Source organism: Schistocerca serialis, chromosome 5 (genome assembly GCF_023864345.2).
Source record: "Schistocerca serialis cubense isolate TAMUIC-IGC-003099 chromosome 5, iqSchSeri2.2, whole genome shotgun sequence".
NCBI classification, from domain to species: Eukaryota; Metazoa; Arthropoda; class Insecta; order Orthoptera; family Acrididae; genus Schistocerca; species Schistocerca serialis.
In genome coordinates this window covers 143475083-143763440 of record NC_064642.1, presented here as the reverse complement: position 1 = coordinate 143763440, position 288358 = coordinate 143475083, and the positions used below count along the sequence as shown (strand labels likewise).

The window sequence follows — 288358 nt, the reverse complement described above, 5'->3', positions numbered from 1 at the left end:
TTTTTTTTTGGGCAGTGGCCAGTAATGATTTGATAAAATTTTTCATAATTACAATAACAAAGAAATCAAATGCACACACTTATTGATATTATGTTGGTCAAAAGCTCAAATTTTCTCACAGTCCATAAAGACAGTCCTAATCGTACATAACAGGAGAATAGCAGTGTTTTTCTCAAAGTCTGAGCAGTAAAAGAAAATGCACACAGAAGTAGTGGATTTCCATGCAGTCTTGAAGACGTAGTGTTGTCCTTCCAACGGAAAGACAGTGCTGACTCTCGACATGCTGACAGGTAATTGGCCACAATGGAGCAAACCCACAGCAGAGTCATTCGAAGTTTTGAAGAGTATTGGTAGGTAAGTCATCACAGAGCAGACCCACTGTAGTCCTGGTAGAGATTACGGTATTGGTGGGCCACCAGAGGTGCAGACCCACTGTAGTCCTTGTAGAAATAATGGTACTGATGGATCATCAAAGATGTAGACCCACTGTAGTCCTTGAAGAGATGGCCAGCAGCCATCTGTTGTGACTGTGCAGGTGCACAATCACCATTGAAGAGTCTTGCGGATAATATAGCAAGTCCATAAACCACCACTTGTGCACTCACAAAGTTTTTGAAATTGTCCTTAGAACCAGCAATGCTGTTATCCAGTCCCTTGCTGAGTTATTAACACACGTGCAAACACTAACAGTCCCTACTTCTCACATATTGTCCACATACTATGACCAACAGAAACGTGTGCAGTGAAATGTAACTAACAAGTTAATAATATCATGAACTGGTGACAATTACAATTTTATAACATAAGAATACAATTACAAAGGTACACAATACATCATTAAAAACATAACAATATAGATAACATTTGTAGTAATAGGGGCTTTACAAAAGAATAGAAATAGACATATACGTCAGTGTTACAGGAATTATGACATGAGTGCATACATAGATCAGAATAACTTGCGAAACATCAACTTCACACATGAGCATTTAAACAGAATGAATAATGTCTAACATCTTTACAAAGTAAATAACATATTATTAATGCCAATTATATTCGAGGATAACAGTATTCCTCATCATAGTGAATGTAGCTTAATATCAAAACAAAAAAAAATTCTATGAAACTACACAGAGACAGGAAGAAAACAAATACACAAGGGTACACACACACATAGTGGGATAACACCAATAGGAAAGGACAGGGTTCGTTTTCAGTGTAACATTTGGTACTGCAGTCCATCCCAAAACTTCATTCTATAGATCTTTCGTCTTATTTCAACCTTTGCTTCCATCAAAAAAAATTCTAACTAAGCATGCTTTCTGTATTTATATGTTCACACATTTCTTACCTCATTTTTATTTTCTGTTATCTTACCTCATCATTTATATCCAAGCAAATCCTACCTAAACCTGTTTTCTCAATGCATTTCTTCCAATTCATCGCAACTCATTCTCTTAGAGGCTACCCCCTCTTAAGCTAACTTAAATCTACTGAGCTCAGATGCTAAACTAAGGGACGAGGCAATGCAGCAGCACAAAATAAGTAACACAAACAGCAATGACCAAAAAATTGGAAAATTGCAAAGCAAGCTACATTAAATCTAAATTAACAGATAAAATGCAAAATTACAACTAATATGAGCCAATGAGCAGCAACAAAAAAATCTGTTGTAAAACTGGCTTAACGGAGCAATGTAATGTGAAATTTAGTAGCACTATGCCTGGCAAACAGCAACAGCAAATGCAATAACTTATATCTAAACATGACATAGCTCAAGCAGAAAAAATATTACAGTAAAAACAACAATGCAGATAAGGGAAATGTATAATCACATCTTAATGTCTAAGTAATTAAAGTGGTGCACCACAAGAAGTTATTCTACCAAAAAGTTACCAATTACTTGAAAAGAAAATTATGAATGCAGTTACTAGTTCCTTCTTATTGTTCTTTCCTTTCCAAGTGCTCCTTTTTTAAAGAATGTGGATCATAAAATAATTATTTAATAGATCTGTTGACAGAAAGTGTTCACATTAGCAAATGCATTTCATTTTATAAAAGCAATGCTGCAACACAGCTGGAAACCAGATATCAAGTGAAATAAGCAATTACGCAAACCAAAGCATAAAAACATCATTCAATAGTCATGTGGCATTTCGTAAGTCAGTAGCTCTCAACTCTCATAGAAAGACACTTGTCATTATCAGGTTTGCAGATGTACGAATATTTCCCATCAATTCATAAGCATTTCAGCAATTAGCACAAAGTGCGAGTAATCGTATGTTTTCAAATAACGAGGGTGTCGCATTAGCGATGAAAGGCACACCCTAATGGCTTGTTCTCCAGGTGTTTTCCTGTGCTCTGAAAGGCACGCGCTAATGGCTTTTTCTCCAGGCGTCTGACACAGCTGGGTGCCCACGACGCATTATGTGTAGGTGGTCCGTTAACTTTCTTACGGAAATATTTACGACAGCAGTTTCCGCTACAGAGACAGTCGCATATAAAAATATTTCACAGGTCAAGAATTTGCGTTACAAATCTGTAGAAACAAAATGCTATTGATATAACAGTGTCCAAAAAAAATTTTCGTCTGCATTGTAATACATTCACGAATATACACACACATTTCATAACTCTTAAAGTACGTTTCTTGGTTTCCAACATCCTTTTCATAAATCAGAGTCCCTAAACACTACTCATTATTCCTTACCTCATTATACATATACATATTCGTCGACACTTCTTCAATATTTCATCATGAGAAATACGTAGCATAATAAACATTCCTCAACAACATAATACACATCGTCGTCGTAATAATAACATCATAACACCTCAGTCAAATCTCAAAATCGTCGTAACTTCCTCCAATAATTTCCAAGCCTAAAAAAATTCTCTGCTCATGTCAAAAGTGTCAGCTGCCTCAAACGTACTTTAAAAATCATGAATCCATACCAAATACATCATTAAAAGCTCTCATAGTATCACAATGGTTCCAAAAAAATATGAACAGTTTACAAAGTACAGACAAAATACAGTTTCATAAGTGTGAAGTTATCCAACTGTGTAATTACGTAAACATCTGTCACTGATATAGTAAAATAAATGTTTGTCTCTCTCAGTTAAATGATCAGATAGCTGTGTAATTTGTGTGTTAGAGAAATATGGTACCGATGTGTAAAGTTGTATAAGCAAATACCATATTAGCTAGGGTTCCTTGTGGTTGCCACACACATGGTACACAAAGTAGACGTGTACCCCCCTGAGGATAAATGTAATTATACCCTCAGGTGTTACAAATTACAGCAATGGAATGAAATGTATCACGGAAAACTTTCTTTGTAATTAAAAAATCTTTGAAAATAAGTGTTTTAAGTATAAGATTAATCACTCAAATGCGTGTCCTGTAGCGCTAAATGCGCGTCTTGCTGTAAGATAATTCTGTGGAACTGTCGTAGTTATCGTCCTCTGTAAGAAAAGTTCTGCTAAAGTCAATGTACTTACCTCATGATACACAAAAGTGAAATGCTTTGCGTATAGATATCTTAGTTATTACGCTTATTGCCGTGATGAGGAAAGTACTGTACAGTAACGTATTGTTATGCCACGAAAAAGGCTGTCTCATTGTTGCTATACCACAAAAGTTACTACTAAAACATGTTTTTCTTCCTAGAAGAATTCAGAAAACTGTGCAGATATAAAACAGATACACTGCAAAAGCAACATTGTAAATTGTCACTCATTAGTAGCGTCGTGATAAAAATCGTGTAGCTGTCACATAAACTAACCTCTGTGTCATCTGGTATCTCTCAGAAAGTACTTTAAATCCGGAATGTATTTTCAAGTAAACCAAAATGTTGCATTAAAATCTCATTAGCAGTACTGGTAAATGTTCTAATCGTACAACTAACAAGCAAGAATGTACACACACAATTACACTGTGTCGTCTGTTCGCAATAACAATGCATTCGTAATTTCTGTTTAAATAATTTCTCTTGGTTCTTGGCTGGATATTGAACTTCAAACATTGTTGCATGGTAACAGTTTCTAAAGCATACTAGTAACGTGAAGTGAAACGTTTTATGGCAAAGACAAAGTTAAAAGGCAGATTATCTGTCAATAAATGGTTTTACATGAGAAATGTGGTGTAAACCTTTACTCTTCCTAGTACGCAGAGTTTCAACTTCAACGCAATTATCATGTGGTATACGTCGGATTCTGTAAGGTCCATTGTAAACTAGAAAGAATTTGTGACTCAAGTGTTTCTTCTTATGTGACAATGAATGAGCTTTAATGAGAACTTTCTGACCAATATACAACTTCTTTGCATTTGCTTTACCGTGTAGTTTTCTCCTTTTGTCTGCTGCAGATTTTATATTTTTAAGAGCCAAATCAATTATGTCTTTGTGTCGAAGTTTACGTGTATTCGGGAAAGGTACAAGCTCTCTGATTCTGTTCGGTGGTTCTTCATTCTTCAGTACAAGAGTAGGTGGTAAAGCAGTGGAGTCGTGAGGCATTTCATTCAGCACGTTTTGAAATAAGTGTAAATATCTGTCCCAATGCTGATGCTTTCTGTGACAATAAAGTCTACAAAGCTTATTGATTTCTTTCATAATCCGTTCGGAGGGGTTACAATGTGGTGAGTACAATGAAATAAAAACAGGTTTGATTTTATGGTTGCGAAGCATACGTGACCAAACAGCAGATCTGAATTGCGGTCCGTTATCTGAAATGACTTTGCTAACGTGTCCAACTTCACGTAAGAAATTTTTAACAAAGGCGTTGGATACAGACCGTCCAGTGGCTTTACGTAACGGTGTGAAAGAAACAAATTTTGAAGTAAGTTCAACAGCGACTAGAACGTACGAAAATCCAGTAGATGTTCTGACAAGCGGTCCCAAGAGATCAACAGCCGCAAATTCTTTTAATTTAGAAGGAATAATAGGAAACAACGGAGCACGACGTGAGACAGTAGATGGTTTCGCCTTTTGACATGGTTTACAAATAGACAAGACTCTTCGAATTCTTTTTTCCATATTGTTAAAATAACAAGTCGTTCGAAGAATATGATAACATTTTCGTGGGCCAAAATGTGCGTAGCTGAAATGAATGTACCAAATGAGCTTATTAACAAAATCGTCTGGAATGCAAAGTACCCATAGCTTGTCATCAACAGTGCAGCGTTTGAAGAGTATGTTGTTTCTAACCAGGTAATAATGCCGAATCTGTGTGTGTGTCTTTTCATGCCATTTGCTCTTGATGTCCTTCCAAATCGGATCTTTATCTTGTTCATGAGCAATGTCCTTTAAAGATGTGGTGATGAAGTTTTCAAAGGCGACTTTCTGAATGTAAAGAATACTGAAATTTTTCTGGAGGTTGCCTTCTGTGGTACTTTTCTCAAGCCCAGCCGGTGCGCGTGACAGTGCGTCCGCAACAATGTTCTCCTTGCCGGGAATGTAGACTATTGTGAAGCGGAATTCTTGCAGAAACAATGCCCAACGTTTTAACCTGTCATGATTTAATTTTGAAGACATAAGAAATTGTAATGCACGATGATCACTGTATACTTTTACGTGCTTACCAGAAAGAAAGAAACGGAATTTGTTAAATGCCCAAACGATAGCTAAAGCTTCTAATTCAGTAACGGAATAATTTTTTTCAGATTTTGTTAGCACTCGGCTAGCAAAAGCAATGGTTTTCTGAATGGTAGTGTCATTTTCTATGGCTTCTTGAAATAAATGGGCACCAAGACCGACTTTAGAAGAATCCGTGCTAAGGCAGAAATCTTGTGACAGATCTGGATGAGCTAAGATTGGCGCGTGAAGTAACGCTTCTTTCAAAGAATTGAATTCCAACTGTGCTTGTTCGTCCCAGTTCCAAATAGTATTTTTTCCAGTGAGAGAACAAAGTTTTGGTGTAGCTAGAATTTGCATATTCAGAAAACGACGGTAAAAATTTACGAGACCTAGAAAACTGCGGACTTGTCTTTTTGTGGATGGCACTGGAATGGCTCTGATTGCTTCTAACTTTTCAGGATCCGGCTGAATGCCTTCAGAAGAAATAATATGTCCCAAAAACCTCACCTTTGACCTACCGAATTCAGACTTTTCCAAGTTAACTGTAATTCCAGATTCTGCAAAAATATGTAACACGCTGTTGAGGATGCGATTGTGTTGTTCCCATGAGGCTTCTGCTATCAGAATATCGTCTACATATAAGGTGATGTGACGTTTTAAGAACTCAGGTAATATGGAATTTAGCCCGCGAATGAATGCTGCCGAAGAAATGTTCAAACCAAAGGGAAGTTTCCGAAACTGATAACAAACGCCGAAACAAAGGAAAGCTGTGTATTTTCTACATTCTGGATGAAGTTCGATCTGATAAAAGCTGGATCTGAGATCAATGGAAGACAACACTTTTACACCATTAAAATTTTGAAGAAGTTCTTCTAACGTTTGCGGCCTGTCTGTTTCAGGAATAATGATCGTATTGATTTGTCTCGAATCTAAGACAAGCCTGATCGATCCATTTTTCTTCTCAACAACATGTAATGGATTGTTGTATGAGCTTACTGCAGGCTCAATAATGCCCTCATTAAGCATAGATTGTATTTCTGTTCTAACACGGTCCCTATAATGCGCCGGAATTACGTATGGTCTAACACAAAATTTAGTATGCTCACGAACACGAAATTGGTATTGAAATCCCTTGATTGTTCCTGTTTTGTGAGTAAAAACTGTGGAATGTGCTTGTAAAATCTCAAAAAGGTCTTGCCTATCATTGTCATTACAATTCTCAGTTGTTTGAATTTTATTCTGAATTAACTTATTAGTGTCAAATGCGCCGTCGATATCATCCCTGTCAGTACTTGCAGAGTGATTGTTAGTGTCTAGTTCCGTAGAAAAGTCCGAACTGTTGTCTAACAGAAGGTAAAGCCGATTAATTTCCTCGTCATGGTTTGAGAGCCAATCTTTAAATTTCAAAGCTATTGACTTACCTTCTTTCTCTAAACTTATCTCAGCATCGTGAAAGTTTAAGATTGCTTTGTATTCATTCAAAAAGTCTACTCCCAATATAATTTCCGTCGACAATAATGGAACAATAAGGAAGTTCGTAGAGAAGCTGTGGCTTTGACAAAAGAATTCTAGGTTGGTTTGTTGGCGTACATCTACACTTTTTCCAAAGATTGCACCTTGTAATTTAATCTTACGTAACGGAAGTGTGGGGCAATCGTTCGATTTGTTGCATTTGCTAAAGGCTGTTTCACTGATTACTGAAATGGGACTGCCAGAGTCAAGTACTGCCGTAAATTTTACGTCATTTACTGTAATGCAAATCACAGGATATGCAACGTTGTTATGTTTTACGTCGTGTTCTTGGAGTAAGATGTCCCTAATATCTTCCATTTTTACGTAATTACTAGCTACGGCAGCTGCGTCGTTAGTGTCATAAGAACGTTTTGTGGCTGCCAGCGGTGTGAGTCATTGCCTATTGTCTCTTTGTTGGCGCGCGTCGTTATTGGGGTTTGGAGACCTAACTTCTACAAATTCACCGTGACGAGAGGGCCCTGCTCTGTTTGAATCCCGCCAGTTCTGATGCAATTCAGGTCTGTCGTTACGATCATATCGTCTGTCGTCATGTCGGTAGATTCCATAGTTTCTTTCTTGTCGGTCACATGGTGGAGAATTTCTCCCTGAATCGTAACTGCGCGCTGGTCCGTTGCGTCTAAAGTTATTCTGTCTCCCTTGATAGTATTTATTTTGGTTCCCATATTGTCTGTTTCTCTTATTGTCCCTGTGATAGTCATTACCACGGAGAGGTGATCTTTCCCTGTAGTTATTACTACTCTGCCAACGGTTGTCATACGGGTGGTGTCTGTTTTGGTCACGATTTGTGTTGTGAGAATAGCCTTGTCGTGTAAAGTTATTACTTCTTTCATCGCGGAATTGCGACGGATGTGACCTGTAATTGCTGTGTTCCTGGTTTCGCGTTCCGCGATTGTCAGTGTCAATTTCTAATTCTTGTAAGAGTCCCTGAAATGCTTCAATGTCGTCTTTGCAACGTCCTGCCAAAATAATATGTCGTAAATGTTCAGGCAGTTTGATTAAGCAAATGCGGATGAGTTCTGAGGGGCTGTATGGGTTTGAAAGATACTGATTCTTATGCAACATGTCTTCAAAATATTTCATAAGACTGGAAAATTCAGATTGTTCGAAACGTTTCATCATTATGATGCTATGTTTTACACGGTCTTGTGTGGCTTGAGACCAATATGCTGAGAGGAAGGCATGGTAAAACTCTCCTTCACTGTGGCAATCGTGAATTACCGATCGCATTCTTACAGCTGGTTCATTCTCCAAGTAGCCACACATAAATTCTAATCTGTGTTCTAACGACCAGTTGGGAGGAAAACAATGAGAGAATTGATGGAGCCATGCTTGTGGATGAATGTCGTTGGCAGAATTCTTAAACGTTTTGAATTTACGTGTAGTAATGAACAGCTTATAGTCAAAATCATCGTGTCGGCGAGTAGCATCTCGGTCATAGTTACGTCGTTTCGGCGGTTCCATCTCAAAATTCGGCGTACCTTGCCAACTTCTTTCACAATTTCCGAAGTGCCCTGTGTTGTTATTTTGTGTCTGTTCCGTATTTCTGTGTTCCTCTTCCCGTATTGGGGTGCGAGTATCCTCTGAAATACGTAATTCTTGAATTACCTGTGTCAGCTGATCTTGTACTTCCCGGATTTCTCTTTTGTACTGTGTATTGATTTGATTTTGATTCTGTTTGAATTTTCTAATTTGTTCATACTCTTCTGTGTCAGTGAAGGCTACAGGTCTTGTGTCATTCAGATCATCATCTACCTTTGTAGATAAGTTAGTGAACTGATCTGAAAGTTCGGCTACTTTATCCGATAGTGAAATCATTTCCTCTGTATGTTTTTCTGAACCAAGTTTCAGAGTGTCCATTTGTGTTGCAATCGTGTCTACTGTGATCTTTAAGTTTTCCTGAGTTTTTGCAAGTTGCGTAACCGAATCGGTAGATGCAACTGAGTCAATTTTAGCTTGCAAGGTGTTGTGATTTTCATGAAAAATAGTTTGCAGTTCTTTTATGGCTGCTTCATGATTCTGTAATGCATTTTCATGCCGCGAAAAAATAGGTTGGAAATGCTCACAAATTTGTGATTTTACGTCATTACAGACTTTTTGACATTTCGATTCAATGTTATGTAACTCACTAGTTAAATCTTCACGTGTTTGTTCAAGTGTGGTGTCTAACTTTTTGAGATTTTGTTCCACTGTGTCTAACTTTTTTAGATTTTGTTCCACTGTGTCTAACTGTTGCTGTGTTTGTCTCTGATTTTGTTCCATTTGTTGCATTAATTGCAATAATAATGTATTAGTGTCTGGAATCTGTTTCTCTACGCTTTTCGGCAGTGCATTTGCACCGACAACATTCACATTTTGACAAGCAGAAAATGTGTCTTGACTTATTTGAGAAAACGGTGATGACCCAAAACCTGAATCTACAGTATTTGCGAAATTGTGTCCTGTCATTTCGGATTCCTGAGGCGAGCTGTTGCCGACCGATCGATCGATAATGCTTCCCTCTTCACTAATTGTTTCACTGTCCACGCCATTGTTTGCCGCCCGCTCCATTTCCCTATGCACAATTACCAAATTACTACTTTGAACATCAGTTAATTCATTACTCGGTGGCGCTAACACACTGCTCTCATTTTCACTGTCATTTCTCAGTTTACTTTGGAGCCTAGTATTACGTTTTTCACACGCCATTATTGTCACAGTATTTCACACGACAACACAGAAAAACACAATTTGAAGAGCAAAAATAAGAGAACACATTAACATAACACTGAAAATAATATCTAGTTAATTACAGCTGCGAAATACTTGGTGCAAATCTATATGCATGCCACAACTGTTTTACTGTACAACAATGAAAGGCTACAACTACAAAGGAGATTCTCTCTACAATTACGCGCTAGCAATAAACAAAAGCTACACTAAATACACAAACTACAAGAAAAATCAGAAGATTCCAGCGAGGTATCCTAGGCTAAGGGTCGACATATGAAACGTCCCCTTTGAACAATTCTTACAAGACTGTGCTTAAACTGACATACAATATTTTTAGCGCAACGCAATCTGACTTTCAAAATTCCCTACAAAAGAATGGCCCTGACTAACATTAAACTATACCTTTCACAAATCACTTACCTCACAATAATCTTCGTTTCTCCCACTACTGCAATACAGCAAGCGCCACTACTGCCAGCTAAATAAAAGATTCAAACTACTAAAGGCACTAACTACTGATAGGGATAGTTAGCAAATGAAAGATATTAATAGAGAACGAACAATGTATTTACCTTGATATCATCACAAGTCATAATATATATATCAGTTCATGACAAATTACAAATCTCCGCCATCTCTCTCCCCACATCCACCACTGCTGGCGGCTCACCTCCAACTGCGCAACGCTACGCGCTGTTCACAGCCAGCTGCCTAACACTACAATGGCGAGTATTACAACAATGCAAAGCAGCCACAGACTGCACACAGCACAGCCAGTGATTTTCATATTGAGCGCTACGTAACGTTGCCAATAAGAAAACATAAACAGCCTACTTACATAGAGAAAACATAAACAGCCTACTTACATAGAGAAAACATAAACAGCCTACTTACGTAGCGAAAACATAAACATCCTACTTACAGTGTAATTGGAAAAGAAACATTTATCATAAAGAAATTTATTATGTTTAAATTACTAGAATGGTTCCATCTGTGGAGCATAATGAAAATGGAATTTTATGTTGGAAATAGTTGTTGGGACAGAAGTGTTCTGATTCCCAGGATTTAAGAGTCTCGCATTATTTTCATGTAATTTTCTACTACTTCAATGACCAAACCGTTGGTAGTCTTATTTAATGATGTCTGGTATCTGTATACGTCATGCTTTCTCCTTAGTATAGATACATGGTGTTCTTTGTCACATGTCTATACAAATCTGAACTGTTCTATACTGCTGTATGTTACAGCAAGTAAATGTTTTACAATATATACAAATGTTAGCTTACACTCTGATTCTTAATGAAAACTGATTAAATTTCTCCAATATCTTATTGGGAACACACTGATGAGCACTAATGGTTGATATGTAATGAGTAGCAAAGGAAAAACAAAAGACTGAGGATTTGAATTCATGATACACTTATAGTTCTCGCAGACACCTACTTTCAATTGAAGACTAGTTGATTCATTAAAATGTAACTGATGAGGGAATATATATATATTTATCATACCTGTAGAGTGGCTGAACTAACCATTTTACTCGTAATATCAACCCATTCATATTTAACCACTAGTGTTTCACTCTTTGCCTTAAACTATGTTGGAATTTACCTTATTTGTGCCAATTTTAATTACTGTCTGATCTGATGTTGCTACATCATATCTAATGTGGTGATGACCAACGAGAAATCTGTCAACTAATTGTTGAGCAGTGTGTATTCTGAAAGTAACCAGCTGGTACTTAATTTACCAATGTAAATCTGATTCTACAGAGGCATGTGGGCATGGTATCTCTCAGTCTCCGCAAGAAGATGCTGAAAAATTTTGGGATGACGACTTTCAAGCTATGAGAACAAGGTGCCTTTGACAGTTATTGTGGGCAAATCCCTCTATCCTTCCTTTTGGTTTCCTGAACTGAAGTGGTCATGTTGGTTCAGTTGCTCTAAAGTCTAAGTTAGACTTGTAAAGAATTGAGGACTTTTGGTCCTACAAGAGGTACAGTCATTATGTCTATGTGAATTTCCACAGTTGAAAACTGACATAATTTTTCAATGAAAATATATGTCTGAAAGGCTAACAATTGCTGTTTCTTGTAAATTGCTTTGTCTGTCTACATTTAATACAATGATATACTGTTACATGCAACATGGGTCTAAGTAATCACTTATTATCAATGCTCTATTCCTTTTGAAAGAAATGCACTTACTATAATTAATCTACAACTTACAGGCACAAAATTAGAACTACTGATATATTGACATATACTATGATGTGCTGTCACATGCAACCTAACTCTCTGTAATTATTCAATGTATTTGTGGTAAACTGCTTTCTTGTGGCATACAGCCTACCCCAGCTATTATTAACAGCAATATTTATTTTATTTTATTTATTTATTTATTTACATCCCATAAATCCAATACTGTGAGGCAATTGCATGGATGTAGGATGTGTCAGAATTATTACAAATAACACAAAAGGAATACATAAAAGTACCTCTTGCAAGAGGATATCTGGTATAAGACAAAATACACATTAATAGGAATAGAAAAAATTACATTAAAATATGGTAGATCTTAATAGCTAAATGAAAGACACAGTAATGTTAACAGTGATTATGAGTATCGTGATGCACAATAGCACATCAAATCAGTAAATGAAAAAATCAATTACAGTTAACTCTACTGAAATATTCTTCTACCGAATAGAAGGAATTATCTAATAAATACTGTTTGAGCTGTTGTTTAAATTTGGGAAGCTCGTGGAGAAGTAATTTCAGTGATGGTGGGAGAGCATTGAACACCTTGCAGCCCATGTAATGGACTCATTTTTGTACAATAGCAAGGTTTTTTGATTCATAATGGAGGTCAATCTTCCTCCTGGTATTGTGGGTATGGTATGAATAATTGGTTTTGTAAGATTGTCCATTTTTACCAATGAAACATAACAGGGAGTAGATTTATTGGCATGCAGTTGTCAGTATCCCTAATTTTCTGAAAAGGTTTCTGCAAGAATGTCTAGGGTGGACTCCACTCATTATCCGAATAACACTCTTTTGGGCAATGAATATTTTTTTGTATAGTGGCTGATTACCCCAGAAAACTATACCATACAGCAATAATACATGGAAATAACTAAAATAAGCAGTTTTTGTGGTGTCTCGGTCACATACAGCGAAAATAATACGAACAGCGAATATTGCTGAGCTGAGTTTCTTGTGGAGGTGCAAAATATGTTCACACCACTTTAGACTGCTGTCAATGTGTACACCCAGAAACTTAGTTGACTCAACTTGTAGTAACTCACTACCATTCAATGTAATACTTAATTCATCCTCAACTTCTTTCCTTACTTGGAAATGCGCAAACTGGGTCTTATTAACATTTAGTGATACCCCATTATTTACAAACCAATTACATACTTCACTAAAGACAATATTAGCCGATTCTTCAAGATTGAGGTTAGAAATTTTGTTGATGAGGGTAAAGGTGTCATCAGCAAAAAGAGTAAAGTAAGTTTTAAAGCTAAAATGCAAGGGAAGGTCATTGATAAAAATTAGGAAGAGTAGGGGGCCAAGTACAGATCCCTGAGGAACACCAAAGCCAATAGAGGCCCAGCTAGATCACACAGAATACTCCTCAGAGTCGTTCAACATGACCTTCTGCTTTCTTCCAGCTAGGTAGGATTTAATCCATGAGCCAACTGAGCAACTTATACCATAATATTCAGCCTTTGCTAAGAGGATTTCATGATTAACACTATCAAAGGCCGTAGAAAGATCACAGAAGACACCAACAGGAACTAATTTATTATTAAAAGACTCTACGATTTGATGGGTGATGGAAAAAATAGCTTGTTCTGTTGATACACCCTCTTGAAATCCGAACTGGCTACTGCTTAATGCCTTACAATGCATGAGGTGCTTAATAAGTCTTTTCTGAACCAATTTCTCAAGAATTTTAGAACAGGTTGTTAAAAGGGAGATGGGCTGATAGTTGGTACCGTCGGCTATATCGCCTTTTTAAAAGAGAGTTGACATAATCTGCCTCTCTGAACACCATGTGACCACCGGTATAGGAACTAGGCCTAAGCACAATAAGAAACTCAGTACTGCAAAAGTTAGGATAAGGAAAGGTTCTCATAAAAGTATAATTAAAAATAATGTAAGTATATTTCATCAAAATATTGGGAGTTTAAAGAATCAAATAGATGAGCTTCTGGTTTGTTCAGAAGATTTAGAAGCTGAGGATGAAATAGATATACTATGCCTGTCTGAGCATCACATTGTTACTGATATGGATGTAAGCTCTCTGCACATGAAATTAGAGAGAATATGGAGAAAGGAGGAGTTGCCATATATGTCAAAAGTTATCATTGTGCAAAAAGTATAGAAACAAAAAAGTTTTGTGTAGAGAAACATATAGAAGCATGTGCCTGTGAGCTTAAATTAAATAAAGGCACATTTATAATTGTAACTGTATATAGGTCCCCATCAGGAAATTTTCATCTATTTCTGAAAAATTTGGACTCCTTGTTGTGCTATCTGTCAGACAGGGGGAAGCAAATTATTATTTGTGGGGACTTCAATGTAGATTCTCTGAAAGAGGGTAATAGGAAAAATGACCTTGAAGTATTACTCGGTTCTTTCAATTTGACACCCGTTATTGATTTTCCTACTCGGGTGGTAAAGGATAGCAGCTCACTGATAGATAACTTCTTTATAGACCAAGATAAGTTTAACCGGATAAATGCTCAGCCTGTTGAGAATGGTCTTTCTGATCAAGTTGCACAGCTAGTTACAATATATGACATAGCTCCATTCAGCAGTACTAAACAGTCCTCCAAAGTAGTACATTCAGTCAACGATTTAACAATTGCAAATTTCAGGGAAAGCCTACAGCAGTTAGACTGGGATGAGGTGTACCGTGATCCCGATGCCAATTTAAAATATAATTTATTTCATGACACTTTTGTAAATGCATTTGAAAACTGCTTCCCCAAGAAAATAGTTAAATATACTAGTAAGAAACCATGTAACAAACCATGGCTTACTAAGGATATAAAAATATCTTGTAAGAGGAAAAGGGAAATGTATCTGACAGCAAGAAAGAGTAGTGACCCAGAAACTATCAAACATTATGAAAACTACTGTGCTATATTAAGAAAAGTTATTAAAAATCCAGAAGTATGTGTATCATATCTGAAATCAGCAACTCTGATAATAAAATTAAAACAATTTGGAATATTATTAAAAGAGAAACAGGTCAACCAAGAGCACAGGAAGACAGTATTTCCAACAAATTGAATGAAAACTTTACGAACAAAAATATTTTTAATAATCATTTTCTAAATGTTATGGATATAGTAGGATCCAGGTGTTCATTAGAAGGTGCTAGGCTGTTGATGGAAGAGGCCATACCTAAGCAATTTGATACAATTGAAATCTCACCCACTTCACCCTCTGAAATTAGGAAAATAATAATCTTGCTTAAAAGCAAAAACTCATATGGAATTGATGGCATTTCCAGCAAAATACTAAAAGCTTGTTCTCAACAGATAAGTAAGATTCTCAGCCTCCTGTGTAATAGCTCTCTGGAACAGGGCATTTTCCCTGATAGGCTGAAATATGCTATTGTTATACCTTTGCATAAAAAAGGGGCTAGATCTGATGTCAACAATTACCATCAAATCTCCCTTCTAACAGCTTTATCCAAAATTTTTGAGAAAGTAATGTATTCAAGAGTAGCTTCACATATCTGTAAAAATGAAGTGCTAACAAAATGTCAGTTTGGTTTCCAGAAAGGTTTTTCAACAGAAAATGCCATATATGCTTTCACCAATCAAATTTTGAATGATCTACATAACTGAACACCACCCATTGGGATATTTCGTGATCTCTCAAAGGCTTTTGATTGTGTAAATCAAGAAATTCTGCTAGACAAGCTCAAGTATTGTGGCATGAGTGGGACAGTGCACAAATGTTTTAATTCATACCTAACTGGAAGAGTGCAGAAAGTTGAAATAAGCAGTTCTCATAATATGCAAAGATCAGCACATTCCTCAAACTGGGGAACTATCAAGAATGGGGTTCCACAAGGGTCAGTCTGGGGTCCTTTGTTGTTCTTAATATATATTAATGACTTGCCATTCTATATTCATGAAGAGGCAAAGTTAGTTCTCTTTGCTGATGATACAAGTATAGTAATCACACCTGACAAACTAGAATTAACTGATGAAATTGTCAATAATGTCTTTCAGAAAATTTCTAAGTGGTTCCTTGTAAACGGACTCTCACTGAATTTTGATAAGACACAGTACATACAGTTCTGTACAGTAAATGGTATGACGCCATTAATAAATATAGACCTTAATCAGAAGCATATAGCTAAGGTAGAATATTCAAAATTTTGAGGTGTGTCCACTCATGAGAGATTAAATTGGAAGAAACACATTGATGATCTGCTGAAACGTTTGAGTTCAGCTACTTATGCAATAAGGGTCAAATTTTGGTGATAAACATCTTAGTAAATTAGCTTACTACGTCTACTTTCATTCATTGCTTGCATATGGCATCATATTTTGGGGTAATTCATCACTGAGGAATAAAGTATTTATTGCACAAAATTGTGTAATCAGAATAATATCTGGAGTCCACCCAAGATCATTCTGCAGACATTTATTTAAGGATCTAGGGATATTCACAGTAGCTTCTCAGTATATACACTCTCTTATGAAATTTGTTATTAACAACCAAACCCAATTCAAAAGTAATAGCAGTGTGCACAACTACAATACTAGGGGAAAGGATGATCTTCACTATTCAAGATTAAATCTAAATTTGGCACAGAAAGGGGTGAATTATACTGCCACTAAAGTCTTCACTTACCACTTACCAAATAGTATCAAAAGTATGATAGATAACAAACAAGAATTTAAGAAGAAATTAAAGAATTTCTGAATGACAACTCCTTCTACTCCATAGAGGAATTTTTAGATATAAATTAAGAAAAACAAACAAACAGAAAAATTTATACAAAAAATTAAAAAAAAATTTGAAAAGTTGTTATATTAACTTAATTATGTTGTTAAATTAATTTAATTATGTCATGTATTGGAAAATTTGACTCGTTCCACATCATTATGAAATATCGTATTCACGATCCATAGAACTAGTATTAATCAAATCTAATCTAATCTAACAATAGCATACTTTAGTCTCAGGAACAATCCCATGCTGGATGGATTCATTGAATACATGGCACAGTATTTTGCTTATCGGCTTATAGCACTCCTTCAATAATCTTGAAGAGATACCATCTATGCCAACAGAATTCTTGCTCTTCATCTCTCTAATTATATTCTCAATTTCATGTACTGTGAAAGGAGACACTTTAATCTGTTTGGTTTTTTTTATTAATAGCTTTATGAAGGGATAACATGGCTTCATTAACAGAACATGTTTTTCCAGTTTGTACTACTGATGCCAGAAAGTGGTTGTTAAAAATGTCAGTGATTATTTCAACATTGTCATGAATGGTATCATTTGTTTTAATTTCTATTGTGTTTTATGCAGCAGGGATTTTACCTGTTTCCCTTTTTATTATGCCCCATATGGTTTTCATTTTGTTATTAGAGACAAAAATTTCTGATTTTATAGAAATACTCTTTGCCCTTCTTAGAACTTTTTAAGGATAGACCAGTATAGTTTGTAATATTTTTCCTTTTCTACACTATAACAAGGTTTGAGTGAGGCATACAGATTCCTTTTCCTTCAGCAAGACGTTTTAATGCCCAGAGTTAGCCAGTTTTTATTAGAGTAGGTCTCGCGTTTGGATTTGACAGTCCTTGTAGGAAAGGCCACTTCGAATAGGCAGATAAATTCATTTAGAAAAGCATTGTACTTGTCATAAACATTGTCCAGGAGCTCAATCTGGTCCCAGTCTACTTCTTGTAGGGAATTACAGAAGCTATTGATAGACTGTGTGTTAATTACTCCGAAAGTTTTACTGTAGGAATTGTTCTTACAAAGAGGGCTAACAACATCAATTGAAAGTAGTTGACCATCATGGTCTGAGAGCCCATTCAGAATATGTTTTACAGTTATGTTTAGAATTCTACTGCTGTCTAAGAAGATGTTGTCAATTCGACTTGTAGAATTAGCTGTGACTAGTGGGAAAATCCTCCAGTGCTGTTAAGTTAAAAGAGTTCATTAAATGTAATAAATCATTTCTTCCCATGTTATCTGTAAGAAAGTCAACATTAAAATCACCTACAATTATAATATCTTTCGTTTTTGCAAAGAGATTATTTAACAGAGATTCTAACTGTTTTAGAAAAATACAGATTTTGCCTGCAGGAGCCCTATAAAATTAAAGGACAGTAATTTCAGAGAAATCAGTACAGATTACAACTCCACAAACCTGACAATGTTGATCAACATAGTATTCACTCAAGTCTAAAGATCTATAAGCTATTTTGTTCTTAACGTAAATCACCACTCCACCCTCATCTAAAGAATGTCTACAGTAAAGAGCTGCTAGGTTATAGTTATTCGGTTGCAGTGTGTCACAACCAAGTTTCATAAAGTGTTCACTAAAACAGATTACATCAGCATTATTAATAAAGTCCTTATCTAAAATGTTTATGGATAGCTCATCTAGTTTACTTAATAAGCCTTGAATGTTCTAATGGTAAACAGCAAATTTAGTAGCACTGGCTGGAGATTTGAGGTGTTTGATTGGGTTAGTCTCTCTTAAAGTATTAACATTAGGCTTACTTGGAGGTGTAGTTATGACACAATTTTCCTTTTCTTGTGATGATACCATAAAAAATTCTCACTATGAACTGCGGCTTTTTTGGACGTCTGGCTCCTCCTCCTTGAAAGTGGCACTTCTCCTTGGGTTGGTGAAGAATCCTTGTCTGTTAGGTGCTCTGATGGTTCTGCAGCAGCTGCAAATGATACTCTGGGTGCTGATGATGCTTCATCTTTTGGCTCTGGAACTATTCTTGATGTCATTATATCTTCCTGAGGTGATGCTGGGAAAGCCTCTTCTGCTTGTGGGAGTAATGATATCCTCTGATCTTCTTCTGAAATTGTTGGTAGGTCTATTCTGGATTCTGAAGTGATTTCTTGAATGACCATTGGAGCAACAATATTTGTTGATGCTAGTACTATTGTTGCAACCACTTCTGATGAGGGTGATTTTCCCTCAGTTGATTCAGGTTTTGCTGCCTTGGTGAAGTCTCTGTTGTGTCAGCAATTAATCCTGGTAATGCTGCCACAGGTGTTGGCTCTCTTGAATTCGCTGATGATGGTGAATTTGCTAATGGTATTAATAGTGGGTCCACTGTTGGGAGTTGAGTTGTTGCAGTAATTTTGGAAAGATGAGCTACTGCATATGGTGGTGTTTGCTGAGGTTCTGAAGGTTGAACTGTTCTAGGCGAGTAATTTATTTTTTTGGCACTTACAGGCAGCATTTCCACAATTTTTCTGCAGAGAAGTTTCTTGCCCTTTCTGTTAAGGTGCAATCCATGTCTCGTGAAGCTGTCTCTAAGTAGGAAGCCAACAGACAGAAACTGAGTATTTTGGTACAGTTTACATATATTTTCGAATTGTTCATTAGCCTTGGTTATTTCTTAGTTTATGCATAATTCAAATGTAAGGTCATGTCTATGTGGAATTCCCATTACTATCATTGTTTTACTATTATTAGAATCAAGTATCCTCTTTAAGTTTTGGACAACACTCGACAATTCATTATTATAAACGTCTTTGGCTCCCCCATTATTACTGCATATTCATTTATATTTGTTGGAGACCCATCTTTTATGTTTTTTCCGAATTCATACAAGGGTGCTCCTGGTTTCACATAACTGCAAACTTTAACATCATGATCTTCACGTAACATTTTTGCTAATCCACGACCGTGACTATCCGAGTGGATGTTCACCTTAAGGGATTTCTTCCCTGACACACCTTTATTTGACAATGCAGTAGCAAATGAGTATTCACTATTTCTATTCTCTTCAAGAACACTGAAACGATTATTTAATGGCACTTGTGCGATAGATTCGTTTGGTTTTCGACGAGTGAACTTTTTAGGCCTATTAAACTCAGCATAACTTTTATTTGGCGACGTATTAACACTGTTCAATGACTGAAGATATATCAAGTCCTGTTTTAGCTTTACTATGTCGTCGCACAGGATGTCAATGATTTTTTGTTTTGTTGCTAATTCACCCAGAATATCATCCAAATTTTGTTGCAAAGGTCTGTGTTTACCAGGCTGATCACTAACACTTGTGTATACACGAGAGTTTACATGTTCTTTTTTCCCAGTGTTTTTAATTAAGATGTGGCACGGCACACACAAATTATCACACACTGCATTGCATTTCTCGCACAGAGAACACTTAAACACGCGATTTTTACTACTAAAAACGGAACTCACCAAATGTGTATCTTCTCCGGGCGCCATCTTAAATCTTCATATCTTCATAACTATAATTAATCCTATCACTCTGCTAATGACCGTTTATTTATAAGTATTGCCATTTGATTTTATATATATATAATAGAGGGAAACATTCCACATGGGAAAAATATATCTAAAAACAGAGATGATGTGACTTACCGAACGAAAGTGCTGGCAGGTCGATAGACACACAAACAAACACAAACATACACATGAAATTCAAGCCTCATCAGGAAAGAGGGAAGGAAAGGGAAAGACGAAAGGATGTGGGTTTTAAGGGAGGGGGTAAGGAGTCATTCCAATCCCGGGAGTGGAAAGACTTACCTTAGGGGGAAAAAGGTGTATACACTCGCACACACACACATATTCATCCGCACATACACAGACACAAGCAGACATTTGTAAAGGCAAAGAGTTTGGGCAGAGATGTCAGTCGAGGCAGAAGTAAAGAGGCAAAGATGTTCTTGAAAGACAGGTGAGGTATGAGCGGCGGCAAATTGAAATTGGCAGAGATTGAGGCCTGGCGGGTAACGAGAAGAGAGGATACACTGAAGGGCAAGTTCCCATCTGCGGAGTTCTGACAGGTTGGTGTTAGTGGGAAGTACCCAGATAACCTGGACAGTGTAACACTGTGCCAAGATGTGCTGGCCGTGCACCAAGGCATGTTTAGCCACAGGGTGATCCTCATTACCAACAAACACTGTCTGCCTGTGTCCATTCATGCGAATGGACAGTTTGTTGCTGGTCATTCCCACATAGAAAGCTTCACAGTGTAGGCAGGTCAGTTGGTAAATCACGTGGGTACTTTCACACGTGGCTCTGCCTTTAATCGTGTATACCTTCTGGGTTACAGGACTGGAGTAGGTGGTGGTGGGAGGGTGCATGGGACAGGTTTTACACCAGGGGTGGTTAAAAGGGTAGGAGCCAGAGGGTAGGGAAGGTGGTTTGGGGATTTCATAGGGATGAACTAAGAGGTTACGAAGGTTAGGTGGATGGCGGAAAGACACTCTTGGTGGAGTGGGGAGGATTTCATGAAGGATGGATCTCATTTCAGGGCAGGATTTGAGGAAGTCATATTCCTGCTGGAGAGCCACATGCAGAGTCTGATCCAGTCCCGGAAAGTATCCTGTCACAAGTGGGGCACTTTTGGGGTTCTTCTGTGGAAGGTTCTGGGTTTGAGGAGATGAGGAAGTGGCTCTGGTTATTTGCTTCTGTACCAGGTCGGGAGGGTAGTTGCAGGATGCGAAAGCTTTTTTCAGGTTGTTGGTGTAATGGTTCAGGGATTCCGGACTGGAGCAGATTCGTTTGCCACGAAGACCTAGGCTGTAGGGAAGGGACCATTTGATGTGGAATGGGTGGCAGCTGTCATAATGGAGGTACTGTTGCTTGTTGGTGGGTTTGATGTGGACGGACGTGTGAAGCTGGCAATTGGACAGGTGGAGGTCAACGTCAAGGAAAGTGGCATGGGATTTGGAGTAGGACCAGGTGAATCTGATGGAACCAAAGGAGTTGAGGTTGGAGAGGAAATTCTGGAGTTCTTCTTCACTGTGAGTCCAGATCATGAAGATGTCATCAATGAATCTGTACCAAACTTTGGGTTGGCAGGCCTGGGTAACCAAGAAGGCTTCCTCTAAGCGACCCATAAATAGGTTGGCGTACGAGGGGGCCATCCTGGTGCCCATGGCTGTTCCTTTTAATTGTTGGTATGTCTGGCCTTCGAAAGTGAAGAAGTTGTGGGTCAGGATGAAGCTGGCTAAGGTAATGAGGAAAGAGGTTTTTGGTAGGGTGGCAGGTGATCGGCGTGAAAGGAAGTGCTCCATCGCAGTGAGGCCCTGGACGTACGGAATATTTGTGTACAAGGAAGTGGCATCAATGGTTACAAGGATGGTTTCCGGGGGTAACAGACTGGGTAGGGATTCCAGGCATTCGAGAAAGTGGTTGGTGTCTTTGATGAAGGATGGGAGACTGCATGTAATGGGTTGAAGGTGTTGATCTACGTAGACAGAGATACGTTCTGTGGGGGCTTGGTAGCCAGCTACAATGGGACGGCCGGGATGATTGGGTTTGTGAATTTTAGGAAGAAGGTAGAAGGTAGGGGTGCGGGGTGTTGGTGGGGTCAGGAGGTTGATGGAGTCAGGTGAAAGGTTTTGTAGGGGGCCTAAGGTTCTGAGGATTCTTTGAAGCTCCACCTGGACATCAGGAATGGGATTACCTTGGCAAACTTTGTATGTAGTGTTGTCTGAAAGCTGACGCAGTCCCTCAGCAACATACTCCCGACGATCAAGTACCACAGTTGTGGAACCCCTGTCTGCCGGAAGAATGACAATGGATCGGTCAGCCTTCAGATCATGGATAGCCTGGGCTTCAGCAGTGGTGATGTTGGGAGTAGGATTAAGGCTTTTTAAGAAGGATTGAGGGGCAAGGCTGGAAGTCAGAAATTCCTATATATAGTCTTTGCCTAATATAAAATTTTGTAACATTATAAACACATGAAATATGTCCTTGAACTTAATGTAAGACTTATATATGCCATGACATTTGGAAGGGAACTTTTGTATCACTTAGCTGAGATTCCAGTAACTTTAATTTTATATCTCAGATCTGCTCCTTGCTTAACTTTGAAAATGTAACAAAAATTTCTTTTCTCATTATCACACTTGACTCTGTGATGTTTAGCAAATATATTGATGCATATGAAAGTACCTTACATAATGTGAACATTGTAACACTTGGATGATCTGCTTAATGAGGCAGTTGACGTTATTTTTTTTTTTATATGAGATATGCTGTAATTCGATGCATTTGGCTACCTTATTTCTATTTTTTCATATTTATATAATAATTTATGTTTGAGGTTTGAGCAGCAACAGATATCAGAGGAACACAGTAATTCTGTACCTCGCTTTAGTAATTTTCATGCATATACCTCTATTGATGATATCATTCTAATTTACTGTGTCCAACACCTGCTGTTGTTGACTAAAGCCTATTTTATAGGAGAATCCGAGAAACAAGCTAGTATTTCTGCACTATTGAAGATAGTGAATTTACTTAAATATGTTACAATGCTCAAGCCAACTTACCAATGTATAATGCTCAACCATATAATTGTCATGATGTATGTGTCACTTATGTACCAATTTACCAATGTATAATACCTAACCATGTTTTGTCATGATGTACCAATCATTTATGATTCATTTATTGTGTATTCCCACCCAAGTGGTGAACACATACCTGTATATAAGGCCCAACCACATAGTTGTTCGTGTTGTTTCAATAACTTATAAAACACAACTAATATGATGTATTAGTCACTTATTCAAGTTATTGTTTATTATCACTCAAAGTAATATGTAACCGCACTCTTATGTATCATTCAGTTATTGTTAGCACGTACTGTGAAGGGAAAAACAACAACAGTGTTGCGCATATATTCCTGAACAAATACATTAATTAATATTTGGATGATTGTAAAGGATGGAAGTGAAACGTTGGAAGTCTCTGGACAAATGAAAAATAGTAAGATTGGTCATTGGTCAGACATTTCATCCCATAAAGAAGTCTGCATACTGCAAACTTCAAGATTCTGTAGAAGCAGTCTGCGTACTGCAAACTTCAAGATTCTCTATAAAGTAGTCTGCGTACTGCAAACATCAAGACTACTTACATTTATGGAAAGTACAGATATTAGTGCATTTACACATAGGAATTTTGTACTAGTCTGAAACTATAAGTTACATGTTAGCTCATACAGTTAAGAAATAACTTGTTCTTTCCTTGTACTATTGAGTAATAATTTTTGCATAATGCTTCATAATTAATTTACATTTTTAATAAAACATAACATTTATCTCATACCATAAGTAAAATGCTTGTTCCTCCAGTTTATTGTAAAATGAGGACTGTTACGTAGACCTGTCAGAAAAGGTTTTGTTCAACTTTCAGTTTCACAAATGCTTTTGGGGGTGTTGAAACGCAACAGCCCATTAAGACCCACTTAAAACGGAGATTTTCCAGTCGAATTCAGGATCGCAATTGTAAACAATATATGTAACTCACCTAGAAAAAATTATAACTGAGAAAATAACTGTTTAATCTCTTTCGCCTCAAAGTGTAGAAGTTCTGTAAATGAAGGGAACAATTCCCCTAAGGGAGCCTCTAGTAATTAATAAAAAATGTAAATGTATTATTGTAATTTCTTAAATGAGAATTTATTCTCGAATAAAATAACAGAATGTACTAATATCGTACTGTACTAGCTGATTTGGAGTAAATATACAATCAGATACGTATTTTCAATTTTTTTGTATCGATTTTAATTGTTAATTAATCAAATATTCATTTTAAACAAGGCCGAGGTTTGTTCGGAATTGTTAAGAAAGTATAAATAGTTACAGCCATGTTGCCGGTGGCAGTCAGTACTTCGTGTGACGTTGGACAGAAAGCATGTAGCTTGCTGATTTATTTCATTATTGTAAGTATATTACAACTTATTTCAGATTTGTCAAGATGCCCTTATTTTGAAACTGTAATAAATATCAAATGAAACACTGTACTTCATTAAATTTTATTTTTACTTTATAGTAAAAACTTACAGTTACTGTTCCAGGACTTGTGCTGCGAATGATTTCCAGCTACGATGGGTTAAAAATAACCCCTAAGAACGTTATAAACCGCTAAGCGATATAGGGCTAAGATATTGGGGGCCCCTCAGTGACCTGTATATAGAGCATGGTGTTATGCATACCTGGGAGTCTTGTCAGGCTGGGGAATCTCGAAGCAGTGTAGCATACTTACTGTCAGTGGCTTCAAGCAGCTTGGTGGATTGGATTGTGGCATGGCACCGAAATCCCCCAGCCCCGAACTCAGTTGTGTAATCGACCAGGCGTAAGTCAGGCAATAGATTGTAGTGTGCCAAGTATCAGCCCCAATCATTTGCTCCCGACGTCCATGATCATGAAATTCCACACAAACGCATGGCATAGATCTAGATCCAGATCGAAATTTTGTATGCTGTACATCATGACCAAAGAGCTGTTTGAAGTTCCAAGGATGAATGACGTTTGCGACCTAGACTAGTCTAGCATCAACCATCGGAATATAAACAAACTGGAGCTGTGGCAATCCTGTACTTCTGTTCTGTAAGCTGGTGATTTGCAACTGTGCCTGCAGTTGGCAATCGGACAAAGCGTCTTCATCCTACTGCCTCTGGCATTTGGGTACACACAGGGTTTGGTACAGTGGAACACTTGATCGTCAAATCTCTTGTGGTGCCAATATATCTCCCACAGTATTTCTGTCCCAAGCATTTGTGAGATGGACAATGATTTGCTGCATCAGCACTTCTGCATCCTGAATCAGCTACAGGTGCTGCTGTAATCATCTTGATATAAGAACTGCCTGATGTGTTCTGTCAGTAGGTGAACCTTTGCTGCCAAAGTATCCTTATAGCTGGCGCGCAATACCGTGGCAGATGTGCTTGTGCACTGCACAGTTGTTACACTGACAGGCAAGGGCAATATAGCATTTTGCACCTTATCTGCTAGCTCTGCTACTGTGCACATAGAATGCCAGACTGTGATGAAATGATTGCTTTAATGGCTGGCGGCAACCAACTACTCCAAATGGTTCTCAGCAAGCTGTCTGGCGTGCCAGCGTCGATCTTGCTTCGCAAATATCGCAAGTAATGGATGGCTTGCGATCCCTGCTGTCTTCCTGCGTCAGAACTTGGTGGAAGCGTTCTTCTTGCTAAGTGGGTAGATGACAGATTAGCTCTGTTTCAAGATAGTCATACAAACCACCCTCTGGCGGTAAAGTTATCACATCTTGTATTATGCTTAATCAAATCTGTGCATTAAGCAGGCAGGGTCCCCTCTTCGGCCATAGGGCTGAGTTTGGCCAGATTGACCAGCTAGCCTGCCTTTTTGGAAATGTGTGTGAATTCTTAAGGGACCAAACTGCTGAGGTCATCAGTCCCCTAGACTTAGAACTACTTAAACCTAACAAACCTAAGGACATCACAAACATCCATGCCTGAGGGAGGATTCGAACCTGCGACCGTAGCAGCTGCGTGGTTCCGGACTGAAGCGCCTAGAACCGCTCGGCCACAGCATCCGGCAATGACACTTCTCTTAAAGGAAAGACTCATAGAGAAAACATACCACGTATATTGTAAAACACGCAGAACAAACAAGTGCGGCAATAATGGTAAAACATAGCGCTCCTGGAGACTGGCACGGGAACTGAATCGCCACCGTGCAACCATACAATTGGGGCACGACTCGGACACTCGCACACCACATTACACAGAACTGTACTGGTGCCGGCCGCGGTCGCTATAATTCTTCTTTAAGAATTTCGGAGAAATCACGATTTCTTCTCCCCATATTAACGTGCGTCTTGAGAAAAGCGAACGACAAACAATAAAATACACTGGTGAAACATCGCTGCACCCCCAGTGTTAAAAGCTGGTGTCTACTTTTTACTGGTACTTTCGACAGAAATCGGAAGCCCGAGCTGATGGCAGCTACTGTCAAACTGTGGGATCTAGCAGTGTGTAGTTAATTCACATTCATTACTACAGATAAACACGACATTTGAACTTTAACGTCCACATTATGAGCTTTCACAATACTTTGTTACTTCCACACATTACTTCTACCCTAAAAAATTACCAACATGGAGCTCACTACAGAATTGCCTGCACAGAGCAAGTTAATGGAAAGTCTTCTCGCTGTATCTCTACTGTCAACTTTCTCTGCCGCTCTCGCTACTGGTCAAAGGCCAAGAAAACTTAAACATCTTAAATATGGGAGCTGAGTTCCCTTGATCATTCGAGTTGCGCCCGAGTCTCAATAAGAAAGTACGAAAAACGCATAAGACAAAAACTCGCGCATAAAACAAACAAAAACCCAGTGAGAACTGAATGAAAAAGTTAAACTTATTCAGAAATAAGGGTCTACGGAAAAACAGGACATTTTGTGTCCCTTTATAAGTTTTTCGGGACAACGGGACACACAACGAAGAGACAGTCCTGTTATTTATGAAATGCCTCATTTTCGTATTACTTGAGTATGACACAGGGCAGCAAGTAAATAGAACTTTCTGGCAGATTAAAACTGTGTGCCAGACCGAGACTCGAACTCAGGACAGCTAGCAGTTGCGTTCCCTTTAACATTTGAGTTGCGCCTGGATCTCAATAAGAAAGTTCGAGTCTCAGTCCGGCACACAGTTTTTATCTTCTGGAAAGTTTCATATCAGCGCACATTCCGCTGCAGAGTGAAAATTTTATTCTAGTAAATAGAACGTCTTGAAGCACAAAGTGAGTAACATTTTACTAACTCATGTCAATACAGGCACCCTCTCGATGCAGATACTTCATGTTTTATTGAACGTTTTTAATCGTAAGGCTATCGTGTTAAGTTTTATTTCATTTTTATTAGTACAGTGATCATTTTAATAACGTTTTTCCATTTGCTTATTGAAGGCAACAGTAACCATAAAAGATAAATTTATCATTAACAGTATATTCCCTCAGATAACCTAAAACAGTTTGATGATGCTCAAGTACACTCGTGTCCAAAATTGATGGAACAAAGGGACATTTTGCAACGTTGCGTTTATTTTGCACACAAAACAGTATAAACATGTGATGTGAAGTAGAAACAATATAAAGAATACAGAACGCAAACAACTGCAACGTGCATGACGGTAGACAAAAATGTTCTTCGTTGTTTCCAACTTAACGGATTTCCACACACATTCCAACAACTGGTTAATGTGCTCAGGATGGAGTGTGACCATCTCTGGCAGCAATACAGGCCTGATGACGACGTGGCATGCTGTGAATGATGACATCAGTGTCATTTTGAGGAAGCGACTCCCATTCTTCCTGCAGAGCCCCTTGCAGTCTTGGACGGTGGTTGGTGGATGTTGACGTGATGCAAGCCGCCTCACTAGTGCATCCCAGACACTTTTTTTTTTGTTTTAGGGCGCAAAACTGCTATGGTCATTAGCGCCTGGTCAGTGACTTAGGAAACAGTAAAACCCGAAATGGAAACCAGCAGCAATGGGAACGAAGCTCAAAAAATTGGAGAAACTAAAAGCAGAAGGCAGGCTTAAAAATCCACTACAGAAAGGGGTTGGTTGTCCCCAAAAAAAAAAGCTTCAAATGACTGACGTCATTTCACTGGCACTAATAAACTCGAGAACGCGATCGGCCGAGCGCGTGTCATCTGCTAAAATTGACGATATATCAGGCAACAGCTGTAGACGGGCGCGTAATGGAGTAAAATAGGGGCACTCAATTAAAATGTGTCTTACCGTCCACAGCTGAGAGCAGTGGGGACAGAGTGGGGGAGGATCACCGCTTAAAAGATGTCGATGGCTAAAAAGACAGTGCCCTATCCGGAGTCTAGTTAAAATTACCTCCTCCCGACGACGCGTTCGGGAGAAAGAGGTCCAAGCACAGGGAAGAGCTTTCACGTCCCGCAATTTATTATGGGGAAGTGTCGACCAATGTGCGTGCCATAAAAGAACGACACGACGACAGAAAACGCTCTGTAGATCGGCGAAGGGAATCGATTGAATAGCTGGCCGAAGAAGAGAGACTGCAGCCTTGGCCGCAATATCAGCCGCCTCATTTCCACAGATACCAACGTGTCCCGGGAGCCAGAGGAATGCCACCGAGACGCCCCCCAGGTGGAGCAAGCGCAGACAGTCCTGAATCCGGTGGACCAGAGGGTGCACGGGGTAAAGAGCTTGGAGACTGAGGAGAGAACTGAGAGAATCTGAGCAGATAACATACTGTATCCGCTGATGGCGGCGGATGTAGTGGACAGCCTGGAGAACAGCGTAAAGCTCTGCAGTATAAACCGAACACTGGTCGGGAAGCCAAAATTGATTTGGGGTGTCGCCAACAATATAGGCACTCCCTACACCTAACGATGTTTTCGAGCCATCAGTGTAAATAAATGTGGCTTCCTTCATTTGTGCACATAGAGCAGCAAATGCTCGACGATAACCAAGTGAAGGGGTACCATCCTTGGGAAATTGACAAAGGTCACGGAGCAGCCAGATCCGGGGACGGAGCCAAGGTGGGGCTGTACCCCAAGTTGTCAAGAAGGTTTTAGGAAAGCGGAAGGAAAGAGAATGGAGCAGTTGACGGAAGCGGACTCCCGGTGGTAGTAGGGAGGAGGGGCGGCCTGCATACCCTACATCAAAGGAGGCGTCGAAAAAAATGTCATGGGCTGGATTAGCAGGCATGGAAGACAGATGGCTAGCATAACGACTCAGAAGGACTGCTCGTCGATTGGACAGCGGAGGTTCAGCAGTCTTAGCATAAAGGCTTTCCACAGGGCTGGTGTAAAAAGCTCCAGACACTAACGTAGTCCACGGCCGAGCAGATGAGTAAACTATGCTTCCATAGTCCAATTTCGAGCGCACTAGGGCGCGATAGAGGCGGAGAAGGACCACTCGGTCCGCTCCCCAGGAGGTACCATTCAGGGCACGGAGGGTGTTGAGCGATTGCAGACAGCGAGCCGAAAGATAGGAAACGTGGGAGGACCAGCACAGTTTTCTGTCAAACGTAAGACCCAAGAATTTAGCGACGTCCGAAACGGAAGGTTGACAGGTCTTAGATGTAAGGAGGGTGGAAGAAACTCCTTACGTCGCCAAAAATTAACACAAACGGTCTTACTGGGAGAAAAACGGAAGTCGGTTTCGGTGCTCCAAGAGTAGAGACGATCGAGACATCCTTGAAGACGTCGTTCAAGAAGGCTGGTCCGTTGAGAGCTGTAGTAGATCGCAAAATCGTCCACAAAGAGGGAGCCCGAGACATCAGGAAGGAGACAATCCATAACTGGATTTATGGCAATAGCAAACAGTACAACACTTAGCACGGAGCCCAGGGGTACCCCGTTTTCTTGGGAGAAAGTACGAGAGAGCGTAGTGTTCACCCACACTCTAAATGTGCGCTCTGCCATAAATTCGCGAAGAAAAAGGGGCAGACGACCTCGAAAGCCCCAAGAGAACAGTGTGCGGAGGATGCCTGTCCTCCAACAGGTATCGTATGCTCTCTCCAGATCAAAAAATATTGCTTCTGTTTGGCGTTTCCGGAGAAAATTGTTCATGATATAAGTGGAGAGAGAAACAAGATGGTCAACTGCAGAACGATGCTTTCGGAAACCGCATTGGGTAGGTGTTAAAAGACTGCGGGACTCCAGCCACCAAGCTAAACGGCAATTCACCATACGCTCCAAAACCTTACATACACTACTCGTGAGAGAAATGGGGCGATAGCTAGAGGGGAGATGTTTGTCCTTTCCAGATTTCGGAACAGGAACGACGATAGCTTCCCGCCATCGTCTGGGAAAAGTACTGTCGGCCCGAATTCGATTATAAAGGCGAAGGAGGTAAAGCAGACTATGGTATGATAAATGCAGCAACATTTGGATGTGGATACCATCCGCTCCTGGGGCGGAGGAGCGAGAAGAAGAGAGTGCATGTTGTAGTTCCCGCATGGAGAAAACAGTATTGTAGCTTTCGCGATTTTGAGAGGAGAAAGCAAGAGGTCGCACTTCCGCTGCACGTTTCTTCGGGAGAAACGCTGGCGGGTAATTTGAAGAGCTCGAAATCTCAGCAAAGTGTTTACTCAAGGAGTTAGAAATAGCGACGGGGTCCACTAACGTATCACGCGCGACAGTGAGCCCAGAGACCGTGGAGAAACTAGGCGCGCCTGAGAACCGTCGAAGCCGACTCCAAACTTCCGAGGAGGGAGTGAAGGTGTTAAATGAGCTAGTAAGGAAGTCCCAGCTTGCCTTCTTGCTATCGCGGATGACACGATGGCTTCGCGCACAGAACTGCTTATAGCGGATACAGTTGGCCAAAGTAGGATGGTGGCGGAAAACGCGAAGAGCACGTCGTCGCTCACGTATTGCATCACGGCATGCCTCGTTCCACCAAGGAACTGGGTGGCGCCGGGGCAGTTCGGAGGTGCGTGGTATTGAACGTTCCGCAGCTGTAAGAATAACGTCGGTAATGTGTGTGACCTCATCGTCGACGCCAGGAAAGTGACGGTCATCGAATGTCGCTAGAGACGAAAAAAGTGTCCAATCGGCTTGGGCAAACTTCCGTCGCGGGCGCATATAGGGCAGTTGAGGCTGCAGTCTAAGGACACATGGAAAGTGATCACTCGAGTGTGTATCATCAAGGACGAACCATTCGAAGCGCCGAGCTAGCGGAACAGTACCGACCGAAAGGTCCAAATGAGAGAAATTTGTCGTAGAGGCAGACAAAAATGTAGGAACCCCAGTGTTGAGGCAAACACGATCCGCTTGGTGGAAGACGTCTATCAACAGTGAGCCACACGGACAAGGATGTGGAGATCCCCAAAGCGGGTGGTGGGCATTGAAGTCCCCAACCAGCAAATAGGGAGGTGGAAGCTGACCAAGAAGATGAAGGAGATCAGCTCGTGCCATTGGTGTGGACGATGGAATGTATACAGTACAAAGACAAAAGGTATATCCAGAAAGGGAAAGATGGACAGCGACAGCTTGGAAGGAAGTGTTTAAGTGGATTGGGTGATAATGGAGAGTATCATGGAGAAGAATCATAAGTCCTCCATTTGCTGGAGTGCCTTCAACAGAGGGGAGATCAAATCGGACTGACTGAAAATGGGGGAGAACAAAGCGGTCGTGGGGACGCAGCTTTGTTTCCTGAAGACAGAAGATGACCGGCGAGTAGGATTGTAAGAGGATCGACAATTCATCCCGATTGGCTCGAATGCCGCGGATATTCCAATGGATAATGGACATAGGATGGACAGAAAATGGAAGAATGTGACCAAGGTTGCCCTGAACTCAACGACTGCTCAGAGCTTGTGACCGACAGCATGGAATGGCATTCAGCCGAAGGCAGAAGATCCTGATCCATAGGTTGTTCAGGAGCAGCTCCTGCCACCAGCAATCGGCCGGTTGATCGGTCGCCAGCAGTGGGCCTCAGCGACACAGAAGACGGCTGAGGGCGATTTCCGCCAGGTGGTGCTGTAGATGAGACACGCCTTGGCGGAGGAGATGAACTGCGTTTCTTATTAGCCTTCTTGGAAACATGATGTTTAGATGAAGGAGGAACCGATGGTTGTGAAGTTGGGGTACGTTAAAAATCTTCACGAGTATGCTCTTTTTTCGAAGTCTTGGTGTCTGACTTTTGGGCTCGAGATTTAGCAGAACCTGATGAAGGGTGAGCCATAGAGTGGGCAGGCGAAAGTGGTGAGGTTGAACGGGCGATCTTTGCGCTGGCCGATCTGACGACCGTGGCACTAAAGGTGAGGTCGCAAGTCTGGGTGGCTGCCTCCTTTGTTGGCCGAGGAGAAGCAAGGACAGTGCTGTATTTTCCTGTCTGAGGCACAGTGGGCTGTCGACTGCCGAATAATTTTCGAGCAGCAAAGGTCGACACCTTTTCCTTCACTCTGATTTCCTGGATGAGCTTTTCGTCTTTAAAAATGGGGCAATCTCGAGAGGAAGCAGCGTGGTCACCCATACAGTTGATGCAGCGAGGGGATGGAGGTGGATAAGCACCCTCATGGGCATCCTTGCCACACGTAACACATTTGGCCGGATTGGAACAGGACTGGTTGGTGTGATTGAACCACTGACACCGATAGCAACGCGTAGGGTTTGGGACGTAAGGGCAAACGGAAATTATCTTATAGCCTGCTTTGATTTTGGATGGGAGTTGAACTTTGTCAAATGTCAAGAAGACAGTGCGGGTTGGAATGATGTTCGTGTCAACCTTTTTCATAACTCTATTAACAGCCGTTACGCCCTGGTCAAACAGGTAGTGCTGAATTTCGTCGTCAGACAATCCATCGAGGGAGTGTGTATAAACGACTCCATGCAAGGAATTTAAAGTACGGTGCAGTTCTACCCGGACAGGGAAGGTGTGGAGAAGTGAAGTACACAGCAATTTTTGTGCCTGGAGGGCACTGACTATTTCTAACAACAAGGTGCCATTCCGTAATCTGGAACAAGACTTTACAGGACCTGCAATTGCGTCGACACCTTTCTGAATAATGAAAGGGTTGACCGTGGAGAAGTCGTGACCTTCATCAGACCGAGAAACAACAAGGAACTGTGGCAACGATGGAAGAACTGTTTGTGGCTGAGACTCAGTGAACTTACGCTTGTGAGCAGACATAGTGGAAGGTGAGGAAACCATTGCGGAAGAATCCCCCATGATTACCGGCGTCTCCGATGGCGCGCTCCTCCCTTGTGGGGGCCCTCTCTGAGGGCACTCTCGCCTTAGGTGATTGTTCACACCTCAGGCCACACCTCCCGACAAACGGACGGAGGGACCAATCGGCACTTTCGCAAGGTATCAGCTCGGGTAATCACCCCTCCCTGGGCCTGGCCGTTACCAGGGGTCACGTACGTGTCCTGTCTACCCGGGGCGGGGAATTACGCGTTACTCCGTCACCGGCTACGCATGAAAATGCGTGGGTCGGCCTTCAGACACGCACAGGGAGGAAGAAAGAGAAAGGGAAAACAAGAAAGGGAAAGGAAAGAAGAGAGGTCTCAAACGCCGCAGCGGAGAAAAGGGTAAAGAGAAGAGGTAAGGAAAAGAGAAGGACAAAGGAAAGATGAAGACATACAAGCAGAGAAGGCGAAGAATGCGTTACATTTACAAGCGTCCGTCTCCGGACGTAGGCAAAAACCATACTCCCAGAGGGGGAGAAAGGGAAGGAAAGAGCCAGAGGTGAGGGGAGGGGGGGGGGGGCGAAGACGGGGGATAGGGAAGGATGCGGAAAAGGAAGGTATGCAGCCCGGAAAGGAAGGAGGGCCACATTAGCTCGGGGTCCCATGCTCGCTACGCACGTATCCACAAAAGAGTTGTGGATCCCCTGGGGGTCAGACACATTCTGTAGGATGCAAATCGAGGGAGCGAGCAGGCTGCGCCATGCCCTGCAATATCTTCCGTTTGCAAGAAAACATCAACCACTTGTTCTCTACGTGGTCGAGCATTGTCGTCCATCAGTACTAGTCTGGGCTCACAGCACCAAATGAGGTTCTAAGAACTCGTCATGATACTTGACAGCAGCTAAATCTTGCTGATTCACCCATATGGTTTCATGAAGTGGGGTTCGAGTGGTCAACATAATCCCTGTCCACACCATTAAGGATCCTCCTCGATATCGACCTCTTTCCACAATGTCTGGGTCCCTAAATTGTGTTCCACGTTCCCTCCATATGCGAATCCATTGAGAATCACTCTCCAGACTTATTAGGGACTAATCTGCGAAAACAACATTGGTCCACTGTTCCACTGCGCAGGTGGCATGTTGATGACTCCACTCTAGATGTTCCCTTCTTTGAAGACACGTTAGAGGTACACATACAGTAGGTCTCCAACAATAAAGGCCACTCTGCCGAAGCCTTCTGCACACCGTTTGCCTTGATACAATACAAGTGGATGCTGCGAGCTTACATGCAAGTTACCATGCAGTACTAAGGCAGTACTGTCGTGCTCTTACAGCAAAACAAGAGTCATCTCTTCTGAAGTCACACGTGATTGGTCCTGCGCTGGTCTGCAGGATAGAGTTTGAGTCTCTATACACTGTCGCCATTTCCGAGGAAGAACAGAACGATTCATACTAAGCCATCGGGCCACATCAGTTTTCGACTGTCCTGCTTCCTTCCTTTCTCTGGCCCTCCACTGCAGAGCTCCTGGTAGTCATCTTCTCTGTGCCATGCTGTACCGTCTGTGACTGTGTACACAACGATTGTGGATGTCAGGGTACACGACAAACACTAATTCGTTTCATGGGTGCACTGACGTCATCGTTGGCATGGTTGTTCATTGACCGAAATGCCACCTTCCATACAGACACGATCATACAGACGTCTGATGACAGTTTGTATGATTATATCGTGAATTAGACACAAGACGGGGAAATAGCGGCTTGTTGCATTAATTTTGGGCACCAACGTAGTTACTGATTTTACGCCTGTAGAAACCTGTTGGTCCTGACAAGTTAAATAGGTAGTCCAGAAAGTAATTTTCTTGACAGTTATTTGGTAAGGAGCGGGAAAGGTAAATATTTGAGGGCGTAAGACCACAAGAATACGTTCATGAGGGATGAGACCCGAAACCAATTCCTGGATAGTTTTGTTTGTGAACTGCTACCAGAGGGTGTCTCAGTTGTCGGCAACAAATACAAACTGAGATGCACACTCCTGGTTAGAAGTTCGTAGCTCACAACACCCTTCTTGAGCCACCAGATACAAAATATGTTTACATTGACCTTCACTTCAGTATGTCTTAGGGTTCGGTGGTTAATTTCTTCTTAACGTTTTAACATATAGGTATCATAACATGGTATCAGTAAGAATATTCAATATGCACGCCCAATGAGCCAACTGATGATGTTGAAGCAAAAATGCAATGATAGTCACCCCTATGATTTCTTTTTGCTTTGAATTAGAGCATGGAACACTCCTACGCTCGACTTTTGAACCCTACCTATTAAATGTAAATGGCGCACACATGTTAAATGTTCACATTCGTCTCTCATATTCCCTTTCAAGACTTCCTGAATGTGGGAAATCGTTAATTCCAGAATGATTTTTCTTCAAACAAGAAAATCCTTCTCTCTTGTGCTCTATGCAAAAGCACTCTTTACACACATAATACGATGGTTTCTAGCTGCCACAGCTGCCTTCGCCCCTCGGTAAAACCCAAAGTGAACAATATGTCTCCAATGTTAGACCTTTTTCCTCTTGCGGCTATTTCACAATGCTTGAACAAAGTTCACATGTTTCATGTAAGTAAAATGCAACATGTATTTGCAATATAAATACTAGAAAAATAAAATAGGAAAAGACAGTTGCTAAATACAAGCATAGCTTCGCGCTGCAGTCAGCTTATTGGACGGTGCCTAGCGTGTGGCTGCTGTACGGCGAGGAATCTTATCTGGATGCAACAAGCTGTTTTGCTTGATTATTTTTTGAAATGCTATTACTGATGGGTTAGAAAGTGGAGCGAATTATATCTGAGGTTCTAGCAGACAACTGAAATGTAGTTAAAAGATAGAGAAAGGAGTGGACTCAAACTAGTGACATTGCGTCTGCATTGCAGGATATTTACCACTACCCCACAAGCTGATACAGCAGTATAACAGCTCTAAAAGAAGAAAGCATTTCCTCCTGAAACTCCCACATCTTTCAGTGTTGCCACGTCGTGCATATAGAATTCCGAGGGGTGGCTGGATAGTTTTGTTTGTTAATTGGCATCAGAAGGTGTCTCAGCTGTCGGCAACAAATACAAACTTTGTCTCAGCAGCATACAGGTTTTGTGTCTAACACTACCTCAATGCAAAGCCTGCTGTTACGCTAATACAAAAGTAGGTGCTCATCTTCCTTTCTATTTAACGAATACAAATTTAAAACAGTGTTCACAATTAATTATTTGTTTACCTCAAAATCAAAAAGTAATTAAAGTTTTGTTGTACCATCGTTCAACCACAAGAAAAGTCGCCTAAAAAAATTTATGTCATTTTGCCAGTATGGGGTTCTGGTAAAACATGGCGAAGAAAAAAAAGGAGTTCGACTGGACTGGATGCACGATTGTGACCTGGTACTCTAAGGGCACATGACATGGCAGGACCAGCTGTTTTTCTCAAATCACAGTGAACTAATCCAAAAGAAGTCGCCATGCAGACAGGACACTCGGGCTACACTTTCTTATATGGGCAAACTCGCAGGAAATTAGACTGCTCTGCGAAACTCTAAGTCGAGCTATATAAAGTAACATATTAATTACTCGATGAAAATGGATGTATGTCCAGGAGCATGTTACCAGAGGTCTCCCAGTCGTGCACATAAAGTTAAGTGTAACATGGCTTAGGATCAGCGTGACTGCAGCGTCAGATGGCGCTGGCCCCACAACACGAGGCTGTTGAAGGAACGGAAAAAGACAGTTGTGGATCAGTCAGTGAGCAGTTACTGTGTACTGTGGTGGTGGTGTTCATTAGGTGGCCTGGACTAACATTTCCCTCATAATCATTAGCAAACTGGAAGGAGAACGAAGTGTGACAAGTACAGCCCAGTTGTCTGGTACTACACACAGCATTGTTTCACATGCATGGGGAGCATTCAAAGCCACATGCACTGCTGCTGGAAGGAGAAAAGGTGGGTTAACCATGCTCAGCTACAGCAACACGTGTCTGCTACGTTCTGCAACAGGCAAGAACAAACAGTGGGTGCAATTGCAACCACATTTAACAGGACTACAGAGCACACAATCTCACACTCCACAGTGGCACAGCGACTGCAATGGTATAGTCTCTGCTCGATGACCAGAACGATTTACTCTTTTGACACTCGCGCATTGGCAGCACTGTTTGTGATTGTGCAAGATCATAGGAACTGGACCAGTGAGGAGTGGGGCTCCAGCATTTTTTTGTATACAAGCAGTGAGTTGTGATTCTGGATGTACCTTCATATGGCGAGATGGGAAGAGACAATGTATCCAGGCACATTGACAAACGTGATAGTTTTGGTGGTCCATGTATTATGGCGAAGGGGAGGTAATGCTGCATGGGCATACTGACCTCCCAATCTCAGAATACGGCACATTCACCTCTTCCCCGTGTGCTTTCTGTCAGTGGTGCTTTTGGCCCGGGCTTCACATTTATGAATGACAATGCATTACTATATTGAACAGCACAGATGAAGGACCTCCTGGGATTAAAGGATATTTGGTGAATGGACAGGCCTCCCCAACCCTCCTGGCTTAAATTCCATCGAGCATGCGTACACAATGCAAGGTGCGATTTGTGCTTTTACCAGTGGGGGAAATTTCTTAGGGGGTTAGTAGAATTATGTATGTTACTAGCTTGGATCATGGCGTTACGCGTGGTTAAACAGCTATTTATAAATAGATGTTAATGCCGAAACTCACTATTCACGCGTATGCACTATCAGAAAGGCCATCCCTTGTTATATCTTTAAAAGTACATAATAGGTAAAGCTTATTTACAAAATCATCTATATACAGGTATACGAGGGGAATTCAAAAAGTAGAGGCACATTTGTGAAAAGCTGTACTTATTCTGACGATAGAAAACTGAAACATATTAGTAGTATTAATAGTAAGACTTGTTAAAAACTTTCAGTGTTTGGCTCCACAAATTTAAATTATATGTAAAGATTTACTCCAGTGCGTGGGAAATAAACATCCCAGGTTGGGAAGCATAAACTAAAACCAGAGGAGGGGATGGTCTGATGCAGAGGGGGGGAAATCCCCCCCATTCCCCCCCCCCCCCCCCCCTCAAATCGCTCACTGAACAATGTGAACCCTGCTTTTCATTCTGGACACAACTGTTTCAAGGAATATCACAGGAAATAGCTCTTAATTGTGTTTCAGTCGAGAGTAATAACCTATTAGAAATGTACGAGGACCATCCAGAAAGGTAGAAGATATCAAAATTAATACTGACAACAGAGGAAAATAAAAAGACAACATGTAAATTCCAAAACGAAGTACATTAGAACCATAATAACGAAATTAATTATTTTGATACTTGCAGGAGCAATAAGAAACAAAATTGAGGAAATGTTACTACCAAAATAACGTAGAGCCTGCTGCTAATTTTTTTTGTAGAAATGTTTCACTTTGCTGGACAAAACTAATGACATTACAGAAAAAGAGGAGAAAATACTATGATAAACTCTTGTCACACCGAGAAATTCCGTCATTACCATAGTCGGTCATCATTCTGTCATTTTACAAACATCTGTGAAGAAAGGAATTGGCTTCAAACTTTTGTTATTGAAGAGTAATATCAATGTGCTTTGGTAGTATCAACACAAAATGCCCCAAAACGGACATTCGTAACACTATAGTCACAGAAATAAAAAAAAAACTGATGATGATGATTAGTAATAATAATAATAATAATAATAATAATAATAATAATAATAAGAAGAAGAAGAAGAAGAACAACAACAACAACAACATCCAAACTTATATATACAACTACAGAAATCTGTAATTATTGATACATGTTCAATTACCCGAAAGTTCCTAAATGCAATGTAACATATACCGCACAGTTAAAAGGAAGTAACGCTTGATCAAGGTCTGCGTCACTTTCCATTTTTAACCAGACATAACGTCTGAAAAAGGAAAAAAAATAATAATAATATCAATACTATCTGAACATTCAGTGTTAACCTACAAAACAGTGTCCAAACAGATCAATACTTATATGGCAGCAATTATGAACCGTGTTCAGAAAAGCAGGTCAAGGAGTCAATTAGAAGTCTGTAATCGTCGTACTATTGGTAATGTGTACACAATGTGAAGCCAGTTTTTCATTCTGGACATAACTGTTTCAAGGAATTTCACAGGAAATAACTCTTGTTCCAGTTGGGAGTAATAAGCTACTAGAAATGTATGAGGCCATCCAGAAAGTAACGAACATTTTGGGACACAAGGTATTCAGTAACAATACAGAAATTGAATAAACATGTTTTGGCAAACATTGTCTACTTTTCCACACAGATGTCTTTGACATTAAGGCACTCGTGGTGTGTTCGCACTAGTCTGTGTATACCCTCACACCATGTGACTGCCTGGCCAGGTCATTACAGCATCTTGCAGATCTTCGTTTGTCAGGAGTTTAGCAGCAAGACGCTACTTAGTTTTTGAAAACAGGAAGAAGTCTAACAGTGCCAGGTACAGAATGTAGGCAGGATGCTTGAAGATGTCTCACTGGAATTTTTGATGTAGTGAGGGTTGTGTGTGCCAGGCAGTACGCAGATGTATATTGTCGTGCAACAGAACAAGTGCATGTGAGAGCTTGCCTCTTCTGCGTTTCTGGATAGCCTGACGAAGACATTCATGGGTACCACAGTACGCATCACTACTGACTGTAGTAATGCACTGCACGACATCGACGAGTAGGACCCCTTCACTGTCCCAAAATGCAGAAGTGTATGTTCATATGTGTGTGAATTCCTAAGGGACCAAACTACTGAGGTCACCAGTCCTTTGACTTATACACTATGTAAAGCAACTTAAACTAATTTATGCTAAGAACAACATACACACCCATGCCCGAGGGAGGACTCGAGCCTCCGGCGGGAGGGGCCGCACAATTCGTGACATGGTGCCTAGGACAGTGCGGCCACTCTACAGGGCCAATGCAGAAGTAATCAGTTGTGAGTTGAGCAGTTTGAACTTGTGTGACTTCAGTGGCATCTGACGATGAAACCTCTCCAAAGCCTGTCGCTTCATTGTTTACCCCATGTCTCATTTTTTGTGAACATCTGATCAATAAAAGTGTTGTCACACCTTTTGTAACACCCCAAGAACGCTAATGTAGCACCTATTCTCACAGCTATCTGATCAACCGCACACATCGCTAATATTGAGTAGCCAGTTCTCTAGATGATCATCCGCCTTTCATTTGTGCACCTAATCTAGCTCCGCAAGGCATTTAATGGTTTTTGGCGGGGGATACTTTTGGTACCATCAACTGATCCCCCCTATCCTGTTCCACACGCGAACAGCGCATGGGAATTGCCAGTAAGACTCGTTGTTGGTTCCAATACCTCGAATTTTCTCGTCGTGGTTATTATGCGAGATGTATGTGGGAGAAAGTAATATGTTGTGTGACTACCTTGGAAGTGCACTCTCGGAATTTCAATAGTAAACCTCACCGTGATGTACACCTCCAATGTAATGTCTGCCAAGGTGTTTGTTGAGCATCTCAAGAATGCTTTCACGCCATCTAAGTGATCTTATGAGGAAATGTATCACTCTTCATTGTGTCTTTTCTGTATTTTCTACCAGTCCTTCCTCGTAACGATCCCATTGACCAGTACTCTAGAATCGGTCGAACAAGCGCCTTCTAAGCCACGTCCTTCACCGATGAGCTACATTTCCTTAGATCCTTCCTATGAATCTAAATCTAGCGTCTGTTTTCCTTCTGTTTGTTTTATATGGTCATTCCACTTAAGGTCGCTTTGGATAGTTACTCCTAGATACTTTTCCAGCGGTTTCTCATCAATAGTGTAGTTTTACAGTAGTGACTTTCTTCTATGTAAGCACAATATGTTACATTTACTTACGTTCAATGTTACCTGCCGGGGACCGTACCAACCTTCTGTGCGTCATTTTCCAAATCAATATTTTTTTTTTAGCGTTGCTACTTTCTTATAGACAACCGCATCATCTGTGAACAGTCTCTAAGAGGGGGGAGGGATGTAACAGAATATGCAAACATTTATTTAAAAAATCATTACAGCCATATTTATTAATGTACAAATCTAAAACTTTGGATGTGTAAAGCAAATGAGCTGTGCTTTAATAGAAAAATAATAAAATATGCAGGATTAATATTTTGCCAGAAATTTAAATTTTTAATTTTTTATTGTACTTTATAAAAAGAAATAACTCAAATTCTAATCATTCAATTAATCTGAAAATTTTATTGTAGTGTCCTGAGAAGGTTATAAGACCACTGAACTACAGTTATTAATTTATGGTACAAATTGTATCATTAACTAAGTTTTTAATTTTGCACATCCAATATTAACTTTTTTCTACATACAGTCATCTAAAAATCAGAATGTAATTGCAGGATCTCGTATTTTTTAGTTCCAGAGACAGAAACATGTTGCGAATAGTTTCTAAAAATTTCGTAGTATTAGCGCATATACTTTGAGTACTTCAAGTCCACAGAATGTCCTTTTTGAGCATCTAATCGAAATTAAATTACTGAGGCTTTCATTTGAATTGTGTGTCTTTTCATCAAGACACTTACACAAAAAAAATCAAGGTTTGCAAGAAATCTCAATGTGGGTTTCACTGCATTCATAAAAGGTATTGGTAATGAGTTTCATGTTACAATAACGGAAATAATGGCAGAATTGAAGTGCTGAAGAGAGTTGGTACAGATCCAGGTGTGTTTACAACAAAAGCATTTTACACCATCGACGAGAGCAGGGTCAAGAAAACTAACAGACCAGTGTCTTACCTGCAAATATGGGCCATGCAGATTCGAAGGGGAGAGAAGAGAAACCTGGAGAATGAGGAGTATCAGTATGGAGGATTTTAAAATTGAGGTAAGCTTATTACATGTACAAGTATGAGAAGTAAATCTTTGAACCTCATGTTCTCTGTTTTACATATTTTTTTTGTTATTAGAAGCCAGAGATATAGACGTCAGCCAAAGATATCTAAAGAAAATAGTCTCCACACTGACAAAAATCTGCTGAAGCAAGCAATTTCCCAAATGTCAGAAAAGGTGCAGAGTTAATCATTAACTATTTAAAGGCATTTCTAAAGCTGCTATCACGACAAAATTCACACACAACATGGATTAAACTGTGTAGATCAAGAAAATATTTTTGAAAAATAGATTTTTGGAGCAAAATCCATTACATCCCCTTTAAGATCACCCAATATCACTTACACACATTGCAAACCATGCTGGTCCTATCACACTTCCTTGGGGTACACCGGATTTTATCTTTACATCAGTCAATTTTGTTTCAATAAGAGCGATGTATCGAGTTCTAGCTGCAAGGAAGACTTGAATCCAGTCACAAATCTGGTCCGATACTTGATAAAGTAGTATTTTTTCACTAACAGCAGTGTGGGATGGTGTCAACTGGCTGCCTGAAGTAAAGAAAAAAGGCATCAACCTGAGCGCCGTTATCTATAGTGCTATGGATCTCATAAACGAGCCAAGTGACAATTTCACAAAATCTGTTTGCTGTTAGCTGGTTGGTTTGGAGTGAAAGGGTCTAAACTGTAAGGTCATCAGTCCCTTCATCTCTTAAGTGGCAAACCAGAAGTGGTCGTCGAAGGAAGGGAGCGAAAGGCAAATCCTGCAAAGTGCAGGCGTAACAAATGCAAAAGCCCAGAAAAAAGACAGCAGACACAAGTCGTTAAATGATCAGTTAACACAAAGCATTAAAGGCAAGGAATGAAAAATGAAGAATATAAAAAGTTTGCAAGGGTAGAGGCCAGGCTGGGGTACCAAGCAAGTTACAATAAGGGACCCCTGTGGGGGAGGGGGAAGGGGTAGGAGGAGGAGGAGGAGGAGGAGGAGGAGGAGGAGAGGTTCCCCACCAACCCCTCAGGCTGTCAATCTATCAATTAAGCTAAAAAGCCCTACCTTATTTTCGGGGGGATAGATACCATCTTCCTGGACAAAACACTGGATCGCCCCCTTTGGCATCATCTGCTAGCATCAGAGGTAGCGTGTTTGGAAGAGTAAGATGCCAACTCAAAGCAACCAAATTACAGCAGCCTGTGAGTAAGTAGGACACTGTCTGGCGAACTCCGCATCGGCAGTGAGGGGTATTCTCACGTTGGAGTATGTGGCCAATGGTCAGCCAAGTACTGGAGTTCCAGCAATTGATGGCATATGAACAACCGAAGATCTGGTTCTGAGATCCCCCTTTTCAGAATTGACATCCAGGTGACCAACTTCGCCAACCAGTCAGCCCATTGATTTCCCAAAATTCTAACATGACTGGTGGTCCAAATGATGATGACTGGCCATGTAACTTGATGGGGGTCAGAGACAACATCCTGCATAACTGTTCTCAGCGGGTGAGGTCAGTAGCATTGGTCTATAGCCTGAAGGCTGCTAAGGGAGTCACTAAAGAGGAGGAGATTAGAGTTAAACATCTTGTCAACAATGAGGTCATTACAGATGGAGCACAAGCTCGTTTTAGGGGAGGGGAGGGGAGGGGAGGGAATCGGCCATGCCCTTTCAAAGAAACTTTCAAGGCATTTGCCTAAAGCGATTTAGCAAAAGCACAGAAACTAGATCAGGATGGCCGAATGCGGGTTTGAACTGTAATCACTGCACCACGTCATTTGATGACTACAGATTAGGATCCTCTTGCCAGTGCAAGAACACCCATGGCTAAGGGCTAGTTTAATGGTCCTCAATTTAGCAGTGAAGACACTACAGCCATCTGGCAAAGAGTGAGTACACTGCAATGTGCATGTGTGTATGTGTGTATGAAAAGCCAGTTTATCTATTGAGCCATTGAAAAATACTACTTCTGAACCCAAATACGTCTCAAGAACAGCCATGAACATATGGCGAAAAATAGCGGGGTGAATGAAATATTTCCGACCAAAGGAAACTTGGAGACGAATCCGAGGTTGGGGCATAAGCCACGGGGAGAGATGTGATGCATCTCTGTCCACAGGTGACCGTGTAGGAAGTTGCAGTCCTGAACAGACACGCTAGAGCTGTGCAGCAATTGTAAACCCAGTTCTGGGTCGCTGTTATGGTAGGTGGAGCTCCCTTCCAGGGAAAAAAGGACACATTAGTTGGGATGTTCAGGAGAGCTACGAATTTGTAAAGTATAATTAAACAGCAGTTGTTGGCACCCGATACGAAATGGAGGGACTCCAGCCTCGACTAGTAGTCTGTTCACAGGGCTAGTTTGGAAGGCTCCTCTCACAAGTCAGATCCCACAGTGATGACTGGAGTCCAGTGTTTGCAATGCTGAGGATGACGCTGAACCATATGCTAGACTCCCATAACCAAGATGGGACAGAATCAGGGCTTTGTAGAGCCGCAAAATGGTAAAGCAATCTGAACTCTAGCTAGTGTTACTGGGAGATGGCGAAGGTTGGGAAGCCATATCAGCCAGGAATCGAAGACCAATCTCAAAAAGCAGTGCATTTTAACTACAGAAAGTAACTGATGCCTAGGTAATGCTCTGGGTGTGAATGGGTAGTATGGCAGTGACATAAGTCTCGATGGCCGAAAACCAAAAGCCATGGGTTCTCAGCCCATGACACCTTCTGTATGACACCCTCTAGGCGATGCTTAGAACACCCATAGTAGAGGAACAAAAATCGTCTGCATATATGGAGGCCGATTCCAAACACACCACAGCTGCCGCTACACCATTGATGGCCACCAGAAAGAGGGGGACACTCAGTACAGAGCCCTGCAGGATCCCATTCCCTTGGATATGGGCGGTACTAAGTGAAGCACCCAATCGAACCCAGAACGTACTGTTTGACAGGAAGTTCTGAACAAAAATCTGGAGTGGACTCTGGAGACCCCAATAATGTAGCCTAGTAAGGATGTGGTGATGCCATGTCGTCTCATAAGCCTTCTGTAGGTCGAAAAAGACAGTGATGAGGTGCTGTTGCTGTGCAAAGACCATCCACATGGTGGTCTACTCCAGGTGAACCAAATCATCAGCAGTGGGACAGCCTTTGCGAAAACCACTCTGAGATGCAGCCAAAAAGCCCTGAGACTCAAGGAGCCAACACAGCCATGTGCTCACCACATGTTCGACCAGCTTACAGAGGACGTCAGTAGGGCTGACTGGATGATAACTGTCCATTTCTAGGGGGTTCTTACCTGGTTTCACACCGGAACTATCGCGCTTTCTCGATACTGAAATAGGAACTGAACCTCATCCTAGATCTGATTAAAGAGGACAAGGACGTGATGCTGACAGTCAACTGATAGATGTTTTAGCATGTGCCTGTGGACATGGTCTAATCCTGGAGCCCTATCAGGGCAATGGGCTAAGGTACTGGAGAGTTACCACTCACTGAATGGAGCATTAGACACAATGTGAGCAAAAGTATCCGGACACCTGGCTGAAAATGAGTGACAGGTACGTGGGGCCCTCCATCAGTAACACTGGAATCCAATATGGTGTTGGCCCATGCTCATGACAGCTTCCACTCTCACAGGCATACGTTCAGTCACATGCTGGAAGGTTTCTTGGGGAATGGCAGCCCATTCTTCACAGAGTGCTGCACTGAGGAGAGGTATGAATGTCGGTTGGTGAGGCCTGGCATGAAGTCCAAAACATCCCAAAGGTATTTTTTAGGATTCAGGTCAGGACTCTATGCAGGCCACTCCATTACAGGGATATTATTGATGTGTAATCACTCCGCCACAGACCAAGCATTATGACAGGTGCTCGATCGTGTTGAAAGATGCAACAGCCATCCCCGAATTGCTCTTCAACAGTGGGAAGCAAGAAGGTGCTTAAAACATCAATGTAGGCCTGTGCTGTGACAGTGCCACACAAAACAATAAGGGGTGCAAGCCCCCTCCATGAAAAACATGACCGCACCATAGCATCACCGCCTCCAAATTTTACTGTTGGCATCACACACACTGGCAGATGACGTTCACCAGGCATCGCCATACCCACACTCTGCTATCGGGTCTCCACATTGTGTACTGTGATTCGTCACTCCACACGTTTTGCAACTGTTCAATCGTCCAATGTTTACGCTCCTTACACCAAGGGAGGCGTTGTCGGTCATTTACCATCGAGATGTGTGGCTTATGAGCAGCCGCTCGACCATGAAATACAAGTTTTCTCATCTCCTGCGAAACTGCCATAGAACTTGCAGTGGATCCTGATGAATTTTGGACAGATGTATGCCTATTACACATTACAACCCTCTTCAACTGTCGACCGTCTGTGTTGTGTGAAAATCTCGTGTACAGACGAATGACTCAAGTGACACCCAATCACCTGGTCCGCAATTTCTGCAGTGTGTCCCATTCTGCTCTCACGATGTCCAATGACTACTAACTAAGGTCGCTGATATGGAGTACCTGGCCATAGGTGGCACCACAACGCACCTAATACGAAAAACGTGTGTTTTTGGGGTGTCCGGATACTTTTAATCAAATAGTGTGTGCCTCTAGGTAGAGGGCTGTATAAACATGTGCCCCATCCGCCGTTTAATGAATCAAAAGGCAGGGTGGCAGTTCTCAGTTGCATGACAAACATAATGCTCAGCAAAATGTTCGGCAACAGATCAGTATAAATGGCACCTTCGAAAGAAATACAGCTACACCTGACACCTGGGGGGGGGGGGGGGGGGGGGGGGACTGGACGCTGTAGAAGTGTCTGGTCTTTTGCCCATATCTGTGATGGAAATGTACTGTTCCACTGTTCCCATGATTCTTGTCATTTTATGAGGTAGTGGACATGGGCACAGAGCCCTTTAAAGGCAATAATGTGCTTCAGTTAAAGGTGCTACCTGTGGCATTGGAGAGCCTGCCTACAATCACTAATGGCCACAGCAATGTCTGGGGTCCATCAGGGTACTATCAAGGGATGGGGGGGGGGGGGAATCCGAAAAAAGGGGGACGGCTTGGTTGGCTGCCAAAAGAATGGCTGTTGTATGATAAAGAGCCACATCGATACTGTCTCGCAATGGGGAGTAAAGGATGAGAAGAACCCATCTGGGTGGGCATCTAGAGGAGCATTGCTGACAGAGGTACAGGAAGATTAGTAATTTGTCACTACCACACAAGTCATCATAGACCCTCCAGTTGATAGATGGTAGAAGACCACGGCTGCAAAAGGAGAGTTCAATGGTTTTAAGTACCTTGTGCCATACTGAAGTGTGTGGGAACACCAGGGTTTGAGAGGCAAATATCAGGCCATGCCAGTAAAGTTTCAATGTCTGTATCACTGCCACTGATCACTGTTCCATCCCACAAAGGGTTATGGACATTGAAGTAACCAAAGACTAGGAAAAGTGAGACAGTAATGCACACAGTACATCCTGGCACATGACATCATTGGGAGGGAGATAAACATTACAGATGGTAAAATCCTGATGTGTCCATACTTTAACAGCCACAGCTTCTGAAAGTGTATCAAGATGCAGAAGACCACTGTGAAGAGTCCAGCGTATACATACAAACTTCCCCAAATACCATCTCAGTCAGTACAGTTCTTAAAATAACCTTGGTAGTCAGGGAGGGCAGGGGTTCGAGTTGCTGGAAACCATGTTTCCTGGAGGGAAACATGTAATGCAGGGGTAAGTGCTTAAAAGCTGCTTTAGCTCAGCCAAGTAGTGGAGAAATCTGTTACAATTCCACAGGAGGGTTAGATTATCCAAATATCGTGGGGGGGGATGAAGCAACCAGTTGGGAAAGGAGAGGGCATGTTATAACCCAGGGCCATGTGCTGCCACTGGTTGAGATGTCAGGGGGTCCACTGATGTAGGTTCTGCAGTATGTTGCCTGGGGAGATATGGTGTCTCAGGGGCGCAGCTGGAGTGTATGCAGACTGGTGGCGTGGGGTCTACTGAGTTTCCTTTGTCTTAGAGGACTTGTTTTTGTCCTCCTCCTTAGAAGACGTTGGCCAGGAAGGTGTCCCTGCAGAATCAGAAGTCTGATGGAAAGCAGCCTGTGGTTTCTTTAGCCACCAGCTGGCTGTGACCCAGCAGGAACTGTGGATGGAAGAGTCCTAAGGCACCTCTCCCTAGCTATAACTTCGTACACCTGAAGCATCTCACAAGAGGAAGAACATAGGGTTTCACATCACACCAGTAGACTTTCAGGCAATGTATCACCATCAAAAGCTCAGGTAGAAGCGCCAGTAGCAACTGATCTCCTATGGACGTGACACATTAAGTGCATATCCCATCACTGTTGGCCCGCAGCTCATTGTCAGATTGCGAAAGTAGATTGTGATGAAAGATGATGCCCTGGAAAATGCTGAGACTTCTGGGTAGTGACAGCGGGAAGGCGCGAAGGGGGGCGGGAAGGCGCGAAGGGGGGGGCGGGAAGGCGCGAAGGGGGGCGGGAAGGCGCGAAGGGGGGCGGGAAGGCGCGAAGGGGGGCGGGAAGGCGCGAAGGGGGGGGGGAAGGCGCGAAGGGGGGGGGAAGGCGCGAAGGGGGGGGGGGAAGGTGCGAAGGGGCGAAGGGGGGGGATGGGGGCGAAGGGGGGGGATGGGGGCGAAGGGGGGGGATGGGGGCGAAGGGGGGGGATGGGGGCGAAGGGGGGGGATGGGGGCGAAGGGGGGGGATGGGGGCGAAGGGGGGGGATGGGGGCGAAGGGGGGGATGGGGGCGAAGGGGGGGGATGGGGGCGAAGGGGGGGAATGGGCGAAGGGGGGAAGTGGCGAAGGGGGGAAGTGGCGAAGGGGGGTAGGGGCGAAGGGGGGGAAGGGATCATACTTTGTTGCATCATACGAGACCTTTCCATTTCAGGAGACTACTGGGCCCATGTGACCACACCCTTCATGTGTTAACTGTACACCATGGTGCACTCGCCCTGAAGGGGGGGGGGGGGGCTCACTTCATGCGAGCCACCCAGCCACAGCAACAGGGCCAGTAATCTATTGCCAGGAGTCCCCTGTGCCTCAGTCATGATGGGCACATACGCCATGGCATACCTGGGGAGTCTGCATCAAAGGCACCCCAGTGTGATCCCTGCCTACTCATGCAGCTACCATCATGCTGGTACTTTATGATCCTCCACAACTGAATGTCTAGCTGGGTCGGTTTTGGGTGTACTAGAACACGGAGCAAGGGTGCCAGGGTGAAAGGGTAGCGATGCAAGGGGGTACCAAATTTGTCATAAAATCCGGAAATGAATCAACTGATACTATTTTTCAGTACAGGTATTTCGTTCATTCCAAGCAAGTATCAATTTGTGACGTAATCGTCCAGAAACGAGTTGACAGTAATCTGAATCTGTTTTAGCAGACTAATAGTTTCTTTCACGGGATAAAATTTTATTGATTATGAACTACAAGTTCTTGAATTTTATTTAGAATAGTATTTAATTAGTAATTGCATGTCATAATTTATCTGTTTAATATAAAGGTGTTTTGATTTTTGTATGCATCTAAAGAGAGTGAATTTATTTGCGGCTTTTACTCTTAGACGAGTTACCATTTACAGTGCTAAAAGTGCGCGTGTACAGTTCGCTGACCAGTGAGAACAGAGACAAATCCAGTTTCATTTAGACTTAACGTGTGTGTGTGTGTGTGTGTGTGTGTGTGTGTGTGTGTGTGTGTGAGTGAGTGAGAGAGAGAGAGAGAGAGAGAGAGAGAGAGAGAGAGAGAGAGAGAGAGAGAGAGAGAGATCACGTTATTACAAAAAGTCGCTTAGCCCATCAGGGGAAATTGAAACCTGCACGCTCGATTTGAAACATGTTACACGCTAGCACGTGGTTGAGCTTTCCATTAAATTGCGTATAACAATTCCAAACGTGCTTGCATAAGGTTTGAAATTACTTTTTGAGACAAATACTGATTTTTAATAAAAACAAACCGAAAATTTATTCAAAATATCAAGGTTCTGTTTTAATTAGGACACATCTCACCTTGTTAATCACGTTGTTTAGCAACACTGTAATGCAAATCAATTCATTATAATGATTTGTGACTTAATGAGTCCCATTTCACATACAAACTGTTACACGGAATTTGCTGATCGAATGAGAGTATAAGAGTGTTCTTTTCCAGAAATGCCAATAAACCAGCGGTTTCAAAAGTTAAATTACCAACTGTTGTTTAACTTCATTTATATTGCATTTCACTGACAAACAATACTCTTATTGATAAATTAACATTAATTGCAAGCAAATTTTGAATAGTCACCAACACTGCCAAGCAGCAGTTCACATCACAACCAGTAATAAATGAAAATGTAACTGGACGGGCATTACTTCATTAAAACAGAGCAATCAGCTAAGATAAACTGTACCAGGTGGAATTATTAAAATCTTGTGGAAGTGTAATAAGGTTATGTTAACACTATGATACATTATTATTTCACATTAACTGGACAAATTATTAGTTGGAAACGAATTCACCCACAACAGATTGTCCCATGCCACTACTAAACTTTTATCGTGACTTCACAAGTATCAAGGAACACGAAAGCCTACACACCAGTGGGCAACATTCCCCGCAAAATACGCACTTCTGTAAAATTTGGAAAAGATGGCTGGTCAAATCCAATAAAAGGAACCATACAATCGTTAATGGAAGGTGAAGATAGCACAAGAAGTGAAACTAGAAATCTAGATCAATTTCATGAAAAAAGTCTAGTTAGGGCCTGCACCAAAAGGGCCATCCGGTGTAAATTCAGAGAAGGTAAGAGATACTTAAAATGTAGGTTTAGGTTACAGCACACAAAGAGGAAGTAGTGCTGGAAACGCTGGTGTCCCTTGGTAACCAAACCCGTACTCACCAAAGAGTGGTGCCCCCTGGGGTCCATTTGTGGAATCCATGCTGGTTTTTACAGAGGAGATTTTTGTTCTGCAAGATCTCCAAGTCTTGGGTATAAAACATGTTTCATAATTCTGCAACATACTGACATCAACATCAATATAGGCCTCTAATTGGGTGTATCTGTCCTACAACCCTTCTTGAAAATGGTATGACCTGCACGTTTTTCCAATCACTAGCTACAGTTCATTGGTCCAGCAATCGACCATAAACTTGTGCTAGAAGGGGAGCAAGTTCTTTCGCATAGCATTTGTAGAATCTTATAGGTATCTCATCTGGTCTTGATGTCTTTCCACTATTAAGCAATTGTTGCTTTCTTATACACAATTAGTTATCTTAAAATATGGTATTTCGAAGTTCGTAGATGTGGGAAAAAGAGGGGCTGTGTTACGATCTTCCGCAGCGAAACGATTTCGGGAGACCTAATTCAGCATTTCAGCCTTTCCTCCGTTATCTTCCGTCTCGGTGTCTATATAGTCACTGAGTGAATAAATAGAGGATTTCGAACCATTTACTGATATTACTTAACACTAAAACCTGTTACGGGTTTTACTCAAGATTGGGAGACGAAGTTGTACTTTCAGGGAAATTTAACACTTCTCTCACTGTTCTCCTTACTCAAGTTTTCGCTTCGTATAGCTTTTAACAGCTAGGTTTTTACTTCGCTCAAATCTGATGTGAAGTTCTTTGATGAAGTCATCTCATATTATCTGCCGAGTCAAGACGACGTTCTGCGGCAATGTGTCAAGTTTCCTACTTGCCATCTTCAGATCATCGTACCTTCCCGGTAAAACATATAGTCATGGTTGCTGTCATACCCTTATGATCAATAATACATTCCTCTACATTAAATGATTCGATAAGGTCAAGTATGTTCACTGATTGGTCTCAGATGTTACATTCACGAGCCGATTATCTGCTAAAAGTAATTATCGGAGAAGGCATTCACAATAACGTCACACAAATACCTGTCTCGGGCACCAGTTTTGATAGCATGACCCTCGCAATGTACACCTGCCAGGATAAAGTCATTCCCAATTACATCAGTGCGATCAGAAAAATTATTAACGATATTTTTTGAGTTCTTTCTGGAGCGCTCTATCACTGAACTCCTGACCCAAGTGGTCGATTACCATTTTTGACTGACCTCTGATGTTTACCTTCACCCAGGTTAAATCATATTTGACATCCAAGACGATACACCACCGCCATTGGCGACTGAACTACCCTTACGATAAATATTCATACCTGAACTTTAATTTCGTTGCTATTCACTTCTGCTTTCAACCAAGTTCTTGTTCCTAATACTATCTGCACATTATAACCTTCCATAAGCGATACACCTTCTGGGATCTCTCCTTGAAACCTTTTTCTACATATGATCTGTGAGGATGAGCATTCTCTCAGAAAGTTATAGTTGATGTAACTTTGATGTTGGCAGGCAATCATTCCTGATGCCAGGGGTCTCTAAACTAAAAAATTCCTACGTGCACGCCATGCATAATCTTCTACTCTCGTAGCCTGTTGCTACTTGACCTCAAAAGGAGATCGTTACAACTCTCCACCAGTTAACACTCGTTGAGAAATTTACTGTCGCAGGGCTGTCCGAGCCTCTGGTTTAGAACTTCCACTCTGCTTCAAACCAGATAACCACATTTGATATTCGATACGATGCTACAAATAGATAGCTTAGCCTGCACCCCTACGTGTGATGCTCCATGCCTTCACTGAATCAGCCATCCACCGAAAGGAGCTGAGGATAGCCTCAGACCCCGAAGCAGCTGACATGTGACAATCTGCAGGCAGTTGCATCCAGAGCACACTGGTATTCTTTCCCACTCTCCATGCTTTTTCCCGTGACACCATCACCAGCTGCTGAAATTGTTCAGACTGGGCAGCAGATCTGATGACAAGAGGGTCGTCCTGAGCAGTCTGTCGGGAACATGTTCCATTCTTAAACATTATGCACCACATCCAGACACTGTGTGGATTCATTAGAAGTTCGCCATAGATGGTAACAAGTTTGCAGTGAATGTCAGAGTAACATTTTCTACCAGCAGAAAACTAGTAACATCTCTCACATCACGGTATGGGGTCCACAATCAACACAGACATGGTCACAGCTGTCTCTGCACTTATCATGTGCCAAGGTCCGACAAACTTGTGTGCAACAATTGTCCACATCACAATTAACATCAGAAACCACAGCTGCTACAAGACAGGCACACAGACTGTGTGCAAACGTCTTTATTTTCTGGATGGACCTGGTACTTAATACATAAATAAAATTTACGTCCAAATTGTGTAAATTCTTTTCTTTTGTGCCAGCTAGCCATCACCTTTCAAAATTTCCGACATTTACCACAGGCCCACTGTAGCATATGTGCTACATATTGATTACAGTAATCATGATCAATTTTGGTGGTGATAAATTCACAGTGGAGGAGAGGAAAGACTTGTTCCAAGCAATTAAATTTATCATGGAAGGTTGTCCCCCAAAATCTGGCCTCAACAACAGACATGTTTGGAGTCTGATAATCTTGTCCAACTGCGACATTGGGCAGAACTGGTGGTTTATTTGACATTTTCCAGTGCTGTAGAGTGTAAATTCCTTGTTACAGAGCATAGTTTGCTACATATGATTATGATTTGGATTCCGATTCTAGCTAACACCAAGGACAGAGAATTCATTTGTCTGCATGATGGAACCAGATTATTTCAGAGATCTTACAACACTATACAATGGTGCACACAGGCTTATTCAAAATAACTGATTAGGTCTGGTTACAAATTTCATCTGACAACTAGCACAAAGAGAAAATTATAACAAACCAACCGTAAATTTGTCAAAGCAGTGCAAAAAAGTTGAGAGGTACTGGGAAAAGAAATCTGACCCTATCTAACATTTCAGTTTTCCATATCTAGAGAGAGAGAGAGAGAGAGAGAGAGAGAGAGAGAGAGACTTTTGGCCCAAGGAGAAACCCCACTGTATGCGTGCGTGAGTGCCCTAGCTGAGAAATAGGTTTTGTAACAGCAACTACCAAGCGAACAATGGATTTGCAAGTCAGTCTGGCAAAACACCTTGATTAATCACGAAAATATAATAATAATTGTGCATGTTTAGGATAACTGCAACAGTGATAAATATTTTGCAATATCTGACGTTTGTGCAGATTTGTATTGCTGTAAATGGGTCATTTGATTCGAATTATTGTATTTTCTCAAAATAAGCTTTCTATTTGTACAATAACACAGAAAAACCAGTAATTTCGGAACTGTTACAACATTATGCAAAATGTTTATCATATACTGCATGTGAGAAGAAAACCTAAATATGTATGCATTAAAACAATTTTTTGTTTTCCATGTAAAATTTGAATTTTGTTGATTACACCATTGTTTGGGTGAACAGTTCAACGTAAGACTACTTAAACAAGCAAGTTGTTGTGACTAAATACTTCGAAAACAATCTTACGGGACAAGAATTTATTAAATCATCCCTTAGAAGATGCATACACCACACCAAAACACTTTGTAGTAATGTTAAACAAGTGAAAGTGGCAGTTGATATGGTGTTTCTTTAATGAATATTTTGAGCACTTAAAGAGGATTCAGTGAAGATGTGCCCCGGAACACACATGTAACTACAGTGAGACAAACCTAAGTGAAAACCCTGGAACAGTGAACATAATTTGCAAGACCTGTGTGCAATATCTGGGCAAAATTATGAACAGCTCAAAAACATGGAATTTCCACATCTTTTGTGGTAATGCTGTGGGGACTTATCACAATTTTTTTTTTTTTAAGCTGAACATCTGGAAAATATGGACCGTCAATTGTCCTGTAGGATATCACAGTAGTCACACAAGGCAAGGATAGCTTTATGCTTCAACATTTGAGGATTGGTTTATGATAATGTAGTTACTCAGAAACAAGACTGCAAGAAATTAGTGACTCTTGACAAATTTGTCATGTAATAATCCAAAAATATTTAAACTGTGCTAAGAAAATTACATTAGATTCATGCCTCTTCCTTCAAGAGCCTCCTGCCAGACAGCTGCTGGATGTGGCGTATGTATCTCTAATGAAGAAAGCTTGTAGGTACATTGAGACAGTCAAAGGAATAAATTAGGTGACAGAACACGTTGCACTAAAGGTTTGTGAAACACTACACTTATTGGGGTGACACTACCCATTGGGATGGTACGATAAGTGATACAAAACGCAATGCAACTTTCCATACAAGCTACAAGACAGCACAAGTCACGTTTCAGTTACAATCATGAGCGCTTCTGAAGAGGGCAAGATTGTGCTTATCGTTATTTAATGCTACAAATATCCAACAGTTTGGCTGTGGTTTTTCAACATAAAAAATTTCTACGGAATGGGTCCAGACAATTTACACTTCAGCTACTCTTACAAAGCTCTGCACAAATTTTTGACTTGCTATTTCTTCTGCTGAGGAGCGACTCACTACAATAAGGTGAGTTGGTGAGAATGAGTGAATGACATTAAAAACTTCACCATGAGAAGTCTATTTTTTATGACCACCAAGTATAGTACTTTATTCAGTGTGGTACATGATTCTGCTTGAGGAGTATTCAGGAGAAACATTGCTGTATTTCAAGTGAGAACAGTCACTATCAATGATGTGGCAATGGGTGGTAACTTCTGTATACGGTAGACAATGTATTTGGAGAAATGGAAGGAGCCTATGATAGGAAAAATCCAGACATGTTCTTCTGACATGTTCAGGGCAGAGATTAATTTATCTGCAATGTCTTCTTCATTCCTTATGGATTCACAAATCCTGCAGGTGGGCATGAACTGAGCACATCACATGCTGCAACTTAAGAAATAAAGGTTACAACTGGTTAACATATGGCCATGTATGGAGCTTGGTCCGTAACCACAAGTAGTAGTTTTTCTAACTAGATACAAGTAGGCCAAATTGATTGCATTACTGTACTGGAACTGGCTTTCTGCAGATCATACATTTTTAGCAACATGGGCTTAACTTTCTCCCCTGCTAAAGTAAAAACTAAAAATGTTCAAAACATGTTGATCCAGTGAGTACATGGTTTCATCCACAATGATTCCTCACATCGCAATCAGACGCTTTCTCCTCAATTCTTTGTATGGTTTATTGGTAAAGAGCTCCACAGTTTTTCTTAAAGTACTTTTGTCGGGCATTCACATCTTTGGATATTTTTCAAGAAATCCCTTGAAGGCTTGACAGTTCAACTTACCGAGTGAAATTCTTCCTTGTGTAAGTGCTGCAGACAAATCTAATTGTAATTCCTTCAAATTTTGGCTTTGCTGTCTCTCCATAACCAGCCTCCACCTCCATGTGAACATATGATGCATCTCACAGCACACATTCACAGTCACAAACAGCAAGCTACTGATTCTGGTGGGACTGAATCACTCATTGTCGATTGCATTATTGAGGGCTAATTTATAGCAGTAAACCAAGAGAAGAGGTTTTTCAAACACACACTTACTTTTCACTGTTGCAGATGTGCTTTCAACTCCCGTGGGGAATTTACTGGAAGAGTTAGGCTTACTATTCGCACGTAAACAGCAAGATATGGAGACATTAACTGAAAGTTAGTTTATATTGATTAGAAATCTTTTAGCATAAATTGGAGTAAAACTTAAAGAAAGAAGGGGGGAAAGGAGATTATTGGCATGGTTGCGGGGAAAAAGGAATAAAGGTACCAAAAATGGAACAAAGGTGCATGAGAAAATGGCTCTTCGCAACTAGAAACAAAATTCACACTGTAGTATCTTTCTGAACAGCTTTAATTTACCCTGAGACAAAAGGTGCACACCTAAAAATCCAAACCCTGGTAATGAGGTTCGTAAACAACTGGATCAGGTTCAATGTGCTGGTATTATGCCATGGCAATGGCAAGAATGATTAGAGTTTTAACAATAACAGAGTAGGTTAAGGAGATTGTTTATGCAAATGTATAATACCAAGCTATTTCAGGTGTAAGAGTATGTACTATATTGTATTGTATTTCCGTGGAGTGACATGGACTAATGCTGGATTCTAATGGACATGTTAATAATGAAGGGTCTTGCAGGTTATTAGTTGCTATGTTTATGTGGGCTTTTAAGTCAGTGTGAGAGGGGCAGTTCATTACTATCTGTATAAAGTGAACACGGTTTAAATTTATAGGACAAAGTTTTAGTTGCTTTATTAAATTGTGAAGTACACTGATTTAATTGAGAGGTCTTTGGTTTCTTTCGAAGGTTGGTGTGTGTGTGTGTGTGTGTTTGTGTGTGTGTGTGTGTGTGTGTGATTATATATACTTCTGAAAGTAGCTGTTGTTTCAATGTTTAATACTGATACAGTAATTGTAGACCAATTAAAAGATAAATTTTTGTGTTTTCATCAGTAACACCAAAGTTTTATGCAAATTTGTTCTTTAATAAATGTTCCAAAAATGCGAAAGTAATACATATTGACAGTAGTTGCTGGAGATTCAAAAGGTTAAGTTTCCAACAAGCAATATCCCAACCATACTTGCAAGATGAGACATCATGTGAACATTCACATATTAAGTAGGAAGTTGTATCTGTTGTTCTTCAACAAAGGTTTAAACATTCATTGCAAAATGATTAAAAGAACAGAGAAAGGTGGTTATGACATTTCTTTAATGTATAAAAACAAGCTGGACAGCAAGGCTACAGAAATCATCTTCCCTGCTGATACCCCAACTTAATTCATCGTAGCTGGAACAGTTTTGCCTTTCTTCAGCTGCAGGACTTTAAATCAAAATGCTTCCATGCAGCTTGAGATTTTCTGGCATCCTATAATAACAACAATAATAGTAACAAAATTAAAAGCTGCACATCCTTGAGTGCACGATTTTCATATAAAATTGTATATTAACTATTAAAAATAAATTTACAGCAATATACTTACTTCTTAATTACGTTACAGAAGTATCACAAGTGGAATCACCTATGCTGCCACTAGTATCATCTCAACAGGTATTTGGCAGTACTATCCAAATTCGCCGCACTACCTGTAAAAAAAAATTGAGAGAACTTTGAAGTTATGGGCAAACTATATACAAGTTTCAGGTATTACAAATAACTAAAAGCAAACACTGCAGTAGTAGTATTAGCACATTGTTGAACAGTTAACTTTAATTTAAAATTCGGCTTTCATAGGACCAAATTGAGGAGCAAATTTCTGTAGTCATGGAACGAGTCAGTACATGAAATAATACAATAACAATACAAAATAATAACAGCAATACAAACAAGTCATTCAACTTCAAGTGGGCCAGTTTCAGATATAGTCTCCACTTGACCATTTCTGAATCCACTGAAATTTTTTGAGTAGATTCAATGATTTTTGGATGCATATGTACGAAGTTTCAGCTTGATATCTTCTTTGGTTCCATTATAAAGTCTCTCGTAGAAAGGAGTCCCAATTTTGCACCAACTAAATGCATGATGAAGTGCCAAATTTGATTAACTTTTATGAAAGGTACTCCAACCTTTTTACAGATGTGGACGAGTTAACCCACCATGCCCTGTCACTCTCCAGGTGCTGAGAACACGTTTAAATGTAGTCTTCGAGTTTTCCTTAAGCACTATTGACGTTTTTACTCATGCCATTCTTCCAACCTCTCGCTGCAACAGGTAACTGCTTCTGTATCTCTGTGGTTTAAAAAAAAGTTTTGCGGATTTATCACACAATTGTGTGCCACGTTGCTTGCTCTCACCTGTACAAAAACTCACTTTGATATCTTTAACTTTTATGAAATTGAGATTGTTATGACCAAGATTCCAGACACACAGGGAAGGAATTGGGCGCATTGCCAGATACAGAAACAAGTGGACTGAATTGGGCATGCCGCACATTGCTGTCTGCTGGATATAAAACCCAACAACACGAGAACAAAAAGCGATATTGTTCTGCTCTAAATTTTAAATAAATTTTTTATTTCTTATCCACATTTCATACACAGAAATGTCAAAGATAAAATCATCCACATGCAAAGTTTATGAAATGTATTTTCACTTCTGCAAACACACTAATATTTCGTGAAATGCTTCACTTTATTTTATTATATGGCGAATACTGAAAATATTTCAGTCCTTTATCAAGCGAAGATATCAGAATGTAAGATGATGATCATGATGTCTTCAGTCCAGAGAAATGGTTTGATGCTGCTTTCCATGCTATTCCAGCTGTGCAGCTGCTTCATCTCCCAGTAAAATGTACAAATGTCAAATTGTTTCACCAAATACTTTTCTTAAGATGGGTATTTTGTAGTGGCTGGAACTCCATATCTCATTGTAGGTAGCAGTGTTAACGGAAATCAGCACAGCTATAACAAAGCCTTGCTTAGCATGGGGTGCAGAGACCACATCTGCAGCAGTCAAAGGATTAGCTTACAAGCCCCTGCTTTTGTACACTCAACTAAGATTAAGCTTCAAAACCCATGTATTTTAATTTTTGACCTATGCCAGCTTCAGACTGAAGAACATCAGTCAAAATTTTTACTTTTCACACACATGGCCTACACACTAATTGTAACAATGAGCAAGCAGAAGTAAGTGAAAAAAATATCTCTCTCTCTCTCTCTCTCTCTGAAATTTCTTAAACTGCTTTAACTGAGAATGGTGCAGCATCGTTGGAAACTGTGCTTACTCTGATCTTGTCTCGTAGATTGCACTGTTTTATTGGTTCTGTTGTCTACATATCAGCTATGTATAAGACACTGGAAAGTCAACTTATAATGTACATGTGAAAGTGATTTCTATGCATACTTATTTAAAATTGCAACAATAAACCATGTGCATTAAGTATTTTTACAGTGTACTTCCATAAATTTAAATATTCTTTAATAGAGTAAAAACAGTGATGCTGTAATTATGACTTAAGAGTTTCCAAATTTTTTTACCCCAGTAATTGCTTTTATGTTTTTGGGAAGTTGCTTACAAAGTTTAACATTCATGTGGAAAGTTCCGTTTTGGCACAAGGATGTGTTGATATGGGTCACATGTAAGCTTTTGCTCTGTCTGGCACAATGATCCTGAATATTGCAGCTCTTTGTAATCTGGCATCCTCACTTATTACATTTATTTCAAATGCATACAAGGGTTTCCATAAAATAGATACATGGTAAAGGAGAAATAAAAACTTTAAATAGAGATTTCCACAATTGCTTCCAAACATGATTCTTTATGTCACAATCCCAAGAATTTAATTTCTTGATTGATACCTACTGGTTCACTGTTGATTCAGGCAAATGGGGTGACTATACCCATGTTTGGAGCATACTGGAATTTTAGTGTGATATTTTTTATTAGCTGTTTATTACAAGCTGATTGTTATGTATGGTTGCCAAGTTGTTTCTGACAGTGTATAATGGTTTCTGCAAATCCTTCCTTACTTTCCCTTTAAATAGAATTGTGGTGTCATCTGCAAATATAATGTAATCATTTTATGAGCATTTGCATTTAAGCTTATTAAAGTACAGGAGGAACAGAAGGTGTCCCATTACTGATCCTTGGGGTGCAGCATATTTAATTAGGTTATCATCTGACAAATGTCAGAAATAGTTTTTACGTTCACATTCATGTTTTTGATGCACAATGCTTGCTTATGATTACTCAGGAAGGAACTGATCCAATTGTTGGATAGGCCCTGAATACCATATTTTACAAGATTTGACAGCAGATCCACCACGTCAGAAGTTTTCGATAAGTCAATAAATACTCTTGTTGATTTGTGTTTCTTGTCTGGGAGGTTTAGTATGTAACTGATGCACCTAACATTTTTGCAATTCAAGAGCAACCAGTAATAGGTCTGCAGTTGTTTACCTTAGTACTCTCACTTTTTATTACATTGGAATACCCTTTGATGTTTTCAATACATCAAGGAAGTGAGTGGTCACATTAAGTGCATTAGTATTTCGATTATGTTTGGTGCCCTCTTCTTTAAAATGTAGCAGGACACCATCAACGCCAGAAGAGTTGGAATTTATAGTTATTTTACCGATTCGGCTACTTCATCTTGTGCAGATGATGATTTGTGGGGCATTCAAATTCGTGGTCCATCAGCACCCGTACAAGTTCCAGTCTTTCCATTTCCTGTCTTGCCACTACCCAAATGATAATGAGGACAACAGAAACACCCAGTCCAGTCCGTGAGCAGAGAAAATCTCAACGTGGCTGGGAATTGAACCCAGGACCGCGTGATCCAGAGGCAGCAACACTAGCCACTAGACCACGAGCTGCAGACACTGAGACAGAGCTGGTGGACACTGATCCTCTACGCTCCTTAATTTTATGTCAATAGGCTTGCAAGTTCTTATTTAAGTTTGACTATCATATAATCAGCAACAGCTGTGAAAAAGTTAAATGTGTTTGCTACTGAAATGAAACTGTTATATTTTACACAATACTATTTCCCCAGATTATTTTTATAAGACATAGCTTTCACTTTATTTGCTGAATTATAAATGTACTCATCATTACACTTTTTTTTGTTGCTATTATTAATTTTCTCAGTACTCTGGATAACTTCTTCTACAGAGTGAGGCATATTTCAAGTTACATATTTTATGAGGCAGTCTCTTTCTGGCATGAAATCATTAATCTTCTTCTGATCCAACTGTTTGTTCTAGAATTTTTCTGTGGTAATGAAAGTTAAAAGAAATGTGTTAATGTATCAAATATATCAACGGAGGTGTTAAATTTTTCATTTGTCATTTTTGCAAACCTGTGACAATTTTTAGTAGTTGTTGAAGTAGTTTATTTTACCCTGACTAATTTCTACATGTGGTTAAGGAGAGACTCCACTGGAGCGATTTCAACCAAATCTGGTACACGCATACTTCAGTGTCAGGCAACAATCATTGTATGGGTAAGAACTAACTACTTATCATAGTTCAGGAAATATGACAATATAAATATTGAAATGTATGAAAAAAGAAAAAGCCACATCCTGCATAAAGTTTTAACACATTTATTCTTAACTACTAAGACACTACTGCAGTCACATGAACTTATGGAAACCTCCGACATCTGGCAGCATTTTTGCCAGTTTGCCAGTTTAGAACTACAAAGTTCAAACAGGTAAAGGGGAAAATGACAGCCGTTTATAGAGCTGCAGAGAAGTGTAGGCATAGGGATGTTTACAAAATGACGTGCACAGCATACAGAAACTGTCCGGTCTCTTATTTCTTAATTTGGATGTTGCAATTTTACATCTGTACATTATGCACATTTCTCTGTGAGACTATTTCATAATTTCAAAGGTTTTTCATGAATACAGGGAAAAGAAATTTTTTCAATACTTCTCTACAAACACAGTTCATGTTTTGTTTTCTAATAGAAAACTGACGAAATGAATATCTACGCAATGCTGGGCTTTTCAGGTGTGGGTGTGTGGGTGTGTGTGTGTGTGTGTGTGGTGTCTCCTTTACAGTCACTTTAGCGAAGACAGATGGCATACCAACATGTCTGAAATTGTTAACATTATCTTTTTCTATAAAGCAGTTTCACATTTGAATACTGTAATTGTCCAGGAAACTGACAATTAGAAAAAAAAATAAAATAAAAAAAAAATTTCCACAAATATGGCTAATTACTGGGGTAACATACGCAGCACAGAACTTTAGTATTCGGCGAAGTACCCTATCACATCCATGACAGTCCCGAGTCTTTGGTGATTTAATTATAAACTCAGTCTCCATCTCGTCAGTATCACTTAGGTGTATATCAGATAGTAATCTTGGAAAGCCATTTTCTAAGAGTTAAATGATTGCCTGTAGAAACTCAGTTTTTTAAATTCATCTGCTATATTTAAAAGTGACATATCTGAAATACCAGTAATGAAAGCATTTTTACTGCATGAAGTCTACATCTCAGACCTTATGCTGTTGGCCACACTGCCTTCGCAAATGACGACATAGTTTTAATCTTATCCTGAGAATTAGCCATTTTATCTGATTATCTCACGATTTTTGCCTTCATAACATTTTTAAGAAACTGCTGTACTGTTTGTAATGGGCCATTGCAGCTCAATTTCTAACATTATGATATAACTGCTGCTCCATACTCCATCATGTCCTTATCCCACTAACCAGCCACCCAGTTTGGCTGTTAGCTCTACTACTGGGTACTGGGCTTTGATCATTTTAACTGCAAGTAACTTTCAAGGAGTAAGAAATGTGTGTTGAGGATAGAATTATATTTATAGTACATGTTATCAACACTATGAACACCTTGTCACTCAAGGTCTTTAATGAGTTGGAAGAAAGTATACGTTGCCACTGAACCAACATTGTTACACAGTTCATCATTACATTCAATAGGCTGTGTGTGTGTGTGTGTGTGTGTGTGTGTGTGTGTGGGGGGGGGGGGGGGGGGGGTGGAGGGGGGGCCATGCGCTTTACATGTTACATCTTTTCATTACAATCCAATAGATTATGCACTCCAAAGAAATAACAAAATGCAACTGCCACTTCCTAGGTTAGGCTGACAGCACTAAATGGGAGAAGTGCAACCCTGTTCTGCTCGTCTCATCTCCCAATCGGCAGATAGATGCCAACACCCCACATGACAAAATAACAAAAGTTTAACAATTACTGCTTACTTATTCCTCTTTCCAAGTTCCTTCAGAAAGACCAAGACTGCACTTCACGTATTTCTGTATGGTCTACTTACTATTATGCGGTATACTGAGTAAATTTTTATTACTTTAACATGAACGACTATACAATGAAAAATCCAGGATGGAATAAAGACAATATTATGAAAAGGATAGACTGTTATTCACTATACAGGGCGATTCAAAAAGAATACCACAACTTTAAAAACGTGTATTTAATGAAAGAAACATAATATAACCTTCTGTTATACATCATTACAAAGAGTATTTAAAAAGGTTTTTTTTTTCACTCAAAAACAAGTTCAGAGATGTTCAATATGGCCCCCTCCAGACACTCGAGCAATATCAACCCGATACTCCAACTCGTTCCACACTCTCTGTAGCATATCAGGCGTAACAGTTTGGATAGCTGCTGTTATTTCTCCTTTCAAATCATCAATGGTGGCTGGGAGAGGTGGCCGAAACACCATATCCTTAACATACCCCCATAAGAAAAAAAAAAATCGCAGGGGGTACGATCAGGGCTTGTTGTACGCCAGTGACGAATTGCTCTGTCATGGGCTGCCTGGCGGCCGATCCATCGCCTCGGGTAGTTGACGTTCAGGTAGTTACGGGCAGATAAGTGCCAATGTGGTGGCGCTCCATCCTGCTGAAATATGAATTCTTGTCCTTCTTGTTCGAGCTGAGGGAACAGCCAATTCTCTAACATCTCCAGATACTGTAGTCCAGTTACAGTAGCACCTTCGAAGTGCCATCTTAGCATCAACTGACGCTGACACCTAGTCAACAGCACCTCAAGCGAACAAATGTACAACTAAATGAAACTTTATAGCTCCCTTAATTCGCCGACAGATAGTGCTTAGCTCTGCCTTTTGTCGTTGCAGAGTTTTAAATTCCTAAAGTTGTGGTATTCTTTTTGAATCACCCTGTATAGTGGAGATGCTGAATCACAGACCGAGACTCAACATTTCTCTGTATGGTGAATAACCATCTATCATTTTCAGATTACTGTCAACAACTAGAGATGCACACTTGTTTTAAAAGATTGGCAAAAAACAAACTGTTTGCAGTTTAGATAAAGTGTTCACTAAATTTACTTTTCTAGTTAATTTAAAACAAGTTCATACAGTATCACAGCAAAAAAATTAAAATTATTAAAATTACAAAGAGACTGCTGAGCTGTCTAGTACATACTTACTAGCATACTCCCAGTATAGCCAGTACAAATGATCACAAACAAAGTACTATCAGTTTTCATAGCCACAAGTTTTTGCTGGGTAGAGGAAACAGTGTTCTACACTTTGAAGAGGTATGCAAATTGTCAAAGATACAGCCCAACTGTCTCTCTGTGAACTGAATAAATTTCTAAACAGAAATTTCCTTTTCAGATAGTTAAGATGTCTTACCACTTTGCTCTTCTCAGTCATTTTCAACCACAAATCAGTCAATGCCCTGAAAGAAATAAAAGGAATAACCTCAGTTTATGTATTACCCTTGTTATATACTTTCATCTAAATGTAACGCTGTAATGTTAGCTACAACAACATCCCAAATACATAAATGAGGAGGGGAGGGGAGGGGAGGGGAGGGGAGGGGAGGGGGAGGAAAAGAAATTTGATTTTGTTGGGGAGTCAATCAACAGAGTGCACAGTCATGTTGATAAGAATACAGATTACTTCAGTATTTGAGTGTGCCACTAGTTATATTTTCTTGACGCTTGACAAATTCACGTGCACACACTGCACCTGCACATATCGCATAAGAGTACATATACAAAAAAACATTTTTAGGAGCGAGGCCACCTGATATTTCTGAAACAGAACAAAATGTGAAAAATGTGATTAGCTAGGTATGCACCTAATGTGATTAGCTAGGTATGCACCTATGTCAGGGCCTCACAGATAGGCAGGAATGCACAATCCACCGATGTAAACAAACATCGGTTTCTTTGTTTTAAAATAGCATATGTTTTTTCTACTGAAAAGGGAACTAGAGGTACTGTTCGTGAGAGCACATTTGTTTTCAGTGCCCTAAACTTCATACCTTCCGAAAAATGTTGATTTTTAAATGATGAAGACAGCAAAGATCTAAGAATACCTACAACAGGCTTCAGGACAGTGAAAGCAAATCACATTACAGCAGTAGCTGTGGCACTGTTGAGGAAGTATAAGATTTAGTGCAGTGAAAAAAAAGTTTGACATCACATACCTCTAGCTTTCATCTCAGTAGGGAGGAAAAACCTACGCCATTTTACAAAAATATATCTGTTTTGGTGTGATGTTTGTTTACCTGTTGGGCTTTTTCATTCCTGCCCGTTGTTTGAGTCTCTGACATAGGTGAATCCTTGGCCAACTACATTTTTCATGTGTGTTTTATTTCAGGAACAAAAGAGATGGGAAAGTTATGTGGGACACACTATACACAGCAGTTCAGTTCTTATTAACCTTTTGGCTACAGTGCACTGCCACAGCAGTTGCAGTATACCGGGCCTTTTTTGAGATTGGCAGCAGCAGCTGTTTTGAGACATGCACTAGATTATCATTGTAACCTGATGAAATAAAGAGGTCAATTTGTGATTGTTGCACAGCTGCTGAACTAACACAGTTTTAAATCAAAAACACATAATTACCTAAATTACTTCGTTGCCAATTCAATGTATACTTATGGTGACATTTCACAACACTTTATACAGTAGTTTGTTGAAAATCTGAAAGATGACATTTCAATGTTTATCATGTAATTTTGGTACAATCGGCTTCTTTGCAGTATGGTGTGAGACAGTAGTGTTGTTATAGACTGTTGTAAACATGTGTAATATTCTAAATAAATGATCCCAATTCTCAGTACCAATCCAAAACCCATAATGAAAACAAGGCTGAGAAATTGTCAGTGCACTGGAAATCCTCAGCACAGAGTACTGCAAGAGGCATGGCAATGCAGTGCCACAGGCATGATTACTAAGGGGTCAATCCATTTCAAATCACCCAGGCGATGTTGCTCAAGATTTTTGATGTTCTTGATTTTTTTAATCATGACTTCCCTATAGACAGACATTCACAAAACACCGTTTTAAAAATTTTTATAAGTCATAGTTTTTTCTGGCAGCCATTTTTACAATGGCGGTTGGGCAAATTTTAGTGGAAATCGATGTTTGCGGAAAGTTTAATTGCCATGTTATTTTAAAAGATATCAGAATAATTCAGAAGCCAGTGTGCTCAGCATGAAATGAACTTCAGGCATATTTTTTTAAAATTTCTCTATCATGCAAGAGAGTCACTCAAACTCTTTCTGTAAAGACTCTGAAAAATTTATCAAACTTCACTTTCTAAGGCCTTCAATTTTCATGAAGGAAGAGAGACTCCCTAATAATATGTTATCTCTGTGTTGTGTACTTACATAACTACCTCCAGTAAAAGTTGCAGTCCTGAGAATGCACTCCTGTTTTTTCTAGAGCTTTTCAAAATTGGGCCAAAACCCTTCTGACGTCAATTTTTGCAGGTCAATATCTAAAAAGGGACTGAATGAAAACAAGTGAAAATTTTACAGAATGTTCTTGATTCTCATGGGCATATATCTCAAAAAAATTACGACTGAGACTCAACTACATTGAGAGTAATAGAGCAGCAAATTTCAGTAAAAACACTACCCCTTGTGCAGTGCAGTGCCAAGTTAGCAAACAAGTACTTGAAATTATTACAGTTGACATCAGTCAAATGATGTTTAAATCATTACATACAATAAATGATCAAATATTTCTACTTTTAAATAACAATGGACAGAGATAGCAGTTATCAAGAGTTCTAATTCTTAAAATTAACGGTACTTTGTTGTACTACACTTGCATACAGTATATACATAATAATGTTTCTCCATGTATACAGATTTAAAACTTCAGTTTTAACTACTTGCCAGCTGCATTTTCATTAGGGAGTTTAACAAACACAATATTTCATTGCATAGTTTATCAGTTATGTTGTGTGTTCTACCAGACACTGTTGTGAGTTCCAGTGGAGTCAGCATTCGTACTATTTTATTTGCAGGCACCCAAGCAGTGTCATTTTTGGAAAGTTGAAAGGCAGTTCTTGGATCAGAAGGGTGAAAGAAATGCACTAAAACATCATTATCTTCACTTTTCTCTTCAATTTTTCCAAGCTACCACTTATCATACATACAAACTACTGCAATAATTTCAATTGTAATAATTTCAAGTCCTTGTTTGCTGACTTGGCACTGCACTGCACAAGGGGTAGTGTTTTTACTGAAATTTGCTGCTCTATTACTCTCAATGTAGTTGAGTCTGTCATAATTTTTTTGAGAGATATGCCCATGAGAATCAAGAACATTCTGTAAAATTTTCACTTGTTTCCATTCAGTCCCTTTTTAGGTATTGACCTGCAAAAATTGACGTCAGAAGGGTTTTGGCCATTTTTGAAAAGCTCTAGAAAAAACAGGAGTGCATTCTCAGGACTGCAACTTTTACTGGAGGTAGTTATGTAAGTACACAACACAGAGATAACATATTATTAGTGAGTCTCTCTTCCTTCATGAAAATTGAAGGCCTTAAAAAGTGAAGATTGATAAATTTTTCAGATGAAGGCCTTAAAAAGTGAAGATTGATAAATTTTTCAGAGTCTTTACAAAGAGTTTGAGTGACTCTCTCGCATGATATAAAAATTTAAAAAATTATGCCTGAAGTTCATTTCATGCTGAGCACACTGGTTTTTGAATTATTCTGATATCTGTTAAAATAACATGGCAATTAAACTTTCCTCAAACGTCGATTTCCACTAAAATTTTCCCAACCGCCGTTGTAAAAACGGCTGCCAGAAAAAAAAAACTATGATTTATAAAAATTTTTAAAACAGTGTTTTGTGAATGCCTGCCTATAGGGAACTCACGATTAAAAAAAAAAAAAAAAAAAAAAAAAAAAAAAAAAAAAAAAAAAAAAAAAAAAAAAAACCAAGAAAATAAAAAATGTTGAGCAATATTAGAAATGGATTGACCCTAAGCCCTACATTTAGTATTCTCACACCATTGCTGAAATGTGCTAGATTCTAGTCCTGCTCAAAACTTATTAATCCCTCAGAATGTCACTGTTACACTGATGGAATCATCGCATTCCCTATATGCAAGTTCACTGAAGTGTGTTGAGCTTACCAGTTAATCCGTGAAACATTCGTAATCCGCAGAAAATGATCCAACCCAACACTACACACGAACACTGCCACTATGAGGTGACTTACTGATATATTTGGAGTCAAAGTGCACCTTTCACCCAGCATAATAATATCAGACCACTTTTGCTGAAGGAAATATAAATTCATCTATACTCAGTATCTGCTTCTACAGACAACTTGGCAGAGTACTTTACTGTTGTCTGCATTTCCAAGAAAAATATCTACTGTAAATAGAATTAATACTGTATGGAGCACAATCAATTCAAACAATATGCTTTAAAACCCTATTCTTATTCTTAGCTGTGCTTCAGCCATGTACGCTAGCTACAGAACAGGAATAAACTCCGACGGTTATTTTGGTGTTCCTTCAGCATGTTGCATCATTTCTCAGTAGAGTGCAGGTTCACTTAAGAGCACAAGATCTTCAAATATGCTTAAGATAGGTCCATTATGGAAATTTACTGTTCCCACAATTCATGTAGTTGAGACTTAGTAATACAGTGGGAAATATATGGCAACTCTTATTGCACACCAATTTCCCAATAAACTGAATTATTCACCTAACTTCACTTTATATTCTTGTGTGAAACCTGTGGTATGTTCCAACTAATTCACATTCTAGATGTAACATGGATTGCAAATTTAATTATTAAACTTTAGAACGTCACTCCATACATATGGTGTCCCAGAAGGAATGGTCAATATTCGAGGATATCTGCCAGTAACAATCATTGGAACCAAAAAATCTATTAATACAAGCTCTAAAACGTGTACCTTAAGAGCTATGAGCAGTTCATCTCCACTAATGTGAAATACATTTCTACAAAAGTAGTGCTCATAGTTCTTAAGGTACACATTTTAGAACCCATTATTACTAGACTTTTTAGCTTTGAATGATTGTTGTTCTCATATCCTTTAATACTGACAATGCCTCCTGGAGCAATGTGTAAAGTTTTCTTTTTTAAGTTGTGAGCTTTGTATCTTTATCACCGGAGTAATGACAGTTCTCATTATTGCAGCAACATGTTAATACAATGGTCCAGCATTTCTGCTGGTGTGGAACTACCTGTAATATTCAGTTCAAATCTCAATTGAGAAAAATATTTTTGTATCAGTCTTTCTTCCTCTAAAAATCAAGGTGTAAACTGCCACATCTATCAGGAAAAGATTCTTAGGAAAACTACGCATTTCTACTACTACTACTGCAAAGATCAGAAAATCAGTGTTTGAAAACCATCAACATTGCGCACTACTGTGAAGAAAGTTTGTTGTTATTTCTTGTATATACCAGAGCCGTTTCACAGGGGTGGGCTGAAAGCAGTACCCACCACTGAATTTCGAGGCCGTCATGAAATTTACCAAATCTGTTCCAGACATGGCATTAATTTACAGCCGATTTAATGTTCCTGAAGTGTGGGATATTACATGCATACTGTGACACAAAATGATTATGTTTCATGTAGTACAGTGGAGGCCATCATAAAACTTCATTTGTCACACCAAAAAATGTATGTTACAAAAAGCAGAGGGTGGGGTGGGGTGGACAATCACTGGTGAATTTTTATTAAATGTATCTCAATAATGACAGGATGAAAAATCAAACAATGGAAAATCCAGGATGTAATTTAACTATATTAGAGAAGGAAAGCTGCTACTCACCATATAGCGGAGATGCTGAGTCGTGATAGGCACACAAAAAGATATAACTGTGCAAATATTTTTGTTGTGCCTACTGCGACTCGGCATCTTCGCTATATGGTGAGTAGCAACTTTCCTTCTCTAATATAAGGACAGCATGTAGTATTTGCAGGAGCATTTGTGTAATCACTTTGACACAAGTCTAAAATACTGAAAGAACAATTTCCATGTAAGTAACATGTCCTCCTCTGAGTGTGTACAAAACACGCAGATCAATATTTACATTTAGTGTTTCATTTGCGTCAGCACTGTCGAAACAAAAGAATAACTCTGGCTGTTATTTAAGGAGGCTAACTCTGTATCCTTAATTGTATGCACAACACTAGTGAAATTACCTTGGAATTAACAATTTACCAATGTAGAGTTATTTTTAAACAAGTACTACCGTAATGTGATATTATTGCACTTTGTCTCCAGTGGCTTTTATTGGAAAAACAGTGATGTTACAGTAAACAACTACAGTTGTTAATAAGGAAAACACGTCATATTGTGTATGATTTCTGGACAGTTGTGGATAAATCAAGTGATTCAGCCTACCACGGTGAAACAACAGGACAAAGCCTCACGATAAGCTGACCAAAGCACCTTCACTCCCAGGTGCAATAATATTTTGGTCGACTAACAACTTTAACAAATTTAGAACTATGTTTACAGTACTCTTGGGAAAAAAATTTGTTTTTTAGCACATAATATAATTTATATTAAGGCATGTATACTAATTCACCTCTACGAATTAGTGTCAAGCAGACAAGAACACCTTGGAGGGAGTGGGGGGGGGGGGGGGGGGGGGGGAGAGAGACAGGTGGCAGAGAGGGAAGGAAGAGTGCAAGGTACACATTATTAACAGTTAAACATATCACATGTTTTTCAACAAATTGCAGAAAGCAGCCACAGCATACAGAAAGAAACAGTTACTCACTTTATCTCACTGTGTATCATTGCACTGATCAATAGTAGTGTTCACAGTCAGCATAGTATCTCTGCCAATGATCTTCATAGCTCACCTGTGAAACAGAACAAATATTGTTTAATTCTGCTTCATCAACGAGAGAATGGAAGTGATGTCCCAGCACGGAAAAAATAAAGTTCAATCCTGAGGAATATATACACCAACAGTTTGTAGTTTGGCTCCGTTCTCTTATCTACAACCATAGGCACCAATAGAATCCATGTCACAAATATGCAAAGACATATGACATATGTGGAAAATTACTTATTTTGCAATCCATCTGTGACTAAGATAAGGAGTATTATATTTATGCTGGATCTAAACTGAAGTGCAATACCCTGCATTAGAGGCTATCAATATTATTGCAATGATTAACTACTGACAGACAACCATCCGAGGGCAGACAAAAACCATCCGAGGGCAACATTTTATTTGTTGGTGAACATTTTGACAAAATGGCATATGATTAGAAACTGATGTCGTTAACATATAATACACGGCCAATTTTTACAGTGATACATAATTTGACCACATTCTTGACAATTCTGCATTTAATTACTGGACAAGTTCATGCCACAATACTGAGGCTGATCCACGAGTAACAACTGATCCTGTTGTTTGTGGCTTTGCTGTTTATGTCGTCCATACTGACAAATGTGCGACATGTTCTTGCTACACTTGTCTGTACACAACGACTGCTAATCACTGAAAATCAGATCTATGACATTCTACATCTACATCTACATCTATACTCCGCGAGCCACCTTACGGTGTGTGGCGGAGGGTACTTACTGTACCACTATCTGATCCCCCCTTCCCTGTTCCATTCACGAATTGTGCGTGGGAAGAACGACTGCTTGTAAGTCTCCGTATTTGCTCTAATTTCTCGGATCTTTTCGTTGTGATCATTACGCGAGATATATGTGGGCGGTAGTAATATGTTGCCCATCTCTTCCCGGAATGTGCTCTCTCGTAATTTCGATAATAAACCTCTCCGTATTGCGTAACGCCTTTCTTGAAGTGTCCGCCACTGGAGCTTGTTCAGCATCTCCGTAACGCTCTCGCGCTGACTAAATGTCCCCATGACGAATCGCGCTGCTTTTCGCTGGATCGTGTCTATCTCTTCTATTAATCCAACCTGGTAAGGGTCCCATACTGATGAGCAATACTCAAGAATCGGACGAACAAGCGTTTTGTAAGCTACTTCTTTCGTCGATGAGTCACATTTTCTTAGAATTCTTCCTATGAATCTCAACCTGGCGCCTGCTTTTCCCACTATTTGTTTTATGTGATCATTCCACTTCAGATCGCTCCGGATAGTAACTCCTAAGTATTTTACGGTCGTTACCGCTTCCAATGATTTACCACCTATGGCATAATCGTACTGGAATGGATTTCTGCCCCTATGTATGCGCATTATATTACATTTATCTACGTTTAGGGAAAGCTGCCAGCTGTCGCACCATGCATTAATCCTCTGCAGGTCCTCCTGGAGTACGTACGAGTCTTCTGATGTTGCTACTTTCTTGTAGACAACCGTGTCATCTGCAAATAGCCTCACGGAGCTACCGATGTTGTCAACTAAGTCATTTATGTATATTGTAAACAATAAAGGTCCTATCACGCTTCCCTGCGGTACTCCCGAAATTACCTCTACATCTGCAGATTTTGAACCGTTAAGAATGACATGTTGTGTTCTTTCTTCTAGGAAATCCATTGGCTGATTAAAAATAATATTGAGCATGGTGTACTGATTTTGTACCCATATCAACTTTAGACACATTTGTTGGATCTTACACTATCACCTGTGAAAATTGCAACACGATGAAGGGCAGATTCGTCAGAAACAAACTTTTATAAGTAATATGGTGCATAAGTGATTAGAATGGCAGAACTGTACATCATCAATACTGAGTAATGACTACAGGTGCTGCAAACAGAACCACACGGCATTGATACAGAGCAGCAACAGTGGTAAGAGTAGGTTGGTTGGTTGGTTGATTTGGGAAAGGAGGACCAAACAGCGAGATCATCGGTCCCGTGGGATTAGGGAAGGATGGGGAAGGAAGCAGGCTGCGCCCTTTTAAAGGAACCATTCTGAGATTTGCCTTAAATGATTTAGGAAAACCACAGAAAACCTAAATCAGGATGGCTGTACATGAGTTTGAACAGTCGTCCTGAATGCATATCAGTAGGAGGCGTGATAATGAATAATCATACCTCAGCTCTGGTAAATGTTTAGGCCCAGGATGCAGTACCTGTCTTTCTTCAAAGATGATTCAAATTCCCAAGCTTATGTGAGCAGAAATGAATCTGCTGAAATATAGCTTGAGGAACAATCTGAAAGAGGCTATGCTCGAGACTAAAATTTTCTGATGTAGCCTTCTGTTCCACATGCCCTCAATTAACATGAGAAACACACCTGCTCTATTAAATAATGCCAAAAATAATCACACTTTGGGTGTTTCTTATCAGTGAATGTTTCTATCATGCTGGGGGTATAATAGTAAAAGTATGCAGTTTGTTACAAAGGTTAAACAAATTTTGCCATCCACAGTGGATGAACCGGTATGATCTATTACAGCCACGCAAAAAGCTGGATGATAATCCCATACTGCTGTCACAATACGAGTTCAAGTATGTATTCTCAACTGTACACAACTCTTGTATGAACTAGTTTCAACACATCCATTTCTGTGTAGTAGCATGCTCTGAATGAACTGCTGTGTCCTCATAATACATAAACTGCAGAACCTCACCACACACAGTCCTTTCAACTTTAATAACACGCCGATATTGCACACACTTACACCAGTACTTACTTCTGTTTTACTAAAACAATTTCTGAATATGGCAAGACACTGTTTCTTATCAGACATGAGATGTTACTGCTGATTCTTACCTCCCATTAAAACTAAATTTAGTGCTATTACACTGGTCTAAATGTTAAAAGTTTGGATTCGTTTATGCTATTTCAGACTGTTGCAATTTCCACATATATTGTGTTTTTATATCCTCTTTAGGGGCATTAATGCATCTTTCAAATGTAGTGTAGCAGTAATTCTGAATGGCATGAATTCAACAAGTTCTTGGTACATTTCCAGAAGTATGCAGTATCAGATGTCTTGCACAGGTCACAAAATTATGAATTGTTGGTTTGTGGGTGTGGAACTGGTGCCCGATAACATCTCAAATGCGTTCCATTGGGTACAGATCAGGCAAATCTGGTGGTCATGACACCAACACAAGTTTAATATTGTGCTACTCAAACAACTATAGCACAGTTTTGTCCTTGTGACAAAGGCAGTTATCCTGCCACAACATGCCATTGCTATCAGAGAAGACATCGAGCATCTAGGAACGCAGATGGTCAGCAATGTCACAGTCTACAGAAGTTATGGTACTTTCAATTAATACCACATGCCTGAAGGAAGTCAGGCTCATGTCCCTCACTGAGCTGCGTTCATGGGAGATAGCATGTTTTGAGCAGTAGCTTGCCGGGACTAACATCTATACAGCCACAACCACTGACTTGGTCACAAGTAACTCTGTTCGTCTGACCAGGCAACATGGTTCCATTGATCCACATCCAATCTCTCTAATCCTGTGCAGACTGTAATCTTAAGTGATGATGTCATTGAGTCAACATTGAAATGCACAGCTTTTGAGCCCTACAGTCAATTATGTGTGCTGAATGGTTTACACCAAACACTTTTGTCTGCTTAGGTCAACAAATCAGCCACAGACCACCACGTATCTTGTTTCACAGAACAGGCAAGCCTCTGACGTCTGATGAGACACACATCCAATACCTTGTCACCTATTCATGGTTTCATTGTCTTTCAAACACTTTCAATAGATGCTCACGACGGCAGCAAGCAAACAATCACTCATCGTTTATGTTTTTCCAAGCCCCAGACCACAACATTAGCCCTTTCTTAATGTCAGTGGATTTCTCCCATTTGCAGTACAAGTCAACTGCTTCACTTACATACTTTCATTATGGCATCATGTGCCTGCATACCATCATTCAATAACACAATTACAATGTTTTGGCTCATTTAGTGGTTGTCCAAGAAACAGCAGGTAATGAAATGTTTCTACATTATTAGATCGACCGAATTTGTTGCCGTTCATGATGTGTGTTCAGCAACAATGAGAGACTAAAATATTTTGGAGATCATGTCAGAAATGTACATTGTCATAGAAAGTAGAGATTATTTATGCTGATTTATGCCAAAATTTTGATGCTGAAAAGGATGCTGGGGGAAAAAAAATCCTCTCAAAAACTAATAATATGCTGTTCACAGACTTTCAATGTGTAGTACCCGTAACAGAAAATCTTAGAAAGGAATCCAATTACTGTACTGAGGTAAAATTTAGCAACTCAAAAGTAGAGTACACTATTTTTCATCTGAATTGTTAGACATGAAATTCACTTATGAAAAAATGTTTTTATCTCCTCAGTTATAGGGTCATTACACCCAAGTCACTATCATTTTCTTTTTCTAAACTGCTGAATTTTTGCTACATAACCTTTTCTCAAAAATTTAAATCTTCTGGATTATTAAGTTACCAAATTGGGCATTATTTTCCTCAAATTTGCATGCCCAAGTTCTTAAGACTTTTAAAAAGCCTTTTTCAGCTATACATAGGTTTTGTACTGAGGTTCACTACTACTTTCCCTGTTGTTGAATTATTGTTTAGCAACATAATGATCCACATGGCTTTCTTCATATTTTTTCTACATGCTAAATACTGCATCTTTAACGCGTGGAAAACACACTTATAGCGATAAGGAAGTAGTTTACCAGTCTGTTTTTCTGATAATATAAACCGTTACTATTTTATTCTTCCATTTGTGATGCAACATAAGATAGCACTGTAACACCCATTTAAAATTATTTTAATTGCTTCCACACTATCTTGCATCAATACGTGTTTTTTTAACTTTCATTCACAAAGTTTCAGTAATCTGCTGACAACAGTCCTAAATCTCAATTTAAGCCTGACCTTCGCACTGAGCTCACACTGAAGACTTACAAAACAATAAAAATTACCATATCATCAAGTAAGACTGCAATAGGTTTCTTATGAAGGTCCATGATATCTCTTAAGAAGCTGTGCGCACAATGCTGAAGTGTACTGAATCTAGATCTGTTTATTACCACAAGGACACACATTACCAATTGATGCCTGGATAAAACTCTTCCCCACTTAATTTAAATGGCAAAAGCCTACCGACCAATACATAGAATGATTGATCGTCAAATACCTGAGACATCCTATTAATTAAACAATGGATTTATGTCCAAATTTTCATAGCCAAATCATGTATGGGGCACGGACAAATGATGTATCAAACTGGATTAGCATTGGTCTAATTCTGCAAAAAAGTATTTAATTAAAAACTTCCTAGCCATTTAAAACTGTGCGAGACTGACTCAAACATGGGACCTTTGCCTTTTGTTGCCAAGTGCTCTACCAACTGAGCTATACAAGCCTAACTCATGATGTGCCCTCACAGCTTTACTTCCATCAGTACCTAATCTCCTACGTTCCAAACCTTAAATATTTCTCCTGCATACCTTGCGGGACTAGCACTCCTGGAAAAAAAAAAAAAAAAAAAAAAGTGTAAGTTTGGGAGGTAGGATATTAGGAACCGGCATAAATAAAGCTGTGAGGGACTGCTTGAATTGCCCAGCTGGCAGAGCACTAACCTGATAAAGTCACAGAACTAAGGTTTGACACTAACACACACACATTTAATCTGCATATAAGTTTCAGAACATACACACTACTTAGGGTGAAAATTCATTCTGGAAGGGATTTAATTGCTTGACAAGAGTAATTACGAAAAATCCACCGACAAACATCCTCTAGGACTCCTTAAAATCGTAAGTTGAACACTGAAATTTAAAATCTCAATCAACCCCTCATTTGCTTTCTCTTTATCTACATACTCTTCAAATAATAATAATAATAATAATAATAATAATAATAATAATAATAATAAGAATCTTTATTAGCCGTTGAGTATTTTCTTATACAATGGGATTTGTCAATAAGTTCAATTACAGTGTGAAGATGGTTATATACTCATAACTTGTACATATAAATCATATGAATGTTAGTGTAGTACAATAGCAAACATTTGGAATTTTATATAGTGTTAATTTCACAATAAAAAAGAAAACATTATATAAATTTATATTAAGCAGAGAGTATTCATGTTGATGACACTATTTCATTATCATATACATGGTGATAACACTGTCATTATCCTAAAATATTGATACAAATATACAGCATTCGATATAGGTGTATGCCTATATGTTAGATATTGTTTTTCCAAATTTAGGTCCTACTACAGGCAGAGGTACATTTCTCTATGTTCAAACAGCAAATCTGTATATTGAGCAAGCAGTAAAGGAAACAAAAAAAAAAAAAATTCGGAGTAGGTATTAAAATCCATGGCGAAGAAATAAAAACTCTGAGGTTTGCCCATGACATTGTAATTCTATCAGAGACAGCAAAGGACCTGGAAGAGCAGCTGAACGGAATGGACAGTGTCTTGAAAGGAGGATATAAGACAAACACCAACAAAAGCAAAACGAGGATAATGGAATGTAGTCGAATTAAGTCGGGTGATGCTGAGGGAATTAGATTAGGAAATGAGACACTTAAAGTAGTAAAGGAGTTTTGTTATTTGGGGAACAAAATAACTGATGATGCTCGAAGCAGAGAGGATATAAAATGTAGACTAGCAATGGCAAGGAAAGAGTTTCTGAAGAAGAGAAATTTGTTAACATCGAGTATAGATTTAAGTCTCAGGAAGTCATTTCTGAAAGTATTTGTATGGAGTGTAGCCATGTATGGAAGTGAAACATCGGACGATAAATAGTTTGGACAAGAAGAGAATAGAAGCTTTCGAAATGTGGTGCTACAGAAGAATGCTGAAGATTAGATTGGTAGATCACATAACTAATGAGGAGGTATTGAATAGAATTGGGGAGGAGTTTGGGGCACAACTTGGCAAGAAGAAGGGACCGGTTGGTAGGACATGTTCTGAGGCATCAAGGGATCACAAATTTAGCATTGGAGGGCAGCGTGGAGGGTAAAAATCGTAGAGGGATACCAAGAGATGAATACACTAAGCAGATTCAGAAGGATATAGGTTGCAGTAAGTACTGGGAGATGATGAAGCTTGCACAGGATCAAGTAGCATGGAGAGCTGCATCTTTGTATTCGTCAACTAAGTAAAATGATTTACTTTTGAGCCATTGACCCAATGTTGTCTTAAATTTATTTTTAGATACTGTTTGTACAATTTTAGGGAGCATAGTAAACAGTTTGAGGGCTACATTTTTGTAACTATTATGTATCTTGGACAATCTAAAGTATGGTAGATCAATTGTGTGGTTTCATATTGTATTATGGGTGTGGACAGATGACCTAAGGAGATATTGAGCTATGTTTTCTTTTATGTGTAATAAGCAATAATAGATGTACATACAAGGAACTACCATAAGTTTTTGGACATGTTCCCTGCATGTATCCCTAGGAGATAAACCTACAATACATTGAAGAGCTTTTTTTTTGCCATCTGAAAATTGCTATTGAATTGGGAGAATTTCCCCAGAGCAGAATACCATATGAAAGATGGGGACGGATATAAGCAAAATATGAATGCTGCAGTAAGTTTTGGCTGACATTATTCCTAAGCACATAAAGTAGGAGCATAGCATGTGCAAGTTTATAACAGACGTATGTGATATGTTTATCCCAGCTAAGTTTCTGGTCAATCATCAAACCTAACAGTTTAACATACTTACTCTCTTTGTTTGATACCTTCAAATTAAAGAATATTTCCTCAGTTTTTGTTTCATTTACGTATAGGGAGTTTGCACTAAACCAATGAACCGATTTTTCAATTATATGATTTTTTCTCGTACAGATTCAAGAGTGTGTCCTGAATTGATAAAAGTTGTATTGTCTCTGTTTTACAGAGTAAATACTGTGGCATATAATTAACACACACTACAAACAGGAAGGGCCAAGTATGGAGCCCTGTGGCACACCTCTTTGTATGGTTTGTGGGTTTGACAGCTGTCCATTTACACCAACAAATTGTACTCGGTTGCTTAAGTAAGATTCTAATAATTTCAGGGTGTCTTGCTCAATGTCTTATTGTCTTAATTTCATGATCAAAGTACTATGAGATACAATGTCAAATGCTTTACTCAGGTCTAGGAGAGTAGTACAGGAGATTAATTTGTTTTCAAAGCCATCATATGTATCACAAACAATATTTTCAACTGCTTTAACTGAGGATAGTTTATACCTGAATCCATACTGTGAGTCACTTAACAGGTAATTCCTCTCAAAATAGTGATTAATTTGTTGGTGAACACAGTCTTCAATTATTTTAGATCTTATTGGGATTAATGAGACAGGGAGATAGTTACTTGGATTTGATTTATCTCCTTTCTTAAATATGGGAATGGTTACTGCTATTTTCAGTCAGGGAAAATACCTTGCTGTAATTTACAGTTAATGACTGGTTAGAGGGGACAGATGACGACTTCATATCTTCTTTATGACAAAGTTTGACAAACCATAGAAGTCCTCTGCTCTGGAACTACTTAGTTTGCCTACTGCTTTGCTAACATTTTCAGTTACGGTTGCCCAGCAGAATTTATAATAATAATAAACCAATTAATATTTTAATATTTAAATATTGTATTTAATGTTTCCTGAACAAAATCAAAATCAAAAAAGCCAAATGTTTTATGAAACGAAATATGAACTAAAATAGACTGAAGAAACATTTTCTGTATTAGAGAATTATTTGATGCACATCTGAATGATTGTTGAAATCACAGAAAATGAGGTGCTGATTGAGAATTTAAAGCTCAATGTGCAAATCCGAAGCAAAGAATTTTATTAGAGTATCGGAGGATATTTTTCTAGCAGATTATGCATAACATGCAGTTTGCTGTTGTGTGGCCTTAACAAATTTCCATCTTCCATACCCAATGGTGTAAAAAATCCATACCCAATGGTGTAAAAAGTGCACCAATTTTTCAGTATAAACAATTTATCACTAGACAATACTCCAAACATCAGTAAAGCGAGTGTTTTTTCCTTACAAGTGCTGTTGACATTGTTGTTCCTGCTCACTCGTGTTTCATGATTTAAAAAAAATCAGGGTACAATACAGTATAAAATGGAGCCATATAGTACAGACAATTTACAATCAAGCTGCAGATAATGCTTATCGCTCACTCTACGTATTTAACACAGGTGTGTTCCTGCTACTTTGTCAACCAATGCCAAGCGCATTTTTGCTTCACTGTTCAAATTGCTGTACATCATTTTCAGCATCATCCAAAGGCGCATTAATTAGTTTCATTCACGTACTGCAGACATTGAGAGAGCACCTGTCACTGAATGTACTGTTAAGTTGAGGAAAGCGGGTGGAGGCGATTTGGTGGTTACTTTGGGCTATTATAGCACCCCCCCCCCCCCCCCCCCCCAATTTCAATGTGGTTTTATATGCTCCTTCCAATGTACCACCTGGTGAAAGTGGGTTGTTGTTGAATGGAGTGTCCCTTCACATTTTACCTGAACAGAGATAAATAGCATTTATGAATGATCACTAAATATACGAGGGCCGTTCAGAAAGTAACCTCCGGTTGATTTAAAAAAATACACCAAGTTAAATAAAAATATTTTAATACATACATCTTACAACTACATCTTTGCACTATTTTTCTACATAGTCTCCATAGCGATTGAGGCACTTATCGTATCTCTTCACAAGCTTTGAAATTCCTTCTGCATAAAAATCACCCGCTTGTGCCTGGAGCCAGCCTGTGACCGCATCTTTGAGCTCTTCGTCATCATCAAACCGCTGTGACCCGAGCCATTTCTTCAAATGCATGAAGAGGTGATAATCACTTGGCGCCAGGTCTGGGCTGTAAGGTGGATGGTTGATAACGTCCCACTTGAAGGACTCAAGAAGGGCCGTTGTTCTGCGAGCAGAGTGAGGACGGGCGTTATCGTGCAAAAAAACGATACCGGAAGTCAGCATACCACGGCGTTTGTTCTGTATAGCCCGTCGTAACTTTTTTATTGTTTCACAGTACACGTCTTGATTAATGGTCGTACCACGTTCCATGAATTCAACCAACAACACCCCTTTGGCATCCCAAAACACCGTTGCCATCAGTTTTCTGGCAGAAAAATCTTGCGAGGCTTTTCTTGGTTTGGTAGGCGAATTTGAATGTGCCCACGTCTTTGATTGTTCTTTTGTCTCAGGGTTCACGTACTTAATCCAGGTTTCGTCACCGGTCACGATTCTGTTTAACAATGGTTCTCCTTCGTCCTCATAACGTGACAGAAAGTCTAATGCAGAGGCCATTCTTTGAGTTTTGTGGTGGTCAGTAAGAATTTTGGGCACCCATCGTGCACAGAACTTAAGGTAACCCAATCTTGCTGTCACTATCTCGTACAAGAGTGTCTTAGAAATCTGTGGAAAACCAGTAGACAACTCCGACATTGAGAAACGTCGATTTTCACGAACTTTTGCATCAACTGTTTGAACGAGTTCGTCAGTCACCAATGATGGTCTACCACTCCTCTCTTCATCATGAACGTTTTCTCGTCCACTTTTAAATAAACGTACCCATTCACGGCCAACTCCTTCACTCATAACTCTTGGTCCGTACACAGCACAAAGCTCACGATGAATAGCTGCTGCAGAATATCCTTTGGCTGTAAAAAACCTTATGACAGCACGCACTTCACATTTGGCGGGGTTTTCTATTGCAGCACACATTTCAAACTGCCACAAAAAACTAAACTAGCGCAGGTACGACGTTCACTCGACCACGGCTTGATTCCGACTGACCTGTTGAGTGCGTGAACGCACAGATGGCGTCGCTACTCCCCCCACAACCCGCACTGTGACCAATCGGAGGTTACTTTCTGAACCGCCCTCGTATATTTTGGAACACTAATGGAGGTCACAGTATACAACACAGAATGACAGAATTCCAGAATAATGTACAATTTCCTGGTGGTTCAGCACAATATTTGACAACTCAGGCTAATTTGACTACACTGCCATATCCATCCACTGAATGCACACAAAGGTGTTAACACTACTTTCCTTTCGACTCTGCTGAATTATGCAAGCTTTCTTCTGCTATAGTTAAAATGAAATAAATATTTGGTCTAATCTTCCAAAATTAAAAAATACTGAGACCCCAATCCAAAATTCAATAAATTTAACAAAAATAAAGCACTTAAAAATTTCGCTTGCAGATTGAATCAACATTAATTCCTAACCCAAAGAATCAAACCAAAACCATTTCACTTCTGATAACAGCAGAAACTGCACTAGGAAGGTATCATTATCAAGGACTACTGACTGGATAACTGAACATGGGGTTACAGGTGAGAGGTGAAAACTGACTTACATATTTTTATGAGGAAAGATAAGCCTAACATTAACTCAGCTCTCACCTTATCAAAAATCTGCTTTTATTCTACACACTCCTGATGCCCCAGCAGCTCTATCAGAAGGCCAACTGGCCTAAAGCAAGCGATTTCTTACTACTCCACATGAATATAGCAATATTTTTAACTGTGCTGCTGGCAATTATTTTATTTTATTTTTAAGTGGCATGGTGACTAGGGTTAGCACTGATAGATGAAATTTTGTATTTGACTGATAGATGAGCATGGAAGTTGCAATATACGTGTATCCTATACCAAAAAAGTTGTCTCCCACTGATTGAAGACTTTAACTGCCACTAATAGCATACCTAACTTGCAACTTACTGTAGAGAATAGCTAGAAAACAATTCCTCTGCTACAGATTAAAAAATATGAGCAATTGAGAATCTAAATCTGTTCAGTTTTTTCCCACTTTCAAATCACTGTTCCTTTTGTGACACTTTGCTGATGTTTACAGTACATACCATGACAGATTACATCTTCATTTCATATCAAGTTGCCCTTGCTCCCAAAATCTGTATCTTTAAATGATTAGCCAAAACAAATAGGAAAGGGAAGGGAAGGGAAGGGTGAACTGGCAGGGTTGTTAGTGAAATCCCGAAGATGGGACACTAGTACTCCTGGATGTACCTCTTTTTTTTAGACTAATTTCAGTTTCCAATGAAGTTCAGGCAGGCAGGTGCTAAAGAGGTCCAAAACTCACAAAATTCTCACAACAAGAAAGTAAATAATAATGTTACCATATTTAACCAAAATATTGGTGGATTAAAGAAAAAAGTAGATTCTCACAAAAGTAAAGTAAAAAATAATGTTACCATTTTTCACTAAAATATTCCGGGATTGAAGAATAAAGTAGATGAGCTCCTGGTTTGTTTAGATTACTGACTCTTATAATGTAATAGATATACTATGCCTGTCTGAGCATCATCACATTGTGTCTGATATGAAAAAGGTACATATCAGTGATTATAAACTAGCTGCACATATGAGCAGAGAGAATAAGGTGAGAGGAGGAGTTGCCACATGTGTCAAAAGTTATCACTGTGTAGAAAGCTTAGATAGAAAAAGTTTTGTCTAGAGCAACATATAGAAGCATGTGCCTGTCAACTTAAACTGAAGGAGAGCTTTTTTATAATTTTAACAGTATATAGGTCCCCTTCAGGAAACTTTCATTTATTCCTACAAATCTTGGATGCCGTGTTGAGCTATCTGTCAGATAGGAGAAAGCAAATTATTATTTGTGGGGACTTCAATGTTGATTCACTGAAAGAGTGTAATAGGAAGAATGACCAGGAAGTCTTTCTCGCTTGTTTCAATTTAACATCTGTCATTAATTGCCCTAGTCGGGTAGTAAAGGACAGCAGCACATTGATAGATAACACTTTTATAGACCAAGATAGGTTTAAAAAAATAAATTCTTGTCCTGTTCAGAATGGCCTTTCTGATCATGATGCTCAGCTAGTTACAGTATATGACAGCTCCATTCAGTAATTCAAAACTACCCTCCAAAGTTGTGCATTCAATTAATGACTCAACAATTAGAAATTTCAGATAAAATATTCAGCAGCTACACTGGGATGAGGTCTACAAGGAACCCGATGCTAATTTAAAATATAACTTATTTCATAATACACTTGTAAGAGAATTTGAAAACTGTTTCCCCAAGAAAGTAGTTAAATCTAATTATAAGAAATCATGTAAAAAACCTTGGCTTACTAAAGGAATAAAAATATCTTGTAACCACAAAAGGGAACTGTATCTAACAACAAGAAAGAGTAATGACCCAGAAACAGCCAAACATTATAAAAACTACTGTGCTATGTTAAGAAAGGTTATTAAAAAGTCCAGAAGCATGTGTATCATGTCTGAGATCAATACCTCTGATCACAAAATCAAAACAATTTGGAATATTATTACAAGGGAGACAGGGCAACCAAGAACACAGGGTGACGGCATCACCATCAAAGTGAATGGAAACTTGATAAACAACAAGCCAGAAGTCGAAAACATTTTGAATAATCATTTTTGAAATGTTGTAGAGAAAATAGGATCTAAATGTTCATTAGAAGAAGCAAGGCAGTTAATGGAAGAGGCCTTACCCACACCATTTGATATAATTGAAATTCCATCCACCTCTCCTTATGAAATTAGGTAGATGATAAACTCTCTCAAGAATAAAAGCTCACATGGAATTGATGGTATTTCCAGCAGGATAATAAAAACTTGTTCCCAAGAGATAAGTGGGATTCTTAGCCACATATGTAATAGCTCTCTGAAGCAGGGTATTTTCCCAGATTATGCCACTGTTAAACCACCACATAAAAAAATGGGATATGTCTGGTGTCAACAACTACTGCCCAATCTCTCTTCTGACTGCCTTATCCAAAATTATTGTAAAATGAAATATTACATGCTATGAGTAACCGAAAAGTCACCTGTTGGGATTTTGAGAGATCTCTCAAAAGCTTTTGATTGTGTAAATCATGGAATACTTCTAGATAAGCTGAAGTACTGTGGTATGAATGGGACAGTGCTCAAATGGTTTAAACCATACCTACCTGGAAGAGTGCAGAAAGTTGAAGTAAGCGGTTCACATAATATGCAAAAAACTGGTGATGTCTCTAACTGGGGATCAATCAAGAATGGGTTGCTGCAAGGTTCGGTCTTGGGTCCACTGCTGTTCTTAATATATATTAATTGACTTGCCATTCTATATTCACGAAGATGCAAAGCTGGTACTTTTTGCGAATGATACAAGTATAGCTATCACACCCAACAGACAAGAATTGACTCGTGAAATTGTAAACAAGGTTTTTCAGAAAATCAGTAAGTGGTTCTCTGCAAATGGGCTCTCATTAAACTTTGACAAAAAACAGTAGATACAGTTCACACAGTAAATGTAATGGACACCATTAATAAATATAGACTTTGATCGGAAATCTGTAGCTAAGGTAGAATATTCAAAATTTCTAGGTGTATGCACTGATGAGGGGATGAACTGAGTATCTGCTGAAATGTTTGAGTTCAGCTACTTATGCTATTGGGATCATTGCAAATTTTGGCGATTTACATCTCAGTAAATTAGCTTACCACACCTATTTTCATTCTCTGCTTTCGTATGACATCATATTAAGGGTAACTCATCATTGAGTAAAAGAGTGTACATTGCACAAAAGCGCGTTGTCAGAATAACTTCTGGATCTCATGCAAGATCATCCCGCAGACACTTATTTTAAGAGCTAGAGATCTTCACTGTAGCCTCACTATATATATAATAGAGGGAAACATTCCACGTAGGAAATATATATCTAAAAACAAAGATGATGTGACTTACCAAATGAAAGTGCTGGCAGGTCGACAGACACACAAACAAACACAAACATACACACAAAATTCAAGCTTTCGCAACAAACTGTTGCCTCATCAGGAAAGAGGGAAGGAGAGGGAAAGACGAAAGGATGTGGGTTTTAAGGGAGAGGGTAAGGAGTCATTCCAATCCCGGGAGCAGGAAGACTTACCTTAGGGGGAAAAAAGGACGGGTATACACTCGCGCGCACACACACACATATCCAGACACAAGCAGACATATTTAAATATTCCCGGGATTGGAATGACTCCTTACCCTCTCCCTTAAAACCCACATCCTTTCGTCTTTCCCTCTCCTTCCCTCTTTCCTGATGAGGCAACAGTTTGTTGCGAAAGCTTGAATTTTGTGTGTATGTTTGTGTGTCTGTCGACCTGCCAGCACTTTCATTCGGTAAGCCACATCATCTTTGTGTGTATATATATATATATATATATATATATATATATATATATATATATATATATATATACACACTTATGAAATTTGTTATGAACAATACGAACAAATTCAAAAGTAATAGCAGTGTACATGGCTACAACACTAGGAGAAAGGATGATCTTCAACTACTCAAGGTTAAATCTAACATTGGCTCAGAAGGGGATAAATTATACTGCCACAAAAGTCTTTGGTCACTTACCTAATAGCATCAAAACTCTGACAGATAGCCATATATCATTTAAAAGGAAATTAAAAGAATTTCTTAATGGCAACTCCTCCTACTCATTAGATGAATTTTTGGATACAGTAAGTGGGTAATTCACCCCCCCCCCCCTCCCCACCACCAAAAAAAAATTAAAAATATGAAGTGTCATGTAATATTTTGTGTAATGTAATATCTTGTACAGACACCTTTTATTAAGCTGACACATTCCACATCATTACGAAGTGTCGTATTCGTGATCTATGGAACAAGTACTTATCTAATCTAATCTAAATTACAGCTGAACCTTAACTCAGCTTAGAGGTGTATGGCCCCAGGGGCGGGAATGTTCAAGGAACAGCTTTATTTGTGGAGGGGGGGCATCAAACACTCCAATAACACTAAACTCATGTGCCTGAAGTAACTGGATAGAACACGCCAGATGGAAGACAACCTTTCTGTTGCTTGGTCAGTCACTGTTTATAGAGATTGACAAATTCACTCACATTTAAAAAACCATAACATGAAAATGCCATGTTTACTTGATGAAATATAATCACCAAGTTTATACATACATGTGAATAGGAATTAACACTGGCAGTTGCGTGTACCTCATTACTATCATATACCTATGCCCATCGCCATACAGCACAAAAATTTGATGGGCACAGAACCACCAACCATGGACACAAAGCATGGAAAAAAGTTCACAAAATTGTGCTTATTGGTACACACTAACTTTCAAGTTACGCACATGCCTGAAATCACATGTGGCATGCATGGAAACATTCAGGCACGTGACAGATGTATTCACCCCTGGGATATTTCTACATGGCAGGAAATGCTACATTTACTATTTCTCCTCACTGATGTACAATACAGGATAGCCACTGCCCAATCAAATGCATGTGTTTTTTTCTACAGCCACTTGCATGGATCCTCAGCTAGATAACGTATCACCTCATAGCCACAGAATTGTGTCCGAATGGATTCCAGAACACTAAAATCATGAGTACTTATATTGTCTGCAAGGTCACAATTCGAAATGTGTCCCACTTCTGACTAATCTCTACTATTTGTGGACAACTGTTGGTAAGCAACGCATCAGTATTTGACAGCAAAACTTTCACTTGTCTTTTGGAGCCCATGACGAGATTTCACAATCATTTGGGCATACTGATTAGACATGCTCAATTCAACTGTTCATCAAATGTAGCTTGTATTAGGAAAGGTGTAATCCTTCATTGGTTGTATAGTGTACAAGGTTTATCTTTACACTGGTCACACATTTTATGTAATCTGTTGTTTCTATTAGTTAATGATGAAGTTACTGCCAAGGAAGAAAAAACTCTAGTTTCGACTACAATCAAGCGGACCTTTCAGTGACACTACGTAGTATTGCTGGTACCAAAAAGTTAAATTTGTCGATCTGATTTTATGTTCCTTGTCCAAACAATATTAACTTCTCTTACATAATAATTACCAACTCGGGAAACACTGTAAAATGAACTAATATATTCTCTGCTTACCTTTATAATTTGTAATGTGTAATACTGTGTTAAACATCCATCAGCCAGAACATCAAGATTATTTACGTAACAGCATGCTGGTCCTCCTTTTGCATGCAAAATATATGAAATGCTGGCCAGATGCAAATGACATGTATGTGTGCTGGGTACTGCATTTGGTGCAAAATGGCAGGTAGTTTGTTCGCTCTGAACTGTCAGTCGATGTTATTTCATGCTCCACAGCTTTATTAAAAGACATTCTTGTATCTTCCACACAAAACTGCAATAGCACTATTTTCAAGTAATTACTTTCTCATCTGGTACATCCCATTATACACTTTAAAGTCAGCCAGTTGAAACTACTTACAGAAAAGGCAGCTTCACTGTAGCTTTTAGAGCTATACATACAAAATGGCAATCTCAAGTAAAGTGCTTCAAACATTAAGCAAGTCTCTATGACCATTCCAAAATAAGTTACATGGCGGACTGAGATTGACGCTTTGCCTGAAGTATTACAGGATGCGCACCAGAGGTAACGCCTACTGTTTGCAGTGAACTATGTAGTTACAGGCTAGAAAGACCTTCACACCATACAACGCACAAGGAAGGAATTTGTTGGGTCATTCAATATTGGTTATTCATCTGATGTAAATAAGAAAAATCTATATACTAAGAGGTGGTGAAGTGCTAGGGTATAAAAACAAATCTGTGGGAATCATGCCCAGTCAGTGCTAGGATATTTTCTTTTGGTTAGTGCTTCTTTCACCTGACAATGATTTATTAATATGACAAAAGTAAAGTTGAGTCACATTTCGGAAGCCACATTAAGCTGTAGGTCTTTTTACTTGGTGGGCAGTAGGCCTGTTGATAAAATATCAATCGTTTCCAAAAAATTGATACATATTGGTGATTCCCTCCCCCCCCCCCCCCCCCCCCCCCCCGACATCGATATTTTTGGCAACTGATATCAATGGCAATACCATGTGCCGATATTTTTATTTTATATTATATTCTTTCACAATTTTTGGTAAATATCTGAAATAGTTGTTCTGAAAGTGTAGAAGAACATAATTTTACTTTCACTGTGTGGGGTCTTAGTACTACGTGAGCTTTCATCATGTCCAATCTTTCTATTAGGCTGTGTTAAGCAAGTAAATGTGGCACGAAAGAAGTCCGGCTGCACTTGGCGATGGCATGGTGAATGGAATAAAAAAATTTCCAATGTGAAGAAAAACCAGTTGCATTAAAAAACAAAAATCCAAGTGACAAAGTTGGTCTTTAGCGTGGGCAAAGACACGGGAGAAGAAATATTGAGTAATCGGCACTCGTCCTTACCAACAACAACTGAAACGTTTAGCTTCACCACGCAATTTTGTCATTACAACTGCTAGGTCGCTGGCGTTGGCAGAAATGAGAAAACAGGGAAGCCAAAGTGTTCCGGACAAATCTGATGCGAGACGACGGACCCATTTTATAGAGCCCCTTACCACTGCTAGCAAAGTGGTTGTCACCACACACAAATATGCATAGTTTTTCTTTCAATTTCTGCCTTAAGGAGGTTAGGCAGGCTGTTTGCTTGATGATGTTAAGAATACCTTCTAATAAAGCCAATACTTATACAGCTCTAAAATCGGCAGTATATTTACAATCTGCAGCTAATATTGTTATAGGCAGGTATGTGTATATTTTTTTCGCTGATATATCTATACTTTTTCTCGATATATCGAGAGCCGATAATGACATTATATATATCTCAAGTCCTATTGCCTAGGTCAGTTTAAAGATCATGGAAAAGGAAAAGTGTACCATCTCCAACACCACCATGCTTAGTAAAGCACAGCAATGTTTTAAATCTTTTTTACTGGCAGAACTTAGAGGAGTCCCAGCAGGTTGTGTGTGTGGAATTATGAACCTCAGGAGCCTATTACACTTGTAGGCACAGAGAGGTCCCATTCCACATACTTTTGTGCTTACTACACTGGATATTAGCACAGTCTGGAAGCATTTCGAAGTTTTTTACATCGCCTGGAATGTGAACAGATGTACAGAAAATGGCTGTTTGGTAGGTGAAACAACACTGCTAGGTTTAAATATGAACTGAGGTGAGCTGCACAATGTTAGTAATGATGTTTAGTCTATGATGAGTTGATTGTAAATAAAGTTGTTTAGTCTACAATGAGTTAAGTGTTGACTGAGACCTGGTTTTCACAACTGTGTACAAAGTACAGCGTGTCCCACTGTAAAGAGCTTAAAAGCATGCGCATCCACAGGTGTTATATTAATTTTCGTTTTGCATACCAAGGAACAGTATTTTGCCTACAAACACCCCCACCCCCCAGACAGAAACACACACACACACACACACACACACACACACACACACACACACACAATTTTTCTGAGCCTCCCATGAATCACCCAATATCATTTAATATCGGAACATTCTTAAAAAAAAAAAAAAAAAAAAACTTCCTGAAGTGGGTGTTTTCCCATCTACCACAACTGTGCAACAGCCAAGCCATTCTTACATCACACCTACTCCCAACCGCTTGTCGCATGTGTAATAACACTGTGGAATGTTCAGGTACAAGGCCTATCTGCTAGAATTTCTGCAGAGCATTTCATTTGGGGATGACCACCGACCAGCTGGCCACTCTGATGAACAGCTACTGCCAAAGCATGGCCAAGAGCAGAGTTAATCACTCAGTGGAGAACACGCTGCTGACAAAAAGCTCAATTCCAACGACTGCTTCACAACCCATGGCATTCAAAGGATTCCCTAACACTAGCTTCTTTGAACTGCTTTAGATGTATGTTCTCCTTGCAACATGTACTACAATACCGAAATCATCCTTGCCTCAAAATTCACTAGCCCCTGCCCCTACAACCCTAATTTCACCTATTCTGCACTCTCACCTTCTTACCTGTAGTCTCCCTCTTCCTCTGTTCAATCTCCCCTCCCACATGACAACGTGCACTATACATAACTCTCCCTGCCTGCAGCCACAACAAACAAGCTCATCAGTGCCACAATCCCATCTCGCACCCACTGCCTCACCCTCCCAGGTGTCAGCCAACCCTCCTCAACCCCCCTCCGCACTACCTTTGTCTCGTCACCCAGTCTAGTAACAAGCAGAATGTATTCAGTCGAGACAATTTAGCTGTACAAGAACCTACTCATATAAGGTAACACACAGCATGCTAGCTTACGAGACAGGAAGGACAGTTGGAAGCAGATCAAATCCACATGGCAGGTTAACAACTGGCTGGTGCACAGGGCAGCTTTTATGTAGTTTTTAGGCGTTTTCTCACACTCTTTTAGGCACGTGCTAGGCTGGCCCCTGTTTCCACAACAGAAAATAAGACACTGAAACACTACAATGCACAGAACTAAGTTTACACATCATGGACAGGTGGCCATCACTTCCTTCCTTAGGTAACTGATGACTGCAGCAACAGGCAGCCCATTCGGTCACAAAATGAAATAAATTTGGCAAATCTTGAGAACAGCAGATTCCGTACTGGAGAGGATTAATCCAAAGAAGATGAAATAGAATAGTGCGTGCAGGCATGCACATGTGCATGCGTTGGGAGGGGGAGGAGTGTGGCTCTATAGCTCTGCAAGGTTTTACCCTAAAGCTAGTAACACTCTCAGCCTATTTTGTGTGTCTTGGCACCTCAACTGTTTAGGGAATTGTTACCTTTACTTTGAGTTATTTATATTCTACCAACGACTTTGCATCATATTTAATGTGCTTGATATTAAATTTAGCAGCTGAAAACAGATCAATTCACGTAAGAGCAGAAAGCGGTGGTAGTCACAGCTCATCAGATTTCTTGACAGCTGTACAAAATAGATTCATCTACTGTACTTGTTGCCTGTCCCTTCAAAATTTCAATTCACATGAAAGTCTGCAACTTATCTACAGAACAACTGTGCAGCTGACACAGATTATCAGTATATTCTTTCAGAATGGTTTTGAAAAGAGTCACAGAAACAAATGGGTACCATAAAAAGAAGTCGTGCACTGCTGTGGGAAGGCACAATCAATAACAAAATTAAGAGTGTACTGCTGTTACGTTGATTCAGAGCATAGGGAAGAATATAGGCAATCACAAGTTAGTTCTGGGCAAAATATGCAACAATTTTGCCAAATTCTAAGATAATCCATATTTCTAACACCAAAAAAAGGTACTTTTACATCAATGTTAGATAAAGCCTGTAATTAATTAACAAGAAAATCCTAACAAATTTTTGCCTATGTTGAAGCAATAAAATAAATTCATGAGTTTTGCGCATGCGAGTGTGGGGGAGATACATTTTGCTTCCCAGAGGTGAAAGATGCCAATTATTTGAAAATACAAAGACATATCTTGAGCATTATTCATAATAAAGAAGTGAACATCATTACTGCACGACAGTGGGTGGAGACAACCAAGTCAACTCATTGTTCCAACTACCGAATGACTTCATGACTTTTTGCAGTGGGCAGCAGTGTTCAAAACACTCATCAGGAGAAGAAAACCAATCCATTGTTCCAGAGCACAACAGTAGGTGCCTTTGCTGCTCCTTGCTTTCTCACACCACATATCCAACAACATTGTAAAATATTGGAAAATCCATTTTTTAACTTTGAACTAACACAGGATCTGACAGATACACAGGAATTTTAGAACCGTAGTTAGTCTTTGTGTGGCTTTATTCCAGGCTTTAAATGCAGAGTTTTTCTTTAATCTAGACTAATAGCTACCTTAAATATTGTTTCCATTTTCATATGGAACAGATATCAAATAACTTTTTCAATAATAAAAAAAGCTTGCAGTATTCCTAACCATGCCAAAGTGTTAAACCCACAATTTTTATGCACTATTCTTCATAAGTAGACTAAAGTCAATTTAAAATCACATGATGAAATGATTTACATAAGTATGCTTAAATTGTTTAATGCTGACCAGGAATTTTAACTTGTGTACTCCCTAAAAACCTACTGGTTGGCACGTGACACACACACACACACACACACACACACACACACACACACACACACTCTGCCCTTTGCACCTCTTCACTTCAGCTACAATAAAATAAAGCAAGTCGCTATAAACCATGTATCGGTGGTCGCCCACAATATGAGCCAATTTGTGTTTGTGTTTAGCATGGAAATAACTGGTTTAGTTAACATCCGGGTCCAGGCCCTGGTCAAGGAAATTGGATTTCATGTAAGAACTCTTAACTGAAGTTTGGTACATTATTAAATGAGGTTGCAAAACACTTACAATTTTTACATTAGAAAACTGCCAAACATCCATGACTGGAGATGACACTGCACACACTTCCTGTATAGTTTGATTATATACAATAAATTCCATGCTACTTATTCCGAGTGCCTTATTTCCTTAACTAGCAAAGCATTTTGCTTTTAGTTTTTCCAATATTGCATGGCACTTTATTCTGACATTTTGCAAGCTTCAAGAACTAGTCTTCATTTCTGCCTTCATATGAGAGCTCTGAAACACACACACACACACACACACACACACACACACGTGTGTACTTTCCTCTGGGCAAATATGGCTGCAATGATAAATTCTGCTTTATTTGTGAGCAGCACATAATACTGAACAGCTAAATTCTTGTGTGTCCAAAATGACAGCATAAAAAAAAATTAAAATGAATTTAATATGGAGCATAATTTTAACTTACCTGCCCAAATCTCTTCTCATACTTCTTATGACAGTGATTTTCCATCTTCAACTTCTTGCAACCAATTTAGAGGGCTATTTTTCTTTTGTTCACTGTCATCCTCCACTGCCAAAGAGCTCCACAATATTCAAGAAGTGAGGAAGACAAATACCACATGATACTCCAAAACTCAGAAAAGCATCCTATTATACAAAAATACTCAACCCACAACAAAAGAATGTAAGGCTGTGTATGCACAAAAAAGTAAGCTGGAGGTGAAATACTAGATGAAAACAGTGAAGACAGTGATGAAGGATGTGAAGCACTAATAGAGGAGCTGAATGGAATAACAAATGCTTGACAGGCCAGTAAAATACTGGATAGAGCTGGCTGTTTGCCTTTATTCAATGCTTTAGGGAGTGCTATGCAGAAGCAGAAATGGAGGGGGCGAAAAAAAAAGTAAGAGGACTGTTCTTATTCACAGTATGTGAAAGGAAAAGGGGGTATAAATAACTGAAAACATAATTGAGGTTTTACAGATTACTGTAAGAATAATTTTAAGGAAATGTCAGTAAACCAACATTTTGCAAAACAATATGGTGTATCTATTTTGTTGTCTTAGGAACAAATGACAATGAAAGATTAAGCAGAACTGAAAGTTATGAATTAGCAGACAACCACAAATAATTTAACCTTTTTTAAATAAAGCAATGGAAATGGAAATGCCAAGTAGGAATATCAACTATACGGGATAAGATAGATTGCTACTTACTGTAAATATGACATGCTAAGTTGCAGACACATACAACTGAAAGACACTTACACATAAGCTTTTCGCCACTGCCTTCGTCGGAAAGAGAGGAAAACACACCACTCATTCACACAATCAAGCACACCTCACACACACGACTGCAGACTCCAACAGCTTGGGCCAGAATGCTATTACCACATGGAATGGGAGCAGCAATCTGGAGCGCCCAGGAAAGGGGAAGCAATAGCAGTGTATGGATGGGTGACGACAGGAGTGCTGTCTGACAAAGCGTGCAGCCAATAGGCACAGATTCAGGATTTTATGGGACAGGGAGGTGGGGAAAGATAGGCTGTAATCGTTGTACAGCTATTTATATTTGTTATGACCTTGGACGCAACATGCTTTTTTCATTGGCTGCTTCAATACTCTAACCAGCTGGATCCTCCTCTCCACCACCAGCTTTTCTGAAAGCACAAATGGGGATTATCCCTACAACACACTATCCACTCCTGGCCTCAACCTACGGTGACATTGTGTTTCCACACCCTTCACCCAACAGTTTCCACCCCCTTTGTTCCACCACCACCTCCCCACTCTAATCTCCCACCCTCTGTCAACACACCTCCCTGCCCCACAACCTGCAGATAATGTGCCTGTTGGCATTCTAGAACCTGCACACACTGCCAAACAGCACTTCTCTCTTCATACACCAATACACTGCTATCATTCGCCCCTTCCCTGCCACCACCAGATTGCTGCTTCCATTCCACACGACAGCTGCATTCTGGCTCGAACTGCTGGAGCTGGCAGTCTCTCTCTCTCACTTGCATGCATGTTTTCAATGAAGACTGTGGCTGAAATGTTATGACTAAGTGTCTTAACTGTGCGTGTCTGCAACTTAAAGTGTCAAGTTTTACAGTAAGTGGCAATCTACCTTTTCCTACATTGTTTATTTTTTAAATAAGGACATTTCTGTGCTTTTGTCAGCTTTGAGGTCAATTCACTTGTTTTTCAGTTGAATACATTGCCCACAAAATTTGAGATTCTGAAAGGTCTTCAGAATATGCATCTCTATGTTGGACAAAATGGCTTTACATCTGGAAAAAATGTTGCATGTAGTAGTATGCTAAATATGGGTAAAATGGTGGATTTTCCTGCAATACAAACTTTAACCTTATTTTTCCTATTACCAAAGTACGATTTATGTATGCACATTGTTCTGAAAAATAATGCTTTTGCCCTCATCCCAATTTTACAATTTGGCCGTTTTGTCATATATATCCATCCAGATGACCCAGAAGACATTCAGCTACTATTTCACACTTGACAATGTAACCAAGAATCCCTTTTGCATGAATGAAACATTGGTCTTAAGTTTTACAGGAGATGCAATATACTTAGGTGACAACCACTGCTTTATTTGTTTTAGGCACGCACTGGTTAACCCTTGTCTCAATCATAACAACAAATTAATGTGCATACATTAGATTCCTTTCTTTCCTAATCTAAATATTCCTTTGAAACCTTTTTTCAAATTTCCTTTTGGTCAGCCTTGAATAACAGCAGCATACATCTAACACAATGCTTTCATATAATTCTGTTTTTCTTCTTTTGTGTCTATAAAGGTTGACATCTCATATACCTCTCATCACAGATCTTCCTGTATTATTTGTCCACTTCACTGATGTCATATACACCTGCAGCTTTGGATGTCTTTGACATATATCCCCTTCAAGATAGTACAGTCACCTTTGACTTCAGCTGCGCATCTCCCAAGTACTGAAAACAACGCAGCCAATTCCTAAACCTTCACCACTTTATAAGCATTTCCATTCTGATGTCTTCTCTCTAAAAAGAGATGGTATTCCAGTTTCCACATTTGTATGAAATACTCCACAAAACCACTAAAATAAAACAATCCTACAGACAGACTCACTGCAAGACATAACAAGAAAAAACATTTTGCAGTTCCTGGCTGATATCTTTTCACCATACCCTTTGGAAAGGTGAAAATATATTAAAATAAATTATTTAAGCAATGTGTTTCTGGAAAAAAAAAGAAAGAAAGAAAGAATGGTAACCTTTAAGCTGGTTTGAACCATCATCCTCTTAAATGTGAGTCCAGTGTGCTAACCACTGCACCATCTTGCTCCCAAACTTTGAATATGCTTTGAGCAGAAGATATAATTCTACAAAACTTCCTGTACCCACTAAAAGAGCCATATTCAGGAATTGTTTTGTGCTGATCTGACAATAAGACAAAATATTTGCTCTAGAATTTCTTGCTCACATGGAAGTGGACAACGAAGGGCCATGTGACAGTCTCTGGACAGGCAAAGCCCATTTCTATTTCTAAGGATATGTCGATACACAGAACTGCAGAACATGGCCAATGGAAAAAAATCCACTCCCACATCAACCAGTACCTCTTTATTCTGCAAAGGCAACTGCCTGGTGCAGGCTGATGGCATCATGCTGACACCTCACTCCCCCCCCCCTTCAGAGTAACTACTTTACTTCTACTGTGCACATGCAAGTGCGCTGCCTCGCCCCCCCCCCCCCCTCCTCAAATACCAAATGGACAATTCCTTGATGCCTCAAACCAATTTCTTCTTTTAATTAAGATGCGCTGTAAGTTCTTCCCCTCCAAATTTAATTCAGAATCACTTCCTTTGTTAATTTGCCCATCTTCAGAATTTTTCTATAATATATTTCAATGCTATCTTCCTGTCTGGATTGCCTACTGTACATATTTTACTTCTACGCAAGACCGTACTCCTGAAATTCATTCACAGGAGACTTCCAACACTTAAATTTATATCATATGTTAACAAATTCCACTTAAATCCTTTCCTTGCTATTGCCAGTCTGCATTTGATATATTCCCTATTTGCCCGCATAACAGCACCAATCTACTACTATTAGTGCTCCATTTCCTAATCTAATTCCTCCAGCCTCACCTGATCTGACTACATTCCATTAACTTTTTTTAACTGTTGTTGATTTTCATTTTATCGCTCTTCATGATGCTATACCAGTCAACTGCTCTCGCAAGCCCTTTGGCATTTTTTATAAAGTAAAATGTCCCCAACTAACTTCAGATTTTTATTTTTGTTTGATTTCATTCCTCTTCCTAATATCTCCTTGGCTTCCTTCATAGTGTGCACAATGCTCAGAGACAGGCTACAAACTTATTTCATTACCTTTGCAGTCATTGCTTCCCTTTCATGTCTTACAACTCATTACTCTGGAGTTTTTACATGTTATAAACAACCCTTCCCTTCCTGTATTTTATTTCTGGTATCATCAAAATTTAAATGAGTGTAGTGCAGTCCGCACTTTCAGAAGCTTTCGCAAATCCACAAATGCTAAAAATGCAGACTTACCTTTCTTCAATTTAAGATTACATGTAGTGTCAGTATTGACGCACGTGGTCAGTACTGGCTCACTTGCTCCTACATTTCTCCAGATCCAAAACTAGCCATCCTAAGGTTGGCTTCTACTCTATTTTCCATTCTTCCATGAATAATTCATATCAATATTTCAAAACTACGACTTACTAAACTGATGGTTCCGTAGTATTCACACTTTCAGCCCCTGTCTTCCTTGGTACTGGAATTATTACATTCTTCCTGAAGTATTTGGGGATTTTACCTTTCTTTGTATCTTGTACACCAAGTGAAATAATTTTGTCATGGTTGTCTGTCCCAAACACCTCAATAATTCTGAGGGAATGTTCATCACCTCCAGGGTCCTTGTTTCCACTGACTTCCGTATCTTCGAAAACTAGTCATTCGCTTTCTATTGCATTAATTTCCCACACTACAGTCCCACATTCCATAAGAGTCTCTCTAAAACTTGCATCTATCTCTGATTTCTTCAGTTTATCCACCTGGCTTCAAAATTCATCTAAACATTATAATACCAATCTGAAACCTTCCAGTGTACCCAACATCTATGTATACAACCTCCTAAAATGATTCTTAAACCAAATGTTTGTGATGATTAGATTATGCTCTGTGCCAAATTCTGCAAGGTGGCTTCCTCTCACCCACCCCACATTCTATATTATTTTTCCTTCCCTTACTTCTACTACCAAATTCGTCACCCATCACAATTAAACCTGTCATCTCCTGTAACTATTCATCTGCGCAACTATCAGGCATATAACCTATTACTGTTGACATTGGTGTTGTCGTTGAGTATCTCTGCTACAATAATGTGTTTAATACATTATTTGTAGTAGCTTACTCACATTCTTATCTTATTCATTAAGAGGCCCACTCCTGCAGTACCTCTGCATGATTTGTGTTGGTAACCCTGTACTGACCTGACCAGAAGTTTTCCTCTTCCTGCCACCACCCTTCACGAATTTCCACAAATTCAACCTATCCATTTTCCTTTCTGAATTCTCTAACCTAACTAGCTGCCTATGGAATAAAACACTCCGCACAATGAGACCTGTAGAATGAGTTGTTTTTCCTGACAACGGCATCCTCCCGAGCAATTCACACACAGATCCAAATCGGGACTATATTAGCTCCGGAATATTTTACCCACGAGGATGCCATCACCATTTAACCATGCAGTAGAGTTGCATGTCCTTGGAAAAAATAACAGCTGTAATTTCTTGTCGCTTTCAGCAGTTTGTAGTACCAGTACAGAAAGACCTTTTAAGTTGATGTTGCAAGGCCAGATCAGTCAATTATCCAGATTGTTGCCTCAGCAACTACACAAAAGACTGCTGCCTTTCTTCAGGAACAACAGGTTAGTTTCACCTCTCCAAAGTTACCCAAAGTTACCCACTGTTACAGTTGCGCCTATGGTAAAACCATCTGTGTTGTTGAGGCACACAAGAAAAAAATGTCAGCGAAGTCCTTGATTGATGAAAATGTATAATTTCATCATCAAATAATTCAAACCAATTTACCAGACTATGAATCCTTGTTCAGTGACAAAATTTCTTCTCCACTGCACCAACAGTAAACTCAATGTAAACCACTGACAAATTCACCACCCTCCCTCCAATGACCCATATACTAGCAGCCCCAGAACAATGTGATCAATAACTGGAAATTAATGATTTTTCTGGCACTATGCCAACAGCATGTACAGGCAAAAAAAGTCAGAAATCATTTCACACTGACTATAGCCCCGAATATTAAGCCAACAGGCAATACACCAAAAAGTCACCACAAAAGCCTAAACAATTTTTTAAACCTTTTACTATTCACTAACTTTAAAGTTTTTATTGTCACATGCTTCAGAAAAATTCAGTCTACAAGAAAAATGGAGAGTAAAAGAATTAAGCAACATGCTTTTAATGTATTTCTGTTACTATGCAACTTCCAATTTATACCTTGTTCAAACACCAGCGAAATCAACCACCAGTGAAACCAAACTAAGATATATTAAATAATGTTTTAGGCGCCTTTAAATGGGCAGAAACCCAATTAGTAAGTTATGTTCCAGACATTCAGATGATTTAATTCTGCAACTTCATCAATTTAACAGCAGCTTGAACTGAATACCTGCAGGAAAGCATAAAAATATGTTCATCACATATTAGATGCATGTATTAATTCATTACTAACAGCAAGACTAAACTTATGCCTAATGAAACCCAAGAAAAAGAAATAGGAGGAAAAATGAACAGAGCAATCATGAAACTCAAAGAACAGAAATGCAGCTAATATGTAGTAATAAGTTAGCAACATGCTACTTCAAGCACTTGTATGGGAACTTCTGTTACAAGTATATTAATTCATGCATTACTGTACATTAAGTACAGTAACAGAAACAGCATACCATCCACAGTGATGGAGGTTATGAAACTGGTATATAGAGTGTCAGCTCATAGTGACCTTTCCAAATGTCTCCATGGTTGAACACAAAACCTGACATTTGGACCCACACACTAAATACAGGAATTTTACACAGTTATGCATCTTGGTGTTTGATATGCTGTAATAACTTAATGGTACTAGCACAATTTTATAGCACTCAAGAGCCAACACACTTCACTTCAAGCCTTCCAGCAAATGAATCAATTTAGAATTGTGAAATTCCAGCGTGCAGCAGAAGAAATGACTAAAGAAGCAAGAGGCAGGAAAAGAAGGAAATGTCTAAGCTTGTAGAATAATCAAGGAAAGGATACAGACAATGCTGATTATGAGCTTAGCTGTTTCTAAGCATTATTATGTAAACTTTGAACTTCCTCAAAATGACTTTTTTTTAAAAAAATATTTGACCCATTACCTCAGAAATCATTACAGATTTCTCTACCAGATTTTAAACTTTGTTACCTCTTGGCACACTGTACCTAAATAAATCTACCTCCACCAATTTCTTAATTACAGGTGGAAACAGTTGAGTTTTTAAAGAAAAAATTTAACACAATTTAAGAAAATTAATTATGTCTAAGTTCTGAATATGCTTCACTAATCGGAAAGGAGTTGTACGTTTCCTAAAATTTCAGGTCTATCAAAATTTCTGAGATAATGTGTCATCAACATTGCAATTTTAACATTCACGTTTAGGGCATACTTACTCCCCTTAACATTACTGCTCATACGTGACAGGAGCAAATGTTGTTTAGCAGATGTGCCAAAGAGCTACTATGAAGGAAGACACACGTAACTACTCTACCATCAAGTGCCACATTCCAGGCTGTATTCTAGACTGTTCTGGTTGACAGTCCAATGCACCCACAGTATTACAATGAGTATATTTGACAGGTGTGAAAGTTAATCTTGTATGTATGTGTGTGTGTATGTATTTAATGGGTGTGGAAGCATTTATTGACACATGAAAGAAAGCTGAAGAACTCTAAATACAGGATGATTATAATTAAGGTTAAACTTTCAAAATGCTGTAGAAGTAACACCGCTGGCCAGAATGACATCAAACTGCAACGGGATATTATCAGGGAAGAGGGAAACCGTATGGCAGAAGAAAAAAAAAAAAAAGTGTACAAATCTATCAATAGATGGCACTGTATGTGTCAGAATACGTAAATGAAAACACCTATCATGCACAAGACCCATTGAAGTTTGTATAAACATGCCGGGTATACGGCTTTTCCTCCTTTCCCATCTGCAAAATTCGCCATGACTGTCTCAATGCAGGATCGTGCTCTGCTTGTAAATCTGTATTACAAGAATGATTACTGTGCACACGTCGCTCTCCGGAAGTTCCCGACACTTAAGGATTTGAAAAAAGGCATTGGCCCGATGACTGCCGTGGGTCTGGAGAAAATGGTTCAGAAATTTGAAAAGATGGGTCCTTTTGGTGTGCAACCTGGTAGGGGACGGAACAAACTGATTTGACATCAGTGACATCAGGGGCAGCAGTGGCCACAGCATTGCAGGAGGAGACAAGTGTTGGTGTGCAAACGTGTAAGGCACGGAGAATTGCCCGAACACTGGACATACCCGTGAGCAAAGTGCATAAAATCCTATGAAACATCCTTCTATGCCCTATCCATTCAAAATTACCCATGTGCATGAGTTGCTTCCTGTTGACCTCCCAGCAGGAGAGACCTTTGCTTTAGAATTTCTTCTTCACATGGAAGCAGACAAGGATTGGCTGTGGAAGATTTTGTGGAGAAACTAAGCCCACCATTTGACACGGTAAGTCAATACACAATAAACATAACTGTCAAATACTGGCAACGGAAACTCCACATGCAAATCAACCGGTATCACTTCATCCTGAAAATGTTACTGTGTGGTGTGGGTTTGCGGCATCATTTATCACACAGCCATATTTTTTCGAAAAGACAGGTGCTTCCGGTACTGTTAGCTGTACAGTCCCTGGTAAACACTACAAGTGTCTTGTGCAACGATGTCACTCCAGCTCTCCAACAGTGTGGATGGGATCATTTTTATGCAAGATGGCGCACCTTCGTACATTGCAAATCCAGTTAAGCAGCTAGTGAAGTGCCATTTCGGAAATGCTAGAATTATCAGCTGCCGTATCCCTACAGCCTGGCTGTCCCGAACACCTGATCTTAATCCGTGTGACTTCTGACTGTGGGGCTATATGAAAGATGTGTTCAGTGTTCTGATTGCAAACTTAGCAGCATGGAAGGCATACACTGCGCAACAATTACAAATGTGACCCCAGAAACACTTTGATCACTTGTGGAACATGCCGTTTCTCGATTTCAACTTGTTGCAGAAAATGGTGGACAGCATATTGAACACGTTTTGCACCAGTCACTTGGAAATTAATTATCCGACTTGTACACTTCAGGCATTGCTCTATGACTCATTTGTCATTTGTAGTCAACCACTATTAAATTATGATGCTTAAAGCGCCATCTCTTGCTACATTTTGTAACTATTTTTCTTCTGCCATATGTTTTCCTTATCTTCAATAATATTTCATTGCAATTTCACGTCATTCTGACCAGGGGTGTTATTTCTACAGCAGTTTGAAAGTTTAACTTTAATTATAATCACCCTGTACATTTTATAAAATGTGACAAATACATAAAAGCTACAAGGTAAATTAAGATAGGCTAATCTTGAAACAAGTCAAGGAAAGTAAACTTAAAAATATATTGCTGTATGCTCTGTTTTCTCATGTGAATTAATTCACTACCAATGCTCATTCACCATTAGCATGGAAAAAAATTATAGGCAAACTTTTGTCTTAGCACATAGTAAAATATTACAAAGAACATAACTGGCCAGTACTTGCTTCCAACAGTATTGTTGTAGAAGACACTTAACCATTCATAGCTAATACTCACATAAGGTGGGTTATTTTCTCTTTGAGCTAAGTGACCTCTTGGTTAACCTTTCCCAACTCAATTCCCCCCCTTTTCCCTTCTCCAGATGAAGGAAATTTAGCCTCTTTGCCAACTATTCTGTCTACTTTTAATAGCATTTTTCCAAACAAATACCATTCAGAAATCAGAAAAAAGCTTCTGTAAGTGGAAACTGTAATGGTGGAGTTGTCCAAATTAGTACATATGCATGATATTTCATGGTCTATCAGCTTTAACCACGAGGTCAAAAATTTCTATCTTTATTAAAACACTGTATGGTTTATTAGTAATTAGCTGAGAGTAGTGGCAAGTGTTATAATGCCAGAAGTGGCATTTACAAACACACTGTATGACTGAACATCTCCACCAGAAGTACTTTTCAGACTACGCATCCACAAGTAAAGCTCCCAACCTTACAGATATGTTCTGTTTGAATATGCCAAATTCTACATTGATATAACAGTTTAAACACAGGAGGAAGAAGCCAAGTATGCAGTAAATTAAAATGTCAGTTAAGCACATGCTCATACCTATTGTTAACTTATGCGAAGCAGGAATACCAGGGAAGCACTAAATTATAATCGTTCTTGTAGGCCCAATAAATGGGGCCTACAATTATAATGTACAATACTTTGTCAGGTACTGACTAGGAAGGCAGTGACTCATTGAGAGGCAAAGAGAGGGATCCCTGCCATGCTGGTGCCCATAACACACAGAAGGAAAGGAACACGTAGTATTATTATTTAGAATATGAACTACACTTTTTGACCTGCAGAACAGTGGAAATTAGTGTGGTGGAGTGATGAGTCACAGTGCATATGGCATAAGTGAACATGTGGTTGCCTAGCAAACATAATGCAACAGTCAATTGAGACTTAAGTCCAGGGATGGGGTGATATTGTGAACTGCTTTTACCTCATTAGGTCAAGTGCCATTGGGTTTGGTCAATAGCAAAAAGAGTGCAAGTACAAATTTTTTTGAAATAAACATCCTTCAAATACAATGGCAACATTTTTGAAACAGATCTCTCCTGTTTCATCTTAAGAGGAATGGTTATTCCAGAGAATTGCTTTACATCTTTTCTACATCAGGATGAAAATTCTTCCACCTCAGGATATTTCCATCACAGTTTCCAAGTAAACAAAAATTATGGTTGAATTCTCACAATCTTAAGACCTATTGTCCTCAACATGCAAAGATCTGAATTGCAACTAGCTTTATGCACATTAAAAATTAATTACTACATACAATCTGTGTTAACCTACGACAGTAATAAAACAAAAAATTCATCTTTAATGATAAGCCACAGAAGACATCAGTTTCTACTAGGCCATTCTAATTCACCTTTCAATGTACTCTTATACAAAAGGTTAACTGAATTTATCTCACACCTGACTGTCCAGATATAGCTGCAGCATTATATTTGACCATGTAACACCTTACTCTTCTACCCTGCTGCAAAACATGGATTTGCTTAAATGCTCAGAAATATATTGTTTCCACTTTGTATTAAAAATGGATCTAAACTCTTTGTGACCATCACAGCCTGTTGCACATAAAAGCTGTTTGGCCTTAATGCCACAGGTGGCTATAAAATATGGTGAACTGTTCAACTTCAGGGAGCCTAGTTGAATTAACTACCTTACAACTTTTATCAGTTTTCGAGAGGAGAGGGAGGATTGTCACTGGTTTGATTCATACCACAAATCTTACTCTCCTGTGCCAATTCCACCTCAAGAGTACGCCTCAAGTTTACGTTCCAATCCCCGTCCTCTGCAATGTTTTTGACCATCGCAGATCAATTTACTACTGTGAAAATTTTTGCATGGTGCCTTAACTGTGTCTTCTAGTTACAATGTTCCACATATTTGTTTCCTCATTTTAAGAAGAAACTCATTTCATATCTTAACACCCCACTGCATTGTCAGAATCATTCTGGAGCACCACATCAAATGTTTCAATTCATTCTCTGGCTTTTCCAGTCCACAACTCACTTCAGTGCAATGTTGTGCTCCAGATGCACATTCTCCTGATTTATTTTCTTCAAAGCAAGCCCAGCATATCTCTTAGTGGGGAACACCCACCTTTCGTGCACTGTAGTGGTGTGCAACTAGGCAGGTTGTGCTTTCTGTGCACAAAGGGACAGAATACTTTGCAGCGCTGCCTATTAGCTTTCCATCTGTGTTGTTTCAGCTGTTTACTACAATGGTAACTGACAACACTGGGTTGAGTCCCACATTTGGCTATGTTTCTGCTCCTGACCCTGCCTTTATAAATCTACACTCAAAACTACTACTCTTGCTTCTTAACATAACACATGCTGTATTTACTTTGTGACACTCATCATGAACACTACTGTAAATCTCTTCACCAAACATACATTAACGGAAATTGTTCTACACACAAACAAAGTGCACACTGCAGTCAGATGTGGTAATATGACATCAGTTAGAGCAGCAGGTCATAATTGCCCAACAACAAAACATCACCCCACCACCTGCTTCTTTCCTGCACATTTCTATAGTCTGCATCTCATATCCTCTTTGCTTCTCCATCACACTTTACTTTGTCCCCAATAGAGCAGAATTCTTGCACTGCCTACTACTTGGTCCCCATTTTTGGTATTAAGACTACCACTAACTTCAGCTATTATTAATTACTTCTATCTTTCTTTAAAATTAATCCAATTTATATTCTGGGCACAGTTGATGCATTCAACATACCTTCTTGGAACTCTCAATTTTGCCAAGCATAACAATATCAGCAGGATTTTTTTCATTGATGTATTTTAACCCTGAATTTTAGTCCCGCCAACACTCCTTGTCTTGGATTCTGCAATCTACACACTGAACATTAGGGAATAAAGAATATGTCTCTGCCTTATGTCCTCTTATTACAAGCACTTCATTTTGTTTTCCATTCTCACTGTTTCTGCAACACACACCTTACAATTTAAACTTTCAAACAATTTTTACTGCTCAACAGATCTTATGACAGTGTATTTAGTCCATTATCAACCAAAATCGGTACTGCCTCTCTGGTGCTGTTATGTTACCTTTCCCAAGACAAAATTATTTTCTTTTCCATTCTTCTGTATTATTATTGTTGTTGACTTGTGAGCTGTCTAGTTGATTGTGTGACAGATCTGTCACTTGTCTGTCTTTGATATCTTCCGCATTGTGTGGATAATATTCGTGCGGAAGCTTAATGGTAAGTCCCCGATCTCAAAGATTCTACAAGCAAACTTTAATAACTCTTTAATTGTCCCTAGCCACAATAATTTTAAAAATTCCGAATGAATACGACCTATTCCTTCTGCCTCATTTGATTGCAAGCCTTCCAAATCCTCTCAAATACTCCGAATGCTGGTATCCTCCCCACCCCCCACCCCCAAAAAAACCACTTCCTCCTGCAATTTCACAACATAATTCCTTGCGTGTTCTTTGTGTTTACATCCTTAAAATTTCACATTGTTAGTTTTTTTAGTATAAATGTAGACAATGTGACCATAAATTACATATTTATGTTAGTAATGGAATTCTGGGTATTGGTTTGCAGTAGTCTGATCATTAATATCTGTGAGTTTCTAATTTCCATCAATTTTGGCCACGTAACAAATACTGAACTTATATGGATATGGTGTCAGTTTTTCTTTGACACGTCTGAAAGAACAGACACCATTGATGACCTGCAGTGGTCTAGAATGAAGTAAGAATTATATATTAATATCTTCAGCTGCTGACGGGCATTGATATATATCAACGAGGACAGGTGAAAATGTGTGCCCCGACCGGGACTTGAACCCAGGATCTCCTACTTACATGGCAGATGCTCTATCCACCTGAGCCACCGAGGGCACAGGGGATAGTGCGACTGCAGGGACATCTAGCGCACACCTCAGTGGCTCAGATGGATAGAGCATCTGCCACGTAAGCAGGAGATCCCAGGTTCGAGTCCCAGTCGGGGCACACACTTTCACCTGTCCCCGTTGATATATATCAACGCCTGTCAGCAGCTGAAGGTATTAATATATAATTCTAATAATACTGAATGTAACCATAAATATGCCAGCATCCACTATATGATGTACAGAGACTGCCTGCTTGGAAGAATATGACCAGGACAGAACACTTTCTGAGCATAACTGATCTATCACCGCCACATTACTGACAATAGGGAATGCTACTTACCCAACTGTTTAACAGGAACTGAAGTAGTGACAAAAAATTGAAAATAATTTCACCTCCTAGTCTCTGGAATTTTCCTAAAAATTGCTTCAACATGAAAACGATCAGAAATGATGAATTTGGTACATATTTAGATAAGTGCAGAATGGGAAAAAAAACAAAACACACACACACACACACACACACACACACACACACACACACACACACACAGAGAGAGAGAGAGAGAGAGAGAGAGAGAGAGAGAGAGAGAGAGAGAGAGAGAGAGAGAGAGAGAGAGAGGGGGGGGGGGGGGGCACCAGTAATGGACGAGGTTGTTCAGGATCAAGTTCCTGATCTGCAGTGAAACAGATGTGCTATCACAGGTAAGTATACAAAATAAGCTGTAACACAAGTACCCACATCACAGTTATTTCCACAGGTATTCATTCTTCTCAGGACGTCTTCAGTTTTACATACCAATTTATTTTAATTCAGTTCTGCCTGATACAGATGAAAAATAGTAATTACTGATAATTGAAAAATAGTAATTACTGATAATTGAAAAATAGTAATTACTGATAATTGAAAAAATAATTGATAATTTTATAAAATCTTGGCACAGGCCAATCAAAACAATTTGCTGTTATTGTATTGGTCACCAACTTGTTCAAACTTGTCTGCAATTGTGGAGGGAGGACAAAAATAATCCACTGAACAGAATATGCATCAACATACACCCAACAAAAAGAAAATAACTTTTTTACATACTAGTCTGCCGCGAAACATCTCTTATTTGAAAAGTGGTGGTATATCCTTCATACTTCAATATTATCTTGGTTTCCCAACAATTTAAGGAAATAACTGTTTGCAGTAATGTATCATTAGCAAAACCAGGGACAAACATTTCTCAGTACCTTGCATGAAATTACAGACGTGTGATGCAGCACAATGAATAAGAAATGGATACAACAAGGCTCCTGTGAAAAAGCACTTGCACCATCACATATAATTTAATCTGTTGTGATACTATCAAAATAGCTTACCTACAAAAATACTAGCATTTTATGCGTTGCCATAGGGCCTCCAACTGCCACAATAGTCAGTAGCATATTAAACCCTTAATATGAAACCCAGAGTTCTCATTTTTGTTATTCTGAGAAACTTAAAAGCCCAGTTTACTCGGGCAACTTAAGAAGACACCTTTGAAAAAATAAAATCCTGCTTATATCCATTTCGGAACCAACAGTTACTTTTTTGGCTGCTGGAGAACATCTGGTACTACATTTGAAGTCTGGCTGTCATCTGACAATTTAGCAGCTCAGAAAGTGAAGAAAAATGTGATGTCACTTTATTAGACATGTGATAACAGTTCATCTGCTGAGTGGCAAGTGTGGTATAAAATCACTACGTTCATTGTGCTCCAGCCAGCTTCTCCAAGATATATGTTCACAGGAACTACTGTGAAATACATAGTTAAGACTCCATAGCTACACAGAGACTACAAAAGACAAGTTCCAGGATACTTTCTTGTAAACTCCAGTGCAAGAGTTTACTCGGGATTTTATTACTGGTGATCTTCAAAAATGTTTCACTCATTATTTTGAAATTTAAAATTCATCTAAATACATGGTTAGACTTCAGAGCTATAGAGAAACTAAAAAAGATGACGAAGTATCAAGATATATTAGTCAATGTCCATTGCAGTCTACTTGGGGTTTCACTCTTTGCAATTTTTGAACTCATTATTTTGAGCTTTAAATGCCATCTTTGTACATATATATGTTATTTTGTTCATTAGAGGATGCTTTCCCTTAATAAGAAAATTATTTTTGGAACATAATTTGGAAAAAATCTTTAAGGGGTTGAATGAGAAAGTGATTAGCATCCTCAAGTTTTTCAATACAGAAATCAATTCAAAACCACACAATACTTAGTGGAATGCAATGAAGTTACAAAAAAAATCGTGCATACGGTAACTGTGTACTTGACTGCGAGTTAAATCCAGGTATAAGCTACCTGTTCAACTCTACCTGATAAATGGACGTAAGAGGAATTTTGAATTACAACCATACCTGTAACATCAGTAGATTGCTATATGTGTGGAAGGGCATGAGTCCTGTTCCACCCCACATCCGATTTACACAGTGCTAAAAAGTGAGAATGTGTCCATGCAACACTGTAAATTGGCCATGAGCTGCAACTCTACTTCCTCTCTCAGGTGCAGAAACTGAGTATTCCTTTATCTTAAAGCAACCATGCCTGCCTCTCTCTCTCTCTCTCTCTCTCTCTCTCTCTCTCTCTCTCTCTCTCTCTCTCTGTGTGTGTGTGTGTGTGTGTGTGTGTGTGTGTGTGTGTGTGTGTGTGTGTGTGGTTTTTTCTTTAAGTGTACAACTGTCAAATCTGAAAACACATTTTAAACTGTCACAAGGCTATCAGATGTGCAAAAGGATATGAGTATACTTTCAACTACTGATACTTTATTAAAATGACTAACAGACATTTCAGCAAGTCAAATGGTAGGGTGCTAGCCATAACATAACCCTTCTTTACCAGATGTCACATATACTTCCTGGGATGCGCAGTCTTGTCAGAAGTGGCTGTTATTTGTTGCACAGCTCTAAAAGTTTTTCCTTTTTAGATAAAAATGTGAAAAATCACTGTATTGTTCAACATGTCTTCTTTCAGATACAGACCTTATCCAGCAACTTTGCAGAAATCACTTGGTTCAAAACATTATATCCCAACTACATTGTCTCAGCACAGCTTGATTGTAAATTTGCTATATTTTCTGTCTGTAAAATGCTGTGAAACTATGTAACCTACAATTATGAAAGGCAGTGTAATAACTGGATACTCTTCATTTGTTGCACACACCACAGTGTGTACAAAATTTGGGGAACAATTTTTTTAAGGCTGAAGGTGAGTCACATCTTACCCCAGTCCTGAAATTGGTAAGTTAATAAATCCAAAGACGCATTTAGGAGGTCTGTTCAAAAAATTCCACAACTTCATCCACAAATTTTTTAAACACTTACCTTTTACTTATTGAGCATTGTTTCTTTGAAATACCTCATCTGCAGCTGATACATCACTCCCAACAAACACTGTTCCCACCTCCCACAGCAGTCTTTGTACAACTCTTGTTGGATCTCACGAAGCGCCATCTGTGAATTTTATCTCTTGTATCGTTGCAAATCTTCGTCCTCTGAACGGGGATTTCAACTTCGGAAATAAAAAGGAAACTATCGGCATGGCTTTGACATTTGACCTGACCTAACAATCTTTTTTTGGTCATGGAGAACCTGAGAACCTTTCCTGAGACACTGAAGACTGAACCTTGGTCTAAACACCCTCACCAGACTCAAGTCTAATCACCAGTTATGACTTTCTCATAGGTGTAATCCAAAAGCTCTTCACCGACTGCAAGGTGAATGTATCTGGTCTCTAAGTCATGAGCCATGGGACAAACTTGGCAGCAACACAATGCAGTCCAGGATTTCACGACGTGATCCTACTGAAATGTTACATTCTTCTGCAATCTCTTGGACACTCAATCTTCAACTGGCACTCACAGCTTTGTTGACGTTCCTGACAAGTGTCGTCAGTTGACATCGAAGAGCATCCTGAACGAGGGTCACCTAGTGCCCTCTGCCCATTTTTAAATTGTGTGAACCATTCGCAACACTTCCTGCATAATTTGATGTGTCTGTAGATGTTTCCTTCAGTTTCGCAGAAAATTTAATGCAGATGCGTTGCTCCTCTAACTCGACCATCTCGAAATTCACAAACTGTGCGACACAGCGTTCTGCTCCGTACAGCAGTTAATAATAGCTAACATACGACGGTAATCCCAAAAGCAAGGTCTTCAATTTTTTTATAAGTACATAGACCTGTTTACTTCTACAATGGTTATAAATATATACTAAGATGGTATCTGTTCTTTCGGACATGTCCGAAAGAACAGATACTATCCGTGACCAAGCAGCTCGTTAGAATGAAATGAACACCCTTAGCTGCTTACAGGCGTTGACATACACCAACGGGGACAGATGAAAATGTGTGCCCCGACCGGGACTCGAACCTGGGATCTCCTACTTACATGGCAGACGCTCTACCCACCTGAGCCACCGAGGACACTGCAGGAATCGGTAACGCGCCACAAGTAATGAATATAACGGACGGGGGCACTACGAATGTACTGCGGGACAATACGTTGAGAATGTGGGTTTCGCAGGAGGCGTGCCAGAGATAAATCCCTGCAGTCGCACTATCCTCTGTGTCCTCAGTGGCTCAGATGGATAGAGTGTCTGCCATGTAAGCAGGAGATCCCGGGTTCGAGTCCCAGTTGGGGGGGGGGGCACATTTTCATCTGTCCCCACTGACATGTCAATGCCTGTAAGCAGCTAAGGGTGTTCATTTCATTGTAATTTCTACAATGGCTTACATCAGTTTACAGCTTGAAAATTTAGCTAGTTTTCGACAATCACAATTTCTGTCAATGCATTTTTGTAGACGCCATGGCAGTTTTTGTATGCCCATGTCATACCAGCTCATCGCCATGTTGTTCAGAAAGTTATGAACCTCTTCTTCCACCTCGTCATCTGAGCTGAATCGCTTTCCAGCCGAATGTTCTTTTAACCTAGGGAACAGGTGAGAGTCACTGGGAACTAAGTCAGGTGGGTGGGCAATTATGTTCCACAAATTGTTGCAGGAGAGCAACGGTTTGCCAAGCGATGTGTGGGCGAGCGTTATCATGGAGATTGTGTACGCCCTTGCTCAACATTCTTTTTCTCCGGTTCTGAATTGCCCATTTGAATTTTTTTACAGTCTCACAGTACCTATCAGTGTTAACTGTGGTCCCAGCGATTCAGCTCCGACGAGGTGAAAGAAGAGGTTCATAATTTTCTAAACAGCATGGTGGTGAGCTGGAATGACATGGACATACAAAAACTGCCACAGCATCTACAAAACTGCAGCGACAGAAATGGTGGGTATTTTGAAAAATAGCTGAATGTTCAAGGTGTAAACTGATGTAAAGGATTGTAGAATAAACAGCTCTATGTACTTTTGGGATTACCCTCATACATACAACCATGAGAGTTCTGGCAGTTATGTAGGGATGGCAACCACCATTTCGCTCGAACACAACATTGGCACAAAATTATGAATGTTCTGTAGTTTTTTGAACAGACCACATATTTTGCCGGACGATAATAGTGGAAACTGTTAATCAAGACAGGGCCTTTATTTTTAATGGAAAGATGTACTTATTTTAACTGCATTAGGAAAAACCATTAGAATGATAAACACCAAAAGAAATAATGATATTTTTTTTCTTTTTGCAGCTGCTGTGGAACAAAAAGGGAGGGAGGGGGAAAGCCCCAAGATGCTGTCAAGGAGCAAGATCACTTTTTTCCCTCCTTGCAGGTAAGTGGGGTTGGCGTACAACTGTACGTAAATCAACAAAATTGGCAGTGGTTTGCAAAAATCCTGTTTAAACCTTAATGATCCCTGTAAGATGCATGTAGCATAATCACATTGGAGGGGCAGAAGACCAGCAGAACCCATTCCCAATAAGCTGCAATAAATTGATTTTTAAATATTTGGCACAGAATGTATGCAAAGCAGGCTACTCACAGTTACAGCCTTTCCTTAGAACATTGCATGATGGTATAATTGCATGATGGTGTAATGTCTCGTCCTTGCAATACATTTCATTTCAGACTAAAACTTTACAAGACATGAACATAACACTTAATCTGAATCACAGCTGTTTTCTTGACCTGTATATTTTGGTACTTGGATAATAAATTCAGTCATAAAGCGATTAGCACCATTTAGTTTACAAATGTCAAACTATTTTTCTTAAACACAAAGACTTACCACTGTCTTTTGAAATCTTCCAGCAAACGATTTATCCCTAGTAAGTCAAATGGCCATATCAATCTAACTACAGCTGCACAACCTCTTCAGCAGATTGTTTTATCTGCAAAGTTGTCAGCACAAGTAAGCCAAAGCCAAATTGGATATAAGGGAGGGAGGGAGGGAGGGGAGGCACTAAGCATCTTCACTATCTATTACTTCAATGATCTGTATACTTTTTTCCACTGGGAAATGTGATTGATCAATTGGATATGAATCTGACACGTGGTTTTAAAGGACCCCAACTGGAATGCACTGTTTCCAACAACTCTGAGCTATCAATCATTTAAAACTCTTCTGAAAGAGTCACCATTCCTATGCGGGTCTTCACAGAGGTCCAACTGCCTCTGGATATAGTTCAGTACTAAAACATAGGTTTCTTGCCTTCCAAGCAAACAGAATAGTGGTTTGCCATTCTCTTATTTCAGGATGGCCGAACCCTAGTTGTCTTTCTCCTTCTCTGGTGCTGGCAGCTTGGTGGTGATCAGCCAGGCCGACCTATCATACTGCTTGCACGAGTGGATGCACAAATGGGTAAGTTATGCAACCAGCTGTTGAGCACCTGGCAACTTGGCTGTTTACACAGCAGGCTTCACAGCTGCATACTTCCGACGTGGCAGGTTTGTGACCACGCTCATCACACATTAACATCAGGAGCAGCGTGACTATATTATTATTGCTGTTTACATTTTGCACAGCATCAGCATGGTTTGTGCTGGGTACCAGGTATGTTGCCGTCAGTAGCCCCAGTGTGGCTGCTGTCACCCTCTTCCATAAAGCAGATGTCTCGCCTCGTCTTCTGGCATGTGCGCACATTGCTGCTTGAGGAGATCAAGTGGGCTGTCCTGTCCATCTGGACTTTTAGTGTGTTCTTTGTGCCACGTGCACAGCTTCTGTGAATTTATGTTCCCACAGCTGCTACGTGGTGCTGGTGGTGGTGGCAGCCACAGCTCGTTAGTCGTGGTGTCTCCTGCCAGGCTCTAACTCTTCTGCACTGCTGAAATCGCACACCATTCTAGGGCATGGATGGCAGTGGAAGCAAGTTACTTTCTGTCTGACTGGTGCCCTACAGAGTGTCCTAATTTGGCGAGCTAAAACAGCTGCAATTTCTTGCAGCCACAATCACTTACCACATGATTCCCATCATAGTTCAAACACTTCAGTTGCTCTTCTCCAGGGAATGGGCATTGTAGCTCAGAGCACTGGATACAGATGTTGGGCATTGAGAATTGACTTTGGAAGCACTAAGATGACCCTCAGCTTCAGGTTCTCCACCTTGACTGCTGTATTCATCAGTGTGAGCTGGAACAGCTTCTGGTATTCAGTGTTATCTGTTATGACAGGAGACGGCATCCATGTCCATAATTGGGGATTTTATGTGCATAACATGGATGCTTCTGACCAGAGGTCTTCGAGTACTTTGATAATCAGACTGCTCTGACCACAGTAAACCACAAAAGACAGCCTTCCTTACTTTGCCCAGGAGTATTAGGTGGATGTAGTATGGTCATTGGCATATGACTGCTTCGCTCATCACTGTCTTAATATAGGCCAAGGCCTTTCCCTCCAGCTTTCACAGTGAAATCTGTCTTGACCCACTGTGTGATGAGCTCCAGCAATCACCTGCAGTCATCTTCATCCTCAGAGATAACAGGTGGTCATCTTGGCTGCTCCTACTTCACAGAGTGTGAACTGAGGGTGCTACAGCAGACTCCTCTAATGCGGCGGCCAGCCTGTCAGTGATTTCTTCCACCTTTGTTGATGCACTGCAGCTCGGCGTGACTGACTATCCACAGCAGATAAAGGTCAATTTGCTTGGATGGCTACAAGAGCAGACAATAACATGACAATTAAGCTACGTCCCTTATTTGTGTGTGGAAAGTTTCCTCTTCCCACTGGCTATCAAGGTAAAGTTATGGTAGCATGTATTTTGTCCCATCACATCAACTCAATTCAGGTCGCATGATCTCAACTTGCAAGGCTGTCCTCATCTGTTTTATACAGGAAATGCATACACACAACATGGGAGCATATTTAAGTGGATGCTGGAACCAAAATTTGTACGAAAATGACATTTATCGGACGAATATGGTTTGAAGTGTGCAGGGATAGCCTTTATATTTGAGGAGGAATACAGAGTTGCAAAGTAATGCAAAAAAACAATGATGTCACTACATGGTAAAGTGCGGGCGCGCATGCACCTCTAGGAGTGTGAATATTATGAGTATTCATTTTATAAATATTTTAGAGTAGCAAACCTCTAATTTTCTGTTTCTTACATCAAATTGCAGCCACAATTATTAAAAGTAACAGTGTTACGAGCTGCCATTACAACCCAAGAAAAACTGGTTTGATGACAGTTTAGTTCCAAGTGCAGTGCAGTTCAAATTTTTGTGCAGCAAGTATATCTCCCTAAATAACTTTACTGTCAAGGTTTACAGGTTTTCTTTACATTTTGTATTTGACTTTCAATGGTTCAAGTGCCTTATTTGCACTGGGGTTAGCTAGTGAAACAACACAAATACTGACCACCAATGGTTGCAAACTGCCACACAACCTACAGTGCTTTTTCATTTCAAGTTGCAGCCACACTGAAATCCATTTCAATGTGGAATGTTAAATATGGGTACATATAAAAAACCACAGTATAAATATAGTAGAGGGCACGTAATTTAGAGAAGTGCTATTGAAAATCCACTATAGCACATGATAACACCACAAATACGAGAAGGTTTAAGATGTTTAGGCATCAGATCTATCCCATTTTTAATTTGTTCTGCAATCCTCCTTTCCTAACAAATTGAGGATCTTCTTCTGATCACATTGTGAAATTCAGAATGCTCTCTGCTTCAAATAATATCTCAGCATTCATTGTAAAATTATAAATTTTAACAAAAGAAATAACAAAACAATTTACAACAAATAACAAAAACAATGGATAACAAAGACTTGGAATAACAGCTGATGTCAACCACAGAGCATGTTGAAACGAAGTTTAGCAGGCAGAAAAAAAGAGCTTGGGGTCACAAGACCAAAAACAATGTTGTCAGCTGTCAGAAGATTCTTTCCAAGAAACCTGTGACATGACGTGATGCTATGATTTGAAATGCATTGCTGGCCTTTTTTCTTCCTTTTTCTTATAGCATTGCATTCGCCTAATGTTTGTGGCACTTCTAATGCAGCTCCTTGTAGATATGGAACTGTTTTGCCCATCTCTTCCAACATTCCTGCAGCACTTTCTTCCTGTGAGCCTAATCAAACTCTGTCATCACACACACCTATCTCTTCTTGTGCTCTGTCCTTTGTGATGCGATCGCAGGAGTGAATGAAAATGTGAACTCTCAGCTTAGCTACTCAGGTCTGAATGACAAGTTACAAGTCTGCATTTTCTTTACCAGAAGTTATCCATCAACTGTCCACCCCCAGTAGCTGAGTGGTCAGCGCGACAGACTGTCAATCTAAAGGGCACGGGTTCGATTCCCGGCTGGGTAGGAGATTTTCTCTGCTCAGGGACTGGGTGTTGTGTTGTCCTAATCATCATCATTTCATCCCCATCGACGCTCAAGTCGCCGAAGTGGCGTCAAATCGAAAGACTTGCACCAGGCGAACGGTCTACCCGACGGGAGTAACTTTATCAAAACAATTTTTTTATCTTTTACTTCAAGAGGGAAATGTGCAAAACAGGTCCTACGAAGACCTGTTAGTTCATGCGTAGTTGTGCTCTACATGTACACACTGATAACCTGTCTGTGCATCTTACTTCTGAAAGTTGCCACATTGTAGCAACATCTTAGCGGTATGTCACGAAAACATTACACATTTACGACTGACATCACTGAAGGTGGACTGTTTGTTAAGACAATTAAGCAATGCTACAAGTCCTCTAAGCACTGACAACATTTTCTGAAGTGATGACCCATTATCAATTCCCAAGTAGGATCTTACTGTTTACCAACCATCATCCCACGGCATCTCTTATTAACTTCCCAACAGCTGAAGGATACTTCAAAGAAATCTATCAAGTTTCTGGGCAACACTATACATCTACACAGAGCAATACATAGACAAAAGGTTTCTATTTCTGCATTAGGAGTACCACACCTAATAATGTCACATTGCACAGGATGTCAAATACTAAAATTCAATTTTTCAAAACTATGGAAATTTTGTTGTGCACAACTTTCCAAATATCTTTCATATATAAAACATATGTTTGAGGAAATATAGGACATTTTATTTGGTCTCAAGTGTACCAAAGTGCAGCATTCTTCTGCCATACATCACCGTATTTCACTCAGAGGAATATTTTTCTATCGGGGTTTGTCATACCTGAAACAAGACTACCAATATCTATACTTTTGCCGTTGCTATTAACATTTTTTGTTCACTGGAATGTGGTTTTGTGAATTTCTAATCTATTTTCATTTGGATGCATTGTTCTGGGCTTGTTTGTGGCATCTTAACACAGAAGATGCCTAGAATTTGTTGCTTCGACCATAAATAATGCAACTTGTGAACTGATACACAGTAAAGTGTGCTTCAACACGCTGAGTGCTTCAAGAAGGAAACCTTTTTCAATGTAATGAAAATGGAGGCTGTGAATCTGAGGGTTCATGCAATATTACAGTTGATATTAATATAGTGTCACAGTTAATGTTGGACAATGTTATGTGCAAGCACTGCTTTGGTGTGCAGTCTCTGAGGCAGATGATGAGAATGCCAGAAATAGCCTCGCTACGAATTTTATCTGTATTCTGCAGTAAATGCACCCTTGGTGCGTCTTCTGTGACATCTCCAATATTTAACAAAGGATATGATGTGACTGTGATGGTAGCGCATGGCATGTGCTGTATTGATAGGGGACAGAAGGCAGCAACAACATTTTGTGCTGTGATGAATCTTTCACCACCTCCAGCAAAATTTGAGATCTATTATGGCTTACCGCTTAGTGGAGTAAAGGAAGTTGCAGAATCAGTGAGAAGTGCTGCTGAAGAATCTATTGCCAAAAATGGTGGTGACGGGGACATAGTGGTTGCTTTTGATGGTACCTAGCAAAACTGAGGACATGTTTCGTTGACCAGAATGGATACAATTGTTACTATGGCTTCTGCAGACACTGGCAAAATACTGGCTGTCGAAGTTATAAGAAAATTTTATCATAGTTGTGTGAAAGGGATTTCAGATCACAAATGTAATATGAACTATAAAGTGGAGGTATGGAAGCGCAGGTAGTTGTAAGCTTGTTTAGCAGATCAATTACCTCCCACAGCCTGCAATATGTGGAGTATCTCTGTGACTGTAGCAGTAAAGCTCTCCTTGAGTTTCAAAAATGTGATCCATATCAAACTGACACTATGGTGCAGAAGTTAGAATGTAAGAGGCCAGTACGGAAAAGACTTGACACTGGACTTAGAAAGCCGAGACCATGCCTATCAGGAAAAAAAACTGTCTCATGGGAAGAGAAACTGGCAAGCTAGATACAGATATATTATGGCTTGATGATTTTCACGGGTTTGCAGCCAGGTTCCATCGTCCTGACGACAACACGATATTTCGGTGGACCATCTGGCCGCCATCTTCAGGTGAGATTGAGTGCACAATCACGCCGGAACTACGTTATCACATCAAGAACCTCTGCGGGGAGGAGATGGTTATCCTTGTGAAGAAATTTGATAAATTACACAAGAAGAAAGGAAAATTGCTGAGTGCACTGGTGTTCTTATCGAGATGCAGGGATCAAGGTATCATTCCGAAATTTGCTAAAATTTCTCATTTTATTGATACTAACATGGCTAAAAAGATCCTGAAACGTGCTAGTTTTGCTTTGATACGTGAGAGAATTCGTTTTACACGTAGACAAAGATTTGTATTTTTTTACATTTGGAACTTTCTTCACGTCTGTCTTCTGCATCCCGGAATTGGTTTGACGAAGCCTCATGGGCCTATTCGAAGTCTACTCAGAAGAATACTGTGAAGAAACAATTTTCTAAATTTCATCGACTTTGCCAACAACCATCCACATCTGATGACATCAGTCGCCGCCGGACTTTTATTAATTTTACCGACAAGACATTGGACGAAGCCACTTTGTAGGTTTTGGAGAAAGGCTTGAATTTCGTTCCCACACCGAGACATTTGCCTACTGTCGATATTATTAGTGCTGTGGAGCAGGCCAGCGCCCGTTTTCCCGAGGATCGGGCAGAAGAAATCAGACAGGAAGTGTCATCTTCGTCGAGCACCACCATCACGGAAAAACATTTCTTCTAGTGAAAGGAAGGCCATTCGGTCACTGAGGGAAGATAAGGAAAATTTAGTTCTTCCTGCTGATAAAGGCAGTGCCACTGTTCTTACTCGTGAAGATTATCTGGCAAAAATGGCTTGTTTGTTGGAGGATACTTCACACTGTAAGCTACGGAGTGATCCTACCAATCGGATAAAGCGGAAGACCATCTCCCTTATTAAGAACAGCTCAATGCCTGAGGATATCATTAAAAAACTTCATCCAGGGGCAGCAGTAACACCCAGGTTGTATGGTCTACCAAGGTACATAAACCTGGGGCACCTCTTTGTCCGACCGTTAGTAATCTGGGCGCCCCTACTTAAAATTTTGCCAAATATCTTGCTTCTGTTCTGAGCCCACACATTGGGAAGTGTGAACACCACATATCCAACTCGTCCGATTTTATTCAACGCCTGACGTCTCTACGCCCTGGAACATACGACCTCCTAGTGAGCTATGATGTTTCACTTTTTACTCAGGTACCTTAGGAGGAGTCTTTATTGCTAATTGGTCAGCTCTTGGATGACAAAACTAGTGAGCTGTGTCCCCACGTAATGACATCGACGTATTTTTTATTTAATGAAGCAATTTTCGAACAAACTGACGGTGTGGCTATGGGGAGTCCTCTTTCCCCCGTTATCGCCAATCTCTTTATGGAAGATTGAGCATATGACACTTAGGACATCTTTTAAACCAACATGTTTTTTGAGATACGTGGATGATATTTTCTTTGTTTGGCCACATGGAATGGAATCTCTTAATCGATATTTAGATCATTTTAACTGCCTTCATCCAAGAAACAAATTTACGATGGAAATTGAAAAAGATGGCAAATTACCTTTTTGGATGTCTTAGTACATAAGAAAGAAAATGGGACTTTGGGCCACAGTGTATACCAAAAACCTACGCATACGGACCACTACCTCCATGCCACAAGTTGTCATTCACAACATCAACGCTTGGGAGTTTTACACACACTGGTCAACAGGGCTTCTGCTGTTTCGAATTCCGATAACTTGCAACAGGAGTTGGATCACCAAATTACTCGTGCTTTTCAATTTGGATCCCCATGAGAACCAACTGCGGACACTTCCAATCAGTTGCTTTTTTACCCTTCGTGGGAAGCATTTCTTCGAAAATTTCAAGAATCCTCAGGAAATATGATATTAAAAGTGTCATTCCTTTGGCCAAAACTAGATCCTTTTTGGATCGGTTAAAGATGATTTGGGACTGAGGAAGCCTGGGGTATACAAGATTCCCTGTCACTGCGGAAAGGCCTACATTGGACAGACCATTCGTACAGTTCAAGATCTATGTGTGGAACATCAACGGCATACACGTCTGCTCCAACCGGAAAAATCAGCCGTTGCTGCTGAACACTGTCTTAATGGAGGGCACAATATGTCGTACAATGAGACGCAAATTATTGCCTCGGCTTCCCATTACTGGGATTGCGTACTGAAAGTATTAATTGAAATACGTTTGTCTGACGATATTATTATTAGAGATACAGGTTTTCCTGCAAATAAGACGTAGAATCCTATTTTATCACAGATAAAACAACAACAGTCTGGTTTCCGACCGGCTGCATTATAATTTTGCGATTCCCCGCTTTTGACAGTTTTCACATCTGGCACTGCTGCAATTCTTCGCCTCACAGAGGGCAGCTCTTCCGTTGCTCGCGCACGCGCAACGGCCAGTACCGCGGTATAAAGAAGCCGCCGAATCTGAGGTCTATTCAGTTCTGGCGTGATTGTACACTCAATCGCACCTGAAGATGGCGGCCAGATGGCCCGCCGAAATATGGTGTTGTCGTCAGGACGATGGAACCCAGCTGCAAACCCATGAAAATCATCAGTATATGATACGCCGGGAAAATCTACATTATCATACATTATGGCTTGCCAATAAGAAGGCATACAGGTGACTCGTAAAGCACAAAGCAAGCAGTTTGGGCTGTCTACTACCACAAAAATGTCCACAGACAATAACCCCACCTACAACTTGTGCCCATAGGGAAACAAACCATTTTGTGATTACCAAAGACCAATTGCCGGTGGTGAAGAATGTCATTGCAGGAATTTTCTCCTAACTGCTGTAATGGAAGCCATTCAACATACAAACAGGGACATTTCGAATGAAAACTTACTGGAGAAATATCTCCACGACAACATCCAAAACCCAAATGAAAGTTTTAATCAGTGTATATGGGAAAAAATTGCCAAAAACCACTTCTGGGGGAAGAAATGCCCTTGCTATTCATGTTTATGGTGCAGCTTCAGATTTTAGTGATAGTTTGCATCGTAGGAAATATGTTCTACAAAAAACGGGAACTGAGCCCAAGGTAATCTGCATGAAAGCTTTGCATGCAGTAGAGAGCTTGTAGAAAAGGCAGAAATCATTTTTGAAAGTGACAAACTCAAGAAGAGTTCAGCACAAGAATGTGAAAAGGAAAAAAACCAATACAGAAAGTGAAAAAGGGCCTGCTTATGGTGCTGGACAGTTCTAAAAGAATGCCAAATACAAAATGTAGTGGGCATTTTCCACCGAACACAAGTTTGTGTACATAGGTACATGTAACACCCAAACTTTCAAACTTTGCTTGTAACACACAACCTCCTTAATCCAAAATTCTAGAATTTTTCAGGTATATTAAAATGTGGTAGAAAAGATAATTAACTACAAATTCTGAGTTTTTTAAACATGAAATTTAAATTTCAAGTACTCATTCATATTTCATCAAATAAATTCTAGAATTTCCAACACCTGCGAGTATGCTCTGCAAACCGGAATGTCCTGTGGTACCTCTCCTGCTCCCAGTTGGCTGTTTTGGTTTCATTTCATTGATGTGGGTAGGACATCAAAAGCTGAACAACAAGCTCTGAGAGCTCCATGGACATATGCCTTTAATGCTGAGACAATACTATGAACCAAAGAAAGTGTGCCATGACTGCAAAGCTTATTGCAGCCGACCAATTAAAGCATGGGGCCCACTGTGAGACAAACGAATTAAGCTATTCAATATTACCAATCTAGAGTTATTAAATGTGGTCAAGCCAACCAAAGATTCAATTATATTCTTTCTCTCTTAATTTCTTAATTGTCTGTTTTGAGTGAAGTCATGTAGAAACATCTTTATTGGAATAGGGAATCTCGTTCACTTTTCTGTTGGTTCTTCTGTTTCAATGTGTCAACTGATGAAATGAAATAAAACTACAGCTACAATAGATCATAAAATAGTATAATGAGACAGGTATAAAATGAAATAGTGATAATGATGTAGAAAAAATAGTGACTCAACCACCAACAACAAATAATGTGGGAAACAATTTTTTTTATTGTTGAGCATAGCTGCATGCACTCCTGAAACAAAATTAATTTTCTAACTTTGGCCAGTCCTGGTCCAAAGTATGAATCCAAAAGTGTGAGCCATGATGCATCACAGTGTTTCTCAGGCAAAAACGTTTGGTGACACTTGTCAAGCTCCTTGCCCACTGTTCCTTTGTGGTGCTGGCATGTCTAGCTGTTTGCAGTTTTAAGTATGTTGCAAACTGTTCTTTCCTTATTTACAAAACTGACCGTAAGGGATTCAAAGAATGAACAGAAGCTACTGATCCACTCTCAAAAATACAAACATTTCTACAAGGTTTATATTTAGGTTTCTTGACAGTTTGCATGTTGTTGATAAAAACACTGCACTGCACTAGACTACTTTACACAAGTGTAATTTTATGCCAGCATCCTAGTAGCTGCAAATATTATTTGCTATTTGAAACTGAGTGACAATTCAGTACTTTTATGTTTACCTAAATCGTGTAATGATATTTAAACATTACATAATAAATGAATGTTTCTTTGACCAGAGGTAGTGGGGGAAAAACACTTCACATGCAATGACAACACTGACTGGAGAATGGTCAGACATTTTGTTCAACATGCATACGAGAAACCTTTCGTAAATTTTGTTAGCAGCACTGTTAGTGATTTTCAAAGTTGATGCACTTCATCTACAAATTGTTTAATTAACTGCTGCAAAAGTTATTAGGAAATATACCTGCTGTTAAAGTGTCTCAATCTTAACACAGACTGCTCCCCAGTGGTTAATACTTTCCCCTACATCTGTTCTTTGTCCCATACAAACTCAAAATTGGCTTAAGGGGCTCCGGAAAGGCTCAAAATCATGAAAAGTTCAATTTTTACTTTTTTGCGTTTTCTGAATCTGCAGACTATTACCTTTTAATAGATATATAATTTATTCAATTCCGAAGACCAACTATTTTTAAATTTTTTTTGAAATGTGTTCTACATGGGCGTGATCCACTGTGGCGCTGTTAAACTGCTGTCAAATGGTGTTATTATTAACGTCCGTGTTCATCAGGTACATTTTAGTGATGTGAGATAAAGTATGTGTTGTGGCTAACCTGTGATGGTTCAATATATACATCACTGGTGTGATTGTCGATCGTTTCACGTTTATTTACTCTGTCGTTATCTCGAAAATATTCGTAATTAATTCTGTTTCTTGAGTCTCTGTTTTGTTGAAGTATAATAATGAGTAAAAGTAAAGTTATTAGAAATCCTCTGAAGGCTTTTAAGAAAAGGAGAAATGTTGGAAAGCCAAAGGTAAGTGTTATTACTGTAAACAATAAAGACGATGACCAAGTGAGTGAACCTAACCTCTCAAGTACACCTGCCCATAGCAGTCAAAGTGGGAAAGAAAATACTTCACAGAAGAAGCTTGGTTCAATGAGTGAAAACTATGAATGTTTTATGGGCGAATCGGATGTGAATGAAATATTTGATATGTCGGTTCTCAAAGGAATTTTTTCAAACTGTGTAAGATGTATTCATTGTAGTGAAGTTGGTCTGGAACTCTCCATAATAAAGCACGTAGGACTTGCTAGTGAAATACAACTGAAATGTGATAAGTGTTCATACATGACCACCTTTTGGAACAGTGTTGCAGTAACTGTAACTGAAGAAAATGGTAGCAAAATCTACGAACACAACAAAAGCGATGCTTGCTTTAGACAAGGAACGCCTTCGGGCTGCAGACAGGGCTGTAAAGAGTCTAGAAATACAAGCAAGAGTAAACAGGAGGAGGAACAAGAGGAAGCTGGAGGAGGAGTTTGCAGAGGATGAAGATAATCCATCCTATGGACCTGGAATGCACTAAAAAGTTAATCCAATCTTTGTCGCTCGATTCCCAAAACTTTTATTTTCTCATACTAATTACATGTTTTCTAAGGATCTTCCAAACATATTTGTTTCAAACTTTCAGTAAATGTTACACAGTACCTTCTGCATAATTTAACACAGCCTTTTTCCAAAAAACTGTATATTTTTAATATATAAATAAAAAATTGCAAAAAATGTTGTGAATTTTCATTACAATTGAAAAAAAAATCATCTTTAATAACTGAACTAAAATTTTGTAAAATCCCTGTGTTAAGTTGTAGCCCATATTCCAATAAATAATCTGTAAAAAGTTCAACTTCCTACCTCAAATACTTTGTGAGGAAAGATGTAATTTATAAGCGTTATTTTTACATTGCAAGTATAGGGCGTTCCGGAGCCCCTTAATAATATCACCTGGGAAATTCACAACAAATTCCACCCAGATGCAATGAAACACAAAACTATGTTCCTTGTTACAATTTCAAAAACCACTGTATCTTAAATACCTTAAGAATTACTATGTGGAAAGAACAATAAAAACTAATCAATAAGAGGAAACAAAAGAAAATTTCTAAATAGAAAGTACTTACCACTTTGATGGGCTGACCAAATCTTCCAAACCTACACTGTATTAAAATTGAAAAAGAATCAGTTTGTATCAGAAACCTGCATAATGCTCTCCCGGCTAATGCTCGAGTTATGGAAGTTGCTCCGCAGTTTTCACTAAGTATGTTTATCAACTATCAATTCAAGCAGCCAAAAACAAATCTCCAAATGGTACATGCACAAACACTGCCAAATGAGATGTTCATGCAAATTTCTGGCTAGCCAGCCACTGCATCCACAATGCTTTCCGAGTTGCTAGTACCTGTATCCAGTAGGGAGATTTGATTTCTGATGGTTTTGTTAATCGCTCTGCACTCACTAACAGTGATGTCCAAGATTAGGGCCAGTAACAATCCCATGAAGAAAAACATAGAAATTTGTGCTTTGTTACCAAAAAAAAATATAAGCAAGCAAGATAATGACAACATAAAAATCTGTAGACAGTTTGTGGTAAATAAGAATTCTGTAGATCATGAAGTGTTCCAAATGTTCAGCAACTGATGCCGATAAACATTTGATAAAGTACAAATGAGATAATCCAGACAAAAGCAGTAGTATGAAGTAACGTAATAATACATGGATTCACAGATGTTCCATTGTTCCCCTTAATGAAAGAATTATACAAACTTCCAATTGTGTCTACTGTGGTTGCAGCCATTTGGAACACTGAAGGGAAAGACTGATAAAACTTCACAGGCTGCAGTGAATAATGGTCTTCCCCTAGATCCAACAGTGCAAAGGAATTGCTGTCCCATCACACTACTGCCCCACCACAAATGGCGGAAGTAGTGAAGTATTATGATCAGAAAAACTCCCCTGTGATGACAGTATTGCTTTCACTTACTGTGTGTGTGTGTGTGTGTGTGTGTGTGTCATCTTTCTATTACTGTTAACGTCTCTTTGCATTTATAAGTGCAGGCTGCATTGTAGGATGCGTCTCACTTGTAATTCCCAAGAGATGCTCATACAGACATGCTTATTATTCATGATACCATAGTTAATAGCACAAGCATTGGTAATCAACACTTTCATTAAAAGTGTATTTCATTGTAGGCAAATCATCATGTTCCTCACAGTGCCCTTCATTGTAGCTTTGTAATTACCAGGAGTAGGATGCTAAAAATGCCAGCATTGCAGGTTTTTGAACACACTAAGACAATTATAATGGCCCTAAAGGATCTGTGGATGGAATATCTGTTAAGAATAATTGTCAAATTGGTAAAAGTGAATCTACTTAGAGAGCTGTAATTTAAGATTTTATAATTTGTCTTTAAGCAGCCTACATTTTTGTATTATTAAATATCTGAGTGTCACCTGAAAAGATATGACAAATGTCACAGCAAAAAAGATGAAGTGTAGGACTAGTGCTAAAATTGAAGAGCAGGCTTTATTTTTCCTCAGCAAAAAATTAGTCATTCTAGTCACATTTACCAGCACTTCTTAGAGGCTTCAAGGTGATTAACTCATCAAAAAGATGGCTGGTAAAAACAAAACTGTGAAAGGGAAGGCTACAACCAGAAACTACACACTCAGATTTTTCTTAATGACTTTAACAATTTACTTCTGAATGCTACTGATGTTGCTATGTAAGCTGTTATTTAAATATGTATACTGCAAACCTGCAAGAAAAGAATTTTCTGCTTTAAATGACCTCACATACCAAGTTTTCAGACACACTTAGTTTTCCAAAACTAAACTATTAAAACATCAATAAAGTACATCAAATGTTACTTTTATTGTTCCTTCTCTTCCTCAAAGTTGTAAACACTGTTCCCTCTCTCTACCCCTCTCTTGTCCTTTTTCCCTTTCCTCTACCCTTGCTAAGAGATTATTTCGACAACAGCCACACCAGGAACACGCTACTTTGTCGATGTGTCCTGTGGGGAGCATAAGACCCAAATTTTCTGCTTTGTGCAGAGGTTAAATTTAACAAGCAAAGCAATTTAATGGTCCCATTAGCACAATGAACAGCTTTATAAAGTAACAAGATAAATAGGAACACTGCATCCTGTTAAAATGTACCTTATAAACTCATGAAACACATTAAAATGTAAAGGATGAAGAATGAAGCTATGGCTGCTGTTTTACAACAACATTGCCTATAATTTTTCAATGTACAATTTCACAGCCATAATAAACTGACTAAAGGGAGTTCTTGTCCACAGCTGGCTGTAAAATTTTGACTGCAACGTGCTATCTGCCGATTTCAATTTCAAGGGGGTGCCAAGTAATGCATTGTCCATGTGTGCCATACAGCACTGCTGTGGTGCAGTGAGAAAACTAGTGAGTGCAGGAAAGGTGCCAGCTTCATTGCTTCTTAGTTGAACCTGACCTCTGCAGTACCAGATGGTATAACAGGGAACATCATATGAGGCACAATGAACATTACGTAAACTGACAAAAAGAGGCCTGTTTTAACTCAGTAAAACATCATGTTGTGGTATGGAGGCAGAGTGATCAGTTATTTGTATGTCAGTATTTTGTAACAACTAACATGAACTGATGAAAACACGTGAATCCACACCTGCCTCCAACAGGTTTTAGATCCTATTTCACAACTGCTGAACCTACAGTACAAGTTATTTGGTTTTCCAACAATTATTAGATACATTACAGTGCAAGTCATCTGGGGTTATGTCTGTACAGTTTTAATACTGTACTGGGTGCACAAACGTATGTAATGAAAATTATGTTCAGTCTAATGTACAGGATCATTTCACTACTAGAGGGGGCCACATGAAACCCAAGTGATTTTAGGGCAATGACACTTTGTGCAAACATTTATAAGGACATCTGGAAGAGAGATTTACACATGAGAGGGTAACATTTATAAAGAATGTACAATGTTTACGTTCCAAGTTACAAATGTTGCCCTATGTGATTACCATCTGCATCCACAATAGCCGGAAACTGCACTAGAGATGTTCAGCTGTTGTGCCAGAGCTCATGCACTGCTTTAAGATCACACACTGCATTCAGAATTCTCAACCATGGCAACACTAACTTCAACAATATGTGGTGCAGTTTGCCATTGGTCTCTTCCAGGAAGAATTTCCAAATCAGTCCGTCTGAACTTTTGAACCACGTTCTTCAACCCCAGTGCAGAAAGATGACCTCTCCATATTCCTTTACCAAGTCAGTACACACAAAGAGCATAAGCACAACTGCCATTTTGATAGGACTTCCCTGGGGCACTTCTGATGAACACTTGTCAAAGGATACCACACCAAGTTATTGTAACAGAAGCTACTCGTATCTTGAGAATCTATTCTGTATGCTTGGATCTTCATTTGATAGTCTGCAGTGGGGCACTGTGTCCAACTGCTTTCCAGGAATCTAGGACATTGCACACAGCATATTGTATGAGGAAAGAGCAAGACAAGTTTCACACGAGAGATGCTTTCCGATACTGAAAAGTAACAGTCTGATTTTTTAAACATAAATCACAGAATTTTCAAAAAACAAAAATAAATTTGATTGCTTACATATTTTTTCCAAATAGTTTCCATATTGGCTCAGATGTGTCAACATTCTATGAGCTTGTGTATCCATAATTGATAGACGTCAACCGCCTGTTGCGACACCCAGTCTAATTGCTTCATCCACCTAATTACCTTTTGTGAAGCACTTACTGCCTGCTTCATCAAGTTAGTCACCTTTCGTGAAGCACTAGCTGCTGAGATAATCCTCTAGGAAGCGCAACACACAACTCTCTCAGTGCCAAGTCTGGACTGTATGTTCAGTTAACAATCTGTTCCCATCCTAAAGTTCTGATCATAATTTGGGTGTGAATGGCAGCGTAGGGTCAAACTCCCCAGCAACAAAACTCCAGACATTAGAAGTCCACTGTGCTTTTCCTGTATTGCACATCAGACTTTATTCAGGGTAATGCAGTATACAGCTGTGTCTGTTGTCCTTGCTGCTAAGAAGACTTATGTCTACCCATCAACATGGTTAACTTGCTTGTTGTGACTGCTTGCTTGGCCCCGACGAACTGGTGATGTGCGACACCATTTCACTGACGTTTGGACTCTCGTCATGTGAAAAACCCATGTCACAGACACTGTGACAACATACCCTGAAAGACTGATCACTTTCTTTATGATATTGGTTAGAAAAAGAGCCATTCTTTACATTTTGTTGTTTCCAGTAAGTAGCCTTAGAACCCAAAGTGCCCTCAATCTGCGAAATTTCAACTTTTCAGAATTCAGACACTACAATGCTCAAGTTCAAATTGTGATTTGCTGGTCCTAACTAATCTCAGTCCATGTATTGACAAAATCTTTCACTGATGGTCGGCCTGATAATAGTTCATCATGGACATTTTCCTACCTATCCTTTAAACCTCTCATCCACTTATGCACTTCACTGCCATTCCTCACATTGGGACCAGACACTCCACATCTGTTGGCAACTTTCCACTGCTGCCACATCCTTGCTATAAAAAATCCGATTACTAACTATTTCACAGTTGGCACGTTGATCCAGTATTGTAAACAATTTGAACTGACGCTAGAAAGCACACCACAACAATACCAATGGAAATGGTCCCATCCGATAAGCAAGGGACACGGAGTAGATGCGCATGCACGTTTTGGTGTGTGCGATATTCTATTGACTACAGCGATTCGGACCAAACTTTCCAAATATCTCTTATATTTTCATATTACACACAGATATTTCAAATCCTCACTGTATTTAGAATGTCCAAACCAGCACTCACTGCCAAGTTCCTTCAATGTCAGTTCTCTGCAATCTTTACTAAACAACACTACATATGAATAGCAGCAATGGAAATCATCTGTCAGTATAATCTAAAAGGGGAATAGAATTGACTAGTGAATGGGTGTGCAAACCCAGGAAATTTAGACTTTAATCATTTCCACAACTAATTGTTAATTGAAATACTGGAAATGAGCATCACTAAAGTCTGAAATATCAAAATTTAAGAAAATGGGAAAACATGATATTTACACTGTAGATCATTTTATTCAAAAGAATGCAAATTATGGTAGTATCACATCGTTTGTAAAGTCCGACAGAAAAAGTGTTGCAGAACTGTAGTGGAAGTTTCAAGTGCTATGCTTCACTTTAAGGAGTCAGTGAATGTGCGTAGCATAATATCACCTATTTCTAAGCAACAACAAAGAACACAGTACTGATATCACTGACAAGAAATAAAATTCCCAATATTTCATTCTAAGAAAAATTGACCATGGCTAATACATCCTTTTTGCAGCACTCAATTGATTGGGCAATTCAAGGTGAGGACTATTTCTTAGCATGGGAGGTCATGCAGTTTGAAACCAAAAATTACACAATAATAGCTTTTATTTCATTTTGCTGCACAACATGCTGTTAAATTCTAATGATTTCAATTTGCATCATGTGATGGTTCTCTCGGCAGCAGCTGTCCTATAGTTTGTTACGTACAGCTTTCATTGAATTCTTAGGTCTTCTCACCTTGCCTTTCGTACACATCAAAGCACTGGAAAGATGCACATTGAAAATAGCTGAAATGAAGAAAAATGCCCCCTTTGATGTTACCTGTAGGAAGGCACAAGAAAGACTAATGTGCTTGAACAGTCCGCAGGTGTACTGCTGGTCCATAATGTCCAATAGGTACAATATTTCGGCAATCAAACACGTCGCCATCGTCAAGTGGGCAGACAAACTGAGCCCCTGAAGGCTGGCAGCCGTCTTGAATCCCCTCCCCTCGCGAGGCATTCTCTCCGCGGTCCCGCGCGTCAGCGGCTGGTGAGACACTGGCATCGGCATCTGTGGTGGCGGTGGCGTAAGTGTAATTGCCTTGTCCGCCCTAGTCGCCCATTTGTTTCTTTCGCTGAGTGTCTATTAGTTAGACTCAATGCTGGTTCCCATGCTCTGCTAAGGTGGTAGCCACTATCTCATGAGGGGAGGGGAGGGAATTTAAGACGGGCACCAGCCCTCAGGAGCTCAGGTTGTCAGCACACCTGACGATGGCAACATGTCTGATCGCCAAAATATTGTGCCCATTGGACACTATGGATCGGCAGTACAACCGTGGTCTGTTCGAGCAAGAAATACACTATGTTCAACCCCATGGACAGACATGCTCAAGCACATTCGGAATCCCTTGTGTCATGAGTAAAGGAATTTTTAACGCTATTGCACGGAGTGGAGGAGTTTTCAAGTACAAGGACACTTCTCTCGTACTAACCCAACAAGATATTAGCTATGGCACATCCAGTAGTTTACAAGGGGGAAGGGGGGGGGGGGGGGGGGGACCACCGCAATGTTGGCACTTTCAGTGTTTTTAGTCTTCAATTGTCGTAATTTTTCAATAAGTTCAACAAAGACTGCTGTTCTGTTAAGTTATATAAATGTGCCTGAATGCAACTGCATCACACAACATACATTTCAGTCTCAAAAACACAGCTGGTAAGCACAAGGTAACAGTAGTTTTGCCCATTAGCATCAGTTATGTCAACTATGGGTGATACCCATATTTAACACCAAATGACAAAAATGGCACTTTAATTTGAATTATACAAGTGGAGATCATAGAAGCAAATAAGTGTATTATTCACTGATAGAAAGCATATGCATTTCCTTTCACTACTCAGTATTTCCAACACGGTACTGTTGTTTTAGTTGGCCTCTTTGAGGTGTGTAACTATTTCCAGCTCTGGCAGAAACAAATATGCGACAATCTTTTTCCTTGTTCTGTAATGCCAAACAATCAACAAATCTGCATCATAAACTGATACTTGAAAAACCTAGTAGTTACTGGCCAGTGGATATGGACTGTCACTGCACAATTAACTGAAGATTAATAAAATTTAATACGCCACTTCTAATATTTTTATGCTCACTGAATTAATCAGACCAGCAATTTTTAAATTCCCTTAACTGACACACTACCTAGCAATACTGTCTTCTCTACTCCAACAGTGTCCCTGAGTGGAACAAACTCATGAAACCCATACGAGTGGCTGATCTAAGTTTTCAATGATGTTTCTTGACACTCCAAAGCGTAAAGACCATTTCAGACAGGCATGTGATTTCAATATGGTAAAGATTCTTACAGTTAATGATCCGACATTCCTAGTGAAAATTTAGCTGTGAAATTTCTCTCATCAATTCCATTAACATAGCTGCCAACCTTGGGAAGTGGCTGCCAGTAATCACATTGCAAATATGGAAGTGTGTTCTCGAATTATTATTATTATTTATTATTATTATTATTATTATTATTACAGGGTGTATACGTGGAAAAATTTCCAGATTTGATGGTTAAAAGAATTTTCTCCTAGGTGAAAATGCACTTTTTCCGTGTTAAGTGACAGTATACTCTTCCTCGGCATTGTACAACTCAATCCTTTGAATGTTTATGGTTTTATATACCAATGAAGAATTTTCCGGCACTTCCATTAGCAAGATCACTTAAGTAGCGCAAACACACAAATAAGAAAAGTTAATGGTTTAAATTAATATACATAGCATTCACATATAATATTGGTCTCTAATATTAATAAGCCGGAAGGAAAGTTAAGCTTCCACATATAATGTTGATCTTTTTTGTGAGTGTTGCACTTCAAGATACATCACACAAATGTGCCAGTAAAATTTTTAACAACGACGTAAATTTCTGGTCTCTAAATTCTTCTAAATGGTCATTCTCAAAGACTTTATTTTGAAATCGAAGTCAAATGCTTTGTGATTTAAGAAATTCATCGTACATTCTCGCACAGCTCATCTTGCACGAAAGGAAATTTGCTTTTCAAACCACCATTCGCAATATTTTCCCGCGACCTGTTAGAAATAGGTTCGTTTCAGCAGTTGCAAGATAGTGCCAGATAACGGCCATCACCGCACTTGCACAGCTACGATGACGTAGGAATCCCATATATATGTTCGTACGTGTAAAACATTAAAAGATCGTAATTTACGTCATAAAAGAAACAAGACCTCAGAGGATACTTCAAAAGCACCGGAATTTCGTGAACCATACGAAAATGCGTAATTCGGCTTAAAATGCACACTTTAATGTAAATTTTCTTGAAGTACCAGTACCGTATTATCTCGTGTTTGGTTCTTTACTATGGCATAATGCCATATGTGCACTTTAAATGCAGCAAACAGTTGAAACTAGCCAACAGTGTGAAATTAAATACTTCATTTCAAATAAATTGACTGCCTCAAAAGAAAAGATTAATGAAAGCCAAACCTCTTTAGCAAACCGGCAAAAATAACTTCATTGTACCGCAAAGTGATTAATGCTGGACTGTCAGAAAGGTGGAAACAATATCTGAAACTAGTAACATACTTTGGCCTTCCGTAATTATGTGAACGTATTTTAATTAATTTGATAGCTGCCGGCCACAAAAATCCGTTTTGTTATCATTTAACACGAGAGCAACAAATTAAGAGGAAACAACAAAATAACTGAACGTAAACACAGGTCACGTGGAGACAACCCACCTCCCCACCACATCTCACAAACTTCTCTGTGCATCAGCCACAGATTTAGTATTATTTCCGAACTGGGGCAATATTAAGTAGTGGCACCCAGCCACACTTCTGTAACCAGAAGTGGGAGACGATACTACTCATACGCAACTCAACTGCGCATGTGCAAGAGCCCACCCGCAATGAATCTAATTTAAACAGCTGTCACATCACGCTCATTGGAGGCAATTTTTTGTTATGAAGCATTGCAGTCTTCCTAAAGCCTTTGACACACTTTGCTGTCAGCAGACGCTTGAATGAGCACAATTTTTTGTTGTATATGGCGCATTGCCTTGGCAACTTAAGTTTTATTTTCGTTTTTTTTTCTCTCGTTCATATTTTGTTGCTGCAGTATTATTCTGCAGTAGTGGGATACAGTGACATCTTTTGTTAGAGTATTGGTTCTTACCAGTCAAAATCACAAACATTTAACTGAAAACTAAAACAATGAAAAATTCCCGGAATTCTAAACAATTCCCGGGTTTTTCCCAGTTTTCTCCCGGATGAAAAAATTCCCAGGTTTTTCCCGTATCTCCCGGTTCGTATACACCCTGTATAGTTTGGGGTGGGGGGAGGTGGGTTAAGAGTTTAACATCCCATTGACAAAGTCATTCAGAGACAGAGCCAAAGCTCTGATTGAAAGGGGGCAACCAATTTCCTTCCCCATCGTTGACTACAGGAACAATTTTGCCATTGGTTGGAGTGATTTAGCTGGAAAATTTTAGAAATCAGAATTGTGTTTTAGGCCTTTAAACATTATTTAAGACACTTTCTGGCCCTAAATAAAGAAGATTTTCTAGCAATTAAAACAATTGAAAATGAAAAACCAGGTTACATGGAAAAAGCTAAAAAGGTGCTTTACAAACATTTCTGTAATTTACAAATACTGCAAAATCAATACACATCTCAAATTATTAATTAAAATGAAAGTAAAACATGTAAACAAAATCCACTTACATCATGAAATGAGATGCCTGTCTTCAGTGTTTTATACAAACGTATTGACTTTCTCATCCACTGCCTCTTCTTCTTGGATCTGCATCTACTTCAATAATACAGAATCTTCACTGGTGACATGACTATTTTCTCTTGAGTGATAATCTTGTTGCACTTTTCAAAGCCAAAGTCTGATACTTTGAAAACTTATTTTGATAACATGTTCTTCCTGAAGGTAAATGGTTCATTTTACTGATCAAAGCACTCCAAGCTTCCTGTATTCATCCTAGATTGAAATTTAGTAATGTTTTTCCTAACAATATTAAAAACTGTTGCAGGCAGCAGGGCTGTGAGGAATAAGCAGTACCAAGCATAAGCTTGCTCAGTGATGGATACTTTTTAATCCCTTATGCATCACACATGGCAGATAATTTGCACCAAGCAGTATCAGCTCTCTTCTTCCACCATTCCAAAGTCATTCAAATGATCTTTAAATTTTTTTTCCTACACTCATTCAGATTTTCTTTTCCTACCTACAACACCTAGAACTTCTAAGTCTTATGAAGTCGTCATGTAATGGAAAATTTCCTTTGACATAATTACACGAGTTAATGGAAAATCTTCTGACAACTTCATAAAAATTTTTACTACAGATTTTTCAAGCTTAGTATGATGAATATAGCTTCTAGTGTCCACATCAATGACAATACCTTTGTCCCCTTTGTGATATCTATTTTTCTTCTAATTTCAGTTCCAGCAGTCTACCAGTCAAATCATAAATAAGATTTCTGGACACTAAGACATCTGAATTACTGGCTCTTCTTTCAGAAGGGATAGATTTGGTAAACAAAGGGTATTACGCAAGAAAGGAAGGTATAGCTTAGTTACTGGATCATTTAGAATAGGCCTCACTATACATAAGTGAGAGTTTCTTTTTTTTTAATTTTCCGGATTGAAAAATTTTGCAAGAGGTTCCCACTGTTCAATTATTCTTTCTATTGATTGTAGCAGAGAGAGTCTATTTTGTGAGGTCACATATTTTGACAATGTTTAAAGCAGACTGTCCTTTTGAACTCTTGGAGAAAGAAAATATCCATTACAAATTCTTCAGCATCAAAATACTGTGGGCTTTTCACACTTTTTGTGCAGCTAAGTGAAGCACGTGGCAGGAACAAGATTGAATTCTTATGTGTGGTTGAATTTTTTTATTTTTTTAAAAAAAGAGGCAAAAACAATTCTTATGTCCCATTATTGTATACGTATCATCACATGCAAATGAAATGCAGTTTTTCCAGGAAATTCCTTTTCTTAGCAGTTCACCAGTCAAGAGATTAAAAATTCTTTTGCCAGGATAGTATTGTGGTGGACCTCTTTCCCTGTTTTAAGATCAATGTAACAATTTGACAATGTTTCACATCTTTAATGTCTGTGCTAACATCAGCTGCAAGATAAGAGGTTTTCTATTGTAGTATTGTAGTATTCTACTACATTGAGTGTTCCAGATAAAGAACAACTGCAGCTATCTGAGAATTGGAAACATTTATTGGAATAGTTGTGAAATATGACCAGCACAAGAAAATATGCAGGCCGTGTTCTAATCTTTCACACTGCTAAATTCCACATTACCATTTTTGTCAGGCTTTTCTTTACATACACTTAACTGTTGCTGAAGGAACAAAAAGAGTCATTTCCTTACATCTTTAACAAAGTGTTTTCAATTTGTAAATGGAGAAGTATTACTACAAAAAACAATGTAGCGATTACTGAAAAGTTCAATAGTCTATACACAATGCACACAGTATGGCCTTCGGATGTGTCCTCGGACACACACTAGACAGATGTAACCTGATCACTCAGAATACCATGCGAAACTCTAAGGGGACTGTCCGATTTTTTTCAGAGTCATTCATTTGAATTAAAAATTCAAGACAGCTCAGTGTTCCTATTTACTAGGTAATCGTTATTATATAATTTTTGTTCTCTTATGTAAATAACACATAACTATGCTCTGATGCATGTGCACATTACTGCCACCTAGTTCGCCTGTGCAGATTCACAGATGGTTACAACTTGCACGTGTGGATACATCAATTTCTTTAGTCCCACGAACAGATGGCTCTAACACTAGACCTATACCTCCATCATTTGCAGACAGGTTTACTATGTACTCTGCAAAGAGATCATTACTATCTATAAACTATTTTAGCAGCACATGACTGACTGAAAGCAAACAGCAACTTTCAGATTTTTTAAAACATAAAATCTGTAGTATTCATTTCCATAATTTTTTAACACCTCTCTGTAATGAAGGTGATAAATATATACTGACAAAGTTTGCAGCTGTGCATTAACAAGGCAATTCCAACGGATAACTTCTTGGTTACTACCAAGTCAATCATCCCTCACCAGGACAGCATAATGACACTTTTCCATTGTGGAATGTAATGACTAGCGAACCTTAAAAGAATTTGCAAACTTCCGTATCATATCATACACAACATTAACATATTTAATCCACGCAGCATTACTGTAAAACAAGAAGCAAAATTTTCTATGACGTTAGTATCTTCCGAACAATGTCTAATACTTTCATAGCAAAGCTACTGCTACAAGAGGTCACTGACAGTTACTCACCAACAGCTTTGATGTTTTCTTGAAGGTCTTGAATGTTCTGCACTATGATGCTTATTTAAGGACAGCATGTGTTGACACTTCAAGCTCAAACACTGATATTATGACTGGATTATTACGGAGTTATTTATCAAAATTTTTGGAGAAACTGTAATTTTAACCCTACCACCTGTGGTTCAATTTTTTTCCTTCATCAATGCGTTGCAAACACATTGTAGTAAGACACACCAACAAGAACTGCACTTTGAAGAGGTACCTTAAAGTTTTTGTAACCCCCCCCCCCCCTCCCATCACTAGCCCATAACCGGAGGAAGATTGCAAAACTGGCACTAATTAGCATACTGCCATTCATATTGGTACTGGTCTTAATTCTCGGAGAAATTACTTAAAACTGCATTTGATCACTCTGGAAATGGTGTGTATCCAGTACCAGTTCACAACTTAACCCCTTACCGCATACTGTGCCAGATATGGCACATACCACTTTTCTCTTTGTCAATCTCTTATCTGAATATATTTCCAAACTGCATGTTGGGACAGATATGGCACACAGTCAAGAGCAGCTGTGCAAGTAGTGAATGCCATCTGTTGGGAGAGTAAGGAATTACGTGTTATGAATCTTTGCTTTGTGTTGCTAGCTGTTTACATCCAAGTTTGGTCACACACACAGTTGCATCAGGTGCAGTAAACGATTGATTTCAGTGTTTATATTATTTGCAGAGGGAAAAGGACATCTGTGGACAGTTATAAAGAGGTAAGTTTATATATTTGTTCATTAGAATACATATAATATTGAAAATTAGGTCTGTGACGGATATGGCACAACATGTAGCCTTGAAAGCGTAGAGTAAAAATTGAACGTAACCTAACCTTTCCTATTAACATATAGCACTTCGTTTTCTTTCTTTTCGGCTTTGTTACTGCAATGAACATACGAAACTTTTATGGCTCTTCGGCCGCAATAAGAGTTATAGAGGACGGAAATGCTAGTGAGGCTCCTGATACGTCAGATGACGAAACATTGTCCATGGAAAAAAACTTGCAAAATGGACATCTCGTTTTCTGTTCGGAATCAGACAGTGATGATGATTTAGGCCTAAGAGTTACAATACAAAAAATAAAAGTACTGTGATATCAGAAACAGAGTCAGAAACAGAAGACAACAGTGAGATTTGGTCTACTGATGATTGCGACCTTGAAAGCATTCCTCTTGCAGACAGGATGACAGCAATGCAACGAGATTCAATACCTTCAACTAAGGTGGGGAAACCTACCATACATTGGAAACCAGGACATTTGACTAGAGGGGATGACGAGACGAAATTCGCCAGAAATACTGCTCTTCCTCAGGAAGTATTGGAACTTGACACTCCAGTGGAATATTTCCAGTATTTCTTCACTAAAGACATAGTGCAGTACATAGTCTAACAATCCAATCTGTATTCGATACAGTGCCGACCCAATAAATGTGTAAATGTTAGTGCTGGAGAAATTGAACAATTTATTGGTACTGCCTTGTTTATGTCAATCATTCAACTCCCAGCAACAACACATTATTGGTGCAAATATCTTGGCCACCCTGCTGTGGGTGACATAATTAGTTGTAATCGATGGGAAGAAATAAAGCGTTTCATACATTTCTGTAATAACAGTAATCTAGTTCCCGCTGGTGAACCCAACCATGACAAACTTTTCAAAATTCGCCCACTGCTAGACCAACTGGGTGCAAGACTGTTGCGAGTACCAAAAGAGGAATTCTTAGCTGTGGATGAACAGATTATTCCAACAAAATGCAGATCTTCTATAAAGCAATACAAACCCAGTAAGCCACATAAATGGGGCTTCAAAGCTTTTGTCCTCAGTGGAGTGTCAGGCTTCAGCTATGATTATGAAATTTTTGCTAGAGCTCAGAGTAATGTCATAATACCTGGTGCTATGGATCTAGGAGCTAGCAGCAATGTTGTTGTGCATCTTACACAAACAGTCCCACGAAATGTGAATCACAAGTTATTTTTTGATAACTGGTTCACTAGTGTACCCTTGGAAGTGTATTTGCACAAGGAAGGTATACAATCACTAGGGCCAGTCCGGTCCAATCGAGTACGTGGTTGCATTTCACCTAAGGAGGCAGCAATGAAGAAGAATGGTCGAGGCAGCATGGAGGAAAAGATAGCAACAGTAGACGGTGTGCAACTGTCAGTAGTCTCCTGGTTTGATGATAAAGTAGTCAACACTTTTTGAACTTACGTTGGATGCAAACCAGAAGGCGAGATAGATTCTATGCTAGGATATTACAGAATTCAAATTAGATCAAAGAAATGGTACTTGAAGATATTCATTCATCTAGTTGACTTGGCTTGTGTGAACAGCTGGCTGTTATGGAGAAGAAGAAATACGGACTACATGCTCCTTGTTGATTTCAAGGTCGCAGTTGCAGAGGCCCTCTGTAAAACTGGGAAATCCTTATCCAAGAAACGTGGTAGGTCAAGCAATGAACTACAAAAACAGCTTGACTGCAAGAAGAGAGGCCCTACAGCAGATCTTAAACAGCGTCAAGTGCGACTGGATGGGATAGATCACATGCCTATCTGGCTGGAAAACCGTGGTCGTTGCAAGTATCCAGAACGCAAGGGAAAATCCTATATAGCATGTATGAAGTGCAGTGCGACATTGTGCTTGAATAAGGATAGAAATTGCTTCGAGTTTCATAATGATTAGAGAAAAATGGAAACAGAATTTGTGTTATTTTCTCAAAATATGTGTATTGTAATGAATAGAAAGTGTAATTGTTTTATATAAATACAGTTCTGCTAGTTCATGTACGTATCTTATTGTATATTTTCCACATTGTGCATCATCAATCCCAAAACTCGTATCACATGGTATTAATCATTACTGCATGCTGTCCCATATATATGGCACAAACCCTTAATTCTAAAATAACCACCCCTACATAAGATTTAGAATTTAAGCATTTTTATGAAATCAGAACATTGAACATAACATGTAACATTTTTTTCAGAAAAATAAAAAAATCATGCAGTAAGGGGTTAATGTTATGAAAGCCGTTCACTTACTCAAAAGGAAAATCCACAAATGCCGATTTTTCTTTACCTTGCTAACTTTTTCCTTGTAGAATGCAATGCAAGACAACTGTACTCACTTTCTCTTGCTTGCTATTGACCATGTAGGCACATTAATTTTTACAGCCCATGTTCCACGAGTCTGACAAATGGAGGGTGTGGTAAGGATTGTTCTCTCATTCTACAACAGGTTTTTCTATATACTTTGCACATAAAGGGGAAAAATTACAAACTGAACACTACTTGGAAAGTAACATTACTAGGGCCTATACATTAAGATGTTAAAAATGATTTAAACATAATATTTTTAATTTTAATTCAGTTTATATGAAGATGAACAATATATGGTACACATGAATGCTATGCAAGCTGCTAAAGAATTGCAATACACAATGAGATTCATCCTCTAGTTGTCCATCACAAATGACAGACAATTATTACGAAACACTACTGTATACTGGGAAAATGAAAGCTCCACCTCACAAGACTTCAGTCCGGTAAATTTCCAGTAGGCAAGTTGCTTGTTCACATCGATACCCCCTTCTCGACAGCCAACTAACATGTTTGAAATTTTGCACTTTGAAACCCAGTTTGTTTCCAATCAATCATCTGAATTTATTTTTTAAACATTTGGGCTGTAGATCCACTGACAAGTTTTCTCTCCATGTCATGACCATGCTGAACTTCTCAGGAAACAAGTTAGCCGATACACAATGCATATATGGCACTTTTTTTTTAATTCTATTCTGTGCCACTTTAATTTCCATAGCATCCCAATTGACGTTAAATCTCTGTCTAGCTACAGAGGCAAAACCATCCAAATTTCCATGGAATACTGGACTGCTCGAACAAAGTATGCCACCACCTTATTACTGGTGTGGCTGACGTGGTAACATTTGATTTTTGGTCTTTAATACATGAATTATTGTTGGCAATGTGCATAAAACGGCCTGCCATTACCTTTGTATATGCTGCAACACACATTATTAACATTGAAATATGTTAACTTCACATCACCTGGACATTAAATTTGCACTCCCTCATTAAATGAACTTGCAACCATCAATACTTCATAGAAGCCATTTCTTGGCTCAAAAGAATGTTTTCTGCTCACTTCACAATTGTTTCAGCACCCCAATAACAACATACCTAAACTTCCTGTTCCACCAAACATGACCCATATTTTCTCATTTTCGCACCTGGAACAAATCTGTTACAGTGTTTGTACCACTTTTTTCTTTAAGCCGAATCTATTGGAGTGTCAAGATTTCTGGAGAAAAACTTCATAAACACTGGATTCTTTAGCTTAGAATGTCAGCTGACAAATGTCCTATATAAATCTTCAGAAAATGGAAGAATAACCTAGAACTGCATCACTAATTAAAAGTTTTTTTCCCCTCATAAGATATGAAACTTGTCTTCCAGTGTTGTGTAACTTGAAATTGCTGTTCAGCCTTTATTGCTCTCCTATATGGTTGACAGCAGGATGTGTCTATACAAACTAAAATTATCCATAAATCCTGCAACATGCTGCTGCAAATGATAACTTATTGCTGCTCATATGCATTGTAGTATCACCTCACACTTCAAAGCACAAGAAATTTGTGAGTTGGAAGCATGCAACTTGGCTATAGACAAGTACCCAGCTTCTATGGTGAATGTGACTGACAAGTCGAACACAAGATTGTAACCTCATATGCAGATACAGAATGACACACAATGCCTTTAAGGTAGCGTATTTTTTATATTTTATCTAATTCAGCAGTTCTTCATTTCAGTAACAAAAAAGAAGAAATGAACATAGAATAATGTTACAACTAGACATTTGCATAAAAAGTATGTATGCAAAACCCCGAGATCTTTCAATTACTACATGACTTGATATGAGTCCCTATCGCATAGAAATCAATGAAGGAAGTTATGGACATAACATCTCAGAAATAACAATGCTTTAAACAGCTGACCTAAAATTATATTAACTACTTGGTGATGAATGACACATGACCACGAAAAACATGGTGTATGGAACGTCAAATTCTTTTTATGGAAAAAAAACACACTTTAAACTTAGGATATAGCCAACCTACTCAATTAGAAAGTTTAGTGAAAATGGATTCAGTATGAGAAAATGGTCAGCATTTAGATACGAGGCAAGTAGCAGTTATCTCAATTTTGAATCAATCTGATATCCTTGCTACACATATAAAGGGGAAAATCAGACTTTCCCCATCTTTAAGCATTGTAGCTCTATTAATGCTGCCCATAAGCATTATAAAATGTTGGAAACAGCCAGCAATTATCTGCTTTGCAATATAAAACAAAATGTACACTGCTTTTAAGTAGCCAAAAATCAATTAGATGGAGAGATCATGCACACATGTGTGTTCTCTGGTAATTGTGTATTTCATTTCCTTTCATGATCTATTGGTTTCACGTGTTTCACATTCTCCAGGTACGATTTTTCACTAAAATTTATCAGTATGACAACCCTTCCTCTAAAACATTTAATAATGCTATAATGTTCAAAGTTGGTTCATGGATATACGGTTTTGGTTAATATGACCAATTTGTTAAGATGGAGCAAGATATGGATGTAATTTTATAGACCAATAGGATAATCTGTACCTTGTTAGGCTGTATACAACTTTTTAATAATAAAGTGGCTTTGTCTTACTGCGATTCATTGAATCTTGGCAACCATGTTCTTTATGTACTCATGGCTTCATGGATGATTTTTGATTTCCTTTGAAGAACCATTCACCTCTGTGAATTTAGTTGCACTCCAACAAAGATCTACTCAGTCCACAAAACAATTGTGTGCAAACGTATGGAGTCTCATTGGGAATAGCCATTGGCCACCAATTTTTCATGCCTTTGCTGTTGTGTGCTGTTTTCGCAATGAAAGCATTATTAATAGTCTCATTAAGGTTAGAATATACAGGGCGTTTCAAAAAGAAAGAGCAGATTTCAAACATTTATTTCTCAAAAACTACAAATGATAGAAACACAATTCAAACGTTTCTTGTCAGAGAAAGGTTCAAAGTTTTTCAATGGTCCGCGCAGAAGTTCCATGCAAATCCGCAGTGGCGCTGGCGTTTGTTTGTAGGAAAATGGCGACGACACCACAGGAACGATCATTTTGTGTGCTGCAATTTGCAAAGTTAGAGTCCATTGTTGGTGTGCAACGTGCATTCCGCCGTCAATTCAACAAACAGCCGCCTCGTCATAAGCAAATTTATGAGTGGCATCACAGATTCGTAGAAGATGGTTGCATCTGCAAGCGAAAAAGCACGGGTCGTCCACGCACATCGGATGAAAATGTCGAGCGTGTCCGTGCAGCTTACGAAAGGAGCCCTAGAAAATCCACGGCACGGGCAAGTCACGAACTAAACATGTCTAAAACAACGGTATGGCGCGTTCTGAGTAACCGTCTGCACATGAAGCCGTACAAACTGCAGTTATTGCAAGCATTGCGTCCTGACGACCACAACAAAAGGTTCGAATTTTCAACTGCAATTCTACAGGACATGGAAGAGGACAATTTTGCCGAACGATTAATTTTTTCAGATGAATCAACGTTTCACATTTCTGGTAAAGTTAATCGGCATAACGTACGAATTTGGGCGAGTGAAACTCCGAGGGACGTTATTCAACATGAAAGAGACTCACCAAAGGTTAACGTCTTTTGTGCAATTTCGGTAAACAAAGTTTATGGACCTTTCTTTTTCATGGAGAAAACTATCACAGGAACCATTTACCTGGACATGTTAGAAAACTGGCTATTTCCTCAACTTCAGGAAGATTCAAATCACTTCATCTTCATGCAAGATGGCGCCCCACCACACTTCTCTGAACCTGTACGACGGTACCTAAATAACACCATTCCAGGACGGTGGATTGGAAGAGCAGGAGCACAAGATCAATGTCATCGTCTGTGGCCTCCCAGGTCACCAGACCTTACTCCCTGCGATTTTTATTTGTGGGGGTACATAAAGGACTGTGTTTATGTCCCACCTATGCCCGCTACTCTTCAAGAGGTACGACATCGAATTGTTGTGGCCGTGAATTCGGTAACTAAAGACCAGTTGCGTCGTGTGTGGCAAGAAATGAGATACCGGTTTGATATTTGTCGTGTAACAAATGGTGCTCATATTGAGGTACAGTTTTGATATTTGTTGTGTAACATTTGGTACTCATATTGAGTGAAGGACCGTTGGAATTGTGTTTCTATCATTTGTAGTTTTTGAGAAATAAATGTTTGAAATCTGCTCTTTCTTTTTGAAACGCCCTGTATTGCTCTATCTTTGCCGACATTGTTTCCCAATAAGTCCCGTCCCCCCCCCCCCTTCTGTCTATCGATCAAGTGTCATGGTCCTTTAAAGCTCTGTTGAAATTTATTATCAGAACTATCTTTGTCGTCTCTGGGTGAATGGCCATCATAATTCAAGTACGGCTGTTTTATTTTGACTTAAATTGCTGTATCAAAATGAACTACAAATTACTTTGTCCGTTAGCACTGTGGACATTATGACTTTCCCATGTAGTTCCTAATAGTTTCCTTCTTAGCAGGAGCCTTACCAAACCTTAAGTAGTACAAAAAGTGGCAGAACTTACACTCTGACCTCTTAGATCCTCATTTCTTGAAGTGCTGCAGAAGCTGACAAAGTTGCAATTCTATTGTATGTTTTCTTGACAGTAGTTTGTGCATGGCTGACAGAACAACTGCAGTAGTTATCCAAATCCTCACTCCCACAACAATTACTTATTATCTTTGCATCCAAGATCATTTATAGTCTTAACATCAATTGGCAATGTTCGTTACAGTGAGTATTCATTAACTACAAACTAAACTGTGACACTGCAGCAGTTGAGAAACTCGCTGCACACTTTGCCAAGAGATTCCATGCGAGCAATGATAGAAAACACGTAAGTTGTTTAAAAATGTCTGATGTGTAAATAAATCCTCAGCAAATGCGACAAATGACACCACAAAAATAAAAACTGGTTCTATAACCTGAACATCATGTACATAATATTACTACCCAAGGCAAAATTATCTCAACTGTCATTTTAGTCACAACGTTTTTGAAGCTATGGACATCTGCCAACTGCAGACTTCACAGATACTTAAAATTGCTAGTATCTGTCTAAATGCAACCTGTTGAACCAGAGTTAAATCAGTTATCCTATTCGAAATGTGTTTTCCTGTCTCAGATGCTTTGCTTATTATCCTTAGCAAATACACATCACATTGGTGTAAAACAGATTAACTGTATGTCACTTCTCATTCTTGGACTCATCAACACTGTTTGGAGCTTCACTATGTAACCTCTAACCTTGTAATAGACAAAGTATATTATCCTATAGAGAAGACAAGCGTATCTCAGACTTTTGCATATAATACATACATCATATTGGTTACATCCAGACCAATTATTAATAAAGTTCATCCAATTTTGTCTTTTCCCCATGTTCACAGCAGAACTTTAGTACAATGTTTGGGCAATCCTAGCACAATCCATTGCAAATTCATTGTTTGCAATACAGACACTACAGAAATATTTAACTACAAAAAAAGAAAAAAAAAGCAAGGATAAACCATTACTACTTCCATCAATATTAATCATGATTATTCACATTGCAGTTAGAGACTATTACTGTACAATACAGAAGTTTCACTCACTCAAGGTTTTCTCTTGACCTTGTATCAATTTTTTACTGTTGAAGAAACTGACTGCACAGAGAAAATTCAAGCATTTTAAGGCACAGAATAGCTTTCCACTCATTGTGATTTTTTAGAGTTCCAAAGAGATGGAATAAATCTTTAGAAAGACAAGTGAAATCACACGGATCCTTTGCACACTCTTCAACTACTATTAACAAATACACCGAAAGAAGTGCATCTATGAACTTTAAACAAGAAAGTAGATATTTACTTTCATTTTGTATAGTGAAATCAAAAAGTTTTATGCTTGGACTATCTCATGTTTTATATGTTCCAGCATTTTTTAATCCCAAAACAGTTTCAACAGTTCACTGTATAAATAAGGCACTATGGTTCCTAAGTGTATTTGACCACCACCCAAATGAAATCTCGCCCTTTGTGGAGAAAATCAGAAGTAAAATTATCTCTCTTCATAGTTTCCTGTCATTTGTGCACTATTCCACATTCTGCACCTTCTTCAGTAACACACTGCAGCATTTCTCCTGAGATTTTATGAAGCACTTCGACACTGTCGTCATCATCCTCCTCCTCTAGATACAATGCTGCGCCTGCTTCAACAGCTCTCATATCAAATGCGTACAAATTATCTAAAAACTGTTTCAAGCTTTGCACATGGATGTGTCTGAAGTTCTTCATATTACCATTAAGCTGAGTATGAAGTTATAAAATTTGCCACATGAGATCTGAGCAACAGAACAAACTCCACTTCATAAGTTGGCATGTTTGACCTACTATACCCAGAATCCATACATTTTGTATATTGTGCCCTTTTCAGTACTTCTCTACCAATTGGACACAATTATTCAATGACTCCTCACGTGTGCTATGAGAGAAGTTCTCTTCAAGGTACACAAATACAAATGTCCATACTGAGTTCTTAAACAGTTTCCCAAAATTAATTCATACAATTCAGGGAAAACTAAAGGTGGGAGTAGCACAGGAACTTATTTATTTTAAAAATCATAAAACAAAATTTTAGAAATGTCAATTTAACTCTCCCTTCTTTATGTTCAGGTACATTTAAATTGTTACTCCATTAGGTTTTCAAAAATATCTTCAAGGGAGCATCTGGTCTGCATTTGGAGGGTTCAAACCTTGTCTATGTTGGCAATAGCAGCGCAAATATGTTTCAGCATCTCACCCAGGGTCCATGGATAATTGGTATACCTCAAGGATTTAAGGCAGCCCAGTAAGGAAAAGACCCAGGGGCTAAATTAAGGTGATCACACCCTGCCTATCTAACCCATGTTAATTTAGGCAAGTATTTGACCCATTTCTGAAAAAAACTATTTGATGCAGGACCTTAATATTTTTACTGTATGTTACATGATGCTAATAGAGTCAACTGTACTAAAATCTACTTTACCCATTTCATAGTTTAAGAAATACTTTTTTTAAATTTATTAACAAAAAATATTAAGGTTTTTTTGCAGAAAACATTTTTTATGGACTTCCTAAAGGGGGAATATTAATGAGTGTAGTACCAGAGGTGACTTTTTTACGTTATGCAGAGTCTCAGAAAATATAGTTTCTGATATAATGGGACATATGTACTGAAAAATTTTGTTTGCAGGAAATTGACTTTAAAGAAAAAAACTTATGAAATTTGTTACTTACAGTTAATTAAAACTGTCCTGTTGCATATGATGGCCCTTCTTTGACCTCTAGCAGGTCTTCCAGCTTCTTTTTCATCTTCCTGGATGTTTGTCTTGCTTTCTTGTCCATATTAAATGCAGACATGTCTGCATCGGCTATCCTCATTTTATCACAATGTTGTAGCCCAGTGAATGTATTTTCACCAGGATTAATTCCCTGCTTTTTCAATACCCAACACTTTCCAATATTATCACAACTGAATCTAATAACAGCATCATGAACTCCTAGTTTCACTGTATGCATGTCTACAAATACAGTTTTACAAAGGCAGTTCCAAATTATGTTGTTGAAACATTCATTTGGGTTCTGTGTGTGCCCATGCAGACATTTCCTTAGGTCAGGATGAGCCAAGTCTCTGAAAATATGTTTAATTGCTGTAATAGCAGCAGGAAGAGAATGCTGTTGAGAATAAGATTCTCCAGTTGCCCGAGCCCTATTGTATTTGCATCACAAATTTTCTCCTGATGGACACAATCCATGACATGGCTTATCAGTAGAGGACTTACAGAAGAATATGCTCCAAACATCTCTCTTCATTACCTCCAGATTTTCTTTATTTCTCCCAATTGCCTGCCCATAGTAGAGCTGCAAAGTTTTGTATTACAGTTTTAGTTAACCAACTCTGTCCAGAAAAACAATGTTTCCATCTTTAATTTTTTTCCTCTCAGAGTTCACCACATTGTTTTATGTCTTACTGTCACCGTCACTCAAATATTTGGTGTACCGTACGCCTTGTTTCTACAGAGCGATGAAATATATGTTGTACTCCATGAACTTCCATACCACCACTTGTTCCTCTAAAATTAGCCACACAGTTGTGTTCTTGATGTTCACTGACTTCATAACATTTGCAATATTTAAACATTATCTCCACATCTAACACTTTACCAGCGTCTACACTGGTGGCAGTCACTACTCCATTCAAAGAAGTATGTACTCTTTTCTGCCAACTTTCATCAAGTGCAACTGCAATATCCAAACATCCATAATTTTCTTCCACTGCTTACCTAGCAGCCAGTTTCATGCTTTCCACACTGACCCCACAGAGAGCTCTCTAATATTGCAGTCAGTTTTTCATATTTATTTAGTGGTTGATGTAAGTTCATCACTAAACAAAATGTTCTCCCTGTAGCCATGCCCTTGCCAATGGATTGTAAGACAAACTAATCTAGTATTGATTTCATGAGGGCCATTTGCATCAAGTTTTGAAATTAAATCTGATAATATTCTCAAATTTATAATGAGTTTACTGCACCCCTTGTCACTTACAGTAAATTCGTTTTAACTCTTGAAATGGAGAGAGCTTCTTTGATGATGCACTTGTAATTTTCGACAATTACAAAACAGTGTTGCAATGTGACCTAGCCTCTTGTACAGAAAGCTTTCTAACCTTTTTTCCTCTAGATTGTCGTTTCTTGCAAATGCCATTAATTTTCGTCATCTTCAATAAACACAACAAAACACAGGTAAACAAACACTGAAAATGAGAGTATAACAACTACTTGCAATCGCACTTTAACAAAACTAACAGCTTGCTTGAAAGCGTGTTGTTTACAAACAGCAGAAACAAAAGAATACCGACCGTTTAATTCCAAAGATAGCCAACACACACTGGGGAAAAAAAAACCCTAACGTGCAATGTTGAGTATATAAAGATTTAAAATATATGCAGAAAAGTGGGTGAAAGGAAAGTGGGCATGGCGCATGGCACATAAACACACGTGGTAGGAAAAGGCTCTTTAAATGCTCGAGGGGAAAAAAAATCACGGCAAAATCCTTTTCAGAGTACTTAAATAAAGCCTTGTTCTATCGAAATATGATGAAAATGAAAAGCGATTTTTTTCTATCTGAACCACGGTGTGGTCCCCTTTTAATCATGTTGTCCCCTTAAATCATGCAAGCATGGTGGCCTCTGAAGATCACTCCTCAAAGAAATGAGATGACGTTCAGGAAGGAAAAACTCCTGTCATCCAGACATAATGCTCAGAAGTGACCATAACTGCCTTATTCTCTCAAACCACCCTTGTGGATTCATGCCACTCCAATAATGCATGTGTTTATTCACAAATCCAGACAAATGAAAATTCACTCGTCACAGAAGACAAGGCCATCATGAGGCAGGTTTTCGATCAAGACTCTCTTACAATTTTCCGTGCAACAAAATTCAGTGGGTGAAGAGTGTGCACCATTGCCAGTTTGTATGGATGACATTTCAACCCTTTATGAATTATTTTCACTGTGAGACCAGAAATTGCTGTAGCAGTAGTAGTAGTAGTAGTAGTAGTAGTAGTAGTAGGTTGTGTGTGTTTGTGTGTGTGTGTGTGTGTGTGTGTGTGTGTGTGTGTGTGTGTGTGTGTAGATTGCTTAGGTTTCCAGTAGCCATAAAGTGTGCACTCATTTTCAATCAAACATGACCTGCAGGTCTGATAAAACTGCTTCCTGAACACACACTGGGTTGTAATGACTGAATGGCCATTGGAAATGCAGTCACCACAGTGAATGCACGCTCCTCGACTGCACGACCGCTACCAAACTAACCTTTTGAAAGTTAGGTCCAGCCCTTTTGAATGCATTCCAACCCCCACATAACAATGAACTATGTGGTGCATGCTTCAAATAAAGAAGTTCCCCCACTGCACCCTAAATAACTATATCAACCAAATCACCAATGGGGTGTGCTTATGAAGGTTACAACTATAGTCTAACCTAAAGAGCAAGAAGCACCGTGGGGAACAGTTTCCTCTAGAGAATTCAACTGCTGTACATATGGTACTAGGAAAGCTTTGCAATGCAGCTGTTTTATTTTATTTTTTCAAAGTAATTTCCACCACATTGAATACACCTCTCCAGCCTCCAAAACCAATCCCTAAAACAGTTCTCCCATATTTCTGTTGGGAGTAAGGCTCACTTGTTATCCCATGCCCTCTGAAGGTCTTATCACCCAAAAACTGCACTCCTTTCAGCTTCATTTTCACATGCAGGAACAGTGCAAATTCACAAGCAGTAATGTCTGGACTGTACGGTGGGTGCTCCAGAAGTTTCAGTCCTGTACCCCACAAATCACCTTTCACAATGTTATACACATACTGAGATTGTCCCTTAAAAACTACTTTAACATCTCCTGGCACCATGTCACACATCACGTCACCTGCTCTTCCATCAGTCTATGCGGCACCCAGAGACAACAGTCTCTTTACTTGCAAATGATCGTGGCAGAATCTAAAGAATTCCTAGAGCATTTTGCCCTAATGTATCCCTATCGGCTTTTAGGTCACTCTCCTACCTTTGTCTAGTATTTTCATCATAACATCTACATTTTTCCTCCATAACTGATGATCATGGCTTTCCCACCTCCTCCAGATTGACATTTCTTCTTTGGAATTTTCTGTACCACTTGAATATAGTTGGACGATGTGAACACACAAATATTCATTTCTTTGAAGCACTGTTCCATGTTTAAACAACGTGCGAAGTTTCACCGCAAAATTGCCCAAATCTCACTTTGTGACGACAATGCTTCCCACTTCAAACTAACCTTGCTAGTGAATGACTGCACCCACGGACTTGGCAGGCAAGTATGAAGTATTCTCAGAACACAGTTACAATAAGCCTCCCGTGACTTCTTGTAGTGTCATATTGCAAAACTTTACTAGTATGCTTTGTAAACAAACACTTTGAATATTCTCCATCTAGCAGTGTAATGCAGTGTGTGGTGAAACACCTAAAGCTTTTGTGTGTACTCTCTTTACATTAGATTACTTACTAAACTCCATATGGGGAAAAAAGACACCCTCCTCAACTACCGACACTGATGTTCCTGCCCTCAGCACTGCCTTTTAACCAGTCCCTTAGAACTGCAACAACACTGCAGTGTTGCTACTTGAAATTATGCAAGTTGTTCTTGTGATCGCAATAAGCAATCTCATAAACCTAACTTCAATTGTCGGACTTACTTTCAACGTCTACACTATTATTTACATTTGTTTTTGCTGATTTAATTTATGGATTAGAGGGTTAGGTAAACTGAGTACGTTATTTAGCGAAGTTCACGAATAAGAAAATGGACGCAATGAAAAATAAAGTATTTTCATTGAAAATAGTGTTCATCCGTTACTAGTGCGATTAGTGCTTGGTCAAAGAGATGGCACAGAAGCAACTTGCATCGTACAGACTTTAAAAGGCTGCAATCTGTATAAAAGTCAACATTACAATTGTAATGTCACATAATGGCAAAGTAAAGCCAATGGTTTACAGACATCAATAAAGAGGACAACAGAGAACTGGTTGGAAAACATTACTGTAGACAGTTTCACCAGATTTGCTATCACAAAAACTGAAGATTTTTTTGTATTGACCATTGTCAACATAAAGTAAGGTATTGCTTATAGGAAAACAGAAGCTACATTTTCTATCACAAAGGATGTTGCACACAAGCACTTTCCAAAACAGGGTGCACTCTAAAGTAAAAGCTACTAATTGAAGTAAGCAATTTATAGAGTAAGATTTTTTTATACGGTCTTCATTTTTCTGACTAAACATATCCAGATGGACTGGAATTGAAGTTTTTTATTTTCGCTACTTATAGATCCTGTTTTAAATCACATCAATATTTTAATTCTTTCCTACTACAGAGTAAGTCACTCTACAAAGTAATTTGAAAGAACATCTTTGTGTATTTAAGCTGTTAATACATTTAGGGAAACATGTATCCCTATTTGTCTGAATGCATTTTTGCTGGAAAAGGGCTGGTATATCCTAATGGAACCACCTACTTTCATTCCTCCGACATAGCTGCATAAGTGTGGGGATTTATTCTCATTATTCAGTCTACTAACTGACTACATACTGGAACGGCTTTGACGCATTAAATCCCTGTATACTGTAAACGTTTGCAAATTTTTTGGTATCGAGTTTTAAAATCCTTGAACCTCTCCACGAACAAGACAAGCAGATTTAGCGAATTAAATGGATCAGGAAAGGTGCGATAGCATCAATACAATAATTATTTATGGATTTACATTTATTAATAAAAAGTTTGTCAATAACATAATCATTACAAGACTATTCCTATTTAATCAGAACTGTTCTCAATCATACTTAAACTTAAAAAATCTATTTCATAATGAAATAAAAGAATCTACTGATTATACCACCAGTAGGATACTGAACGTTAATTTAAATCAGTGAATACAAATTTCCACGCTATTTTAAATGTGGATACTGATTCAATTTCAGGTTGAATTAAAGTTAATTTTGACAGCTCTGAACCCTTTCTTGACTAAATATTTCTCCAGAAGAAGAACGTCATCTAATAGAATTAGAAACATCCATGATTAACTTTTACTCATCAAATTAAGTTACCTATGAAATATTACACACTTTAAAAATGTGAAGCCACATTTCAGTTGTGAGAAATCTTCCCACTTCATAACATGACTGCAGCCATAAAACAGTACACACAGAAGTCATTTAACAAAGGGGAAGTAGCTCTATTGTGAAGCACGAAGTAGTGAATCTACTGTGTCTTTGTACTCTGACACCTTTTTGTCCAATTATTTCCCCTAAAGAATGGAATGTGCCACTGAAGAGTCAAGAAAGGGTTATGGAGCAATCCACTGTTGGAATCTATGTCCCTAGTAGCGCCGCCTTTTTGAGGGGTAGTCACCCCCCCTACGGTCAGCACCCCCAGGGCCCCAGCGGCTGCGGCTGCCTGCCGCAGGACCCCCCAAATCCTCCCTCAAGTCACCCCGGGCACCTTCACCGTAGCGACTTGCACCTCTGTCGTAAGCATCCATAAAAGCCTTTGGATCCTAAGTGTAAATATGACATTTCACAACAGGGTTTCGAACATCACGGAGCGTCCACCAGCACGGTTAGCACATAGAAAGAAATGAGAAAATTTTCTGTTAGATTCTTCATTAGGAAGATCCTCATTACCAAATTAATTCTAAGCCAAATTCAGAGTTACACGAATAACTTGTAAACAGCTGAACGGAAATTCAGACCAGAAAATTGCCAAACACAGAACTGTCACATACATCATGCTATTAGTGATACAAGAGAAGCTAATGCTTTATATGGCTAAAAATCTGGACGGTAATTTGCATACAGCTGGTAAACTGAACAACAGAAACAATTGGAACACAAGAAATACAAACAGCAGCCGACTGGCCTGCTCCCGCGAGTGCAATATTGCATCTGCAAGTTCTTATGGAAGATTAACACTGTGGAATTACTGAAGAACTTCAACCAACAAGAAGTGTGATAAGGAAGGCATATCAAATTTAATGAAGCATCTTCAAAAAGAATGTAGTAATCTTCAAACTTCACTATTTTCAAATGCCTTGTGATTAACTTTCGAGTTGCTCTTTCACATCAACTGAGCTGCAAAATGTTAAATATCATGGCACTATAATGTCTAGTTTTATAAAACATTCTACGACAAATCATTAGTTAAGAAACACTTGTCCAACAACTGAAACGGTGTCATCATTGGGATGTAAACAGGAAACAAATATGTTCAACCCCCAATACCAACACTATTTACTAGGAGGTACAAAAATTCTTGTTCATGAGGTCAATGAGGTAGATTCCATGACCAAACATCCGATATCACATATCAACACAAAAACAAGAATTCAGAGTCATATGCAGCTTTCAATAACGAAGCATTATGTAACTAATTAATGCCCTGAATAATAAATTTTCCATATAATTTACTTGTTGCATTTTAGTTTTCAAATATTATCAGGTAAAAAATTTACTTAAAATATACAGTCGTGATCAACCATAAAGGATATTTAAAGAGGCTGAAACGTCAGTTTACCATCTCGTTGTCAAAGTGGGTTTCAGTTTTAGTTAATTTTCATTTATTCTTGCAAATTTCATCTAGCACACAAAACTGAACACTTATATACCATCAGGTATAGTAACTGACAAACTTATATGTTAAATAATCATTTCCTCTTTGCACAAATGAACTCTCTTCATTGTGATATGCTGGTTTGCTCAAGACTACAGAACAAACACACGATACTGGCATAATTTTAGTCCGAGGAGAAAATTTAGTCTTACGACGTGCATAGAGTGCACAACAATAAATTTTCACCCGTTCACTGTAGACAAACATTCATTAAATTTGCAAAACCATTGCCCCAATGATTCACCCCTCATCAATTCAAATATATTTCACAATAGGTTAGTAAAAATATTCCACTTTAGTGAGCTTTTTGGCGGGAAGGGAAAACCAATAGGTGAAATCTAATTTCATTAACAACAAATATATAGCAAGAACGTAAGTTATTCACCTCAACATTCTACAAGAAAAACGGTAGCACGAAGTTTCCTCATAGAATTTGGAAAATTTAGATAAATATAGTTTATCTGAAGCAAATTCTAATTCAAAATTATGAAGAAGTCAAATGCTAAGCATAATATATGTGACATCATAATAGTATTTGGCATTTCCTGGTCCCACAGAACTAAATGTTTCACAGTAAACTGATCATTCTGTGACAATATCTCTTAGGCAGAATTTTAAGCACAATAGATGTCTCAGAATGTTCAGCCACCAGCAAATATGTTTCAATACCAGTACAAAAATATATCACATTCATGTCATGCATGCCCAAATTTTTTCAACGCACTCAAAGTTACACACCAACAACACAATGACATTCACTCACCAATGAATCATTTGCCATTAAACAAAAACAGTGCAGAATTTGTATTACTATTGCCTGTCAAACTTAACTTTAGTTAAGTAGCGTTCAGATTTTTTACAGAAATATTTGGCCTACAATACAAAACTACAGCATTCAAAACTTGCTATAGAAATTAATACTTCAAGACAGCAGGTAAAACGGATTCTCTAAATATTGAAACAGTTTGGCAAGGTATAAGAACAAGTTAAGTTACCTTTCCACCAGAAAAGGTAACTTCCACATACTTTTACAATCCCACTCTGGTGAACTATAGATTTATACCATACCTTTCGAAACTTCTTGAGAAACTGTGTTTCATGCTCATTTTCGTACCACAAAGTGAGCAATGCTTAGAATGTTACTATTTCATTCAAAAACCTTCAAGCCAGGGCCTGAAGTACGTAATTTAATCATGCAGTTTACACAGCACTATTTTTGCAGGTGCCGTGTAACTACTGAATGTTCAGAAAAAGAAATGTTTAGGCAATATTTTAACTCAAGAATGGTCACATATTTTGTAAACTAACTGGATGTACAGTAGTTCCTGCAGCTATCCTTTATTTTGAATCTGGATTAACTTCAATGTAAAAGTTGTAACGTACATGACATACAGCTAAAAACATAAAACACCCAGAACAAGATCTCTTTACAAGTAAATAATACGGAAGAAACATGAAGTATACTTAAGATTATATTTCCCAAAATGTATTAATGTGGCACCGCAGCTGACATTTTCTACAGCCTAGGAATAATAATAATTACTGGCTTGAAGGTTCACATCACCATTTCTTTCATATTACTGAGGCACTGCTAAGCACTAACATTCCACCCACCATAAACAGCTACAAGAAAAACGAACTACAGTGATATCGCGCACCTGTAACACCATCACCTATGAACACGAATCAAATAGTGTTTCATGTAATCCAAAGCCTCAAAATGCTCAACACTATGGAACAAGACCCAAAATTCAACAACACTGGCTGCTACTCTGCCACTAGGCTGTTCGCAGAAGTTCCCAAATCCTTAACCACATACAGTGGTTCCCGATTTCATCTTTCTTTTACCTACTCTGATTTAGGCACCCCAAATATGGTATTTACAGACATTACCACAGGGTTCTATATATGTTCTAAGCCAATTACAACAGTTCAACAGAGCAGGTCAATGACCTAAGATATCTGCTGCGATACCATATACAAAGAGAAAAAGGCTTTAAAAAAAGACTGGAAGATGCAAGGACCACAATAGACATAACATGAAGACAGACCTGCAAACGAACAAATCAACAATACAAAGGAAAAGCTGTGAGCTGCACTTGACTCAAGTGAGTTAACCTTTGTTTCACTAGATCAGCTGTAATGCTACACTATAAACAGCAAGTCACCACTATACCAACAAATTCCAATTGCACTTTAGTTATCAACCTGAATTGGAGTTAAAGCATTCTAATGAGCAATATATTGAAAGGAAAACATACAAGAAATTAACTGAACAAAACAAATGGATTGGGTATCTGAACGATGATATTGAAGAAATCATGTTGAGAAAACAATCAACAATCTCTTTAAATTTTCTGGATGTCTCAATAGCCACAATTTAATATAAAAATGTGTACCTAAATTTTGGAAGTGGAGCCCCTGCACACAGAAACAAGTAACCCCCCCCCCTTAAATTTGCATCTGACAACATGAAAAAGATGGCGTGATTTAGTTAGACTCAGGCAACAAACAAAAGTGAACATATATGTAGCAGTGAATGTAGAGAAATGCAGCAGTGAATGCAGAGAACTTTACAGCAACACACTAAATAGTAGATAATAGGAAACAAAGCAGTAACTTTTTTACAAATTACTTTAGTATTTTTCTTTCCCTTTTCAGACTGCTGAGAACTATTTGAAGAAATTCAAATTAACTTATTCATGTATCCAGTTACTAATAAGCCAAAGTCACACACAACAGTAGTATTTTTAAATACTCGTAACCTTTAAAAGTCTTATATTAAACTGCTGACAAGTTTTTCAGCATCCCCTGTAACAGTCAATGGAAATTATTAGTCTTGGTGACTTGAGTACTGCAAATGTGGCAGCAGTTAATAGAGCATTTTTAGTACTTCACTGTGTGTCAATTTGTAGAGCAAACAAAAGAAAATATTGCATGCTAATTGTGGAACAACATTTCTTCAATTAACAAGACTATTTGTTTAACTGCTCTCTTTAGTGTAGAAATTTCTGAGCACTACACAGTAACATCTTCTACTAACTTTTAGCTGAACATAGCACACTGAGGAAAAAATCCAATTTTAATACAGCACTGAGGTCTTGCTTAAAGGTTTAGCCAAAAACACATTGCACAGATACCAGTACGCCATACGATTTAAGGCTTGCAGTAACTGCAGTTCAAGTCAATTTTATAAGCTTCCAAAATTGTCATAAAATACAACAGTGGTTAAGTAAAGTTATGCAGATATTTGAGAGAAAATATCACTAGTGATGGGTGTCTGCAGTAAGTACCAGCAAGGGGAATTTAAACCCACACTGACAAATTTTTCTCACTACAAAGATAAATTCTCCCACAACATACAGAACTTTTATAATTGTTGTTTTCGCATAAATATTTAATTCAGAGGATTAACTCATGTTTAGTGTTAATTCTTAACTAATGACCAGTAAGCATACTCCAAAGCAAGACCAATGAAGCAGACTACCAACAGTGCAGTTATAACCAGGGAAGCAACAAAATTCAGGAAAACCTGGTTTCACTGTTACATCAATAAATAAACATTTCCTATTCTGCTTATATTGATCCTTGTTCTCACAATTCACGCCATGAACAGTCTATTTGTTGTTGGAAATCTAATAGTGCCATAACAGCACTATCAATATTCTTGAAAGCAATAATTCAACATAAATTATTACACTTCACGAAAGTCTAAATTTTGAGTGCAACTGTCAATTTTAACTATAGATAGAAATCTGTGTGGAACTGGATAACAACTCCACTACATATGCATCTGAAAACTGACTATAAAAATCCACATACTGCGAAAGTGCAAGTACAAAAACACCAGAAAGAGTTCACTGTACACACTGGTGAATCATCTTAAGTGGTGTTGACCAAGACCATAAAATATGCTCAGAATCAAAATAATTTTGTCTATTAGACTGACAATAGCTACTTCTGTGTATATCTTTGACTAATTAGTTTTGCAGAGCAAATATGAAGCAGACAACAGTTTTACAGTCTTCTTATACAATGTGGTATGATTACTGTAAAACTCTGGTGATGCACAAGCCACTGAAATGCAAAGAAAAAGTTGTGCTGAATACGATTTATCTGAACAAAGACAACATTCTACACCTGTTCCCTTACATTTTACCACAGAGGGCATGTATGAATATATTTGCAAATAATGCAAGCAGGTATCTGGGATGATTATCTTGTAATTAACTTTCCAGACAGACCTGCACTAACTTAAGTTAGTTTTAATCTCACCCAGCAAAGTGTTTATAAAGAAATGGTCCACTCTTAGAATGGAAGTGTAAATTACAAATATAATCTACTGACTGTTTTGGTCATTTCATTTAATTGTTTCTTGCTGGCTTGTAGAGCACATAATGGACATTACGTGCCACATACTTAATGTCACATCTAACAGGCTTGATCAACAGTATTGATATGGATAAGGTTATTGAATGACCAGTCTGTCGGCATGCACCGCAAGAGTGGGAGACACTACACTGACCTATTCCCACACCAACTGAAACCACATCACAGTAATAATGCATCCAACAGAATTGTGAAGCTATCTTCACAGAAACCAGAGTGACTGCAATAACAAACTTAAAAATCATGATTATATTATTAATCTAACAAACTGCCACAAACCACATGTCTTTTGTACCAAAGTACTCAGAAGATATCCCTGAACACCTGAAAGCTTGTCGAGTTCTGGAACAACAATACAGATTCCTGATTTAAATGACAACTTACATCAGCATTGCATTATAAATGATCTTCCTTGAAATTTTCACAGTCATAGCAGTATGTATTCACTCTTCTTTCTGACCCATTCAATGTCTCCTAACATAACATTACACATAAAAAAATTAAAATCAACTTACAGATTTCATTTCACTAAATGACATAACCCGCAACTCATAGACCAAAAGCTGCACGATATCTTTAAGTTTAGCACACAGTTATATCCAGTATCAAACAAACTCAAACTTGGAATATCAACAATAGAAGGAAAAGGACATTTCTACTTGCCATAAAGACAATATGTCAAGTTGCAGACAGGTGCAACAGAAATACTGTCACATTTAGCTTTCCACCAAAGCCTTCTTCACTACAGGACACACACACACACACACACACACACACACACACACAATCTCTGGCAGCTCAGATCAAAATACAACTGTCGTGTGGAACAGAAGCATTAATCTGGAGAGGGTGGTAAAGGGGAAGTGATAGCAGGATACAGGTGGGACAAGAAGAGCACTGTCTTGTGGCAGGTGCAGGGACTAGCTGCAAACAATGCAAGCATGACAAAACTGCTACCATCAGAAGCATCTGCAGGCTTTGGGGCAAGGAGTGGAGGAAGGTGGTGTGGGCAAGGACAGAGATCAGCAAAAGAGAGGAGCAGGTAAATGGAAGCGGTACAGAGTGTGTGTGTGTGTGTGTGTGTGTGTGTGTGTGTGTGTGTGTGTGTGTCTCCAATGAGGGTAATGGGTTTTAAGTGTGAATAGTGTGAAGGTGATACCACAAAGAGGTTGGAAACTTTGGAAGAGACTGTGGGGACAGTATTCTCATATACCAACAATTTTGGGAACCAAGAACATGATTTAAGGAAAACTCCAAAACCACCATCTATGCAGTTCAGGAAAGCTGGATGGCCCAGGCTGTGAAGCAGCCACTGAAATCAATGTTATGTTCAGCCACATGTTGTGCCACAGTGTGGTCCACTTTACTCTTTGCCACACTTTGGCAAAGGTCGTTCATCCTGGTGGACAGCTGGCTGTCGACACACCAATATAAAAGGCTGCACAATGATTGCAATGGAGCTAGTATATGGCATGGCTGATTTCGCAGGTGACCCAGCCTCTGATCGGGTAGTATAATTCTGTATCTTCCACAGGGATATGATCCCTCATTTCAGGACATCACAATTGATAAAGACCTGACTAAGTATGTGGTTCAGTTCCACTCCATGGTGGTAGTGCATGACAAAGGGGACACTCCTTTGTAGCTGGTTCTTGTGGGAAAGGGGGGGGGGGGATGCGAGAGCTAAGTGTGTGGGAAAAGTAACGGGAGATTTATTTGCAAACTAGACTAGAACATTCTTTGCTTACCCATCATCATGCCCTGAAATGAGGGACATCCTAAGAAAATATCCTCCCCATCCTTCTGAAAGATGTTTTCCATCACCCACCGCACCTCCCCAACATCTTAGTCCACCCCTACGCCAACCCCAACCCATTGCCACAGCGATCACATCCTGTGGAAGAACCAGGTGCAAGATTTGCCCAATCCAGCACTTCTTATACCTGTCCTATCCCAGGACTATCCTACCCCACCACTGGCTAGGTCATCTGTGAAAGCAACCATGTAACACCTGCACAGTTGCTACCATTGCACAGCTTCTCGTATTGATATGACTACCAACCAGCTGTCCACCAGGATGGAAAGCCTTATCAAAGTGTGGGCAAGAGCAAAGCAGATCACTGGTGGCACAACATGCAGCTGAACACAACACACACTATTTCAATGGCTTCTTACAGCACATCCTCTGCTCCCAAAATTATACTGGCCTAAACCTAGAGTAACATACTGTCCCCACACCCTCTACCCAAGTTTCTGCTCCCTTTGTGGCAACATCTCCACCCTACTCACACTTACAACCCCTCACCCTCATTGTATGATGCTCAATGCCAATGCACCCACCTGTCTTTCCATTATCCCGCTCCTCTGCTTTCCCACAAGCCTCCTCTAACACTCAATGTTACACCTGGTGTTCACTTTGTCATTCCTCCATGCTCTTCCAGACAACTCTCTCTCTCTCTCTCTCTCTCTCTCTCCCCCTCCACCCATATCCTGCTATCCCTTCCCATTCCCACCCCTGCACACTGCTGCTTTAATTTCATGTGATAGTTTAATTCTGGTCCCAGATACTGCATATTGGGATCACAGGATGTGAAGCAGGCTTTGGCAGAAAGTTACACATGTTCGTTGTGCCTGTCTAACTCATACGATGAGTAGCAATCTGTCCTTTTCCTTTTATTATTTACATCCAATATCAGGCATCTAACCACAGACTACCCCAGGAGCGACTACACCATCTACATCCATGACACTATTTGAATACAATTTCATTGTTCCCACAATGTAGGATGATATTTTTCAAGTTTATTTAAATCACTGGTCTCTTGCAATACTAGTGCAACATACAAACTAACATCCCACCACACAAAATCCAATAAAATAAGTGGTGCCCCCCCCCCCAACCTCCTTCATTTAATGATACAGAAGAAGTGATTCAAAATAATGTAAGTGTACTGAATGTTTATAATTAGTTTTAAAACCTAGTTTTAAAACACGAGTTAAATTCAGAGCTGACCATTACACTACAAACTTTCAGCCACTGTAAATAAAGCAACTCAATTTTAATGGACCTCTTGTATTTTGCAAACATAATAAAGTTAGAGCTGATGCACTGTTACTCCTCTTGAGTGAGAGGTAATTTTTATTCTTATCAACAATCAAACACTAGTTTATGAACCCAGAACATCAATGTTGCTGCTCGCAACGAGCATTAATCAAAAGACACTAGTAAATTTAATGACCCTGTAGCCATTTACACTAAGTGTTTCAAACAAACTACATTAAACGTACGTTTTTTCTCGGGATTGTATTACTCAATGTCAATTCTGCAACATGTTGCCCATCACACTTGATTCTGCTACATGTTATTTATATTTTTGATATCTCAACCGACAATTAACAGCTAGCAAATGTCCCAAGGCAAAAAATTACATGTCCACCATTTTACACGAAACTTTTCTTTACAGCAGACACACAAGCCAAAACTGAGTGTTCAGTTACAGCAAAATCTGCCAGGAACTGTCCCTTTCAATGATGAACCGATATTTGAAAAACAGTATCTCCTCAACTGCTCATTACATAGTTACGGAATGATTGCTAGTATTATTTCAAAAACAAAGTAATGTTTGTGAGAAATGAAACAAACAACACACAACACACACCAATGTACTATTAGTATCCATTATCATTGTGATAAAATTTTGGCAAACAGGTTTTGCCCTTTTCATTCATAAGCCAGTTATGAATAACAGTATTCTAGGAACTAATCTTAATACTCACCGGCGGGATGGTTCCTGCCTCAGCACCTGTGAACAAAACAGAGTATTAACTTATGTGCAAATCAATGGCTGAAATTAATTTAATAGTACCACAACTTAATATTACCATTGACAAATGCAGTTTTCAGGTTTGTCTTCAGCTCAAAGAATCTGCCAAACTGAAGGAATTTTGTGACTACTATCCAGGAGACAAAATTTACACACTGCCACTTTTAATCCTATGATATGTTGTGGTCTTCAGTCCTGAGACGGGTTTGATGCAGCTCTCCATGCTACTCTATCCTGTGCAAGCTTCTTCATCTCCCAGTACCTACTGCAGCCTACATCCTTCTGAATCTGCTTAGTGTATTCATCTCTCTGTTTCCCTCTACGATTTTTACCCTCCACGCCGCCCTCCAATACTAAATTGGTGATCCCTCGATGCCTCACAACATGTCCTACCAACCAATTCCTTCTTCAAGTCAAGCTGCGCCATAAGCTCCTCTTCTCCCCAGTCCTATTCAATACCTCATTAGTTATGTGGTCTACCCATCTAATCTTCAGCATTCTTCTGTAGCACCACATTTCGAAAGCTTCTATTCTCTTCTTGTCCAAACTATTTATCATCCACGTTTCACTTCCATACAAATACTTTCAGAAACAACTTCCCGACACTTAAATCTACACTATGTTAAATTTTTCTTCTTCAGAAATGCGATCCTTGCCATTGCCAGTCTACATATTATATCCTCTCTATTTCGACCATCAGTTATTTTGCTCCCCAAATAGCAAAACTCCTTTAAGTGTCTCATTTCCTAATCTAATTCCCTCAGCATCACCCAACTTAATTCTACCACATTCCATTATCCTCGTTTTGCTTTTGTTGATGTTCATCTTATATCCTCCTTTCAAGACAATGTCCATTCCGTTCAACTGCTCTTCCAAGTCTTTTGCTGTCTCTGACAGAATTACAATGTCACTGACGAACCTCAACGTTTTTATTTCTTCTCCATGGATTTTAATACCTACTCCGAATTTTTCTTTTGTTTCCTTTACTGCTTGCTCGATATACAGATTGAATAACATCGGGGAGAGGCTACAACCCTGTCACTCCTTTCCCAACCACTGCTTCCCTTTCATGCCCCTCGACTCCTATAACTGCCATCTGCTTTCTGTACAAATTGTAAACAGCCCTTCGCTCCCTGTATTTTACCCCTGCCACCTTCAGAATATGAATGAGTATTACAATCAACATTGTCAAAAGCTTTCTCTAAGTCAACAAATGCTAGAAACGTAGGTTTGCCTTTCCTTAATCTTTCTTCTAAGATAAGTCGTAGGGTCAGTATTGCCTCACGTGTTCCAACATTTCTACGGAATCCAAACTGATCTTCCCCGAGGTCGGCTTCTATCAGTTTTTCCATTCGTCTGTAAAGAATTCGCGTTAGTATTTTGCAGCTGTGACTTATTAAACTGATAGTTCGGTAATTTTCACATCTGTCAACACCTGCCTTCTTTGGGATTGGAATTATTATATTCTTCTTGAAGTCTGAGGGTATTTTGCCTGTCTCGTACATCTTGCTCAACAAATTTTAGAGTTTTGTCAGGACTGGCTCTCCCAAAGGCGTCAGTAGTTCTAATGGAATGTTGTCTACTCCCGCGGCCTTGTTTTGACTCAGGTCTTTCAGTGCTCTGTCAAACTCTTCACGCAGTATCATATCTCCCATTTCATCTTCATCTACATCCTCTTCCATTTCCATAATATTGTCCTCAAGTACATTGCCCTTGTATAGACCCTCTATATACTCCTTCCGCTTTTCTGCTTTCCCTTCTTTGCTCAGAACTGGGTTTCCATCTGAGCTCTTTATGTTCATACAAGTGGTTCTCTTATCTGCAAAGATCTCTCTAATTTTCCTGTAGGCAGTATCTATCTTACCCCTAGTGAGATAAGCCTCTACATCCTTACATTTGTCCTCTAGCCATCCCTGCTTAGCCATTTTGCACTTCCTGTCAATCTCATTTTTGAGAAGTCTGTATTCCTTTTTGCCTGCTTCATTTACTGCATTTTTATATTTTCTCCTTTTATCAATTAAATTCAATATTTCTTCTGTTACCCAAGGATTGGGTAATAGGGGTAATGCAGGAGTAGGTTTAATAATGAATAAAAAAAATAGGAGTGCGGGTTAGCTACTACAAACAGCATAGTGAACGCATTATTGTGGCCAAGATAGACAAAGCCCACACCTACTACAGTAGTACAAGTTTATATGCCAACTAGCTCTGCAGATGATGATGAAATTGATGACAAGATAAAAGAAATTATTCAGGTAGTGAAGGAAGACGAAAATTTAATAGTCATGGGTGACTGGAATTCGTCAGTAGGAAAAGGGAGAGAAGGTAACATAGTAGGTGAATACGGATTGGGGGGAAGAAATGAAGGAGGAAGCCGCCTGGTAGAATTTTGCACAGAGTTAAGTTTAAGGACTATCTCAATAATAAGAATATGGTAAAGTACACTGTTTGCCTGCAGATTTCAGTTCCTTGCAGCCTATCTCACTTTTCTTACTTGAAATTATAAGGAAATCCAATGAAATCATCATTCAATGAAGTAGATTTCTGCCATAACCGTGCACAAAGCATAATTAAAGAACATTTTCTGGGAATATGAGAACTGTCAATATTTTTGTTAACGTAAAAATCACTTATATATGCACATCTCTTTATTAGCAGTAACTTTTACACCCACACACACAAAAATTCGCGATTTTAATCTAAAATTTTCCAACCACAGGTCTGGTAGAATCAGACATACTTCACAACTTACCAACTGCATCATAATCACGAATGACTGGATCGGCAGCTGCTGCATCATAGTCTGTAGGATTGGCTCTCAATGCCTGTTCTTGCTGTTCCAGGAGACTGTTTAACTGATGCGCCTGAAATGACAATACGATTATTGTCAATTATCTGCATGCGGCCTTGACAAGAGAAGCAGCATACTTATTTTTGAGAAATTATGCACAAATTTGCAACCAATCCTTGAGAAATTTTATAAGCGCTGTATTAACACTGACTTTAATGACTATGTTGATTTATGTACAGAGTTGACAATTCAACATTATCAAATCAATAAGGCGAGAAACTGAGTAACAATTGACATCATGGGTACCACTGTATGAACAACAAGCAACTTGCTATTTATTAATGCTAATTTTTCAGCACTACCACAGTAAATTTGTCCAATATTTATTCCATAGGTTCATTGGAAAGAATCAACGTCTCTACCTACCAACACTGTAAACCATAAAATACCAGGACCTTTTTGTAACCAGAAAGTTGCATCAACGCACATACTAAAAATTTAAAACTCTTAATGTCCACATCCAGAACACTGAACAAAGCTGAGGCAAATTTACATACAATTACACTTAATTTTGATTCATTACAGATGAAATCATACTTTGTTTACATTCAGTTTGGCCACTGGTAAAATATATTTTACAGAAGGAGCTGTGAACATATGCTTTGCTGCACATATGTGAAATTTAATCCAATAATGTCCTGTGGCTACAATTTCTAACAAAGTAAATAATATTCGTGTGCAGAAAAATGTTAACTTACCTGCATGAAGAGATTGTTCTCTTGTTGTCTTCTGCGAAGTTCTTCTTCTTGGTGATGCATTCGATGCTGCATTTCTTCCTGTTGGCGACGCATACGCTCTTCCATCTGCAGGCGCTGCTCTTCCACCTGCCGTTCCTTCATTTCCCACTCTTGTTTCTGTCGTTCACGGTCTAATTCACGCTGCCGCAGTTCTGTAAAAGCACAAATATTACACTGCATCCCCCCCTCCCCAGTACAAAATTCCTTTGCTCACAAAATCAATTTTACACAATGATTACTTAACCATTTGTTCTCCAATACTATCTGCTGAATGTGTTGTCATTTTAATTTTGAACAATATATCTAAAAACACAGATGATGTGACTTACCGAACGAAAGTGCTGGCAGGTCGATAGACACAAAAACAAACAAACAAACACAAACGTACACATGAAATTCAAGCTTTCGCAACAAACTGTTGCCTCATCAGGAAAGAGGGAAGGAGAAGGAAAGACGAAAGGATGTGGATTTTAAGGGAGAGGGTAATGAGTCATTCCAATCCCGGGAGGGGAAAGACTTACCTTAGGGGGAAAAAAGGTGTATACACACGCGCATCCAGACATCCACACACACACACACACACACACACACACACACACACACACACACACCCATCCATCCATCCGCACATACCGTGTGTGTGTGTGTGTGCGTGTGCGTGCGCGCGCATACCCCCTTTTTTCCCCCTAAGGTAAGTCTCTCCGCTCCCGGGATTGGAATAACTCCTTATCCTCTCCCTTAAAACACACATTCTTTCGTCTTCCCCCTCCTTCCCTCTTTCCTGATGAGCTTGAATTTCATGTGTGTTTGTGTGCCTATCGACCTGCCAGCACTTTCGTTCGGTAAGTCACATCATCTGTGTTTTAGATATATTTTTCCCACATGGAATGTTTCCCTCTATTATATTCATATCATTAATTTTGAACAATGATATAAATATGGCATACAGAACAGCAGCAATGTTTTTGAATGTTTCTAAACTATTTCTTTTTACAACAATTATGTGCTGCTTGCACCAAGCAAAAGTAAGAATTTCTTAAGCACTACGAATGAAATAAGATTTTAAAATTTCCTGCTACATTACATAGTTCTCAGAGAAAGAGCTTTTGTAATGTACAATAAAACCCAGTATTCTAGTTCACAACCGGCTATCAATTAAGCAAACAAGCCAAGTACTGATAGAATGCTATTATAGCTACTTACGTTCACGCAGCATCTCTGTCTCGTGTTCATAGCGAGCATATTCCATTTGAGCTTCAAGTTTTTCTTCTTCCATCTTCATTTCACGGCGCAAGGAATCTTCCTTTTGTTTGTGCAAGTCATACAGTTGCTTCCAACGTGTACCATACTCATACTCAAAGCTTCCTGGTGTTGCAAAACGTGGTCCCACCTACAAATAACTCAGCTTTAAAGTTCAGCCTGTTTAAGCACACTACAGGGAAAATTTGACTGGTTTATAATTCTCATCGTCATTGTTGCGCACATCTTTCTACTTGAAGTCTGCCAAGCAAGGCAATTTCAGTAAAGTACCGTATTCACTTGAGTACAAGATGACAACCCCATTTATGATTTTTCTTGGGAAAAATTATTTTTAACATATTCTGACTAATCAAAACCACAAACTGTTTTACTGACAAAGAGGCTGCCAAGAAATTTAATACCATACCTAATCTAAATCTATCATATTTGTTGACTGACTACATTTTGATAATACAAAGAGAAAAACGAAAAAGGGTTTGCTTTAATTTGTGGACTGTTTTCTACCATTTTGATTTACCAACCCTATCATCTATGGCATCCATCCTAATATCACAGCTGTGAAATTTTTATCTCTTTTTTCACAAATATTTGCCTGTTTCTTCCAAATATATTGCAATTTATAAGGTTGTGGTTACCGAGGGACCTAACACCACATATCTACTTTCACTTTGATAACGAATTGAGAATATTACCATGTTTCTCGCATACAAACATATCTGCCTGCCACTGACTGTAGAACCAGCAGCTGCCACACACCCTTTTCATTTCTGTCAATATTGCAGCACAAAAAAAGAATGCGACCCGAGCCCTTGCTAAACTCACAGTCTCCTGCAGAAATTAATACTTCTGTTGAGTATTTGTCCAATTTTGAAGTCAATTCCCAATACTTACGCATAGAGGAAAACAGCAGTTTAAATGTGCTAGATGTTCTAAAAAAAAAACGAAGTCTGCAGTATGGATTTCCATGGTCGATATCATGACAACTTGTTGCCTGCCCGTGACCCCTACCCACTCTTATCTAGTTCTCAGCAGAACTGGTATCACTGTTCCTCTTTCAAGCCTTTCTTAGTGCTGTGCTTCAGCAGCTGTGAAATATCTTCTAAAATTGAAGTCATAAGAAACAGCAGCAGATAATACATAAATAAAAGCAACACGATTCAGTCCAATTCTTGAACTTTCGCTCGTCCCACACACTACCATGTCTGTTAGTACTATCCCCACAACGTGACTTAGCACGGCAATTGACAACAATTACAGTCAATATAATGTAATCGGATAGATAAAAAAAACTACTCAGCAAGTGGCAGCAGGAGAACACACCTATTTTTAAGTAAAGGATTTTACACATGCAAGCTTTCGGAACCAGTGGCTCCTCATGCGGGCAGAAGGGTTGAAGGAGAAGGAAGAGGTTTAGGTGAAGTGTTGGAGTTCAGGAAAGTCACAAAACCCCAGGTCACAGGAGACTTACCGGACTGTTAAGTCTCCCTTGGCCCAGGGTTCTGGTTGACTATTACGAAATCTGCCACTTTCCCCAAAGCTATCTTGTCTTTTTCCTTTTCCCTTCAATCCTTCTGCCAGAAGGAGACTGCATACGTAAACTCTTTCTTATGTGTGTGTTGTTCTGCCGTCACTTTGCGAGTAGATTTATCATCTATCCAATTACATTATATTGTCAAAAATTTATTATTTTAATCATTTTACAGATTTTCTCATTTGTAGCCCACACATTAAATTATTTCAGTTTCACAATCAAACAACATATTGATCTGGATTCGCAATGAAATAACGTTATTTGAAGGAAAACATTTCCACTTTTGATTGTCACCTTTACTTAAAAATAGAATCAATTTTTTACTGCACACCTGTCCAAATACAATTACAGAGTTTTTAAGACGATAGCATCCTCATGGGTTTCACAAAATTGTCAAATTTTAAGCAGAGCAATAGACTACTGTTGTGGCTAGTTCTATCACTTTATTGTTAAAGCAATGTCCATACCGTATCGAGCATTTTGGCGTATTGGGAAATCCTGAGCCATTCGAATGCAAGAATAGTTTGTTCACCCTTCCCTTCAGAATTCCTCAAAATCAATCTGCACATTAGCTCAATAGCCAAAGCTGCATCTGCAAATTTGATGCTACACCTATATGCTATATTAAAAACCAAAAGTGTTAGCTTCAGTTGCAATAGTTGAGTCTGAATATGACACTGTAAATTTCGAACAACAAATTTAGGAAAAAACGTCTCCTTATAATCAGGTAAATACAGTACATACATTTACCACCACAAAATATGACATCTCACAATAAAACTGGCGGCTACATTTGGTAACAAATTAACACTCTCGTAAGACTTATTTATGTATTAGGGAAAGGATTTCTAATAGTTTGACCTACTTTCTTCCTTAAATGGCAGTATTTACATGACAAGTTTTGAATTTAGACACACTGGCCAGTTCCAGAAAGAGGTTTTCATCTCAAAACCAAAATTTCTCAAATTTTAGCTAAGTTGAAAATTCAACAGTGTATGCAAAGCACTTATATTAAGTGTGTAGCTAAAAATAATTTCCCCATTAACCTACATGACAGACCTTAATATTTCTGTGCAGCTTCACATTACATTATATACTATTTTTCGCAAGTCCTTGTACAGTTTTAATTTCTTGTAGGTAACCAATATTTATACAATATAAAATCAATCTTGCAAAATTCTGAAGAAAAGACTAAAATGATGTTCAGACTTAAAAGATAATATCATTAGTAACACCCTATGTCTGAACGGAGGCAATTATTTTTACAAGAGTGGACAACAATTAAAAAGAACCCGTATATTACCAAAAAATATCACAGGGCTCAATCTGACTCCACAAGTGAACTATCAGATATTTGTATTGGCCACAGAATTGATAAGAAGGGTTGAACTAATAACAAGGAACTTCTACTATAGTATTTAAATGTTGCACCAAGGTGTCACTAATATCCTTAAAGCTAAAGCACACTCACTTCTCTCATCTTGTAGTACTCTGGGTTCTTCTTAGGCAGATTTTTCTCCTGATAGCCATCCGTGTCATCTAATGGTTCATATGGTTCGATAACAACAGGACGCAAAGACCTGCAAGTCACAGAATATAATGATTTCTCATGTTAATCTATCACTACAGTAAAAAAAGTAACGAAACAATGAAAAATGTGCACACGTTTAGAACAAGGAAACCTTTAAAACTTAACACCAATGTAACTTAAATGAATCAACTCTGGACCTGCACATTTAATGAAACAAATCTGAAATACAATTTCCGTACTAGTAAGGACATATGAATTTTAGCATGTGTACTTAAGACTGTATCCATGCCATCTATTGGCATGTCAAAGGTTTGACAAAATAGGGGTAATAGAAGTGATGGACTGAGGCTTGACACCAAGATTTCACAACATATAATGTAATTTGTTTAAGCCATATCAATTCAGTATTACAGACTTTCATTCACACTCAGACTAAGGATTAAGTAAATAGGCCCATATTTTTGTTTGCTTTTGACTAAATTTCTTGATAAAGGTCTTCAAAGACGACACCCAAAGCAACGTTCTTATTGTACATCATATAGCTTTTTTTTTATTTTACAGATAATTCTCTTTTCACAAAAAGAAGAAACTGCAGGCAGTTAACCAATAATATTCCATTGTTTTTCAATCGGTTTTGGAATGACAATATTCCATCTTCTGGCATACACTGTAATAATGTTCACTCTGCAACTATGGCTGTTAGGCCGAGTAAGAGAATATTTACGAGTTCCTGGAAGTTTCAAGATTTAGGATTTTGTCCAGGTAAAGTGGGAATTTGCTTTCAAATACATCACATGAAATGATGGGTTGCTGAAACTTCAGGTTCCAATGGTTTTAACACAAAACTACCACCTCAAAACAACTACTTTTTTGTCAATTTGTTCCTGTATCCACTGGTTACTATGATAAAGGTTAATTTTGTAAAACTGAAATAAGTTTCTCATATTGTTTGGACACAGAGTTAAAGAAAACAAGAATGTTGCTAATTCCAGGTCAGATTTGACCATGCATTTGAATGATAATCAAAATGAGTTACAGCTGGTTAATAAAAATTTGGTTGGTAATCTCTCATGAAATTATTGATGAACATACAGATTTGTACTACAGAAATATTTTAGCTTATTATATATTTCAGGATACTGCTTCAGTTAAGTTTCTGCAATTTTTTGTTTGGATCATTTCCTCTTAACCATAGTATTGTTAACTTTAAGAAATTGGATAATGTGGTGGTTACTAATCATTGTGTTTCATATCCAAGATCTATACGTTCTTTTACTGCCTAGTGTTTTCAGTACCAACACACTATTTGGTTCTCCCACTCACAGCAGCAACTTCCCAACTACCTACCACAGCTGCATGAAAACCACATTTAGTGTCACACAGCATGCCATCTTGCTGGTCTCTCCCTCAGCAGTTTACAATTTTCCTGTCACTACAGCCAGACAAGTTAGATTAGCTGCTGTCACTTTCCTATGTAAGTGTCTTCAACATATTGTGTAGTCTGTTTCATACACACCTCAACAAAAGTTTGGAATATCAAGAGTTTAATACAATGCCTTCTTTTAGTATGCCCACTGACACTTGTCAACACCTTAACAAAATGCACACACAATTCCTTCAGAAAACCAGCAGTTTTCGTTAGTCACAAAAAAATCATTACTAAACAAAGTAGGGTCTCTTCTGGGTGAAGATCTTGGAAAAACAGTGAAATCTGTATATCATCATCCTCATCCTTTGGTAGTGAGTATATCCTCTCCATACATGGAAGAGTTCTTCCGCTCTGAGGCATGCTCTGGATAATACAGTCATGTTTATCTTAGGGTAGAGGTGCAATGACCACCATCAACAGGTCCCATGCATGCTCAATTGCATGCACTGGTCAATGCATTCCACTGATGTTGCATCTTTGAAGATACAAAAACTTTGGCTTGGCATAGACTAAGACGAAGTCGTCACGATTTCACATATCTAGGGCCTTGAGATTATTTATATGATTTCTGAGGTATAAGGGACCAGTCAAAATGCCACAGATGTGAATTAGAGGGGCCTGCCAGCCCATCTTTATTGCTGCCCACAAAATTCACTTCCAACTGCAAATAGATGAGCTTCCTGAACATATCTGTATTCCTGGTGTATTTGTAGCCTAGCACTTTTTCAAACCCTAACATGTCTAGGTCTAGTCGCAAAACAATCCTGGCCTCATCAGCAAACATGACATTACTCCTTTCTGCAATGGTCCAATGTTGATGTGAGAGAGCCCAGCTCTTTTGACTGAAGCCATTCCATTGGTTCATCGCAAAACTTCTCATTGTTGTTCTTGGATGGAAACCACCCTGATGCTATCTTCTGCGTACTGTTTGGTCTGAGGCATGAATCCCTGTTGCCCAAGAGAAGTCATTTTCAATATTTCTGGCAGTTGACATTGGGCCCCTGCAACCTAACATTTGGAGAAAACAATCCTGCATTGGTGTTGTCATAGGAAAATAAGCCTGCAAGGTCTGTCGTTCACATTTCCCGTATCTGTACTTTTTCCACACCACTTTTGAGTGACATGTAACTGACAGGCTATATCTTGCTGTTTATGACCTACCACCAACTATCCTGACAAAGTGTCAGGCCTTTATGTAGCACATTACTGCAGTGCTTGCTTTGCGTTGTTGCAGTGGTGATATGTTCAGATGACTGGGAAACAGCCACAAACCATGCCAGTACATGGGCTCTAACTGGATAACAAATGACCTACCTAGATCAGACTAGTGTCCGGCTACAATTTACAATAGTATTAGTAAGTTTAGTTGAGCTGTGTATTTTAATGAGCAAGGTTGGTGGCTCAGGAGACACACAGATGTAAATAGCCATGTATTTTAATGACCGAGGTCGGTAGCTCAGGACATGCACAGATGTCTATGGCACTGTAGGAAATCCCAAACAGCGAGCATATACACAACCACAGCATTTGGGGGACAGTGGAGCAGGATGTGAACACACATCCATAACAGCGAAACAGTATGAGGGCGAGTCAAATGAAAACCTTAAATTTGTAACAACAAATTGAAATTTCGTGCCGTTGTCCTGTAAGTTGGTAAGCGTGCTACAGTGTGCAGAATGGCCTATTGGTGGCAGCATAGTGCAGATACATACCGTCGCAGTATCATAAAGGCATCACTTATTACCAAATTATATTTCACAACAGGTTTTGAAAGATAAAGCTGTTGTGTTACATCCTTTAAAAAACTGCAGAATCTGCTGTTTAGAAACTAATTAACAGAAGTTTTTATTATATCATTTCTGCACATAAGTTTGTAATTTGGGAATAAGGACAATGCTATAACTAACTGCTATGGAAGTAAAGTTTCCATTACATCACTTCCACATCAGTAACTGCTTGAAACGAATGACTGGAGGGGGGAGGGGAAACAAGTAACAGCGTGTTAGTCTACAGTAGGATCATTTACTTTCAGTTACAGGCAATGTGAATCGTTAAGGAGAGGAACGTCATCTACGAGTGGTAACCAATCACAGCTATCATTAATGAGGAACCTTTTCATCACATTAGTCCCTCCGGTGGCATCAGGACAATTTCACTATGAACAAATCTGTACCAGACTACTTATAAGATGCTCAAATTCTCCTTTAGGCAGTATGATTCCACAAAAAAAAAAAAAACATTAATTGAAGGCATGTTTGAAATTCTTATACTATCATACTGAATGGACATTCATCTACAACACAAATTGGAACAATTTAAAGACAGTCGAAAACATTTAAGCTAAATGCCACATTTTAACATTACAAGAAGAACTCTTGCAAACAGTAGTAAACGATTTACAAATGTGTAAGATCTCTTAACGCCACCTGCTTAACCAATATCTTCCTCGAATAAAACTTCCCTCTCTAAGCAAATTCGTTGTCTGTTCCGAGAACTATTCAATGTAGAAGATACAGCCTTTCATCTAATCTTAGCAACGGGACAACTGACTTGTCAGTTTATTGTTATTTTGCTTAGCTGGTTTTCAGTTGAATGAAGCCAATCTCTACACACTGTGTCAGATATACAAATGTTTTCACTTATTCTCCATTACTGGGTGGTTTCAATAAATGTGAAGCAACTGAATGACAAATACTGACAGTGAATTAGAGTTGTCCTTTTTTAAAAAACATTTGAATAAAAAATATATTTCTAAATATTAAATACTTATCAAAATTTATGCATATTTATTTACTTAAATCAGAATTTTTCATACACCTGGCATTAAATGTGTATTTCTGTAACTGGTGCTACATTATAAATTTATGCTTAAATAAATAATTGCTTTTAATTTAAATTTATTGAAGCGCTCTGCCCAAGGGTTTGCGCCGATCATCAATAATTCTCTTCTGTTAAATGCAGAAGTGACGAACAGGAAAGGACAAAATACATTTATTAAAAATTGTGGTGATCTGCCAGAGTTATCTCTCATCATTCATTACCCTTCTTTGGACTTATTTACTATACTTTCATGATTTATCCTTACAGACCTGTATACCTTACTGAATTTGTCTTCAGCATCAGTTTTATTCAGGTATATGATTTTTTCCATTTCCACAGTATTGTGTTTTGATATTCTGATGCAGATACGAAGTCTACTATTTAAGAAAATGTCTATTTGTAACCACATACATACACACTCCGAAAGCCACTGTATGGTGTGTGGCAGAGGGTACCCGTACCACTATTAGTCTTTTCCTTTCCTGGTCGACTCTCAGGCAGAGTGAAGGTAAAACGACTTTCCACTCAGAGAACAAGGGAAAAATGACTCTGTACACGTGAATTTCTCGTATCATTGTGGTTGTTATGCGAAATGTTGGTGGCAATAGGATAATCTGCAATCAGTTTCACATGCCAGTTATCTAAATTTTTCAATGGTGTTCCTTGAAAAGAATGTTGCCTTTGGTGTCTTCCATTAATGTGATCTGGTGCCAACCCGTAACACCCAAACATTACTCAAGAATAGTTTGCACTAACATCCTGTATGCCATCTCCTTTACAGGTGAACCACACTTCGCCAAAGTTCTTCCAAAAAAACTGAAGTCTACCATTTGCCTTCCCTACCACAATCCTAACATGCTCATTCCATTTCATATTGCTTTGCATCATCAGGCCCACATATTTAAACAATTCAACTGTGCTCAGCAGGACTACCAATGCGGTATCCAAACAGTACAGAGTTTTTTCCTGTTCATCTGCATTCCTATATTTTGGGCTATCTGCCATTCACCACACCAACTGCAAAATATCCCTAGGGCACTCCTGATACCTTGTCCCTGAAGACCACTCGCTGTCAAAGGCAACATACTGGGCTGTATTACTTCATAAGTATTTGAGCCAATCAGAAATTGGCAAACTATTTCCTGTAGTCATACCTTCGTTAACAGTCTGCAGTTGGGTACTGTGTCAAATGCTTTTTCAAATTCTGGCAATATCCAATGTGCCCATTGCACTTCATCCATAGTTCACAGTATATTGTGAGAAAAAGGCAAGCCAAATTCCTTACAAGTGATGCTCGATAAAACCATGCTAATTTATGTACGTAAGCTCTTCGGTCTGTGAGAGATTCAGGATTTTCTACTCTCTATTACGTTCTATAATGCTGCAGCAAACGAATGTTATGGATGTGTGTTTAATTTTGCAAACCAGTTCTTTTACCCTTTTTATATACAGAAGTCACTTATCCTTTTTCCCACTCATTTGGGACTTTACACTGGGTGAGAGGTTCAGGAAATGCCATAGACTACTCTTTGTAAAACCAAACTGGTATCCCAGTTGTTTCTCTACATACTGTACATAGACACAGTATGTACATAAATACAAACCGAACAAAAAGGCACTTATTCACACTCAAAAAGCAAATATCAGAACAAAAATAATAGTAAAAACCCATAACAGAATAACTGAGATTAATGCAGTCAACAATGAAAACTTCACAATGTCAAAACAATAAAATGCTTATCACAACTGCTTGCGATGGACACTGTCGACTATTTTCATTCGATTGTTCCCATGGACTGGAATAAGTAATACTACAGATATGTAAAACTATAAACAACTGAATGGTCTGGTTACACTCCAAAGAATGAATGACAAATTCAATCACTACTTAAGACAACCACATGAGACAACTATTTTCTAGCAAACAACTAAATCCACTGTTTTCGCTCAGCTGTTCCACTGAAATAATAGTTTGCAAAATTTTCGGGCCAACACTATAGGGTTATAAATATTGTTCTGAATAGCATTACTTATTTTTGTTTACAAATTAGCCTTCTTGTACCGAGTTCTCACAATCAATAAAGACCACTAGACAAAATAAATAGAGTTAATGCATGAAACCCACGAAGTTCCACAGAATACCAAAACAAAAATTTAAAGATAACTTACGCTGTAAGGAAAAAGCAGCCTTCTGCACATCTGCGCATAGCCATCTGAGCTGCAGGCTTACGGGCGAATTCAACTATACCTTCTTCCATTGACTTTCCTCGGTCATCCACAATGACAACAGCTCTTTCAATCTAGGGAAAAATTTTTCAAAGTGTATTTGTAAAATAAAATATAGTTTGAGGCAAGTATTGCATTACACATTTTAGTTACAAAATGCCATATCTAATCTTTTTCACCCTACTATTTTTTTTTAACTGCTTTGCAAGAAAATTTGTGTGTGTTCTATGAAAACAATAACATCTCATACAGCTTCTTGACCATCTCACAATCTGAAATCCAGCTAGTAGCTCTGAAGAGACTACAGTAGCTAAAATTTAAGTTTTAAATTTTTTGACCATAAAAGTAATTGTCTTAGGTGGACATTCAATATTTAGTATTAAAACAACATTAATATATAACTGTTTGCTCCACAACACACAGGCACAGGAGATAACATCACTTCCTAGTCTACAATTTATTTGTATGTTGCTGCTTACTGTAGGACTTTCAAAAACTGGTAGCTAATTTGTATTCAAAGACAATGCAGACAGAATATGAAAATGTCAGCCAGGTTACACACACAATGTATGCTTATCGTATGGGATACTATTGTGTTCTGATGCTTGCCGTGACTCCCTTAAAGAGTTCTCTATATCAATAACACTATTATTACAAATCGTAGAAAGGAGTTTGGAGTAAGTAAACATTAAACAACTGCTGAGAATTTTCAGTGACTGAGGCAGGAATATCAGAGGCAATGGAGAGTGAATGTATGGTCTATCATTTGAGCCTACAGTTGATCCAGATTTCACTAAAGAGACTGTAGCGAGTAATAATTATGCAAATTTCTTAAAAAGTTATCTGCTTTCTTAGAGGAAGAACAATTTCAGACATACTACTACAAAATTACATTTACCCAAAATAATTTAACATCCTCAATATTCTCCCCATTGTGAGCAGAATTTAGGAAAGAGTATCAAGTCAGCCGGAGCAGGATAAGGTGGGCTGTGGGGTGTATAGTTATTCCTCTTGCCCAAAAATTGAACTGGAAGAATGAGACAGTAGGCATGACATAGTGCCAAAGAAACTACTTATCCTCACATTCTGAGTCAGGCTAATCCTTGTGAACAGTTTTTTTACAACATTCAAACAGGATGTCCCCGTCACTGACAAAATGAGAGAACTTCGTGAGAAATAATTCTCTGGGAGTAGCGTGAGGTACAATCATCTGGTGATACTCATCATTACACCTTTGGTTGCTGCAGACATGCTTGTTACATGGTGAACCAAATGCTAAGTATTCTAAGTCCACCTAGCAATTGGAACTGAGAAAAGCTGATGAGAGATGTGGTGAGTAATCTGCTGTGTGCATTGATCAACAGCACCTGTGGAACAGTGGAAATGATAAGTTATTTCGTCAGCACACAATGAAGGATTCCTTGAATATATTCAAATATGATTCACCCCTTTTTGACAGTGTGTGTCAAAGTTCTGAGACATGTGCATGAACTGCTCTGTTTGCTCAGTTGTCAGTCAGCACAAAACTTTATAATCATCTTCCACACAACTCTCATGTGCAATATTGTTAAAATGTAGCTACAGCAAAACCAAGTTCCCCTGTGATGTTTTAATGCTACTTTGTTGGTTAGCAATAAGCAAACTCCATAAACTACTTTCATCATTGTGTCTATCAACACAATCACCTTCTTTGACAAACGCTTCAATACAATTGTTGCTTCATTTCATTTGTTTTAGTTGCAGTTCACCTACTTCTCGAAGACATCTGTTTAATGTTGTACCATTTTGATAAAAACAAAGATACACCACATCACAGTGCGCACTTTAAATATACATCTGCCATGTGCTAAAAAACTTAGGGAACTCCAGTTTACACAGTTTTGTAAAGCAATAAAATCACTTTCTTTATGCCCAAAAATTCAGTGCTGGAACTTCCTGTACCATCAGTACGTAGTACAGAAATGGGTGCCAGTCACATCACTAGCTTATGGCTAAGAAAGCACACACCCATCACTTTCTTGGTCAGTGGATATAATATGAACACATTATCCGTTAGCAGCACTTGAGATAATTTATCTTTTTCTGTGGGGTAGCTTATGGTCGAATGCAGAAGTTATAGTGACCTAAGAGGAATTCAAACTTAGATTGTTGCAGTATTTGAAACAATAGCTAAGGAATCTGTTCAGTTTATGAGAAGTCCTTGCACCAATAGCTGCAAATGTGCATTCCAGTACCTTGAGTATTTAAACAATGACATACTAAATTTTATGAAGTATTTATGACACTATCCTTTTGTGATTTATCTAAATTGCTGATGTAACATTACAGTGTAGACTTTATGCTTTGTTTATTGTGGAATTACTTAATGTAGAATGGACCTTGCCAAGGAAGGGCAACTTGCATGCCTTTGTTAACTGGCGCATTGTCCAGTTGTATTGGGTAAGCTATATGAAGCAAAGTGCAATTAACACCATTTTAAAGTCAATTTTCAAACAATACTGAATATGTAATTAGACACCTAGTATCTCCAATTACGCGCCTATCGGCCTGGCACAACAGTTCCACGTGGTAATACAAATTTCCTTATCATACAGCAATCTGCTAAACTACCTATAGGTTTCAGAGAATGAAGTCAAGCTAATGTGAGATTAGGCACATATCGAACATTTGTGAATGCCTAAAAAAACTGAGTTTTTGTATGTGTGTGCAAAGCATTGTGAAAATATCTCAAATAATAAGGTTACTGTAGAGCTGAGAAATCGCTTCAATCATTTGTAATAACCCTGTACTTATGACACGATTCAGTAGCGACTTTCTTACAATTTGAGGAAACAATTATATCTTAAAAGGTTCCAGAAGTATTTGTTATGAAGTTTATTAGTTTAATACTGTATGTATCTTGTGAGGACAGAAACCCGAATATTTTTAATATTTTAAACAACATCTACTCATTCAGAAACAAGCAGCCAAGTAGTTTCTTCAAACCACATCAGACGGTAATTCCAAGTTTCATCATGCTGAGCAGATATCATTAACAATAGATAGTTCATTATATAGGAAAACAAACACTTTAAACATTTAGCAATAAGTTTCTTTGAAAAAATCCGGAGACAAGATTTTTTAATCTTAGTACCAACAATTGGCAATGATCGAAGATTTTATATATATTTATTTATAATTGGAGTTCATGTCTACAGCCTGTCGTCTGTCCAAGTGATTGTAATTCTAAAATAAAATCTGTCCCAACCACGGTTCAACAGTGAATTATGCTACCAGCATACCAAACTGTACAAACTGGATAGTTGCTTCTTCCAGCAATGCAATTCTTAACACAAATAATAATCACAACAGTGTAATATTCAAAATGTGTAATTTTACTGTGTTATCACTGCGAAGATCAGTTTGGTGTAATTTTAATTCTCCACATTGATCCATCCTGTGAAAGCCAATTGCTGCACAGTTACTACACCCTACATCTACTTTATAACTTACGTGCTCTAGTCAATCTTTTTACCCCTCTGAAAATTTTCAATGGCCCTTTTTCCCCACACTTTCTTCCATTAATAATCTATTCCTTAATCCATCAGACGGTACCTTACCAAACAATCCTTTCTTTCAGATAAGCTGTGTCAAAGCTCCCTGCTCCCCAAAAGTAATTAACTCTTCATTAATATTTTTAGGAAAGTTCCTGCAGAATGCACAACCTTAGAATTACAGAAGACCATTACAGAAGACCACCACTCACGAGGAAATATCCTTCCAACCTCATCCACAAACAGATTTCCCACGCCATACCCTCACACATCCCCAATCCTCCCACCACCTCCAAACGGCTCTAAGCACTATGAGACTTAACATCTGAGGTCATCAGTCCCCTAGAACTTAGAACTACTTAAACCTAACTAACCTAAGCACATCACACACATCCATGCCCGAGGCAGGATTCGAACCTGCGACCGTAGCAGTCTCACGGTTCCGGACTGATTCCATTCTTCCTCGGGTTCCCCTAGTCAGAAGATGGTCCCTTGGTGGACTCCAGAAATTGCTGCGGCCATGAAAGACTGCCGCTGTGCTCTTCAACACTTCAAGCAGCACCCTTCTACTGCTCTCCTCCTGGTCTTTAAATGATTCCGCACCTGGGCCTGTTACCTAATCAAATTTCAGAAACTGATTTGCTGGGAATGATATGTGGCTGCAATAGGACCGCACATCCCCTCTTCACAAGTCCGGGCGAGACTCAGGTGAATTTTTGGCAATCGTGCTCCCCCAGCATTGCAGAAATTTCTGTGCATGGTATTGTCCCTACCCATACGGACTGTCGCAGAGCATTTCACTCAACACTTTGCCCAAGCCTCTGCATCAACTCAGTATATGCCCACATTCTTTCCCCTGAAAGAGTGTGTGTCTCACTTCATGCTGCTTGTGTCCTTATAATGCCCCATTTAGCGAGTGGGAATTCGCCAGCGCCCTTGCCCTTTGTCCCAACACTGTTCCTGGACCAGATTGGATACATAACCAAATGCTCCAACACTTATCAGTGGCTGGCCACCATCGTATACTGACCCTTTACAACTGCCTGGAGTGAGGGGGTATTTCCTACCCAATGGCAGGAAAGCACTGCTATTCCAGTGTTGAAGCCTGGGAAGCCACCTCTTCAGTTGAATAGCTGCTGTCCAATTAGCCTCACCAACATCCTCTGCGAGCTCCTTGAACGCCTGGTGAGTCAGCAGCTGTTTTGGATCCTTGAATCCTGCGACCTTTTGTCATCGACTCGAGGTGGTTTTCACTGTGGTCACTCTACAGTGGATAACTAGGTCCACCTGGAGTCTGCTATCTGGTCGGCTTTTTCCCATCGACAACACCTCACCTCATTGCAGTCTTCTTTGACCTACATAAAGCCTACGACACCACCTGGCGCCACCACATCCTCACCACCCTTCACGAATGGGGCCTTCGTGAGCTCTTCCCGCGTCCAAGTTGGTTCCTCCTACAGCCCCTCCCATCTGCAAGAAAATGGGGTTCCACAGGGTTCTGTGCTGAGCATCCCCCTCTTTCTCATGGCCATTAATGGAATGGTGGCAGCTGATGGGCCGACAGTGTCCCCCTCTTTGTATGCTGACTATTTTTGTATCTACATCGCTTCCACTGTCATGGACGCTGCAGAATACCACCTACAGTGGGGCAATCTACCAGGCACAACCTTGGGCTCTCTCCCATGGCTTTCAGTTTTCAGTGGCCAAGTCGCATGTCACGCATTTCTGCCATTGCCTTACAGTCCATCCCCATGTGGACTTGCTCCTCGACTGCCAATCTCTCAAGGTGGTGGACACCCATCAGTTCTTGGGTCTGGTCTTCGATGCCCAGTTGACACGGCTGCCACATCTTCACCAGCTGAAGAGGACTTGCTGGTTGCATCTCAATGTTCTTAGATGTCTGTGCAATACCACCTGAGGTGGAGACCACTATTCTACTGCGATTGTACAAAGCACTGGCCCAGTCTCGTTTAGACTACGGGAGTCTTGTCTATGGTTCTGCATCACCTTCAACCATTGCAGATACTAGACCCCATCCACCACTGTGGGGTATGACTTGCGACTGGTGCCTTCCGGACTAGCCCCGTGATTAGCCTTCTCACACAGGCAGGTATTCCACCACTGCAAGTTTTGCGCTAACAGCTGATATCTTACGTGTCCCACATTCACTGCATCCCAATTATGGCTTCCTTTATCTAGACACTGAGATTAACCTCCCATGGTGGCAGCCACGATGTGGGCTTTTTCTCCGCTCTTGCACATACCCCTCTGTGGTGAGTGTGTCAGCTACAGCTCTGTCTTGATCTCTCCATCAATTTAGAGGATTCTGTCCTTCCGGGCGGCCTTCACCACCAATTCTACTGTCTCCCCAGTTCATTCCAGGGTTCAGAAGTGATTTATACCGAAGGCTCCATGGTTGCTGGTCACACTGGTTATGCTTACACCTATGCGAGACATGCATAACTTCGTTCCTCGCCAGATAACTGTAGTTTTTTTACTGCAGAATTGGTGGCCATCTTGCGTGCACTGGACCACGTCCACTTCTGCTCAGGACTGTCCTTCACTATCTATAGTAACTTCTTGAACAGTCAGTGCAAGTTAGGACTGTCCTTCACTATCTGTAGTGACTTTTTAAACAGTTTGTGCAAGCTCTCTGCCACTGCAAAGGATTCTACAACTATGGGGCAGTCCTCCTCATGGGCCTCTCTTGAGGCTTCTGTCATCCTTTGCCAGCTCCACATTGGCCATAACTTGGCTGACTCCTGGTTATCTCCTCCAGCGTGAGGACCCCCTCTGTCGTCATGGATCCATGTTGACTGTGGTTCACCTCTTACTGGACAGTCCCAACTTAGCCACCCTGTGATGGACTTAGCTTTCCTGACTCACTACCCCTGGTGTTAGCTGAGAGTACCTCAGCAGCTGATGTTTTATGATTTCTTCATGATAGGGTTTTTTATCGCTTTATTTAAGGGTGGGACCTTCAACCATGTTGGTGGGTGGAGGGGATGGCATGCTGTCTTGCTCCCCCCTGCACACCGACTGGCCTGGCTTCGACTGGGCTTGGTGGTTCGCCTCCGCCCTCTGCCTTCCCGCTCCTTTCCTTATGGGATCTGTTTTCTCTTGAGTATATCTTTTCTACCTATGCTTCTTCCTTTATGCCCATCATTTGCCACTTTCTTTCCCCCTCTCTCTTCTTCCACCTTCTTCCTTCCTTCTCTGTCAATAGTTTGTCATTTTATGGCCATTGTAATTCCCTCTTATGGTGTGAGGTTTTGTTGGTTTTAGTTATTCCAAGGTCGGAGGGACTGATGACTGCATAGTTTGGTCCCTTCTCCAACCCAACCAACCTAGCTGGCATACCAGGTGACTCCTGAGCCATTAGCTACCCACTCAGCATTGCAGTCTCCCCAACTATCAAAATAGCGGGATCCTGCATGGACCACACAGTTTCATTTCATTAAAGCACCTATGCCTGGGTTTTCGGGAGGGTTGCCCCTGGATGGAACCAAACCGTTTCATTTCATTGAAGAACCTATGCCTTGGTTTCAGGGAGGGTCCCTCATTTCATTCGATGTTGACGTGCCATACAAAGTTGGAAAAGCCTCTGCAATGCTGTTTGAGTTTAGGAGGAATACCAGGTGGGCTGAAGCATGAATGGGAATTTGAATTTAATGAGGCAGGCTAGTGTTAGCCACACAGTTCTGCAGAGCCACTGTGCCAAGGTGGCATAGTGGTTAACCCATCTGCCCAGTGAGCAGTATGACCAGGATTCAATATTGGCTTTGAAACAAATTTTTGTTCATCACTTCAGCCTGCACATGAACATCATGTATTTTAAGATTGATATGCACCTATTGATAGCGCTATTCATTGGTTACCTGATCTCTCTATCTAATCTTCACTATTCTTCCATAGCACTGTATTTCCGAAGATTATGTTCTCTTCTTATGTACTGTTTTATCGTTCATGGATCACTTACACAAGGTTTCACTCCATACAAATGTGGAATACTGATTAAAATTCTTTTATGTGATGAACACTACTTACAATACGGTCATTCCATGTCAAGTGGCCTAAATTTAGACACGCTCCCCACTCTACCATCTCCAATTTTGATGAAATGTTTAGAGGATGAAGCACTGCCAAATTAGTTTCGTAAGTAGTATGGTGGGGACACTAGCCACCTTTTTGTAAAGGCTCGCTTTTCGACATTGCTACTGAAATGAATAAATCGTCAACTTTGTTTTACCATTGTTCAGGATCTAAGAGACCTGTCTTGCCGAAACTGTGATCCTGTTAAGCTTTTTGGGCACAATAGCTTAGTTGTACAAAAGGTCAAACTATGGTAAATTAATCATAGTGTGCTATCAAAGTGGCTCATAAATCTTGTCGTATCAAATTTTGGCTATACTTTATTGCCTTGTATCTACTGAAAGAGTAATTTTCTGAAGTTAATACTTCAGTTATCTGCATCCTGCCACCATGTCAAAGCTCTGCAAGTGGCACCCAAATTGCTCACATAACTCAGTTATCAAAGTTCAAAGTGCTAAAAAATTTAATTCGTCAATTTTGGCTTACTTTCGAAAGGTCATATCTCAAAAGGGATCACTCAAATTTGATTTTTCAGGATACCATTGAAAAGAGCTCACCTTATCTGATCAGAAAAAGTTTTTATTTTGGAGACTTTGCATTTAAGAACAAATAAACTAACATTTTCATTACCATTTCTCAACATTGTGACGCAAATGAATAAATGATCAACTTTGATTTACCATTACTCAGGATCTAATAGACCTGTCATGCTGAAACTGTGATCCTGTTCAACTTTTTTGGTACAATATCTTAGATGTAAAACAAAAGGTCAAACTATGCTAAATTCATCATAGTATGCTATCAAAGTGGCCCATAAATCTTGTCATACCAAATGAACTAACATTTATATTACATTAAGAAATATATGTACCAGTCATACTCTTTATGGTTCCCCAGCCAAATATTTCAGTTCTTATTCATTCATTTGCTGAAATGCATTACTAATAGCAATTACAGTTGATTCTAACAAGCTATAATGTCCACCCATTCTTGTTGCTGATAGAGCTGGAATGACAATGTGTTGGTTTGGAATCCAACAAGCATGCTGCCTAGCTGGCCAATAGAATGAATGTGCAGATCCATTGGGGTGCATGAAACAAACATTTTCTTCTGAAACTTCAGACACATTACCAATTCACCATTTTCCATCATATATACATGCAATGTATTGGCCCAGTTGTAAGGCTGTAATATTTCTGAATGAAACTGTTGCTTGACTTTGGTCAACATTTGCAAAAAAAAAAAAAAAATCATTGGATACTCTTCTAATACAAACTTGCTTTTCATTTAATGGCACAAAACGGTGATTCTCTTGTTCCTGATACTGTGCAGCCATTTTTGAACCTTGCTTCCTGCTCGGTTGTTAATGTTTAAATTTCTTCTTTTGAAAGAAAAATGAATTGGATTCCTCTGATATTCTTTGCACAGTATTTAAACAAATCAGTTGGTATCAAAATCTGGTCCTCAGTTGGTCTCTGAAGGCTTCCTCTTGCTGCCAGGCACTTTACAGTTCCTCCAGTTCCATCACATGGAGATTTTGCATGGCTTGTAGCAAAAATGTTTCATTCAGCTGAGATTCCAACAATTTTGATGGTTGTAGAGATTCAGAAAATTTTTGAAGTTTTTGTACTGTGCTGCTGACCCATCACTGTAGTAGTAAGTGTGTGAGATTTTTCCAAGGAGACACTTTAGATCTATTAATTTCACTATAAAAGTATGTACAGCCATTGCATCATGCTTCAGGCTGTCACTTATACAGTAGCTGATGCTGATGACGTCCAAGTTATTTCTAAAGTACACAACAACTGGGTGTAAAGTTACTTGGCTGTTATTCCAGTGAAAACCTTGAGCTGCATCCTAGACAATGAAGGAATAATTTCCAGCAAAGTCCAGTAATATGATCAGTTAAGTTGGCTTACAGCTTTCTTTTATGCAGTTTAGGTGCTTTGCAACATAATGAAGGTAAAGTGTCAATTTATGAAATCAAATCTTCAATAAAATCCTCAGTCAACTGCCAGTTTTCTAATGTACCTCCATCATTGTGCACCCACTGTTTGAACTCAATGGTATCATCTGGATCACTGTCTTCAAAACTACTTTCTAAAAAGTGTTCCAGTAGTTCTTTTCCCAGACAGATTTCACAGCAGTGAAGCATGCAGTCTTTAGCTTCCAAATCACACACTGTTTTAGCAATTAGACTCTTGTAATCTTCTTTAATCAAGTGTTTGCAAGCATCAGTTTCACACTTTGGTGTTGGGTTCTTGCAGCACCCACAGTGATGCACCATTTTGGCCTCAACTGCAAAATTTGCTGCGTATCGACTTCAGCAAGGTCCTGAAATTGGATTTTCCAAACATTTCTTTTAAATTATTCAGAAGAAGGTATTTTTGCACCAGAACTTTTATTCTAATTAATACACAGCGTTCTTTACCTGGACGAATTAAGCTAAATTATTCATTCTGAAAAAATGTTACCGCTCTCTTTTACAGCATCTGAAATCATCTTGCCACACTTTTTCTTTGGCAGAGCTAATACACCATTTTCTGCCTGTAACTTCCTAGTTGCTTTTACCATCCTATCTGAAACACCAAATTCTTGCACCGTCTCTCATAGTCCAGCTTTGTGGTACTAATGTCATTATTTGCAATTTTTCAGGCTGTCTTGACAATTGCAACTTCTCTCAATTCTTTAATCAGCTGCTTATAATCTTCACAATCAGGACATGTCGTGCTTGTGCTACATGTTAGAAGATCTTTTGCGGCAAATCCTCCAGCAGCAGCGATGTTATTCGCAATTGCCTCTTGAGCTTCACTTATTTTTCGTTTTGCATAACTTTTCACGTCCTTTTTTATATTCTCCTCTAAAATTTCAGAGAGACCCCAAAAGCAGACCTGAATCAATTGATACTTCTGGATATGCGTCATCTTCTGACTGGTTTCAAGTTGCATGATTTTTCTGCTTTCTTTGCTAAAAATTGTTTTCTGCAAGTTGGACAGATCTTATGAGGTTTCACATTGATTTTAGTCACAGTTTGCATTTTTTTTGCCGTTCCTACACTGACAATCTGCAAACCCTTTTTAACAGAATGGTTCTTTGCACAAAAGTATTACAACAAGATCGCTGTAGGAAGTCATTTGTCCATAAGTATTACTTAGAAATGAAAGCATATTTGTGCATTTTCAGTAAGACATATCTCACTCTTTGGTTTATTAATTCCTGTTGCTCTACTGAAAATTCTTTGATTGGAATGAAGCCTTGTTGATGTGTGTATGTTTTCAGATGACATGCAGAATTATCTGCAAGGCCAATGACATGGTACTGAAACCACATTTATAGCCATTACAATACAATTAAATTTATGCTTCCAATTGTCATTTGTTTCAATATTGGATAAAGTATAAGTGGATTGTATGTCCAACTGAAAAATATTAAACAATCAGATAATGGGCACTTCCTTGAGAATTCAACAGAAAAAAATTAAATAACCTGATAAACATTTCTAAAGAGCCACCCCGTACCTTGAAATAATTTTTACTTGCTGAAAAAAGATGTTTATCTAGTAATGACAATGCACTTTACACCAATTGAAAAAGGTACATACAACATCTGAACACTCTTCACTACACAATAGTGTGCTTCAGACTGATTGTTGAAGCATGTTACCTAATTCCATTGTTGACACTAAACTGGTCTTTCCCAAAAATAAAAACTTTCTGATCAGACAAGGTGAGCTCAGATAACTCAAGTTACTATTTGAGGAATCTGGATGCCACTTTCAGAGCCTTATGACATGCTGACAGGGTGAAGATAAGTATCAGCTTCAGAAAGTTACTCTTTCAGTAGATAAAAGGCAATGAAGTATAGTAGAATGTCGATTATCCGAACATCTGTCAACCAAATGACCACTTAACCGAACTGGGTACTCGCTCGCACCTGTTACTCTCCCACCCTACCGTCCATCATACCCCTCACTTCCAAACCAAGTTTCCCACAGTAGTCGCCGCACTGGGCCACCTCTGGCGGAACATTGCTTCTAATGGGGGCTTCACAAGGCGCTGCTGACCGGCCAAGCCGCCAGTCGCTGTGTTTCAACAATCAGCACACTTCTGTCGGCTTGGCACTGGCAGTAGTAGTAGCGGCAGTATCAAAGCTGTTCACAGCAACAGCTGCACCAGCTTAGAGTTGAGGCATGTCGCTCCGCGCAGTTTGGAGGACTGCGCGCCCTCAAGAAGTGCTTCTCACATTGCAAACAGTCACCTTCTGTTCTCTGCTATGACCAATTGTGTGCTGCTGCGTGAAGAAGTGAACTTGACAGTACAAAATGCTTAAACGTAAACGTGTTGTCCTTTCTATGAGGGACAAGTACGAGATTATTACTATATATTCCTACTGAAGTTGCCTTTGTATGTTACTTTGTAATACTAAGACAGATGCCTGTTTTATGAATAAATGTACTGTACAGTACTTTTTGGCAAATAAACATGTACAGTTAGATTATCCGAACAAACCAGTTTTCCAAACATCCATGTCCCCCAATTACTTCAGATAATCGACGCTCTACTGTATAGCCAAAATTTGGTACGACAAGATTTATGAGCCACTTTGATAGCACACTATGATGAATTTACCATAGTTTGACCTTTTGTACAACAACTAAGCTATTGCACCCAAAAAGTTTCTGTACAACAGGTCTTAGATCCTGAACAACGGTAAAACAAAGTTGATCATTCATTCATTTCAGTCGCAATGTCAAAAACCAAGCCTTTACGAAAAGGTGGCTAGTGGCCCCACCATGTTACTTATGAAGCTGTAATTTGGCAGTGTTTCATATACGGTCTACACGTACATCCTGTAAAAAATTCATCGAAACGTGAGGGTCGAGTGGGGACCATTAGCCCACTTAAGATGTAATGACCCAATGCTGTATCAGCAAACTAAATATCACTACAAAGATGACATGCATGAACGAAACATCTAACTGTTACTGATTAGCTGCCTCTATTTAGTCTGATTCATATAGGCGGACATTATTCAGCAGCATAGAAAATTTTGTTCTTCAGGAAGTACTACTAAAAACCTAAACTTTTATCTTAATGGTATAGGTTCAGAAACCAAGCAGCCAAGTAGTTTCTTCAAACTACTTCAGACGGTAATTCCAAGTTTCATCATAACCAAGCAGAGATTATCAAGTTCAGAGCAATTCAATTTTAAAATTTATGTTTAACAAGACAAACTTCCATAGTATTTTGCGTTATTGGGCTGTACACTTTATATTTTCAGATTTGTATTATTTCTTACATGGCAAAGAGAAAAGTTTCACTTGTGGATAGCAAGATATTCAAGTCTTGTACATTGTGAAACTTAAAATTTCTGTTCATTCTACTCAGTCCCATCTATAGATTTTTCACAATACAATACTTGGAAGCTTTTATACAGCACATTATTTTTAAGAAGGAAGTATCAAGCCATTTTCAACGTGTTGCGTTACTACAAGTGTGAGAAGAGATGAACGTAATACACAGCACGAACTACCTTTCTGTGTATATATGAAAATACTTTTATAATTTTACAATGTTAAAAAAGACCTCCACAGTGGAATACATTATTTTTAGTGCTCAACTGCTTAAATCGAACCAGCTTTCAGAAGTCAATATTAAAGTGTGACTGATTTCCACAAACCATTTTTATTTGTGAATTTCTCAACCAAATTGCATACAAACTGATGTTTAAGCAGAATTGTGCAATAACATTATCATGGGAAAGAACCCCTATCCTCATTTAATACAGAATACCCATAACTGATAGATCACTCAGTCCAGTATTCAGACAAATTCAGCTGGTGCATGTCATACATCCAATGATAAGGCCTGTGTTACAAGCTGAATGAACACACAAACTGACCAAAGATGAATAATAGCTCTGCCATATTAAGCGCCCACCAAGCAAGCAGACCATTTTCGGGAATTCCAATAACACTGAGCAGTTTAAATGTCATGTAATTGTGGTATCTATCATTTATTCATCGTTGACAAAGGCTTAAAAATATTAAACTGCTTATTTAGTTGTGGCAGCATAGCTACACCTGTTAACCATTCGTGCGGTTGACAAATGTAGACAAAGATCTTGTTGACTGTCTAGTTCCCTATGTATATTAATCACAAAAAATTAAAATCTATAGTCAGTAAACACAAGTATAAATCAGTTTTTCTCCTGATCCTGAGACCATGCATACATTTGATGTATACATACAAAACCTAATCTGCATCCCACATAAAACATTATTTAAGAATTACTGAGGAAATTCTTTTTTATAAATGACATCTACTTGTTCAGAATTATGCAGCCATGAAGTTTCTTCAAACATCAGACGGTAATTCCAAGTTTCATCACAACATAGCAGATGTCATTGTGACTGACTGTCACAACAGAGAAACAAATATGTTTGAACACATTCAGTACGCCTCATAAGACATGCCTTACATAAAAAAGGCAAACAGGAAATCGTGATTTCATTTGACGTGTACTTAATTCCCTACATAAGGCACCTATTACTGAACAATCCCAACAATTCTTTGATGATGATTTACATATTTGCTTATCGTGCAGGTAACGTTGCACACATCACTGAAAGGGTGGGCAACACGCTTGCTTGGTTAATGTAATAAAACGGTAAATGGCAGAATTTTGTTACCCAGAAGCACTGAATACAATGACACCAAAAAATATCAACTGAATAGGTGTTCTGTTCAAATGTGTAACTAGCAGTCTAGTATTATTCAAGAAAGACTAATTACAGAAATCTGTCAAATTACTCTCAAACATCTCCAGCCTTAGTATTTGGAATTGGACGCATCAACTTCACTCGTCTAAGGATGCTTTGTGATTTTATTTTCAAGTGTTCAGATAATAAGTCAATAATAGTAATAATACTTATTGCCAACATTAAAAATTCTACAATTCCAAAAATACTTACATCTCCAAACACTGAAAATGCCTTCTCTAAAAGTTCATTTGACACCCAAGGTGTTAGATTTTTAACTTTTATAGCAGCTCCAGGTGGTGCAAACCTAACTTTAATTGAACGGCCTTTACGTAGAGACCCATCAAGCTCTCTCTTTGCCTTTTCAGCATTTGCACGGTAGTCCTGAAACACACAAATATCACTTCTGTGTATTTACCTTACACTGTAGGCACCAACGGCAGGTGCGCACGCACCTTCACACACATGAAAAACTTACCATGCGTATGAAAGCAAAGTTCTTTTCCTTGTTAACAAACTGTTCAGCCACTTCTCCATAGGGGCTAAACATTTCCCTGATTTCATCGTCAGTAACATCAGCTGTTAAATTGCCTATATATAATCGGCAGCGGCCGGAGAATTTTTTTTCTGTTGTATCCATTGGTGGAAGATCATGTGTTGGAGCCATCAGAGCAGCTAGCCGTTCATTCAGTCGATCCTGAAATTAAGATTAATTTACTTCAATACATTACAAAATCACTGGTTCAGCAATTTAAGTTGTAGCAAACAAAATGGGGCCACTACCACCATCTAAACTTTATTTTTATTGTACCACATGATTAATGAAATTCAAACCTTTTCAACATAGCACTAATCAATTTAAACATTGCAGTTGAAATTATGTTGATGTGGATACAACTTCAAATGTATTAAGCAGCCTATTTGTTGTTAGAAATTCACCATGACCATATTGCAACCAAATCATTTGGCAATGTTTCCATACATGAATAAAAGGCATCAGTTTCCATTGGCACAATGTATGGCCTACTCATTCTGGCAAGGTGAATTTTCACTCATACCATCTATTTTACTCATATACAAATACCTTTTTTATTTTATTCACATACAAATACCAATTTTAATTTATGTCCAGTATGTAGGGTCATTATGTCTCAATGAAATTTGTCAACTGCATTTCTGTACAATCTGTCAGAAAGTTAATGATCTAAATACTAAAGTGGAAGTCACCAAGGAGAATACCATAAGACATTGAGGACCATCATCAGATTTACAAGTCATTAATGATGCATCGTTTGGAAAATTAAGGCATTTGCTCAAAACTTTTGTTAACACATGAAATAATCAAGTCATATCAAAAAAATATAAGCTGTGTTGAAAAGTCCCTTATGTGTACTAATATGCAAATAGTTTCAATGCATCACCCAAAAAATCAGAATGGAACAGAACACGGCAAAAATCTGTACGATGTTATCCCACAGCGTTAATGTTTAACCTTAGAGAAGGCATGCTGTGCAATTTGTACACATGTCAAGAATAGCTATCTTTCTGTTATCAAGGTAAACACGTACAAGCTAAATTACAGTCTACTCCACGATACGCCAACTCAGCCACTTCACAAGTGTTGGCCGGCACCAGTGAAAGCATCGGTGCTCAGTTGTGCTGGTGGGGTGGGGGAAGGTGTGGGAGGCAGGCACAGCACTGTTGTGTAGTAGTTTGGTGAATGGGGCTGGGCACATAAGACCACATCAGGGGGCTTACCAGTATTAAAACAAATAATAATGCCAATTTTGTGTACAGACTGAAAGAGTAGTTTTATTGCACTTCTTAGTTTGCACCAATTTAGAACGTTACTTTTGATATCACTTGAAAGAGACTAATTTTCTGATATATGGAACAATCCTTTTGGCACTTGCAATTCGAAGTATAGCTTCCAGTGAAAAAGTATTTTCACAAACAAAATCTGTTCCAAACATAGCAACACATTTTAAGGCGGCAGCATTAATCCTCGTTGATCAATGTCTTTATAAGATAGAATCACCATTGTAACAGTAATAACGATCTGTCAGAATTTAACCACACTGTAGTTTTATCAGCTAAACATTGAGACTTAATGGGTACATATTCCAGGTGCACCAAAAAAGTTGGTCATATAAACGAACTGCAGATTTTACTTGTTTTATTTCTTCAGATTTTTATGTAATGACTAATGCTTGTGTAGTCCCTGATGGTTACATAAGTACATAAATTCAACGATTTGTGTGAGGAAAAATTATCCAAATTTCCTACTTGAAGCTGACTTAAAAAGCAACATCTAACAATTTGAAACTTTCAATTCGATCACACACAGTACTGATTAATTTTTTTCACCTTGTAACAAGATAATTATATCTTGTGACTACCCTGTGGTGTCTTTCACGAAAGCAAGGTCACCGATCCATTGCTCATCATCCAAGTCCGACTGGCAAACCTTCAATATCAGTGAACATAGCCATTTCTTGTGAAAAAACTGAAAAAGGTTGAGAATACTTTTGAGCAACTTAACCACTGTTTGGCACAATAAAACGTAATGTCTTTGTGAATTGACTCAAGGCCTCCCCAAAAATCCTTTAAATTCCCAGTGATTGAAGCTCTGCTTTCTACAAAAATTCACAATTTTTACAAGTTTATCCATGATAGACCTAAATTTGTGGAAAACTATCGCACATAGCTGTTCCTGATGTAAAAGGCAGTGTACTGTCAAAACTGGGCGAAGCCCAGCATCACGCACTTTACATACGACTTTGCAGGCATTCGAGCAACAACTGCCTGTCGTTCAGAATCACCTAGACAGCCAGGAAAATACCTTCCACAGTTGTATTTCTGACATCCAATAGTTCCTCAGTAACAGTGAAATCTTTCCCAACACCACCTATGGAAATTGAAAGCTGAGCTATGCTGCGACTGTCAGTGCTCTCATCAAGGGCAGTCAAGTGCTCTACAAATTTACAACATTTATTGTGCAACTGCTCCTTTAATTCAGCACAAATTTCTTGCACTCTTCAAGAAAATGTTTGCTCAGGACAAGCATAACACCTCAAATTGGGCCACTACAGAGGGGGCTACTTCCAAACACTCTACAAAATTTTCTTTTACAAACTGGCTGTCCGTAAAAGGTCTTGCACTTTGTGCAATTTCTAGTGAAGCAATGTAGATCGCTCAAACTGCCCTTTCAGGTGCACAATTCAGCTCACATGTCTGCAAAACAGCAATAATTAACTTTAAAATCTTACCACACAAAACAGTCTCTCAACTTAGTTTATTTAACAACAATATCCGAGAGAAATAGTGCAAGTTTTCTTATACCTATAAGTAAGGAGAATTACAGAAAGGCGTATTTTGTTTTTCTTTTAGAATGAACAGAAAAAAAAAACACAGCTTAGCTCTTCAGATTGTGGCAATTCTGATTTTAATTTAGTAATCAGTTTACTTCTGGCTGGTCTAACAACCTCCTTGTTTGTTGAATGTATATTCGTAGTGACAGCACACTGTCGATGCTTTGATATTTACGTTAGAGTGGTATATTACGCATAACACTTTCTCTGACTTTAGAAACAAATACGAATCTTCACATTCAGCACTGAAAAATGTGCATACCTAAATCCGGACCACCTCTGCTCGTGCTTAATGCTCGCAAGACAGATTAAGAGAGTCTCATTCAATAAGATTCTAAATGAGTATTTCAACACACTGAAGGTGGCGTGAGCGTGAGCACTGTCACACAAGTTATGCTACAGCCACTGCATGGGGGAGAGGATGGAGGGGAAAAGCACCAGTGCCACTCAGCACAGAACCAGTAGGCATAAAGCACTAAGTGCTGGAGTTCGCGTGGCGTGGTCAAATCTTAGTTTAATTACACAACTATAACATAAATTTACAGTTTGTTAACTACCTCACTGTTTCATTACATAATCATAAAATAACCCTTTCATTATGTCACTGTCACGTCACGTAAGCGTTTCCCCACAGTAATGACCCACTCAAAGCACTAGACAATACAGTTGCATCACATCCCTGCTGACCCCTTACTTTATCAGTAATTATCTCTTAGAAAACTGCAACATTGTGGGTTTGCAGTTAACTCTAAATATGGGTCATTTTTTGCAAGGATCTTACATTTCTCATCTGCAGCTTACTTGGAAGTATGATAACATAACTTGTAAGTGTATTAGCTGAAGCAATAATGAAAGATTATAAATGGGCTTAAAATTGTAAAACAATGGGATGGTACAAAATAATGTCATTCGTGATTGATGCACTTTGTGCACAGGCACACCTGGTCCAAGGTTAACTAATGCAGTGCAATTACACAGAAACTACTGCAGCCATGTCTACATGTTGCTGTTGTGAAATGCGACTTGTCTTTATGGGTTTTGGAACAGACATGTCCGTATTTTAAATTCTTTAAAATCTGGTTCCAGATATTTGAACCAGGGTATTTCCCTTTTGTGGATGAAGTCATGCAATGCAAATATCTACTACTCAGTATTTTTATATTAAAGCGTATGCTATACACAAAATGCTTCGTTTACACTTAATTATAAAATTCTGTTTACACTTTCCATACCCTAAAATACTTCATACCAGAAAAATGAAAAGTAACTAACAAAGACTATTTTAGTTGCCACTAAGTGGCAGATTTTTTACACAAATATTTTTATGCTTATAGGCAAGAACTATGGGAGGAAAAAATAGCACACTGCAATCTTATCTCAAACTTGTTTCACATAAGAATGCGTATTCTATGCAAAAAATATTTTAAGTAATTTTGCTAAAAACGTCAAATTTATTTGTTTTAAGTTTTAAATTTAACAATAAACTCATGCACTCATATTAGGAGAACACAATCTGAATGACCATTTGTTAACATATTGCATAGTGCGTGACCACTACACAAGCTGCCATTATCTGAAAGGGGAATCCCTATTTATGATGTGAATGTCCGACAATATGTAAAAAACTGTCTTCAGTCATTGCTCTAGCCTTGTTTAAAGCAGAACATTCTTACCGTATGGTTTCATAAGAGAAGTGATTGACAATATAATTATGGGAAATCAGTAAATGCACACCAAAACTTTCAAGTACTTCAGCATTTAAGCAGGTAGTAAACATAGAACGGCTGCTTCGCATACAACTTCAAGCCAAGTTCTTTTAGGTGAAGTGGTTCATTTTCAAATACCCTATTTTTCAAAAAGCTCTGAATATTATGCAAATTTATGCAACACATTCCCTTTGTGTGATATTCTTGTATATAAACTGGGAAGTCCAGTACTCAGAAGATATTTCCTTACAAAACACAAATTTTGCAATAGCAGAACTATCAAAATTAAAACATCGGCATTATCAGCCAACAAAAGTTCATTTATTCAATGAATCTCTGCAGTTATGAGCAGATGAGGTGAAATTTGATAATGTTTTGCTCTTTCTTACAGATGCTGCACCATACATGAGTCACCCAAGGGCATATCTGTAAACTTCCCACACATGATAAATGTGAATGTTGTAGTACGTTGTTTATGCAGAGTAGGTAAGCAGATACATACACCGTATCCTAATGAGGACAAACTTTTCTCACATGGCAAAAGGTTGGCAACAAGAGTTTGTTCACAGCCAAACATCGTGATAGTACACTTCCACCTATACTCATAGTTTATCATTGGGTGGTGGTGATTTGTGGTGAGGGGCATTCGACATCATGATCAAGAAAACCCTGACAAGTCAGCATGCCAATCTCAAGGTTGGGTACAAAGGCTGTTCCACATGCTAAGCAGTTATGCCATACAATTCCACATCAAAATCTGTAAATTGTTCCAGAAGACACACTTCAAAACCATATCAGGGAAAACAGCAGAACTGAGGACATTCTTTTGCTGGGACCCATCTGCACACTTCAAAACCATATCAGGGAAAACAGCAGAACTGAGGACATTCTTTTGCTGGGACCCATCTGCAGAAACAAGGATAAAACTGTAGTATGTACTTAAAATGGATGAAAATGAAGTTGTAAAAACAATCTGGAGTACAAGTTTTCCTGTATTGTCAAGCTTAAAATCAATTTGGGCCTCTGAAGAAACCACGGCAGCAATGTGTTCCATTCCTTTCTGTGTATTTTGATGTCTGATAGATCCTTTAGACAGTCAGTAGCATGTATCTGAAACAGCTTGCTCACATTGGCCTAATTGCAGAACAGCTGTTCAAAGGTGGGTTGGATCAATGCACTAAATGCCTATGACACTGCACTAAATGTTGATGATTGAGGTGACACACAATGGCCAAAAGGATATGGCACCAAATCCAGAGTGGTGATTCGGCAGCCTCTGCACACGGACTCCAAACTGGACTGGTCCGAAAGGCTCCAGTCGGTATACGAATGCCCTCATAGTGGACAGTGCCTAACATCTTTAGGTAGGAAGTATGGGCTGATCTGTAGACCATGCTGATAATATAAACATAATGGAACAAATGCCGTAGAAAACTGGAGGTGGGAACTGAGAGCTCCTCTTGTTTTTCCACTAAGCCATTTTAAAACATTTAATGACTTGAAGCCCTCTGTTCGTGTGTCTTTCAGGTGTGGGAGCTAAGTTAATTTCGAGTCTAATAAAATTCCCAAAAAGAGCACAGTTTCATGAAAGTCACAATATTGTCCCCCATTGTGAGCATAGGTAGGTTAAAACTTCGATGAGCATGGTTAAAATTGACGCGTGTAATCTTCTTCGGTAAGAACCAAAAACTAGTTGTCCTGGCCCAGGTCTCCAGCCTCTTAATGGTCAGCCGTAGCTGCCTCATTGTTAAAAGATCGGAGGAAGAGTAAAAGATTGCAAAGTCATCCACAAACAAAGAGCATCTGACAGGTCTCCCTTACTGTGGAGGAAATGCCATGATAGCAATGGCAAACAATGTGACACTGAGGACACTGCCGTGGGGGACCCCATTCTTTGAATATAGCAGTCTCACAAGGCATCGTCAACAAGATATCGAGAATGCTAGTCCTCGAGAAAGGAATGGATAAGAAGTGGCAGGCATCCACACAGTCCCCATTCAAGAAGTTGGCAAAGGATGTTGTATCTCCAAGTAGTATCCTAAGTTTTTCCAAGGTCAAAACACACATAAACCAAATGGTTTTTGTGTAAGAAGGACTCGTGTATCACCGTCTCCAATAGAATTAAGTTGTCAAGGGTGAAATGGTAGTGCCCGAAACCACATTGGGAGCATCTCAGGTGATCTAGGGATTCGAGCAGCAAGATGAGGCAGCAGTTTACCATACCCCTGGTAAGTTGTATGGTAGTAACTGTTAAAGGCACTATGGTCCTTGCCTGGTTTCCAGAATGGAATACTGCCTCCTCCCAAGTCACGGGGTACTGTGCATCAAACCAGATCTGAATGAAACAAGAGAGGAGCTGTACTTTCACTTCAGGTCACAGATGAAGCATGGCATAATGGAACTCATCAGGTCCTGAAGCAATGTGTCTGGCTGCAGACAAAGCCAATTTCAGTTCCTCATGGAGAATGGAAGGTAGTAAGACTTCCTCATTATCCAATAAGAAATTGAGCTTCCTAATCTCCACAGTCCTATTGAAACCAGAAAACCAGGAGCTTGTCTGGATGAAGTAGTTACAGTAAAAAAGTGTTCAGCTAAAACCAGAGATGTCCCTTACTTGACTAGGCCGTAAAGGGACGTGTACTGCCATTGTCTGCAATCCATCTTATTGAATCCCAAAATAGTGCAGTGGAAGTGGACCAACTAATGGAAGTCTTAACTTCGTCCCAGAAACCCTCTTCCATTTTTTATCACTCGCCTCACAGATGTGAAGGCATGAGGGTTTTCTGCTGTTGGATTGTGTTTGAAGTTCCACAGAGCTGTCCGTCTGGCCCTGATTGCCAATCGACTTCTTGCCAAGTTGGGGGAGGGGACCAAACAGCAAAGTCATCATTCCATCAGATTAAGCAAGGAAGGCAGCCATGCCCTTTAAGAGGAACCATCCTGGCATTTGCCTCAAGTGATTTAGGGAAATCATGGAAAACTTAAATAAGGATAGCCAGACATGGGTTTGAACTGTCATCCTCCCAAATGCGAGTCCAGTGTATTGACCACTGCGCCATCTCACTCAGTAGCCAATCAACAGTCTTTATGCCACCAAGGTACAGGCAGTCATCTGAGGTTGCTACTGGACTGGGGATGGACTCTAGATCTCTCAAATGATATGGCCCACCATCTCCTGTACACAATTCTTTTATTCAAAAATAACCTGTCAACTATACTGCAGTGTATACCTGTCAAAGAACAATCGAATGGGCCTGGGGAGTGGCTGTTAGAAGGGAAACTTCCTATTGCAACCTCCCCCCCCATCTCAGATTTAATGGTAAGAGGGCTCTTGACAGTGCTATTTATATGCTGCAGTGAACTGTGTGTCCAGACTGTTCAGTGGGAAGTGGTTACAGATCTAGATTCTAGTGAACACTTCCCAGTGTGGATCCATCTGGCGACTAGAATGGTGGAGGATTGGAGATCACAGGTGGATGATGGTAAGGGCAAATCGGTTGTTCTTTGACAGGTATACACTGCAGGTAGGAGTGTGGCAGTTGCTGGTATTTTGGTAGGCAAGTTCTGCCTTGCAACATGCTTGCGTTTAGACGGTCCAGCCCACTCATTTTTCTCACTAGGGAATGTACAGCTATTACAGTGGTTGGTTCTGTTCTATCACTGTTTTTCACTATGATAGTCTGGCATTGGTCTCCATTGATCGCACTGTGGTTAAATTCTACTGTTCAGCTCCTGCCTCTGTTCTGTACCCTGCAACTGACAGCAAGCAACTCTCACAAGGAACCCCTTGACTGTGACATCGCAAGTTCAATCTTCAGTAAGGCTCAATTGAAAGTGTGGCCTTAACAATTATGACAGGAAAAATACTAGCTCCTAATGACTTAACACGTGCATCAGGAGAGTGACAAATTAAATGCCCAGGAGGTGCAGAGACAACTGCCTATGGAATGTACGAGGGTCACTCCAAAAGAAACGCACACTATTTTTGTAAAAATACAGTTTTCATTCTGCATGTGTGAAAGTTTTACAGTGTGTAGATATGCCCTTCCCACTTGTTTTCAAACTTAGTTCAACCTGTTCCCGTGAGTGGCGCCGTCACAGCATGTCTTCAAGATGGCTGCTACACTTGACGTTCATCAGAAGCAATGTGCTGTCATAGAATTCCTGTGCTGGGAAACATCCACAAGAGGTTGAAAGAGGTGTATGGAGATGCTGCTGTCGGTCACAGTGCAGTTAGTCGGTGGGCAAGCAGGTTACGTGATGAAAGCAAGCACGGCAATATTGAGGACTGTCCTCACAGTGGGCAGGCCTCATACTGCACACACTCCAGACAATGAGCAGAGAGTTAACGAATTGCTGACTGCTGACAGACGCATCACAGTGAACGAATTGTCACACTATGTTGGGATATGGGAAGGATATGTTTGCACAATACTGAAAGTGTTGGCATTACAAAAGGTTTGTGCCAGGTGGGTTCCCAGGATGTTGACAGTGGCTCACAAAGAAACAAGAAAAACAGTATGCAGCGAACTTTTGGAACAGTACGAGAATGGTGGAGATCAATTTCTTGGAAGAATTGTGACAGGTGATTAAACATGGCTCCATCATTTTTAACCAGAAACGAAGAGGCAATCAATGGAGTGGTATCATGCAAATTCACCCAAGAAAAAAATCCTAAACCACACCTTCCGCTGGGAACGTTATGGCTACGGTGTTTTTTGATTCCAAAGGACTCTTGCTTGTTGACATCATGCCAAGTGGAACCACTATAAATTCTGATGCATATATGACAACACTGAAGAAACTTCAAGCTCAACTGAGTCATGTTTGACCACATCGGCAAAAGCAGGATGTTTTGCTGTTGCACAACAATGCACGCCACATGTCAGTCAAAAAACCATGGAAGTGATCACAAAACTCGGATTGACAACACAAACACTGCCTTACAGTCCTGACCTGGCACCATGTGACTATCATCTCTTTGAGAAACTGAACGACTCTTCATGGAACAAGGTTTGAAGATAGCGTAAGGCAGTTGAGAGGGATGGAAATTATGTGGAGAAAAGAAAATATTGTTCCTAAAGGATGTATTTGCACACTGTAAAACTTCCAAACCTGTAGAATTAAAGATAGATTTTTAAAAAATAGTGTGCATTTCTTTTGGAGTGACTTATCTATTAGTCATGGACATCAACATTCAAGAAATGTTAAAAAACCGTTTTAAGTTGCGCCCATAACACTGAATGAAAAGTGATGCACCACTGATCACAAATGCTTGCACCATCTAGATCTAAGATTAATTCTACATCTACATCCACAATCTGCAAACCACTGTGAAATGCATGGCAGAGAGTTATGTCCCTTTGTACCAGTTATTGGGTTCCTGTGTATTCCATTCACATATGAAGTGTAGGAAGAATGACCATCTGAATGCCACTGTGTGTGTGTGTGTGTGTGTGTGTGTAGCAATTATTCTGATCTTATTCTCATTATCCCTACATGGGCAATAAGCAGGGGCTTGTAGCATAATCTTAGACTCATCATTTGAACTCAGCTCTTGTAACTTTAGACTTTCTCAAGAGTTCATTTTTATCTTCATTAGTCTTTCAGTTCAGTTCCTTTAGTATCTATAAGCAATCACTCCCGCAGAATAAACAAACTTTTAGACCATTCATACCTACTTTACCCACAACTGTGCCTACATGATCATTCCATTTCACATCCCAACAAAGTGGTGCGTTACACTCAAGTATTTGTATGACTGCCAATTCCAACTGACTTATAGATTTTAATCATAGAATATAATAATTCCAATCCCAAAGAAAGCAGGTGTTGACAGATGTGAAAATTACCGAACTATCAGTTTAATACGTCACAGCTGCAAAATACTAACGCGAATTCTTTACAGACGAATGGAAAAACTGGTAGAAGCGGACCTCGGGGAAGATCAGTTTGGATTCCGTAGAAATGTTGGAACACTTGAGGCAATACTAACCTTACGACTTATCTTAGAAGAAAGATTAAGAAAAGGCAAACCTACGTTTCTAGCATTTGTAGACTTAGAGAAAGCTTTTGACAACGTTAACTGGAATACTCTCTTTCAAATTCTGAAGGTGGCAGGGGTAAAATACAGGGAGCGAAGGGCTATTTACAATTTGTACAGAAACCAGATGGCAGTTTGGCAGTTGTAAGAGTCGAGGGGCATGAAAGGGAAGCAGTGGTTGGGAAAGGAGTGAGACAGGGTTGTAGCCTATCCCCAATGTTATTCAATCTGTATATTGAGCAAGCAGTAAAGGAAACAAAAGAAAAATTCGGAGTAGGAATTAAAATCCATGGAGAAGAAATAAAAACTTTGAGGTTCGCTGATGACATTGTAATTCTATCAGAGACAGCAAAGGACATGGCAGAGCAGCTGAACGGAATGTACAGTGTCTTGAAAGGAGGGTATAAGATGAACATCAACAAAAGCAAAATGAGGATAATTGATTGTAGTCAAATTAAATTGGGTGATGCTGAGGGGATTAGATTAGGAAGTGAGACACTTAAAGTAGTAAAGGAGTTTTGCTATTTAGGGAGTAAAATAACTGATGATGGTCGAAGTAGAGAGGATATAAAATGTAGACTGGCAATGGCAAGGAAATTGTTTCTGAAGAAGAGAAATTTGTTAACATCGAGTATAGATTTAAGTGTCAGGAAATCGTTTCTGAAAGTATTTGTATGGAGTGTAGCCATGTATGGAAGTGAAACATGGATGATAAATAGTTTGGACAAGAAAAGAATAGAAGCTTTCAAAATGTGGTGCTACAGAAGAATGCTGAAGATTAGATGGGTACATCACATAACTAATGAGGAGGTGTTGTATAGGATTGGGGAGAAGGGAAGTTTGTGGCACAACTTGACTAGAAAAAGGGATCGGTTGGTAGGACATGTTTTGAGGCATCAAGGGATCACAAATTTAGCTTTGGAGGGCAGCGTGGAGGGTAAAAATCGTAGAGGGAGACCAAGAGATGAATACACTAAGCAGTTTCAGAAGGATGTAGGTTGCAGTAGGTACTGGGAGATGAAGAAGCTTGCACAGGATAGAGTAGCATGGAGAGCTGCATCAAACCAGTCTCAGGACTGAAGACCACAACAACAACAACAACATACAATACTATGTTTTACGTTTTGTGAAGAGCATAATTTTACTTTTCTGAACATGTAAGCAAGCTGCCAGTCTTTGCGTCACTTGAAATCTATCAAGAACTGACTAATATCTACGCAGCTTCTTTCAGATAGTACATTACAGGTAACTGCATTATCTGCAAAAAAATTTCAGGTTACTATTAATATTGTCCACAAGGTCATTAATATACAACACGAACAGCAATTGTCACAACACACTTCCCTCGGGTACAAACCAAAAACTTCCACATCTGACAATTCTTCTTCCAAGATAACAAGCAGTGCCCTCCCTACCAAAAAATCCTAAATCCAGTCACAAATTTTACTTGATACCCCATATGATAGTACTTTTGACAATAAATTTATGTAGTGTACTGTAAATCAAGAAATACTGCATCTGGATGAATGCCTTGATCCAAAGCTTTCAGTATGATGTGAAAAAAGGTGCGAGTTGAGTTTCACATGACCTCTTCTTAAGTGGTCAAGGACCAATTTGGGACAATTCTTATGGGTTTTCCATTGTAAAGGAACATTTAAAACAGAGTCAAGCATTTCAGCTTTTGCTTTGCTACCCTCAATTTCAGTTTCTATTTCATTCGCTATATAATTTACACTAACTTTGTTGCCACTAACAGCCTTTACAAATGACCAGACTTTCTTTGGGTTCTGTGAAAGATCAATTAACAATAATCTGCTACAGTAGTCACTGAAGGCATCACGCACTGCTCTCAACAGGCGAAAAACTTCATTCGGCATCTCTCTCTATGGCCCTACACTGTTTTACACATGTTACGCAGTTATCTGTTTCTTTACAGTGACTACACCGCAGATGTTCCCTTCCATTATGAACTGTTCAGCTAGGTACATACCTCTCCAGTGCATGATCAACTATTGTTTAAAACTTTAATCAGAGTTCCTATAATCCTCTGCTGAAAGTTACAAGTTTCTCATTGAGATATGACACTATCACGTAATCTTAAAAAACCCTTGTGTGCATCCCACAGTCAGCTACCTGGGTAGCAGCCTACGATGTGTAGTGCACACCTGACCCATTTAGGGGCACCCTACAGTTCTGAACTCTATGGCCAAGTCCAGGCACTCACAGCCTCGCATGGCACAGAACCCTCAAAGTATCTGGTTCATTCTTCACAATAAACTCTGAACCAATGGGCCAAAATCAGTTCTGATGACAACTCCTCTGGAGTTACAAACACTGAAGGATGTTCAGCTAGATATCCATTCTTACAGAATGCGTATAGAATCATATTGCTGTAATCAGGTTATGAGAACTGATGCAATGTGATGGCATGCAACTAAATGCCAAACAATCTGTCGAGGAGATTGTCATGAATAAGGCATAGCTGCAGATAGTGGAAAAATATATTTCATATGCGCAAATATCCAGAGGCTGAATTTGCCAAGTGGTTCCAGGTAGTATGCCCTGCAATGTCTCTTTTCAAGAGGGATAGTTTGTTCTAATGGAGAGTGATTTTAAAGAGACCAGGAACAAAGCAAAAGCTAGTTATTTTGACCGCGTAAGGGCCAAAAGCAGTGCTCATACCAATAACTTTCCCACCAATTTACCATCCAGATTAAAAGTCAGCTTATCGTATATGAATGTGTTAGGGAATTAATGTTAGTTGATCGTGAAACAACTCTTGGTACTTCTAATTTCCTTTGTTCGTTTCATATGCATTTCCTCTTCAAACACCGATTGGCCGAAGTAGAAGGATGCGTAAGTTTATATCTTCCACAAATTTTCAGGCCACAGATTTCATTATCACACATCTTTAATTTCCTAGCACCTTCACCACTTCCTTGAAATGACAATATACATTGCACACAATCTGGTGTCCATAACATAGTAGGCCACTATCATGCACATCTTGTAAATTTTATCAAGCATCCTTGAAACACGCAAACACTAGGTTTCTGTAACAACTCCTCCCTCGAATATCCAGTTTTTTTTATCCACTGCATGGTCACACTACTGCAGACTTATTCAAAATCTGTTCTTTTTTACTATGCTTCACATCTTCCATGTACATAATTACATTTATGTACCCACTCCTTGGACAATGACTGTCGTTTACTACAAATTGCTGGAGATGGGATTTGAGGCTCCCTGCCCTACGAACTCTGATTAACTACACAACTTTACATCTGTTTCATTTAAGCACTTATAGTCGTCTCCTGCTGTACGTTGACGACAGTACAGCATATACGACACCACATATTCCACCAACTCCATCTTGCAGAAACAATAATATTTCATCTGCCACTTCTTTCACATTCTGCAAAATTTCTTGGATTCCTTTCTGACAAAATGTCAACTCTGGCAACTTTTGTAGAGTTAATGTAATGTTTAGCAGTCTCATTGCTCTGCTTTGTAACACAACTACCAGTTTAGCACTGTTACTTTTCGACTAATCAGCTCAACTACAATCTGTAGCCTCGTGCAGTGCTCACCATTTGATACCTCCAGTCCAAATCCCAGTAGCCATTAGCCATTAATATTGTGGCTGCATGGTAGACAGAACGTGGAGTGTCAAATGTCATATCATTGGTCTTTTGCAACCTCACACTCATAGGTCAGTTTCCAATTAGTTTCAATTAAAAATTCCTCACTCTGGAGACTAAATCAATTCTCGTTCAGATTTTCATTGTGATTTGTGTGTCTTTAGTCTCATTCCTAGTCCTATAGAAAGGCACTTCTCTCAAAGCCATCAGAATTAAGAATGCAGAATTATGGATTGTGGATAGAAACCATCATTCAAGACTACTTTCCTTAGTTAATGTGTATCACTGATCTACGGACTAGTCGCTACAAGCTGCCTCAACACATACACACAGTTTCTAACTAATAATTGTCTTAGTATAAACCTGTAACTTAAGATTATGGCCTCTTAACGAGTAAATTATGACAGTATTTCAAATTTTAATTTGGCCAATACGTGTTTAAAAAATTGAGAAATTTCTTTGCTCGAGAAGTTGTCAGACAGGATAACTTCAATTGGAACCACAAACTGGGATAGCCATTTAGTGATACAGAGTTCTAGAATTACTATCACATAGACAAATATATCTAGCAATGTAATTGTCAGGGGGTATGAAATGTCTTCTAGCAATAAATTTAAATTATTTTACTATATACGATTATAGGGCTGTGAGTCAGTATTATTAATTTTACATGTACCCAGTAACCTTTGTGTGAGCACTAAATTGAAGCAATTTAAGTTTGCAGTTCACAGTGTCCGAACTGTGATGCACCAACAACAACACCAAGTACAGTAAATGACAAATTCTGACACTAACAGGAATGACAAAACAACTTTTCAATAGTGTAAGAGGGCCATCAAGAAAAGTAACAAACGTCTTTAAACAAAATACTAACGTGGAAAAACAAATTTTATTACACAGGTCTTGGAAGTACACTTAAGCTGTTTTTCTACATAATCACCATTCAAACAGGAACTTTTACCACACCGTTGCTTAAGTTTTTCAATAACATCTCTGTAGAAATCTGCTGCCTGCTATTACCACCACTGGTTTACCACCATAGCATGCAGTTTGGCGTCAGTATCAAAGCATCGGGTATCAAGCTGTCTTCAGTATGGATAAGAGGTAGTAGTCATTGAACACCAAATGGTGGATTATCAAAAACCTAAAAAGCAAAACCCAACAGTAGCTCTGAAGTACAAATGGGCATGTGCGGATGTTTGTTATCATCAGAAAACAAAACTTTTGTGCTAAGTTTTCCCCGATGATTGTTTTGTATCGCCTGTCTTAACTTTGTCAGTGTTTGACAATACCTCTGAGTTAATTTTAGTGCCATGTTCAATTAAATAAACAAAAATCACTCCCTTAGAGCCCCAAAGCACAGTGGACATGATCTTGCTTTGACAGCATTTGTGACCATTTCCTTAATATCTTGTGAGAATGTGTGTCCTCTTTCCATTCCACATCTACATCAAAAAGTCAATACTCTGCAAATCTAACAGCCAGTCAGAGGCTTCATCCAACCACCTTCACAATAATTCTGTTATTTCAATCTAACAGCAAGTGGAAAAAGACTAACAACTATGTCCTTCCATGCGAGCTGCTATTTCCCTTATTTTATTGTGATGATCGTTTCCCCCTATGTAGGTCAGTATCAACAAAATAATTTCAAATTTGGAAGTGAACGTTTGGATTAAAATTTCATAAAGACTCTGCTGCAACAAAACATGCATTTTCATTATATCCAACACAAATCCTTTCTCCCCTACTTTGCAATAATACAAAATAGGTTGCTCTGAACTTTCTTGATATACTCTGTTACTGGTAAGGATCCCACTCTGTGCAGTAGTATTCCAAGAGAGGATAGACAAGGATAATGTAAGCAGTCTAGTAGATCTTTCATCTCCGATAAGCTTTATGCGAATAAAACAGTCTTTGGTTCGCTTTCCCCATGACATTTTCTGTGTGTTCTTTCCAATTTAAGTTGTTCGTAAGTGTGATTCCTAGGTATTTAGTTAAATTTATGGTCTTTAGATTGACATTTATTGTGTAACCAAAGTTCAACAGATTCCTTTCAGCACCCTTGTGGATGACCTTACACTTGATTATTTGGGATCAATTGCCAATTTTCACACCATACAGATATCTTTTCTAAATCTGTTTAGCAATGTTCTAATCTTTGCCTTTTTGTTTCACAATTGACATGCTACAGGTCTCATTCCCAGTAACTATACAATCAGTAACTTTCCATATTTCTTGTAATCTAACCAGCACAAAATTTATGGTAACCAAGCCACCTCCTCTCCCACAATTTCATGAACCAAACACCTTGAAATCTTGGAAACGTCTTTCAGAAGTCCCATAAGCATGAAAATTTGCACATATTTTGTCATTTATTTTCAACACTAGTTAGTCACAAGGCTACTATTGTGGTCCTCATGAGCATTGGTACAGCCATTTTTTAAATCAATGCACCACTGCCCCCACTCAGATTTCACTCATTACCACTCTGTACATACCACAAAGGTTGTCATAAATTTCAACTGATTTGCAGTTTTGCCCACATAAACATCTCAGGACAGCACTTCACAAGAGGCAGGATTCTCTATTGCAGCACACATCACAACATGTCACAGAAAGCAACGTAGCAGACAGATCACATCCTACCACCACTGCATGCATACCGAGTGTACGAATGTTATGGCACCATCTTGGCAGCTGTAGCCCTGCCCATCACCACACCCAAACGTCTGTTACTTCCTGGATAGCTCAACTGCCAAACTTGGTACTTAGAGTTGGAAACTTAGATAATACCAAATGTATTTGGATAAGTTAGCAATTCACAAATTTTCTGACTCCAATACACTGATGGAAGTTTATGTTTACACAGTCTTTCACAGGTACTTTTTCCTTATTGAAAGATGGGGAACATTTGCCATGACGATTTTTTTTTTTACAATGAGTTTCAATAGGTTGTGCCCTTGCAACAGCTTTGTGAATCATTTAAATTTACACAACCCCATCATCAAAAAGTTATCAAGGCTCATAAATATTTGAAGAATGACATGGTTACTGCCAAGAAATATAAAAGATAAAAAAAGAAAAGTTATCAGCAGCTCTTGGCAGTAACTCTTCAACTGTATAGGTCAACTGATGTTTTTACACCTATTAAAATTGGTTTGCAATAATTGTGTGTTTTCGCAGCTTTGAAACCAATCATGTATTGCATTTTTCAGGTTGGTCTGATCTGTAAGTTTTGCTATTATGGTTTTGCAATTATTTTACTTTGGCTCTACTCAAAATACATTTTCTATGATGTCACATTGGTTTCAATAAATCTCATTAAAAATTTATACAGTTATATAGTTTATGTTTATACTCGACTACCACACGACTTTGTAATGCCACTGACCATATATATAATTGTGTGTTTTTAGAGCTCGTTATGTCACTGGTCGAAGTCAATGGGTGGGATCGAAATCTATTTTATCCCTGAATCTGATTTTTATTATGCAGAATTACATTGCAATCAGGAGTTAGATGAAAAACTGGTACAAGGAATGCTAAAAAGACAAACTTTTCAAGTGAATTGAGGTAGAACAACAATCAAACGATGTCTTAATATGCAGTGGTCACCCATGTTCTTGAAAGTTACTTCCTTAAAAAGGATCCTTCCATATAGCTATAGGGTATCACTCTTACAAAGATAATAAACAACAACTAATAAAGAGTTATTCATAATTTTCCAGTTTATATTCATCTAAGCTAACCTGCCATGTTGGCTATGATTTGTACATTTGATGCACATTTAAAACAATCACAAGCAAAACTGCAAATAATAGTGTAGGCAGTTAAGTAGTTACATCCCAATGTTTGTAAGTGATGTGTCAGGGGAACTGAATACAACCAATTTTGAGTTGGTTGAATGCTAGTTTGTAACTTCCTATGGTTCGTAAGTACAGTTGTCTAATACTATGTCCTATTAGGTTAGAGCTGAACCACACTGTAGGAAATTTTAGCAGTCTGAAGTAAGACCAGGGTATGTACACACACACACACACACACACACACACACACACACACACACACACACACAAAGCAAACCTCACCTCACACACACATGATCACAGTCTCCAACAGCTCAGACCATAATGCAACTGAAATGTAGAAACACATTGCTGCTTCCACTCTATGTGACAGTTGCATTCCAATCCACATGGCGTGTGTGTGTGTGTGTGTGTGTGTGTGTGTGTGTGTGTGGTTTTTTTCTGATAGAGGCTATGCCGAAGTGTCTTAGCTATGCATGTCTGTCATCTTCTGGTAAGCAGCAATCTATCTTTTCCTTACACTGTTTACACACACACACACACACACACACATATATACACACAAGCAGACATGTAAATGCAAAGAGGGTGGGCACAGATGTCAGTCGAGGCAGAAGTACAGAGGCAAAGATGTTGTTGAAAAACAGGTTAGGTACGAACGGCGGCAACTTGAAATTATCGGAGGCTGAGGCCTGGTGGGTAAAGGGAAGAGAGAATATATTGAAGGGCAAGTTCCCATCTCCGGAGTTCTGATAGGTTGGTGTCCGTGGGAAGTACCCAGATAACCCGGAGGGTGTAACACAGTGTCAAGATGTGCTGGCTGTGTACCAAGGCATGTTTAGCCACAGGGTGATCCTCATTACCAACAAACACTGTCTACCTGTGTCCATTCATGTGAATGGACTGTTTGTTGCTGGTCATTCCCACATAGAAGGCTTCACAGTGTAGGCATGTCAGTTGGTAAATCACGTGGGTGCTTTCACACGTGGCTCTGCCTTTGATCGTGTACACCTTCCGGGTTACAGGACTGGAGTAGGTGGTGGTGGGAGGGTGCATGGGGCAAGTTTTACACTGGGGATGGTTACAAGGGTAGGAGACAGAGGGTGGGGAAGGTTGTTTGAGGATTTCATAGGGATGAACCAAAAGGTTAAGAAGACCCGTGACGTAAGGATGCTGCCGTGTGTGACGTCATGACGGCGCGGAGTTTGGTTTGAGCGTGGCTGTCTCCAGTTCTGTTTTATCTTATTTTATTTACTTTTCTGATCTGCTCGTTTTATCTCGTGATTTTTTTAAAATTTAAAAACACTTAATACTTATTTTAATTATCTGTTTCCTCCAATTTCTGTTTTAGTTTATTATATATATCTTTCTGATCTGTTTGTTCTATCCCGTGAGATTTTTTTTTTAAAGACAAAAAACACTAATCAGCTACTGAAGCATCTTTATCTTCTATGGGTTGCAGGTGTTACGACCCCTGGGGAGGTGGGTGGGTATTCATGCATGGCCGTCTTTACTTACACGTTTTAGCTACGCAAGGCGTCTAAATTTGTTTATATTTAGTTTGCCCCCCCACCCAAAACACCCCATTTCCCGCACTTGTCCCGTTAGTGTCATTAGGCTTCTTGTGGAAAGTGTGTGTGTTTTTGTTTCCGCCATATTTGTGACGTCATGGGTCAAAGCAGACGGGTGGGATCGGACGCTTCCGTATTTCCCAAAATTTGTGTGTTAGTGATAGGCACATATACAGACAATGATAGTATCATGTATACAAGGTATAAATGGGCTGTCATTTGTACTAAGGTGACTCGTTTAAAGGTTTCTTAAGTGATTATGATCACATGACAAGAACTGAGAGCATTAGAATATGGAATTCTAATTGGAGCTAGATGCACGAGACATTTCATCTCTGAAAACATTAATAAATTCAATATTCTGAGATCGACAGTGACAAGAATACCAAATCCCAGGCACTATCTCTCACCACGGACAAAACAGTGGCCAATGCCTTCACTTGACAGAGCAACAACACTTGTTTAGAGTTGCCCCTGGTAACAGGCAAGCAACACTGCAACTAACAGCAGAAATCCATGTATGACAAGTGTTCCTATTAGCAAATGCGTCAAAATTTGGCATTAACTGGGCTTTGGCAGCAGACAATGAATGTGGCCTTGCAAACATCATGACATTGCCTGCAGCACCTCTCCTGAGATCATGACCACATCAGTTGGACACTACACAACTGTAAAAGTGTGGCGTGATCAGATAAGCTGTGATTTCAGTTGCTAAGAGCTGGTGATAGGGTTCAAGTGTGGTGAAGACCCTACAAAGCCATGGACCCAAAAACTAGTAGTGGCTCCAAAATGAAATGGACTGGGTCCTCTGGTCCAACTGAAGCGATCATTAACTCAAAATGGCTGGCTTCGTTTACTTTAAGACCATTTGCAGCCATTAATGGACTTCATGTTCCAGAACAGCAATGGAATTTTTGTGGATGAGAATGCCCCATGTTACCAGGTCATATATCTTCACAATTTGTTTAAAGAACATTCTCGACAGTGAGTGAATGGCCGGCCACCCAGATCACCCAACAAATACCATCCAACAGTTACGGGACAATCTAGAGGTCTATTCGACAATTTTTTTCCAGTAACACTTTCACAATTATGGATGCCATTAGGGCAGCATGGCTCAACATCTCTGCAATGGACTTACAATGGCTTGTGTCCAAGCCATGCGTTGCTGCGTTAACAACTGGTAAAAGGTGGTCCGACAGTGTTATGAGGTACGATTTGACACCTCAGTGTAGTTGTTTTACTTGCAAAGAAATGCTAATCTATCGTTAGGTCTGATCTGGGTTTGTGACACTATTCAGTTTCCTATGAATTTGTTCCAGCTGAAACTAATGCAAATTAATGTCTGTAAACATAAACAGAGAGCAAACTTCTCATCAAACCTCAGAAATCTCACATAATTCTTTTATACCCCTGTTTTTACAGCAAATAGTAGGTCCCTGGAGTGCATCATACAGTATGGAGGTGTTTACTTCTGCATTCATTCACAACACAAGCATAAATGTCTACTACTATGGGGTCGACAGAAGCGTCCGATCCCACGCGTCGGCTTTGGCCCGTGACGTAAGGGTGTTGTGTGTGACGTCATAATGGCGCGGAGTTTGGTTTGAGTGTGGCTGTCTCCAGTTCTGTTTTACTAATTTTAATTATCAGTTTCCTCGAATTTCTGTTTTAGTTTATTATATTTATCTTTCTGATCTGTTCGTTCTATCCCGTGAGATTTTTTTTTTTTAAAGACAAAAAACACTAATCAGCTTCTGAAGCATCATTATCTTCTATGGGTTGCAGGGGTTACCAACCCTGGGGAGGTGGGTGGGTATTTATGCATGGCTGTCTTCACTTACAAGTTGTAGCTACGCAAGGCGTCTAATTTGTTTATATTTAGTTTGCCCCCCACCCACAACACCCCATTTCCCGCGCTTGTCCTGTTAGTGTCATTAGGCTTCTTGTGGAAAGTGTGTGTGTGTGTTTTTGTTTCCCCCATATTTGTGACGTCATGGGTCAAAGCAGACTAGTGGGATCGGACGCTTCCGTATTTCCCTACTATGGACATTGACCAGCTGCCATGTATTAGTAGTACTCAAATTTGCCACTGTTGAAGCACATTTCAAAATATGTTTGATTATATTGATGTCTATGAACAAGGGTCAAGAACTCTATACTCCCTCAGCCACTTAAACCACAATGACACAAACAAAAAATCAAGAAGTAAAATGGCTGAAGTTTGGGAGTGCATGAGAAACATTTAAAGCATGCCACCAACCAATTATAGTATTTTAAAGGGGTGAATGTTACCCCTCTGGGCTTAAAAATTTAGAAAAAGAACGGTTGTACAAAACGCACTGCTTTCAATACACCAAGCAGAAAAATTGACCCCTCTGGGCGTGTGTAAAAGCATCAGCTTGTGTTTAAGCATAAACACACACAGAATACAGATGCTTGTCTTCTGCTAAACAGCTCAAAATACTCTAGCCAAACCAGGGACGCAATGCACTCCTTCGAAAAAAAATTGAACACACGTGGGTGCTGTTTGAAGTATGTCTACCAGTGGACAGGAAAAAGGGCACGGCATGTTAACAGCCAAGCACTGCACCAGCTCCCTGGGTAATTTGAATCCTTCAAGTTAGACAGTACGATCATACATTTAATTTCAATAAACTACCAAGCCTACTTGGTAACTATTCTACAATTAGTTCCTTTACGCACTACCCATCACAATGTACTATGCCCATCGTCGACGAATGTACGGTAACATGCGTACATAACTTGAAACCGATACAGAATATAAGATTACTTAAATATCGTAAAAACAAATCATTTCAGGCATTGCACTTCGTGCCGAACCAAAATAATAGAAATTGTAAACATACACGTGAAACAGCGTCCCTAAAACTTAACGAGAAATGTACACTACAAAATAAAGAGTTGAAAAGGGGGGGGGGGGGGGGCATGCTACACCGCATAGTCCCAAGCCTTACTGCATCTCGTCACTAGCACTACATAACTAAATTGTTTTAAACACTTACATCAGGATTTCTGCCTCTGTTGTCGTCTCTGGGACGATTCGCAAATCTGCCTCTGCCACCACCAAATCCACCACCTCGGCCATCGAAATTGCCCCGGCCTTCACCACGACCGCCACCGGGATGATTGTTTTGCCCGGCATGGTTTTGACCTTTCCGGTCGTGTTCCTCTTCATTCTTAATGTTCATTTCATTTGCAGCGTTTTCCATTGCTCTACACGTAGTAAAAAGAAATTTACAGAAATCAGTAAAATTAACATTCAACCGCAGTTCGAACAGAGTACGTTAGACCACAATAATGCGCAATACAATGGGAAACCATGCAAATAAAAACATAATTCTATACAAACTGTTAAAAATGAACTTACATGTTAAGTTCTAGTACTTTATACCTGTTTATGTGATATACTTCACGCTTAAATCACCCCTCACGCTACAACCGGACTATAGATGCCACACGTACCAGGATAAAGGACTAATGGCGGCCAAGTAAAGCTCCTTCCGCGCACGAATGGCAAGTGGATCGAGATGCTTCCGCGCAACGAAGTGCGTCCTAAAATGGGGCGAAAAGCTATTTTGACACCTGAATATATAAATCATTGTCACACCTGATATTTATTCTTAATATTAAAAATTCTTTTCTTAAAAAGCTTACCAGTAGAAATTAAAATGTTACCACTTTCTGGCGATTAAATGACTGTAAGCTACAGTTGGGATGGGATGTTGGTTGATAATCGTTTATTGGTTCTTCACAGGTTCATTGTAATAAACATAAAACAACATAATACAGTTATTTCATATCTTACGCGCTGACAGCCACATAATTTTCACATGAAGAAATTCGCGGAAGATAAAACGCTAACGATGTACTCCACAAGAAATCCACAAAAATTTTTATTTATGGCTTACATAAATTATTTACATTGAAAAAGTCTATCGATATGATATTTTGTTGATGACTGTCTTGCAATTTTTTGCAGAAGCATTGCATATGATGACTACCCGCATTGTCTTGAAAGACAAGATGTAGAAGTGCATTTATAATATCAGTTATAATTGTTTTATTTAATAATCGGTCAAGTATAACATACACCGTTAATGGAACACTGTCGAATTATAATTTTTCGAAAAGGAAGAAAATAAATTATTTTCATAAGCAGATAGCCAGTGGACTCCAGCTTTGATTATCGACCAATCAGGAGATCCTTACAACAGTACCTATGAGTCGCAAAAATAAGATAAAAAAAGCGTTCCGCAAAGTGAGTTACCGAGATTTATTTAGGCATGAATTTAGAAAGGAAACCAAAATTAATTGTATTTGATTTAGGTGAGATCCACTATTTTTTTAGGTCTGAGAAAAATAGAAGCTCCATCCTGCACTAGTAAGATAATTTTGTATTGCCTTGTTCTGGGTGGATACTCACGTTTCATTGCCGCTGCGAAGAAACAGGTTGGTCCGGAAAGATTCTGTTCGAAACGTTTAGAAATAAGTGAAGTATTATCCACGGGAGAGGTCAGTAACTCGCGTTTCAATGTGTTAAAAGTATAGGAAACGTCGTAGATGCCGCTGGAAGGAAAGTTCCTTACTACCCCGAAGTTCCAACAGTACTTGAACATTTGAAAGCTCAGGGTTACACCTTAGCAGTCGCATCAAGAACAGGGGAAATAAGAGGGGCCAATCAAGCCCTTCAGCTTTTTAACTGGGACAAGTACTTCACGTACAAGGAAATATACCCAGGTTGCAAAGTAAACCATTTTAATCAGTAAGTCAAATAAAGCACTAATATCATTATTATGACATCAGTGTACTTTATTCGAGAGGCACAACCATATAACAAAGGATGCACAGCAGTTTGCAGTAAATTAAAATGACAAAAACCTTATAACAACTTAGTTGTTTCATGTTTTTTGCCCATATCAGTTATGCTAATGTATCAACAAATTTTAAAATACATTGACGTGTATGTAGTTTGCCACTTGCTGTGCTTCAGAGGTCTTTTAGTAACATATCATAACACTTTAACAGTAGTAAAAGTACTGCTATTCCACTGTATAATACTAAATAGAATGTGCGTTAGTCACCTTGATATATACCATACATATTTCTCCTTTTATTTGTGGTTTTGCCTTATATATTCCAGCTCTTTGATACTATGTTTCCGACTTCAAATATTAAATAGTATATTGGCAATGACTGTATTGTCACCTATAACTTTTTTTAACCCATTACCCAAATCCTTCCCAAAGCAGTCAGTGAATCTGTTAGCAATTCTTCATTGATAGTCATTCTTTCTCAAGTGGTGCCAATGTAATCTGTGAATTTTATTGATGCTGTATTTCTTTGTGAGTCTGACTGCATTGCAGTTTCAAACTATTATTCACTTGATTTGCCACTAATTAAGGCCTAAGACAAAAGTAGTGTGTATTGTTCATGATTTAGTAAAGTTTTGAGTTGGTCCATTAAATAAGTAATCAACATTTTGTTCCAGCTACAGGGGTTCATTATTTGCTGATAAAAGCTATACTCAAAGAGTCTCTTCAGCATGACATTCTGGTAAACTCACACTTCAGAATCGTCTTTGAGAGGAAAGAAGTCATAACGTTTTTACAGTTCTCAGCTGAAGATTATGAATGTCGGATAGTTAAGCCACATTTTTCTCTTTAATTTTTTTGCTATGTGCCTAAACAAAACGGAAACTGTCATGATAAACCTTTTATTTTCCCCCTTGTTGTAGTTGTGGTCCTCAGTCCAGAGACTGGAGCTCTCCATGCTACTCTGTCCTGTGCAAGCTTCTTCATCTCCCAGTACCTACCGCAACCTACATCCTTCTGAATTTGTTTAGTGTATTCATCTCTTGGTCTCCCTCTACGATTTTTACACTCCGTGCTGCCCTCCAATACTAAATTGGTGATCCCTCGATGTCTCAAAACATATCCTACCAACCGATCGCTTCTTCTAGTCAAGTTGTGCCACAGGCTCCTCTTCTCCCCAATTCTATTTAATACCTCCTCATTAGTTATGTGATCTACCCATCTAATCTTCAGCATTCTTCTGTAGCACCACATTTCAAAAGCTTCTATTCTCTTCTTGTCCAAACTATTTATCGTCCATGTTTCACTTCCATACATGGCTACACTCCATACAAATACTTTCAGAGAAGACTTCCTGACACTTAAATCTATACTCAATGTTATCAAATTTCTCTTCTTCAGAAATGCTTTCCTTGCCTTGCCAGTCTACATTTTATATCCTCTCTGGTTCGACCATCATCAGTTATTTTGCTCCCCAAATAGCAAAACTCATCTACTACTTCAAGTGTCTCATCTCCTAATGTAATACCCTCAGCATCACCTAATTTAATTCGACTACATTCGATTATCCTCGTTTTGCTTTAGTTGATGTCCATGTTATATCCTCCTTTCAAGACACTGTCCATTCTGTTCAGCTGCTCTTCAAAGTCCTTTGCTGTCTCTGACAGAATTAGAATGTCATCAGCAAACCACAAAATTTTTATTTCTTCTCCGTGGATTTTAAATCCTGCTCTAAATTTTCCTTTTGTTTCCTTTGCTGCTTGCTCAATATACAGATTGAATAACATCAGGGAGAGGCTACAATCCTGTCTCACTCCCTTCCCAACCGCTGCTTCCCTTTCATGGCCTCGACTCTTATAACTACCTTCTGGTTTCTGTACAAATTTTAAGTAGCCTTTTGCTCGCTGTATTTTACCCCTTCCACCTTCCGAATTTGAAATAAAGTATGCCAGTCAACATTGTCAAAAGCTTTCTCCAAGACTTCAAATGCTAGAAACATAGGTTTGCCTTTCCGTAATCTATTTTCTAAGATAAGTAGTAGGGTCAGTATTGCCTCACGTGTTCCAACATTTCTCCAGAATCCAAACTGATCTTCCCCAAGGTTGGCTTCTACCAGTTTTTCCATTCGTCTGTAAAGAATTCGTGTTAGTATTTTGCAGCAGTGGTTTATTAAACTGATAGTTCGGTAATTTTCACATCTGTCAACACCTGCTTTCGTTGGGATTGGAATTATTATGTTATTCTTACAGTCTGAGGGTATTTCGCCTGTCTCATACATCTTGCTCACCAAATGGTAAAGTTTTGTCAGGGCTGACTCTCCCAAGGCTGTCAGTAGTTCTAATGGAGTGTTGTCTACTCCCGGGGCCTTGTTTCGACGCAGGTCTTTCGTGCTATGTCACACTCTTCACGCAGTATCATATCTCCTATTTCATCTTCGTCTACATCCTCTTCCATTTCCATAATATTGTCCGCAAGCACATCGCCCTTGTATAGACCCTCTATATACACCTTTCACCTTTCTGCTTGCCCTTCTTTGCTTAGAACTGGGTTTCCATCTGAGCTCTTGATATTCGTGCAAGTGGTTCTCTTTTCTCCAAAGGTCTCTTTAATTTTCCTCTAGGCAGTATCTTTCTTACCCCCTAGTGATATACACCTCTACATCCTTACATTTGTCCTCTAGCCATCCCTGCTTAGCCATTTTACACTTCCTGTCAATCTCATTTTTGAGACGTTTTTATTCCTTTTTGCCTATTTCATTTACTGCATCTTTGTTTTTTCTCCTTTCATCAATTAAACTCAATATCTCTTCTGTTACCCAAGGATTTCTGTTAGCCCTTGTCTTTTACCTACTTGATCCTTTGCTGCCTTCACTATTTCATCTCTCGAAGCTACCCATTCTTCTTCCACCGTATTTCTTTCCCCCATTCGTGTCAACTGTTCCCTAATGCTCTCCCTGAAACTCTCTACAACCTCTGGTTCTGTCAGTTTACCCACAACCCATCTCCTTAAATTCCCACCTTTTTGCAATTTCTACAGTTCATAACCAATAGATTGTGGTCAGAGTCCACATCTGCCCCTGGAAATGTCTTCCGATTTAAAACCTGGTTCCTAAAACTCTGCCTTACCATTATATAATCTATCTGACACCTTCCTGTATCTCCAGGCTTCTTCCATGTATACAACATGATTCTTGAACCAAGTGTTGACTATGATTAAGTTATGCTCTGTGCTAAATTATACCAGGCGGCTTTCTCTTTCATTCCTTACCCCCATTCCGTATTCACCTACTATGTTTCCAGCTCTTCTCTTTCCTACTATTGAATTCCAGTCACCCATGACTATTAAATTTTTGTCGCCCTCCTCTATCTGAATAATTTCTTTTATCTCATCGTACATTCCATCAATCTCTTCATCATCTGTGGAGCTAGTTGGCATATATACTTGTACAACTGTGGTAGACGTGGGTCTCGTATCTATCTTGGCCACAATAATGCGTTCACTATGCTGTTTGTAGTAGCTTACCCGCATTCCTATTTTCCTATTCATTATTAGGCCTACTCCGGCATTACCCCTATTTGATTTTGTATTTATAACCCTATATTCACCTGACCAGAAGTCTTGTTCCTCCTGCCACTGAACTTCACTAATTCCCACTATATCTAACTTTAACCTATCCATTTCCCTTTTTAAATTTTCTAGCCCACCTGCCCGATTAAGGGATCTGACATTCTACTCTCCGACCCGTAGAACGCCGGTTTTCTTTCTCCTGATAACAACGTCCTCCTGAGCAGTCTCCGCCCGGAGATGCAAATGGGGGACTATTTTACCTCCGGAATATTTTACCCAAGAGGACACCATCATGATTTAACCATACAGTAAAGCTGCATGCCCTCGGGGAAAAATTATGGCTGTAGTTTCCCCTTGCTTACCGCAGTTCACAGTACCAGCACAGCAAGGCCGTTTTGGTTAGTGTTAGAAGGCCAGATAAGTCAATCATCCAGACTGTTGCCCCTTCAACTACTGAAAAGGCTGCTGCCCCTCTTCAGGAACCACAAGTTTGTCTGGCCTCTCAACAGATATCCCTCTGTTGTGGTTGCACCTACGGTACGGCTATCTGTATCGCTGAGGCACACAAGCCTCCCCACCAATGGCAAGATCCATGGTTCAACTATTTATTTAAAAACACTAATTGGAAAATAGGGAACCATGAAGAATGTGTTTACAAAAATGCTTTACATCATGGTTCATGTTCCTCATGGTGCGAGTACTTGATCAAGGTATTGGGAACATTTCAGCTGGAAGACAACACACTGAAACCATGATTTTGCTATCAAATCTTTTTCGTTCAGAACTTAAAATCTCATGTTAATAACATTATCATGTTAAAAACTTAAACTGTGAGAAACAGAAAGCCCTTCAAAATTAGTTCTGAATGTGAAATTAGTCACATGATAATTTTTGGTATTGATGATGAGAGGTTGAAGAATCATCTCTATTTGATATTTGTCAGCAACAATGGTGTCTTCACTTGGAGGCCATTTAAACTTGATCTTCAATTCTGCCTCTCCTATGTTAAGTAGGCCTAACTTTTCTTACAATTCCTTTCTAATTTTACCAACAAGCAGTCATTGATGATTGGCTTCCTGTCCACAACTACAGCTTCACTGTCACTGTGATCACTCTGACCCATGGATGAGCTTATGATTTTTGTTGAATAATTGTAAGATTCTGTATCGGATGATCATGATGAAGTCTTCATTTTGGATTTCTGTGGGAGACAATGCACTTTCACTTTTTTCTGTTTTTGTGTAGACTGAAGTTTTTTTGCTGACTTTTCCCATTTTTATTTTTCTGTTTTTTCCAGATAAGACTTCAATTTGCAGCTTTTCGGGAGTAGAAGTTAAAACTGATGATTTATCTCTTTTGCTACTGCCTTTGATCAACCAAAGCAAGGCTTCAGGGCATGGTCTCACAATTTCTTGTAAAAACGGTGTATGGGAGTAAGGTACGAATAGCAGTATACGGAATAAACTGTCCCCACTAATATCTGCATATACATATTTTCGACAATTATCATACAGGTGCACACAGTACAAGGTATAAGAACAGACTGAGTTAACACGGCGGCTCGTATGAGCGACCTGAGTCCCATAGATTAATGTTGTCAATGGTCAATATGACCTATCGACACCACACAGCCCCCCCCCCCTCCCCCCACTTCTCCCGCGATACGGAGTACTGCATGTGAGTCTTGAGGGAAGACCATGTGGCCATTGACGCTGTTGGTGGTCGTACGAGCTGGTAGATGCACAACCGGGATCTCCACCCTGACAGGGGTGCGGAGGCGGAGCGACGGGAGGCAGGTCCACCTCAAAGTCTTTGAGCCAGCAAGGACAGACGATGCAGCGGCCAGCCCGAGGGCAGGTGGGTTGAACGGTGGATGGCAGGGCGTAGGTGTGGCAAGCCCAGACTCTAATCAAGCCATCTGGCGAGATGAAGGCACAAATTGTCATCGGGTCACACTCGTGAGGGAGGGTGAGGCTATGCACAACACTGCAACACTGACATTTAACTGGTCATTGGGTGGCGGGGCCACGGTGTCTGTGAGTAGAATGAGAACCCGGTCGTCAAGAGTGACGACTGAAATGTTGTCCACACAGTGTGTGTGTGGGGGGGGGGGGGGGGGCGTGTACGTTGTAGAGCAGGGTGACTATGGAAGAGGGTGTGTCTGTAGTCAATAAGGTAGCAGCGAAACCCGCACACAGGGTGGAGGGTGACGTGTGTGAGAAACCCACGAAAGGTGATGGGGAGGCATCGGTTGAACAAAACTGCACGGTGGCCTGAGGAGAAACATTGTCGGACTTCACGGCAGGAGGGAGACTGGCGGGAGAGTCGTTAGGAGAATCAAACTGAGCCAGCAGAGGGACGTCGGAGTCAACGAATGCTGGTTTGAGCCGGTGTAACGAAACAGTTTGCGGACTGTCTTTGATGGTTATGTCAAAAGTTGTATTGCCCTACCGGAGGACTTTAAAGGGGCTGAGATAAGGTGGTTGCAGAGGTTGTTGGACCGAATCGTCTCAGCATTACATGGGAGCAAGTTTTGAGAGCGGTTGGCACGTTAGTGTCTGTCGGGGAGTGGCTGGTAGGTGGGTGTAGGTGTGCATATTTGAAGTGGGTGTGCATACGACTTATGAAATCCGGTGAGGGGCGGAGTCTTCAGGTACTTGAGGCTGAATGGGTTCCCCTGGTAGGACAGAGTTCTCCCCGAAAACGAATTCTGAGATAGTTCCGTGGAAGTCGGGCTTGAAAGTTGAACGGATGCCAAGCAGTACCCATGGAAGTGCTTCAGACCAGAGGCAGTCATGGCACCTGAGCGCCATTTTTAGAGTGCAGTGCCACTATTTCACTAAGCCATTGCTTTGTGGGTGGTAGGCTGTGGTGTGAATTTTCTTTATGCCACAGACGTTACATAAAATGGTGAACAGGGGAGACTCAAACTGCCGACCCTGGTCGGTGGTGATGGTGGTCGGACAACCAATCCTAGCAAACCATGAGGAGATAAAACCTTTGCCACGGTCTTGGCAGTGATGTTAGGTAAGGGGGCTGCCTCTACACAGCAGGGCGTGAGGTCACTTGTGGATAGAATGTATCTGTGGCCCTCCAACGGTGGAAGAGGACCAATAAGATCGATATGTACATGACGAAATCATCCTGGAGGGATGTCGAACTTGCCCAGTGGTGGGGTGGTGTGGTGGTCGATTTTGTTGTGTTGGCAGGGGACGCATCTGCGTGCCCAGGTTTGACAGTCCCGTTTTATATTTTTCCAAATGAAATGATCGGAGACGAGCCGTGTAGTGGCGCAGTTATGCAGAGCGTCGAAGGCCCTGCTGGCTCAGAGGGGGTGGAAGTAACGAGCGTAAGGTACCGATAGAAGAGTCACACCACACCTTGTCCACAATGCCAGTGACTTTAGCTTTAGTAAACACAAGGGATGTTTCAGGGTCCATGAGGAGAGCTTGAGATTCCTCGTCAAGGCTTGTGGGGCGGCCAGGTTGGATAAGTCAATGATGCGTGAAATAGTATTGATCCACGAAAAAAAATCTGCGGCGATGTTGTCCGTGCCTTTGATGTAGTGAACGTCGGTTGTGAATTGGGAGACTAGATAAAACTGGCGGAAACGCCGAGGGGGTGGGTCCTCGTGGGGGGGGGGGGGGGGGGGTTTGCAGAAAGCGTCTGTGAGTGGTTTGTGATCTGTGAGAATGAAGAACAAGCGACCCTCCATGTCAGGGCAGAAGTGTTTGACGGCCTCATAGACCACAAGGCGTTCTCTATCAAAAGAAGGGGTATTTCTTCTGAGCTGTAGATAGTATTTTTAGAGAAGAAATGAAGAGGGAAACTGTGTCTTCCTTGCATTCCTGTAGCACTGCTCTCACTGCGATGTCACTGGCGACCATAGTGATGAACAACTCGGCTGAGGGGTCAGGGTGGGCAAGTGTCACGGAGCGAGCTAAAGAAGTCTAATGCATTGAAAGCCTCCAGCATAGGTGCAGTCCAGCAAACGGGTTTGAGTCCTGAAGTCTGTTTACCCAACAGTGAGTCTGTCAGCAAGGCCTGCACGGCAGCGGCAGAAGGCAGGTGACGACTGTAGTAATTTATTGTGCCCATGAAACGTTGGAGTTCTTTGTAAGTAGCCAGGGGCGACAGTGAAGTGATGGTGTGTACACGATACTTGGGAGGCTGTATTCCGTCGGTGGAGACGGTGTAACCCAAGAAAGTGACAGAAGACTGACGCAACAGGAATTTTTCTTTGTTGACCTCGGCGCCGTTGGAGTTAAAGGTCTGGAGGACCAAGGATAAATGATTTTCATGTTCCTCAGATGATTTGCTGAAAATGAACATGTTGTCCAGATATGCGAAACAAAACTCGAACTGTCATAAGATGGAGTCAATGAAATGCTGCCACGTTTGTGCCATGTTTTTTAGGCCGAATGGCATGAAGTTGTATTGGAACAAACCAAGCGGCATGGAACAAACCAAGCGGCGTGATAATAGCTGTTTTAGGGATATCATCCGGTGCTACGGGAATCTGGTGGTAGGCACATTTACAGTCACTAACACTGAAGATTGTAGCGCCCGATAACATATGAGTGAAATCATTTATGTTAGGCATGGGGTAATTGTCCGTGACAGTATGTGCGTTTAAACATCTGTAGTCACCGCACATTCAGAATGAACTGTGGTGTTTGAGGAAAAGGTGGATCGGTGAAGACCAGTTGCAGTCTGACAGTTGCAGGATGCCTGCCTCCAAAAGTTCGTTAATTTGCTGCCGGGCTGCATGTAACTTAATTGGGTTGGGGTGTCTAACCTTGTGCCCTATAGGAGGACCGGCAGTGGTAACTAACTTGTGTGTCGTCCCGTCAGTGACGGAAGAAACTGAGAATTGCATATGAGACTGATCAATGTCCTGACGCGAAGTTTTTGGACGGGTAGGGCGCAACGAGGCGTAGCCGTTAGTGTGAGTGGAAAAAAGGCAGCATGAAAGTCGCATGTCTAGTACGTGAGGACGGCGTGTGCTTGTTTGGAGAGGGCGGCTGCGCGTACAGCACGGAGAAGGTCGGTATGCGCGGCGACTGTCTGGTGTCAACCTCGCACTTGGTATCCAGCGCTGGCAAGAGTGGCATTGGTGTTGCACATGGAACAGCGATGGCCGCCGAGTCATGTGGCTGCCATGCGAGAGATGCGGGTCAGCTGCCCGCACAGTGAGCATGGTCGTATTGCACGCGTGACTGTTATTAGAAGCACTGTCTGTTACATATGTCAGTGAACGTGATAAGTGCATAGGGGATGCGGAGCCTACTGGATGCAAATCGTCACTCGCAATTAATGTTTTTGGACTAAACTGATGAGTATCCAAGCTGGTGTCTGCTGGAGAAACACGAGTAGGTGGCGGGACTGTGGACTGCAGTTTCAGCAGCGAGGTACGAGCTGCTACGAGCTTGTTGTAAAGTGTGTGCTATTCTTTGTTTCAGCTCCTAGTTTTTCTGGCGCGGTTGTGCCACCGAGTTGTCTTCTGACAGTAGGTTAGTGACGCAGGTCACAATGTCGCCCGTGAGGGCAGAGCACTCGTGTACCAACTCACATGTCGCGAGAGAAACAGAATGTGGAACATAAATGCGGGAGTGCAGTATCTGAATGTTAGTGGGATGGTGTAGCATTGAGCCCTGAACTACATTCGGAGAGAGTTTGTAATGGGACAAAAAATCCATATTGAGAATTGGTTCATTAATGTCAGCAATGTAGAAAGTCCACGGAAAACACACAGAAGGAGATAGGTGCACCGTAACTTTGACAGAGCCTGAAGTTTGTAATGTTGGTGTGTTGACAGCTTGTAGAAGTTACTTCATCGGTGAAAAGATGGGGGGGGGGGGTGGCAGGGGGGGGGGAGTAGCCATTGATGTAGGTATCATATAGAAGTCAGCGCCAGTGTCGACTAGGAATACGAACCGTGATGAAATGTCAGTCACGTACAAACGACTGCTTGGCTGGGCAGACGAGTGGACGGAGTGCAATCTATGACGACGCATGTGATGTTCCCCATAGGAGTCGGCGTCTATAAGGTCAAAAAAGTAACAGATCAAATCGGCAAGATTTTAAGGAAACATAACGTTCGACCGATTTTGAGACCAACTAAGAAAATAGGCCAACCACTTCGTTCCATTAAGGATAAATGTCCTCCTCTGCTGCAAGTCATATATACAAGATTCCATGTACATGTGGTAAGGTCTACCGTGTGAATACACAGTTGAAGGAACATAAAAGTCTTTGCCGACTAGGGAAAACGGACAAGTCAGCCATGGCGGAATATGCTCTGCAGCAGGGTGATCACATTGTGAAATTTTCAAAAACTGAAATTTTATGTACTGTGACGAACTATTATCCTCGGCTATATAGAGAAGCCATCAAAATACATAAACATGGGGATAATTTTAACAGAAAAGAAGCAGCTATGAAACTCAGCGATATATGGACAGTGGCACTACAGAATCAATGATAAGTTTTTGTCTTTGACGTACTACGATCAATAGTTATATTTTATCCTTGACAAGATTTATCTCTGCTATCACGTGAAATCCAGGCCACGCCCACTTTCCATGGTATTTAGGCTGTTCTTCGATGTCCCACTCATCAGTTTGCAAGACTCAGCACAACCAGGAGCACCTCCAAAGATGTCCAACGTAGCTTTGGACGAAACGTCAGGGAGAGAAAAGTTCCATGGACTATCGAAGCCACAAGTGGTTCCACATGTTGAAGGCTCCGGACAGATCAACAATGTCGGACTAAGACAACAGTAGGCCTAAGCCTGTCCATACCAGTTTCAATATGCTCTGTATGTTTTTCAGTATTTGATGAAGGTCCGGTACTTTCCACAGGGACATGCGAGTGTTAGTAACCTATCAGTTACGTATGAAATCAGAAATTCGTCATTAGTGAAAACCTTTTCATTCATGGTAAAAATACTACTAACTTGAAAGCCTTTGCAAATATATTCGTAAAAGCTAATGGGGAAGACTTGCCTACTGACAAATTATGTTATTAAATAATTTGTAATTGCTTAAAGCCATTTACAAACATGTTTTTAATAATTATATAAAACTATTTATGTGTGAAATTTGTTTACAAAATATAGCTGCGTGTTAATGTAATATTTTCATGGAGTTAATTTGGTCACAGCTCAATTCTCTCTTAACCTGAGTGTCACAAGTATCCCTCTCTTCACCATTTTCATTCAGCTGGCTGTGTCTAGGTTATTAATTATACAATCATTCAGACTTTTCTAAAAAAAATATAAGATTCAAACTGCAGTTCTTTCAGTCACTAAGCTTCTTCCTGTTAAACATAAAAATTGCACCAAACAAAAATTGGAAACCATTTACTTAATTATGTACTGCAGAGCTGTCAAAAACAATAAACCATCAGTACAACTTCTGTCTTCCTCCAATACAGCTGATGGTTTTTACTTGTTAAATACAAATGAAAACTCAACAGTGATATCACCTACAGAAAAATAAATTAACCTATAGTTCAGAAAACATGAGTGGCTTATGTATGCAAGGTGCTCAACTATTCCAGCTAACTGTGCAACCTTTGATAATGAAAACCCGTGGTGGAGTATAAATAATTTAAGAAGTAAAGGTAACAAACAGCGTTGAATACTTAAGGTTCTGAGTTGTCAATTTTCATAGCTATAGAGTAGAGATTCATTGTCAAGACCAGCCCCACACACAGAGTTCTTATGAAGCTCACAATTTGCAGCATTGGCCCTAGATTTGATTGTGCCCCACTGGTTCTGAGTCGAGTGCAAGGACTGAACCAGATACTTTGAGGATTCTTTGACAAGGTAGGCTGTGACTTCCTTGACTTGCACCATAGGATTGAGAACAGTAGGGTCCCCCTAAACAAGTCAGGAATTCACTACACATCAGAAGCTGCTACCCTGGTAGTTGACTGCGTGTGATGTGCCCACACAGGTCCCCACAGGGGGCTCACAACCCTTTCATGAGTACATGCTTGGCTACCATGGGGCCCCAGCCTTCACAGCAAAAGGGATAACACTCTCGGTGCCTGAGCTGAAAAATCCACATGTAGGCTGAGCAGTTTGTGCCAATCTTGACTGGGGCACAGGGACTCCGAACAACAGATTACTAACCAGGTTGCCATTGCTGAGGCTGAATGGCGCCCATCGGGAGAGGCCCCCATTCGAAGACAGTGACACTACAGCAGGTGAGCTACAAATGAAGCAGATGAAGTTATTTCACACTGGTGGCCATACGACCCTAGCAGTCTCTATGGAAGGAAAGTCCTCATTCAATACAGAGAGATAAGACCCTATAATGTTCCCTTCCCTGACTACACCTTGGGAGGAACATAGGGCTAAGCGGCAAGCAGAGAAATGCTCCCCGCAATACTTGGATTGCACAAGAACTGGTGGTGATTCTATCTTGGCCACAAAACCCTTATTCTTTGTGGAGAACATCAAGAGAAAATTGTGGAAGTGGCAGCCATCTCTAAAATGAAAAGGAGATCAGTTTTGATAAAAACAGCATTCCCGCTCAGTCACGATCACTGCTCGGTTGTAACAAGTTGGGCGACATAATGGTGACTGTCACTCCCATACTAGTCTGAATGTGGTTGAGGGTACCACTTTTCACCAAGACCTGCTCTTACAATCTGATAATGAGCTACACACCAACTTGGAGCCACAGGATGAACTCATTGTCCGCCGTATCCATAGGAGGCCAGAGGACAATAGAGTTGGTATGGGTGCCTTCATCTCGGCCTTTGAGGGCAATTCATTGCCTGAAAAGGTCAATGTGATGGTATACCTATGCAGTGTTCTCCCTGCTCCCATGCAGTGCTTCAAGTATTTGAAATTTGGGCATTTCCTCACATTGCAAAGTTAGCCAACCTGTAGAGACTGTGGATGACTGCTGCATACAAAAGTCCCTTGTGCCCCCCCTCCCCATGTATGTTAACTGCGGAAAGTGCCATTCTCCGTGATCACTAGATTGCACAGTTTTCCAGATATAGAAGAAAATACAAGGATTCAGACTTTGTAAAAACTAACTTATAAAGAGGCCTAGAAAAGTATGAGCGGTGCACCCAGCATGTCTAACAGTATCATATGTTGCAGCTCCGTCAATATTGCCCCCTTTGGTGATGGTACTCCCGCCCGTAACATCTCCTACAGTTGGCTCTCAGGGCTGCTTGACCAAGCCCTTGATGATTGGTTGGGGGATCTCCTCTTGCTCCTCCTCCCCCCCCCCCCCCCCTCCTCCTACTTTGGGATTATTTGCATCCCACCCACCAGGGACATTGATCCTCACCTCCCAGCAGGAGACAAACCACCTTCCTCCAGCTTCTCTCACCAGGAAGGACTCCAGGGGATACTTCCTTCCACAGCTTCTTCCATTGTATAACTGGACAGCAGCCAGTGTCTGAAGAAGCCAGATGCTGCTGGTCGCAGGGCTCTGTGATCATCATCATTACCTGAAACTGATTCAAAAGAGAACTCGCTGTCTTCCAAATCCTCTAAAGAGAGGCAAGGTAAGAAAAAGTCCTCCAAGAAGATTCCAGTTGCCTGCATGCCACCAGAACCCCCCCTGTTCCATTCCCATGTCCAAGGCAGAGATTTTGGTGGCCCCTGAGGCCTCATGTCACACCACACAACAGAACTTAGAACTTATGTGTGTTGATGACTTAACCCCTCAGCCAGTGGCAACAGGTGACCCTGGTGCATAACATGCCTCCTTGTTCCTTCATGGCCTTACAGTACCTAGACAATGATATTCTCTATTGAAACTGTAAGGGTTTTTTCACCACCTAGCTGAGCTACTACGTCTTTAAAGCACATCTCCTGCCTTCTGCATTGCCCTTCAGAAGACTTGGTTTCCAGCAGTGTGGATCCCAGCCCATTGTGGATACTGCGGATACTAGAAGAATAGTGCTGCTAATGACAGGGTGTTGGGCGGTGTTTGCACATGTGTTCTGGACACCCTGTATAGCAAACTTGTGCCTCATAATACACCTCTGGAGGCTGTGGTTGTTTGGGTAAGAGTCTTTACGAATATTACCATCTGCAGTGTTTACCTCTCTCCCGATGGTTAAATGTCTCAGATCATATTGTTTGCATTGGTTTCTCAGTTTCCCCCACATTTTCTAATCTTGGGTGATTTCAATGCCCACAACCCTTTGTAGGGTGGAACCATGACCGCTGACCATGGTAAAGAACTTGAATATTTACTGGCACAATGGACCTTTGCCATCCAACAACCTTTTCATTTGCAGCCCTTGTTTTCTCCCATCCATCCACAGGAGAGTTCACAATGGCCTGTGTGGTAGTGACCACTTCCCGATCTTCCAGTCCCTCCCTTAGCATCACTTCCCTGTAAACACCAACCCAGGTGGGCTCTCAACAGTACTGACTGGACAGCTTTCACCTCTGCTGTTGCCCTTGGCTGCCCGCCGCTTGGAGATACCAACGAGGCAGTCTAGAATTCCACTACAGCCATTCTTTCAGCAGCTGATTTAGCGATACCATATTTCTCAGGACCACCCTAACAGGGAACAGTACCTCGTTTGTCACCAGAAATCACAGTGGCCATTAAGAGATTGTAGGTGGGTCTGCAACGCCATAAGGGGCACCCATCGATGGAGCATCTCATTGCCTTTAAACAGCTCTGTGCCAGGGTTTGCCACCTAATAAAGCGATGGAAGTGACAATGCTGGGAATAGTATATTTCTACCATCAGACCACGTACCTCTCCTTCGCAGGTTTGGGCAAAGATAAGATGTCTATGGATACAAGACTCCTGCAGGTGGTATTACCTTGAACGGCACTGTCTACACTGACCCAGATGCCATTGGTGAACGTTTTGCCCTGTGTTATGTTAGAGCCTCAGCATCTGAGAATTATCAACCTGCTTTTCATGTTGTAATACAGAGGGTGGAGCAAAAGCAATTATCTTCACTAAACACCACCTGGAGCCATATCATGCTTGATTCAGCGAGTGGTAATTCGTCAGTATTGTAGCCCACTGCCCTGATAGAGACCCAGGGCAGGACTGCATCCACAACTAAATGATCAAGCACCTATTAGTGGTTTGTTAGCATCATATTCTTGCCATCTCTAACACATCTGGGGTGAGGGTGAGTTCCCATCGCAATGGCGAGAAAGCATCATTGTTCCAATACCGAAACAGGACAGAATTGAAAAGTTATCAGCGAGTTAGCCTAACTAGTGTTTTCTGTAAGTTGCTTGAACACATCGTGATTCAGCGACTGTGTTGGCTCCTTTATTCTTGAGGTCTTCTTGCTCCTTCTCAGGGCGGTTTTTGCCAAGGCTGTTCTACTACTAATAATCTCGTTTACATGTAGTCTGATATTCAAACAGCCTTTACCAGACGTCAACACCTTTTATAGCCATCTACTTTGACCCGTTATAGACTTAAGACACCACATCCTAACTACACTACATGAGTGGGTTCTGCATGGTCCACACCCAATTTTCACACAGAACTTCTTGTTTTACTGTACTTTTTGGGTTCTAATTGGTACTTCTGACAGGATCCCCCATATTCATGAGAATGGGGTCCCACAGTGCTCTGTACTGACTGTTTCTCTCTTCTAGTAACCGTCAATTGTCTAGCAGCAGCTGTAGGGCCCTCAGTATCTCCCTCCTTGTATGAAGAGACTTTTGCCTCTACTGTTTCTCCTCAGTAAACTAGATAAAAAAGCTGTAATGTTGTATCTCAATGAGGCACTTGAAACTTTCAGCACATGGTGGGAGCATGTAGAGGGACTCTGGCTGAAGCTAAAAGAATAACTGACCATGCACTGGATAGATACGTACCAGTAAAAATAAATCTTGTCATACCAAATTTTGGCTATCCTTTATTGCCTTGTATCTACTGAAAGAGTAATTTTCTGAAGTTAATACTTTACTTATCTGCAGCCTGCCAGCATATCAGAGTTCTGCAAGTGGCACCCAAATTGCTCACATAACCGAGTTCTCAAAGTTCAAAGTGTTAAAAAATTCAATCCGTCAATTTTGGCTTGCTTTAGCTGAAAAAATAGCATCATGGTCACTGATACTAGTTTTAATGTCAGGTCGATTTGTTGCCATTAGATCCAATACATTTCCATCATGAGTGGGGTTCTGAACTATCTGTCTAGTCTCCACCGATGATTACAGTATGTTTGAGGAAATTACATATATGCAAACCTCCCAAAGTCCCACAGTCCGGCCACAGAGGAGCATTCCCCTCGTAACTCAGTACGATCCGGAACTGGAGCAACTGAATTTCATTCTCCGCCAGAGTTTTGATTACCTCTCGTCATGCCCTGAAATGAGAAATGTCCTCCCCACTGCCCTTTCCACCCCTACAGTGGTATTCGACTGTCCACCGAACCTACCCAATATACTCGTCCATCCTTACACAACCCCTGCTCCCAATCCCTTACCTCATGGCTCATACCCCTGTAATAGACCTAGACGCAAGACTTGTCCCATACAATCTCCTACCACCACCTACTCCAGTCCGGTCACTAACATCACTTATCCCATCAAAGGCAGGGCTACCTGTGAAACCAGTCGTGTGATTTACAAGCCAAGCTGCAACCTCTGTGCTGCATTCTATGGAGGCGTGACAACCAACAAGCTGTCTGTCCACATGAATGGACACCGACAAACTGTGGCCAAAAAACAAGTGCACCTCCCTGTTGCTGAATACGCTGCCAAACATGATATCCTTCATCTCAATGACTGCTTCACAGCCTGTGCCATATGGATCCTTCCCACGTAAACCAGCTTTTCTGAATTACGTAGGTGGGAACTTTCCCTGCAATACATCCTACATTCCCGTAACCCTCCTGGCCTCAACCTTCGTTAGTCACTGTCCTCACCCATCCAGCCCCCTCCCTGTTCCCATTGCAGCACTACAAAGCTGTCATTTCACTGCCACACCCAGTCTTTTAATTTCTTTTTATTTCTCTCCTTTCCGCTACTTACCCCCTCCCCCCTTCGCACTTTCTCTCCTGCCATACATCTAAACTGCAATTTTTCAGTGTCTGCCACTCCTACCATACTATCCCTCCCCCTCCCTGCCCCAGCCTCCTCCTTACCCCCACTCAATCGCCACTCCCATCATGCACTGATGCTGCTGTTCGCAGTGTGGTTTCAGCTCTGTGAGACTGCAGACGTGTGTGCAAGTTGCGTTTTTGTGTGTGTGTGTCTACTGCTGACAAAGGCCTTACTGGCAGAAAGCTTTAACTGTGTGAAATTTTTTTTGTGTGTTTGTGTGTGTGTGTGTGTGTGTGTGTGTGCCTATCGCGACTCAGCATCTCCGCTATATGGTGAGTAGCAACTTTCTTTCTCCAGTATTGTAGCAAAATGGTTCAAAAAACTTAAAAAAAAACAACAGTACTGAATCAGTCGTCACCCAAGTTATCTAGATCGGTTGCCGAACTACGATGGTCTAATTTCAGGATTATGGTAGAGTAAAATTTGGGAATCAGAATCAAAAATGCCCCCATCGTAGCATAAAAAAAGGCGGTTATGTTCTGGGCAGAGTTAGGGATGTAAAAGAAGGGACACACTCTTCAACTTATCTAGCAGCTTCAATCAAGCAGCTGAAATCAAAACCTCTTGACATATTACACACTTCTTCCCACAGCAGTGAGCTCTCTTAGACTCACCCCTTTTACATATATGGTGAGGGGTGTAAGAACAAATAGACACAAATTTATTTGCTTCTAAGTAGTGGGATGCATTTACAATAGGAAGCACCTGAATATTCGAGAGTAGGAAGTATCCCAGAGTGGGTATGCATGCATCCTAAACTTTAATGACACATTGTGTCATATTGCACTACTTGACAAAAATGCCATGTTGGATGACATGATGGTGTGTGTCATGGTATAAAACACATTATCAGATAAGAGGTCTGTTCAAAAAATTCTGAAATATTCATAATTTCACACCAGTGCTGTGTTGGAGTGAAATGCAGTTGGCATGCCTGCTCATACCTGTGTTTAATGTGTAACTCACAGAAGCTTCATTGTTGTATGTGTGTTAGTTATTGTTCACTGCTGCACTGAGCAGAATGTTGTGTCGCACAGTTTGCGAATTTTGAGATGGCATAGTTAGATGCGCAACGTGTCTGCATTAAATTTTGGGTGAAACTGTAGGAAACCTCTGCATAGACACATCAAATGATGCAGAAAGCCCGTGGTAATGAGTGCTTAAGCCATGCTAGCTGTTATGAATGGTTCACATGGTTTAAAAATGGCCAGATGGAAGTTAAAGATGAGCCAAGCCTAGTTCAGGATGCCCTCCATCATCTACTGATGACGCTCATGTCAGGAAAGTCATTGAAGTATGGAGTGTCTGAGAGATTGCAGAAGAATGTTAACATTTCAGTTGAATCATGTCATGAAATCCTAACTCAGCATCTTGGGATGTATCATGTTGTCACCAAGTTCGTCCCACAGTTCGAGTCAGGACCAGAAAGGCCTTCGACTGTGAAATCTCTGTGCTGCCTCATCCTCCGTATTCTCCAGACCAGGCCCCTGCAGACCTTTTTGTATTTCCAAAGTTGTAAACTCTATGGAAGGGATGAGAATTTTCAACGGCAGACAAGAGAGAAGAAAATTGTCAGATGGTGGTTCAAGAGATGCAGCAAAAGATGTACCAAGACTGCTTCCAGAAGTAGAAATGGCTTTGGGAGCAGTGCATTGATTGCAGTTGAGTGTATTTCAGAGGAGACTATGCACAATAAGTAAAAGGTAAGTGTAGAAAAATTCTGTGGACAGTGTTCCGGAATTTTATAAACAGACCTCGTATGTTACTGTACTTGACATAATGCATTACATTACCTGACAATGGTACTAATATTAACAAGTAAAAAAGGTCAAATGTGTCAAGATGTTTTGATTTAAATGTTTATGAAGCTGCCAGGTAACTCAAGAAGCTAGTACCCTTCCTTTACATCCCTAACTCTGCCTTTTTTTGTGCTACGATAGGAGAATTTTTCATTCTGGCATTTACCTACCACCAATTCTCCTCATCTTGTGGGATCTTTATGTTCACAACTCATTGTAGAGCAGGTCCAGAATTTCTAAGCGAGATTTTTTATTACAGTATTTATTATTTAAACTCCCTTTTGTTTTAGGCCAGTATAAGGAACCTTCTCGGCTTTCATCTCCTGACTAGCTATTGTAAGGTGTATGACGATTTATGATACAATGACCTCTGGGATTCGAACCACCACCCACAACAGAAGCGGGGTGTTATCAAGATGTTAGCGGACAGAGCTAGAAATATTTGTGAACCTGAGTTGCTCGACGCTGAGATGGAGCATCTCCACAATGCACTAATGAAGAACGGATATTCGTCCGCCGAAATAAAACATGCATTGAGGCAGCCATGCGGAGGAACTTGCCCCCCCTTCTTGCAGCGGTGTACCGTAGGTCTCTAGAAGAGCGTAGCGTTCCAAAGGATTGGAAAAGGGCACAGGCCATCCCCGTTTTCAAGAAGGGACGTCGAACAGATGTGCAGAACTGCCGGCCGAAGTGGCCGTGCGGTTAAAGGCGCTGCAGTCTGGAACCGCAAGACCGCTACGGTCGCAGGTTCGAATCCTGCCTCGGGCATGGATGTTTGTGATGTCCTTAGGTTAGTTAGGTTTAACTAGTTCTAAGTTCTAGGGGACTAATGACCTCAGCAGTTGAGTCCCATAGTGCTCAGAGCCATTTTTTTGTGCAGAACTATAGACCTATATCTCTAACGTTGATCAGTTGTAGAATTTTGGAACACGTATTATGTTACAGTGTAATGACTTTTCTGGAGACTAGAAATCTACTCTGTAGGAATCAGCATGGGTTTCGAAAAAGACGGTCGTGTGAAACCCAGCTTGCGCTATTCGTCCACGAGATTCAGTGGGCCATAGACACGGGTTCACAGGTAGATGCCGTGTTTCTTGACTTCCGCAAGGCGTTCGATACAGTTCCCCACAGTCGTTTAATGAACAAAGTAAGAGCATATGGACTATCAGACCAATTGTGTGATTGGATGGAAGAGTTCCTAGGTAACAGAATGCAGCATGTCATTCTCAATGGAGAGAAGTTCTCCGAAGTAAGAGTGATTTCAGGTGTGCCGCAGGGGAGTGTCATAGGACCGTTGCTGTTCACAATATACATAAATGACCTTGTGGATGACATCAGAAGTTCACTGAGGCTTTTTGCAGATGATGCTGTGATGTATCAAGAGGTTGTAACAATGGAAAATTGTACTGAAATGCAGGAGGATCTGCAGCGAATTGACGCATGGTGCAGGGAATGGCAATTCACTCTCAATGTAGACAAGTGTAATGTGCTGCGAGTACATAGAAAGATAGATCCCTTATCATTTAGCTACAAAATAGCAGGTCAGCAACTGGAAATAGTTAATTCCATAAATTATCTGGGAGTACGCATTAGGAGTGATTTAAAATGGAATGATCATATAAAGTTGATTGTCGGTAAAGCAGATGCCAGACTGAGATTCATTGGAAGAATCCTAAGGAAATGCGATCCGAAAACAAAGGAAGTAGGTTACAGTACGCTTTGTTCGCCCATTGCTTGAATACTGCTCAGCAGTCTGGGATCCGTACCAGATAGGGTTGATAGAAGAGAGAGAGAAGATCCAACGGAGAGCAGCGCACTTTGTTACAGGGTCATTTAGTAATCGCGAAAGCGTTACGGAGATGATAGATAAACTCCAGTGGAAGACTCTGCAGGAGAGACGCTCAGTAGCTCGGTACGGGCTTTTGTTAAAGTTTCGAGAACACACCTTCACCGAAGAGTCAAGCAGTATATTGCTCCCTCCTACGTATATCTCGCGAAGAGACCATGAGGATAAAATCAGAGAGATTAGAGCCCACACAGAAGCATACCGACAATTCTTCTTTCCACGAACAGTACGAGACTGGAATAGAAGGGAGAACCGATAGAGGTACTCAGGGTACCCCCCGCCACACACCGTCAGGTGGCTTGCGGAGTATGGATGTAGATGTAGAATCATACTGACGTACAGGCTACTGCAAAATTTAAGGTTTTCCTGCCGTTTGTTAAAAATGTAACGGAAAGAATAGGAAGGATCTTGACGAAGCGGAATATTACCGTAATTTACAAGCCCACCAGGAAGATACAGGAATACCTTAAGCCTGCCAAGGATGCTCACAAACCATTGGAAAAAGCTGGAGTGTATAGGATCCCATGCAGCTGTGGTGATGTTTATGTGGGTACCACTAAAAGAACTGTTTCTAAACATTTGGAAGAGCACAAGGTGAAATTGTAGAAGAGGAGAAACGGAACGATCAGCTGTTGCGGAGCATGCTTTCCAGCCAGGGAACGACAATATTCGTTTCTAGGAGATACAAGTACTAGCAGTCACAAGCGGATATTACGAAAGGCTCTACAGGGAGGCAATCGAAATCACTAAACACCCAAATAATTTCAACCAAAAGGAGGAGGGCGTGAAATTAAACGGTATATGGATGCCGGTGTTAAAGAAGATGTGTACCACCCATCCACTACTGGGTGATGGCAACGGCGATCGACAGCACCGGACAGCAGCCAATTGCACTGACGTTTTCAAAACATGCGACGTCACGCTGCGGTGCGGGAGCGTGCGGACACGGAATTTAGCGGCAGTCAGTAGCGAGCCAGTTGGTGTGTTGGACCTTCCATCGAGCTACGGACCCCCTTGAAGAATTCTCCCGCAGTCAGAGACAAAACGTTGGGAATCGACACAGAATTCATCAACTGACCATGGCATAACAGCCCGGATAATTATAATGGACAGAGATGTGGATACTCCATCTGTGGATTTGAAGGCTCAAACTATTACTTAACTAAGCTGTCCATTTATCTAGCCTTAAAGACCTGACATCCTCAGTCTGGTGTCCTGATACCAGCCCATCTATAATCAGTCCCCTATGAACTACACATCATCTTTCAGAACCCATGTGCATGTTTTTCAGCAAGCCAACCCACCTTTTACAGTTGTGATGCCCCTTTAACACTGGTGCACATTTTAATGGAGTGCTACACATTTGCCATGAACTCTCTAGCTAACTGTCTCGTTACCTTCAATTTTACCTTGTAATGCCAAAGATATGAATCAAATATTACGTTTTAGCCAACAGTAGGGCTTACATAATTTTAGCCAACAGTGGGGCTTATATAATTTTGTCTGAAGGTCAGGCAGTACTGTCTTGGGGGACATCATGCAGGATTGATCACTTCCCACTGTGGTCCCAGCCTGTGCCTGGCAGGTAAGCAGTACCTCATATCCTTTTAGTTCAGTTCTGCTTCCAGATTCCATGTTATTTTAATTCAAGGCTGTTACTATTCTTTCTCCTGTTGCATTTTTGATCTTACACACTGATGGGGAAAATCACAGCACTAAAAAATAATTAACGTAGAATAATGAAATTTTGAGAGTACATTTGTTAGGTAACATATTTAAGTGATTAACATTGCAAGATGAAGGCTCATGTAAGTTCAACATAAGCAGTTGCAAATGTGAAATTCTGGTACATTAATAACGAGTATAACTGCCAAAATATTGAAAGAAAGCATGCAAGTGTGTATGCAGTTTGTTGTACAGGTGCTGGATGTCATTTCTGGAATGGAGTTCCATGGTTAGTTAGGGATGTTTAATGCTGGTTGTGGATGATGCTGGAGTCGTCATGTGATGACGTCCCTTATATGCTCGATTGGAGAAAGATCTGGTGATGGAGCAGGACAATGCAGTATGGGTTACAAGAGCGGTGTGTGGCATGCATTATCCTGTTAGAAAACACTCCCTGGAATGCTGTTCATGAATGACAACACAGCAGGTCAAATCGCTAGATTGACATACAAATTTGCAGTCAGGGTGGTGTAGGATAACCACAAGAGTGCTCTTGCTGTCATATGAAACTGCGTCCCAGACTATAATTCCAGGTGTAGGTCCAGTGGTATCTAGCAAACGGACAGGTTAGTTGCAGGTCCTCAATTGGCCTCCTCCTAACCAACACACAGCCCTCACTGGAACCGAGGCAGAACTAGCTTACATCATAAAACACAATAGACCTCTACCCTGCACCTGAATGAGTTCTCACTTGACACCACTTAAGTCGCAAATGGTAGTGGTTTGTGGTCAGTGGAATGCACGCTAAGGGGCATCTGACTCAGAGCTGTCCTCGAAGTAACTGATTTGTAACAGTTCATTGTGTCACTGTGGTGTCAACTGCTGCTCAGATTCCTGCTGCAGAAGCAGTAGAATGTGCCATAGCTGTGTGTCGGACACGATGGTCTTCCATCTCTGTAGTGCACGTGGCCGGCCGGAGCCGAGTCTTCTTGCGACCATATGTTTCTGTGATCACCACTGCCAGCAATCATGTATAGTGACTACATTCCTGCCAAGTCTTTCTGCAGTATCTCAGAAGGAACACCCAGCTTCTCTTAGCTCTATTAAACGACTTCGTTCAGACTCGGTGAGGTGTTGATAATGACATCTTTGTCGCATTAATTTCAGTCTTGACTAACACCAACTCCCCACATCCAATCTCAAAAGCAACCAACGTTCATGACTGTTACAGTGTGTATTTAAAACAAACCTGATTTGCATTCTCATAGTGGCATTATTACTGCCACACTTACATGACTGGTGCTAAATTTGAGTAGTGGTGCTAAATTTGAGTAGACATCATCTTTCAGATGTAGAAAAGTTACAGTGTGTATTTAAAACAAACCTGATTTGCATTCTCATAGTGGCATTATTACTGCCACACTTACATGACTGGTGCTAAATTTGAGTAGTGGTGCTAAATTTGAGTAGACATCCTCTTTCAGATGTAGAAACACGCCTTTTTTCCGTCAGTGTATCCTACCAGTCTTTTACAATGACTGGGGGACCCAGAAGATAGGACTCCCAATGCATGACAAGCCTGAGATAGCCACTAGCTCTTTTCTATCAGTTTTATCCCCCGCCCAATGATACTTTACTTTTCTTTCATAGTTGGTTTTATATTTCCCTTGTTCTACTTTTTAATAGTTCTGATATTACAGAATTTTCAGTATTTATTTTCTTTGCGATTGGCACCACCACTGCCTCGCAGAAGTTGCCACGCTGTATTTCCTCATAACTACAATATCTACCTCCTCCCATTATCTAGCCCTTTTATAAGTTTCATAAGTAGGTGGAATACTTTTTGACAATATATAGCTTTGAAAATGAATAAATCATTTATAGTAGCTCTGAACAACTGTTAAGGGTATTGGCAAGGGGCTTCAGAAGGCATTTATGATGCAGGGTATGGCTCACATTACAGTAGTGCCAGCTGAGTCTATTGAAAGATCAGGTTTCACTAGGCATGGCCTGCAGCTCAGTAGGTATGAGAAGAGGAGTTTGGCAAAGCTTTTAGGTGATTGTGTAGTGGCGGCTGGGATCACTTGGGAAAATCCCTGTAGTAATTTGTGTCAGAGCTGTACCTCTTTTGAGACTGAAGTCAGTTGATTGCTATCACTCCCTAAGTGAAGTCTCTCCAACAGAGGAATCACCATCTTAAACATGAGATATGAAAGGAATGAAAGAATTATAATATTTCACCAAAGTTTAAGGGATATTAGAGATCAGTTTAGTGAATTACTTACAGTTGTTGACACCCACATTATTAGTGTATCAGAGATTCACTTAAACAATGCAATTCAGACGCTTCCTATACATCTACATCTACGCTCTGCAGGCCATCGTGTCGTGTGTGGCAGAGGCTACTTTGTGTACACCTGTCACTACCCCCTTTCCTGTTCCAGTCAGGAATAGTTCGCAGAATGAATGATTTCCAGTAAGCCTCCTTGTGGGCTAAAATCTCTCTGATTTCATCTTCATGATCTTTCTGTGAGATATACGCAGGAGGAAGCAGTATATTTGTTGGCTCTTCTAGACACCAATAAACAACGCCCAATGCCTCTCCTGCAGCATCCCCTCTGGAGTTGGTTGATGATTTCTTGTGATGCTTTCTGCTTACTAAATGAACCTGTAATGAAACAAGCTACTCTTCTTTGGATCTTTCCTATATTTTGTGTCAGTCCTACCTGGTACATATCCGATACTGATGAGAAACATTAAAATATTGGTTAAATGAGTGTTTTGTAAGTTATTTCCTTTACTTATGGATTACATGGCAATTCTTACACTGAAACTCAGTCTGGCATTTGCCTTATTCACAATTAATTTTTTGTCAGTCTTTCCATTTCGTTGTGCAGCATATGCATACTCCTAGATATTTTATGGAAGTAACTGTTTTCAGTGATTGCTCTGCAAGAATGTAACCATACAATAAAGAGTCTTTCTGTCTATATGTTTGTGATATGTTACTTTTGTATGTGTTGAGGGTGAATTGCCACTCCTTGCCTCAAACGTCGATCCTCTGCAGGTCTTCTTGCATTTTGCTAGAATTGTCTAGTGTCACGAATTCTCTGTATACATGCACATCATCCGCAAAAAGCTTCCTGGTACTAGGACATTATCTAGTAGGTCATTTACATAGTGTTGTGAAAAATGATGACCCTATAATACTACCCTGCAGCATAGCTGAAGTGATTTTACATCAGAAGAGTTATCTCCATTTAGAATGAAATGCTGTGTTCCGTTTACTAGAAACTCTACAAGCAATCATACAGTTGGTCTGATATTCTGTATGCTTGTATTTTGTTCATAAAATGGCAGTGTGGAAGTGTATTGAATGCCTTCCAGAAGCAAGAAACATGGCATCTATGTGGGTGCTTGTATCTACTGCTTTCAGGGTCTCATGCACAATCAGAGTGAGCTGAGTTTCACATGATTGCTGTGTTTGGAATCCATGTTAGTTCCTACAGAGGAGATTTTTTTGGCTCCAGAAATGTCATAATATGTAAGCATAAAACATGGTCCAAAATTCTACCGCTGACAAACATAAGAGATATATGCCTATAGTTTTGTGCTGTTCAACTAACAGAAATGACTTGCACTTTTTTCAAATCATCAGGAACACTTTGCTCCTCCACAGACCTTTGGTGCACTGCTGCAAGAATAGGGGCAAGTTCGTAGAGTATACAGATTAGCTGGCTGTTTTTCCAGGAGCCCTTAACAGAGTGTGGGAGTATACATGAAGATGAAAAATGTTATTTCATTTGAATCCACTGACTTGCCAAAGCACTGCACAGAACAGGTTATTGAATTGTGTGTGAGAGCAGTTGAATTTAAAGAAACCAAACAGTTAATTATAATTATTTATAGGTCCCCTAAGTCTGATTTCAGGACATTTCTGTTCAAGCTAGAGAGAGTTCTTGGTTCACTTTATAGAAAGTATGGAAAATTAATTGTCTATGGTGATCTTCATATTAATTTTGTAAGGGATTGTACGAGGAAAAGAATGTTAGAAGATCTCCAAATTCATATCATCTGATGCATATTGTAGTCTTTCCTCTCAGAGTGCAGGGGGACAGTTACATAACTATAGACAAAATTTTTATTCGTTCTTCATTACTGGAGGGGCATTCCAAAAGCAAAGGGATAAATGGCCTTTCAGATCATGATGCACAAATTTTAACAGTAAAAGGAATTTGTGTGGACAGATGAAACCACACACACACACACACACACACACACACACACACACACACACTTTAAATATAATTATGAACTATTTATAAGTATTAATCCAGTGGCAAGACGGACTTTTTTAAACCTCATTCAAGGACAACAGGGGCAGGATGTTTATAGTGTTGATAAAATGTATGATAAATATAATGCTTTTCTTAGCTCATTCCTCTTGCACTTTGGATGTTGTTTACCATTAAAATGTTTGAAAGACAGTAGCAGAACTCATAGCCAATCTGGGTGGCTGACTAGTGAGAGAATGATATCATATAGAATGAAGTGGGAATTATATCAAAATGTTAGAAATAGTCACAATCAAGCTGCACTATAATATTATTATATTATATTATATTAAAATAGTTATTATGAAGACAAAAATTATGAGGTATGCAAATAGAATAGCAAATTCTTAGGATAGAATTAAAACAATACGATCAGTTGTGAAGCAAGTGTGGCCAACAGCATGAGATTGAGGATATAATCAGTAAGTAGTAAAGTGCTTTTGTTAGTGGTAAGTCTGATATATTTGCAGCATTTAACTATCACTTTCTGAATATAGCAGGTAAATTAGATAAAAAACTTCGTTTCTTTAGGCAATTATTTAACCCTCAGAAAATGGCTTTCCAATACTGCTATCTGATATACACCTCAGTGATACTGAAAAGGTGGAGATTGCGTCAGTAATTAAATCACTCACGGCTAAGGACTCTCATCGACACAATGGAGTTGCTAGCTTGATTCTAAAGCACTATGCTGAATATATTAGCCTCATACGTGGCCACATTTGTATTTTTTTTCTTCAGTCAGTTCCCTGAATAATTAAAGTATTCAGTAGTGAAACTTCATAAAAAAGGAAAACGTTATAATGTAGACAATTTTGGGCTTATTTCTATGCCCTCTTGTGTTTGCTAAAGTTGTTGAAGAGGTAAATATCAGGGTAACCAATCACTTCAGTTCATGTAATGTCCTGTCAAATTTACAGTTTGATTTTAGATGTAGTTTAGTAAGTGAAAATGTGAGACACTGAACAGATTAAACAAAAAGTTTTGAACATTAGGCGTCTTCTTTGATTTATGTAAGGTGTTTGTGTTGATCACAAAATATTACTGAGAAGATCACAAAATATTACTGCAGAAGCCAGGCCATTGTGGAATAAGAGGTCTAGCTCACAGTTAGTTCCTCTCATACTTTAAGTACAGGCAGTAAAAGGTCATTCTCTACAGTGATGATGAAAACACCTCAGAGTGGGGCGCAGTTAAGTGAGTGATGCCTCAGGAGTCAGTGCTAGGACCGATAGTGTTTCTTGTATGTCAAAATTTTAAACATAGCTGAAGCAGCAACTGTTGAAAATCTTGGCGGTAAATGATAACAGCCAAACAGTTGCAGTATAAAGATTTACGGAAACCCTTGACCACGGTTTCGGTATATCTAAATATACCTTCATCAGAAGCAAAAATACACATGAACAGGAAGACACCTTCATTAACAAAAAACTTAGCACCATAACTGAGAGAGTAAAGAAATACACACAGCTTAAGTAACCATAAAATTACCAAAGTATTACAAGCACAAAAACTTTCAGTCACTTACTAAAATCACATCCTGCAGTGGAGATACATAAAACAATTCGATTCTACACAGAGTACGCGAAAGAACTTGCCCCCCTTCTAACAGCCGTGTACCGCAAGTCTCTAGAGGAACGGAGGGTTCCAAATGATTGGAAAAGAGCACAGATAGTCCCAGTCTTCAAGAAGGGTCGTCGAGCAGATGCGCAAAACTATAGACCTATATCTCTTACGTCGATCTCTTGTAGAATTTTAGAACATGTTTTTTGCTCGCGTATCATGTCATTTCTGGAAACCCAGAATCTACTATGTAGGAATCAACATGGATTCCGGAAACAGCGATCGTGTGAGACCCAACTCGCCTTATTTGTTCATGAGACCCAGAAAATATTAGATACAGGCTCCCAGGTAGATGCTATTTTTCTTGACTTCCGGAAGGCGTTCGATACAGTTCCGCACTGTCGCCTGATAAACAAAGTAAGAGCCTACGGAATATCAGACCAGCTGTGTGGCTGGATTGAAGAGTTTTTAGCAAACAGAACACAGCATGTTGTTATCAATGGAGAGACGTCTACAGACATTAAAGTAACCTCTGGCGTGCCACAGGGGAGTGTTATGGGACCATTGCTTTTCACAATATATATAAATGACTTAGTAGATAGTGTCGGAAGTTCCATGCGGCTTTTCGCAGATGATGCTGTAGTATACAGAGAAGTTGCAGCATTAGAAAATTGTAGCGAAATGCAGGAAGATCTGCAGCGGATAGGCACTTGGTGCAGGGAGTGGCAACTGACCCTTAACATAGACAAATGTAATGTATTGCGAATACATAGAAAGAAGGATCCTTTATTGTATGATTATATGATAGCGGAAAAAACACTGGTAGCAGTTACTTCTGTAAAATATCTGGGAGTATGCGTGCGGAACGATTTGAAGTGGAATGATCATATAAAATTAATTGTTGGTAAGGCGGGTACCAGGTTGAGATTCATTGGGAGAGTGCTTAGAAAATGTAGTCCATCAACAAAGGAGGTGGCTTACAAAACCCTCGTTCGACCTATACTTGAGTATAGCTCATCAGTGTGGGATCCGTACCAGGTCGGGTTGACGGAAGAGATTGAGAAGATCCAAAGAAGAGCGGCGCGTTTCGTTACCGGGTTATTTGGTAACCGTGATAGCGTTACGGAGATGTTTAATAAACTCAAGTGGCAGACTCTGCAAGAGAGGCGCTCTGCATCGCGGTGTAACTTGCTCGCCAGGTTTCGAGAGGGTGCGTTTCTGGATGAGGTATCGAATATATTGCTTCCCCCTACTTATACCTCCCGAGGAGATCACGAATGTAAAATTAGAGAGATTAGAGCGCGCACGGAGGCTTTCAGACTGTCGTTCTTCCCGCGAACCATACGCGACTGGAACAGGAAAGGGAGGTAATGACAGTGGCACGTAAAGTGCCCTCCGCCACACACCGTTGGGTGGCTTGCGGAATATCAATGTAGATGTAGATGTAGATGAATCGTGCCAAAGGCATCATCAGTAGTTAAAATTAAAATATCACCTCCATATGTACAGCATAATTGAGAAGAGAAGATCGATGTGAACACTGCACATCATGAGTACTTAGAGTGTGCACCAACGTGAAGAGGGTGTGGAAGCCCTAGGGCAGACAGTTTTACCGAGAGAGGGCACTTGTAGTATGCACGAGACACTCGTGCAAATTAAGACCCAGGGATACATACTCATGCGCATCAAAATTTTAAAATTTGTGCTAATTTAAACCCTCTGTCTTAATAAATAAAACATATCAGAACCATTTAAGACACCTACATACAATAGAAAATATGAAACCAATTTGCCTGTGTCCTAGTATCAAGCAGATGAAGCTTACGCTAAGGAACACATGTAACGAGAGAGGGCAGTAGTGTTATGCGCAAAAATCTTGCGTAACTTAGACTGGGATACATACTAGCAAAAACGAGCAAAATGTTGTAGTAAAATGAAACCATCTGTCATCGTGAATAAAAAACGTAACACTCATTAGCCAGACTATATTGTGTTAGAGCAAGGAGGGGTTTGAAACCATTCAAAAAGTTTTGTTTTTAAGCTGCACCTGTTCATTAAGAATAAAACCATCTTTTTGAGACAGATGCTTGAAAATCTCTAATTCCTTGAACAGGTCCAGTTTGTAATCCTTACTCACTTCGTGTAGCAATTTACGTAATCCAGTTTACGTGGTGTATGCTGTAAGAGCCATAGATGTTCAGCAAACATGGAATTGTACACGTTTTGCCCATTTTTACCTAGCATGTGTTCTTTATATCTTACTTTAATGAGTCTACCTGTCTGTCCAATGTAATAAATGTTGGGGCAGTCATTAAAAGTAATTTTGTAAACTCCGGATTTAGTGCCAAATTCTTCCTGTGCCCCAATTTTTAACAGTATTCACGAGAAAATGAATTTCACGAAAGAGATGCAAAGCGATGAGAGAACTCAATTTTCTTGATTTGAAGCTTAAGTTATTTGATGACACAATTAGCTTTGACATTTTTTGTAAAAATACTTTTTCTGATAATATTATCCCAGCAGATTCTTGTCATCCACAAGCTCACAGAATTGGCTTCTTTCATTCTGCAATTCATCGTGCTGTGAGCACACCTTTAGAACAGGATTGTTTAAAAAAAAAAAAGAAATACCTTTAGTAAAATCTATAGTTACTATGACCATAAGTTAATTGACCAAATTGTTAGGAAAACAACAGCTGCAAAATGTTCAACCGTAGGAGATAACAGGACATAAAAGAGTGAGAGGGTAATAACTTTATTTCTATTCCATTTTTGGGGAATGTATCATACAAGATAAGGAGACTTCTACAGAAGAAATACGTTTACAGAGTTGCCTTTTCCGTAAATAATAGCTTGAAACAAAAAGTGATTCATACTATTGGGGCATGGGAAGAACTTGGCACTAAATCTGGAGTTTACAAAATTACTTGTAATGACTGCCCCAACTATTTCATTGGACAGACAGGTAGACTCATTAAAGTAAGATATAAAGAACACATGCTAGGTAAAAATGGGCAAAACGTGTACAATTCCACATTTGCTGAACATCTATGGCTCTTACAACATACGCCATGTGAACTGGATGACATAGAATTGCTACACAAAATGAGTAAGGGTTACAAACTGGACCTCTTCGAGGAATTAGAGATTTTCAAGCATATGTCTCAAAAAGATGGTTTTATTCTTAATGAACAGGTGCAGCTTAAGAACAAAATTTTTTTGGATAGTTTGAAACCCCTCCTTGCTCTAACACAATATAGTCTGGCTGACTAGAAGTTAGCTTTCTCATCTGTTGATGCTGGTGAGATGCACCTTTCCTGTCTTGTGGGGATTTTACGTATTTTTGATGTGTACTGTTCATGGTTATCGATGTGTATGTGTGGTTAAATGATTCTGTTATGTTTTTTATTCATGATGACAGATGGTTTCATTTTACAACAACATTTTGTTCGTTTTTGCTAGTATGTATCCTAGCCTTCAAGTTACACGAGATTCTCGCGCATAACACTAGTGCCCTCTTTCGTTAGATATGTTCCTTAGTGCAAGCTTCATCTGCTTGATACTAGGACACAGGCAAATTGTTTCATATTTTCTATTGTATGTAGGTGTCTTAAATGGTTCTCATATGTTTTATTTATTAAGACAGAGGGTTTGAATTAGCACAAATTTTAAAATTTTGATGCGCATGAGTATGTATCCCTGGATTTTAGTGTGCGTGAGTTTCTCGTGCATATTACAAGTGCCCTCTCTCGGTGAAACTGTCTGCCTTAGGGCTTCCACACCCTCTTCACATTAGTTCACAGTCTAAGTACTCATGATGTGCAGTGTTCACATCGACCTCCTCTTCCCAATTATGCTGTACAAATGGAAGTGATATTTTAATTTTAACTACTGATGACGCCTTTGGCACAATTGTTTTATGTATCTCCACTGCAGGATGTGATTTTAGTAAGTGACTAAAAGTTTTTGTGCTTGTAATACTTTGGTAATTTTACGATTACTTAAGCTATAAGTGTTTCTTCACTCTCTCAGTTATGATGTTAAACCACAGCACCTTCTCTTATGTTGCAGTCAATGCTTCTGAGAGAGTAACATTTTGTTTACCTTGGAGCTGGCTGTTTTCATTTTGTAATTCATTTGTTGTGGTGGATCGTAGAGATGTTAATTTTAATCTGTGGGTAACTTTTGTACAGCCATGTGAACCTCCTGCTCTGTGAGCTTTTAAGGAGAACTGATGTAAGTTATAACATAACACCTGTCAGGCATGCATTCTGTAGTCTTTCTGGCACGAGTTGCCATGCACAAAGTCTGTGCCAGCCATACATTTCACTTGTTGACATTAGAGACATTTGCATTGAGATAGTACTGAATGTAGATGGGCTACAATATACCATAAGAACTAGAGTAACTTTTTGGGCATTGTGTACACTCTAGAGCGAACTGCATGATCTTTCCTTTTGTATTGTATATTCCTTTATTGTTGAGCAGTAGTAGAATAAGCAAGATACCAGTAGAAACAAGCACCATTAATACATGTGATTCTGTTGTCACCATGATGGAGCAGATCGTCAGATTACAATGTTAGCTCTAGTCAAGTCTAACAAAATTTGTCTTCATAGCACCAATTTACAGTTGATTTGAGAGGCTAAGGCACATGTTACTTACCATGAGACCTTGACAGATATGCAAACATTTGAACAGTTGGCTGTGAGTGAGGGGGGCGGGGGATTACGACGCTGGTATATTGTAAGCAGAATAGTGCTCACTTCTTTAGGAAGATTTTGAATATGTTAACAAACAGGTGTAATGAGTCCATTGAATCAGTCTCGAATAGGATCCAAAAAATCAATGTCAAAGTGTACGAGCTAATGCAGAATGAAGAAGCCGTTAAGTGGTTGAAGCCATTATAGTGGTTCATGAAAAATAGTGCTCTCAACACATTTTTGTGTAGAATTCCCACTAAAATGTCATGTAGGATCAGAATGGAGAATCCTTCTGATTTTGCCATAGCTATGATTATTGCCGCACAGTTGGAAGAGGTAGATATAGCAATTAGGAGTTCTGGTGACCAATGTGTGCATGCTTCAGCAATATAATGTCACAGTTGTGGAGACGAGCCCCATTTCCATCAGCATTGTCATCAGCCAGAATGCTATGAGTGTGCAGCAAAAGTGTTCAGTAAATGCAAATAAGAATGTATCATCCATCAGAAAACATTCCCAACAAAATGTAGTATTGCACAAGTTGATGCAGAGATGGAATTCTGCTTGTGGAATTTTATTGGTGGCAAGGACCCCGTAAGCTTTTAGGAGATATGGGGGCACATGTATCGGTTGTCACACTAGATCTCTTGGGTAGAAAGAGACTAGGGTCTTCCTGTTACAGGTTATGTGGAGTTGGTTATAATGATATAAGTTGTTTGTGAACAACACTACCTGAGTTTTAACATTGGGGCTAAGACTTTTTCCGAGCATGTGGAGGTGTTGCCACAGGTTGATGAAGGGTGTTCTGCAATTCTCAGGCTTGACTTCCTGGCTAAACATCATACTAAAATCGATCTTTAGCAGCATACAGTTGAGCTTGGAGGAACTTTGTTCCTACTGAGATACCACTGCATGCGAGACAATGTCACAAGGAAGTTTTGCTGACTGCATCGTGTACATGCATGCAAAGATGGGTTCCCATGATAACGCACCATGAGCTAAAGGGAAATTAGTTTGGGTTTCTGGGGGTGCAGACTTACCACGGGAGATGTTGTGTGTGGTTGAGCGACATGAAAGTAATGAGCATTTGGATACAATGCACTTTTGTGTATGTAGAAGCTTAGTACTGTAAGCAACATGAATGGTGAATTTATGGTTCCATTTAGCCTAATAATTTAGGTAGTATGGATGATGAGAGTCTACCAAAGGGCTTAATAATCACCACATTGGATATTCTGATTGAAGAGGATGTAGATAGATCATGTACTGACTACAGCCGCAAGTATACCATCAGTGATTTTGCATAACGTGACAAAGTGAGTCATCTTCAGGGCAGTAACCAGTGAGGTATGGAAGCACAACAGTTACATTGTATGGCTTTGTTTCATGCTCAGAATGCATCATCTGTGAATCTGATTGTCCAACATCAGTATCCAACATCGCGTACCAACGAGAAATAATGCTCAATTTATAGGAAGCAGCTTCATGTGCCCAAGCAATTGCAACCGCCCCTAGAACAGTTATTGACTGGCAGCAGGTAGAACGTATCTTAGAACCCAGTGAAAGACTCGGAGGGGGGGGGGGGCGGCACCTGTTATCCTGGGCCTGAAAAAATGATGGCATCAAAAAATATCATTTTTGTTGCAACTGTAGACTTGAATGCTAGAACCAGGACCAATACCTATCTGATACGTATATCACTTTGGCAGATGCAAATATTTCTCCCACAAGGGATCTTCGGAGTGGTTACCAGAGGCATGCACCGAGCCTGGATAAAAATTCAAAGTTATAGCAGATCATACATCATTGAAATGAAATGGATTGCTTTAACAGGTTAACAATGTGAGCACTTAAGTTGAGTTAGTTCAGTTACGAAGTGATTCATAAACCTGGGAAGAAAAACAAAAACTTGAATACATTGAGCTGCAAAGTTGCAGTGCTACAAGCACTTGAGAAAAGTGCCTATGACTGACAGAGAGCACAGGCAGATGATGCAGGCCTGACTCTCAGGAATTTAACACACAAAGACTTACTATGGAAGTCAACAAAATATGGACTGTTGGTGGGTGCCATTGTCCGTTTCACACAACCTCAGCTGGTTACAAGTATATATTAACAATTATTGATCATTTTTCAGGGTTTTATATCTGACAGCAGTTCCTGACTGGCAGGCTCCTGTGGTTGCTTCTGCATTAGTGAATAATTGGATTCTTAAGTTTGGTATACCAGAAAGTTTACTGCCTAATCAAGGTACAAACTTCTTATCCATTTGGATGAAACACCTGTGCTGTGCACTTTGTGTTTACAAGATAAGGACAAGTCCCTTCAATCCACAAGTAAATTGGTGAACAGAAGGTGTTCATTGAACAATCTGGAAGATGACAAGTCATTATGTTAACAGCCAACATACAGATTGGGACACACATCTCCAATTTGTAGTCAGTGTGTTCATACTAGTCTCTCACTATACACAGTTATCTACAGAAGGAAAATGGCATGTCTCTCCAGTGTGTTACAACCTAAGTTAGGATCCTGGGCTTCTGCCTTCGTGGCACCTGCTGTCTGTGATATGCTCTTAAGCACAATTGTCTCTTCAGGAGCATTGGCTACACAAGCTGTTGGTGAGGCACGGTAGGCTTGCACCTACAGACTCTTAATCCAGCTACCTGCACGACATCACTATGGGTCCCGACGTACGCCACAGCCACACCCAACAAAGTGCCATGTGCACATTTCTTGTTGCACTCGAGTGTGTAATTCAGCACACCTTCTGGCTTGCTAGAGAAGACAACCTCTACTGTAAAAACACAAACAATAAATATGTTTCAAGTCAACACTGTTTCACTAGTGGCTTAGGGTGTATGACAGCCACCCGCACCAACTCCCAAGCTCGGGCTCCTGTGAACGCGTAGTGTCACTACCTCACCTGCTCAGCCTCCATGCCCACTAAAAATCCTGACCCGAGAAATGACTGCTACAGTGTGTTAAACCACGGCGATATCAGTAGGTTTTCGGGTGTCGCTTACTCTTGTCAGAATGCAATAATATAATCGTAAGAGGCTCTAAGTGTTAATGCTGCTGCTGTTGCGTAGAGTGAATAATTGGATTTTGATCATATTTGCAGATGTCAGAGTCAGGCTAACAACAAATGTTACTGCCAATTTCATCATACTTACCACCATGAGTAATCCTTCTTGATTTATAGCATAAAAACATCTATCATGGGAAAATAGCTGCATCTCTTTGGAATAGAAGGATTTTTTCCCTCTATAGTATGTGTCTCTTATGGCAGGGAAGAAAAAATGCATGTTGTAATTTAACGTGGAGTTGAACTTCTGCCCCTTTATACAGAAAACCTGCAGGTTGAGGATTCAGCTACAGTGAAAACCAACGAAAATTTCCCTGTTAGAAGCCTGTGTAGTGTAAGTATAGGTAATAACAAAACATTTCATTTGCAGGAAAGCTTTTGTGTCTTCTTGGAATAAGTGTAGAATAAATATATTATTGTTTTTGTGTAATATTCGACTGAATTCCTCTTCCACATGTTCTCACCATCATCCAGAAAAAATGGCAAATTGCATTTCATTCATGTCAGTGCTGTAAGGGGCTTCAACTCTGGCCATGATTTTAAGTCCCCAGGTGTACTTGATAATGTGGAAATTATTGTTATTAGAGAACTCTATGTGGTTTCTGATTTTGAGAATTAATTATGATGTGAAATTTCCACATGCTGTAACCAGAGTCTTAAACACAGCAGCATGGCACCAATCATCATGAACAAATTGACAACCAACTGTACCCCAGACATTTTCAATTAGCAACATGTCAGCTGAAGTGCAATCTAAGTGAAAAATTGGTAGCAGTCCTTCAAAAAAGCCTTCCACAATCCTCACTGTATGCTGAAACACAGATTTTTTTTTTTATTTTTTTTATTTTTTTTTTTTTTTTTTTGGGGGGGGGGGGGGGGGAGGAAGGTATAGTACCTTAAACTCTTCATTCCTGGGGTAGTAGTTGATATTTGTATTGTCCTCGGTATCCAGGATTAGAACTTACATGTTGTTTCTGATAGCACATGCACTGTTGTCTGCTATGCTGCTCAACAATGCTGACTGTCAGAACGTCACCACCACAGTATCATGTGGCTGTCAGTATAGGACAGGTTGAAGTGGGATTTGTCAGTAAATACTACTTTTGCCACTCAGCATGTCAGTGAGGGCTTTCATGTGCCCATTGCAATCCATTGTGTTTGTAGTTTTAGAAGCTGATTCAAAGGCACACATGCCAACAGTCCAACAGATGCCACTGAAGCATTGACACAGGCATTCACACGAGTTACAGTGCTCAGTGCAGAGCCAACACCATTGGCAAAGTTATGATACACACTCACTTGTTCCTATATACAACTCACTGCTATAAAAATGCATCACAGTCGTAGTGTGCTCTAAATGAGCTGAAACATTACAGCATGACAAACCCATTTCCTTGAGGCCAATTATTTGGTGCCATTTTAACTCACTCATATGCTGATAATGTGTGTTTTAATTTCAATGAAGCATACTGGCACTCGGTACCATTTTTCCATTTTATTTTACAGACTTTCATGGAGTTTGGAAAAGCAGTTCTTACCAAATCTACATAAAAAGCACTTTTAAGCCTGCGTGTATACTCTATTTAGCCTTATTCACTTATTGTTGGTAAACTTATCTATACATTTTCTGAGTGTAGAAATCATTCAAGCCACTTTTTTGCGTACTGCAATTTTCACAATCAGTAGCGCAAGATTGTCAGAGAATAAAAAACATGAATGTAAGTATTGAATGTAGCAGTAATTTCTGTACTCACACTAGAACATTTGGTGTAATTTTAATTGTACATTTTAATTGCAATGCAGCATGGGAAATAACTTGCACAATACAAGATCTTGGGGTTGCATTTCAGCATGATAGTCTGTTACTGAAATCAATCAACATTTGAACTATGTTTCATACTGCACTTCGAAGAAATTGATGTCCTACTCAGAATCCCTGGTGAACGTCAATAACAAAATGAGTAAAGACAAGCATTCAGTATGTAATGGAGACATAAAATGGAGGAAAGTTACGTAAATAGGAATTTTAATAGCGTAGTAACCTGGACACTAAGTTGGCTAACTTCTAAATGTTTGGTATGCTGTTCTAGTTGATAGAGGACAAGGGTTTTAGTGCGAGATGAGAATGGAATCGCATAATGGCCGTCATCATCATCATCATCTCAGCCCTTTCCCACATCATGTGGGGTCAGCATTGCTTTGCTGGATCATTCTCTTCCATAAATGCCTATCCAGTGCTTTTTCTCTGAGGCATCCTTTCTCTCGTAGCTCCTGCTTCCTCGTCTTTCCATCTCAGTTTGTCTTCCTCTTCTCCTTGATCCTTCGATTTCTAGGTCTTCAACTCTTCTCCCCACGTAGTACTCCCCTCTTCTCTGCACATGTCCATACCATCTTAGCCTACTTTCTTGGATCTTCTTCCCTCTGGGCCAACTTTCACTGTTCCCCTGATGTACTCATTCCTTAGTCTATTCTTTCGTGTCACCCCACTCATCCACCTTAACATTCTCATTTCTGCCACTTTCATCTTTTTCTCTTGAACTTTTGTAATTGGCCAAATTTCTGCGCTACACAGCATCACAGGCCTCACCACAAACTTGAAAAGTTTCCGTTCATTCTGCAGCTAACCTTCTTATCACAGAGTTCTCTGCTCAGTTTCCTCCAGTTCACCCATCCACTATTTATCCTGTGTTGTATTTCGGCCTCCAATCCTCCATCACTTTGCATGTAAGAGCCTAGGTATTTAAATGGAATGGAATCACATAATTAGAAGTACCTTACACAAGGAGTTGTTATGGCTGTGCCACTGTGGTCTGTTCCTGTAGCATGTGCTTGGTGAATAATAAAGAGGAGCAGAATATGAAAACACCAAGTTCTATTTACTGACATTTTCTAACTTTCCAGTTGGAAAAAGCACCATTAAGATGCAATTGATAACTGTGAGCATTAATAAGAAAAAAGTGATATAAAAAAGTGTATTTATTTAACTTCATCAAAATAATTTAGAGGTGAGTCTATCAGATTAATAGTGTTCTCTGTCAGGCCTGTTAAACGGTTGTCATGTATGATTGGTGTTACAAAACATTTTGCATATGTGTTGTGAACAGCTTTTTTCCAAAATTCTATCACAACTTGCACGTGCTGTTTCCAGCTTATAATATTATAATAATCTCCTATTGTATTCAACTGGATTCATAGTCATATTTGTTTCCTCCTATTTACGACATTGCCCTTCTTTTCCGATAAGAATTATATTGATTCATGTGAAAAAATAAGTCTTGTTTTTATATTGCTCAGTAGCAAACCCTGAGCTGACTGCTAGTTTGTTGATGCACCCCCTCCATTGGGTGGTACATCAATAACAATCTCATTGAAATAGAATCATAGCACAGCAACATAGCTGTTGTTGTAGTGGTCTTCAGTCCTGTGACTGGTTTGATGCAGCTGTCCATGCTACCCTATCCTGTGCAAGCTTCTTCATCTCCCAGTACCTACTGCAACCTACATCCTTCTGAATCTGCTTAGTGTATTCATCTCTTGGTCTCCCTCTACAGTTATTACCCTCCACGATGCCCTCCAATACTAAATTGGTGATCCCTTGATGCCTCATAATATGTCCTACCAACCGATCCCTTCTTCTAGTCAAGTTCTGCCATAAACTCCTCTTCTCCCCAATTCTATTCAATACCTCCTCATTAGTTATGTGATCTACCCATCTAATCTTCAGAATTCTTCTGTAGCACCACATTTTGAAAGCTTCTATTCTTTTCTTGTCCAAACTATTTATCATCCATGTTTCACTTCCATACATGGCTACACTCCATACAAATACTTTCAAAAACGACTTCCTGACACTTAAATCAATACTCGATGTTAACAAATTTCTCTTCTTCAGAAACACTTTCCTTGCCATTGCCAGTCTACATTTTATATCCTCTCTACTTCGACCATCATCAGTTATTTTGCTCCCCATATAGCAAAACTCCTTTACTGCTTTAAGTGACTCATTTCCTAACCTAATTCCCTCAGCATCACCCTATTTAATTCAACTACATTCCATTTCCCCATTTTACTTTTGTTGATGTTCATCTTATATCCTCCTACAGTGTTGCAGAATACTTATGCCATTAAATTTGTATATATTGTTATTCATTATCAATGGTGTAAAAATGTAAGCTAAAGGTGTAGAAAAATAAGTGATAATGAATGATAATACTTTGACATGTCCTATATTACACGTACACTTACTGTACACAATGTAATCTTACAGGATCAAATAAAATTCAATTCACTTCAATCCAATTCAATTCTTTTAACACACTATCCATACTGTTCAGCTGCTCTTCCAGGTCCTTTGCTGTCTCTAACAGAATTACAATGTCATCGGCGAACCTCAAAGTTTTTATTTCTTCTCCATGGATTTTAATTCCTACTCCAAATTTTTCTTTTGTTTCCATTGCTGCTTGCTCAATATACAGATTGAATAACATCAGGGAGAGGCTACAGCCCTGTCTCACTCCCTTCCCAACCAATGCTTCCCTTACATGGCCCCCCTACTCTTATAGCTGCAATCTGGTTTCTGTACAAATTGTAAATAGCCTTTTGCTCCCTGTATTTTACCCCTGCCACCTTTATAATTTGAAAGAGAGTATTCCAGTCAACATTGTCAAAAGCTTTCTCGAAGTCTACAAATGCTGGAAACGTAGGTTTACCTTTCCTTAATTTATTTTCTAAGATAAGTCGTAGAGTCAGTATTGTCTCATGTGTTCCGACATTTCTACGGAATCCAAACTGATCTTCCTTGAGGTCGGTTTATACCAATTTTTCCATTCTTCTGTAAAGAATTCGTGTTAGTATTTTGCAGCCGTGGCTTATTGAACTGATAGTTCAGTAATTTTCAGATCTGTCAACCCCTGCTTTCTTTGGGATTGGAATTATATTCTTCTTGAAGTTTGAGGGTATTTCGCCCGTCTCATACATCTTGCTCATCAGATGGTGGAGCTTTGTCAGGACTGGTTCTAATGGAATGTTGTCTACTCCCGGGGCCTTGTTATGAAATAGGTCTTTCAGTGCTTTGTCAGACTCTTCGCACAGTATCATATCTCCCATTTTATCTTCATCTACATACTCTTCCATTTCCATAATATTGTCCTCAAGAACATTGCCCTTGTATAGACCCTCTATATACTCCTTCTACCTTTCTGCTTTCCCTTCTTTGCTTAGAACTGGGTTTCCATCTGAGCTCTTGATATTCATGCAAGAGGTTCTCTTTTCTCCTAGGGTCTCTTTAATTTTCCTGTAGGTAGTATCTATCTTACCCCTCGTGAGATAAGCCTCTACATCCTTACATTTGTCCTCTAGCCATCCCTGCTTAGCCATTTTGCACTTCCTGTCGATCTCATTTTTGAGACATTTGTATTCCTTTTTGCCTGCTTCACTTACTGCATTTTTGTATTTTCTCCTTTCATCAATTAAATTCAATATTTCTTCTGTTACCCAAGGATTTCTACTGTATTTCTTCCCCCCATTCCTGTCAATTGTTCCCTTATGCTCTCCCTGAAACTCTGTACAACCTCTGGTTTAATCAGTTTATCCAGGTCCCATCTCCTTAAATTCCCACCTTTTTGCAGTTTTCTCAACTTTAATCTACTGTTCATATCCAATAGATTGTGGTCAGAGTCCACATCTGTCCCTGGAAATGTCTTACAATTTAAAACCTGGTTCCTAAATCTCTGTCTTACCATTATATAATCTATCTGAAACCTTCCAGTATCTCCAAGCTTCTTCCATGTATACAACCTTCTTTCATGATACTTGAACCAAGTGTTAGCTATGATTAAGTTATGCTCTGTCCAAAATTCTACCAGGTGGCTTCCTCTTTCATTTCTTAACTGCAGTCCATATTCACCTAGTACGTTTCCTCCTCTCCCTATTCCTACTATCAAATTCCAGTCACCCATGACTATTAAATTTTCATCTCCCTTCACTATCTGAATAATTTCTTTTATCTCGATCATACTTTTCATCAATCTCTTCGTCATCTGCGGAGCTAGTTGGCATATACACTTGTACTACTGTGGTATGTGTGGGATTCGTATCTATCTTGGCCACAATAATGCATTCACTATGCTGTTTGTAGTAGCTTACCTACATTCCAATTTTTTTTATTCATTATTAAACCTACTCCTGCATTACCCCTACTTGATTTTGTGTTTATAACCCTGTAGTCACATGAGCAGAAGTCTTGTTCCTCCTGCCACCGAATTTCACTAATTCCCACTATATCTAACTTTAACCTATTCATTTCCCTTTTTAAAGTTTTTAACCTACCTGCCCGATTAAGGGATCTGACATTCCACGCTCCGATCCGTAGAACACCAATTTTCTTTCTCCTGATAACAACGTCCTCTTGAGTAGTCCCCACCTGGAGATCCGAATGGGAGACTATTTTACCTCCGGAATATTTTACCCAAGAGGACGCCACCATTATTTAACCATACAGTAAAGCTGCATGTCCTCGGGAAGAATTACAGCTGTAGTTTCCTCTTGCGTTCAGCCATTCACAGTACCAGCACAGCAAGGCCATTTTGGTTAGTGTTACGAGGCCAGATCAGTCAATCATCCAGACTGTTGCCTCTGCAACTACTGAAAAGGCTGCTGCCCCTCTTCAGGAACCACATGTTTGTCTGGCCTCTCAACAGATACCCTTCCATTGTGGTTGCACCTACGGTACGGCTATCTGTATCACTGAGGCACACAAGCCTCCCCACCAACAGTAAGGTCCATGGTTCGTGGGGGGAGGACATAGCTGTTACTTCTTTAATTTTTTTTAGGCCATACTGTTATGTCACCCTTTCTGTTACACTCTCCGTTCATTCTATAGACCCTATTTGGAGAAGAATCTTCAGGGATGTGAAACTTCTCAAAGTATCCATTAACAAACTGAAGTGTTTGTTAGAAATTACATAAATAAATAAATATTGTTAAACTGCTCTAAACTATTCTGGCTACACATTGTAAATTAGGCACATTAAAATTAAAAGCATTGCCACTACTCTGGGGAAGGAAAAGCACGGATGTTGTTTATCTCCTGTTGCTAGTTTAATTTCTTCCAGACTGGGCCATGGGAACAGAGGCCTATTTTCAATGCATATTTATATTTATCATGCAGCTCATTGAAATCTTTAACTCTTGAGTCTATATTATCAGATAATTTGCAACAACAGTGGCTACTCTTTGTTTTTCTCCAAAATATATAAGGTTTTTCAACTTTTTGCTTTATGTCACATCGAAGGCTGCTGAAAACCTCCACCTGAGAGAACAGATCCCTACTCCGAGCCACAGACAGAGTCAGTGTCCTTAAGAATCCCAATTTAACTGAAGCTGATTTTTATTATTATCAACAAATACCATTAAGGAGTAAATGCATTGGGAAGCAAATTTAAGAACTCAAGATATTTAAAGAGTCTTCAGCAAGATGTTCAGTTAACTGCTTTACACAGTGTCTTACTGCTCTATTTCTTTAAATAAATACTTTACTTTGGTTGCGTTGGTGCAGAAGACGATCCCATAAACCAGCATCTTGGTCTTCAAGGCACCATTTGGAAATTAATTGTAATTGCAAAACTTGTGGAATTGAGCTTCTTGATTAATTAATTTACTGGTATGTTGGCTTAATCATAGCTTATTAGTAACTGGCCCGCCCGAAGAATTTTGCACCAAATGTTTCATTTGCTGGATGACATGTTTAATTTTGAAAATAACTCAGTGCTGCAATGGTTATAAGTTCAACTATATCAGTGGTAGTCACGAAGTTTTAATTTTCACTTTAAAAAATCGTTTGTATCCAGGTATATGTCTGTACGCAATGAAATCCCTGGGCCATAGTACCATAGCGCACCGCTAAAGGAGCATAAACAAAATGGCACAGTCCATCAATAAAGTTGAAATAGGCCACACCAGTTTATTGTAGCTACAATAGCAGGTGTGGGGATACCTGCATGTATGGACTGCAGACATGTTGCTGCAAACAAACAATAAATTAATTATCTGATTATCTTTGAGAAAAAAAAAAATTCGTTTCTACAAATACACACAGTGAGAACAGCTCCCCCTGTGTTCATCTTGTTGCTACACCTTTAAAGTGTGATGAATTTAACTACTAGAGGTACAGTACATCAATTCTCTAATGAAATTTGTTGTAATCACAAAAAAAAACAAAAAAAAAAAAAACAATAATACTAGCAGTAAAATGATGTATGCTACAAAGATTTGGGGGGGTAGGGGTCAAAAACCAAATGATGTTAAGTCAAAACATTGAGCAACTCCAGAACTGATGACATCTATGGTTTTTGTAATTTTATCATAAAGAAAATAATAGACACTACATGCAATCCACTGTCTTAACTAATCAATAGGATGTTTACAGAAGGAACCAGACTGCCTTAAACTGACATTTGTCTTGCCTACACTCAAAAAAGGAAACAGAAATTCACCCCAAAATTACAGACCCATTGCAGTAGTACCTGTAATATCTTAAATTATTGAAACATTAATGAAAGACCAATTAAATGTTTTTCTATAACCTCCTAAGTAGGGCTCAACATAGATTCTGAAGTGGGCTATCAACAATAAAGGCAGTTAAGGAAGTTGTATTATCAATATTACATGGTTTTGAAAATAGGGAACACACATGTGCAACTTAAGTAGATTTAACCAAGGCATTTGACATTGTCCCACATAGCATTTTAATATAAAACTTGAAAAATATGGAATAGCTAATGTAGAACTATTATTGCCAAAAACATATTTGACAAACAGAAACCAAATGGTAGTTTCAAATTCAAATAACAAATCTTATCCCCTCAAGGTGAAATTTGGAGTCTTGCATGGATCTGTACTGGGACCTTTCTTATTTGTTATGTATGCTGACGACACAACTTTTATCATGTCACATAGTGATGCGAATGTTGTCAAATAAATGAACAACTCAGTGATGGAAAAGACAGGTCAGTGGTTCCATGAAAATAGACTGTGATTAAATAAAAACAAAACTGAACACATCCTCTTTTCCCTTAGAGATATTAATAATGGACCAAATGAACTCAGACATTCAGTAAAATTGTTTGGCATATATGTAGATACTAAATGGTGCTGGAATACCCAAACAGAAGAGCTGTGCAGTAAGTTGACAAGAGTTTTATATCTCCCTAGTATTCTTAAGGATTGTGTCACTATGGAGTGCATGCTTATTGCATACTATGCCTTTTTCCATACACTACACATTTGTAGTATGGAATACTTCTTTGGGGAATCTCTGTTGGGGTAAAAGATGTCTTCCTCTGGCAGAAGAAAGCCAGTAGACGTATTTTTGGTTTGAGCAAATTAACTTCTTGCAGACAGTACTTTACTGAGCACAAAATACTTACAGTCCTCAGTCTATACATATTCAAAGCACTAATGCAAGCAAAACAGAATGCCCACATGTATGAAAGCAGGTCAAATGTGCACTCGTATGAAACCAGACAGGAACTTATTAGTGATTCCATGGATGCGTTTGAGTAAAGCCCAAAATAATTTTGTACTCACTGGCAAAACATTTTTAACACTGTATCACATGACACAAGGGAATTGCATGAAAATAAATTTAAAAGGTGATAGAGACATGGCAGAAACAGAAAGCATTCTATAGTGCAAGTGATTTCATACATAATGAAAAAATACAATGCTCTTTTTATTGTAAATGTGATAGTGAACTAACAAAATTGTAACTTATGACATACAACAAAATTTGTCTGTGCAACAGGCGTAACAAAACTAAATATGGACGAGTACAAAATATGCAATATTTATGTAATAATATCCATATATGTTAACCTTTGTATAACCATTTATGTAACCATCTGTAGATTTATGTATCTACCTTTTGTATAATTTGTGTAACCAATTGTACAATTATGTAACAAATGACGATGCCTTATACAACACAAAAGATGTTTACAGGCAAATAAATCCAATTTAATTCAGTTCAGTCCTAGAGACATACCAAATAAACATTAAAAGGAAGTGGACTAAATTTTTAGCAACTATATTTTCAACACACTCAGTGATATTATTTGGTTAAGGCAATGCATTTTTTGTAGACTTGTTATTATGCAGAGAGATAATATTCTTGAAAGTATTATGCTAAAAATTTATCTTTTCTTTGACAGGTTCAGGAAGATATCTGGCATACAGTTTCAAGACATGCTCTTCTTTGATGATGAATATAGAAACATCAGAGATTTAGAAGCCCAGGGTGTGACGTCTGTTCTTGTTGATGATGGAATATCTTTTGCAGTTGTAGAAGAAGGACTCAAAGCTTTTAGTTCTCGAACGTCTTGACATAAATTGTTCTGTTCTGTTGTGTAAGCACTGGTGATGTCAGTGTGGCTGTAAAAGTTTATATCGCTCTATACAATATTTCCAATGAAAAAGTAATACATCCTGTCACTTCATTAGTTCTGTAGAGAAAGAAAAACAAGGTTTCAAATCAAACAGTTTCTTTAAACTGAAATACTTTAGGCTGTCCAGGAATAAATAATAAGTGAATGTACTGTTTAAAATACTAGTAGCAGTTAATTGTTTCCAGCAGTAGAGGAATTCAGCAAAAGTTCACAGTAATTAGTAACACTAAGCTATCTGTGTAGAAATTTCTCTTCCTTGTAGCTCATTGCTTTTATGTATAGCCCAAGTGAGCAAAATGGGATTGGGGGAGGGGGGGGGGGGTCGATTAGTAGAATCCAAAAATTGGTGAATAAATATAGGATTTAAAATAATTATAGAAAATACATAACAGCAGCAATTTCAGAAGTCTCGAATTATCACCAATATCTCATTGACATTTATTTGTTGTTTACAGGAGATTAGAAACTTGTAGCAGAGATGAAATTTATTGCCTATACAGGGTGTCCCATAAAGAATGCAACTGTTGAAATGTCCACTGCTACTTTTTCTTGTAAGTTGTCAGCACTGAACATTGCACAATTTTTCTTTGTATTCTTTGTGTTTAGTAATGGAGTACTTCATGATGAAACAGCATGTTGTCACACTGAAAATGTTTACACATGTGGTGAATATTGTGTAGAGACTATTTACATACTCCAAGGAGTGTTTAGTCAATGTAGCGCACAGAAATTTAACCCTCAAGGCGTCGTCATTGTAGTCATTCAGTGGAAAAAATCATGATTGTGGGTGATAATATTGCTTTAATTCTGGTAAAATCTATTTGCAAATGTTCAAAACAATTGTACAGTTCCAGAACTACCACACAATGAATTATGAAAGAAGATTGTCACCTTTGGTGTTATAAAATCCAGCTGGCATGAGAACTGAAGCCAGACAATCACTAAAAGCACCAAGCAGTTGCCCTTTGTGTGCTTGCGGAACAAAGAACAGAAATTAGTTTCATCAGGAAAATAATGTGCACTGATAAAACACACTTTCTGTTGAGGAGTTTTGGGTACAAGCAGAATGTCAGGATTTGGTGCACAGAAAACACTCAGGTAACTGGCAAAGCCGTAACATCCACAAGTGACTGTGTAGGGTGTGGAAAATGGGTTGAGGCCGTAATTGGGCATACTTATTCAAAGATAATGCCGAAAACAGATTAACAGTGGATGCTGAATGCTACTGCTATATGTTAAGCGTGTTTTTGTGGTTGAATCATGATCGTGTGAATATTAGAGGTTTGATTTCAATAAGATGGCACAACCTTTTGCACATTGATTGCAGCAATGGACTTGTTACAAGAGAGGTTCCCTGGCTGGGTAATTTTGTGCAATGGTGATGCAAATTGGCCACCCAGATCTTGTGAGTTGACAACACATGATTTTTTCTTGTGGAGATATTTCAAATCTTGTTCTTACCTCAACAAACCGTGATGCTTTCCAGATATCAAGGTTGAGATTCAGCATGTAATTTCATTATTACAGTTGCAAGCATGCCAAAAAGTTGAGGAAAATTTCACCAAAAGAATGAGTGTGTGCCTGTAGAGTTGTGGAAGGCATTCAAGTAATATTATATTTGATACATGATTGCAGGTAGTGTATTTTGCAATAAGAGTGTGGGAGAAAGTTCTTGGAATTACCATCTGAGGTCAGTGCTAGTGCAATGATTTGGTCACGTGATATTTATTGGACTGTTGCCTGTAAACATGTGCCACATCAGTGCTCTTGGAAGAGAGCTGTGCCGGCGATGTGACTCTGTTGTTGTCCCTGCGTAGTGATTTGCGAAGGTGGAACAATCGAGATTCAAGCAGTGATTATGTACTTCGTAAAAAAAGGTATGAAAGCAGAGTATATACATGCCAATTTCCGGAATACACTGGGGGACTCTGCTCCTTCATATTCAACTGTTGCCAAGTGGACAAATGAATTTAAATTTGGTTGGAGGAGCTTAGATGATGATCCACGCAGTGGTCGGCTAAGATGTGTCACTACTCCAGGAATCATTGCAAAAGTGCACAAAATGGTCATGGAGGATCACTGATTGAAAGGGTGTGAAATTGCCCACGCTTGTCAGATGTCTTATGAAAGGGTATATCACATTTTAACTGAAGAATTAGAAATGAAAAAATTATCTGCAAGATGGGTGCCGCAACTCTTGGCGCTGGATCAAAAACGCATGAGAATGGACATATCGGAACAATGTTTGACCCATTTTAGCAGAAATGAACAAGATTTTTTGCACTGGTTTGTGACCACGGATGAAACTTGGGCACACTACTATAACCCAGAGACAAAACAACAGTCAAAGCAGTGGAAACATGCTGATTCTCTGCCACCAAAGAAAGCAAAGACAATTCCTTCGGCAGGGAAGGTCATGGCTTCAGTGTTCTGGGATGTGAAGGGAATTCTGTTTGTAGATTATCTCTCCACTGTGCAAGCAATTGCTGGAGAATACTATGATAACCTCCTCAACAAGTTTCAACAAAAGATGCATGAAAAATGACCAGGTTTAGCAAGGAAGAAACTCATCTTCCATCAAGACAATGCGCCCCCGCACACATATGCCATTCCCATGGCAAAATTACATGAACTAAGGTATGAATTGTTGCCACACCTGCCTTATTCACCCGATATAGCTCCATCATACTTCCATCTCTTCCCAAACCTGAAAATTTTTCTTGGTGGACGAAGATTCACTTCAAACAAAGAATTGATAGCCGGACTTGACAACTATTTTTTAGGCCTGTAGGAAACTCATTTTCAAGATGGGATCAAGTCACTGGAACATCATTGGACCAAGTGCATTAACCTACAAGGAGACTACATTGAAAAATAAAAAATGTTTCAGGGATGTAAGTGCTTTTTTTCTATTCTGTTCCGAGAACTTTTCAAACCACCCTCTTACTATGTAAAGCACTTAATTTTGTCAATAAATTTGTATATTATACGGCACATGTGGCAACAATTCGTACGTTAGTTCATGTAATTTTGCCATGGTGACTGCACATGTGTGCAGGCACGCGTCAAGAGTCACGACACCCATCTTGCAGATAATTTTTTCATTTATAATTCTTTAGTCAAAATGTGATATGCCCTTTCAGATGACATCTGGCAAGCGTGAGCAATTTCACACACCTTCAATTGGCGATCCGCTATGACCATTTTGTGCACTTTTGCAATGATTTCTGGAGTAGTGACACATCTTAGACGGCCACTGTGTGGATCATCATGTAAGCACTCCCAACCAAAGTTATAATTATTTGTCCACTTGGCAACAGTGAATATGAAGGAGCAGTGTCCCTCAGTATATTCTGGAAATCGGCATGAATGACCTTTGCTTTCATACCTTTCTTTACAAAGTACTTAATCACTGCTTGAATCTCGATTTTTCCATCTTCACAAATCACTACGCTGGAACAACAACAGAGCCACATCACGGCACAGTTCTCTTCCAAGAGCACTGATGTAGCACGTGTTTACAGGCAACAGTCCAATAAATATTACGTGACCAACCCGTTGCGCTAGTGCTAACCTCTCGTGGTGATTCCGAGAACTTTTCAAACCACCCTCGTATTATACACTAAAAAATTGTGTTCTTTACGGGGCACCCTTAGGTGTTTGCTAAGTGTATTTCTACAAAGATGGTGATGGATATACAGAAGATCAGCTTCACAAAAATTTGTAAACCATGACCTTAATCCACTAATGATTTATTAACCATGTATTCAAACATTGGTAATTCTGAAAAGCATTGCCTTTCAGTAACATTCCAGCAATACAGAGTTAAATTTGAAATGAAGTTATTTTCAAATAAAGTGTCATGTGAAGAAATAATTTTCCTCCGAAACCATACCTGAAATTACAGAGCAGGGTATTGTTAACAGTGGAGAAATGTTGCTGTCTCACAGCAGACAAACAACACAAACTAAAGTTTAATTAATTTATGTAACAAAAGTTAATGCCTAATAAGGAAACGTTACAAAACAAATAGTAATCCTTTAGCTAACTCTCTCTTGGAGCATAGACAACTATTCCAGGTGCTTCAAGCAGTTGGGCAATGCTGATAACAAAGTGTAAGGTGAGACTGGTGGCAATGACACCAGTAGTCGCTGGGTCTGCTTTTTAGAGAGCAGCAAAACTGGCTGCTGACAAGTTGGTGGCAGTAGCAGTCTGTGGCGTGTTCATTAGTTTACTTGGTAGTGCAATCCAAAAGCATCTTACTATGATCTGTTGGGTGGCTAAGAGACAGTCTTCCACTTCCTTTGCCTCTGGTTTGGCTGCAGAACTTATGCTTTCAGTAGTTTCACAGATTATCATTGGTAAAGATGTTAGAAGCATGATGTGTGAAAACTTTATCTTTGTATGTCATGCAACTGTATAATGTGTGATATTTGTTACAAAAGACCAACACAAAACACTTACTTGAGTCAACAGTTAGAATCACTAACTTGTGATTTTAATACATTACAGTGTATTTATGTGGTTGTATTTTTTCAAGTTTCCCCCCCCCTGACAGAAGTAATGCCAACAGTTGCTAGACGGTATACAAGATGCCAACTTGGTTGCCATTAATGCCAATGTAAGGTTCCTGACAATGAGCTAGTCGCGAACACAGGTTGAATGATAAGTAATCTGTATGTAGCTTAACACTTAAACAGGCGCATTTTTTGTGGTGACTCAGCGAAGCTAATTTTTTTTTGCATCAAATTAGAATTGTGATCAATTTATTATATATTTTATTTTTGCGAGTTAGGTCTAAAAATTATGGTGGTAAATATATCACCACAGCACTTTTTTAAACCTTACATTTTTGGTGGTAAACCGATTTCCCACTTGCGAGCTTTACACTTTGGTGGGAAGAAGATATCCCATTTCCATTTTATAAGCTGTAATATGTTGGCATTACATGTAAAAAAAATTTTAAGAAGATGGTGATTTCTTTTTATTTTACTTTATTTCTAAAACATTTTCATTACAAATTTACAAGTAATAATTCAAATTCCAACAAAATGGTCAAATGATTGATTTACAAGTAATAATTCTTTTTCAACAAAATGTTCAAATGATTGTTACATTTTCTTTTTATTTTCCATGAAACTGACGGAAGCATGGTTCGATACAGAGGGGTACGTTGCAGGAGCAGCATACATATTTTGTTCTCTTGTCACGAGCTTTTGTTGAACACTTTCGGCACCGTCTGTAGGTTGTTTCTAAAACAGGCATATTATCGCCTACTTTTGCCAGTCAAACATGATCTGGTATGACGTTCTTCTTGGTTAGAATGGTTACTGGACGTCCTTTTGCGGGATGTAAAGCCTCCTATCAATTGTTTTGCGAGTCGTAATCGAAAGTTGAATTGATCATCATATCCCACTTGTCCTTTATTAGTTTTGTCCAGTATAAAGTCATTTACAACTGCCATGTCTAATAGGAAATAGAGAATCCGATGCCACCACTTACGAGAACATCGACCTATTGCATAATATTCTCTAAGTTGATCAAAGTGATCTACACCTCCCATTATGGTATTGTATGTTGCCACAGCTGTGAGACACATAACCATGCTGGTTGTGCCATCCTTATTCTTTCTTGAGACAAGTGTGGTATCTCTAGAATTGTCTGAGGTTGCCAAAATAGTGACAGGTTTGTTGTCCATGCATTTTATAGCTGCAATGCCACGTTTGCATTGAAACTGAAATTCTCCTCTTTTCAAGGTACGAGGGCTATCCACAAAGTACATTACGTTTTGGAATTAAAAATAAAAAAGTATTGGAAATTTTTTTTATTATATACAGATGAAAGCCATGTTTCAATACTACTTTTCTACATAGTTGCCATTTAAATTAAGGCACTTATCGTAGCGATAGACGAGCTTGGAAATTCCTTCGGCGTAAAATTCGGCCGCCTGCGCCTTGTACCACGTGGTTACCTCTTCTTGAAGCTGTGCGTCGTCATCAAAACGCTGCATAGCCAACCACTTCTTCATTGCTGGGAATGAGTGGAAGTCGCTCGGTGCCAGGTCGGGACTGTACGGCGGATGAGGAAACAACTCCCACTTAAAAGATTCGAGAACTTCACGAGTGGCATTTGCCGTGTGGGCCCGGGCGTTGTCGTGAATCAGCAAGATCTTTGAGCTCAATTTTCCCCTGCGCTTGTTTTGTATTGCTCTTTTGAGGTTGTGCAGATTTTGGCAATTCCTTTGAGAGTTTATTGTAGTGCCTCTATCCAGGAAATCCACAAAAATCGTATTTCTACCGGGTTACTGACTAACCACGGGGTTGAAGGCACAGGCGGTCGAATTTTACGACGAAGGAATTTCCAAGCTCGTCCATCGCTACGATAAGTGCCTTAATTTAAATGGCAACTATGTAGAAAAGTAGTATTGAAGTGTGGCTTTCATCTGTATATAATAAAAAAATTTCCAATACTTTATTTATTTTTAATACCAAAATGTAATGTACTTTGTGGAAAGCCCTCATACATATACACTCCTGGAAATTGAAATAAGAACACCGTGAATTCATTGTCCCAGGAAGGGGAAACTTTATTGACACATTCCTGGGGTCAGATACATCACATGATCACACTGACAGAACCACAGGCACATAGACACAGGCAACAGAGCATGCACAATGTCGGCACTAGTACAGTGTATATCCACCTTTCGCAGCAATGCAGGCTGCTATTCTCCCATGGAGACGATCGTAGAGATGCTGAATGTAGTCCTGTGGAACGGCTTGCCATGCCATTTCCACCTGGCGCCTCAGTTGGACCAGCGTTCGTGCTGGACGTGCAGACCGCGTGAGACGACGCTTCATCCAGTCCCAAACATGCTCAATGGGGGACAGATCCGGTGATCTTGCTGGCCAGGGTAGTTGACTTACACCTTCTAGAGCACGTTGGGTGGCACGGGATACATGCGGACATGCATTGTCCTGTTGGAACAGCAAGTTCCCTTGCCGGTCTAGGAATGGTAGAACGATGGGTTCGATGACGGTTTGGATGTACCATGCACTATTCAGTGTCCCCTCAACGATCACCAGTGGTGTACGGCCAGTGTAGGAGATCGCTCCCCATACCATGATGCCGGGTGTTGGCCCTGTGTGCCTCGGTCGTATGCAGTCCTGATTGTGGCGCTCACCTGCACGGCGCCAAACACGCATACGACCATCATTGGCACCAAGGCAGAAGCGACTCTCATCGCTGAAGACGACACGTCTCCATTCGTCCCTCCATTCACGCCTGTCGCGACACCACTGGAGGCGGGCTGCACGATGTTGGGGCGTGAGCGGAAGACGGCCTAACGGTGTGCGGGACCGTGGCCCAGCTTCATGGAGACGGTTGCGAATGGTCCTCGCCGATACCCCAGGAGCAACAGTTTCCCTAATTTGCTGGGAAGTGGCGGTGCGGTCCCCTACGGCACTGCGTAGGATCCTACGGTCTTGGCGTGCATCCGTGCGTCGCTGCGGTCCGGTCCCAGGTCGACGGGCACGTGCACCTTCCGCCGACCACTGGCGACAACATCGATGTACTGTGGAGACCTCACGCCCCACGTGTTGAGCAATTCGGCGGTACGTCCACCCGGCCTCCCGCATGCCCACTATACGCCCTCGCTCAAAGTCCGTCAACTGCACATACGGTTCACGTCCACGCTGTCGCGGCATGCTACCAGTGTTAAAGACTGCGATGGAGCTCCGTATGCCACGGCAAACTGGCTGACACTGACGGCGGCGGTGCACAAATGCTGCGCAGCTAGCGCCATTCGACGGCCAACACCGCGGTTCCTGGTGTGTCCGCTGTGCCGTGCGTGCGGTCATTGCTTGTACAGCCCTCTCGCAGTGTCCGGAGCAAGTATGGTGGGTCTGACACACCGGTGTCAATGTGTTCTTTTTTCCATTTCCAGGAGTGTATCTTTCATCATTGAAGGAAGCCCTTTCCAGTTTGCTCTGACAGTCCCTATAGAGTAAATTCGATTGTTCAAAAGCATTTGCATTAGATTCACTGTGGTGAAGAAGTTGTCAAACACTACTAAACTGTTACTATATTTCAGGTCTTGGGTGAAGCTAATGACTACACACTCTCCCAGAGAATTTTCTCTACATCCGTCATTTGATTTTCCTGTGTAAATATCAAATTTTATGACATAGCCAGTCTTTGAATCTGCTAAACACCATACCTTGTATCCTCGTTTTACTGGCTTGAGAGGCATATACTGCTTGAGCGAAGACCGTCCCTTGAAAGACATCATGCTTTCATCCACAGCCAATACCCTACTAGCAGAGTATGGCTTATGAATTATGTTGTTCAGAAAGGTTATAAGAGGTCTGACCTTGTGAAGTTTATCGTGGTTTGGATGCCCTCTTGGAGAATTCAGCCTGTTGTCATTTATGTGAATAGTTTCACATATCATTTTGAAACGTTTGTATGTCATAGGTTTCAATATGTAAGGCTGACCTAAGGCAGGTTCTGAACTCCGGTAGTGCACTACACTTGGCAACACAATCACACCCATCAAGATATTCATTCCAGTCCAGGCCTGTAACTCCTCTACAGATAAATTTGTCCAGTTATTTGTTGACTCACTCACAGTCTGACCAGATTGTGATTTTTGTTTCTGTTGCTCTGCATACAGATTTGTCTACTGAACCACATACTCCAGCATCTCATTGGTATATACAGAAAGGAAGTAATCTCTCTCTGTGCTGTGTTTTGTCAATGGATGGTTGACAACTGGTTCTCCTTTTGTATCAACCCGAAGAAAGTCGAAAACAGCAGTGTCATTGGTCCATTCCTCTTCTGCCAATGGCTCTTCTGCACTTACGGTACTGTCACTAGAAATATCGACATCCCTGGAGCAAGAATTGTTTGCACTGTTATTGATACTAGGTTGTGGAACCAAACACGGATCAACGTCTGAAACAAATTCATCTTCTGATGCTTCATCACTTTCTATTTCAGAATCCTCAGTATCGCTAAGTAGTGAAAATAGCAACTCCAATGCTTCTTCTTGTGTGTATTTCTTAGTATAGGTGTGCTTCTTTGACATTTTTGCTACGAAAAGCAAAGAAAGATTGTGAGGCGAACAATAAGTGATAATATGATATTCCAATTATATTTGCCACCAATATTAAAATTTACTTACCACAATGTGAAAACAGTAAAGCTATGAGCTGATAATAGTGACACACATATACTTCAGAAGCGAAGCAAACTCTTCTCACAACAGTAGTGATCCAGTGATACACACAAACTGATTGTTGTAGCAGTTTTCATATACCTGGTACAGTGTACTACCACAAGATGTCAGGCAAATACAGTGGTGGTAAGATGTATTCCCAGAAGCATTGTGGTACCTCGACGTTTGTGGTAAGTATGCTTCCCAAGGACCACAAAAGACATTGTAGTACACTATTATTTGGTGGGATATATACTTCCCACAGCCCTACAAACAGAAACCAGAGCTAGTGCAGCGGACTACCACTAGGGGCCAGGAGTGTACAGAAGTGGGAACATGTATTTCCATGAATGCAGTAAAGGAATACCATTAGTGGGAAGTATATCTCCCACAGCCCAAGAAAGGGTTAAAGTTAATTTTAATGAACTCCTTTGAATAAAATTATTCTTTTTTGCCATTTAGTATACCATTCTCTTTAGTTCTTTTCCTTCCACACACTATGTACCCATCCTTTACCTCCTTCCCTCCCTCCCCAGCCAAAGAAACTCTATAATGAGTTATTAAATAATAAATTCCCAAAATAAAAATTATAGTTCCAGACAAAAATAAAGAAAAAAAGACTTGATGAACACACAGAGAATAAATACATGGTCTAAGATGAAAAACTTCATGTCATTGATCCCACAAAACAATATTTTAATTAAAATATTTAACCAAATTTAAATAATGAAATACCCGCCCTTTAAACAAAGAATATTTAAAGGGCGACATCTCCAGCATCATCCACAAACAGCGTTACCTGCCACTGTATTGACCAATCAAGTGCAAAAGACTTGGAACTCCATTCCACAAACTGACACCTAGCACATGTACAATATAATGCATGCACATTTGCATGCTTGCATTCAACATTATGGCAGTTACACTGGTTATTAATGTACCAGCGTTTCACATTTGCAGTGAAGTACTTTGTGCTTACTTTAATCACTTATGTATGTTACATAGACAAATGTATCCCCAAAATTTCATTACTCTACATTAATTATCTTCGAGTGTTGCAATATTTTTCCATCAGTATATATTGCCTAGAAATTGTCACGGGGAACAAATGGTTGGGGGAGGGGGGGGGGGGGGGGTGAAATGTGAACAATATCCCCTTTACTTCACTTCAAGGTGCACTTGATCTTGAGTGGTAGGTGTACAAAATGCGAACAGTGTTGCCTTTACTTCACTTCGAGGGTGCACTTGATCTTGAGTGGTAGGTGTACATCAGATATTTGAAAATCAGTTGTGTAATTAAATCTGCAGCCTGTGATTCTTCATCCCAGCAACTCAAAACCATTTTCTTTGTAGGCAAACTAACTACATAATAAATATCTCAGATCAGTTTGATTGGAATCATCCAGTTTATTTGTAAATTAAGTATAAACTGATACAAGACTGACAAAAGCTGATACAAGACTGAGATAAAGTGGCTTCTGTCTTGCTGCTTGTATAACAATTTAACAATCACATTCATAATTTACTATTGAAAAAGTTATTGTTCTTAATGTTTCTTTATAATAGATTCCATAATTGTTCTAAATTTTTCAGTAAAGCATAACCCAAAAATTTCGGACCCTTCTGACACATTTATATACCCTTAAAAAGTATGTTGCGAATAAAAGTCAATGACAGTTAACAAAACAGTATTTTTTTTTTTTTTAATTTTAGAGCACGCCTCCCCACTGTGTACACATCACAGAAAATGTGTTAATATTCATAAGAGTGCGGTGTAAGATATTTTCAAGTTCTGCACCCTACTTATTATTTTTCAGTGCGTCTTTAAAAACAATGTTGTTGATAAAAGTTCACAGTACCCCACCTCTCCCTCCCCCCCCCCCCTGCCCATGAGTAGGCATTATAGAAAATGTGTTGTTATTGCTAGAGTTAACCCTTAACTACTATAGACCGTCTCTCAGACTGCTACTAATTTTTGTGTCGAGATATTTCTCACACCCCTGCAAAGCCAAATGGACTCTCCTGTGTACCCTCCTATTGGGCTGTCAAGGTACACGTGCCAGCATTCTTGCTGCTCTTTGTTTCATAATTATTAGCCTTGAGAGGTCTCACAGATGTCCGTGTGTTATATGAGACAGATGTGGATGAAGACTTTGATGACAGCGATAATGACCCAGATTTTAAGATATTTAATCATCACGACACTAATTCAGTGCAGGAAACTGACAGTGATGATGATGTGACAGCTGATGACAATGGAGCTCACTTCTTCGGTAAGAATAGATGTTTTCGATGGAGAAAAAAGCAGCCACCAGCTAACGTAAGAACGAGGCTACACAACATCGTCTTACAGCTTCCTGGACTGCGACAGATGGCGTAAAGTCTTGGAGAAAACCCTGCTGTTTTGGAGATATGGAAACTGTTCTTTACACCAGACATTTTAGACGAAATCATTCAATGGACAAATCTTAAGATATCTAAGCTTGGAGCACAGTATGCTAACAATCGCTAATCCTATCTACAAGACGTTGATATTGAATTGAAGACTCTAATTGGTCTAGTACTGTATTCAGCCAATTTCAAGTCGGGGAACAAGTCTGTTTACAGTTTGTTTGCAACCGATGGAATAGGCAGACATGTTTTCAGATGCACTGTTAGCAAAGAAAGATTTCTGTTTTTATTGTCTGCATTGCGATTTGACAATCCAGATGATTGGTTGGAAAGAAAGAAAATAGACAAATCAGCAGCAATTTCACAAATCTTTTTGCGTTTCATGGAAAACAGTCAACTTTGCTACTTTGTAGGTGCAACAGTGTGTGTCGATGAAATGCTTGTTCCTTTTCATGGAAGGTGTGGGTTTAGAATGTACATGCCAAACAAACCAGCAAAGTATGGCCTAAAAGTTCAATGTTTGACTTACGCTCGTACGAATTAGTTGTACAGTGCGTACATTTACTCTGGAAAACTCAGCAATGGTCACACCCTTCCCAGCCATGAGAAAGGTCACAGTGTTCCCACACAGGCTGTTCTTCAATTGGTGAAACCCATCGAAAACATAAGGAGAAATGTTACAGGTGACAGCTGGTACTCATCAGTAGAACTAGTCAATGAACTTTCAAAAAAAGGTCTCACATACGTTGGTATGCTGAAAAAGAACAAAAAGGAGATCCACAGAACTTGTTACCTAGTAAGAAATGTGGTGTGAAGACATCTGTTTACAGTTTTACTGAAGACACAACTGGTTTCCTTCATGCCCAAGAAGTCGAAAGCTGCAATACTGATCTCTTCTATGCACCATTCAGTAAACAATGATCCTGAATCAGGAAAACCTGAGATCATCCTCTTTTATAACACAACAAAAGGTGGTGTGGACTGTCTCAACCAAAGGTGTGCAGCTTATTTATCAAGTCACCAGACAAGAACATGGCCTTTGACCATTTTATTCACATTAGTGGATGTTTCTTGCAGTGTTAATTGTTACGTGGTACATAAAACGTATCCAAAGGCAGAAGTAAAGATGAGATTGAGCTTCATGAAGTCTCTAGCAAGAGACCTAGTTGAACCTCATATGAAGTGTAGAATTTCTATTGGATGCTTGCCACGAGAGTTGAGTGACACCACCAGAAGAATACTTCACTGAAGATAAGCCTCAGACACCGAAAGCAGAATTCGAAAATCAAAAAACGTGTTCCTTTTGTCCTCCCCGTCTGGAGAGGAAAACAAGGTATCCATGTCAACAGTGTGGTGTTCCGATTTGTTTGGAGTGTTCCAGGAAGGTCTGCGTGGAATGTTTGCAGGTGAAAATTGACGAAAGTATGATTCAGTGGCACATGAGAACAAGTATTTAGTTTTTACTTGTAATTTTAGAAGTAAAATGTGGCAAAGTTTCTCCATTCATAGACTTACGAACTGAAATATTCTCTCTACATTACAAAGATGAGTCGTAAACTGAAAGCTGAATTCTCACTCGATTGATCGAAAGTTAAGTTGGATTTTTCCATGTAGTTATATTGCCAATTTGTAATGTAAACCCTCTGATGAAAATCTGTTTGTGAGTAGAGAGCTAACTATTTGCTGTTATTTTTGTAACTCATAAAATAAAAATATACTCCAGATTTCACTTTAATTGTCCAAGTGTTTAAAATACTGCATTGTTTAAAAAAAATAAACTTCTACAAAGGCCACCTCTAAGAAGTGTAATGAATGACAGGAAGTCAAGAAACTATGTACACTATTTGCTACATCACGAAGATGACGTGCTACAGACGCAAAATTTAACCAACAGGAAGAAGATGCTGTGATATGCAAATGATTAGCTTTTCAGAGCATTCACACAAGGTTGGCGCTGGTGGCGACACCTACAACGTGCTGACATGAGGAAAGTTTCCAACTGATTTCTCATACACAAACAGCAGTTGACCGGCGTTGCCTGGTGAAAACTTGTTGTGATGCCTCGTGTAAGGAGGAGAAATGCGTACCATCACGTTTACAACTTTGATAAAGGTCGGATTGTAGCCTATTGGAATTGTGATTTATCGTATCACAACATTGCTGCTCGCGTTGGTCGAGATCCAATGACTGTTAGCAGAATATGAAATCGGTGGGTTCAGGAGGGTAATACAGAACGCCGTGCTGGATCCCAACGGCCTCGTATCACTAGCAGTCGAGATGACAGGCATCTTATGCGCATGGCTGTAACGGATCGTGGAGCCATGTCTCGATCCCTGAGCCAACAGATAGGGATGTTTGCTAGACAACAACCATCTGCACGAACAGTTCGACGACGTTTGCAGCAGCATGGACTATCATCTCGGAGACCATGGCTGCGGTTACAACTTGGCACTGCATCACGGACAGGAGTGCCTGCGAACCTGGGTGCACAAATGGCAAAACGTCATTTTTTTAGGATGAATCCAGGTTCTGTTTACAGCATCATGATGGTGACACTCATGTTTGGCGACATCGCGGTGAACGCACATTGGAAGCGTGTATTCATCATCGCCATACTGGCGTATCACCCGGCATGATGGTACGGGGTGCCATTGTTTACACGACTCGGTCACTTCTTGTTTGCATTGACGGCACTTTGAACAGTGGATGTTACATTTCAGATGTGTTACGACCTGTGGCTCTACCCTTCATTCGATCCCTATGAAATCCTACATTTCAGTAGGATAATGCACAACTGCATGTTGTAGGTCCTGTACGGGCCTTTCTGGATACAGAAAATGTTTGACCGCTGCCCTGGCGAGCACATTCTCCAGATTTCTCACCAATTGAAAACATCTGGTCAATGGTGGCCGAGCAACTGGCTCGTCACAATACGCCAGTCACTACTCTTGATGAACTGTGGTATCGTGTTGAAGCTGCATGGGCGGCTGTACCTGTACACCTGTTTGATTCAATGCCCAGGCATATCAAGGCCATTATTATGGCCAGAGGTGGTTGTTCTGGGTACTGATTTCTCAGGATCTATGCACCCAAATTGCGTGAAAATGTAATCACATGTCAGTTCTAGTATAATATATTTGTCCAATGAATACCCATTTGTCATCTGCGTTTCTTCTTGGTGTACCAATTTTAATGGCCAGTAGTGTATATTCTGCAAAATTCTGGTTTGATATATAAAATATAAAAATGCAGTCTGTGAGACCCCTCCATAGTAACTGTGTTCCTGAGAATGACCCTAATAGTTAAGGGTTATGAGCTATGAGCACTTGTTCATCTTTGCAACTGTGAAATACATCTCTTCTACCACATACCCAACAACATAATAAATAGCCTTTAGTATACTTGTTTCTCAGCACAAGTCACAAACGAAACAAAAGCATAAAGCATTTACTGTTGTTGTATCAGGACTAGTCAAATCACAGAATGGCCAAAATTGGGAAGGTAGAAAATTGTAAAGATACATTAATATTTACAGAAGTGGTAGCATAAAATGTTACGGTATGTATTATAGCAGTGACAAATATTTCATTAGTTAGAATGTGATGTGTCTAAGTAAACGCCATCTCTGTGGAAAACTGCAGAATAGTCACAAATCAAGAATAGTTTGTCTACAAGCGCAGTAACTAAATTCATGTCTCTTGTGAGATAACAGATGTCCTCCCAATGGGTATAGTCAGTCAGGTAAAGCAGCATTCTGAAAGATTACTTCATCATATGTGAGAACAGATCAACAGTACTTTTAACTGTTAGGAACATTACTTAGAATTTATTGACTAGAGTAGAATGGATGGGTTGACAGAAGATAACTTTATTCCTTGGAAAACAAAAGTAAAAGAAAATAAAGCCACAAAGATTTACACCCATGTGAGGTCAGGTTTGAAAAACAAAAGGAAAGAGCACAGAACAAACACTTCTATCAAGGTCACTAATCTTGACATGGCTGAGCTAACTGCCATCATACGATGTATGTTTGTAAGTTTCAACTGAGTTATATTTATTAATCCAAACATCTTCCTTGACTTTATATAAATTAGTCTGGAAGCATTTGGATGAGGAGTTTCCAATGGCTCAATGTAAATGTCAAACACATTCTTCAGTTCACCACAGACCGCTTTTGATTTCTCATTAGTTTTCACAAGAAGAAGATCTACTCTAAACGGTGTTACTTTTAGCCTCTTATCATGCCTTTGCTTTCTGATGTTGCCTTTCTTATCCATAGTTTTCATGCCTAGCTCCTCCCTTTCTTGTGTATTTAAATCTTTACATTCTAAGTATTCTATTAACTCATTAATGAGATATGTATCATACAGTATTTCACGAGCTGAAACACCAGGTAATGAATGTTGTAAACTATTTAAAATCCCTCATGTACTTGATGCATTGTTACTAGGAGGGTGATATGGTGAGATTAATACACAATTTTTATTTTATCTCCCTGAACACTATCATCCCAAGTTCTGTAGTGAACTGAGGCCCATTGTCAAAATTGTCTGTGGAATATCCACATCCCAAAAATAGTCTTTCATTATTTACAAGATTATGGTATTACTAGTAGCCTTCTTTAAAGGATACAGTTTTATAAATTTTGAAAAATAAGTCTACCATAACAGAAATAGATGAACCCCCCCCCCCCCCCCCCTTTATCTTTGGTAATTCTCCACTGTCACAAGTAACATTTATTGTTTCTGAATAGGATACTTGCCTGTTTTCTGGAAATTGCCTTAAATGGCAAATTATATCATTTTATGCCCATAACAAGCATTTTCCTCTTGAATTTCAGTATTTAAAAAATAGGAAATTTAAATAATTTGAAAGCCCACTAAAATGCTTCATTTGAGTCGTGATGCATGTGACAATCTAATGCTTCTGACTTAAAGTGTGAGTGTGAATCTGGGTTATTTCGGTTTATTCCCCCCAACCACCTTCCACTTCATTATGAGATGACTTATTTGGAATTTGCAGCCACTCTTCTTTACTGGATATCCGGCAGCTGGAAACCCTCTTGACTTCTCCTCTGTCAAATAACGCTAGGTACAGGAATTTTTAGACTCTGTCTACTTATGAAAGGTCTACTTATGAAAGAAGCAGACATACAAACTTTGCTTTTCGTCAATTAATGATGTATTTGACTTTTATACACAATAAAACTCTCATTTTCAACATAAATATATAACTTATGGTAAATCCCTCATACAGTCGAACATCAGAAACAAATTTAATTACAGTTAAAAGAAAGTTGGCTTTGATACCATAACTTTTCTTAACATAAATCAAAAAATAAGTCTTGCCTTATAGCAAGGTTTCGACAAGAGTTCTTTTTCAACTGTCTTTGGTTTAATAACAATAGTCAATCTTCCTTACACACTCACTAAAACATCTATGGATTGCCCGACAGGTACTTGACAGTGCCATTCATCTGCCACGTCTACTTTCTTCCCGTGACTGATTTTAAACCTACACACACAAAAATGTGACACGGAGTAGGCATAACTCTACCATACCACTCTCATATCCAGAATATTGTGTGTTTGAGACAGTAGAAGGCTGAGTGGTTCTAGAATTTACACGGAAATTCGTGAATCACTACAACGTTACTGGCTAGGTTGCTGCTTCTATTATTGCACAGCTCGTTCACAGCATGTTTTGGAATTCACATTTCATAAAATGGGTTACAAGAATGGCTTGTAGTACCATACTGTACAAATACATCCACAAAAACTCATATAACATTGTTTTAAGTGTTCCAAAAAATGCGAAGATGCATAAAACATGGTTTCACTGTACTGAATGCCGGCACATTGATTCACAAATTCCCCAACTGAATTAAGAATGTCTTGCACTTTGAAGTCAACATTAATTGACCTCCAAGATATGATTCCCCACCAGTGAAAGGACGGGCAGTGCTATTCAACGTAATTAACTGTTACTATGTCCAATGTTACATGTACTCTTCTGTAGCTCAGTTGTTACAGCATAGACTGTAATGATTTATAAACAGTTATCCATAGAACGCTGATTCAGGTCCAGTCCAAAGGTATATTGTAACTTATTTGTAAACGATTCAACAGTGATCTCATAATATGAAAGCCAAATCACATTTACATCGTTTTGCAACACTGATCAGAAACACAATATTGGTGAGTTTTCTTTGCCATTTACATACGCTTACATTTGCATCCCACAAGTCACCATCAGGAAGATTCCTAGTTAATGTGACCATACCCTTTTTACATTGTTGGGGATAATCCGCTTTTATCTTAGTACTGTCCAATTATGATCCTTTTCGTTTAAAGTTCCATCATCTTACATATAGGCGAAATAAGTGCTACACACACTGACATTAGTTTTGAAACATAGCAGCTCATTCCCCATATGATTCCAAAAACTAATTTAGCTTCTCTCTCCCATGACACTAAAGCTAATTCAGGTTGCTTAATTAACTGTGTATCATTAGGCAGGACCCATGCAGGTAATTTCACCTTTTGAACACCAAAATGTAATTTTAAATAACATCGTGTCAGACTACTCATTAATATTACACCCATCCTGTGCTAGGAAAGTGTATAATCAATTCATTTGGTTACAATTAGAACCATTCTGTTGTGGACAATTAAGTAACAAAATAGACACCAAAAATACTGCTTTTATAATGTTTGAAACGTGTAACAATTCTGATAAACATACTGTCAGCTACTGTGCACACCACCACCTAATTACTTAGTAGTTACTGAAACTCATAAAACAAAATCTTATTGACAATGTAAACCTAGCAATTATTTGAACTACTACATTGTTTATTAGTATTCTGTTCACAGCAGAAAATAATGTATGTGTGTTTGAAATCATAAACATATTAGGAGGATTTGGGATGGAGTAGTTTCTGTGTAATTAACAAAAATTTAATCAGTATTGTTCATTCAAAGCATTTCAATGCTATTTCTATAAAATCAGAAGAACTGAGTTGGTATCACATTCATTGCATTTCATTTGTAACTAACAGATGATGTTAGTTTGTGTAATTTTGATCTTTCGCAATTGTAATTAGTGGATTTGGTGTATGTAACAATGTATTGATTGTTATAAAAGGTACATAAAGAGGGGAAGTAAGGATGGTCATAATGATGTAAGAGTTGACGTAATAAACAGTACACCTGAAACAACAACTGTCTCTAAATGATTATTGAGAACCAAGCAGTTCTCCAGCTCCTTTTCACTTAACAAACTTCCAGGAAACAGCATCTGCAGTGAAGCCTCAGGAGCATCAAGAGTGAAATAAGTTGTGTACATTAATTATTGTTTTTAAGGTACTGAGCTACACCCACTAATGTACAAGAACTTTACTTCCAGCTACCATTAACGTGTAGTGACCACAAACAATGTACATGTGGTTATCGACTTTGAGAAGAACTACATTGATTCATGATTTTATGATCTTTGAGTCAGTCTGGTATGAATATCCCTTGTGTGCACTCATTGGTATCGATGTAAGTTGTTAATAATAATAAAGTGCTTCATTTCTACATTCGATTGTTTGTTGGTAATAACCTCTGCCCTACGATTCAATGTAGGAACAGAAACTGCCACATTAATGACCCCTGAAGTCTTCCATTCAATCACGTTTTTGTGTTGACATGCCTAAAAAAATGGACTGACAACAGTTTTATGACTTGGAATCTTCCATGTATTCACAGACACTGTTTTTTTGATGGTGACACTCTTACCATTTAACCTATACTGAACCCGCACTTGCTTATGCGTACCAGCTTGCATCCACCCACAAATGTAAACCCTAACCTCTCCAGGTCGCAGCCACCTCGGCAGGAACTGCATACGAGACATGTCTACTTTCACAATGTGCCCAATATCCTGATTTCAACCCGCGCCAAATCAAACAAGAGATGTCTTCACTTTTCCCAGTGCTGTCACAACAGACATACGTACATAATGTGGACTTGCTCTATCCTTCTGCTACGCATGGAGATGTAATTCCGTGTGTTTCTCATTCCAACAACATTCAATTTCGTTAATTCATAACCACGGTCACACCATTCACAATGATTGCATACCCATCTGCAACAACCACATCATGAGACATGTATGGACAGAATGTCACTACCCCTGACTGATAACCACACAGTTTCATTCCTTTAATCTCCAAACCAACCAACTAATCACCACCCCTTGTGCAGACCTCAGGCAATGTACCACTTCATGGGTCCCCACCACCAACACCAGCAGAACACTGCCACTCGCCTCTTCTTGCAACACCACAACAGGCGCCTGTTGGACATTTTCCTAAACTACCTTGACTGCAGAAGGAGGATCCCATAACATTGTTCACCTTGTTCAAGAACCTGTTGGACATTCACAGAGTTCTGGGTGACAATGCATGTTTCATATGCATGGTTAGCCACTTACATGACGGACCAGATCTCATCAGTGACTTGCTGCTGGATATGGCACGTCAACATGAATACCCTACAGCTTGGTCCTGCATTATAGTATGCATATCATGCCCTTCTGCCAAACCAATTTGTTACATCATTCATGATGTACAGCTGCAGGATTGCACCCCATCTCAATTGTAGTGCCATCTACACTCTCAAGTCACATCTGAGGAGCTACCTGAGATCTTGCTGTGGACCCTTTGGCTGGTTAAATTGCCAACCAATCTTCAGCTGCATCTTCTGCTCACAAGTCAGCTTTTTTAGAAGAGAAACTCTGTTTTGCTGACCAAACCTACAGTATTATCCAGCATTGCCAGCTCCTTTCCTCTGGTAGCTCCCCTATGGATTCAAAAGTTGGCAACACTCCTCATGCCTCCTCGCCTAGCAGGCAGGTCATGTGCACAGCATGCATTCCCAGGAGCTTTGGCAGTCAACTTGTGGTACTATCTGCTCCCTCCTCCCACTCTTGTCCTGTGGTCAAGAGAGCATGAGGTTTACCAAGCAGCTTGGATGACACACAGCACACACTACATTTTGCATACCCATTACGTTGGTACCATGTAACTTTTTGTGACTGCACAGTCTTGTCATCCACAGTGTGCATACCCAAACTCTGGCCATGAGCCCGTCTAGGTGCCACGGCTTCCAGCGACACTATAAGGCACCATCACTTTACTCAAGCCATCCATCACACTGAATCCCACAGGCAGGCTATACATTTTCAATTCAGCCAGCACTTTCTGTGGAGTGCATACTGTAAGACCTTCAGTACACACACCATCAGATTATTTGACTTGTCGCTCTAACGAAGTAGGCAAGTGTCCGCAATATGGTGGTGGTGGTTGTTGGGATGTTTAAGGGGGACTAAACAGCTAAGGTCATCAGTCCCCCTCCGCAATATGTATCGTGGTCTTATCGTGGTGTGTTTATCTTCTGCCTTTAGGTCAGATGATAGAAATGCCACTTGCACGCTTAGAGTAGCAGATTGACGGTGACCATCTTTAAAGAGAACTTGATTAATTTTCACACACATTTATTAAAATAATAACAAGCATAAAAATTACTTAACTTGGTTCTGGATGCTATTTACAATTGACAATCTGAAGTTCCTTTGGTATTGGTACATTAATCTTATTCTCACATATATCTCTGATACTTGACAAAAGTGTCTATACATTTATCTTCAAGGCTATGTACAGGAATATGGTAATCTTATTGGGCGCAGACTAAAACTTGACTATAGACTGGTACAGACAAATGTAGAACTCATACAGACTGTTGCAGACTGGCTAATCGGAGGTCTGTACACTCGTTATAATACCTTGCGCGTTCATGTATCACTGCGCGACTGTGATCCGCGAGGAGAAAAGGTTCTACGTTGGCAGCAATCTCATTGGCTGCGTTACATATTAATATGCGGATCGGCGGATGCAGAATTTGGTCTGTCTCTATGGCAGCGCCATCTAGTAGTGCGGAAACGGACGAGCGCTGCGCCTGCGCTGTTGTGCTTAGCGGGGCGCGCTCTACTGGGAAAGTTGTGTACATGCTGACTATGCAGAACTATGTACACAACACTTTCCAATGCCTCTTCAACACCATGGCCAATGCCAGTGTCTTGTCATCATCATGCATTCCTCTGAATTCTTTTCCTGCATCACTGTTCCTCTGTGCAGCTAACGTCTCCAACATACCTGTCTGTGGCTCGGCCGTCCGTCATCTACAACTTGCACTGGACGAGTATTTTCTTTGACCTTCCGTGTTTTTTATGTTGACTGCCCTATCCCCAGGCTCTCGCATTCTGGACATCTTCACTTACAAGCCCCTTCCCATCCTCTACTTGGTGCATCACACTCGTTGGTGCTACCTGCACGTGCTCACATGTGACAGCAGATCTCGTCAACTTGCTGGCCCAGCTTACGACTCAGCACCAAGAGATCACTGACCTCAACACTGACCACAACAACCTGCATCTGCTGATCACCGACACGTCAGCCAACTTGGCGCACATTCTCTGCACAATCACTGACCTCATTGTGTTGCAGCCATAAGATGTCGCTGATGTTTCATCTACTCCTGACTTGCCTCTCCCTCCACCTTCACTGCCAACTCTGCAAGTCGGTGGCAATCGAACTTACAGTGTTTCAAGTATCTTACCTTTGTCATGAGTATTGTTACACATGCATTTCCCTCCTTTATAGGCCCTGTTACTAACAGCATCTGCCATAGGCTAGTTGCTACTGAGGCCCCCCTGTCCAGGCCTCAACCCCACTGAGCCGGCCGAAGTGGCCGTGCGGTTAAAGGCGCTGCAGTCTGGAACCGCAAGACCGCTGTGGTCGCAGGTTCGAATCCTGCCTCGGGCATGGATGTTTGTGATGTCCTTAGGTTAGTTAGGTTTAACTAGTTCTAAGTTCTAGGGGACTAATGACCTCAGCAGTTGAGTCCCATAGTGCTCAGAGCCAAAAACCCCACTGATCTCAGCCACCCTAAGATCACAGCACAAGGCCTCTTATAGATTCTGGGATTGTGCATCCTTTGGACAGTAACTGGGGATTGCATATGCACCTTATGCGTAAATAATGTTGGTTCTTTCTGCTTGTGCGGGTACTGTTGTGAACTCAATGCTCAGATGATCCTTAACAATTGTCCAATTCTACAATACCCAGGATTTTGCGCAGCAACTGCACAGTGTGCCGATTTTCAGTGCCGAAAGGCTTATCACCAAATATCAGTGCACTCGAAAACAGCAATTATTACACCGTTCGGCTTATCTGAATACCACTATATGCCTTACAGCCTTAAAAACACCGTGCATATGCGGCAAAGTTTTATTGATTCAGCCTTGTTCCATCTCCCTTTCTGCTATGCTTACCTTGATGATATTCTCATCTATTCCATTTCTGCTGAAGTGCATGAGCTCCATTTATCGCAAATACTCAATGCACTCGCCAACAGTGGCGTCGAGATAAACCGTGAGAAATCTCGACTACATGCAACCAGTGCCACTGAGCTGGGTCATACAACCTCCACTGTTGGTATTTGCCCTATGTCCACCATATCACATTCATCTCCAATTTCCCACTACCCAGAGGTAGAAAATTTGACACAAGATAATGAAGAGGAAATTCATGACCATGTTAGTGATGTACAAGCAAAAGGGAAAGGAGCAGGTGGAAATTCAGACGATATTGTTTTGCGTTTCAAGGTTTCAGTCAAAAGTAGGTAGTTGGCAATACTAGCAACTTTGTAATATGCTTGTGAGACTCACTGGGGAGAAATTAGGGAATCAAAGTCAAAAGCTAGACAACCAAATTGGGAAAAAACTTGAAAAACGTAGTGAGGAATTAATGAAAAAGTTGGATTGCTTACGTAAAACATTGTGAGGCAGGGTCAGACACTAAAAAATATTCAAAAGGATTTAGGTGATGATAAACTTGATGTAGAGAAAACTGTAGAGACAACTGAGGAATTGGAAGTTCATTAAAATGATTTCAAAATATATGTAAAAACAGACCATAGTAAATTTGAAATTTGTATCACTACTGTAGAAAACAAAACTGAGAAAACTGAGGACAAACTGATTAAAGAAATAGAGAGAACTGACAGAAGCCTAAAAATCTTACATTACATGATTAAAACTGAAAGCGGCGGCTTTAATTTAAAATTTAGTGAAACCAGTAAAATATTTAACAAAGAATCATCAGATTAAAAGGTGATGTTGGTGCTTGTGATGCTAATATTTCAAATGTCATTGCAAAAGTAGATGGAGTTAAGAAAAATGTTACAACTATAAATATTTGTAGTAAGAATGGTAGAACACTGTAAAAATAAAGAATTTAACAGAAAAAAACAAAATGCATGCAATAGACTAAATTTGCCAATCAGAGGCCCTATCCCCTGGCTCCTACCCTTGTAACCACCCCCGGTGTAAAACCTGTCCCATGCACCCTCCCACCACCACCTACTCCAGTCCTGTAACCCGGAAGGTGTACGCGATCAAAGGCAGAGCCACGTGTGAAAGCACCCACATGATTTACCAACTGACCTGCCTACACTGTGAAGCCTTCTATGTGGGAATGACCAGCAACAAACTGTCCATTCGCATGAACGGACACAGGCAGACAGTGTTTGTTGGTAATGAGAATTAGCCTGTGGCTAAACATGCCTCAGTGCACGGCCAGCAGATCTTGGCACAGTGTTACACCGTCCGGGTTATCTGGATATTTCCCACTGACACCAACCTATCAGGACTCCAGAGTTTGTCTTTCCCTCTCCTTCCCTCTTTGCTGATGAAGCAACCTTAGGTTGCGAAAGCTCGAATTTTGTGTGTATGTTTGTGTTGTTTGTGTGTCTATCAACATACCAACGCTTTTGTTTGGTAAGTTTCATCATCTTTATTTTTAGATATATAAACAAAGATGATTTAACTTACAAAACGAAAGCCTTGGTATGTTGATAGACACACAGACTTACACATAAAATTCGAGCTTTCACAACCTAAGGTTGCTTCATCAGGAAAGAGGGAAGGAGAGG

At 39.5% G+C, this 288358-nt stretch overlaps 2 protein-coding genes across 4 annotated transcripts; one reads left to right on the top strand and one right to left on the bottom strand.

Annotated features, from left to right (window-relative positions):
• Positions 1-58009: 58009 nt before the first annotated feature.
• Positions 58010-216370, bottom strand: LOC126481569 (hrp65 protein-like). 3 transcript variants are annotated; one of them, XR_007587592.1, is made up of 14 exons: positions 216192-216344; positions 215827-216037; positions 193141-193359; positions 192876-193046; positions 178221-178351; positions 171743-171851; positions 168684-168870; positions 167442-167632; positions 166645-166756; positions 163846-163871; positions 71801-71885; positions 65413-65458; positions 58295-58397; positions 58010-58179 (listed from the first exon to the last, which is right to left on the bottom strand). XR_007587592.1 is itself a non-coding variant. In XM_050105424.1 (11 exons), the coding sequence occupies exons 2-11, from the start codon at positions 216031-216033 to the stop codon at positions 154391-154393; spliced, it is 1530 nt and encodes a 509-aa protein (XP_049961381.1). In that variant the 5' UTR covers positions 216034-216037; positions 216216-216370; the 3' UTR covers positions 153760-154390. The 3 variants fall into 3 exon arrangements, 2 of the variants coding, with proteins under 2 accessions (XP_049961381.1, XP_049961380.1); XM_050105424.1 differs by lacking the exons at positions 58010-58179; positions 58295-58397; positions 65413-65458; positions 71801-71885 and adding an exon at positions 153760-154567 and having other exon boundaries at positions 216216-216370; XM_050105423.1 differs by lacking the exons at positions 58010-58179; positions 58295-58397; positions 65413-65458; positions 71801-71885 and adding an exon at positions 153760-154567 and having other exon boundaries at positions 216192-216343.
• Positions 216371-217107: 737 nt separating this feature from the next.
• On the top strand, positions 217108-263747 carry LOC126481808 (magnesium-dependent phosphatase 1-like). Its single transcript, XM_050105763.1, has 4 exons — positions 217108-217150; positions 217211-217273; positions 217373-217586; positions 263480-263747. Exons 1-4 carry the CDS (start codon positions 217108-217110, stop codon positions 263649-263651), a joined length of 492 nt encoding a protein of 163 aa, XP_049961720.1. The 3' UTR covers positions 263652-263747.
• The last annotated feature ends 24611 nt before the right edge of the window (positions 263748-288358 follow it).

Excerpts from the sequence above, each read along its gene's own strand:
- LOC126481569 (XM_050105424.1), bottom strand. The coding sequence starts at position 216,033 with ATGGAAAACGCTGCAAATGAAATGAACATTAAGAATGAAGAGGAACAC. Across the intron at positions 193,360-215,826 it reads ACAGAGGCAGAAATCCTGAT|GATCGACTGAATGAACGGCT; the intron begins GTAAGTGTTTAA and ends TCTTAATTTCAG. Across the intron at positions 163,872-166,644 it reads TCGTGATTATGATGCAGTTG|GTGCTGAGGCAGGAACCATC; the intron begins GTAAGTTGTGAA and ends TTTTGTTCACAG.
- LOC126481808 (XM_050105763.1), top strand. The coding sequence starts at position 217,108 with ATGAATTTAGAAAGGAAACCAAAATTAATTGTATTTGATTTAG. Across the intron at positions 217,151-217,210 it reads ATTAATTGTATTTGATTTAG|ATAATTTTGTATTGCCTTGT; the intron begins GTGAGATCCACT and ends TGCACTAGTAAG. Across the intron at positions 217,587-263,479 it reads AAAGTAAACCATTTTAATCA|GTTCAGGAAGATATCTGGCA; the intron begins GTAAGTCAAATA and ends TTTCTTTGACAG.